This window comes from Taudactylus pleione, unplaced genomic scaffold (genome assembly GCF_031769625.1).
Source record: "Taudactylus pleione unplaced genomic scaffold, aTauple2 ptg000421l, whole genome shotgun sequence".
Classification (NCBI taxonomy): Eukaryota; Metazoa; Chordata; class Amphibia; order Anura; family Myobatrachidae; genus Taudactylus; species Taudactylus pleione.
In genome coordinates, this window is record NW_028284823.1 from 4,727,152 (window position 1) to 4,953,404 (window position 226,253).

Below are 226,253 nucleotides of genomic sequence, written 5' to 3' on the forward strand. Positions count from 1 at the left end.
TCCACTTTTACCTGCATCAAAAGCCAGATCAGTTGAAATTGTACTCAATCACCCTATAATTTAGTAGATAGCACACTACAAAATTGTCCACAGCTCTTAATAGAGATATATGGAACAGCTTCTACAAAGCTCTGTTGTAGACCTATGGAATGTGTTCCAGTGCTATTTGCTATACATAGATGCAGTTTTAAATAACAAAAACTCACTAAATGTGAAGTTATCCTTTAAATATACAATATATGAAATTAAATGTCAGCAGATTTCTTATATAATTGAGCAGCAGTGGTGGTATAGTGATTTATCAATGGCTTTGATGGCTATTACATGTGCTAGAGGATTGTGGTATAGTATTGGAGGATGTACACCTATTTTAGCTAACCAACTAAAGAATAAACATAAAAAATGCTAATTTGGTGCCAAAAAGACCTGAGGACATATTTTATATTTATTTATTTCCAGTTATTTATATAATGCACACATATCACTTTACATCACTTTACAGAGAATATTAAGTAATTCACATAAATCCCTGTGTAGTCTTGTGAAACTTAAAATCAATTTTCTATAACCACTAGTACACACACTGGTTAATTTTGTGTCAAAACTTAAACCATAACCACAGTACTGCACCACCATAAAAACCACCTACAAGCAGTCCTCTATGGCTACAGATGGATAATTGTCTTATAACTGTTGGAAATGAAATAATTCCTCATTGACACAACTTTACATAGGGGAATAGATTGATCCACATATTACTAGGATCACCATAGGGTCATTGTTAGGTGGGGATAAAGTGAAGCACTCCCAACATTAACATTTCCAGCATGATTTACACAGACCTGATCCACAGGACTATGATCCTATGAGAATTCATTGCACCACCAAATCAGTAGGCCATGCCCCTTTCTGCTGCTGGGAAAAACATGACAGTTGAAGGTATTGCAATAAAACTCACAAATTCACTAATAATAATAATAATAATAACAATATTTATATAGCACTTTTCTTAAAAGGACTCAAAGGCCCTCATTCAGAGCCGTACGCTCTCAGCAGAGCGCACGCTCTGAATGAGGCCCGGGCTCCATTTTCATGGAGCATCCTCCTGGACGCTCGTATAGCTGTGGGTCACCACCCACAGGCTATACGAGCGTGCATTGTGATGGTCGCGCTGGTCGAGACCATCGCGACCATCGAATTTGCGAGCCGGAGCCTGCGGTTGAGGTTTTCAACCGCAAGCTCCGGAGTGATTTTGGCTCTATCAGAGCCAAAATCACTCCCACTGACATCACTAGTGATGTCAGTGGGCCGGCTTCTGACGGGAGGCGTTCCCGTGGGAACGCCCCCATCAGGGAGGCACGCCCCCGGCACGCCCACCAAAGGGGGCGTGCTGTCAATCAACATTGACAGCACGCCCCCTTTGATCGGACACAACGAGCGAAGGACTTTCCTTCGCTCGTCGCGTCTGGCGCATGCGCACGACGGAGCTCCCTCCGTCGTGCGCATGCTCAGTCCATAACATCGACCCACTTGCGAGCGGACAGCCGCTCGCGAGTGGGTCTGAATCAGGCCCAAAGTGCTTTACATTTGCCTTTACAGCACAAAATACAAAACAAGCTTAACAATGGACATTAGTGAAGGATTCTAAAGTGGAGGCCTCTTGAACTGTGCAGGGAAGCGAGTTCCATAGAGTCAGAGCCACAAAGCTGAAAGCTCAACTCCCAGGTGAATTCTGGGAGATTCTAGGTACTGCTAATAGTCCTTCAACAATAGATTGCAGAAATCGAGAGGGACAGTAACGGATCAGGAGCTGCTTCAAGTACCTTGGTCCCTGGTCATATAGGGCTTTGAAAGTCAGTAATCCAATCTTGAAAATGATTCACCATCTTAGAGGCAGCAGCTAAAGGGAGTGTGTGTTATGTGGCTGGAATGGGGCTGGTTTATTAATAGCATGGCAACTGCATTTTGTACCATTTGCAAGCAGTGGAATTCTTTTACTGGGAGACCGAGATAGAGGGCATTACAGTAGTCATAAATGTATATATGACTTCATACAGATCTTCTGAGGGAATTAGGTGCTTAATTCTGGCTATGTTCCTCAGATGAAAGAATAAGGATTTGATTGTGGCTGAAACCCGATGTTTAAGTGTCAAGCCACTATCCAGGAGAACACCAAGTTTCGACACATGTTCAGTATTTTGTAGTTCTGACTCCCCCAAATGTAAGTTTTGTTGGTTGGCTATGCTGTAGTCTTGTCCTGTGACCTATCATAAGGACCTCTGTTTTATCAGGTTTCAGTTGCAGTCAACTGACAAGCATCCACTCCTGGAGCTCAGCTAGACCACCATTTAAGGTTGTTATTGGGTTCTCAGTACCTGGAGCAAATGACAGTTACAGTTTTTTTCAACATATATAATTAGTTTGGTGGAATGTAAGCAGGGCCTATATATATTAATCTGTACCATATGTAAATTGAAAGCTAGATTAGAGCATAGGCCCAACATTCTTTATAAACCAGAGACTTCTAAGATTCATAAACATTTTTGATCATTTAAAAATTATCTTATTCCTGTTTAACATAGTCATACATTATTTATATTATTACAGCTGAAAGCCAATATAAATTAACTTTAAAATTAGTGACTGCAAAAAATTGTTTAGTTCAACTCAAGTATTACATTTAGCGGTAAATTTATTAAGAATCGAGATAGGTCGAGATGACCATCTCGGGTGATTGAATAATTTTTTTCCTGCTAGCAAATTTACTAAAGGTAAAGTTGGGTGAGTTAGAGAGAAATTTCTCTCATCTCACATGTAAAACTCGGGTGAGCTAGCAATCTAGAATCAAATTACCATCGGGCCAAATCGGAAGTACTTTTCACCTAAAACATACATTTCTCAAATTTACCAAGAATCGGGATGACAAGCTCGGGTGAGATAGGAACAAACTTTCTGTCAAAATCACTTTTCAAACTCTCAACCCCCTGAGCTGCGAGATGGTCAGAAACATACACAAATAATTGTGACTTGTCTATGTTTCTTTCTGTAAATGGTTAAAATAGGGGTAATTTGAAAACAAAAATGATGTGAGGTCCCCAAAAAAACACTAACCAGCTCCGGACTTGGCAAATAGTGTGTAGAGTTCCACTGTAAATTTAAGTCCAGCACCAGGCACCAGGGACAGAGCTGGTTTAATATAAAGAGAAAAAAATTGACATGAGGTACCCCGTATATTTAAAACCAGCCCTGGACCCTTTCTAATGGGGGACTGATGCCACAGCCAGGGGTGCTCTTTCACTGGGCCCCCCAGCTGCAGCATCAGCCCTGGCCATTAGTCATCCTAGGCCAGGGATCCCTGGGGAGTTGGGGACCGCCCAATAAAGGGGTCACCCTCTTCAGGGCACCCCTGGCCTAGACTAATAGCCCGGAGCCATCTCCGCCACCCCTGGGTGGTGGGGTGATAATGTTAGGTGTGGTGTATAAATTAAAATTTTCATCATTGTCTTTACAGTAGAACTACAGGTCCCAGCAAGCCTCCCCCACATGCTGGTATTTGGAGAACCACAAGTACCAGAATGCGGGGCATTAAGGGCCCACTGGTACCTGTAGTTCACCTGTAAAGAAATGGTTAATAAAACACACAACACACCATGAAAATAAAGCTTTATTGCATCCATAAACACACTTACACATACTCACCTGTTTCCAGATGTTCCCGTCCCCTTGTCAACGTAAAGTATCCCAACGAATTGACTGTTAAAAAAGATCCAATACTCACCTTTATGTCCCCCGATTTTCTCCGCAGTAATCCAGAGGAGTCCGCCTACTCTGTATCAACACACATCAGCATGATGATACAGTAACAATAATGAGAACTCAGGGCTCTCATTATTGCCGGGACATCAGCCAATCAGCAGCGGCTAACATTAGTGGCCGCTCATTGGCTGGGACCTACGTGGAGGAGCCGCTCATTGGCTAAGTCCGCGTGGGTCCCAGCCATTGAGCAGCCGCTAATGGAAGCCACCGCTGATTGGTTGGCGGCCGGGACACTGAAGTCATTCGCGATACTGTAACACCATGCGGATACATGTTGTTACAGAGTGTCCGGCCACCTAAAAGGATTACTCCGGAGAACATTGAGGGACAAAAGGGTGAGTATTGCCTTTTTTTTCAGGTATTTCAAATGGATACTTTATGTTGAGAAGTGGGTGTGAACATCTGGCAGCAGGTAAGTATGTGTGTGTATGTATGTATGTAATAAAACTTTATTCTCATGGTGTGTGTTGTGTTTATTTACTCATTTCTTTACAGGTGAACTACACATACCAGTGGGCCCTTAATGCCCCACATGCTGGTACTTGTGGTTCTCCATGTACCAGCATGCAGGGGAGGCTTGCTGGGACCTGTAGTTCCACTGTAAGGACAATGTTGTTAATTCTAATTTTACACTACACCTACACTATCAGCCCGCCACCCACCAACCATGGGTGGCGGGGATAGCCCCGGGCTATCAGCCTAGGCCAGGGGTGCCCTGGAGAGGGGTACTCCTTTATTGGAAGGGTACTCAACTCCCCAGGGATCCCTGGCATGGACTGACTAGTGGTCAGCATTGATGCTGCGGCTGGGGGGCCTGGTGAAAAGGCACCACTGGCTGTGGCATCAGCCCCCCACTAGAAAGGGTCCAGGGCTGGTTTTAAAAATACATGGAACCTCACATTATTTTTTTTCTACGTATATTTAAAACCAACTCTGTCCCTGCTGCCTGGTGCTGGTTCTTAAATTTACAGTGGAACCCTACACATTTTTTCCCTGTAAATTAAGACCAGGACAGGCTGGCAAGTCCGGGGCTGGTTAGTGTTTTGGGGGGGGGGACCTCACATCATTTTTTTTTAATAACATTTGACACTTTTTTACAAGTTTTAACACACAAGCAGCCAACACATCTCACTGATATGTGCAGGCTGCTAGCTTGGGAGAGATTTGCAGAGAGAAAACATGGCAATCTCGGGTGAGTAATCTCCTGCTAAACGAGATACTCGGGAGAGATATCTCATTCTGCTTCACCATCGGCCAACTCTTTTAGCCTTAAATCACCTGTTGGTAAATTTGGTAAAAAAAAGGGATTAAATCACTCGAGTTTTGGCGAGCACCAGCGAGATAAATCACTTTGAAAATCAGGACCATCTCGAATCTTAGTAAATTTACCCCTAAGTATAGTGGGACACTAGCAAAGTTATGTTTTTCATATAGGAAAAGAAGTGTAGCGCTGGTAGATAAATAATGATAAAATTTATTAGATCACAAGGTTAAGCTAAACAATGAATATACAGTACACATAAAAAATTGTCAATGAGCCTAATGAGTGTAATGTATCAATATGCAAGCTGCTAAAACAAACAGGGTGATAGTGATGTTTCTTCAATGTAACATTTCTGACATGTATCAGTCCATATAGTAAAAAATGCTGAATAAAAAGAATTTAACTCTCACCCAGTCTGAAAAGGGTCTGCAATGTCTAATCCAATTGAATTAAAAATATTCCGGTAATGTGCTGTCTGTGCGGCACAGGAGAGTAAAGGTGGGGATTGTTGGAGTGCGTGGATTAATTTGAGGGTGCCATGGTGTAATTCCCAATTTGGTCCAGTGGCTTACCTCAACCTGAAATGGCTTCCTTAAATGCAGCCTCCGTTTAAGTCTCCTGGGACTGTTCCCGCAGTGAGCTGTATGTATGGCACTATGATTAGCCACCGTGATGGAACAGGACCAAGTGTATAAAAACAGCCGGGTAAACTGTCTCACTTTGGGTGAATAGTCTGCTGAGTAATCTCTGTTTGGAGCCCCCGTGTGCAAGCGATAGAGTTCAGTGGGTTAGCTCAGAGGCCAGCAGCCTCGATAACACTGTTTATGGCAGCAAAGTGTCACAGCTCAACTCCTCCAAAGTGCCTAATCGGAATAGCAGAGGATGTGGTAGGCTGCGGACAATGCATCCACTCCTGGATGAGATAGTCAATCCCTAGGTAAATTAGCACAGAACTCCTCTCCACAGGTACCCTCTGTGCATCCCTGCAGAGTATAATTGGCAGGTCCTAATGTTGTGGGGGTGCTGTGGGGGTGCAGACCATTGTTTAGTGTAAAAAACTGTCAGTTCTACCATGTCCTCAACACATTTCTCCACACTGCGGCGGCTTTTTCAAGAGGCAGACTTCCTGCCAATTATACTCTGCAGGGACGCACAGAGGGTACCCTTGGAGAGGAGTGCTGTGCTAATTTACCTGGGGATTGACCATCTCATCCAGGAGTGGAGGATTGGAGGACTCTAAGTACATATTGTATTCTGAGCTGATTACAGCAGTTACAAGCCAGATGAACACTAGACAAATGCATTAAGGTGCATGGGCTTCTTTGAGTTTTGCTGCTAAACCTAAGACACATTGTCCGTGGCTGACCATATCCTCTGCTATTCTGATTACCACCAGCACTTTGGAGGAGTTGAGCTGTGACACTTTGGTGTTATCGAGGCTGCTGGCCTCTGAGCTAACCCACTGAGCTCTGTCGCTTGCACACGGGAGCTTCAAATGGAGATTACTCAGCTGACTATTCACCCAAAGTGAGTCCTCACACAGACTACATTGCGCACCAGTTTTCTATTTTCAATTATGTTTTTCATGTGTAAGCGTGGGCCAAGATCTTGCCCAGTACAGTTAAGCCAGACATCTACAGACATGTCATCAAGGTGAAGACAGCATAGGAGTTACAAAGTCTGTACCTATTAACAATTTCTTAAAATCTTATTGGGAAGCTATGGCAATACCAAATTTCAAAGATTCAAGAAGTAAAGACTTAAGCTGCATACACACACAACGATTTAGTTAATAAACGATTTTAGTAAACTATTTTTTCCCTTGAAAAAATGAACTAAAATCGTTTACTAAAGTTGTTCATTTACTAAATGTAATGAACGATTTTTATGAACTACAAACGATTTTTGCATATTAACTTAATGAAAATCGTTGAGTTGACAAGTCTGACTGAACTACAAACTACAAACTACAAACGTGAACGCGCATGAACAATAATCGTTCATCGTTTGACTCAGAAAGTGAATGATTTTTTCAAACGATTATCGTTAAACGATATCGTTTAACGATAATCATTCAAAAAATTGTTGTGTGTGTATGCACCTTGAGGGGTAACTTTACTAAAGTTCAATTTTGATTTTTGAGTGATTTGGCCATTGATTTGCTTTTGATTTACATTTGATTTTGCATTTGGGTATTAACTAAAGGCCGAATTGAATGTAAAATTGAACTTAAAACCAATTTTTACTTAAATCACACTCAATTCGAACATCGGAAAAACATCGGTACTTTTACATAGACCAACACACAAATACCTTATTTACTATTATTTGATTTGAAATTGAACACAAAATCGAACTTCAAATCCCCAAATGAATAGACCTGCTTCATGCTTTTGATTTGAGGATGAGCAGATCAGATTGACACAAATACACTGTAAAATGCTTAGAAAGAGTTACATTTAGAAAAAAAATTATGTGGGTCCCCCGCTAAAACAGAACCAGCCCAGAACTTTTCATAGCCAGTCCTGGTTGTCTAAGTATAGGGGAAACATTGTGTAGGGTTTCACTGTATTTAGCACAACCAGCACTGGGCTCTGATCCTGTCCTGGTTCTGGAATTACAGGGGAAAAAATTGTGTAGCGTCCCCCTTTAATCTCAAGAACCAGCACTGGACCCTTTCTACCAGGGGGCTGATGCCACAGTCAGGGGAGCCCTATCACCAGGCCCCCTGGCTGCAGAATCAGCCTGGGTCACTAGTCAGCCCAGGCCAGGCATTCCTGGGGAGTTGGAGACCCCCAATAAAAGCATCCCCTCTCCAGAGCACTCCTAGCCTAATCTCATTGCCCAGGGCTATCCCCACCACCCCTGGGTGGTGGGTGGCAGATTGATAGTGTAGTGTAAAAATAGATAAGTATAAACATTGTATTTCCAGTAGAACTGCAGGTCTCAGCAAGCCTCCCCTGCATGCTGGTATTTGGGGAAGCACAAGTACCAGCATGCGGGCATTAAGGGCCCACTGGTACCTGTAGTTCACCTGTAAAGAAATGTTTAAATAAACACAAGACACACACACCGTGAAATTAAAGATTTAATACCTACATATACAATCACACATACTCACCTACATTACCTGCACTGGTCCGCTTTTCCCCATAGGCATCCATGGTCTTCTTAAAATAAAAAAATTATAAAACACGAACCACGCACTAAGTAACAACCACAATGGTTGTTACTTCCCGAATGAAGCACTCAGACACAGATTCTGCCTTTGTAGAGCCATATTTGAGCATCCATTGGCTAAGAGAGGTCAGCCCCCACCTCTCTCAGCCAATGAATGGCTCTCTCAATTGAAGTCAATGGTAGGAACCACAAAATAAACTTTAGTTACCCTTTGACTCTTCCTTCACTTCAATTGAGATAGCCGTTCATTGGCTGAGAGATGCAGGGGCTGACCTCTCTCAGCCAATGAATGCTCAGATATTGCTATACAAAGGTTAGAGCCGCATCTGAGTTCTTCATTCTTCATTTGGGAGATAACAACCATCATGGTTATCTGTTGCGTCGCTCATGTTTATTAGTTTTATTATTTTAAGTAGACCATGGATGCCTACTTTGGACCGAAGAGGACCAATCCACGCATAGGAGAAGGTGAGTATGTTTTTTTTGCCACAGGTACCCTATGGATAATCTACTGGAGATGGGGACTGATGCTACAGAAATACATAGTTAAATGTGTGTACTGTACATGTGTGAGTGCATGAATGTTTAATAAACTTATACTGTGTATGGTGTGTGTGTCCTGTGTTTTTTCATATTGCTTTTGCAGTGGAGCGACAGGTACCAGCAGCCCAGTGATGCCCCGAATGCTGGTACTTGTGGTTCTTCAAGTACCAGCATGCTGGGGAGGCTTGCTGGAACCTCCAGTTCTACAGCAAAAGACAATATTTAAAACTATTTCAAATGCACTACACTTAAACTATCAACCCGTCACCCACCGCCAAGTGGTGGTAGGGATAGCCCCGGGCTATCAGCCTAGGCTTGGGGTGCCCTGGAGAGGGGGACCCCTTTATGGGGGGTTCCCCAACTCCTCAGGGATCCCTGGCATAGGCTGACTAGTGGTCAGGGCTGATGCTGTGGCTGGGAGGCCCAGTAATAGGGCCCCCCTGGCTGTGGCATCAGCCCCCCACTAGAAAGGGTACAGTGCTGGTTCTGGAGATTAAAGGGGGACACTATGCAATTTTTTCCCCTGTAATTCCAGAATCAGGACAGGATCAGGGCCCAGTACTGGTTGTGCTAAGTACAGGGGAAACCCTACACATTTTTTCCCCTGTACTTAGACAACCAGGACTGGCTATGAAAAGTCTGGGGCTGGTTCTGTTTTAGGGTGGGACCCCACATATTTTTTCTTTTTAATTTATGTTTCTAAGCTTGTTACAGTAAGATACATGCAGGCATCTCACTGATGTATGTATGTATCTGTGTGAAAATGAGCTGCTCATGCTGAAAGAGAAAGCATGAAGCAGTTCTATTCGGTCGGGGATTTGCAGTTCATTTTGAAGTGGGATTTGAAGTTCGATTTGTACATGCACATGCCAAATTGAACAGCAAATCACTGTTCAAAACCGAACCAAATCGAAATCGATTTAAAAAATGCTTCTAAAATCAAATTTTAGTAAATGAGGGATTTGTACTTTCGATTTGATTCGATTTGAGGTGACCTGAATTGAACTTCAAAACAAAAGTAAAATCAAACTTTGATAAATATTCCCCTTAGTGCTCTATATATTAACCATGACAATGTATCACTGAAAAGTGTCTCTGCTTAGCACAGCATATGCCTACTTGGGGCTTTCTATTAAAATTGTCTTGCTGAGACAATAGATCCTTTAAGAATCTGTCCCAGTGAAGAGAGAAAAGTCAAATTATAGCTTACTCTATCAAATTATTGTCAGGTACTAACCTATTTTATCTATTGTGCCAGCTCTAAATAGTGGATGATTTATTGATTTCTACATAAATAAAAAGGGATGTAGACAATAAAAATCTAAACAATCATAAGGTCGTAACCAAAATGTTGGCAAACATTAAGTCAGCATTGTGAAAATGTAGACAACCAAAAGGTCAACATGGACAAGAGGTCGACAGGGTATTAAGGTCAATAGTAAGAATGTACAAAATTAAAAAAGAAATGTCAATAGTCAAAATAGAGACAGTCAAAATGTCAACAATGAAAAAATAGAAATGGCAACAGACAAAATGTTGACATGCAAAACGTATACACAGTCAAAATGTCCACAACCAAAATGTAGACACAGTCAAAATGTCAACAGCTAAAATGTAAACACAGTCAAAATGTTGACAAAAATATGTGTAGACAGTTAGAAAATGCACAGTCAGAATGTCAACAATGAAAAAAAAAATGCTAACAGTGAAAATGTCGACATGCAAAATGCAGACAGTCAAAATGTAGACACACTAAAAATGTTGACAAACAAAATGTAGAAACAGACAAAATGTTGACAAACAAAATGAAGACAAAGACAAAATGTAAACAATAAATGTGTAGACAGTCATAATGTTGACATTATTTATTTATTACCAGTTATTTACCAGTTAGTTATATAGCGCACATGCATATTCTGCAGCACTTTACAGAGAATATTTGGACATTCACATCAGTCCCTGCCCCAGTGGAACTTAATATATATATTCCCTATCACATGTACATGCACACACATACACACTATGGTTATTATTTTTAATTGGGAGTCAATTCATCTTCCAGTATAATTGTTGGATTGTGGGAGAAAACTGGATTGCCCGAAGGAAACTCAGAATAGTATGGGGAGAATATACAAACTCCACACACAGATAATATATTAAATGATGCTGACAACACATAATGCATTAATGTAAAAGATAGTCTCACTAAGGGAAGAGTACTGCAAACATGCAAACACTGACAGTGTCATGTCGGCCACATTGGGGCAGAATCAATTAGCTGTGGGCCTTATAGCATGGCTGAAATTCTGCCCTGAGGTAATATTACTGCCACTACCCCATATGGTAAGCCCCAGATGGTGCATTTAACATGGATTTTTCCTTGCAGACATAAGAGCTGCATGTAAAAATCCACATTAAGTACATCCTCTGGGGCTTACCACATGGGGTAACTCCATAGCTGCAGGCATTTTACCTGGAATATATTGATTATTATGTATAAACCGTGGGTTTACTGCATGTGGAAATTGGCTTGTAATTGAATAGCTCTGAGTGTTAACGCCTGGAGCTACAAACCTGCCATAAGCACTGTGGGCCTAATTCAGACCCGCTCGCGAGCGCTGAGCGCTTGCAATCAGGTCGCTGTTAGCCCAGTGTGCATGCGCACGAGGGAGCCAGCTCCGTTGTGCACATGCATGAGACCCGGATAGCGATGGCTAAGCCGTTGCTCCTGGTCTTGCTACAAAGGGGGCATGCTGTCGATGGTGAGTGACAGCATGCCCCCTTTGGTGGGCGGGCTGGGGGCATGGCTAGATGGAGGCGTTCCCATGGGAATGCCTACCATCTGGGGCAGGCCCCACTGACATCACAAGTGATGTCAGTGGGAGTGCTCTCGGCTCTGATAGAGCCAAAAGCACTCCAGGGCTTGCGGCAATGAGACCCTACCACAAGGGTCTCGCCGCAAGCCCGATGGTCGTGATGGTCTTGACCATCGTGACCATCTTCCTGGCCGCTCACTCTAGCTGTGGGTGGTCACCCACAGCTATGCGAGCGGCCAGGAGGCCGCTCTAAAATTAGGAAGGACAGCACTGATTCAGAGCGAGCACTCTGTCAGAGCGTTCGGCTCTGAATCAGGGCCTGTGGCTAATTGAATCTGCCCCATTGTCTGATGTGCATAATGGTAATATCAAGATGTGTACAACAGGGATAGACAACCTTTAGCGCTCCAGCAGCTGTGTAACTACACACACCAGCATGCATTGCCACAGAATGCTGCTACTGCATGTTAAAACTTTGGCAGGGCATACTGGCATGTGTAGTTCCTCAGCTGCTAGAATGTTACGGGTTGCCTACTGAGGGAAGATCACTGTGCATTCACAAATTCATATTCTATCATGTCACTCATACAGTCAGATTTCCATAAATGTCACATAATAAAAATCAATATTACCCAGCCTGCTGGTGAACTTTGCACTGAATAACTTGCCCACCTGATGTGTGCTACACCATACATTAACTACTGCAACTGTTGAACTAATCCCTGTCACAACAGTGCACAAAAATAAATTACAGTGACTATTATGCTAAACCAATCATGGTATCGCTAATCCCCATTACATTAGTGCTAATTTCCATCATAGTAGCTCTAATCTTTGTAATAGTAGCACTAATCTCCTTCATAGTTGCTATAAATAAATGACAAGCAAAGCATGTAGACCATCCCATGGTTTGAAGGAAGGTTAAACTATGTGCAATTACCTATATTTAAAATGTTGACATGGTCAAAATGTTGACAGACAACATGTCGATATGCCTAAATTGTGACTGTTAGTTAAACTACCATATGTGCATTTACCATAATTTATGTTGACATTTTGCTTTTTGGATTTTAGCATGGTCAAAATGTCAACAGTTAATATTTAGGCAGGTCTATATTTTGACTGTCCACATTTTGACCATATCTATATTTTGATATTGCCAAATGTCGACAGCAAAAATGTTGACATGCCTACATTTTTGAATGCTGGTTAAACTACTATTTGTGCATTTGCCTTGTTTTGAATGTCGGCATTTTGTCCAATTCGACTTTGTGTTTACCACCAAAATGTAGACAAAGTCATAATGTCAACCACTAAAATATCAACATAGATAAAATAATGTTGACCATTCCTAATGGATAATATACAAGGTAGTCTTCCACTGAAGGAATAACATTATTCATGTGCAAACAGTAATCATTGCCATGGCAGCCATAGTGACAGACAGGGCCGTAACTAGGGTAGTGCGGCCTGTGCCATGGCACAGGGCACCGCAGAGCAAGGGGTGCTGATTGGGCCTGTCAATTTTCTGTTTATTATCATCCTCACCTGTAGCTTCTTCTTCTTTTATGCCCAGCATCTCCTGGCATCTCCTATATCTTCCCCGGCCCTTCCTCATGAGGCCATGGCCATGGCCCTTTTTCAGGTGCACATCTTATGTCACTATTTGAAAAATAAGGGGGGCGCCAATGCTCTTTCTGGCACAGGGCACCAAAAAGTCTAGTTATGGCTCTGGTGACAGATATAATTTACTGTAGATACTGTATGTACATTTTTACACTAAAACTCATGAACACCCCCTTGTTAGTGTACTGTGCAAAGTCTATTGGAGCTACTGCCATAAAATAAAAATTGCAGCAACCTGCACCAAGTTTAATAGTAGGGCAAAAGCCCTAGAGATTGTAAGCTTGTGAGCAGGGCCCTCTTACCCTTATGTATGTCTTTTATGTATGTATGTATGTCTTTTACAATCCAGTATAATGTTAATGTTGATTCAAATTGTAAACGGAATTTGCTGCGCTATATAAGAAACTATTAATAAATAATTAAAGCCCCATCATAGTAGTACTAAGTTCCATCACCGTTATGATAACTACATGACAACCAAAGCAGCCTTTTTTCACTTTACTATTTGTTGACATATGACACCAAAGATTATTTGTATGAAAACACTGTCTACTGTCAGATGATCTTCTAAGCCCATTGGATGGAGGATCCCTCCCAAGGTAGGTAGACCCCACAGCTAGCAGTAGCCAAACAAAGGGGATATATATCAAAGGCCATTAGGACCAGGTATGTATGGAAAGTACTCAATGCAGGAGTATCCTAACCTCATTAACAGCATCATCAAAAGGCCTAATAATTAGTCCTCATCACCCAAGCATTGCCCAAATGGCGCTATATTGTGTACTTTTTTTCCTTTAGAGAGCACTGTGACTCTCATTTATCCAATAAAACCTTTCAAATTCACAATGGTGTCTTGTCATATATGTTTTTTAATGCTATGTTCAATGGTGTAATGCATGTGTTACCCTAACAACCAATTCAAACCAAAACTGGCCTAGCATGCAAACTACGATCCATGGTCAGATCATGTTAAAAGTCGGTGTACTACATGTGTTATCCTTAGCAACCAAGGTGAACCAAAACTGACAACATGAAAGATACCCTAAATGATATTTGTATTGTCATAATTAATCCCATTTTAAAGTATCCACTTTTACACAGTAAACTTTCCTATTAGTTTTTAATAAAATCTAAATACATATAAATTGTTATATTTTAATTAAAGTAATTTTTTTATTATTTCATTCTCTCAAATACAAGTACAAAGACACCACTCAAAGATCATTGGTCCAAAGACTCATCAGACAAGTCACCATGCCAAGAACAAGATTTGTACCTTCATTTATCAATGTGGTAAATAACAGCTTTTGGACTGTGGAAACCTGCAAGAAGAGATAACTGGACTGAAAGAATGTGCACAAAGGAGATGGAGAAGATAGCCAAACAAGCCCTATTGTCCAACCAATGAAAACATCAGAAGACCGTATTGAAAGCATGGCAGGAAAAGATGAAGGAAGTTCTCAACAAATCAGATGAAGAAACTTTGCCTGTCAAGAAGAAGAAAAAAAACAGCCAAGGATTCCTGTAAGATGTTTACTTAAAATAGCTGATAAATTGCAATATATAAATAAACAACCAATATGTTTAATTTTCTTTATCATTTTTAGATATTAGATTACATAATGTAATTTTTTGCATATTAAAGTAATGTTTATTATAAAAATTAAATATAACCCTTTCTTTTTATATTTTTAACAGGTGGTTCATCAGAGTCCACCGAAAAAATCAAGACAAATCAAAGTCCTCTGTACAAGAAGGTAATATATGCAATTTTTAAAAAATTGCAAGTGTTGACATAATGTTATTCTATATATTATTTAAACAAAATTGTCTAATAAAAATATCAATAGATACAATACGTGGGTGACCAAAAGAAGACAGAGACAAGGGGAGCATGGCCATGTCGCAAGTCACTGGACCATTACAGTCAACTAGCACATTTTTTAAGGAAACAAAATACTAGATGTTATGGAGCATACACACGGTCAGATTTGTCAGATCTGTCAGATGAATGATTTGAACGATTTTACCAAAGATTTGAACGATTTGAACGATTTTTGACTGCATTAAAATGAATGGAATCGTCCAAGTCCACATCAGATGTCAGATATCGTTATCTGACCATCGGGAACGCGCATTGTTCAAATCGTTCATCTGACAGATATGTCAGATTTTCCTTCAGATATGAATGATTGAACGATTTTTAAACTCATTATCGTTCAGATCTGAAGAAAAATCTGACCGTGTGTATGCTCCATTACATTCACCCAAATGTAAAGTAAAATGTCTGTGAAACAAATTGTTATAATAATAATGCATTGTAATGTGTCAACACACAGAATGGATAGTGTTATGATAGTTGAAAACCAACCTTAAAAATGAAGGCTAAAAAGAACCATTAGCAGTAACTTTCATTGACAAAATGGGCTGGATAATTAACCCATATCATTAAGAATTCTACTAGTTAGTTCCTGAGCAAGGCCAGATTAAAGCTTATGGGGGCTCCAGTGCAACTAATATGTGAGGGCCCCTTCCAAGAAAATTGCATTATGCCACACAGTACCTCCATTATGCACATTATGTCACAGTGCCCCAGTGTAAACATTATGCCACACAGTGCGCCCATGTTACATAGTGTCCTGTAGTTACACTACACAGTGTACACAGTATTCCACACAATACCCCCAGTATTAATATTATGTCACACAATGCCACCCAGTATGCCACACAATGCCCCCAGTATTAATGTTATGCCCCACAGAGCCCTCCCACTATGCCACACACTACCTTCAGTATTAAAATTATGCCCACAGTGCTTCCCCAATATACCACACAATGCCCCCAGTATTAATATATTTAATTATATTCTCTCACCCCCACCCAATATATGTAATGAATTTCTCTCCCCATATATTTATAGTATTATTTGCTCACCGCTGCTTGACTGGGGTGGTCTGGTTTTGTCTCAGTCCTCCTGGCATTCCTGCTTGTCAGGCAGTAGTGCTCCTGCTGATCTTCTCCTCGTTGTCTTCTTGGTAGGTGATACTTCATAGGGATGGGATGAGATGTCATGATGGAGGTAGATGTTTCAAACCTTGGATAGAGATAAAGTAGGGTCGTTGCCCATAGCATCTGTCATTTCAAAGAGTGTGCTAGATAAATGGCAGAAGCTGATTGGTTGCTTTGGACAACTTATCTACTTTATCTCTCTCCAAGGTTTGATACATCTCCCCCACAGTCTCCTTTACCTAAATATTCAAAAGCAGAGAACACAAAATACCACTTACTATCGAAAAGGTAAATAAAATATATTTCCTTTAAAAGCAAAGAAAATCTAGTAAGCAAAATGTACAGAAGTCTCCTTAAACAAGATATTGAATAGGGGAGACACAGAGAAAAGTTGCTATGAAGGAACTAATTACTGTAGGTAACTGACATTTGCAGAAATGTCTAATTTGCAACATTGTAGTGAGCAATTTTTGTTTATCATAGGGGAAGATGCTTATGTTTATACTAGATTTTGTATCTTAGAGCATATAATATAACAATAAAATTGTCTCTATCTGTGACTCACTGCTCAGCTACCATCATCCAGCGCTTACTGTTACATACAGCCTAGTACCAAACAAATGGAAAAAAACAGGCTATATTCCAGATTTGGAGACTAAGAAAAGTAGATGAAAAGTTGTCTTAGGAGAGAGTTTTGGGCCTGATTCAGAGATGGACAGAATTACAGAGCCACTCACAATCGGCTGTGCAATTCCGTCCATCTAAAATGCTAATGCAGAAGGAATTGTCTGTAGGAAACAGAAACCTCTTTGCTGCAATAGCGATCCCAGCACTGTGACTAAGGTCACAGCCAAGGATCACCATTGGAATAATTGCAATCATCGGTCACGATGGTTGTCCCTTTGATCAGGCTGCGGTAGTGGAAGCTTACCGTAGCCTTACTGGGTCCTGGTGCCTATCAAACAGTTTTATAAAGGACTCTATAATATCAATAAGATATCTTATGTCTATGGTGCTTTAGTAATATGCAGTTTATGTTACTATATAGATTTGCTAGTGATTCTGCTTTGACAGGCCGAGGTTAATTGCAACTTAATTTCAATTGTTACTATTTGTATATTTTTTCTACTGGAATTCAATGTATATTTTTTAATGTCTGTTTTTAGAGTAACATTATGGCTGCAGTCAGTTAGGTATTTTATGTAATAATAAAAAGTGTATTCATATGCTTTAACCCAGAGCTCTTAGGATATTTATTTTATGCCATTAAATAGCGCAGACACTTTACACAATCATTGAATTATGCCCTATTTCCCATTTTGAGATACTTATATAAATATTTAGTTAAAAATCCGCACAATACTTACCTTATGACCATAAATTTGTGTTTAATATACTACACTATGAGCGCTTTCTTGTCTTGTAGTGCTATGGTTATATTTTAGAATTATTTGCTTACAAAGATCTTACAAGAGACACAGCTTTTATACAGTTAATTAATTATTGTTAATTTTTATATGTAAACACTAGTACATTGACTAAACGCGTTTGGGATTTGGAGTGACATTGCCTGTAGTTCCAGCCGGTGTGAAGGAGATGGAGCAGGGCTGGTCCCCGTAACGATACTGTATTTGAATCTCTATACGCTGCTACCTATACCTTCTAAAGCCTGCCTATAAACCTCTAAGATTGACGCTTATTTGTGTACGCAGTCATACAGTAAATAAAAACCTTAGACCTTGAACTTGTGTTTCCAAAGCACAAAGTATTATTCAAGTAAAAGTATAGTCAGTTACACGCTATGATCTAAGTACAATTTAGCGCAAAGAAATTATACAGACCCAAGTACAGTAATACATACGCAAGCGCTCTGGACCAGATATCGGCATCAGCAAGAAACCTCCATCAATCAGCATTCAGCAAGAAGACCCCAGACTGGGGTCACAGCACACACATTTATACCCTCACAGAAACAGACAACCCAATACAGAGGAGTGTTGATAATGTCATCAGTTCCCAATACAGGTACATCTGTTACAGAGCATTTAACAGGTTGATTCAAATAGACACAGTCCAGCCTCCGACAGCTGGTTGCCTCTGTTTTCCCACCTCATGCAAATCCTAACAGTTGGTCATACAATGTACATTTCGGTTATACTAGAAAATAGGGTAGGATGAAGGTAGCGCTAGTGCCTAAACCTAAACACAGGTAGCTGCCCTACAACAGGATGAAGATAGGGACTCACCTTCCCTTAAAATTTTTGTTTGTTAAAAATATATATCCTCTGGTGCCTCCTGTGGGATGTGACTGATCCTACCTTTCTGAAGACATGGTATGCACCAACTTTCTTTGGACTTGGAATCCCTCCTATACTGGAATTATCTCCAGGGGACAAATACGTGATTATTATTTTTATGGGAAGACATCCTTTTTGGAAACTCAATTGAAATACAAAACATAGGCTGGCAGAGTAAAACGCTAACATAGCGTGTCTGTTATTCTGCATTGGAATATATTTGCATAGTGTCCTGTTTTATGTTATTTGTCATGAGTGAGTTTGTTTATGTGTTTTGATTTAGCACGGAGGTGCAATTTTTTAGTGTTTTATTATTATTGCAATAAAATTGCTATTTTAAGATATAACTTTATGATTATCATTGTAAATTTGTGATTACAACTACATCCAAACTATATACGGAACCCACAGGAGGCACCAGAGGATATATATTTTTAATCTACAAAAATTTACATTTCGGTGCTTTAAGTCTCTGCGGTCCATAAGTTGAGAATGCATGTTGCGATCTTCACACCGATGATACTGGAATGCTGTTGAAAGAGTGCAGATCAGTATAATACCAAACATGGCTTACTTATCACGTATAAAACCTTAACTACCAAATAACCTTTATTTCACAGCAATTATAATAAATGAATAAACTTGAATCTTATACTTTAAAGCATATGGAACCTTTTATGTGAATATGTAATGTGTAAGTATTTGGGGTTTGATATAAAAACGCTAGTTAACTTGGGGCAGATGCGTGTGCATGAAGCTAATAAACAGCGTTTTCATACAGGACCTTATGCTTTCGCTAATATGCGACATGTTAACAGCGCAATTGTGTGTATTTATGTGTGAATGAGAAATGGTGAAAGATGCAATCACATGGTGCTAATAGTAACATCGCCATATGTACTTAAGTGTGAGTTTATCTAAAATGGCGCTTGGGCGGCCATTCGCAAAATTGCGTCTTGCGATCTCATATTCTAAAATGGCGTCTTGCGGCCAGCCGCAAAATGGCGTCTTTACGATCTAATTTTAAGCTGATCTTGTCTCAGCCAATTATCCAGCTTCGACAGTCCACCCTTTGATAGCGAACAACATGCTATCACAATCTGATTTTAAAAATTAATCTAGGCTTACATTTATATATTATTTAGTGTTATTATGGGATGGCACAAGGTGGTTCTTAATCCATCAATAATGTGTCTCTGAGTGGGGACATAAAACTACTATTATACGCACACCGCAGATCTTGGAAGATCATGGGGGTGATGTGGGGATGCATCAATCCTATAAAGGCAGTCTTGAAGGGGAATTGAGACTTTACATTATCTGAGGTGTTTTAAAAGTAACATTTCAATAATATATTCTATGCACGTCTAAATATAATACATTGAATGATGGTATTTCCTAGTTCAGGGTTGTAATGCAGTTCTATATTTACCTCAGTATTCATAGTGTCATTACTGACCACCATCATAATTTCATTCTTTCGTTTTACATTTTCCACACTTCAACACAATAGGAACACACCGGACACTTATGCCAATTATTATGATGACAATCAGTATAAGGATCAAGAATTTGCCTATACTGGTGATCACTTCCTGGACCCATTCCCCTAGACCTGAGAACCATTTCACTGGGTTCAACCATGAGACCCATCCTTCTATCTTCTCCCCTACTTCAGCCACTGAAGCATTATGGTTCTTATGAAACTCCCATTTTAGCTGCAGAATTTAATCCATCTTCCGGTCTATCACCTCCTTGGGATCGCAGGTATCATTGGTGACATAGGTGCAATATTTTACTCCAAATTGGGTGGCCAAAGTTATGCAATACCCTCCAGTAACAGCAGTTAAATAATTTAACACTAGCCTGTACTGCACCAGTTCTTTCTTGTACGCTTGCAATTCTCTCCCTGTATACCTGAATGTGTCATCATACATCTCGGTGATATTATCTATCAATTCAGCAAGTTCCTGAATATATCTAAAATTGAATGTACCCCGAGCAATACTGGTGGGATCCAGTGCAACTAAAACTTGGAAACCGGTTGTCTCACTAATTAACTGAGTGGCTTTATGCACATCACCAGGTATCATATTTTGTTTGCCTCTGTGCTCATACTGTGTGTGAAGATATGGTGATGGTGTGTTTTTATGGAAACCAAGCACTTCAACATGTGTGAGGGTCATAACTTCTGGGACTACTCTTCCCAGGTAACACAAACCTTCGGAACTCAGGGAAAGCCACTTATACGCCTTTCTTCCACATATAAAATACACATTATCGGGGAGAACATAAGGAATGGTATGCATCATTATCATTAAACACATTTCCCTTGCAAACAATCGTATCTCAGGCTTTTCCATCTGATTTATGCAAGTTTCTGGTTGTATTATTTTAGCACAATACCTTACCAATAATTTCTTTGGTACCTAAAGCTTCTCCCACTAGATCTAATAGAACGTAACAGGTCATGATTTATAGACTCATTATCAGCTCTCTGTGAAAAAGTCATCGTCTGATTATTCCCTGTCACTTCCCAACTCCCGGGTTTATTGGGGTTGGTTATGTTCAAACACAAAAGTGATCTATCTACTTGGAATTGATAGAGTTTAAAATGAGGTGGTTTGGATGAGAGGCATTTTCCATCTAATGTTTTCCCTTTTTGCAGTTCTAAAATTTCCGTGATATTCAGCGGAAATGGCACCAACCCTACATTATGCTGTCCCTGTGGCACATGTGAACACACCCAGCAATCAGTTTGATTTAATACTTTGCCTACCATGCTATGATAATCCTCTAAAGGATACCCACCCCAGTACGGGTTATATTTAGGCTGGCACCATTGAATACAGTTCTCATCAACTAGGGACCCACAAAGCTCACAAATACAGGAATCTTCAGACGATAAACTTCCACACCGTCCCTGAGTATCCGAAGTAACAGCTCTCTTAACAATAACAGTACTAAGATGGGTCAGACACTCCCCTGATTGGCATTGCACTCCTCCTGACTCCACTCCATCAGCACTGCCATCAGCTCCCATCTCCTCAATCAGTCCCCCATCACAGAAACCGGATATTCCAGAACCAACCAGAATGGTGAGAACTCTGGAAAAGAATATGAAAATTAACACAGCAGGCCAGTCCATTGTCACAACAAAGACCTGCAAATTTCTTTTAGTTCAGGTATCTCACTACGACCTTTGCAATCCTCCCAGAACAAGCTCGCGATTGACAGGTCCACGCTATCAGCCTTGTCTCCAACTTGTTTCTCCACCGGTTGATTGACCTTTTTGCAGTGAGTGGAATGGACCTAGGTATCTCTCTCAGCCACCTTCAAAGATGTAGTACTTGTCAGCAGCACCTGGTATGGACCTTCCCACCGATTAGTCAAACAACTTGAATGCAATAAATTTCTGATCATAACATATTCTCCTGGTTCAACATCATGACAGTTAGTTTCAAGCATATCATTGGACAACAATTTCAGTTTTTGCTGTTGCTGTTTTAACTGTTTACTCATTGATATAAAATACTTTACAGATACAAATACTTTGTTGTTACCTTTCAAGTCTTACTGTGGACTTATAATCAAATGAGGTTGTCTACCAAACAGTATTTCAAAGGGAGACAGATTTACAGGGGTCTAGGAGTGGTCCTTATACTATGCAGGACCAACGGTAATGCTTCTGGCCATCCTAGTCCAGTCTCTGCCATGATTTTACTTAACTTATTTTTAATAGTCCCGTTCATCCTCTCTACCTTGGCACTGGCTTGCGGTCGGTAGGGGGTGTGAAGTCGGCTATTAATACCCATCAGCTTACACATATTTTGAAAAACATCACCTGTGAAATGACTACCCCTGTCACTCTCAATGATTTTAGGGATACCGTATCTGCATACAAATTCCTGAACTATTTTCTTGGCAGTAAATGCAGCAGCATTAGTGGCCGCTGGGTAGGCCTCAACCCAATTAGAAAATATGTCAGTGCACACCAATACATACTTGAGATTCCTGCAGGGTGGTAATTGGATGAAATCAATTTGTATCACCTGGAAAGGTCCATCAGTCAGTGGAATGTGGAATGGTTTGGTAAGGATCGCTTTCCCTATGTTCTTCCTCAAGCAGGTCAGACAGGACATTGCTCTCTTTTCTGCTTGTGAAGAAAAACCTGGTGCACACCAGTATGCTCTCACCAATTTGCACATACCTTGCTTCCCCAGATGAGTCAGACCATGTGCTGCCTCAGCCAGGCTGGGGTAATATGCCTTGGGGGCTACTGGCTTACCTTGTCCGTCCCTCCAGTGCCCAGAGGACTCTTGCCCACATCCCTTAGACTTTCAGATGGACTTTTCCTGGATTGAACACAAATTTTGCATCTCAATTAATTTCAACATATCAATTGTTTGAAAAGACATAATTTGTTCAGTTGGAGAAAACATTTTTAAACCTGCTTCCCATTTTGCAGCTTCATCGGCTCTGTTGTTGCCCAGTGACACTGGATCATCCTCACATGTATGGGCTTTACACTTAATTACTGCCACCTTTTTGGGCAGTTGGATTGCTTCTAGTAATTGTTTTATGTGTCTGGAGTGTGCAACTGGTGTGCCTGCTGCTGTCATAAATTTTCTCAGATGCCATAGAGCCCCAAAATCGTGCACCACCCCGAACGCATACCTCGAGTCAGTGTAAATGTTAGCAGATTTGCCTGCTGCCAGTTCACACGCTCTGGTTAGTGCTACTAACTCCGCCACCTGGGCTGAGTGAGGAGGACCAAGAGATTCAGTTTCTATGATGTCTGTGTCATTTACAACAGCATAACCTGTACATAATTCACCTGTGTCTGTTTGTCTGTGACAACTCCCATCTGTATAAAATGTCACATCTACATTCTCTAAAGGTGTGTCACATGATTCAGATATTCCATACAATCGTGTGCATCATTATGTCCGCTGAACTCACCTCCCGCCAGCAACTCATCTCCTTCCACCCTTTGTACATCATGTTGTACATATGGTAAATACGTTGCTGGATTCATCGTGCTGCAACATTTAATAGTGATGTTTGCAGGTTCAATTAGAGCTAGTTCCCATTTAGTAAACCTAGCAGAAGAAACATGTCTGGTTTGGGCAGAGTTCAGCAGAGCAGATACAGCATGGGGAGTGTAGACAATCATATCATGACCCAATACTCCGTCCTCACTTTTACTCACCAATAGAGCTGTTGCTGCTACACTTCTTAAACAGGTGGGGAGTGATCTTGCCACAGTGTCCAATTGGTCACTGTAGTATGCTACTGGCCTACTGGCATCACCATGTTTTTGTGTGAGTACACCTGCAGCACAACCATCGGCTTCCGTACAATACAAATCAAAAGGTTTTCCATAATCAGGTATTCCCAATGCAGGTGCTTTTGTCACACTATCCTTAAGATTAAGGAAAGCCTGCTTTGTTTCCTCTGTGTGTATGACATGATCGGGCTTTGAGGAAGAGACTAAGGACCTCATTCAGAGTCAGTCAAAGCGGCCGCACAGTCGTATGGGAAAAGGGGCCAGATATGCAAATGATTCCCTCGCAAGTTGCGTCCCTAAGTTCGGATCAGTAGCTGGCCGACCAAGGGGAGGAAGCGGCCGGAAGACAAAAAAATACGCCCACTTCTTGTACGCATTGCACATCATCTCCGGGTATATAAGGATTAATCGAGACCATCGGGAACCATCGGAACTGGTCATAGAGCTTAAGGTTGACCATACCCTCTCTTAAGCTCTACGATCATGTCAGTGTAAAAACCTCCCCTGTCCCATGTGCCATGATGCTACATTGTTAATTATGCACTCCCTTAAACTGTATGCACTCCCCTAAAATGCTGTTCGCATAATTAGGCATGCCTGCGTCCGGATCTCCACTCCCCCATTTTCAAGCACCTTCCCCTGTTACCACCCACAAATGCCTCAATCTGTCACTCAAACTACCAACCTGGCTGTGTTCAAGGAGAGAGAAATTTCGGATCATATCGGCTAGTTTGTGCACGCGCATTGCGAACTTTACGCATGCGCAGTATAGCGAACATTGGTGGCGTATGACCGTGCGGCCGCTTCAACTGACTCTGAATAAGGTCCTAAGTCCTGTAAATGCAAGGCCAGAATAGAAAAACCTGGGATCCATATTCTACAGTATCCACACATTCCCAAGAAGGTACGAATTTGCTGCTGGTTCTGCGGGAGTGTCATGTTCTGTATGGCCTGTATTCTGTCATTTCTGAGATGTCGTAACCCCTGAGTTAGGCAGTGTCCCAAATATTTTACTCTGGATTGGCACGGCTGTAGTTTGTCCTTAGCAACTTTGTGTCCTGTATGCGAGAGATGAAGCAACAAAAGTTTAGTATCATTCAAACATAACATAAATGAATCAGAACATAGCAATAAATCGTCCACATATTGAATTAGAACAGACCCATTGGCAGGTTGGAAAGGTTGTAAACAGTCGTGCAAAGCCTGGGAGAAGATACTGTGGCTGTCTATGAAACCTTGGGGCAACCGTGTCCATGTATATTGTACACCTCTGTATGTGAATGCAAATAAATACTGACAGTCAGGGTGGAGAGGCACAGAGAAGAAGGCAGAACAGAGGTCAATGACAGTGAAATGGGTTGCGTTTGGAGGGATCTGCATAAGTATGACAGCTGGATTTGGCACTATGGGGAATTGGCTCTGTACTACCTTATTAACACCTCTAAGGTCTTGTACCAGCCTATAACCCCTCCCACCACTCTTCATCACCGGAAAGATGGGACTGTTAGCTACACTAGCTGTACGAACTAAAATTCCCTGTTGCAATAATCGCTCAATTATTGGAAAACCCCCTAATTCTATCTCCTGTTTTAGTGGGTACTGGGGAATCTTTGGAGCTTGCCTACCAACTTTTAAATTTACCATTACGGGGCTTACATTTGCCATTAATCCAGTGTCCTGTCCATCCTTAGTCCAAAGGGAATCTGGAATTTGGGACAACATTTGATCTACCTGTGATGGATTTTCATTTAAACTGGTAGAGTGATACATTATCCTTTGGGGAGTGTCCAACACATCCCGCACCTCGTGCGCAACTCTCTCTCGGATATCTAGAAATACACCATCAGGGGTGCAATATATGACACATCCCATCTTACATAACTAATCTCTACCTAGCAGGTTAGTAGGAGCTGGAGCAGCCAGAAGGAAAGAATGCCTGGTATGCAGCGGCCCAATAGTAACCTCTGTGGATTTTGTTAAAGGATAATGTTGCACTTTACCTGTTACACCCATTGTTGGTACTGTCTCGTTGGTCACCTGTAAATTAACAGGAGATTTTATCACTGACCTGGTCGCCCCTGTGTCTACAAGAAAAGGATATTTAGTACCAGCTACATTAACCATCATGACCGGTTCTTCCTTAGTACTTCCCGTTAACCTGACTATCTGTAGACTACAGGTATGACCTGACCCCTAGCATTGGCTTCCATTCTCCAATAAAGCATTAACTGCTACAATTGGAGCTGGTGCCTGTTGGACATTTGCTGGTCTCTGTGCATATCCCTTATGGGGATATCCAGGTACTCTCTGGTTTGGGGGTCCTACCCTTTTTACCAGACAGTTTCTATTTAAATGTCCTGTTTGTTTATAATTAAAACATGCTTGTGGATCGGATGAAGACACGGGTTGTTGTGAGGTTTGAGCAGGGAGGAAAGGTGGTGGATATGGGTAGTGATATGGAGGATAAAAGTATTGTGGGGGATATGAAGTTTGTGGGTAATATGGGACCTGTGGTTGTGTAGGGTAAGTGGGATTGAGCTGTGTTTGCTGTTGTGTGGGATTTGTGAGGGCATATGACTGTTCAGGTGTAAGTGTGTGTGTGGGTGCAAATGTGTCTGGCTGTGATGTTACTGTCATTCCTTCTAGAGCTTGGATACTGACAGCCATTAGTTTTTTACTCTGGGTCTCTCTTCTTTGAGATGTTTTTATCATGTTCTATGGCAGATTCTATGAGGGTATCTATTGTGACTCCCCTCCAGCCAGGCTGTGAGGTCTGAACCCAGGTCTTTAATTTCTCTTTAAGACCATCCATGAGTACAGTGACTATCATTCCTCTGTGGTGAGTGCTATCTTTAATATCCTCTAACCCAGTGTACTGGGTGATAGCCTGCAGAGCCCGGTCGCAATAATCTTCTGCAGATTCACTCTCCTTTTGCTTTATGGTGAAAATTTTGTTACAGTTAACTACTACTGGAAAATATATACCCAATTGAGTTACAATGCGGGAAGTGTTACCTTGGTTTACTTGGTCTGTTAAGGGAACGTCACCATCCAACACACAATCCGTGATAAATTTTGTCACGTCTATATTGCGTGGTAGACAGGCCCTTAACACCACACACCAATCCTTATTAGTTGGCTCATGAGAACTACCCAAATTCCTCAAAAATCTTTGACATTTTCGATAACTGTACTTGCACCCCCATCCACATAAGGTGGAGGTGGTGCACGTGAACTGCTGACAATACCTTCCGCAATGCTACTTTGCTGCACATGCATGCCATTTTGTGGCTCGCACGCATTGCAATTTAGTGCCGCAGGTGTATTTTCTGGCAATGCGCTCGCAACGCTAGTTTGCATCGCTTGCACATTTTTAAGCCACGCATCCCCTTCATGCTGCCACAACTTTAAACATTCATAATATTTTAAATTTTTCTCTCGGGAGCACATCAGACTTATGTGATCCTGGACATTATCCAATACATCTTTATCAAAACTACCAATTCTGGGAAATGGTCTAACACTCTTCATTGTAATTTTAAACCATACATCACAATACCTTATTGCATAAGTACCATACTTAGTAGGCATAATACGACGGGCCGATCCAAGCGGCGCTTCCATTAGCAGCACATCATTGTCTAACATCTCTATTGTTTGAGTGGCTCCCATCTTCAGACAACTCCTAAATTTTTCAATAAAGATTTAGACTGGTGAAAGACAGTCAAGATACTTTCACTTACCTGCAGATGCCTTTGAAAAAGGGTGTATCCACGAACCCTATGAAGGACCTATTGGCGCCTTCACTCACCTATGGAAGGAAGATGCTCCCATACAATAAATCCCTTTGACTATGTTTCAACTGCTAGAGGGCAGCAAAGTACCCTTTTTGTTCCAGTTGATTTCGTCCACCCTCTCACCAGCTCACAATCACAATCTAACCAAGACTATGCGGTTCAATTATAACGTTCAAATAAGCCTAACAGATCACACACATTGATTACTGAACGCTATAATCATGCTGGGAGCCGAACCCTAACAAAAATAACAAACCATACACCTGCTCTGTGTAAAGTAAATGGTAAGCTGCTACCGAGTCACTAGGCCAACTTCCTGTGCCTAGCACTTAAGGATCCTACGATACTCTTAACATTTAGGTCCCGAGTTACGCCCTAAATGAACACGCACAGTTACACACTTTTTTCCTGCACAGAAAAATACGCATTAACCAAGATATTGGCAACAATTGAAAAATGTAAACCTCAACAGCTTTGTTTAAACACGTGGCAGCACAACCGGAAATACATATACACTATTGTGCGACTAGTCACATACACAATAATGCGACTACCACACAACCATATGACTTAACCTTTTAGCTGCGTACGCAAAAGTGCGTCTTTATTATGCGTGCAAAAATGCGACTCAGCCGCGTGCGCAATACTGCGGTGCCCCTTTAAACCTAAGGTTCTATCAACAAAGGAAAACAAACTTTTTCCTCTCTTGTCCCTGGATTCTAGTCAGAGTCCCTTGCTCACACGATAATGGGTAGCGATCTCTCAGCACCGAGCGGTTGCAGGTAAACCCTGCATGTGGCCACTCCACCCTTTGGTGAGATATTGATAACCGTATGTACCGTGTGAGTAGGTAAGTGACCTCACACTATGAGCCCCCAACTAATGATACTGGATTTGAACCTCTATACGCTCCTACCTATACCTTCTAAAGCCTGCCTATAAACCTCTAAGATTGACGCTTATTTGCGTATGAAGTCATACAGTAAATAAAAACCTTAGACCGTGAACATGTGTTTCCAAAGCACAAAGTATTATTCAAGTAAAAGCACAGTCAGTTACATGCTATGATCTAAGTACAATTTAGCGCAAAGAAATTATACAGACCCAAGTACAGTTATACATACGCAAGCACTCTGGACCAGATATCGGCATCAGCAAGAAACCTCCGTCAATCAGCATTCAGCAAGAAGACTCAAGACTGGGGTCACAACACACACATTTATATCCTCACAGAAACAGACAACACAATAGAGAGGAGTGTTGCTAATGCCATTGGTTCCCAATACGGGTGCATCTGTTACACAGGCATTTAACAGGTTGATTCAAATAGACACAGTCCAGCCTCCGACAACTGGTTGCCTCTGTTTTCCCGCCTCATGCAAATCCTAACAGTTGGTCATACAATGTACATTTCGGTGCTTTAAGTCTCTGCAGTCCATAAGTTGAGAATGCATGTTATGATCTTCACACCGATGATACTGGAATGCTGTTGAAAGAGTGCAGATCAGTATAATACCAAACATGGCTTACTTATCATGTATAAAACCTTAGCTACCAAATAACCTTTATTTCACAGCAATTATAATAAATGAACAAACTTGAATCTTATACTTTAAAGCTTATGGAACCTTTTATGTGAATATGTAAAGTGTAAGTATTTGGGGTTTGATACAAAGATGCTAGCTAACTTGGGGCAGATGGATACTGCAATTGTAACAAGCCATTTGACACATTCATTTGCAGCTGTGAACACTGACTATTCCTATATACAAGTGGTGATTGAACAGCATTTTATGACCAGTTCATTTAGCAACCAATTTTTATTATATGATTATTTATGCGCTCATTAGTATTCTATATTATGCTGCCTTATTGATTATATATTTTTTATGCACTTCTATATATTTTTACGGCATTCAGATTTTTTGTGAGTAAACATTATTGCATTTTAAACAAGCCTCCTGTGTCCAGAATACTAAGCAAACACTGATTTATATTATTTATTTTCATTCAATGGGATTATTATGTATCACCAAGCGCAGTTAACTTAGAATTTTGTAGCTTCCCTTTTTCTTTCTGGTCCTAACTAGACCTTATACCTGCAGCTGGTGTAATTTAATTATAATTTACATTATTAGCGCCGGGAATTGTAGTGTTGCACTACAGCACCCAATCTCCGGATCTACATTCAATGAACTGTGTTATACCCTGATCATCTCCTGTGACTTAGTAAGTGCACAGGATAACAAAATGTAAGAAAAGGTTTTAAGATTACCTGCCCTCAAATACCTTAGATTGGCAAAAACTAGTTCATATATTGATCCTGAAGTAGGCAATATTCAAATTATTAATAATGCAGTATATTTACATCTTGACCATCTTGACCATTCCATAAATGTGATATATAACATTACATAAATACAGAGGTTTGGTAGCCATTTATAGTAATTACTTCAAAGCATCATTATTCATAATGAATAAGGATAAATGCTAGGACACTATTTCATGTATATTTAATATAATATAGTTGCTATAATGAGCTAATGCTAGAACTGTAATATGCATATTTAAATAAGGTTAAATATAAAAATGTTGTTATTTGAATTTGTCAAATGAACGAAGTAAAGGTGCGTACACACGGGTTGGGTATGAAATCGTGGCTGTCGGGATGCTGCTGGTTAAAATACCACCAGACGCATCCCGACAGCCAGAATCCTGACACCAATAGGAACGCATGGTAAGTATTTTCCCATCCCCTACCCTAACCCTCTGTCCCTGGTGCCTAAATCTAACCTTCCCCCTAGTGCCTAAGCCTAACATCCCTTTCCCCGTACCCAAAATTAACACCCTCTCCTGGTGAATAAACCTAGCCACGCCCCTAGTACCTAAGCCTAACCTCTCACTCCCCGCACCCTAATCCTAACACTCCCCCCGTTGCCTAACCCTAACCCTGCACCCTAACCTCCCCCTAACACCCCAATATTTACCTTTGGGATGCCAGCGGTTGGGATACTGGTGCAGGGACCCTGACTACATCCCTGTACAGATGGTATGATGTCTATGAACGATAACTATATCATTCAATGATAAATCATTCATATCGTATATTTTTATGCAGTGAATGACCAATGAACGACCAATGATGAGCTTTCCCGCATGGTTTATAACGATATCTATGGTTATTTATACACGCAGGTCAACTTGGACAATTTCATCATGATTTGTATGTTCAGAGATGTGGCAGGATGACTTCACTGAAAGATGTATATCATAGATATCTATCAGTATGTACACCCAATATCATTTGTCCTGCACTAAAGAAAGTTCAAGGGAAATCGTTCAGCGATATCATTGGTTGTGCAGATCGTACCGTGTGCATGCAGCTTTAGTTTCATTGTGATAAATGGTGCACTAATGAAACTTGATGAGTAAAAGGATAGTTAAGATACAGTAAAGTATTAAAATAGACTAATAACAAAGGACATACAGCAGTGTTGGCTAACCTTGACCCTCCAGCTGTTGTGGAACTATATATCCCAGCATTCCCTGCCACAGTTTTAGCATGCCCTAATAGCAAAACTGTAGCAGTGCATGCTGGGTTATGTAGTTCCATAACAGCTGGGGTGTCAAGGTTAGCCAACACTGACATACAGCAAAATTACAAGTGCATATGGTTAGGAACATAGGGCCTGATTCAGCATGGATCGCTATTGCAACAGCGTAAACAGATCGGCCGATGGTGCGTACTGCGCATGCATATGTAGCACAGTGCACATGCGTGAGTTAGCATTGCAATCACTTTGCGATCATTTAAGCAGAATGAGAGCCATTGCAGAGTGAATGACAGGTTGTGAGCATTTGGGGGTGGTGACAGGGAAGTGGTCAGAGAAACGCAGATGTGCCTGTCCGTTTGAATGCCATTTCCCAGGCATGTATAAATTAGCCACTGAGATGGCATACGCAGCTTGAGTACTCACTGCACTCAACAAGACTCGCAGTTTCTCTGGCAAGTCAGGCCTGCTGTAATTCTGCATGAGGGGCCGATGTTACTCAATGTTACCAATGTATACGCAGGACTGCAAGGTATCACAGAATGGGATGTGAGATAGCGGTAGTGGGTGTCTCTATGCTGGCTGTGCGACAGCTTTACGAGTGCCTTCATTAGCATAATTTCACAGCAGACCTCTGTACGTAAACGCAGCTGCAATCGCAATAGCGATCCATAGTGAATCAGGCCCATAGTGCAATCAAAATGGACAGATAAAATGTTGCTATTTTCACTCACAAAATGACACATTAATTTAGGCAATATTTTTTGATAATCATTTGGAGCAACGGACACCTCACCCTTCCTGTTCTTCTGTTAACATTTTATTTTAAAAATTGAGGACACTCCATTGATCTGCACTTACATGTAAACTAATCAATTTTTAAATAAACATAACTTCTCAGTTTAAATCTATATGTTTTTATTAGTAAGAAAAAAAACTATTCTAACACATTGGATATAATTATTGATGGGATTTTTTTTTGCACATATAATAATTTAATGGGAAATCTATCTATAATTTACATTTGCTTTTAATGCGTTATCCATGTTGAGTGCGTCTATGGAAAATTTATATAGTTATATAATTTACACAGGATTAAAAATTGAGTAAAAAATAATTTAATGTTAAATAAATATTTTTTTTATTTATAACGAAATTGTATCAAGGTTAAGCTGGGTACACACTGGTCGATATATTTGCCGATCAATTGATCGGCCAATATATCATTCCCCCGTCGGCCATTGTGTACAGACAATATGTCTGTGAACAATGTCGTTCACAGACATATCGCATTGCCTATGCTGCACAACCAATGAAGAGATATGTCTGCAGACTTATCTGTCCATTGGCAAGTGTGTAAGGGTGATCAGCTGATTGCCTGTACACAGGGGTGCAGAGAGAGTGGGGTGAGCTGTGAGCGGGTACTACTTACCCGACTCTGGCACAGCTCCCCATCCCCAGCAGCCCAGCACACGCTGTTGTGTGCTGGGCTGCAGTGAGAGACTGTCCGAGGCTGCTAAAGCAGCAGTCTGAACAGTCTCCTATGCCAAAGTGGGGAGCGATCATGCTGATCGTGCCCCCCATTGGCTGTGCACCGGGCTGAGGGGTACACAGCACCCCCCTCCCCAGCACTGCAAATAGTTTTTTTCCCCCGAAGGGGGCGTGGTCACACATTCTGCAATTAGGCCACACCCCCTGGCCACCGGGACCTACTGCAGCACAGATGATGGTCGTTCAGTGTTTATGAATGACCATCATCTGCAGATATATCTGCAGATCACTCAATCTGCAGATATATCTTTTAGGTGTGTACCCACGTTTAGTCTATTTTCATTGGTCACTTATGATATAAAGGGGTCTATTTACTAAGCAGTGTTAGGAGAAGTGAAAAGTGAAGAGTGAAAAGTGATAAGGTGCCAGCCAATCCCCTCCCAACTGCCATCTCACAGGTTGTGTTTGAAAAATGACAGTTGGGAACTGATTGGCTGGCACCTTATCACTTTTTACTCTTCACTTTTCACTTCTCCTAACACGGCTTAGTAAATAGACCCCATAGACTTCTAAATAATAATTTTTTAGAATAGTATATAAAAGTATTTCAAAGTAATTTTTTGTTATCAGTAAATTCACCTGAGCATATTTTCAAAGCGTAAACTTCTAAACACATTTTGCAGTTTTGCCATCAACAAATCATGTAACAAATATAACTATGTATCTTCAGTCTATTCAAAGGAAAACACTCCATTGTATTCTAAGCTCTCTCCCATTGTCATTAAAGACATGCCAACATACTCATTGGAGCCAACACAATAGCACCTTCTCTGGTAAACAGCAAAGATTCAGTAGTTATTATGCTAGTTTACAGATAATATCTTTCCATGTATTGTTAGAAAGAATATATACAGAATAATAACATCTCAGATAATTCTAAATACATTTAAACATTTTTATTGTAAATTGCTTACTAAACCTATAAATATAACAGCATAAACATTGGTGATGTGACATTTATCTTTATAATAGAAGCACAAAAACCTATGCTATCAGTGTATAAAAATAGATATAAATATATAGTATATTCATATAGGGTGTGTACATATCTCTGTGCCATAATTAGGGGTTTTTGTCTGGTGATGCCGCACAGAACACAGGTTCTATGGGGAACCTCCGCTGGTCCATGACTCTTGTCTTTGGCTAGCAGGGAGCTGCTGCAACGCTGCTGTTCCATCCTTAAGATGCTCCAGACAGGCACCCTAGAGCACATACAGCCAATCGGAGTGTCCTCAGGATGCTCCTGTCAGCACTGCACCTAACAGTGCTGCCGGCCCCTCCCCCTCTGTGTGATATCATAATGTTGGGTGCTCAGGGGGCAGGCTGGCACAGTACACATTTGAGCCCTGTTATGGCACTGATATAGATAGATAACTATTACTATATAGATATATAGCTATATATGTACATAAACATATTATTTACTTTATTTTCTAATAGCATACCCTATTTTTTATGTGAACACAGTTTATACTAAAACTTTAGGTCATGCATATGCAGGACAGTTGTAAGCTTTAAACAAAACATATAATTTTTAACTTTCATTCATGAGAGATACTGCAGTATTTCTGTTAAAAAAAATTGACTTTTGGTTCCAGCAGCGATGAAGATGGCTTGAGGGTCCCACCAAAGAGTGTCCCATGCTGGATTCCAGTATTGTGTACAGTTGTTAAAAGGCATAATAGAGATCAAACAGGTCAGGGGGGAGCACTATACAGGATTTAAAGATGGGGAACAATATACATGAGGGGACATAATATTGGGCAGACAGATGAGGGGGCCACAAAATAGGATATACAGATATACAGAGATTGAGCCTTATACGGGGTAAATGGAAAACACCTAGGCATCGTGAGCCTATTTTCCATGTCCATTCTTCCTGTGGTGCCAATGGACAGGGGACCCTGAGGCTCTCAGTCAATCAGCAGTCGCTATCATAGAAACTGCCCTCTGATTGGCTGAGAGTGGTTTGACTCTTAGCCAATCAGTGCTATAGTGCATGAAACCACAGGAGTCCTGCCATTTTGTTCGCTATACTATATACAGTCTTCCTTGGACCTCTGTAGTCCCACTGTAAAGAACAATATGATTTTGTATATTTGACACATTAACCCTGCACCCAATAGCCCTGGACTTTAGAAGGTTGACCTCGGGAAGGGGGACTCCATTTTATTTTTGGGGTCCATAGTTTCTAAGGATTGCCTGCCCTGGGTTGTCCAGTTTGGGACTGGTTAATGGAAACCAATGCTGTGTTCCCTCTTGCTATGGCATTACTACCTCAGTTAGTTTAGCCTGGTGCTGGTTTTAAAAAAATACAGGGAACCCCATGCCAGTTTTTCCCCCCGATTTTTCTGTATCAGACTAGGGCATGTCATGGATTTAGGGGGGGACTCCATGTATTTTGTTTTTTAACTATTTAATTGTTTTTAAGCCTAAGAAGCCTGCACATATCTTAATGATCTGTGCAGTACTTCTTCCAAACTTGCCTGCCTTAGGCAGATATATTAAATTGTCTGGTCAATTTCTATGTTGATTTTTGGTAAATTTTTCAGTCAATTTCAAAACCGACCATTAGTAAAGCTCTGGTTTCTTTTGACATCTATGTGAAAGTATCGTCGTCTATGTAAAAGTATTAATGGTTGCATAATGGTGGGTTTCGTTCTGATCAAAATTAAATAGTACACACATGTGACCAATATGAGTAAGTACAAATGAGAACATTTTATTTACAAGTAACAAACAAACAAACAGCAAACAACATACAAAGTATACTGTATACTCAACTTTTGTCTATGTATTTAGATGACACCGGTAAATCATCATCTTCAGCATAAGATGTACTTCATCTTATCTTCTCTCTGGGGAGCCCATCATTTCCAATGCCCAGATAATCAATATACATTGCAGGCACCTCTTCTGCAGACTTTGAGATCCGTGCATGAGTTAAAGGATCCTTTGTTTACCTCTGGTTTATATACCTTAGTATGGGGTGTTGGCTTTCCGGATATTAAGCCCATATTAATTACAAACTAGGTACTGTACCAAGCACTGATTGGTCCAATGTTGCATTGACCAAACTTATCTCTCTTGCACATGCTCCATAAGCACTAAAGACATACATTAATGAAATATACTAATGTCTGGAGATGAACTCTATTTCAAGGCTCCTTTGTATAGAGTCTGGACATCACTGTTAATTACCCATAATGCTTAGCATCTCTACACATCTTACAATGGAATGTAGCTGCTGATATGAACATAGAAGCTATGAATGACTCATTATACTTCTAGTTACAATAGAAATGACAGGTAGAGCTAGGCCTCAATTTATGTCTTCTTTGACCCCAAAAGGTAATTTGACCATTCTATGGAAAACAGCAACTGTATTAAGACAATCTAATTTCAAACCTCAAGAGGCCTAGGAAGGGGTATATGTGTTTGTAACTTATATGTCTATGTAGAAATTAACTATTTAACCCACTGATTACAATGGTTGGTCCAAAGGTGTAAACTTTACTAAAGTCAAATTTATGGTCGATTTGGTGTGGAATTTTACTTTAGTAAATCTCCGATTTGCAAACTAGATGGCAAATTGCACAAAAATGCAAAATCAACCAAAATTTACCTTTAGTAAAGTTACCCCCTAGACTCTGAAGTATAATACATTTTATTTTTTATTTTTAAGGTGACTCAAAAAGCGTGTCTACTTGTCTATAAAGATGGTCCATGATGCTCTAATTTAAGTACAGATTTTTTTTCCAGCTTTACCAAATTAAAGAATGGGAACTGGATTATGTTTACATGCTCCATGCCAGCTGGATTTCATACATGGACTGTACACATTCTGCAAGGATCAAGTTTACATGCACCATGCCAGCTGCATTTCAAACTGGATTTACACATTATACAAGGATTACTAAGGGTGTTCTTTTGTACTAGGTAAGAAACAAATTACAAATATTTTCTGGACACTCTTATTGTATGTCTTATGAAATTAAAATATAACTTTTAATAAAGAAATGAAAATAATACAGAAGGATGATTAGCTGAGAAATAGGTTGAAGTTATGAATTACATTTTATTATTGTGAGCATACATGTGTATGCAAAGACATAGATGTAATTAAAAATACCCATAAGAAGGACCAAATATAAATCAACAATAAATATTTTCATCAAAACAGTTTATTGTCCAATATCTTCTGCTCTCTTTCTTATGTCCTAACGAGCTGAGGCAAATATATGGGTTTCACTGTCATATTCCCTAAGGATTGTTACAGAGTTGCATCTACAGATGTGTCCTTAAACATCTTTGCTGCAGTCACGCTAAAAAGCTCCTCACTGTGCACCAGGTCCCAATAGACTCTGCTAGTGCTGGGTGTCTATTTTGCATTCAATGCGATGTGACTATGATGCACCAGCAGACTGTGCTGATTAATTTGATATGTGACACCTGTATATCTGTGTGCACCTGAGTCCCTGAATATGTATATGAAGCGCTACAATGTAGCGGCTGCAGCTTTTTTATTTCAAGTTCTGTTGTGCTTCATATACAGACTCAGGTGCACTCAGATATATAAGTGTTGCATATCCAATTAATCAGCACAGTCTCCTGGTGTGTCCTAGTTACATTGCCTGATGCTAGCAGAGTAGCATGGGACCTGGTGGCTCACTCACACAAGGCGAGTCACTCTGCATGGCATATTGAGACTAGATGTATGAGGACACATCTGTATAGTACCATAGTTATATTTCACTGATTGCTAATGAGAGAGAATTATTGTTAGTTATTTGTTATCCTATGAGCATAGGGCCTGATTCAGACCCACTCGCAAGCACCATGTGCTCGCAAGCGGTTTGATGGTGCAAGCCCCAGAGCGAGTGAGAAATTCACTTGCTCCGGGGCTTGCTACAAATGGGGCGGCTGTCGATGTTGATCGACAGCTCACCCCATTTTTTAGGCGGGGAGGGGGGGGTTGGCCAAATGAAGGCATTCCCAAAGGAACACCTGCCATTTGAGGGCGGCCCTACTGACATCAATAGTGATGTCAGTAGTGAGCATCCTGCTCTATTAGAGCCAGAAGCTCACTGGGGCTTGCGGCTGATGAGACCCTACCACAAGGGTCTTGTCGCAAGCCCGATGGTTGCGTCCATCTTGACCATCACCTGGCCATTTGCAAAGGCTGTGGGTGGTCACCCACAGCTTAGCGAGCGGCCAGGAGGCTGGTTTATTTAAAAAAAGCAGCCGTACTGATTCAGAGTGAGTGCTCGCTTTTTGCAAGCGGCTCTGAATCAAGGCCATAGTCCACAAAATAGCAGAATTGAAATAAGGAAAAAAAAACAAGTTCTTACATTCACTCAAATGTGTAAATAAATAGTTTGTGAAACAAATTGCTATAATAATGATACATTGTAATGTGTCCACACACATAATGGATAATGTGATATTAATTCAAGATGGATGTCAAAGTAAGAAGGTTAAATAGAAACATTGGCAGTATCTTTCAATGGCAAAATGGGCTGGAAAATTAACCCATATCATCAGGAGTTCTACTAGAAAAATTGATTACATCCTAAACAGATCTGGATTAAGATTTGTGGGGGCCCCAAGGTAAAAAATTTGTGGGGGGCAATATTAATAAAATTATATAATACCATACAGTACCCCTCTTATTCACATTATGTCAGTGTGCCCCTAGTTTAAACATTATGCCATACAGTATGACCAGTATACCACACAATACCTCCCAGTACAGTATATCAGAGTGCCAACATTATCCCACACAAACTCCTAGTATTATTATTATGCAACACACTGCCCATCATTATGCCACACAATGCTGCCAGTATTAATATTATGCTCCACAGAGCCCAATATTATGCCACACAATGCCTTTAGTATTAATATTATGCCCCACAGAGCCCCTCCATTATGCCACACAATGCCTTTAGTATTAATATTATGCCCACAGTTTTTCCCAATATGCCACACATTTCAGAATAGACTGCCCTTTTAAGCAATCATATGTGACGGTAGGCATTGTACAGTCTTCTTCATGGAGCATGGATGTAGAGAGCAGTTGTAGAGAGTGGCCATGAACTCCTGAGTGGGGGGTATGAAAAATGCAAAAAATATTATATGCTGCAATGCTGTAATGGAGTGCCAGCAGCTGCACATAGGGTACAGCAGCTGCTGCACCCATAGAATGGTCTACCCACTCCTCGCTTCCCCTCCTCGCTCTCTGCCCTTGACTTTGCTACCTACTTTACAACTAAAATTGACTCCATACATCAGGATATCATATCCCACCAGTCCCCCTGCTATCCACCTTCTCCTTTCCTGGATCACCCCTCCCCATCCATTTTACCAACTCTAACATACTTCTCCCCTGTATCTGGAGAGGAAGTCATGTCCTTCATCCGGTCTTCACCCCCTTCCACCTCCCCCCTTGATCCTATCCCTTCACGTCTCCTTTGCCACCTCTCTCCTTCTGCCTGCTCCCATCTTGCCCACCTCCTTAATCTCTCCCTATCATCAGGCACTGTCCCATCTGCACTCAAACATGCCCTTGTCTCCCCCATTCCTAAAAAACCTACCCTTGATCCTAACACTCTCTTTAACTACCATCCCATCTCTCTCCTCCCTATTGCCTCCAAGCTCTTTGAGCATGTTGTTTACAAGTGCCTTACCACCTTTCTTTCCTCCCACTTCCTCCTTGACCCTTTTCGGTCTGGCTTCCATTCTCTCCACTCCACTGGAACTGCCCTCACAAAAGTCAGCAATGACCTCCTTGCTGCTAAATCCAAGGGCCACTACTATCTACTCATTCTCCTTGACCTCTCTGCTACTTTTGACACTGTGGAAAAGCCTCTCCTTCTTCAAATCTTTCACTCCCTTGGTCTACGTGACACTGCACTCTCCTGGCTATCCTCCTACCTCTCTGACTGATACTTCTCTGTCTCCTCTTATGACACGTATCTTCAACTGTCTCTCTGCCATCTCTTACTGGATGTCCCAGTGATTTCTTAAACTCAGGCCTGTATTCAATAACAGATGAAAACCCATTATCGGCGATAAATATTCGCCGATGATGTAATTTTCACTTTTGGTCATTATCCCATATTCAATTACATTTACTTTTCGCTGGTGCGAAAAGTCAATGTAAAAAAACAGAGATGTTTTCTCCAGCCTTTAGCTGGTGAAAAAAGTGCAGAATTGGGGTTTAGGGGTGCAGGATTAAAAAAAAGTAGCCTGCACCCCTGGGAATGGCCCCTAAAAACAATGTGTGTCAAAAAATTTTTTTTAAAAATCGTGACACCACAAAAAATATTACAAATTTTGGGTTAAAAAAAATAAATAGGGAAGACACTTGTAAAATAGCTAAATTCAATCCAGAGGAATTCCCATATATGCGGCAGGTGTTTTCTTCATTGCGGGTAGTAGCGGCAGGTGCATTTTTGAACAAGTTTTCAAAATCATTTTAGTTACTTAAAATATGCTTGCACCCATTTCCATGAATCCCAAATTTGATGGCCATATTTATTTTTCCCCAAAATAATTGCCAAATGCTCTTCTGCATCACCTTCTTCAAAGCAGCAATAATGCACCTGCCACAGCTATTTAAAAACCCGACTTCCCTTCAGTAGGCAAAAACAGGGTACCCATAGTGATCCCACATGTCTGGACATCTTTAGAGCTGTGAAAGGATGCTTTCCAAAAAATGTCAATTATTTCGCCACTCCCAGTTTCACCGGGTGGCACAACTATCTCCTCTAGCCCAAAAGTGCGCTGTCTTGGAGTTATCCTGGACTCCTCCCTCTCCTTCAAACCACATATCCAGAATCTCTTGCAGTCCTGACATTTTCAGCTTAAAAATATTTCCAATATTAGACCCTTTCTAACCCAGGATGCCACTAAAACCCTCATACACTCATTGGTCAACCCAAGATTGGACTACTGTAAAATTCTCCTATCTGGCATCCCCAACTCCCTTCTCTTCCCTCTCCAGTCTGTCATCAATGCTAATGTATGGCTCATCTTCCTCTCAAAACACTCTACATCTGCCTCCCCTCTCCTACAAGCTCTCCTCTGGCTCCCCTTCCCTTTAAGAACTCAATTTAAGGTTCTCACACTCACTTAAAAAGCCCTCACCCATTCCTCTCCCATTTACATATCAGATCTCATCTCCCTTCACTCTCCTGTCCACCTTCTTCATTCAACAAATGCACGCCACCTCTCATGCGAATTGATTACTTCCTCCCTCTCCCACCTCCAAGATTTTGCCTACACTGCTCCCCACCTTTGGAACACTCTCCCTCTTCCCATCAGACTCTCCACCTCTCTACAATCCTTCAAAGGGGCTCTCAAGACCCACTATTTCATCAAAGCCTTCAAGCTTTCATCTTAACTTGCTGCTAAATACTCCTTCCTCCCAGCCTACCCCATCTGTGTCATACCTGTTTGTTTATGCCTCCCCTTTAGAATGTAAGCTCTTATGAGCAGGGCCCTCTACCCTCTTATGCTCTTCCTTACTCTACTTTAATCTACTTCTTACTCCCCACTAGGGCACCTAACACTTGGTTGCTTTGCTTTGCTGCTTATCTGGGAGTTATGTATGGTATCCATGTCCTGTATTGTATTGTACTGTAAGTCACTGTAAGTCAACTTATTTGTTTATGTACTTTGTAAGGTGCTGCGGAACACTTGTGGTGCCATATAAATACATTGTAATAATAATAATAATAATAATAATAATAATAATAATAACTTGATGGCAGGGAGCACGTGTACTCAGGAGGAAGTCTCTCCCCATAGGTGCCAACTGCTGTGAGTTATGTTATCTGCAGAAGGCACCCTACCTCCTGCAGATCATAGTCCTACCCACAGCATCTGGCACCTATGAGGAGAGACTTCCTCCTTAGTGCACATGACCCTAGAACTCATGTCCCCTCCTATATCCTGCTATACAGGGGGCTTTGGTAGCCACAATGGGGGACAATGTTCCTTTTAGCTGCTGACCCAGGCTCAAGCAAGGCCCCTGCTGGGCCCCTCCAAAAAGCCCAGGCCCCAGTAATTAATACCCCCTCTCTTGGTGCCCCTGTCAGGGAAATATTAGATCATCCTGATTACAAAGTCTCCTGTAGAACACAATAGACCACTTGCTAAGTAAGAAGTAAATAACATACATTTCCATTATATGCAAAATATAGTAAGCAATATGTACAGTAGTCTTCTTAAATTAGATATTGAATAGGGGAGGCACAGAGAAGAGTTACTTTGGAGCAGGTAAGTAGGTAACGGACATTTTCAAAAAATGTATAATCAGGATCATTGTAGTAAGCAATTTTGGTTTATCATATGTTGATACTAGATTTTTTACCTTATAACAATATACTATAAAAATATAATTGTGTACTACAGTATAACAGATAGAGAAATGAACTTCACTGGAATTCCCAGCTGCCACCAGACTAGAGCAGTTTATTTATTGCTAACATAGATGATACATACAGAAACAGTGCTGGATGTAGACACCCCCGGGGGTTCTCCATTCATTGGAACTCATCACAACAGCAGCAATTATTCCTGCTGGATGGCTGATGCTATTCTTGTGTGTTCATCATTTATTTCTTCTGCTTCTAGCTATTCATATGTAACCCCCCTCTACCTCTATAATGGGACTATGGCTTACTAATTACCTTGGTGCCTAATATGTATCCACCTTTAATTTTTATACTGGTGGTGTACCCTTATATCAGTGCCTCCACCCAAGTATTGGTAGTAGGTATGGGCCTACTTGGGAAAACCCACCAATATCAGTAATATCTTCCTACCTCCAAATGTATGGTGAACATATATGATTTAAACGTATTGTGCCACTTACACAAACCTCTGAGTGTATCTCATATGATACTAGTTTATTTCCTTCTTCGATCTTCAGTCTTGCAGCATTATTTCCTTCTTCGATCTTGCAGCAGGGACTCAGTGATAGCCACAGCACATTCTGATGCCAACAGACGTTGGTAATTCTTTGTGTCTCTGGTCGCGAGTGCCTGCTTGTATGCTCCTACTTCAACCAAAGCATTTCGCATCACTAAGGATGCTTTTTCAAGAATAGTTGGTGGGATTTAGTATGCTCCTTAAATAAGAGAATTTTATTTGAAAAAAAATAGATATGGCCAGAACCAGAAGTCCAATAAAAAGCAGAAATCTCATGTTCCTCTAAGCCCAATTATAAGAACATTTAAACATTTTGTAAAAACTGTTGGGCTTTCTTCAAATTGAAAGTGATATGTATGAATGCATAAGATGTAAATCTAGTACTGATGTTTAAATTTATATAAATGCTTTAAGCTCGATATCTATAATGAGCTCACATGGTTCTAGGGTTTTCAGTTACTTAATCCATCTTGTCTCATTTTTCTTTAATTGGGTCATCAGATCTTCTCCTTTCTATTGGGGGGTTGTTTTTGAATTCCGATGAATTTTAATCCTTTTGCACCCTTATTATGTTTTCTGTGAATTGGGTTGATAATCTGTGAGTTTTTAGCGCTTTTATTATATTGTAGAGATGTTCTGAAACTCTATGTATAATTTTCCTTTTTGTTTGGCCTACATACTGGATGTTGGTCAGTTAGGTTTTCTTGTTGTTTAGCTTAAGTGTTTACCTGGGATTTCCAGGGGGAGGAGCTATACAATATGGTGAGTGCCCACTCCTCCTCTGGAGATATATATTTATATATATATATATATATATATATATATATATATTCTCCACAGTTCTGCTGGCACTCTGAACAATGTTGTGTCAACGTGATCCTGTGCCAGAATCAGAGATCATACACTTTCAAAGACATGAATGGCACTAGGACACAAATATATAGTATAACGCTTTGTATTGCAAAATCAAATACTATATATTTGTGTCCTAGTGCCATTATGTCTTTGGAGGTATATATATATACTGTATATAAAAAAGTCAATGTCAGCTGGCACTCCACAGAGTACACGATTATACTTGCCCTTTTGCCATCTGAGGTATGGTGACCTTAGGTATAGGAAAGAAAGAACAGCGGCACTCACTGGACTTTCAATAAATGATTCTGGACACAGCAACCTCTGGTGTCCCAAGCCCGTAAAATTATGACTGAGCAGTGTGTTAAAATATAACATCAGATTTATTTAGTAAAAACAAATCAGGCAAAAAATATATTCCATAAAATATCACTGTAAACATAGGCTAGAAATATATATATATATATATATATATATATATATATGTGTATATATATATATATATATATATACTTTGCTTCAAGGTTAGCACTCACACACAATAGGTACAACGGCTAGGGTTGATCCTCAGTATTCACCCCAATAGGGGCTCCAAATTAATAATTGTAAATAAATAGAGTGCACTCACCAGAGCTTATAAAAGAAAGTTTTATTCACATCAATCCATATCCATATAATGTTTCAGTCTACTATGAGACCTTCCTCAGATCCAGACAGCAAGCCACCAAGAAATAAACAATCACCTCTGTGACATTGCCCCCTTTAAATACCATCTAATCACCCCAATTAGTGAACCTCATGTGATACCACCGGAAGTGACATCAGAACAAAGGCTCACCCTAAAGATCCAATAAACAGCCTGTACCCTAACAATACTATATGTATCATAGTACCTAATCTATGCTGTTCATATTCCTCCTGCAGGAGCCATCAGAGTGGTAAGTAATCAAAATAACAAAAGCGGAAGTGCATGCCATGGTACTTCCAGTTTGCATATCAGCCTGATCAGCATAACCTCAGCCGTCACCATGGCCAGGATGTGCTCATCACAGAGCCCTGCAAGGTCTCCTTGGAAACCAAAGGCAACAACAAAGCAACAAGACAAACACGCTAACAGTGAAATATTAATAACAAGACCCATTAGATTACATACCTAAGATTACATGGAAAAGCAATTACTACCCGGGTCAGGATCCACCAAGGTAATAATTGACTGGTAAACAAGGGACATAACTGAACACATGTTCCCATCACCAAACATAACAAGGTCTTACAGGTTAAGGCACAACACAAAGAAAAAATAATAAATAATAAAACTATGGCACCAGGACACATGTTAAATAATACCAAAAAATAAATAGTGTAAGCACAATACTGGTTGAAAAGTGGCCACTCCAACACTAAAAGATATTAAAAAATTACCATGCAGAAAAAAAAAAAGAAATATATATATTTATATATATATATATATATATATACACACACACACACACATATTCGAATATATATATATATATATATATATATTTATATATATTTAATAAATGGTTAGTAAAATGTACTACTTAAATATATATATATATATATATATATATATATATATACAGAAAACTCAGCACTCACTGGTGGGTGCTGAGTTTTCTGTTTTTATTTTTTTAAGCAATGTGGTCACAAGCCACTTGCACCCCATGCCTGGGAATGGCGAGTGCAGGTCTGCACCCCAAATCTGGGAGTGGCGAGTGCAGTGGGTTTCTAACTTTGTATATATATATATATATATATATATATATCTGATCTCTGTATATGCTGCTTTCCTTCTGTGAGGGCACCGGTCAGGGTTATCTATATTGCTTGAAGTGCCGGACCATTTGCACGTATATATATATATATATATATATATATATAATATTCCACTTGATTTCTTTTTGATCCAAGCTCATAACTTTTATAGATTTTTTTGTATATTTATATATTAATATATTTAGATTAAAAAAACAATTATATATACAGTGAAATGTCTACATATTTTGGTATACTATATTAATTTATGTCAGTTTTCCTAAACTCGTCATCTCTATTTGACAATAATAAAACCATCATTTTTTCATAAAAAACACTTTAAGGTCCATACTCCAAATTGCATTCCCTGTGGTATTTGTAGTCACAAAATATACTTCTAAGTGCAGTAGTTCAGTACATAGTTAAATTAATCTACAGTATATGCAGACATGAATTAGGGAAACAAAGGTTTACCTATTTACTCTGCTTTATATGCACAGATAATTATTATCCAGGGTCATTGTAATCAGCCCATGTCTCCTAACTGTTTGGAAAAGGATTTCAAAAACAGTAGTGAGATAATTAACATGTTCATGCCCAATAGTTAGATTGGCATCATTCATATATTACAACCTTTCATTAAGTAATATATTTACTTCACATATATTTAGCCACATTTACCAGACAATCTCTGGATCTACATTCAATAAACTGTGTTATACCTTGAACATATCCTATACTTTAGCAAGTGCACAGCATAATAACATTTAAGAAAAGTTTTTTAGATTACCTGCTCTCAAATACCTTAAATTGAGAAAAAAAACTAGTTCATGTATTGATTTCTGAAGTGTGCAATATTCAAATTATTTATAATGCATTATATTAACATCTTGGCCATTCCATAAATGTGAAATATTATGTTATATAACTACAGAGGTTAGGTAGCAATACATAGTAATTACTTCAAAGTATTATTGATCATACCGAATAGAGAATATGACACTATTTTATACCTATTTAATATAATATAATTTCTATGATGACCTAATGCTAGATTTGTAATCTGCATATTTAAATAAGGTTAAATATCAAACATTTTGTTATTTGAATTTGTCAAATGAATGAAGCAAGTTTCATTGCTAATAATGTACACAACTATGACTTGGGAGTATATGTGGTATATATATAATTGTGATGAGTTAAAGGATAGTTAAGATATAGTAAAATATTAAAATAGACTAATAACAAAGGATATATAGCAAAATCACACAGTATAGAATGCATTAATAATTATATTCAATCTAGATCAAATTACAAATAAACAATGGTATAATTTCGTTACTTAATATATCGCTAGGAACATAGTGTAATCAAAATGGACAGGCAATATGTTTCTATTATCACCCACATTGATTTAGGCATGATTTTTGTTAATAATTTGGAGCAAGGGACACCCCACCCTTTCTAATCGGATATATACGTATAGTTTTTAAAAATGAGGGCACTCAATTGATCTGCACTTACAAGTAAACTTTATTTACTTAAAAGTAAATACATTTTCAAATAAACATAGCATTTCAGTGGAAGTCTCCACCATTATGTTTTTATTATTAAAAATATGCTAACACATGGGATATCAAAATTATACATTTTTTTTGCACATATATTCATTTAATGAAAAATCTATCTATAATTTAAATTTAAATGTAATGTGTTATGCAGGTTAATTGTGTCTCTTGCCAAATGTATATAGTTATATAACTTACATAAATATTAATAATTACAATTTGTGATAAAAAAAATGTTAATGTTAAATATCTTCTGTTTTTATTTATAACATATAATGGTATCGAGTTTAAGCTATTTCATCGGTCACTCATGATACAAATTCTTATAAAATAATTATTTTTTTACAATAGTATATAAAAGTATTTAAACGTAATTTTTTATTATCAAAAAAATTCACATGATGTTTCTATTTACCAGAACATGTCTCCAAAGCATTTACTTCTAAACATATTTTGCAGCTTTGACATTAAAAATCATGTAACAAATATAGTTGGGCATTTTCAGTCAATTCAAAGGAGCCACTCCATTGTTTTCTATGCTCTCTCTCCCATTGTCATTAAATACAGACTAACAGACTCATTGGAGCCAACACAATAGCACTTTCTCTAGTAATTAACAAAGATTCAGTAAATAGTTATGCCATTTTACAAAAAACTTTTCATGTGTTGTTAGAATATATGCAGAATGCTAACATCTCACTGCATTCTAAATATATTTAAACATTTATATAGTAAATTACTATATAGTAAATATAGTAAATTACTTAAATCACAAAAAATATAAATATAACTGAATAGACATTGATAGAAACATAGAATTTGATGGCAGATAAGAACCACTTAGCCCATCTAGTCTGCCCCATTTTTAAACATAATTTTACATCAACCCTTATTGATTCTTACTTCTTCTGAAGGATATCCTGATGTCTATCCTACGCATGTTTAAATTGGTGTGACATGTATCTTTATAATAGAGGCACAGACAACATGTGCTTTCAGTGTACAACTTCTGTCAGTCCCACCAACAAAAATGAAAAAAATAGAAATACATTTATACTATATTCATATAATGTGTAGATAGATAGACAGATAGATATTACTATATAATGTAAATAAACATATATAAAAAAGACTTTGATATCTAGCAGCATTGGAGAGACTGGATTCCAGTAATGGAAAATAACATAGTAGAGATCTAACAGGTGAGGGGGAAGCACAATACAAGATATACAGATGGAGGCACAATACTGTTGGGGGACATAATATTGGACTTACAGATGAGAGGCCCACAAAACAGGACATACAGATGGCGGGGCATTTTGTGCCTTATACAGGGCACATGGGAAACACCTGGGCCTGGCAAGCCTTTTTTTTTTCATTCTCGTTCCCTCTGTGGTGCCTATGAACAGGTAATAATTATCTACAGTATTGGTGCAGGTGTGCAATGTGCACTCCCTTGACCCAGCGGCCTGTGTGCCCCATACACTCTGCACCCATTATACAGATGTGTTCAGTTGCAACAGTGCAAAAGGAATATTTAAAAAAGTTGCTTTTGCACTATTGTGTTAAATAAATATTTATTAAATTATGTAAATGGTCTGATAGTCTTTTTAATATTTAAAAATAATTCTCTCTTGTGAATGAAAATAATTGACTCTTAATTTTAGAACATAGTGATTAACATTGATTTAAGTGTCCTGTGATCCCCATAGCCTTAATCCAGCCCTGGTGAAGGGCACTTGTGGAATACTGTATGTTGTCTCTGGTGTGTGAGCAAACAATATCACAGCTTAATGTGACAGTAGAGACTAAAGGTTTTCTGCACAGAACAATATAGGCATATGCATTTTGCAAAATTCAAAAAATTATTATAATGTCTTGCTTTAAATATTATAAATTTGTCTAAGAAATCTTAAAGAGTTATATTAGTAAATATTTGTAATGTAATATAGGCATAATATTTTTCAAAAACACAAAAAGTGATAATACAATTTTGCCTTAAATAATATCAATTTGTCAATGAAATATTTAACATTCATATTTGTAATGTAATATATACAGATGTGTTCACATACACCTAATGTCAAATTGCACCAAATAACCGTGTTTGGCACATCATAAAAATATCACTGAGCCTCTTTCACTCAATATTTTACAAAATGTCTGTCTTTTTGCACTGCTAACATGATAAAAGCACCCTATAAAGCCCTGGTGTACTTACAGTATGTTCTATATCAAATATGCTAATCTGAGAAAAAAGGCAAGAGACTGAGACTAATTTGATTGAGCTGCACCATGAATTTTGCCATGCATCATCATGCAAATTTACACTTCCACGATTGAGAGAAAATATTGAGGGAAAAATATTTTATGCTAAAATGCAAATGTAACTCTCCATGGCGTTAGTCTGAGTCACACCAATTTCTCATCATATAATGCAAATACATTTTGTATACCCTCATATAATTCCTAAACATTTTAGAAAGTTTTATCTGGGAAATTCTCAAATTTATGAAACAACTGTATCTGTAACTGAATTTAGTCTTATATCCAATAGAGAAGGCTACAGATATAAAAAGTTTTGCCAATGTGCAGTAGTTTTGTTATTTAGGCTTAGAATGCTTTTTCAAGTTGGATTATAAATATATATATTTTAGGAGGTAATAATTGATCTATCATAGTTACATCTGCTTCTCTATATACATTTTAGAACCTCTCTCTTTTTTGAGTTTTAAGGGAATAATTAGCAGAAGCCTGAAATTTACATTTTGGATGTGATTATTCCTCTAAGTGGATATAGAAAAAAAAATAATATAAAACTGATAAAAAAGGTCCTGATTCAGCATGGATCGCTACTCTAATAATGGCTGCTTAATTGCATGCAGTTCTGCTGTGAACAAAATGCTAATGTTTGCAACAGCTCAGCCAGCATAGAGACATCGACTACCGCTTTCTAACATCTATAATACCTCCCAGTCCTGTGTACACATCAGTAACATTGAGTAACATCAGAACCTCAAGCATAATTACAGCAGATCTGACCTGTCTCAGATATTGCAAGACTCACTGCACACAGTAAGTACACAAGCTGCATATGCCCAGGGCAGTAGAGAGCCCTGTCGGGCCCAGGTACAGAAGGGGGCATGGCCTAATCGTGGGAGGCAAACACAAACACACTTTTACTGGGGAGGGGGGTGCTATGAGCCCCTCAGCCCAGTGCAAAGCAAGGGGGAGTGATCAGTGTGATTGCTCCCCCCCACAGGCATAGGAGACTGCTGTGGCTGCTGCTCAGCAGCCAGGAGCAGTCTCCCACTGCAGCTCAGCACACGCTGTGTGCTGGGCTGCGGCTGCTGTGATGAAGAGAGAAGGAAAGGAGGACATCGCCGGGCCCCTCAGGAAGCCCTGGCCCGGGTAAATGGTACCCACTCCCCCACTCTCTTGGCACCTCTGCATATGCCGTCACAGTGGCTAATTTATGCATGCCCATGCAACAGCAGTCAAATGGACAGACACTATCGTACCATCAGCTGATCTATGTATGCAGTTGCAATTGTGATCCATGCTGAATCAGGCCCAAAGAATTGGAACTAGCAAAAAGGAGAACTACTCCCTTTAGCAACACTTTTCTGAATGTAGGTGGAGGGACTAAAGGTGCAAAACATTTAAAACAGAGAAAGACCAACTTTGCAGTCAGACAAAAGTAGCAAATTTGCTCTCACACAGCCAGCTGGGATTGCAGCATGTGATAAAAATAAGAATCCAGAACTGTTCTGTAACCCGCAGGTGGTTCAGTCTTTGAGATTAAATAAATTGTTCCTTTAATGGTAGTAATGGTGAAAGCTTTTACATTATACAGCACTGCCAGCACTTTATAAATACAAGATCATGGTGGTACTCAGGGGTATGCAGTACCAGCATTTTTTGTGTCTAATTTTTAATTTTTATAACTAGGTTCTTAAATAAGATGAATTCAAGAAATTTATTCCAGAAGTTAATAATATAAGCATCTGCATCTTTCCCTCTCTCAGAACACTCTCCTCCATTACATCAACCTCAATGTCACTGAAATCAACCAAATCTCCTAAAACCCACAGAAATATTAGTGCTATTAACTTTCAACAACTATCTACCTCTCTACAACAACGACTCTCACCAATTTCTACATTCACTTGTCCTGAGACTGCTGTATCACACCTAAACCAGATTCTAGAAAAAGCCCTTGATGAAGTACCTCCAGCTACCCATCACACACCGCGTAGACTTAGACATCAACCGTGGCATTCTAATTTAACAAGGCATCTACAAAAAGTCTCACATAAAGTAGAACGTCAGTGGCGGAAGTATTGTACTCCAAGTGACTTCCTCACATATAAGACTATCTACAACTCTTATCGTATTGCTCTGGACACTGCCAAACAAACATATTTCCAATATCTAATCTCTGCTCAAGCCTCTAACCCAAGCGATTTTTTAATACATTTAAACTGCTTCTTACCCCTCCCTTACCCCAGCCACCTGCTACTATCTGTGCACAAGATCTTGCTTCCTATTTCAAGGACAAGATTGATAAAATCCGAAATGAAATGGTATGCTCTTCCTCAGCTAATGACCTGCTCAATTCCCTACCTCAACCCTCTGGCACATTCTCTTCATTTGACCCCACAAATGAAGATGAAGTATCTACACTCTTCTCATCCTCCTACTCAATTGCCTCTACTCTAAATCCTATACCTTCACAAATCAGTAAAGCTCTGTCTCCAGTGCTCATCCCAAACCTAACTAAAATCTGTAATCTCTCTCTCTCTCTACTGACATCTTTCCATCACTGTTCAAGCATGCAGTGATTACTCCCATTCTGAAAAAACAAAATTCTGACCCTAACACTCTCTCAAATTACTGTCCTATCTCCCAGCTACCATGCCTCTCCAAGCTACTTGAGAGACTTGTCTACACCTGCCTCACACACTTTCTTACCTCACACAACTTATTGGACCCACTTCAATCTGGCTTTCGTTCCCAACACTCCACGGACACAGCACTGACTAAATGATCTGGTCAGTGCCAAGGCTAAAGGTCATTACTCACTACTAATTCTTCTAGAACTCTCTGCTGCTTTTGACACTGTTGACCACACTCTTCTCATACAAACACTACAATCCCTAGGTCTTAAAGACAAAGCTCTTTCTTGGTTCTCTTCCTACCTATCTGATCACTCTTTTACTGTTCATTTTTCTGATTCTGCCTCCTCTTCACTACCTCTATCAGTTGGAGTACCGCAAGGCTCTGTCTAGGTCCTCTGCTATTCTCAATCTATACCACCTCTCTTATCAAACTAATCCACTCTTTTGGATTTCAGTACCATCTGTATGCGGATGATACTCAAATAGACCTATTCTCCCCAGATTTATCACCACTTGTATTGGTCCGTGTCACTGAATGTCTTTCTGCCATTTCATCTTGGATGTCATCTCGCCACCTGAAACTTAATATTTCTAAAACAGAATTAATTATATTTCCATCAACCAATAACAGTTACCAACCTGATCTCTCGACTCTGTTGATAACTCGACAATCCACCCTGCCCCAAAAGCTCGCTGCCTAGGTGTCATACTTGACTCTGAACTGTCCTTTGTTTCCCACATTCAATCTATCTCAAAATCATGTTACATACATCTTAAAACATATCCAAAATTCGACCATATCTCACACAAGACACTGCTAAAACTCTAATCCATGCACTCATTATTTCCCGCATTGACTATTGCAATAGTCTCCTTACTGGCCTTCCCAAAAACAGGCTATCACCATTACAATCCATTATGAATGCAGCTGCGAGGCTTATCTTCCTTGCTCTGTCAGTCCCTCCACTGGCTGCCGGTTTTCTACCGTATTCAATATAAAATACTTTTACTTACACATAAGGCTATTAACCAAACCACACCAATATACATCTCTTCACTCATTTAAAAATATCTCCCAACCCGGCCTCTCCGCTCAGCACAAGATCTGCATCTCTCATCCCCTCGCATTACTTGCTCCCATTCACAGTTACAGGACTTTCTTTGTGCTGAACCAACTCTTTGGAATGCCTTACCATGCACAATAAGACTTTCCTCTAGTCTCCAATTCTTCAAGCATTCCCTGAAAACTCACCTCTTCAGGCAAGCCTATCAGATTCTAGAAACCCCCCACATAACCTTCATTGCTTCCATATCTAATTACATCCCTTTCACAGTCCACATATAACCTCACACATTGTCTTTCTTTCACATCCTCCTGATATTTGGCTGACATTCCTGTGTGACTAGATCATGCAGCCCACCAAGAAACTCTGCATTCTGGTTGGATCAAAATGCAATATATAGCAACTATCCTTATGTATCAATGCCTATTTCCTTATAGATTGTAAGCTTACGAGCAGGGCCTTCCTACCTATATATCTGTCTGTTATTACCCAGTTTTGTTCTATTTATGTTTCCAATTGTAAAGTGCAACGGAATATGCTGCGCTATACAAGAAACTGTTAATAAATAAATACTTATCCAGAGTGTGGAAAGTGCTATAAATCTAGAAGTATTAGCTGTCCTTTCATTTATTGCTGCAGTTGTGTCTGCGACTTTATGCTAATACCACTACAGAGCCTTTCCCTGGTGTACATCTGTGTGACTGCGACTTTATTCTAATACCACTACAAAGCATTTTCCTGGTGTCCATCTGTGTCTGTGACTTTATGCTAATACCACTACAGAGCCTTTCCCTGGTGTACATTCGTGTGTCTGTGACTTTATGCTAATACCACTACAAATCCTTTCCCTGGTGTACATCTGTGTCTGCGACTTTATGCTAATACCACTACAGAGTCTTTCCCTGGTGTACGTCTGTGTGTCTGTGACTTTATGCTAGTACCACTACAAAGCCTTTCCATGGTGTACATCTGTGTGTCTGCGACTTTATGCTAGTACCACTACAAAGCCTTTCCCTGGTGTACATCTGTGTGACTGCGACTTTATGCTAATACCACTTCAAAGCCTTTCCATGGTGTACATCTGTGTGTCTGCGACTTTATGCTAGTACCACTACAAAGCCTTTCCATGGTGTACAACCATGTGTCTGAATGAGTAGAGACTGAGATGCCAATTCACAGCATCTAAAGATGCTGCATTACCATCTGGTGTGTCCTTAGATGCCACCATCGGTCGCATCATCAGAACTAGCACCAGTCCTATGGCAGGTGCATTTTCTCCATCTGAGTATGGCTTCCTATGTGAGCGGTTCATCATCTTTGTAAACAACCACTATCTACACAAATGCCTGCGACACTCCCATAAGGTGCAACATCTCTCTATGTCTATTTAGCCACCTGCCTGTTACATCACTGTCCTGGAACCCCCCTTACATTTCTGCTACCATGTCCCTTAATGTGATCTGCAACTCTGTATAAATAAAATCAGGACACGTGTGCTGTGACTCAGACAAATGCGCACAAGAAAATACATCAGCCGTTTGTGCAAATATCGGTATAGCGTGTGATTCTGAATCAGGCCCTGTATAAAATAATAACATTTACCCTTTTACTAGTAAAAGTAATGTTTCCATCAAGCAGTATGAACTTCATGGTGGTAAAGATCCAATACTATTATTTCAATATTTGTTGTGCTGCAAAAGATCCTTGGTAACCCTGTGTAATAGTGGTGAGGACAAAAGCTTTGGCTGTCATGTAAGTATCTAACATCACCAAATGTAAACAGCTATCAATGTTATCAGGGCTGTGAGTGTCTGTACAAGCACAGAAAATGATACTTTGTGCTGTCCTGTTTGATTTAGTTTACTATCAGTATATGATTAGATGTTGTAGAGTTTTTGATCTGAGCTAAATCCAACACAAGACATCACAGTCTCCAGTTGCCACAGTGAATGTTATCAGTGCTCTGAGTATTTGCACAGGAGCAGAAAGTATGCATCATACATCTAAGATTGCACATTCCAGTGCAGTATCTGTGGTTATGAATTGGTAAGGAAAGCAGCCTAAAATGACAGAGTATTGCACCAATACCTCCTCCTTCAAACAATGGGTTGGGCTTGCTTCATTTTTTTGGAGGGATGGAAGGGGTTGGACATGCTTTGGGTATTTATAGGAAGGATTTGGGAATGTGTTGTGATCTCACAGTTCCCTGTTTCCAGTGTCACAGATGGCAGCACTGTACACAATGACCACTGTCATTCTACTGATGTTGAGTGTCTTCAGTCTCTGCAGTGCAGGTAAATAATGTACTTTGTCTTTGTTTGTTACATTTGTTGAATGATGTAATAAGCTTCAACAAGGGTAAAAGTTATTCATACTGTATATAACATGCAGTTAAAATATAAATGAATGCTGCTTTGTTAGATAACCGTTTAACTCATTGTGTATTCCTCAATACTATTTACATTGCTTGGTTAGTGGTATTAGGGTTTTGGAGGACAGCAAATGATTAATTGTGAGATGTTGTATATGTCCATGTGGCATGTCAAGCATGTGGATGTCCATAGTGGCAGAAAGTATTGACCTTAACCTTAATCCTAACTTTAACACTCATGATAGCCTAACCCTAACCCTAAAATCATCCTACTGTACCAACAGCTGTCAACACCATCTGGTGTCAACGTATTGACTGTCAACCATTACTTTGACAATCTTTTATACCACATACTTTTCATCCAATTAAGTCTTAACCATGCACGCTTTAGATATTTTTTTTTAATGCCAAAAAGAGATCATTATAATGTAATACCTTAAAGACAGTAGATGGAAGCAGTACTCTAATTATAAAATATGAACAGGATGTGGCATTTTCACTACATATAATTATTACATGTAAGAACTATATTATTTATATTCTAGCAAAATAAAGAACATAATGTGATTTATTAATTTCCAAAGCTCCCTATATATTACTTTTATTTAATCTATAGCCTTATTTAGGAATAGGAAAAATATTCACTTATTATCTAACTTTGGAGTTACATACTGTAATTTTTACAATACATGGAATCAGATGTAAAGTTACAATACCTTAATTTTTGCATACAGGGGATCATTTAAAGAAGGATAGGTGTATTTTTTTGAATAAGATATATATTTACATACTGCATCAGTGCATAAAAAATGGGTATGGTTTTTGTGTATAGATTAATTTAGCTCCCCTCTTTCTAGATGACAGTGGCTTGTACATTAGCATTGTGGCTATATTAAATAACTTTGCTACTTAAATAAAATTACCATTTAACTGCTGCAGGAAAAAGATACCCATTGGATTTTTAAGGGGAAAACAACAAATGTTTATATATAATTTTATTTATTTTTTTGTTACATGGAAAATGTGACTTTTACATTAACAATAAGACTGTCAAGACACTATTCTCTAAAGCATATATGTCACTTCATTATATTACTAGATGTTGTAAAAATGTAGTAAAGTGATGCACTCCGAGGTAGCTATTGGAAGTGTTTCTGCTCACCATATTTACATGGTGTGAATTTGAGGACCAACCAAATCCACAAACTCCATGATATCAGAGGAATTGTGGCTTCTCATTGTACTTCCTGCTCACACATCATCCTCAGCCTCTGTTATTGGCTGTGGGACAAACCACGGAGCCATGAGAAAAACAATGGTATGGTGCAACCCGAAGGGCTCCTGTGAATGGCCCTTGGGTATAATGAATGTTTCACTATTTGTAGAAATGGTGCTTTTTCTATCTACATTTCTGTAACTGCTGCTGACATCTCTATATCAGGTCTCATGTAATGTTTTCCCTTTTCTAGTACAAGCATCTTGTTCAATGACCGCAAAAGACATAGAAGAATCTGTTGCACAGTAAGTTCTAGCTACAATCACAAGTTTTATCAAATGGCAATAAATAATCTAAATAATTTGGGAATGTGTATATGTTTTGAATGATAATTTCTGGAAATTCAACAATTATATTCTTTTTTGCATCTCTTAGTGTCCTATGTCCCTCTGGGTGCCTTGACACTGGAAACTCTATCTGGGGAACGGATATCTACACAGATGTAAGAGAAATCAGAACTTAACTTTTTATAGAACAACAATTTTTAGCAGCTGCAACCAAAAGGTAAATGCAGATTAATTTGTATTTGATATTGTGTCTATTGTTATTTTTAGGATTCTTCCATTTGCCGAGCAGCTATCCATGCTGGACTACTAACCAATGATGGGGGACAAGTAACAGTGAGGAAGACTGAGGGCCAGACTAGTTATAGTGGATCCACCAGGAATGGAATAACAACCAGTAACTACGGAACTTGGTCTGGGTCATTTATATTTCTCACAGCATGGTATTCCTCTACCAAGTAATAGTGAGAGACATACTATGGGCTCTGCAACATTCTGCTCACAGTATATAGCACTGATGTAATGTTGGGAAATGAAAGCATTGCTGTATTTTACCGAGTTGTTAATTAGAAGTTTTTATGGCCATTTGCTGTTACTACACTAATTACTTTATGTTATGATTCAAATTTTGTTTTTTTATGTACATTACCACTGCATTGGGTCTCTAGAAAGTATCTGAATATATATTGAAAATATACCTTACTAGATGATTATCTGCAAACAATTATACTTATTGAAGTTTAAAAGTGTATATTTAGCATGTGCACTATGGTAAGAATAATATACAGTAAAATAGATTATTTATATACATAGTATGGAAAATGGGTCACATGGTATTATTTAATGTAGACTCCTGTTGCACATTCTTTATATATCAGAAAGTAGCAGCAATCACTATGCCAGCAACTGAAGCAGTTACCACTCCCTATATCCAACTCCAACTGTACCCTCCATTCTCTATTTTTCTTATTTAAAAATAAAACTTGAATGTATAAGGGGCTATACAGCCTCAAATGACACTCAACTTGGATAATTCACAGGTCTCCAAGATAAATAGTGTTGACATTCTCAAATCAACATGAATGAACATTACACATCACAAAAAGCTGCCTACAGGGTACATTGGTACTTGCAGATCAACATCAGCTGGAGAACCATAGACTACCACCCATTGTCCTACAATTCAGAGACTGATAGTATAGTGCTCATTACTATGAAATATGTTTTTGCAATTGCCAATATCAACTTTTAGTTTGGCATTATTTAGATTACTGTTAGGTCCTGGACAAATGGAAAAATCATTCACCCTTCCCCTCTAAAAGGCTATCAGAAGCTCACAAATAGAATACAAAGTATGTATCAAAAAATACATTATATTTTACTTAGCTTTGATGAATAAGGATAGCATCCTAACAATAGAGTCTGTATCTGTGCACACATCCCAGTTACCATGTATCCTCAAATTAGAAAGCAATTCACTTCTAAGATAAAATTCACATATTACTTCACATATTGAAGTCTCAACCATACAATTTTTAGATACTTTCCAATCTTAAAAATAGATCATTATGATTAAATACCTTTAGGCAGTTGATTGCAGCAGACTCTAATTAGAAAATATGAACACAATGTGGCATTAACACTACATAAAATACTTAAATTATAAATCTATATTGTTTATATTCAAGCACAATAAAGAACAGAATTTCATTTTTTCCAAGGGTTTCAATATATAACCTTAATTTAATCTACATTTAAAATAATTTTTATGAATGAGGAAATAGTCACTTATTCTCTAATTTTGAAAAAAAATAATATTAAAATATGTTTATATTTAATTATATTTATTTTTTATTACATGAAAATGGTTATTTTCAAACTAATTAATAGCGCTGTCCAGTCACTATTCTTTGTAGCATATATCACACTTTAATAAATTACTGTATGTTGCACAATTTAGTAATGTGACTTTAGCACTCCCAGATGCTGTTGGAGTTGTTTCTGGTCACTACTTTTAAATAGCATGAATTGAAGGACCAACCAGAATCCACAAACTCAATGATATCACAGGTTTTATAGCTTCTCAATGGTCTTATTGCTCACATATTATCCTCAGCTTCTGTTATTAGTTGTGGTACAAATTATGGAGCCATGAGAAGAACAAAGGCTTGACACAGCCCCAAGGGTTCATGTGAATGGCCCTTGGCTAAAGTGAATGTTTCACCTTGTCTAGAATTGTTGCTTTATATCTACCTCTGTGTCACTGCTGCTGACATCTCTATTCCAGGTCTCATGTAATGTTTTCTCTTTCAGTACAAGCATCTTGTTCAACAACTGCAAGAGACATAGAGGAATCCATTACAGAGTAAGTCCTGGTTAAAATCACATGTTTTCTCAAATGAAAATAAATTATATAAATAAAGAATTTTGGAATGTATCTATGTTATGAATGTCACTTCAAAGAAATTAAAAATCTATATTGACTTTTGCATCCCTTAGTGTCCTATGTCCCTCTGGGTGCCTTGAGAACATAAAATCTATTTGGGGAACTGATGTCTACACAGATGTAAGATAAATCTGTACTTTGCTTTTAGTTTTTATAGAGTAAAAAATTTTAGCCGCTGCAAACAAAAAGCAGAGTCAAATGTAACTGATATTGTCTATTGGTGTCTTTAGGATTCTTCCATTTGCCGAGCAGCTATCCATGCTGGACTACTAACCAATCATGGGGGACAAGTGACAGTGAAGAAGATTCAAGGCCAGACCATTTATAGCGGATCCACAAGAAATGGAATCACAAGCAATAACTATGGAGATTGGCCTGGATCATATATATTTCTCATAGCATCAAATTCAATGACTCATAAACCTACTGGAAAAGCTACCCAAGTACCACCAGGTATTTCTCTACCAAGTGATTGTGAGAGGCAAACTAGGGTTTCTATAACACACTGCACACAGTATGTAACACTGATGTAAATTTGAGAAATGAATGCCTAGGTGTTAATTAGTCATTTTTGTGGCCTCTTGCTGTTACTACACTGATTGCTTTATATTATGCTTCAAACTTTTTTTTACATAAATTACAACTACATTAGTTCATTAGAAAGTAGTTGAATATATATTGAAAATATACCTAGTTGTCTGTTTTGAGATTCATAAATTGAACATTTAGCATGTGCTCTGTGGTAAGAATCATATACAGTAAAAAAACTATTATTTAGTGTACATAGTATTGAAAATGCACATTCAGTTTTTATACTTTTGCAATATATGGAGGCACATGATAATATTTAATTTAGACTCCTGTGTCACATTCACTATATTTTAGAAAATGTCCACAATCACTAATCCAGATAAAATTATCTTGTGCAGCACCTGAAGCAGTTTCCACTCCCCATGTCCACCCCTAACTGTAGCCACCATTCTCTACTTTGCTTATATAAAAATGAATCTTTAAGGTATATAGGCTGAACCGCATCAGAGGACACTCAGCTGGGATAATATACAGGTCTCCAATACAAATAGTGTTGACATTCTCAAATCAACTGGAATGAGCATGACACATCCCAAAAAGCTGCCTGCAGGGTACATTGGTACTTGCAGATCAAAATCACCTGGAGAGCCATAGACTACCAACCATTGTTCTACAATTCAGAGACTGACAGTATAGTAATCATTACTTTGAAAGATGTTCTTGCAATTGCCAATATCAACTTTTAGTTTGTTATATTTTAGATTACTGTTAGGTCCTGGGTAAATGGAAAAATCATTCACCCCTTCCCACTAACTGGCTATCAGAAGCTCACAAAGAGAATACAAAGAATGTATCAAAAATAAATCATATTTTATTTAGCTTTGATGAAAAAGGGTAGCATTGGAAAAATAGAGTATGTGTCTGCACGAATCTCAGTTACAATCTACTCTCAATTTAGAAAAGTCATTCACTTCCAAGATAACATTTTCACAAATTAATTAGAAGCGCAACATGATGAAGTCTTAACCGTGCGCTTTTTAGATACTTTCTCAATCATTCAAATAGATCATGATAATTCAATAACTTTAGACAGTTTATGGCAGCAGTACTCTAATTAAATATCTAAACAGGAGCTGGCATTAACACTACATAAAATGCTTACATTATAAATCTATATTGTTTATATTCAAGTAAAATAAAGTACAGAATGTAATATATTTCCAAGGATTCCTATATCTAACCTTTACTTTATCTACATCTACAATGTTATTTATAAATTAGAAAAAAAATCACTAAATGTATAATTATGGAGGTGAATAATTTTAACAATAAAGGAACCAAAGCTAAAGTTACAGTATATAATTTAAAATGTACAGGGGCTCATTTAAAGACATACACATTTACATACTGTACTTCACCAGTTCACCAAAAATGTGTATAGAGTAAAGTTTATTTTAGATTTCTAACAACAAGAAATGGGAGACAGGGAAGGGCTTGTAGCAAGGAAGAATAAGAAGGACATCATGAGATAGTGGCAACAAGATTAGACAAAGATCCATATAAAGATGCTCCTATGGGTGGTGTATATTTTCTTGTTAATTCAAAGATACTGTATGTAGTGATCATGATGACTGATAGCAGTACTATTTATCTGCTTCTAACGTGCTGGTTATATTTTGATAATTGTAGCTAAAAGCTAATACATTAGCTCTGTGGCTATATGAAATAAATTTGCTACTTCAATTAAATTTTCAATTCGACTACTGTAGTTAAAAATTTACAAATTGGCGTCTTTAAGGGGAAAACAACATGTTTATATTTAATTGTATTTATTTTTTTTACATAGAAAATTTGATTTTCAGATAAATTAATAACGCTTTTAAGAGATTATATTCTATAGCATATATGACACTTCATTATATTACTATATGGTGTACAATTGAATAATGTGACTAGCACTCATAGGTAGCTGTTGGAGGTGTTCTGTCCACCATATTTAAATGGTGTTAAAAGAACCAACCAGAAGCCACAAACTACATGATATCACAGAGATTGCTGCTTCTCTTTGGTCTTCCTGCTCAAAAATCATCCTTAGCCTCTGTTATTGACTGTAGGAAAACAGTGGAGCTCTAAGAAGAACAATGGCTGGAGCAGCCTCAACAATTCCAATGTATGGCCCATGACTATAGTGAATGTTTCACCATATCTAGAAATGATGCTGAATATCTACCTTTGTAACTGCTGCTGACATCTCTATAAGAGGACTGATGTTATGTTTTCCTCTTATAGTACAAGCTTCTTGTTCAACAACTGCAAGAGACATAGAAGAATCTGTTGCCGAGTAAGTCTTTACTGCAATCATGTTTTATCAAATTGAAATAAAGTAGATAAACAATTTGGAAAGTATTTATGTTATGAATGTTACCTTCTGGAAATTCATAAACTACATTGATATTTGCATTCCTTAGTGTCCAATGTCCCTCTGGGTGCCTTGAGAATGGAAAATCTATTTGGGGAACTGATGTCTACACCGATGTAAGAGAAATCTGTACTTTGCTTTTTAAAGAGAAAATTTTTTTACCAGCTGCAAATAAAATGCAGAATAAAATGAAAATGATATATGAGTGTATTGGTGTCTTTAGGATTCTTCCATTTGCAGAGCAGCGATCCATGCTGGACTAATAACCAATGATGTGGGACAAGTGACAGTGAGGAAGATTCAGGGCCAGACCAGTTATAGTGGATCCAAAAGAAATGGAATCACAGCCAATAACTATGGAACTTGGTCTGGGTCATTTATATTTCTCATAGCACCAAATTCAGCAGGTATTACTCTACCAAATGACAGTGAGACACACACTATGGGCTCTGCAACATACTGCACACAGTAAATTGCACTCATGTACAGTAATTATGAGAAATTCTTCTATAAAAAATCAATCCAATCAGCATAAGTTACCATTAATTGTTACATGGCTATAAACATTTCTTCATTATTATTGGCAGATCTTTTTTGATGATTATAATCAGGAGCAACATATTGCATTAGTTGAAATTTTTGATGAGGATTCCTTTAGCAGCACAGTTCTGTATTTTAGATCTATTTGGTTGTTGCAAATGAAGGTGAATACACGGCAGCTTTGATTTAAACCATTTGAGTTATATACCATTTCAATGCTAGAGGGTCAATTTATCCATTAGGAATTGACTGCAAGTGGTGGGCTCCCCCACTTCCCCTCTTGATGAGCCCCATCCCAGCTTTTGTCTAGCACTACTCCCCATACCCTAGGCTTGTGCAGTAGGATGCAGCCTCTGCCCTGTTCCTTAGCTCTGCTCTCAATTCTCCTTCCATGTGGGTGTTCTGGGGAATGCACATGTGCTAGTCCACTGGAAGGTTATTGTCCTACACACCCAGTCTACCTCCTGTATTTCCTTTTGTTTGTATAGTCAAGCCCCCTACTCTTCAGTCATTTACCTTCTTTTACTGTGCCTTGTGCCTCCTTCCCATCATCCCCATCAGTGTGGCTTCTACCACTATTTCGCCCTACATGCATGGCTTCTAATGCCTTCAACATTCTATCGGCCTATGCCATCCAGTTTTAACTACTATGTCTCTAGCCAGGCATAGTCCAGGGCTGCTTCTGCTGCACATCAACACCATCGTAGGGCATAATTTTTCTCTTATTTCTTCTCACTGCATATTTCTCGGTGCCACGTGTTCAGGTTGTGATGGATGACGATATGTCTGTTGCAGGTGGTCCTGATTCAACTGAAGGTGGTTCAGGTTTACTAGATCCTCAAGTAATTTACTCTGTCCATCCTTCAGCTAAATAGTTGCCTGGTCATTCTAGTGCAGGTGAGCATGTGTCTATTTGTAATTTTGATTATCATTCGCACTGTAGCAATGGCAGAATTCTGAGGCACAGGATCACCACTGTAAGTTACAGGTATATCGGGACTTCATGCACTATTTTAAGGACCAGCATAGTAGTCAGCAAAAGTAAGTGGTTGTCACAGTGAGTAGCATTGTATGAACATCATCATTCTACATGAAGTTTGCTCTAAGGTTAGGGAGTGCATTCAAGTATGTTATTTTGTCCAAATGTTCACAGAAGAGGACAAATAGGGATTTGAGGTAGCAAAGGGGGTTAGGAGAGGTGGCTTTTCACAATTATTTTAATTGGTTAGACCGAATGCTTGTTTTTGACATTTGCTACTTGGTAGTAAGACCTTCAGAACATTTAATTTTCTGAAGGTTATACCTAATGCACAATGATTTGCTTCACAGCCTCATAGCACTGAGGTCCTGGGTTCAATTCCTGCCAAGGTTCAGTGTGTGGAGCTTGTATGTTCTCCCCATGTTTGTATGGGTTTCCTACCAAACTAAAAACATACTGGTAGGTCAATTGGCTTCCAACCAAAAATTATCTCAAATGTATGTGTGTGTGTATGTGGTAGGGAACATAGATTGTAAGCTTCACGGGGGTAGGGCCTGATGTGAACAACAAAATATTCTCTGTAAAGCCCTGTGAAATATCTGTGTGCTATATTAATAACTTAATAAATAAATTCACACAATGTAAGATCTCAGAACTGCCCACATAACCTTCATAGCTACCATATCTAATTACATCTCCTTTCAGAGTACACACATAACCTCACAAATTGTCTTTCTTTCACATCCTTCTTATCTTTCACCAACATTCCTGTGTGACCAGATTATACAGCCCACCAAGAAACTCTGCATTCTGGCTGGACCAAAATGCAATATATACCACCTATCCTTGTGTATCAATGCGTATCTCCCTATAGATTGTAAACTTGCAAGTAGGGCCTTCCTACCTCTATGAAGTAGGTCTACTGATAAGTGTAATTTTCCAATAAATAAATACTGTAGTACATAAAAATAAATATATTGGAGTTTTCTTTATATGGATTGGGGTTTTGGTCTACATAGATTATAAATGTAGTGAAACATGATGTATAGAACTGAAGACATAAATGTACCTCTGTAGCTGTTGCTGACAACTGTATATCAGGTTTCATATAATGTTTCCTATTTTCTTGCAGTCCTGGCAGATTAGGACACCTCCATTTGTTGAGCATCTATCCAGTGTATGCATGAATACTGACCTGTGATAGAGGGATAGTGACAGTAGAGAAGACACCAGTTCAAGACAGTTACAAAGGATCCACAAGAAATTTAACTATTGACCTTGGTCTGGATATTTTTTTATTCTAGAAACTTTGAAGATTCATTTTTTTTTCTTAAAAGCATAGCAAGCTATAGATTGTAAATTTGTGAGCAGGTTCCTTATACCACTTTGTATATGTATTTGTACCCAGTCTCGTTTTATCAGTGTTTTGTTCCCATATTATTGCTGCTATAAAAATAAATGTTAATAGAAAAATAATATTTATAACAAGCCACTTCTGAAAATACTGTTCAAGAGGCTCTGTATATTGTTTATATATAGGAATTTTTTTTCCTTTACTGTAGCAACTACCTTATGGGAGAAGTGGGGTTAGATAGAGGAGGCATAAGAATATAAAGTACACAGTTATTACTTGAAAGATAATTCAATTACATAGGCCAAAGTAGAACCAACTTTAAATAAAAATATGTAAGTTTGAAAAATGAATGTAACTTATGTATTACCTATTAATCTATTATGCATAGTTTACAAGCTGAATTTATTGTCTGTGTACTTTTATTATTTCAAAAAATATTTATTCTAATAAACAATTTAAAACTTAAAAAATAAACCATACAAACATAAAATAAGTCTAAGTATTTCATCTTTTGAAGTAAAATACTTATACTTATTTGATTTTATGCTTTAGTTTTGTTTTATATTTAATGTTCAGAAAAATATTTTTAGAGATTTCTATTCTTGATACTGTTTCTTAAATCGATTCTATAAATATTGGTTATTATTGTTCTTTGGGAAGCAAATATTATGTATTGTTTTTGATATTTGGATGATAAAACTGCAGATACTCATTTGAAATTTTGAATAAAGATTTATTTTGTTGAACTCGCAATAACCAGATGGACATTTTATGTTTATGGCTCATCCAACTGAAATGAGTAAAATCTGTTCTTCACTTGGTTTTGAAATGAGTAGGTTATAACTAAGTAACTTGCTTTATTAGTAGATGGTTTATTGAACCCCAAATATTTCAGGTTTTATAAAGACTGTGCTGTTGATAATCAAGCAACTTTGGGGATACTACATGAGTGTGCAAAATGGTGCAGACCTAACTGTAAAAGATGTATGAGCTATTCTTTGCTGTACTTGAGAAGGCTAATGAACATGAGAACATCCCAGCAGACCAGAAGTTGGATTTTGTTGTTCTGTCTCTGACTGATGAGCACAATAAAGCATAATCTGTTTTAAGCAAGACAACAGAATATCTGGGCTCTTTTTATAAGTGTTTCTATTTCTAATGGGGTTTGGAGACCCACCGATTCTTTTTAGGCCCATAATGCTATCAAGTCCTAAGCATAACTTTCATATAAGAAAATATTGTCTCTTGGTGCTCTCTTATGGTTTTAAATTTATCCATATATCAAAGGATTGTGACTGGGAAAGGTATATGCCCCTTTTGAGTAGATCAAACTTTGGTGCTTTTTCTAAACAAGAGAAATGCATCAAGTGTGTACTATTACATTGGAAGGAAAGTCCTATTAGATTCTGGTATTTTCATGACCTATTATTATTATTACATTTTATTTATAGGACACCACAAGTGTTCTATAGTGCCGTACAGAGAGCAAAACTATAAGACAATACTGAGTAAAACAAAACACTTCAAATAGCATACAAATTTCGATAGTCACTGATGGAATGTGTGCAAATGAAAAGTACAGCATCAGCTAAAACCTGTAGCTGTCAGTGTAGGCACAAATGTTAGGTCTAGATCACCTGAAAAAATAAAAACAGATGACAGGAGAGCCCAAGGAGGATGTGTAGCAGGTGTGCAATAGAAGTAGGTGATGAGAAGAGGAGGGAGGAAGGAAGGTCCTGCTCATGGAGCTTACAGTCTAAAGGGATGGGAGAATTAAACAGAATACATAAGGAGTGAGCCAGTGTAAGGGGAGCTGAGCTGTAGGCTGTATGGTGACATGGTTAAGTGGAGGACAGATATGCTTTTATGAGCAGGAGGGTTTTCAGTGCTCGCTTGGAGCAATGCAGGCTGGGGGATAGTCTGATGGAACAAGAGAGATCGTTCCAAGGGTGAAGAGCTGCTCGGGAGAAATCTTGAATTCTGGAGTGAGATGTGGTTACCAGAGGGAAGGAAAGGCGGCAGTCTCGAGTATGATGAACTTGATCAAAATATTAAACTCATGCACTTGTGACAAAATACATTTGCTCTTTTTTATAGTTCTTACTCTTACAATTAGAATATTGTAATATAATGTAATAGACCAAGGCTGAAGGTGCAGCATGTTTTCTAACTCAAAGACACTTGTTATTAGATTGCTTGGGTTCCTAGGGAGGCACCCCAAACCCCTTAGTACAGATGGTGCTGGCCCAATTTATGTTTGTTCCCAGGTATTGAACTGTTTATATCTGGTTCTTCTTCAAGAAAGCAGTTGTACCATTTGGCAAAAAACATGTGAATTATGGAGAAAAATAGGCATTCTGTTGTTGGTACAGATGTAATATGGCAGGACTTTGTGAAGACAATAAAATCCTTGCACTCATTGAGATTAAACTCATCTGAAAACTATAAATAGTTTGTATACCTTATAGAAAATACTTCATCCAGGAGGGATAAGGTAAGGATTAGGTCAGAAATGTAGTAGAGCCCAGGCTTCCCTCTTTCATAATTTATTTTATGTTTTTTGGAATGTAAGAAAATCAGCAAATTTGTAACAACATTTTTGCAATTATTATGGATATTTAAAATAACCTGGAAGCCCACATGAAAGTAAAATTAAATAGTTTATTTTCTTTTTTCAGCAGTATTGTTATAATAATGATATATTGTAATGTATCCACACACAGAATGGATAATGTGATGTTAGTTAGAGACAAATGTCAAAAGATGAAGGATAAATAGACACATTGGCAGTATCTTTCATTGGCAAAATGGGCTGGATAACCCATATCATCAGGAGTTTTACTAGTAAATTGATAACATCCTAAAAAGAGCTGTGATTTGTGGAGGCCCCTACTAATAAAGTAAATAATGCTACACAGTACCACCATTATCACATTATGTCAGTGTGTCCCCAGTATAAACATTATGCCACATAGTGTGCCCAGTATGTTACACAGTGCCTCCCAATATATCAGAGTGTCCACATTATGCAACACAATTCTCATAAGCATTAATATTATGCCACAAAATGCCCCCAGTATGCCACACAATTCTGCCAATATTAATATTAGGCCCCACAGAACCCCCCATTGTGCCACTCAAAGCCTTTAGTATCAATATTATTCCCACAGTTTTCCCCAATATGCCACACAATTCCCTCAGTAATAATATTATGCCTCAAATTGCCCCTTACAGCACTAGGCAAACAATGCCCCCAATATTAATATATTAAATTATTTTGCCCTTCCCTCACCCCCACCCCTTATATAATACATTTAATGATTTATCTATCCTAATCTTTATAGTTGTATTCACTGACCTCTGCTTATTGGGTGGGCTGGTTTTGGCACAGTCCTCCTCACATTCCTTGTCAGGAAGCTATGCTCCAGCATACTGCTGACCTGTTCCTTGTCATATTCTTGGGGGATGAGACATAAAAACATGTCATCCCCAAGTGTCAGTATCATGGTGTCATCACTACCAGTGGAGTGCAGCAAGTGAGGAGGGAATAAACAGTCAATCAGGGACAGATAGGTGCTGGGCAAGCTGCTGGCACTCTGTATGCCCTATGCACAGCAGCCCCATGACCATCGAGGAACAGGTACCACTGGGCACCTGCTCTCGGCAGACTGAACCTATGTGAGTGCTCTTTGTGTGTGAGGTACCAGGGGCAACTGCCCCTGTTGTTCTCCCATGAATCCAACCCTGATCTGGAGAATACAGTCTCCTTGTGGTATCTTCAGAATAGACTGCCCTTTTAAGAAATCATATGTGGTAGGCAGTATACAGTCTACTTCAAGGATCAGGAACAAAGAAGGCAGTTGTACAGAGTGTCCATGACCTCCTGAGACGGAAGCATGGCTCATCTGGGGAGGCATGGCCACAGCCCTTCATAAAAAATGCAAAACATATGTGTGGTGACACAAAGCTGTACAGGGGGTGCCAGAGGCTGCACAGGGGATACAGCAGTTGCTACACCCACAGGATTGCAAGGAGGAGGGGACTTGAAGGCAGAGGGTGTCTACACTCAGAAGGAAGCCTCTCTTCATAGGTTCTGACTAGGTTATTATGCCTAGTCTTAAAAAGCCCCGGGTTATTAGCCTAGGCATGGGGGACCCTGGAGGGGGACCCTGTATTGGGGGTTACCAACTCACCAGGGATCCCCGGCCTGAGCTGACTAGTGGTCAGGGGTAATGCTTTGGCCAGAGAACCCAGTGATAGAGTTTCCCTGGCTGTGGCATTACCCACCCACTAGAAAGAGCCAGGTGCTGTTTATGGAAATTACAGAGGAACCCTATGCATTTTTTCCCTGTTTTTCCAGAACCAGGACCAGCTCAGAGCCTTGTGCTGGTTGTGCTAAGTACAGAGGAATCCTACACATTTTTCCCCTGTATTTACACAACCAGGACTGGCTGTCAAAAGTCTGGGGCTGGTTAACAAGATTTTTACAATAAGATGCATGCATGCATCTCACTGATGTATGCATGCTTCTGTGTCAAATAGAACTGCTCATGCTATAATCAAATGCATGAACCAATCACTAGATCTGACACCAATAGATAATCTGTTCTAGAGAAAGATTTATTATTGTGGGAGTAGAAGGTATACTTTATATTATTGGGGTTGAACAGCCTCCATGGGTCTACCACTGAGTGATGGTTTTTGATCATTAAAATATTCTCCTTCTTTTGATGACTCCTTACTTTTGTTAGGTTGGATTTATCTAGCCTTAACTTATCCACACAATTAAAATCTCCACCTATTATTTGATTTGGTTTATCTCTTTGTAGTAACAATTGTGAGATTAACAGGAAAAAATCATGATTGGGTTCATTTGGTGCATTGATGTTCAGTAACATAAATTTGTTTTTTGCAATCCTAAGGTCTAAAAACAAATATCTCCCTCCTGGGTCTGCCACTTTATGGTCTATGGTATAATCAAGGTTTTCATTAAATATTATTGCAACTCCCCTTACCTTTTTGTTAGTTGAGGCAGTTACGCACTCACTTATCCAGTTGGCATTAATTCCCTTTGTGTTTCTTAATTCCCAATGGGTTTCCTGTAAAAACACAATATCTGATTTATATTTTTTTAAATGACTAACCACCTTTTTTCTTTTGATAGGTGTGTTAAGCCCTTCTACATTCCATGACAGAATATGGATCTTGGGCGCAGGGTTCGATCTATCTATCTCTCTTCTGTCTAACATATTGTAGCCTCCTTGATTTCTTTCCCCCTTTACTTTTACTTCCCATTCTTATTTTCCCTCTCCCTTTAAAAGGTCGCTCATGCTCACCTCTTATAACCCCCTTTAACACTGTATATAAAATGTTCCTCTATTTGTAGTTGACTTTGTTCTTCTTTCCTATCAGTACCTCTTTTTCCCACTTTATCCTCTTGATATCCAACTATATACAAATTTTTATTCAAGACTTTTTCTTTTTTCATACCCATTTGGAGAACCAGATTAAGGTGCTAACCTAGTGCTTATCTATACCTATTAGATGCTCAACATACATTTTTGCATCTTTAACTTCCCCAAATGTATACTGTTGATAATTTTTTATTATCTTCAATTTAGCTGGGTATGCTATCATGAAGTCATTGTGGAGTAGTGAGCATAGTGGTGTAAATTCTCTTCTTTTCCTGGAAACTTGGGCTGAGAAATCTTGAAATATTAAGATTTTAACACCATACATTGTAAATAAGGGAAGTTTTCAATATGCCCTCAAAATTGCTTTCTTGTCTCTAAACTTCAGAAATCTTGCGAACACAACTCTAGGTCTCTGTATTCTCTCGGCGTGCTGGGCCTAACCTATGGGTTCTTTCGATTATTACTTCTCCTAGGGTTTCTCCCAGCATGAGGGCTTCCATTAGCTACTTCTGTAATACCTCTATTAGTTCTTGACCTCTAACCTGCTCTAGGCTTTCTATAAATCTGAGATTATTTCAACAATGTCTATTTTCAAGATCCTCTATTTTCTCTTCAAGAGTTTCTACCATTGATGTCTATAATTGAAGTTGTTTTTGGATTTTTATTGCTCTATCTTCCTTATCGCTAACTCTTTGTTCAACCATGTCAATTCTTTTGATATTTACCTCAAGTTTCTTAATTACCGAATTTAGAGATTCTTGTAATAGATCAAATTTTTGTTCAATCATTGGCACAAACTGTTTTTCTATCTGGGGCATTAAAATAGATAATACCTCCCTTGCCAATTCTGCTGCATTTGACATATTAATAGGGTTTTCAGGCCCCATCGCATTTAATGATTCTGGGTACACAGGTATATTTTTGGGTGACTGCAAATCGCTCTGCCTGGGGTTTACTGTTCTAGTGTTCCACATTTTAGTACCACCTGTTTTATCCAAGTACCTTTTCATGCTCAATTTGCTACCAAGAGTTTTGTTTCTGTAAATTCAACTATTAGCACTACCCGGCCCTTTAAATCAGTTTGTTCAATTCTATTAATTACTATCTTATCTTATATCCTTTAAATAGACACCTGTAAACAGTTAACCCTCATATAGGTCTCAACCCATTAATCTAGACAAATACTAATAGCAATATTTATCTATACAATAACAAATCTTTGTTTTCCACTCTTAACCATTAGCTGGTCCACAGACAACATCAGTCACAAACAAAAAAATTATCTGTATTCTAGATCAAGTGAAGTCAGTAAACTCCTCCCTCACTGAGCAGTGCAAAGTCCATACCTAGACTTATGCACTGCCATCCTTAATTTTTGGAGGAGCATCCATGATCTCCAATATCAATGGGGGCCGTGACAATCACCGCAGCACTATTGCATACACTGGCATAGGTGTCGCACATCAACATAGGTGCCCGCTGCCTGCCGTTAGGCAGACAAGCCAATTACTTGCAAAATCACTACACGGCCCCCCAAGGATATATCATCTTCACACCACATGATTATCTTTGTACCATTATTATGATTTAGTGTGCAATTGCATTCCCCGCCAAAGCTAGGGCCTCTTTAGGAACTAGCCCGCCACCAACTACCCACCTACTCCCTGCCCCCTGCTAGTAGATCCTCTATAAACCATGCTATTCTGTAGTCTGACAGATGTACTTCATTTGCCATGTATAGTAATTCCCTTGAAGCCACTATTCAAGTGTGCCTAACACCCTACCTCCTAAGTTGGTTATGAATTTCCCTATTATCCTATTGACCTGCCACCCTGTCCTGTGCATAACTGGCCCTGCTGTTGGCTGCCACTGCCTTCTAGGAACTATGTATGCCCAAACCAGGTGTGTGTCCGGCCAACATGAGTCTACCTTGCTTAGGTCTATTTTAATTGCCCTGACCAGGCTCCAGAAACTTGTTCTGCCTAAATCATTTCCCCCCAAATGTAATACTGTCCTCCTTGGATATCTGTATTGCCTAGCTGCTGTAGCAGTTTCTGTGTCCAGCTGTTCCCACTTTATTCTTCTCCCCAACCACCTGATATGACCCCACTGTCTCTCTGCAGTCTGCACTAAACCATTCTCCCTTACATATCTCTCCACCCAGAAGATAAAAGAATGCACCATGATCCAGGTGTCTCCGACCCCACTGTGCGGTTCTGAAATTTGGAAAAAACATGTCAGTAACATTGTAATGCACAAAACTTTCAACCCCTCTTCCTTTGTTCTAACTACTACAAATGCGTGCCCACTTGAGGTTCAAGACCCTTGAAGGGGGTGAAAACAAAAACATCATGTCTAAGGCCAATTGGAGAAGTTAGAATTTATAACAACATGAGTAAAAATAAAAACCCCTCAGAGGTGCATCCCCTCACTTCACCCGAAATCTTGATGAGTATGAGCCCACATCTGCCTACTTCCCTGGTCTAATGTAACTCTTGTAACTTTTTCCTTCCATAAAGTTGGTGGCCTTGGAAAAAGCAATTTCAAACTGTACTACTCAAATCCAATCCTACTGATCATGAAGTCAGCAAACTCCTCCCTCACTACGCAGTACAATGTGCATATCTAGACTTATGCAACACCATCCATCATTTTGGGAGGAGCCTTACCAATCTCCAATATCAATGGGGGCAGTGACAATCACCACAGCACTGCTGCATACAACGGCATAGGGGTCACACATCAACATAGGTGCCTGCTGCCCATGATTAGGCAGACGAGCCAAATAACTGGCAAAATCACTACACAGCACCCCGAGGACATATCATCCTTGCACCACATGATTATAATTGTACCTTTATTATAATTTAGTTTGCAATTGCTTTTCCTGCACCACCAACACACCTAATCCATTCTGGAGCTTTCAGTTTTACATAGCATTCTTGATTCCCTGATCATGACATTAACGTAAAGCAAAACTGTGTTGTGTGACTTTCTGGATGTAGACAACAAGTTCTTCCATCCTGACAGCCCCAAAGTAGGCAAATAAAAAAAAAACCTGTCCATTTCTCAGCCACTACTACACATCTTTAGAACTATGTAATGGAATGCCAAATGGAGTGGGCATATTTCCTTTTTCTCATGTTATAGCAGTGCCATAGCCTGATCTGTTTGAGACCTGTAAACTGTGGAAATCATTCCCAATTTCCTGATCATTTTTGATGCACCCACCCACACAAAGCCACTGGAAAAAAGCACCCCAATGGGGTTTCTAGCAACCCTGCTACTCGAACCCACCAAGTTTATTAACATTTGTGGGTCAATAGGTCTCTATATCCTTTTTTATGAGATAGCATCTCCCCTAACCTTCCAGTGCCTTTGAGATCAGAAACCCCCGGTGACATCCTTCTTACCTCTCAAATTCATGAACCGGAGATATTTGCTATGACATCTTTGAATGACCTGAAATGTAATTCTACCAGATGTAATCTAATATAACCTGACTTCTGGTTTTACCTAGATTCAGCTCCAGAAACTGAACCCACACTTTCCCACTGGAATCTCAACAACATGTCCTCTAACTGACATAACATAGTATCATACCCATGATGCTTGGTATGTTTTCTTGTACACATAGTGAATTCTTCAATAATTGAGTAAAAATACCTCATATTTTCTGCCTCAAAGATTGCACAGTGTGAAATGTGGGCTGCAACTGTTATTGTCAGATTATTTCTACCATGATACACATCACCACAGTTATGACTGCATTTTATTTTAGCTTGGTATACTGTAACCTGTGGTTTATCCCCATTCTATCATATTTGAGCATAGGCACTAGCAGACAGACCATACCACCTGCTTTACACTTGTCTGCCCGCCGCAATATGTTTTGTAAGAATTTCAGTGTCAGCAAAACTGTGAGAATTAGATTATAGAAAACCCTGATTCATATCTTATTACCAAGAAAGAGGGGCTGAGCTATTGAGATTTCTATAGATGAGAAAAGGGGGGGACATCTTAGCTGGGGGCTCCAGGGATTATATGAGGAGTTCATGGGTCCCATGATGACTCAAATTACCTACAATTATTTTGTGAGGGGGTACTACTATACCCAGCCATGACAATGAGCCCACTTAATGATGGGGAGAATCCTCCAGCCCGCAGTGGCCTGTAAGTAGGGAGGAAGTGTATAAGCACCGTGGCTAAGTGAAATATGAAGATTGGTCACCAAAGGAAATCAGAGGAGTGAAGACCTAAGTGAGAGGTAGTGCTGTATAGGAATAAGGTCTGCTTGGTGACATTTCCATTTGCCCCAATATCTACCCCCTACCACCAAAACTGTACTCTTGCATTTGTGCCCATGCTGCACTCTGTGGAACACCAAGCACATGAGCTTTCATAGGTAGTTGGTAGACCAAGTTGAGTTAACAGAGCTTTTATACCTGGGCCACATGTAATAATTCAAAATTTGCACATGATCATACTCACAATCTAGAATGGGAAATTTGCTGCCAGCATGTGACCCCTTGAGCCAGCCAGGATTGAGGGCTGGCAAGATTTTGAGTCTCTGTACTTGAGTCATTCGAGGCTAAGCTGATTCTGTAGATTGTCCTGCACCTCATCTGAGGAGGCAAACATATTAGCATTTGGAGAGTACCAGTCTTCATGCATAAGAAGTAACCTATTGTTTTTATCTAGCCTATGAAGGGTCCCAATTTTACTGTGCCTAGTCATGTGGGTCAACTGCATATACCCACACCTTTCTCAGGTGCGCATGCAGGGGGGGTTATCGAGTACCTGGAAACCCCCCTGGCTCAGTGGCAGGCTTGGTCAGGGGGGGCAGGGTGCCTTGTGCCCCCTGGGCTGCTCAATTGCCAAGCTGCAGCTTCCTCAGAAAGGTAAGGGACACTGGGCAGCAGATTCCATGTGCACTAGCTATCTGCATGGAATCTGCTACAAATGCCCTCCAAAAATGGCCGCCGCCTAGGAGGAGACAGAAGCTAGAGGTGCTACTTGACCTCTAGTGTCTGTCAGGGAACACAGCTCTGTGTTACCCGGAAGTGCATGGAACGCTGAAGCCACCGGGAGAAGAAGCAGAATTTCTTGTATAACCCCTGACAACGAGCAGGAGACCCCTGGCAATGAGCATGAATCCCATGGCAATGAGCATAAGACCCCTGGCAATGAGCATGTAAACCCATAGCATAAAACCCTTGACAACGAGCATGAAACCCCTGAGAACGAGTATGAGACCCCTGGCAATGAGCATGAAACCCCTGGCAACAAGCATGAGACCCCTGGCAAAGAGCAGGTAATTGAAAAGTAATTTGAAGCCTTACTATGGGGCATAAAATGGTGTTAGAGGCATAACTGTTTGTGGCATAATGTGTAATGGACATTACAGTGTGTAGCATAATGTATACTGGGCATTACTATAAGGAGGAAAAATTATAATGTAAACTGTCAATGGTGGGTGGAGTCGCATTTTTTAACTGTTCGCACTGGGAGCCAAATTGCCTAGAAACAGGCCTGCATTAGTATTAGGAAAATGCCATCGGGGAGGGCGCCAAAACTGGCAGGTGGCGAGCAAAATGTTAAGTGCACTGTTTCTCCATCTAAACATTACCTCTGTAGCTGCGGCTCTGAATCTGAGAACACAGCAGCTTTCACTGATGACCCCACAACACTCCCATAACATGCCCATGAAACATTCTTTTTGCGTTCACTTCAGGTTACCATCCAGGAACATCCATCACTCCACTGCTCCATTTGCAATGCCATCTGATCCGATCGCACCAGCATCATTGTGTGTACACTCAGGGTAACACATTTGCTGTACTGGCTTTCTGAAGTTCTAGCACATGTGCAGTTGCTACAAATCACATTGAGCAAGTTTTATGCCAAGATGCCTTGTTATGTATATTATTTAAATAAAAACACTTGAAGTACACAATAAAGTGTACATTGCAGGCTTATTCTGGTTAGACTTTTTTTGTCATTGGCTCTGTAACCAATTATTTGGAAACCCCCTTTCAAAATCCTGCATTTGCCACTGTATCTATATATGTATACCCATGTATACACATACCTAAATGCCTAACTTCTATCTATCCATGTGTGTACATTTCTATATCTATGTACATACAGCTTCCTACATGCACATATATACCCGTAAGCTTACCCTTACATACCACTAGATCCATAGATATGTGCCCATGCACATACACATATATATCCCCATCTACCTAATATACAAATGTATACACACACACATATATCCAATTATAATGTACCGACCTACACATACATGTCCATCCACATGTAAATGAATAACCATACATTTATATGCGCCTACTCTATAATACATTGACCCATAACTCTATGTATAAATTAACATATCTAAAATGTATATATATCTCTATATATACAGTATATGCATAAATATGCCACACCTACAACATACATGCCATACCTACCCCATATATATATATATATATATATATATATTGTGATAGGAGCACTAGAGAAGTTAGGGATGGCGTGTATATGTGTCCCTGATTCCTGTAATATGTATTTTAACCCCCAGGAGAAGTCTATTTTACAAATAGATCTGAGTGTCAGCTTTTGGTAAAAGCTGGAGAATGGGTCCTGGGGGTGTGGATGTGAGAGAGGAGGGAGGGCTCCATCCACAGAACTGTTTCAAGTGCTAGGCCTTTCAGCCTGAGAGCAAGCTAATTAGGGTTTACACCTGGAAGTGGCTCAATATAGCTGGGTAAGAGTTTTGATGAAGTGTCTCACATACCCAGGGGAGAACAGACACTGAGGTTTTGTTCTGCGACACTGTGACATTGGCATGTACTATGTTTGTGGTAAGGCAGTAGGCCCTGCCACATGTAGAGATGGAGTTACCTATCTGGTTAGTGCCCAGATGGGCTAGGGTTTATTGTTATGTTTTGTTTGTTTGATTATTGGTGTCACACAATAAAAAATGGTGCCCACCAGCTTGAACGAAAACCCTCGACTAGTGCTGTTTCCTGGCTGCTGTGTGTAAGGAGGTGTCCATCTACCCCAGGAGAGGGGCCCCTACCCCGATCATATCACAATTGGTGGAGAATGCGGGCAATGCACACTGAAAATTGCAGCAAGAGGAAAAGTTCTATATTTAAAATTTAAAGTGACAGACACCAATCTGTTATGTTGGATATCAACTCGTGTTCTGTGAAGTCCATTAAGGTGGCGTCGACAGAAGCTTAGAGAAGCCAGGTTTTCTACAAACCTACACCTAAAGACAACATCCAGGACATTGTTAAGGCCTTGCTTCAATTTTACAAAACTCTGCAAGAGGCTATCAAAGCTCAGCAGGAAACAAACAGGACTCAGCAAATCACCATAGAGGAAACCCGCCAAGCCTTAAAAGACTTGGTACAACAGCTAGTAGTCCAGTTTGGAGATGCTTCCACTGGACTTCCAAACAACACTTGCTGCTTACGGGCCAGTCACTTTCTGCAAAAGATGACCGAGAGTGATGATGTGGAAGTGTATCTTACAGCCTTTGAGAGAACCGCAGAAAGGGAGAGTTGGCCAAAGGAACAGTGGGCAAGTCTTGTGGCACCTTTCCTGTCTGGAGAACCACAAAAATCCTACTATGATTTGTGCCTGGCTGATGCCAAGGACTATGCAAAGCTAAAATTGGAGATCCTAACTCGCTTGGGAGTCACCTCATTTGTTCGGGCCCAATGAGTCCACTGCTGGGTGTTCCAAATGGAAAAGCCTCCACACTCACAGATGCATGACCTCATCCATCTAACCACAAAATGGCTGCAGCCCGAGATACTGACAGGACTGCAGATCATGGAAAGAGTTGTGATAGACTGGTATCTGCGATCGCTACCTGCATCTCTGCGCAAGTGGCTGAGCCATGCAGACCCTAAATCTGCAGACCAGTTAGTCGAACTGGTGGAGAGGTATGTGGTGGCTGCCACATATCTCTCAATTCCGCATCAGTGAACTCCCACATACCTCTCAATTCCGCATCAGCGATCTCCCGTGACTACTGGTAAAACTGTTCCAGGGGAGAAGGGTGCTGGGCGGTGGAAAGAATTTAGGACTGTGGGTTTGGAACCTGGAGATAGGCCAGCCAGGCCAGGAAGGTTCATACCCCATAAAAGACTTGATAATAATTTGATACAATGTTTTTGATGTAGTGATTTGAGCCATATTGCTGCTAATTTTCCACTCACCTCTGAACCTATGCAATGTAATACTACTTCTGTCCATCGCAGAATGTCTTTCTTTGCACAGCCTGCCTGTACTGCTGACCAACAGGCTGGGACAGATAAGCAAATGTGTAAGGTTACTGTAGAAGGCAATCAAGTAGCGGCTATGTTAGATTCTGGCAGCCTGGTTACACTTATGAAAGCTGAACTGGTGAACACCTTTAAATGCAAGGGAAAAACTGTTCGTGTGACCTGCATACATGCGGATACCCAGTATTATATTGCTGCAGAAGTGAACATCGAGACACCATATGGTTCCGCGATAGTCTCTCTGGGTTTGATACATGGCTTAATGTATGATGCAATACTGGGGAGAGACTTCAGAGTCAAAGATGTTCCCTTTTTCTAGTATGATTGGTGAACTACAGAATGCAGAGCACGATGGTGGCTCGCCAACTGATGTGCCTCCCACTGAGGTGGGAAGTGTTGTTGAGCCAGTTGATCATCTGCCTGATTTAGAGGACAGAAGAGAGGTCTTTGCCATGGACCAGTTAAGTAACCCTACTCTGGTAAAAGTGGGAAGATGTAAAAGTGTTTGATGGTAAATCCATAGACCCTGAAAGTCCATTGTCATATCCTCACATGGCAGTACACCAGGATATTTTGTACGGGAGACATCCAAAGGGATTACCTCACATTGCCAAGGAAACATGGGAGGGGCAGTCCAGTCCCTATAAAACTGTAATTGAGCCTAGGAAAAGAAATCCAGAACACTTATACCATGTAAATCCTATCAAACCTTGGAAGGGTAGAGCAGCTCTGTTAGCCATCCCGGCCCCTCCAGTTAATCATGGGCCTTTGGTTCCTGAAGTGACAATAGCTAAAACCCTGTCGACCATTCAACAGCAGGAAGTTAAGGAATTTCTTATCAGAAATAGGGTTTTGTTCTTAGATGTACTGGGCAAAACCACAGTCATTAAACATGACATAATCACTGACCCAGGGGTTAAGATTAACCTAAAGCCATGTAGGTTACCAGAAGCCCAAAGAGAATCAGTGTCTAAAGAAATGTAAAAAATGTTGGAACTGGGTGTAATTGAAAAATCGCATAGTCAGTGGTCAAGTCCCATTGTGCTTATTCCAAAGCCTGACGGGAGAGTACGTTTCGGTAACGATTTCTGAAAATTGAACAGTGTGTCAAAGTACGATGCCTACCCAATGCCAAAGTTGGATGAACTAATTAAAAGGCTAGGGACAGCCAGGTATTTAACCCCTCTAGACTTAACCAAAGAGTATTGGCAAGTGCCGTTAACTAAGAGTGCCAAAGAAAAGACAGCTTTTTCAACACCAGAAGGGTTGTTCCAATACAAGATGTTGTCCTTTGGGTTACGTGCGGCATTGGCTACCTTCCAAAGGATGATGGACAGAATACTAAGACCCCATAGACGGTATGCTGCTGCTTGTCTAGGTGATGTAGTCATTCATAGTCCTGATTGGCAGTCTCATTTGCCAAGAGTACAAGCAGGTTTCCAAATCATTATATTAGGGTGTTGTCTATTATATGATAATTGTTCCCAGTTACTATAAAGGGTGCACCCATGGTATATTCATATGTTGATAATTTTTTTATTGTCTTTTACATATATTATACATTGATTTGATGTTTGCTTTTGAAATGTGGGTTTAGGAAATGTCTTAAACATATTTGTTTAGACAATATATATATATACTTTTCTTTATATACTTTTCTTGTATGTGAATTATCCATATATATTTCAATCAGAAGACTTCCAGTACCATAATGTGGATATGTATGCACATAGATTTTTTTGAAGGAGCATTTATTTAATACAATATAAGAGCTTTATAAAGTGTACTATAGTAGATTGAGTGGGAGATTTATGCAATACAGGAATTTCTTCCATATTTATTTATGAATATTAAAGAGAGCGTAATTGTTTACCGGCAGAGATATTACAGTATGATACTGTTTTGATGATTTGATCTAGTTAATATTTTGCATTTTGCAGCAGTGATTAATTATAGTTGAATTTGTATTTTATATTTATATTTTTCAATAATTAACTCCTCTTATTTTATTGGTATTATTTATTAAAAGTTAAGTTTTAACTATATTTTCTCCCTATAAGTGTGCCCCCACACAGAGTCTTATTCTTTCTCTCATTTTTGTTACTACAATTATTATACATGACTCTGGGTAGCACCACTGACTAAACAGTATTGCTACCATCATATTTATATAAGGTAGTTCTGTTAAAATTGTAATTTTTAGTGATTATTTTTGTCAGTATTGGGAGAACGTAATCTTACATTAAGGTACATTTTTCGAATTACCCTTTGTCCTTTCCTTTGTGCAGTTTTGCCTCAAAACCCCCTTTATATTAGTAATTGTGGTATATAAGTAATTGTGATGAGTGAAAGGATAGTTAAGATACAGTAAAATATAAAAATAGACTAATAACAAAGGACATATAGAAAAATTGCACAGTACAGAATGCACTAAAGATTATATTCATCCTAGATCAAATCACAAGTAAATAATGGTATATTATGGTCACCTAATATATGGCTAGGAACATAAGGCCTGAATCAGAGACGGACGCTCTGAAAGAGGGCGTATTTTTTTTTTGGAGCGACCTCCTGGCCACTCGCATAGCTGTGGGTGATGACCCACAGCTATTGCAAGCAGCAAGGATGATGGTTGCGATGGTCAAGACCTTCGCGACCATCGGGCTTGCGACGAGATCCTTGTGGTATGGTCTTGTGGCCACAAACCCCAGAGAGCTTCTTGCTCTAATAGAGCCAGAAGCTCTCTCAATGACATCACTGGTGATGTCAGTGGGGCTGCCCACAAATGGCAGGCGTTCACTTGGGAATGCCTCCATTTGTGTAGCCACCCCCCCACCATGCCTACAAAATGGGGCGAGCTGTCGATCAACATCGACAGCCACCCCTTTTGTAGTGAGCTACGGAGCGAGTGCTTCTTGCACTCGCTCCAGGGCTCACGCACGCGCAGTGCGCATGCCACGCATGCGCACTGCGCCACCATCGACCTGCTTGCGAGCGCTATGCGCTTGTGAGCGGGTCTGAATCAGGCCCATAGTGTATTCAAAAAGCACAGGCAATATGATATATATATATATATATATATATATATATATATATATATATATTAAATGGTTAGTAAAATGTCTTATTTTAATATATATATATATATATATATATATATATTAAATGGTTAGTAAAATGTCTTATTTTAATATATATATATATATATATACATATATATATATATATATATATATATATATATATATATATTTACTATGTATTTCACATGATTTCTTTTTGATCCAAACTAATAACTTTTATTGACTTTTTTGTATCTTTAAATATTACAAAATGTAGAATAAATGACAATTATGTCTACAGTAAAATGTCTACATATTTTGGTATACTATATTAATTTATGTCAGTTTTCTCAAACTCATCATGTGTATTTGACAAAAAAAGACCATAATTTTAAATAAAAAAATGTAAAACCTTTAAGGTCCATACTCCAAATTGCAATCGTGATTTTTGTAGTCACAAAATATACTTCCAAATACAGTGGTTCAGTACATAGTTAAGTTAATCTATATACGGACATGAACCAGTGAAACAAAGGTTTACCTATTTACTCTGCTTGATTTGTACAGATAATTATTATCCAGGGTCATTGTAATCAGCCCATGTCTCCTAACTGTTTGGAAAGGGACTTCAAAAACAATAGTGAGATAATTAACATGTTCAAGCTCAATAGTTAGATTGGCATCATTCATATATTATAACCTTTCAATAAGTAGTATATTTACTTCACATATATTTTGCCACATTTACCAGACAATCTCCAGAACTATATTCAATAAACTGTGTTATTCCTTTGTAAAAGATAAATTCAGACTACCTGCCCTCAAATACCTTAGATTAATAAAAACTAGTTCACGTATTGATTCAAATTATTAATAATGCATTATATTAACATCTTGACCATTCCATAAATGTGACATATAATGTTATATAACTACAAAGGTTAGGTAGCAATATATAGTAATTACTTAAGGTATTATTGATCATGATGAATAAGGATAGAGAATATGACACTATTTTATACCTATTTAATATAATATAACTGCTATGATGACCTGATGCTAGATTTGTAATCTGCATATTTAAATAAGGTTAAATATAAAAAATATTGTTATTTGAATTTGTCAAATAAATGAAGCAAGTTTCATTGCTAATAAGGTGCACAAATCTGGCTTGGGAGCATAGGTGATATATAAGTAATTGTGATGAGTTAAAGGATAGTTAAGATACAATAAAATATTAAAATAGACTAATAACAAAGGAAATATAGCAACATTGCACAATAAAGAAAGCATTAATAATTATATTCAATTTAGATCAAATTACATATAAATAATGGTATATTTTGGTTACCTAATATATGGCTAGGAACATATTATAATCAAAAAGGACAGGCAATATGTTACTATTATCACCCACAAAGTGACACATTATTTTGGGCCAGATGTTTGTTAATAATTTGGAGCAAGGGACACCCCAACCTTCCTCTTCAGATATCTATGTATCATTTTTTAAAAAGGAGGGCACTCCATTGATCTGCCCTTATAAGTAAACTAATCAATTTTCATATAAACATAGCTTTTCAGTGGAAGCCTCCACCATTATGTTTTTATTATTAAAAAAATTCTAACACATGGGATATCAAAATTATAGATTTTTATTGCACATATATTCATTTAATGAAAAATCTATCTATAGTATAATTTAAAGTTAATGTGTTATGCTTGCTGGTTGTGTCTATGTGAAATGTATATAGTTAGTAACTTACATAAAAAATTATAATTACAATTTTTGATTAAAAAAAATATTTAATGTTAAATATCTTCTGTTTTTATTTATAACATATAATGGTATCAAGTTTTAGCTATTTCATTGGTCACTCATGATTTAAATTCTTATTCAATATATATTTTTTTACAATAGTATATAAAAGTATTTCAATGTAATTTTGTATTATCAGTAAATGTACATGATAATGTTTCTATTCACCAGAACATGTCTCTAAAGCATATACTTCTAAACACATTTTGCTGCTGTAACATTAACAATCATGTAACAAATATAATTAGGTATTTTCAGTCAATCCAAAGGAGAAACTCCATTGTATTCTAAGTTCTCTCCCATTGTCATTAATACATACCAACTGACTCATTGGAGCCAACACAATTGCACTTTAACTAGCAATTAACAAAGATTCAGTAGATAGTTATGCCATTTTACAAAAAACTTTTCCGGTGCTGTTAAAATATATACAGACTACTAACATCTCAAATCATTTGAAATATATTTATTTATTTAACATTAAATAATTTTTTACTCAATTGTTAATCCTGTGTAAATTGTATACATATACAGATGTAAGAGAAATCAGAACTTAACTTTTTATAGAACAACAGTTTTTAGCAGCTGCAACCAAAAGGTAAATGCAGATTCATTTGTATTTGATATTGTGTCTATTGTTATCTTTAGGATTCTTCCATTTGCCGAGCAGCTATCCATGCTGGACTACTAACCAATGATGGGGGACAGGTGACAGTGAGGAAGACTCAGGGCCAGACTAGTTATAGTGGGTCCACAAGGAATGGAATAACAACCACTGACTATGGAACTTGTTCTTGGTCATTTATATTTCTCACAGCAGGTATTCCTCTACCAAGTAATAGTGAGAGACATACTATGGGCTCTGCAACATACTGCTCACAGTATATAGCACTGATGTAATTTTGAGAAATGAAAACATTGCTGTATTGTACCTTGGTATTAATTAGTAATTTTTGTGACCACTTGCTGTTACAACATGAATACTTTATGTTATGACTCAAATTTAGTTTTTTATGTACATTACCACTGCATTGGTTCTCTATAAAGTATATGAAAGTATCTGAATATATATTGAATATATACCTTACTGCATGATTATCTGCAAACAGTTATACTTATTGAAGTTTAAAAAGTGTATATTTAGCATGTGCTTTATGGTAAGAATAATATACTGTAAAATATATTATTTATTTACATAGTATGGAAAATGAGGCACATGGTAATATTTAAAACTTTAAGGCATAAGGGGCTATAGAGCCTCATATGACACACAACTGGGATATTATACAGGTCTCCAAAATAAATAATGTTGACATTCTCAAATCAACATGAATGACCATGACACCATCCCAAAAAGCTGCCTGCAGATTATATTCGTACTTGCAGATCAACACCAGCTGGAGAGCCATAGACTACCACCCATGTCCTACAATTCAGAGACTGATAGTATAGTCCTTATTGCTATGAAATATGTTTTTGCAATTGCCTATATCAACTTTTAGTTTGGCATTATTTAGATTACTGTTAGGTACTGGACAAATGGATAAACCATTCACTCTTTCCCTCTAATAGGCCATCAGAAGCTCACAAATAGAATACAAAGCATTTATCAAAAAATACATTGTTTTACTTAGCTTTGATGAATAAGGATAGCATCCAAACAATAGAGTCTGTATCTGTACACACATCCCATTTACCATGTATCCTCAAATTAGAGACCAATTCACTTCTAATATAAACTTCACATAATGAAGTACCAACCCTACACTTTTTAGATACTTTCCAATCATAAAAAGAGATAATTATGATTAAATGCATTTAGGCAGTTTATTGCAGCAGACTCTAATTATAAAATATGAACACAATGTGGCATTAACACTACATAAAATCTTAAATTATAAATCTATATTGTTTATATTCAAGCACAATAAAGAACAGAATGTAATTTATATCCAAGGCTTTCAATATATAACCTTTATTTAATCTACATTAACAATATTGTTTATTAAAAAGAGAATATTCACTTGGAAATGCATAATTATAGTTAAATAAATATTTTTTTATTTATAACGAAATTGTATCAAGGTTAAGCTGGGTACTCACTGGCCGATATATTGGACGATCAATTGATCGGACAATATATCGTGCCCCTGTCGGCCAGTGTGTACAGACAATATGTCTGTGAACAACGTCGTTCACAGACATATCGCATTGGCTATGCTGCACAGCCAATGAACAGATATGTCTGCAGACTTATCTGTCCATTGGCAAGTGTGTACGGGCGATCAGCCAATCACCTGTACACAGGGGTGCAGAGAGAGTGGGGGGAGCTGTGAGTGGGTACTACTTACCCGACTCCGGCACAGCTCCCCATCCCCAGCAGCCCAGCACAAGCTGCTAAAGCAGCAGCCCGAACAGTCTCCTATGCCAAAGGGGGGAGCGATCATGCTGATTGTGCCCCCCATTGGCTGTGCACCGGACTGAGGGGCACACAGCGCCCCCCTCCCCAGCACCACAAATTTATTTATTTATTTATTTCCGAAGGGGATGTGGTCACACATTCCGCGATTAGGCCACGCCCCCGGCCACCGGAACCTGCTGCAGCACAGATGATGTCGTTCAGTGTTTATGAATGACCATAATCTGCAGATATATCTGCAGATCACTCAATCTGCAGATATATATTTCAGGTGTGTACCCACCTTTAGTCTATTTTCATTGATCACTTATGATATAAAGACTTTTAAATAATAATTTTTTAGAATAGTATATAATAAGTATGTCAAAGTAATTTTTTGTTATCAGTAATTTCACATGAGCATAGATTTAAAGCATATACTTCTAAACACATTTTGCAGCTTTGACATCAACAAATCATGTAACAAATATAACTATGTATCTTCAGTCTATCCAAAGGAAAACACTCCATTGTATTCTAAGCTCTCTCCCATTGTCATTAAAGACATGTCAACATACTCATTGGAGCTAACACAATAGCACCTTCTCTGGTAAACAACAAAGATTCAGTAGTTATTATGCTTGTTTACAGATAATATCTTTCCATGTATTGTTAGAAAGAATATATACAGAATAATAACATCTCAGACAATTCTAAATATATTTAAACATTTTAATTGTACATTGCTTACTAAAACTATAAATATAACAGCATAAACATTGGTGATGTGACATTTATCTTTATAATAGAAGCACAAAAACCTATGCTATCAGTGTATAAAAAAATAGATATAAATATATAGTATGTTCATATAGGGTGTGTACATATCTCTGTGCCATAATTAGGGATGTGTGTCTGGTGATGCCACACAGAACACAAGTTCTCTGGGGAACCACCGCTGCTCCATGACTCTTGTCTTTGGCTTTGGCTAGCAGGAAGCTGCTGCAATGCTGCTGTTCCATCCTTAAGATGCTCCAGACAGGCACCCTAGAGCACATACAGCCAATCGGAGTGTCCTCAGGATGCTCCTGTCAGCACTGCACCTAATGGTGCTGCCGGCCCCTCCCCCTCTGTGTGATATCATAATGTTGGGTGCTCAGGATGCAGGCTGACACAGTGCGCATTTGAGCCCTGTTATGGCACTGATATAGATAGATAACTATTACTATAAAGATATATAGCTATATATGTACATAAACATATTATTTACTTTATTTTCTAAAAGCATACCCTATTATTTATGTGAACACAGTTTATAATAAAACTTTAGGTCATGCATTAGCGCTGCAGGACAGTTGTAAGCTTTAAACAAAACATATAATTTTTAACTTTCATTCATGAGAGAGACTGAAGTAGAGACTGAAGTATTTCTGTTAAAAAGCAAAAATAGACTTTTGGTTCCAGCAGCGATGAAGATGGCTTGAGGGTTCCACCAAAGAGTGTCCCATGCTGGATTCCAGTATTGTGTACAGTTGTTAAAAGGCATAATAGAGATCAAACAGGTCAGGGGGGAGCACTATACAGGATATACAGAGGGGGGAACAATATACATGAGGGGACATAATATTGGACAGACAGATGAGGGGGCCACAAAATAGGATATACAGATATACAGAGATTGAGCCTTATACGGGGCAAATGGAAAACACCTAGGCATCGTGAGTCTATTTTCCATGTCCATTCTTCCTGTGGTGGCAATGGACTGGGGACCCTGGGGCTCTCAGTCAATTAGCAGTCGCTGTCATAGAAACTGCCCTCTGATTGGCTTAGAGTGGTTTGACTCTTAGCCAATCAGTGCTATAGTGCATGAAGCCACATGAGTCCTGCCATTTGGTTCGCTTTACTATATACAGTCTTCCTTGGACCTCTGTAGTCCCACTGTAAAGAACAACATGATTTTGTATATTTGACACATTAACACTACACCCACTACCACCAGGGGTGCAGGGATTAGCCCTGGACTTTAGAAGGTTGACCTCGGGAAGGGGGACTCCATTTTTTGGGGGGTCCCCAGTTTCTAAGGATTGTCTGCCCTGGGACTGGATAATGGAAACCAATGCTGTGTTCCCTCTTGCTATGGCATTACTACCTCAGTTGGTTTAGCCTGGTGCTGGTTTTAAAAATATACAGGGAACCCCATGCCAGTTTTACCCCCCCAATTTTCCTGTATCAGACTAGGACATGTCATGGATTTAGGGGGGGACTCCATGTGTTTTGTTTTTTAACTATTTAATTTTTTTTACGCCTAAGAAGCTTGCACAAATCTTAATGATCTGTGCAGTACTTCTTCCAAACTTGCCTGCCTTAGGTAGATACTGTATATTAAATAGTGAGGTCAATTTCTATGTTGATATTTGGTAAATTTTTCAGTCGATTTCAAAACCTACCACTAGTAAAGCTCTGGTTTCTTTTGATTGCAAACTAGATGGCAAATTGCACAAAAATGCAAAATCAACCAAAATTTACCTTTAGTAAAGTTACCCCCTAGACTCTGAAGTATAATACATTTCCTTTTTTCTTTTTTAGGTGACACACAAAGCGTGTCTATTTGTCAATAAAGACAGTCCATAATGCTCTAATTTAAGTATAGATTTTTTTTCCTGCTTTACCAAATTAAAGAATGGGAACTGGATTATGTTTACATGCTCCATGCCAGCTGGATTTCATACATGAACTGTACACATTCTGCAAGGATCAAGTTTATATGCACCATGCCAGCTGCATTTCAAACTGGACTTACACATTCTACAAGGATTACTAAGGGAGTTCTTTTGTACTATGAAAGAAACAAATTAAAAACCTTTTCTGGGCACTCTTATTGTATGTCTTATGGAAGGACCAAATATAAATCAATAATAAATATTTTCATCAAAGCAGTTTATTGTCCAATATCTTCTGCTCTCTTTCTTATGTCCTAACGAGCCGAGGCAAATATATGGGTTTCACTGTCATATTCCCTAAGGATTGTTACAGAGTTGCAGCTACAGATGTGTCCTTACACATATTTGCTGCAGTCATGCTAAAAAGCTCCTCACTGTGCGCCAGGTCCCAATAGAATCTGCTAGTGCCAGGTTCTCTATTTTGCATTCAATGCGATGTGACTATGATGCACCAGCAGACTGTGCTGATTAATTTGATATGTGACACCTGTATATCTGTGTGCACCTGAGTCCCTTCTAAGTGCTACAATATAGCGGCTGCAGCTTTTTTATTGCAAGTTCTGTTGTGCTTCATATACAGACTCAGGTGCACTCAGATATATAAGTGTTGCATATCCAATTAATCAGCACTGTCTCCTGGTGTGTCCTAGTCACATTGCCTGATGCTAGCAGAGTAGCATGGGACCTGGTGGGTCACTCACATAAGGCAAGTCACTCTGCATGGCATATTGAGACTAGATGTATGAGGACACATCTGTATAGTACCGTAGTTATATTTCACTGATTGCTAATGAGAGAGAATAATTGTTAGTTATTTGTTATCCTATGAGCATAGGGCCTATTCAGACACGCTCGCAAGCGGGTTGATGGTGGGGCATTATGCACGCATGGCATGCACAATGTGCATGTGCAAGCCCCGGAGTGAGTGAGAAATTCACTCGCTCCGGGGCGCACTACAAATGGGGCGGTGGTCACCCACAGCTTAGCGAGTGGCCAGGAGGCCAGTTTATTAAAAAAAAGTGGCCGCACTAATTCAGAGTGAGTGCTCGCTTTTTGCGAGCGGCTCTGAATCAGGGCCATAGTCCACAAATTAGCAGAATTGAAATAAGGAAACAAAAAACAAGTTCTTACATTCACTCAAATGTGTAAATAAAAAGTTTGTGAGGGCGGCCCTACTGATATCACTCTATTAGAGCCAGAAGCTCACTGGTGCTTGAGGTAGATGAGACCCTACCACAAGGGTCTTGTCGCAAGCCCGATGGTTGCGACCATCATGACCAACACCTGCCGCTCGCAAAAGCTGTGGGTGGTCACCCACAGCTTAGCGAGTGGCCAGGAGGCCGGTTTATTAAAAAAAAGCGGCCGCACTGTATCAGAGCAAGTGCACACTTTTTGCGAGCGGCTCTGATTCAGGGCCATAGTCTACAAAATAGCAGAATTGAAATAAGGAAACAAAAAACAAGTTCTCAAATGTGTAAATAAATAGTCTGTGAAACAAATTGCTATAATAATGATACATTGTAATGTGTCCACACACAGAATGGATAATGTGATGTTAGTTCAAGATGGATGTCAAAGAAAGAAGGTAAAATAGAAACATTGGCAGTATCTTTCAATGGCAAAATGGGCTGGAAAATTAACCCATATCATCAGGAGTTCTACTAGAAAAATTGATTACATCCTAAACAGATCTGGATTAAGATTTGTGGGTGCCCCAAGGTAATACATTTGTGGGGGGCTCTAGTAATAAAATTATATAATACCACACAGTACCCCTCTTATTCACATTATGTCAGTGTGCCCCTAGTTTAAACATTATACCATACAGTATGCCCAGTATATCACACAATACCTCCCAGTATATCAGTGTCCACATTATCCCACACAAACTCTTAGTATTATTATAATGCAACACACTGCCCCCATTATGCCACACAATGCTGCCAGTATTAATATTATGCCCCACAGAGCCCCCCCATTATGCCACACAATGCCTTTAGTATTAATATTATGCCCCACAGAGCACCTCCATTGTGCCACACAATGCATTTAGTATTAATATTATGCCCCACAGATCCCCTCCATTGTGCCACACAATGCCTTTAGTATTAATATTATGCCCAGTTTTTCCGAATATGCCACACAATTCAGAATAGATTACCCTCTTAAGCAATCATATGTGGTTTTAGGCAGTGTACAGTCTTCTTCATGGAGCATGGATGTAGAGAGCAGTTGTAGAGAGTGGCCATGAACTCCTGAGTGGGGGGCATGAAAAATGCTAAAAATATTATGTGCAGTGCTGCAAAGCTGTAAAGGGAGTGCCTGCAGCTGCACATGGGGTACAGCAGCTGCTGCACCCACAGAATGGCCCACCCCCTCCTCGCTCTCTGCCCTTGATTTTGCTACCTACTTTACAACTAAAATTGACTCCATACATCAGGATATCATATCCCACCAGTCCCCCTGCTATCCACCTTCTCCTTTCCTGGATCACCCCTCCCCATCCATTTTACAGACTCTAACATACTTCTCCCCTGTATCTGGAGAGGAAGTCATGTCCTTCATCCAGTCTTCACCCCCTTCCACCTCCCCCCTTGATCCTATCCCTTCTCGTCTCCTCTGCCACATCTCTCCTTCTGCCTGCTCCCATTTTACACACCTCCTTAATCTCTCCCTATCATCAGGCACTGTCCCGTCTGTATTCAAACATGCCCTTGTCTCCCCCATTCTTAAAAAACCTACCCTTGATCCTAACACTCTCTCCAACTACCGTCCCATCTCTCTCCTCCCTTTTGTCTCCATGCTCCTTGAACATGTTGTTTACAAGCACCTTACCACCTTTCTTTCCTCCCACTCCCTCCTTGACCCTTTTCAATCTGGCTTCCATTCTCTCCACTCCACTGAAACTGCCCACACAAAAGTCAGCATTGACCTCCTTGCTGCTAAATCCAATGGCCACTACTATCTACTCATTCTCCTTGACCTCTCTGCTACTTTTGACACTGTGGAAAAGCCTCTCCATCTTCAAATCTTTCACTCCCTTGGTCTACGTGACACTGCCCTCTCCTGGCTATCCTCCTACCTCTCTGACCGATCCTTCTCTGTCTCCTCTTATGACTCCTCTTCTCCCCCATAGCCTCTTACAGTAGGTGTTCCCCAAGGTTAAGTTCTTGGACCTCTTCTTTTCTCACTCTATATGTCCTCACTAGGAAACTCATCAGCTCATTTGACCTCCAATATCATCTCTATGCTGATGATACTCAGATCTGCCTTTCCTCCCCTAACCTCTCCCCATGTCTACTCACACGTATCTTCAACTGTCTCTCTGCCATCACTTCCTGGATGTAACAGTGATTTCTTAAATGTAGGCCTGTATTCAATTCCAGGTGAAAACCCGTTGGGGTTAAAAAAAAAGTGAAGACGCTTGTAAAATAGCTAAATTCAATCCATATATGCGGCAGGTGTTTTCTTGATTGTTGGTAGTAGCAGCAGGTGCATTTTTGATGAAGTTTTCAAAATCATTTTAGGGACTTAAAAATATGGTTGCACCCATTTTCATGTACCCCAAATTTGATGGCCATAGTTATTTTTCCCCAAAATAATTGCTAAATGCTCTTCTGCATCACCTTCTTCAAAGCCGCAATTATGCACCTGCCACAGCAATTTGAAAGCCTGACTTCCCTTCAGCAGGCAAAAACGGGGGTACCCATAGTGATCCCCCATGTCTGGACATCTTTAGGGGTGTGATAGGATGCTTTCCCAAAAATGTTCTAATTTTTTGCTGCTCCCAGTTTCTCCGGGTCCCATTTTCGCGTCCTTTGAAATTTAATACAGGAAATATCGGGCATGCACATGATACTTTTCCACCTGGAAAACAGGCGAAGGAGGCAAGAAATCCAGCAGGCGAAAAGTCTGGACTTTTTGCCTCAAATTGAATACGGACCTTAATATATCCAATACTGAGCTGATCATTTCCCCACCCCCTAACATAACCAAACTTCCCACCATTTATTTATCAATTGATGGCACAACTATCTCCTTTAGCCCCAAAGTGCACTGTCCTGGAGTTATCCTGGACTCCACCCTATCCTTCCAACCACATATCTAGAATCTCTTGCAGTCCTGTCATTTTCATCTTAAAAATATTTCCAAGATTAGACCCTTTCTAACCCAGGATACCACTAAAACCCTCATACACTCATTGGTCATCTCCAGATTGGACTACTGTAACATTCTCATATCTGGCATCCCCAACTCACATCTCTCACCTCTCCAGCCTGTCCTCAATGCTGATGCACAGCTCATCTTCCTCTCAAAATGCTCTACATCTGCCTCCCCTCTCCTACAAGCTCTCCACTGGCTCCCCTTCACTTTTAGTACCCAATTTAAGGTTCTCACACTCACTTGAAAAGCCCTCACCCATTCCTCTCCCATTTACATCTCAGATCTCATCTCCCTTCTCTCTCCTGTCTGCCTTCTTTGTTCAACAAATGCACGCCACCTCTCATGCCAATTGATTACTTCCTCCCACTCCCACCTCCAACATTTTGCCTGTGCTGCTCCCCACCTTTGGAACTCTCTCCCTCTTCCCATCAGACTCTCCACCTCTCTACAATCATTCAAAGGGGGTCTCAAGACCCACTATTTCATCAAAGCTTTCAAGCTTTCATCTTAACTTGCTGCTACATACTCCTTCCTCCCTGCCTACCCCATCTTTGTCACACCTGTTTGTCTATACCTCCCCTTTAGAATGTAAGCTCTTATGAGCAGGGCCCTCTACCCTCTTGTGCTCTTCCTTACTCTACTTTCATATACTTCTTACTCCCCACTAGGGCACCTAACACTTGGATACTTTGCTTTGTTGCTTATCTGGGTGTTATGGTCATGAATGTAGCAATGTATATTATCCATGTCCTGTATTGTATTGTACTGTAAGTCAACCTATTTGTTTATGTACTTTGTACGGCACTGCGGAACACTTATGGTGCCATATAAATACATAATAATATTAATAATAATAATAATAATAATAATAACTTGAAGGCAGGGAGCATGTGTACTATGTTATCTGCAGAAGGCACCCTACCTCCTGCAGATCATATTCCTACCCACAGCAGCTGGCACCTATGAGGATAGACTTCCTCCTTAGTGCACATGACCCTAGACCTCATGTCCCCTCCTTTCTCCTGCTGTACAGGGGGCTTTGGTAGCCAAACCGGAGACAATGTTCCTTTTAGCTGCTCAAGCCAGGCCCCTGCTGGGCCCCTCCAAAAAGCCCAGGCCCCAGTATTTCATACCCTCTCTCTTGGTGCCCCTGTCAGGGAAATATTAGATCATCCTGATTACAAAGTCTCCTGTCGAACACAATATACCACTTATGAAGTAATAAGTAAATAACATACATTCTATTATATGCAAAATATAGTAAGCAATATGTACAGTAGTCTTCTTAAATGAGATATTGAATAGGGGAGGCACAGAGAAGAGTTACTATGGAGCAGGTAAGTAGGTAACAGACATTTTCAAAAAATTTATAATTAGGATCATTGTAGTGAGCAATTTTGGTTTATCATATGTTGATTCTAGACTTTTTACCTTATAACAATATACTATAACAATATAATTGTCTACTACAGTATAACATATAGAGAAATGGACTTCACTGGAATTCTTAGCTGCCACCAGACTAAAGCAGCTTATTTATTGCTAACATAGATGATACATCCAGAAACAGTGCCGGATGTAGACACCCCCGTGGGTTCTCCATTCGTTGGAACTCATCACAACAGCAGCAATTATTCCTGCTGGATGGCTGATGCTGTTCTGGTGTGTTCATCATTTATTTCTACTGCTTCTAGCTAATCATATAGAATCACTTCTGATTTTACAACGCAATGATGGATATTGTACAAACACTGGAGTTTCATGCAGGAGATCGACAATGAAAAGGTTGACAATGATTTAGTTGACACCAAAAGGTCGACATGAAAGAAGGTCAACATGACAAAAGGTTGACAGTACAGAAGGTTGTCAGGTACAAAATGTCTTTAATGATGTATACAGTCCCCTAGCACTGAAAACCGAGCACTAGTGTGTTAGCTAAAAAAGGAAAATGTAAGCATGAACAGTATAATAATACAATTCATAAACAGAATGTTTACAGTCATTTTAGACTTTGGAGAAGGGTAAGACAATAGGAGGTCCAGTGGCTGCTTGGTGAGAGGCCACTTATACCCTGATTGGGCTGTGGTTCCTGCTATAGCCTATCTGTCCTTTTCTGAAGGCTGATAGTCATGCTGCATTCCTCTTCTTCTCTCAGATTACAGCAGCTTGCAGCAGGGAATCAGTGTTAGCCACATCACCTTCTGATGCCAACAGACATTGGTAATTCTTTGTGTCTCTGGTCACGATCACTCCAGCTAGTGCCTGCTTGTATGCTCCTACTTCAACCAAAGCTTTTCACATCACTAAGGATGCTTTGTTAAGAATAGTTGGTAGGATTTAGTATGCTACTTAAATAAGATAATTTTATTTGAAAAAAAATAGATATGGCCAGAACCAGAAGTCCAATAAAAAGCAGAAACCTCATGTTCCTCTAAGCCCAATAATAAAAACATTTAAACATTTTGTAAAAACTGTTGGGCTTTCTTCAAATTGAAAGTGATATTTATGAATGCATAAGATGTATATCTAGTAATGATGTTTACATTTTTATAAATGCTTTTAGCTCGATATCTATAATGAGCCTACATGGTTCTAGGGTTTTAAGTTACCAATCCATCTTGTCTTGTTTTTCTTTAGAGGGGTCATCAGGTCTTCTCCTCTCCATTGGGGGTTGTTTTTTGAATACCGATGAATTTTAATGCTTTTGCACCCTTATTATGTTTTCTGTGAAGTGGGCTGATAAGCTGTGAGTTTTTAGCGCTTTTCTTATATTGTAGAGATGTTCTGAAACTCTAGGTCTAATTTTCCTTTTTGTTTGGCCTACATACTGGATGTTGGTCAGTTAGGTTTTCTTGTTGCTTAGCTTAAATGTTTACCTGGGTTTCCAGGGGAAGGAGCAATACATTAATGGATGGTGCTATTTAGGTCATCTCAGGGTGAGTGTGGGCTTATCTGGTGACTTTGCAGTCTTGATAAAGGTGTCTTTAAGACCAAAATGTTGACTGACTCCTTGTATTGATGGACTTGAGTTAATAAATTGTGTCTATTTTTTCAATATGGTGAGTGCCCACTCCTCCTCTGGAGGTATATATATATATATATATATATATATATATAAAATCAGAAAACCTAGCACTCACCATGTTTAAACACTCACAATGATGTATAAATAAACAAATAATGGGGATTTGGTTCATGGATTGATCAATGCATTTAAGCCCGCAGCCCACGTCACGGGACCCCACTTTTCTAGAAGTTGCGAGTGTAGTGGATTTCTGACTTTGTTTATGCGGTTAATTTTTTATTAACATTTTGTGATCACAGCTTTCCCATGCACCCCATGTGCAAACTCATTTATTTATATTAACCTGTGTCAGCTGTCTTTTTGGTAGTATATATAGAAGCTATGTTAGGTGACTGCCTTACCTTTAAAAGCCATTAGCTGGCAGGTGAGCTTTAAACCAGGTAACATTTTTCAGTCTAAACTATGTGATAGCAGCTACCAGGTTTCCATCAGTGTGACGGATAGTGTAGGACCTGCAGAAAAGTGAGGTCCCGTGATGTGGGCTGTGGGCTTAAATGCATTGATCAATCCATGAACCAAATCCCCATTATTTATTTATTTATACATCATTGTGAGTGTTTAAACATGGTGAGTGCTGGGTTTTCTGATTTTATTTATTTAAGCAATGTGGTCACAGGCCACTTGCACCCCTGTCCTGGGAATGGCGAGTGCAGGTCTGCACCCCAAATCTAGGAGTGGCGAGTGCAGTGGATTTCTGACTTTGTTTATGCAGTTAATTTTTTATTAACCTTTTGTGATCATAGCTTTCCCATGCACCCCATGTGCAAACTCGTTTTTATTAACCTGTCAGCTGTCTTTTTGGTAGTATATATAGAAGCTATGTTAGGTGACTGTCTTACCTTTAAAAGCCATTAGCTGGCAGGTGAGCTTTAAACCAGGTAACATTTTTTCAGTCTAAACTATGTGATAGCAGCTACCAGGTTTCCATCAGTGTGACGGATAGTGTAGGACCTGCAGAAAAGTGGGGTCCCGTGATGTGGGCTGCGGACTTAAATGCATTGATCAATCCATAAACCAAATCCCCATTACTTATTTATTTATACATCATTGTGAGTGTTTAAACATGGTGAGTGCTGGGTTTCTGATTTTATTTATTTAAGCAATGTGGTCACAGGCCACTTGCACCCCAGTCCTGGGAAAGGCAAGTGCAGGTCTGCACCCCAAATCTAGGAGTGGTGAGTGCAGTGGATTTCTGACTTTATATATATATATATATATATATGTAAATATATACACAGGCAGACGACCGGCACTCTCAACATATAGACAACTTGCCAGGGTGCCTTTCCAATGAGATGTATATGCAATGCAAAAAAGGCAGATGGCACTCCTGGACTCAATAATAAATCAACAAAGACTCTCCAAGTAAGTCAACGTTTCAGAGCCTAATAGCTCTTTTATCAAGACTATATCAAACAAAATACATAAAACACATATCATATATACATACCGTTTATCTGTGACACACCCGTGCTCGTCCCACGCTAGCTTGTCGGAGTCCCGATGACATCATGGGCGCCCTGTGCGCCGCGGTCGGTGACTCACTGGGGGAGTGGCCATGACGTGACCCATCACCTAGGTGACCAAATAGAAGCGGAGAAATACATAATAATGTCATAATAGATTCAATATAACTAGTTATTCAATATAACTTGTCATTTCATGAAACTCAGGCACTATACCAACTGGGCAGTTATAAAGACATAATCATTCGTCCTGCAGATAAAGGAGGAGGTATTGTGGTGCAGGACCTTGTGGCATACAAATCAGAGATATACCGCCAATTATCAGATACGACTGTATATGAATTATTACAAACAGTCCCCACTGTTAAATTCAAAATTGATCTATGGAATTTGCTTGATCATGCGGTTGACAATCGGATTATTATACCTAGTACAAGAGATGCTCTGAAACAAGAATTCCCTAAAATACCGGTACTTTACACCATACCAAAATTGCATAAAAATGATAAAAGTCCACCTGGCAGGCCAATCATTGCGGCCAGAGATTCATTATACTACAAAATATCACAGTTTTTGGATTTTTACTTGCAACCATTATTGAGCAGTAAACCAGCTTTTTTGAAAGATACCACTTCTTTCATTTTGAGATTACAAAGTTTGTCACCATTACCGGCCAATTATCTGATGTGTACAATTGACGTGTGTAGTTTATACACCAGTATCCCACATATCAAAGGGATTGAAGCCACTTTGAATTTTATTAACAATCATGAGAAGTACACAGGTCCTGATTCTAATTGTTTCATTTCCTTACTGGAACGCACCTTGGCCCTCATTCAGACCCACTCGCAAGCGGGCGCACGTACGTTAGGCGTACGTACAAAAATATTTAAATTCAATGGCTCGCTCGTATTTTCGTTCGCATCTAAAATTCCTCCCTGAACTCTGACGACCCCTCCTCTAACTAACGAGCGTACGAAATAGCGAGCGTACATCCCCGAAATGGCTTGAAAGGAACGCACGCACAAGTATAAACAGGAAGTGGCCTTGTCAGATGTCGATTACCTGCTCCTTTATTCTGCCTACCTCCATCAATCGTATCATGCCAATCAATGTATCAATTAGCTTAATTGTTTGTTTTTTTTCAACACAATGCAAGAAACTTTACTCTTGTCCGTGTTTGTGTTTACCCGCAGAATACGTACGGATGAAACATTCGCTTTTATTGTTCAAAAAACATGTGAACCACAATTAAACAATTGTACTATTGCTGTGGATCCCCGCATATTTCCCTGGGTTCATTTCTTTATTTAAATTTGCTTACGCATGTCACTGCATCAAGCCTATCCTAACTCTCCAGAGATTTCTGGCCCTGTCGAACACATGACTCATACACTAACCAATAAAATTGCTCCTGTTAATTTCCAAAATACATTAGCCAATCAGAAAATTTTTACACACTTTATCAAAAATGATTTTTAAGAAAAACACCATTGCCATCATGAGAGCCTCCGCATTCACCAGGCGTGAGCTGCTGGTGCTTACGGAGGTCATGGATCGCCGGATCACCAGCCAGCCTCAACCCATGACCAACCGGCAGAAGCGCTCCGCGTATGCGGAGGTACGGTCCCGCCTGCGGTCCTTCGGCTAACACCGCAACATCGGGCAGCTGGAGCGCAGGTGGTCCGACCTGCAACGGCGAACGCCCCGCTTGCTGGCATGCTTTCGCATGCAGATCCTGGCAAGTAAGTGTTATGTATTGTGGTTTTAATGTTTGTGTTTGTGGGGCAAACTGTGTGTGCATGTTTTCCTGTCTGTTCTATTTATTATTTGTACTCATATCTGCATCTGCATGTTTTCCTGTCTGTTCTATTTATTATTTGTACTCATATCTGCGTCTGCATGTTTTCCTGTCTGTTCTATTTATTATTTGTACTCATATCTGCGTGTGCATGTTTTCCTGTCTGTTCTATTTATTATTTGTACTCATATCTGCGTGTGCATGTTTTCCTGTCTGTTCTATTTATTATTTGTACTCATATCTGCGTGTGCATGTTTTCCTGTCTGTTCTATTTATTATTTGTACTCATATCTGCGTGTGCATGTTTTCCTGTCTGTTCTATTTATTATTGGTACTCATATCTGCGTCTGCATGTTTCCCCTCTTTTTCTGAATTTTTAATTCTACTGCTATTTTTTTGGTTTTATTTTTTATTAATTTTTTTTTTTTTGTTTGTTTGCCCGGATTTGTCCATAAACTAAACGCAATTTATTTGACATATTTTAGGGGGACAGCCAAGACTCCGCCGTCAACGTCGGCGTTCCCGCCCACTCTCCCCAACCCCCAGCCAACACTCCACCCCAAATCTTTCCCCTATTCCCCACTCCTCCCCATCCTTCCCAGACCCTCTCCCGGAAATGTCGGGCCTCCTTCCCCTCCGTCCCACTTCCCCCTCTCCTCCACCCACCCCTCTTCCAATTACCCCCTCCCCGGAGTCCTGCATAACTCCGCCCCATTCTTTGGGGAATGACGGATCCTCGGAGGAGGATCATGGAGGTTTGGCCGGAGCTCCCGATTTGTTTCCCGGTATGTTTTTTTTTTTTTTTTTTTAAAGCACAAACTGTTTGTATGTAATCATGTGTCGTGCCTTTCTTCGTGTTTTTGTGGCTTAACTTTTGTTGATTGTGAAGGTTTGCCTTTACCTCTTCCTGGTGATTTAAGCATACACATATCATACCTGTGGGAATTTGTACCTAGGCCTTGTATTTTTGCCAGCCCACCCTTTTTATTTATGTTTTTGGGTTTAGGAGTGATTTGGTATTTTTTTAATGTTTTTCTGTGGAGTCCCTATTGTTGTATTAACCCACACACTTTTCTCACCCACAGAGGAACAGAGGCGTCGGCAAGAGGTGGCGGATGTTGTGGGGCAGATGCGCCACCATGTAATCGGCCTTCTGGTGGCCCTTGACCGGCTGTCTGGCCTCCTTCGGCATTAGATTTTTTTTTTTTGTTCTATTTTCCAATTAAATTTATTAAGACAAATATACGTTGTGGCTCATTTTTAAAAACCAAAACCAAGATAGTTTAGCCTGACATAAGTTCCTGCAAGGATTTCCCTTTTTTAAAAGTTAGATTGTGTTTTGTCTTTGTATGTCAAACAGACACCAGAAACACATAACAGTAACAATGTCATTTCCCTTTTTGGGTGTAGTGTCAATTTCAGATTTCTACATTTTCCAGGTTCCTACTTGGTGCGCAAGTTGCTTAGGCCAATCTTACAAATCCCAAGGTTGGGCCAGGCTTCCTTTTGGTGTGGATTGGGAAGCTGAAAACATATTTCAGTTTTGCTCAACTGGCGTCAGTACTGGTTTACCCCTTAGTCAAATGTAACTTGTGTTAACCTGGTTACACTTGCTGTTAACGTACCAAAAAACGAAGACCATTTCACTCTTCAAACATTTATTGACAACATAACAGAGAAAACAAAGTGGTCACTCCCAAAAAAAATACACAGTGATAAATTCTAATACAACACATACCAAGAAATAATTAAATAAAAACACAAAATCAAGAACTGGTTGACGAAGGACCATGCCAACATGATTCCACAAACATGGCGTTGCGATATGGGTTCAAGAATATATGCCCAAAAGGACCAGATCCAGGTTTGGTAAGGGTAGCAGGAAGTAGTGAGCGTTGGAGTGCCAAAGATTATGTGAACAAACAGAAGATGGTGAGAAAATTAAAAATAAATTAGATGTTCGCCAAAAAACACAAACACATTAGGTATAAACACTGGAGTTTTGTTCAAACTTACCTAAAAAATCTGGCCACCACATCATCGCGTATGGCCCCCCCACATACTGACCTTCGACCAACCTCGGGGGGGCCATCCTCAGGTAAGGCATCCTCTGGCTGCATTGGGACACCACTCCTTATGGCAATGTTGTGAAATATCCCACACAGGACCACAATTTTCGACACCATATCCGGCACATACATGAGCTCGCCACCAGAGCGGTGGAGGCATCTGAATCGGCCTTTTAAAAGGCCGATACAGCGCTCCACCACTTGCCTGGTGGCTGTAAGTGCGGAATTATACGCACTTTGTGGCCCTGGTGTGGGAGCCAAATAAGGAGTGAGCAGCCAGGACATGCAAGGGTATCCACTGTCTCCTGTGAACAAAAATAGACCACATCAGGAACACTGTGTATCAAGCTTAACATTGTTATGTACTAAAGGTCTCCACTTACCCAGAAGCCACGCATCACCAGCTTGTAGGTTGGTTAATTTCTGCCATATCCCTGATTGCCGGATGACGAAGGAGTCATGAGCACTTCTGGGTAATTTAGCATTCAGGGACAGGATCTGGAGGGAGGCATCACATACCACCATTACATTCAGGGAGTGATAGTGTTTCCTGTTTCTAAATATTGCCTCCAGCCGTGCTGGAGGCTGAAGTGGTATGTGAGTACCATCCACAACCCCTATGATGTGTGGGAAGCCAGCTATTTGGTAAAAATTGGCCTTGGCCACACTAAGGGCACCCATATCCAAAGGCATTTTAATAAAATGATGGAGGTGCTTGAAAAGTGCCTCCATCACTGCCCTCAGGATCCGGGAAAAGGAGGATTGGGAGATGCCCGCCACTATTCCCACCGTTGTTTGAAACGATCCTGAGGCACAGAAATGTAACACCGCCATAAATTGCGTCAGTGGTGGTATTGCTGTTGGACTGTCAATTTGCCGCTCAAGATCACTTTCTATTAATGAGAGAGTGTCTATGATGATTTTGGGAGGTAGACGGTAGCGTCTTAAAACCTCATCATCGGGCATTCCAAAAAGGGTGACACGTGTTCGAAATATCTGGGGCCTTGCATGCCTACGATGCCTACGCCTGGGACGAGTTTGAGGTTGGTAGTCTTCCGGGAGCAGGGCCAGAACAATTCGCCCCAGATCTACCTGAAATTCAAAGTTTACAATGTAAGGCTTTTGACCCACCCCAAAAGTAAGAAAAAACAACTTAGCTTTCTGATACCATCCATAGCTGCTTACATGCCGGGGTATTGTCATGATACGTATAAACTGTAAAAAAGGCAACAATGAGACTTCAAAAATTTAGAGGGTGTTTTTTTTGTTTAAAAATTGTTGCAAGCCAACACAGAAAATAGCGGAAAAACACATTTGGCCATCGATGAAAACTACATTGCACACCGTACGTCAAATAGGGTTCAAATGGACCCAAAAAATGGAAAAGGGAAAAGCAAAACTGGATTATATGATGAATAAGCCGTCAAAAATGCGGTAATTAATTCGCAAATGCAAGTCACTACACCAACAGTCAAAAATGCTGTTATTAATTCGCAAATGCAAGTCACTACACCAACAGTCAAAAATGCGGTAATTAATTCGCAAATGCAAGTCACTACACCAACAGTCAAAAATGCGGTAATTAATTCGCAAATGCAAGTCACTACACCAACAGTCAAAAATGCGGTAATTAATTCGCAAATGCAAGTCACTACACCAACAGTCAAAAATGCGGTAATTAATTCGCAAATGCAAGTCACTACACCAACAGTCAAAAATGCGGTAATTAATTCGCAAATGCAAGTCACTACACCAACAGTCAAAAATGCGGTAATTAATTCGCAAATGCAAGACAAAAAATGGACTTACCCAACTCGAATATATAAGATTTCCACAAAAAACTTCTTTGGGTCCGAAAACAAAAAAAAACTAAAAAAGATGAAATGAGTGTTAAACAAATTAACGAACCACAAAACAGAAGAATACACCAATTGGCCACAAATTTGAATGCACAAAACTTACCAAATCAGGAAAGGATGTTGAAAAAATGAAAAAAATGCGAACGGAAAAACCAAAGAAATGTAGCAAAAACAAACAAACAAACAACTCTGCAAAATCCTCCAAACGCAACCAACCAAATCCAAACCACTTAACCGACAACACTCCAACAACCCCACCTCGAATCCACACACACCAAGCCATAAATAGTGTTTATTTTCCCGCACAAATTAAGGATGAATCATAGGGACGCACAATCAATGATGCGGCCGCAAACTAAGGACGCATGTATAAATACGTCACGAAATCACATAGAATTTCTGGATGATTTCATGCTGGAAGCAGAGACATGGCTTCAAACCAGGGAAACAATGGTCAAAATTGCGGCGGTAAGGCCTTCATGCATTTTGTGTCAATGATTCTTTTAAAACATAATATTGTGCAAGTTGTGAAGTGGCTAAATCTGCATATTTACCCAAATAGGTGAGGAGGATGACATGGAAGAGACTGCTGGCCCCAGTCAACCCGCCAAAGCTGGCAAAAAAAAAAGGCAGCCACATTTCACAAGCAAGGAGATGGAGGTTTTGATCCAGAAGTGCGTTGACATCCTGCCCCAGGCAGCCAGGAATATGAGCCAAAGCCAGAAGTGGAGAATGTGGGAGGAGGTCGCCGTTGCTGTCAATAGGGTGGGTGATTATGTCCGTCTAGCCCGGGATGTCAAACGGCGGTAAGTAAACACTTTCCCATCCTATAAACAAACCCCATTGTAAAAAAAAGGATAATGGTTCCAAATTCATTCCACAGATGGGCAGACTTCAAATATCGTCTCAAACAAAAACTTGCCGACAGGGCTAGGCATGCAAGGGGGACAGGTGGGGGTCCCACCCCTGTGTCATTGGAGTTGACAGACTTAGAAGAGATGGCACAGGGGTGTGTGCAGGCTGTGGAGGTGTTTGGCGTGTCCAACATGGATACGGACATGCCAGACTTTGCGGCTCCTCATGTTGGCCAAGGTAAGTCTTGTGATGTCACCAACTCAGAAATGCTATTGTGCCAATATGTAGATTCTAATGTGAGTCTTTTCTCCAATTTCCTAACAGAGACAGAGGCGGATGAGTCTGCTCCAGAGGGGAGCCTTGGCCGCAGAATTTCTGCTGACTCTGCAGGGGAGGAACCAGTACATCCGGCTGAGGACCCTGCAGAAGCCAGTCCAGGGCGTGCCCCCTCGCAGGCAGTGGGCCTCCTCACAGAACTCAATTTTAAATCGGATTGCCATACGGAGATTCTGCAGAGGATGGACGCCAGTCTGATACGGGTGGCTGAGGCCCTGGAGCAAAATGCTGCGGCCAACGTGACCATTGGTCAGGCCCTGGCGGAAAATACCAGGGCCAACATCCGCATCGCCGATGCCCTGGAGCAACTCGTTCGCCAGCACATGGTGGAGCCGACCTCCCTTCCTGCCGGAACATCCGGATCCTCCACCTCTGGCACAACATCAGGCAATCCTCCAAATGTGCCTAGCCCTGTGCCTAGTCCAGAGGCCACAACATCTGCCTCTGGACAGGCCAGCCCGATGGCATCCCGGACCCGGTCTGGCGCCCACCCTCACCCAGCCAAACGGGCGAGAAAACGGTGACAGCAATGGCGACTTTTCCCACACTCCTTCTGTGCTTGGCTCATATTCCTTTCTGGTCAAAACTTCCCTCTCCTTTCTTGTGAAATGTTTTTAAATTTTGTATTTACGCTTATGTTAGTAGTTATGTTATATTTTTTTTGGGATCAAATATCTTGGCCACAAAAAAAGGCAATACAATATTAGTCCAATTTGTTTGTGTGTAAACAATAAATTAAAAACAAAACACTGACATTGTATTGTGACATTATTGTACAAATGGGTTACATTTAATCCTGGCCTTAAACGCAAAAACTGACCCTCTTTAAAAAAAAAAAAGGCCTCTTTAAGGAACGTTTAAAAAATCACATAGCGATGCAAAATCCACAGTAAACCAAAAAAAAGGGGAGCTAATTAAAAGATGATGACATTATTGTTACAATAGGCCATAACCACCAAATTGTGGCCAAAATAAAACCCCAAAAATGTACGCTAATTGATTGTGTAATCATGACATTAGCAGCTCTGATTTCCACCTGCGTACGCTTTTGTGCTATCCCAATAAACTGCTTTCCAAACACATACCAAGCCGGATTTCAATCCAACACTAATTACTTTACTGACCAGCCGCGATTAATCGCTGCACCATCGTGGAGTCCCGGGACGGAGGAGAAGGCCATCGCCAATGTGGTCGAGTAATCCTGACCCTAAGCTGTGCGAGCATTTTGAAGGGAAAGCGGATGTTCCAGTGACGTATGAGACGGTCCGAACACATTTGACGTTCGCATCTGCTAATGTATGTACGCCCCAAAAACGCCTCGCCACACCTGCGTTTTTTCATCTCCACCCCCGTCAACACCCAAAAACGCCCTGTTCTGTCAATCACATTTGGCATGTCACTTCCTGTACGCTATTTTAGGAACGAGAGAAAAAAAGCTCGCAATCTGCCGTACGCACATGCGCAGTGTAACACCGACGCATGCGCGGTTAGTCAACATCGGAACGCAACGAGCGTACTGTTGTTAACGTGCGGCTCTGAATGAGGGCCCTTGTCCTGTAATTATTTTTTATTTGATGGTAAGATCTATATTCAACGTACGGGATGCACTATGGGTTCTTGTGTAGCTCCCAGTTATGCTAACATTTATATGTTTGGAGTGGAGGAGGATTTTTTCTTTGCGGATCCTGATATTGCACAATACATCGCAAGTTATTCTCGATACATAGACGATATCTTTCTACTGTGGTCTGGATCTCAAGAATGCTTCATCCAATTGATGATGGAATTAAACAACAAAGAACACCCGATCAAATTTACTTTTGATTGTAGCTATGAATCAGTTAATTTTTTAGATGTCACCATCTCCCAAACTGAACAGCATGAATTAACCACGACGATGTTCTTTAAACCTACGGATCGCAATACCATCTTGCAAGCTGGGAGCCATCATCCCCTACCTTTGAAATCAGGACTGCCGTACTCACAGTTCTTAAGAATTTGGAGGATTTGTAGTGATCAAATTGATGCTATTAATCAAATTGATATGATGTCCCGTAAGTTCTTAAAATGGGGATATCATTACAGAACTTTAAATAAAGCTAAACTTAAGGTATTATCATTACCTAGATCAAAGGCACTGATGCAAAGAGAGCCGCATTCCAATACTGATAGAATTGTCTGGACTCAACAATTTACTACAGACAGTGTACAATTGATGCGTACAGCTAGAAATATCTGGCCTATTGTATCGTGTGATCCCAAACTTCCAGCCTTATTAGGGAGCTCTATTCTTCCATCTTTTAAGAGAGGTAGAAATATCAAAGATATAGTGGTACATAATGATATTACTTTACGTGGTCAACCAGCACCTAAACATTTTCTGTCCCATCAAGCAGGCAACTATAAGTGCTTAGGGTGTATTACCTGTAGCTTCCTAGAGACAGGTAATTTTTTTACTCATCCCAGATCCGGGAAAAAATTCTTTATTAAATACCCCCTAACATGTTCCAGTCGCTATGTTGTCTACTACATTAGATGCCCTTGCGGCATTTTCTATGTAGGTAAGACATCTAGACAAATGAAGGAAAGAATGGCCCTCCATCGCTCAAGCATCAGGGCGGCGATTGAAGGTAAAGGCTCAGATCAGCCTGTGGCCAAACATTTTCGAGATTCACAACACAGTGTCTCCACTATCAAGTATAAAATGATAGACTGGGTTCCCCCTAACCATTTAGGTGGAGATCGTGATCGCAGGCTACTCCAGAAAGAAGCTTATTGGATATTCACATTGCAAACTGTACATCCTGGTGGCCTTAACGAAATACTCTCACTAAATTGTTTCCTGTAATTATTCAATGTTGCTCTTTTGGTACAGGAACTGATTGTGTTGCAATTTAGGTCCGTTGCATTTTATAGGTTCTTCTTTTTGAGGATACGCCTGTGTTATTTACAGCTTAGTAGCCCATATAGATCTAGTTAATATTGTTAGCCATTATTTGGACCTATTCCATTACTGTCCTTTTGTATTACATATGCGTTATAGTATTATAGTTGTACTTTGACACTTACATATAGATCCGCCTTAGAGTCTAGATCTATGTACTGTACTTTTATGCTATCTATTCGTTGCCATTACTCCTACAGAGCCTCAGTCTATTATGACATAATTATGTATTTCTCCGCTTCTATTTGGTCACCTAGGTGATGGGTCATGTCAATGCCACGCCCCCAGTGAGTCACCGACCGCCGGCGCACAGGGTGCCCATGACGTCATCGGGACTCCGACGGGCTAGCGTGGGATGAGCACGGGTGTGTCACAGATAAACGGTATGTATATATGATATGTGTTTTATGTATTTTGTTTGATATAGTCTTGATAAAAGAGCTATTAGGCTCTGAAATGTTGACTTACTTGGAGAGTCTTTGTTGATTTATTATTGAGTCCAGGAGTGCCATCTGCCTTTTTTGCATTGTATATATAAATATAAATATATCCACAGTTCTGCCGGCACTCTGAACAATGTTATGTCAACGTGATCATGTGCCAGAATCAGAGATCATACACCTTTAAAGACATGAACCGCACTAGGGCACATATATATATATAGTATAATGCTTTGTATTGCAAAATCAAAGCATTATACTATATATTTGTGTCCTAGTGCCATTTATGTCTTTGGAGGTATATATATATATACTGTATATAAAAAAGTCAATGTCAGCCGGCACTCCACAGAGTACACGATTATACTTGCCCTGTTGCCATCCGAGGTATGGTGACCTGAGGTATAGGAACAGCGGCACTCACAGGACTATCAATAAATTATTTTGGACACAGCAGTGTAGTATATTATATGAAGGATGTAGCCAGCACCATAGTAAACCAGTCTTTATCACTCAATTTAGCAGAAATCAGTCGTATTTGACACTCCCAATGGATATATTGGGTGTCAGCTCAACCCTAAGTAAAAAATAGGCAAAAGTAAGTGCCCTATATAAATAAATTGCAAGACAAAAAATAGGGTGATAGCAACCTCTGGTGTCCCAAGCCCGTACAATTATGACTGAGCACTGTGTTAAAATATACCATCAGTTTTATTTAGTAAAATCAAATCAGGCAAAAATTATTCCATAAAATATCACAGTAAACATAGGCTAGAAATATATATATATATATAAATATATATATACATATATATATATATATATATATACTCTACTTCAAGGTTAGCACTCAGACACAATAGGTACAACATGGGGTTGATCCTCAGTATTCACCCCAATAGGGGCTCCACAGTAATAGTTGTAAATAAAAAGAGTGCACTCACCAGAGCTTACAAAAGAAGAAGAAAAGTTTTATTCACATCAATCCATATCCATATAATGTTTCAGTCTACTATGAGACCTTCCTCAGATCCAGACAGCAAGCCACCAAGAAATAAACAATCACCTCTATGACTTTGCCCCCTTTAAATACCAGCCAGTCACCCCAATTAGTGAACCTTATTTGAAACCACCGGAAGTGACATCAGAACAAAGGCTCACCCTAAAGATCCAATAAACAGCCTGTACCCTACCAATACTATATGTATCATAGTACCTAATCTACGCTGTTCATATTCCTCCTGCAGGAGCCATCGGAGTGGTGAGTAATCAAAACAACAAAAGCGGAAGTGCATGCCGTGGTACTTCCAGTTTACATATCAGCACGATCAGCATAACCTCGGCCGTTACCATGGTAGGTATACAATCGGGAAGCCAGCTGCTGGAATCATGACAGGCGGCTTCCCGACTGCTTTATCCCAACGTGGGATAAATGACCGGCGTCTATATCTAGACGCCTGTCATTTCCCTGATGCTGGGAGACCGGCGCCCGGCATCCCGATCGAAGGGATGCCGGGTGCTGCGAGCGGACAGCCATGGAGGGTTAGGTTTAGGGCACCCGGGGGGGACATAGGGTTAGGTACCCCCTCGGGAGGGATAGGGCTAGGCTAGGGGGAGGGAGGGTTAGGGTTAGGCACCCCCGGGGGGGAATTAGGGTTAGGCACCCCCCCAGGGGACTTAGGTTTAGGCAGCGGGGATGAGGGGGTTTAGGGTTAGGCACTTAGAGGGGGGATTAGGGTTAGGCACTTGGGGGGAGGTTAGGGATAGGCACCGCTAAGGAGGGTTAGGGTTAGGGGGTTAGGTTGGGTTAGTTTATACTTACCTTAGTGATGATCATAATTTCCAGTGCTGTCGGGCTTCCGCTGCCGGGAACTCTGCTTTTGTCGGCAAGGTGCTGCCGGGAATCGAACCGGTGGTATTTCGTATTGATTCCCCATGGTAACCCAGGGCAGGATGTGCTCATCACGGAGCCCTGCGTGGTCTCCTTGGAAACCAAAGGCAACAACAAAGCAATAAGACAAACACACTAACAGTGAAATATTAATAACAAGACCCATTAGACACACCCCAGAGGCATACCTAAGATTACATGGAAAAGCAATGACTACCCGGGTCAGGATCCACCAGGGTAATAACTGACTGGTACACAAGGGACATAATTAAACACGTGTTCTCATCACCAAACATAAGAAGGTCTTACAGGTTAAGGCACAACACAAATAAAAAAAACTATAAATAATAGCACGCTCTGAATGAGGGCCACCCTCCATAATTATGGAGCATCCTCCTGGACGCTTGTATAGCTGTGGGTCACCACCCACAGCCTATACGAGCGTGCAGTTTGATGGCCGTGATGGTCTTGACCATCGCGACCATCGCCACTGCGTGCCGGAGCCTGCGGTTGAGTTTTTCAACTGCAAGGCCCGGAGTGATTTTGGCTCTATCAGAGCCAAAATCACTCCCACTGACATCACTAGTGATGTCAGTGGGCCGGCTTCTGACGGTAGGCGTTCCCTTGGGAACGCCCTCGTCAGGGAGGCACGCCCCCGGCACACCCACCAAAGGGGGCGTGCTGTCAATCAACATCGACAGCACGCCCCCTTTGATCAGACACAACGAGCGAAGGAAAGTCCTTCGCTCGTCGCGTCTGCCGCATGCACACAATGGAGCTCCCGCCGTCGTGCGCATGCGCAGTGCACAACATCGACCCACTTGCAGTGGACAGCCGCTTGCGAGTGGGTCTGAATCAGGCCCTAAGTCCCATTACAAATAGAGAGAGGTCCAGTTAATATGCCTTTTTAAATGGTATTATCAGTATATTATATGTCATAGCCTAATAGGCTTTTCATTTATCTTGTTGTTATTTCTTGCCATCAGCGTTATTGGAGACCTTTTGGAGCCTGATCAACTCCTCATATGTCTCTTTTTTACTGTGTTATTCTTAATTAGATATTGTGAAATGTGTTATGTAATTTAGCGGAGGCCCAATTTGTGTTCTCCTATATGTGTATGCATAGTACTAATTCGTACTGTGTAATTTAGACTATTAAACTGGTTATTGACAGATTATGCGGTTGTGTTGTTCTTTGTCCCAACAGTAACATCAGAGTGCAGTACATAAACTTTATTTTTAATTTTTCTTTAGTGAGGTTGGCAATCACCTCTATACGTACTGCTGCATTGATTTTGAGTCTCTGACTGGTTAGCGCTAAGGGTTTTTTCTGTGTCTTGCTGCTACTACACTGAGGGCCTGATGCAGACCCGCTCACGAGCGGATGCTCGCAAGCGGGTCGATGGTAGCCGAATGCGCATGTGCACGACGGAGGGAGCTCCGTCGTGCGCATGCGCGAGACCCGGCGAGCGACGAGGAATTCGTCGCTCGGGGTCTCGCACCAAAGGGGATGTGCTGTCAATGGTGAGTGACAGCACGCCCCCTTTGGTGGGCGTGCCGGGGGCGTGGCTGCCAGACGGAGGTGTTCCCATGGGAATGCCTACCGTCTGATTCCAGCCCCACTGACATCACTAGTGATGTCAGTGGGAGTGATTTTGGCTCTGATAGAGCCAAAATCACTCCAGGGCTTGCAGGCACCGAGACCCTACCGCAGGGTCTTGTCGCAAGCCCGATGGTCGCGATGGTCTAGACCATCGCGACCATCATCATGGATGCTCGCATAGCTGTGGGTGGTAACCCACAGCTATATGAGCATCCAAGAGGCCGCTCCATTTTTAGGGAGGAGGGCCCTGATTCAGAGCGAGCGCTCTGGTCAGAGCGTTCAGCTCTGAATCAGGCCCTGATTGCTTTATGTTATGCTTCAAACTTTTTTTTTACGTAAATTAGCACTGCATTGGTTCTCTAGAAAATAGCTGAATATATATTGAAAATATACCTAGTTGTCTGATTACCTGCAAACATTTATACTGATTGAGGTTTATAAAGTGAATATTTAGCATGTGTTCTGTGGTAAGAATCATATACAGTAAAAAAAATATTATTTAGTGTACATAGTATGGAAAATGCACATTCAGTTTCTATACTTTTGCAATATATGGAGGTACATGGTAATATTTAATGTAGACTCCTGTATCACATTCACTATATTTTAGAAAATGTCCACAATCACTAAGCCAGATAAAATTATCTTGTGCAGCACCTGAAGCAGTTTCCACTCCCCATGTCCACACCTAACTGTAGCCACCATTCTCTACTTTGCTTATTTAAAAATGAAACTTTAAGGTTTAAAAGGCTGAACAGCATAATAGGACACTCAGCTTGGATAATAATACAGGTCTCCAATACAAATAGTGTTGACATTCTCAAAACAACTGAAATGAGCATGACACATCCCAAAAAGCTGCCTGCAGGATACATTGGTACTTGCAGATCAATATCACCTGGAGAGCCATAGACTACCAACCATTGTTCTACAATTCAGAAACTGACAGTATGGTCATTACTTTGAAGGATGTTCTTGCAATTGCCAATATCAACTTTTAGTTCATTCACCCTTCCCCTCTAACTGGCAGAAGCTCACAAAGAGAATACAAAGAATATATATTTTATTTAGCTTTGATGAATAAGGGTAGCATTGGAAAAATAGAGTATATATATATGTGCACAAATCTCAGTTACAATCTACTCTCAATTTAGAAAAGTCATTCACTTCCAAGATAAAATTTTCACAAATTAATTAGAAGCGCAACATGATGAAGTCTTAACCGTGCGCCTTTTAGATACTTTCTCAATCATTCAAATAGATCATGATAATTCAATAATTTCAGACAGTTGATGACAGCAGTACTCTAATTAAATATCTCAACAGGAGCTAGCATTAACACTACATAAAATGCTTACATTATAAATCTATATTGTTTATATTCAAGAAAAATAAAGAACAGAATGTAATATATTTCCAAGGATTCCTATATCTAACCTTTATTTTATCTACATCTACAATATTATTTACAACTTAGAAAAAATCACTAAATGTATAATTATGGAGGTGAATAATTTTAACAGTAAAGGGACCAAATCTAAAGTTACACTTACAATGTACAGGGGCTCATTTAAAGACATACACATTTACATACTGTACTGTACCAGTTCACCAAAAATGTGTATAGAGTAAAGTTTATTTTAGATTCCTAACAACAAGAAATGGGGGACAGGGAAGGGATGGTAGCAAGGAAGAATAAGAAGGACATCATGAGATAGTGGCAACAAGATCAGACAAAGATCCATATAAAGATGCTCCTATGGGTGGGGTATCTTTTCTTGATAATTCAAAGATACTGTATGTAGTGATCATGATGACTGATAGCAGTACTATTTATCTGCTTCTAAAGTGCTGGTTATATTTTGACATTATATTCTATAGCATATATGACCACTACATTATATTACTATATGGTGTACAATTGCGTAATGTGACTAGCACTCATAGATAGCTGTTGGAGGTGTTCTGTCCACCATATTTAAATGGTGTTAACAGATTGACCAACCAGAAGCCACAAACTGCATGATATCACAGAGATTGCTGCTTCTCTTTGGTCTTCCTGCTCAAAAATCATCCTTAGCCTCTGTTATTGACTGTGTGACAAACAGTGGAGCTCTAAGAAGAACAATGGCTGGAGCAGCCTCAACAATTTCAGTGTATGGCTCATGACTATAGTGAATGTTTCACCATATCTAGAAATTATGCTGAATATCTACCTTTGTAACTGCTGCTGACATCTCTATAAGACGACTGATGTTATCTTTTCCTCTTATAGTACAAGCTTCTTGTTCAACAACTGCAAGAGACATAGAAGAATCTGTTGCCGAGTAAGTCTTTGCTGCAATCATGTTTTATCAAATTGAAATAAATTAGATAAACAATTTAGAAAGTATTTATGTTATGAATGTTACCTTCTGGAAATTCATAAACTACATTGATATTTGCATTCCTTAGTGTCCAATGTCCCTCTGGGTGCCTTGAGAATGGAAAATCTATTTGGGGAACTGATGTCTACACCGATGTAAGATAAATCTGTACTTTGCTTTTTATAGAGCAACTTGTTTTAGCAACGGCAAACAAAATGCAGAATAAAATATAAATGATATTGAGTTTATTGGTGTCTTTAGGATTCTTCCATTTGCTGAGCAGCGATCCATGCTGGACTACTAACCAATGATGTGGGACAAGTGACAGTGAGGAAGATTCAGGGCCAGACCAGTTATAGTGGATCCAAAAGAAATGGAATCACAGCCAATAACTATGGAATTTGGCCTGGGTCATTTATATTTCTCATAGCACCAAATTCAGCAAGTATTACTCTACCAAATGACAGTGAGACACACACTATGGGCTCTGCAACATACTGCACACAGTAAATTGCACTGATGTATAGTAATTATGAGAAATTATTCTATAAAACATCAATCCAATCAGCATCAGTTATCATTAATTGTAACATGGCTATAATCATTTCTTCATTATTATTGGCAGATCTTTTTTGATGATTATAATCAGGAGCAACATATTGTATTAGTTCAAATTTTTGATGAGGATTCCTTTAGCAGCACAGTTCTGTATTTTAGATCTATTTGGTTGTTGCAAATGAATGTGAATACACAGCAGCTTTGATTTAAACCAACTGAGTTATACACCAGTTCAATGCCAGAGGGTCAATTTATCCATTAGGAATTGACAGGAAGTGGTGGGCTCCCCCACTTCCCCTCTTGATGAGCCCCATCCCAGCTTTTGTCTAGCACTACTCCCCATACCCTGTGCTTGTGCAGTAGGATGCAGCCTCTGCCCTGTTCCTTAGCTCTGCTCTCAATTCTCATTCCATGTGGGTCTTCTGGGGTATGCACATGTGCTAGTCCACTGCAAGGTTATTGTCCTACACACCTGGTCTACCTCCTGTATTTCCTTTTGTTTGTATAGTCAAGCCCCCTACTCTTCAGTCTTTTACCTTCTTTTAGCATGCCTTGTGCCTCCTTCCCATAATTCCCCATCAGTGTGGCTTCTACCCTTATTTTGCCCTACATGCTTGGCTTCTGATGCCTTCAACATTCTATCGGCCTATGCCATCCACTTTTAACTACTATGTCTCTAGCCAGGCATAATCCAGGGCTGCTTCTGCTGCACATCAACACCATCGTAGGGCATTATTTTTCTCTTATTTCTTCTGACTGCATATTTCTCGGTGCCATGTGTTCAGGTTGTGATGGATGACGATTTGTCTGTTGCAGGTGGTCCTGATTCAACTGAAGGTGGTCTGGATGGTGGTTCAGGATTACCAGGTCCTCAAGTAATTTAATCTGTTCGTCCTTCAGCTAAATAGTTGCTTGGTCATTCTAGTGCAGGTGAGCATGCGTCTAATTGTAATTTTGATTATCATTTGTACTGTAGCAATGGCAGAATTCTAAAGCACAGGATCACCACTGTAAATTACAGGTATATTGGGACTTCATGCACTATTTTAAGGACTAGCATAGTAGTCAGCAAAAGCAAGTGGTTGTCACAGTGAGTAGCATTGTATGAACATCATCATTGAACATGAAGTTTGCTCTAAAGTTAGGGAGTGCATTCAAGTATGTTATTTTGTCCAAATGTTCAGAAGAGGACAAATAGGGATTTGAGGTAGCAAAGGGGGTTAGGAGAGGAGGCTTTTCACAATTATTTTAATTGGTTAGACCGAATGCTTGTTTTTGACATTTGCTACTTGGTAGTAAGACCTTCAGAACATTTAATTTTCTGAAGGTTATACCTAATGCACAATGATTTGTTTCACAGCCTCATAGCACTGAAGTCCTGGGTTCAATTCCTGCCAAGTTTCAGTGTGTGGAGCTTGTATGTTCTCCCCATGTTTGCATGGGTTTCCTACCAAACTCTAAAAACATACTGGTAGGTCAATTGGCTTCCAACAAAAACTTATCCCAAATGTATGTGTGTGTGTATGTGGTAGGGAACATAGATTGTAAGCTCCACTGGGGTAGGGCCTTATGTGAAGAACAAAATATTCTCTGTAAAGCCCTGTGAAATATGTGTGTTATGCTAATAACTTAATAAATACATTCACACCATGTAAGATCCCAGAACTGCCCACATAATCTTCATGGCTACCATATATAATTACATTTCCTTTCAGAGTACACATATAACCTCACAAATTGTCTTTCTTTCATATCCTTCTTATCTTTGGCCAACATTCCTGTGTGACCAGATTATACAGCCCACCAAGAAACTCTGCATTCTGGCTGGACCAAAATGCAATATATAGCACCTGTCCTTGTGTATCAATGCGTATCTCCCTATAGATTGTAAGTTTGCAAGCAGGGCCTTCCTACCTCCAATACATAAATACTGTAGTACATAAAAATAAATATATTGGAGTTTTCTTTATATGGATTGGGGTTTTTGGTCTACATAGATTATAAATGTAGTAAAACATGATGTATAGAACTGAAGACATAAATGTACCTCTGTAGCTGCTGCTGACAACTGTATATCAGGTTTCATATAATGTTTACTATTTTCTTGCAGTCCTGGCAGATTAGGACACCTCCATTTGTTGAGCATCTATCCAGTGTATGCATGAATACTGACCTGTGATAGAGGGATAGTGACAGTGGAGAAGACACCAGTTCAAAACAGTTACAAAGGATCCACAAGAAATTTAACTATTGACCTGGATATTTTTTTATTCTAGAAGCTTTGAAGATTCTTTTTTTTTTCTTAAAAGCATACCGAGTTATAGATTGTAAATTTGTGAGCAGGTTCTTTATACCACTTTGTATATCTATTTTTACCCAGTCTCGATTTATCAGTGTTTTGTTCCCATATTATTGCTGCTATAAAAATAAATGTTAATAGAAAAATAATATTTATAACAAGCCACTTCTATATCTGAAAATACTGTTCAAGAGGCTCTATATATTGTTTTACATATAGATATTTTTTTCCTTTACTGTAGCAACTACCTTATGGGAGAAGTTGGGTTAGATAGAGAAGGCATAAGACTATAAAGTACACAGTTATTACTTGAAAGATATTTCACTTACATAGGCCAAAGTAGAACCAACTTTAAATAGATATATGTAAATTTGAAAAATGAATGTAACTTATGTATTACCTGTTAATCTATTATGCATAGTTTACAAGCTGAATTTATTGTCTGTGTACTTTTATTATTTCAAAAAATATTTATCCTAATAAACAATTTAAAACTTAAAAAATAAACCATACAAATATAAAATAAGTCCAAGTATCTCATCTTTTGAAGTAAAATACTTATACTTATTTGATTTTATGCCTTATTTTTTGTTTTAGATTTACTGTTCAGAAAAATATTTTTAGAGATTTCTATTCTTGATACTGTTTTGTAAATCAATTCTATAAATATTGGTTATTATTGTCCATTGGAAAGCAAATATTATGTATTGTTTTTGATATATGGATGATAAAACTGCAAATACTCATTTGAAATTTTGAATAAAGATTTATTTTGTTGAACTCGCAATAACCAGATGGACATTGTACGTTTATGGATCATCAAACTGAAATGAGTAAAATCTGTTCTTCACTTGGTTTTGAAATGAGTAGGTTATAACTAAGTAAGTTGTTATTAGTAAATGGTTCATTGAACCCCAAATATTTCAAGTTTTATAAAGACTGTGCTGTTGATAATCTAGCAACTTTGGGGATACTACATGAGTATGCAAAATTGTGCAGACAAAACTGTAAAAGATGTATGAGCTATTCTTTGCTGTATTTGAGAAGGCTAATGAACATGAGAACATCACAGCAGACCAGAAGTTGGATTTTGTTGTTCTGTCTCTGACTGATGAGCACAATAAAGCATAATCTGTCTTAAGCAAGACAACAGAACATTTTAGCTCTTTTTATAAGTGTTTCTATTTCTAATGGGGTTTGGAGACCCACTGATTCTTTTTAGGCCCATAATGCTATCAAGTCCAAAGCATAACTTTCATATAAGAAAATATTGTCTCTTGTTGCTCTCTTATGGTTTTAAATTAACCCATATATCAAAGGATTGTGACTGGGGAAAGTATATGCCCCTTTTGAGTAAGTCAAACTTTGGTGCTTTTTCTAAACAAGAGAAATGCATCAAGTGTGTACTATTACATTGGAAGGAAAGTCCTATTAGATTCTGGTAGTTTCATGACCTATTATTATTACTACATTTTATTTATAGAACACCGCAAGTGTTCTATAGTGCCATACAGAGAGCAAAACTATAGGACAATACCGGGTAAAACAGAACAATTCAAATAGCATACAAATCTCGATACAGTCACTGATGGAATGTGTGCAAATGAAAAGTACAGCATCAGCTAAAACCTGTAGCTGTCAGTGTAGGCACAAATGTTAGGTCTAGTTCACCTGAAAAAATAAAAACAGATGACAGGAGAGCCCAAGGAGGATGTGTAGCAGGTCTGCAAGAGAAGTAAGTGATGAGAAGAGGAGGGAGGAAGGAAGGCCCTGCTCATGGAGCTTACAGTCTAAAGGGATGGGAGAAACAAACAGAATACATAAGGAGTGAGCCAGTGTAATGGGATTTAAGCTGCATGGTGACATGGTTAAGTGGAGGACAGATATGCTTTTATTAGCAGGTGAGTTTCAATGCCCGCTTGGAGCAATGCAGGCTGGGGGGTAGTCTGTTGGAATAAGAGAGATTGTTCCAAAGGTGAAGGGCTGATCAGGAGAAATCTTGACTTCTGGAGTGAGATGTGGTTACCAGAGGGGAGGAAAGGCGGCAGTCTCCAGTATGATGAACTTGATCAAAATATTAAACTCATGCACTTGTGACAAAATACATTTGCTCTTTTTTATAGTTCTTACTCTTCCAATTAGAATATTGTAATATAATGCAATAGACCAAGGCTGAAGGTGCAGCATTTTTCCTAACTCAAAGACACTTGTTACAATCTAGCAAGGCACCCCACCCCCCTTGGAACAGATGGTGCTGGCCAAATTTATGTTTGCCCCCAGATATTGAGCTGTTTATATCTGGTTCTTCTTCAAGAAAGTGGTGGTACCATTTGGCAAAAACATGTGAATTATGGAGAAAAATAGGCATTCTGTTGTTGGTACAGATGTAATATGGCAGGACTTTGTGAAGACAATAAAATCCTTGCACTCAGTGAGATTAATCTCATCTGAAAACTATAAATAGTTTGTATACCTTATAGAAAATACTTCATCCAGGAGGGATCAGGTAAGGATTAGGTCAGAAATGTAGTAGAGCCCAGGCTTCCCTTTTTCATAATTTATTTTATGTTTTTTTGGAATGTAAGAAAATCAGCAAATTTGTAACAACATTTTTGCATTTATTATGGATATTTATAATAACCTGGAAACCCACATGAAAGTAAAGTTGAAATAGTTTATTTTCTTTTATTCAGCAGTTTTGTTATAACAATGATATATTGTAATGTATCCACACACAGAATGGATAATGTGATGTTAGTTAGAGACAAATGTCAAAAGATGAAGGATAAATAGAAACATTGGCAGTATCTTTCATTGGCAAAATGGGCTGGATAACCCATATCATCAGGAGTTGTACTAGTAAATTGATAACATCCTAAAAAGAGCTGTGATGTGTTGGGACCCCTATTAATAAGGTAAATAATGCTACACAGTACCACCATTATCACATTATGTCAGTGTGTCTCCAGTATAAACATTATGCCATATAGTGTGCCCAGTATGTTACACAGTGCCTCCCAATATATCAGAGTGTCCACATTATGCCACACAATTCTCATAAGCATTAATATTATGCCACACAATGCCCCCAGTATGCCACACAATTCTGCCAATATCAATATTAGGCCCTACAGAGCCCCCCATTATGCCACTCAAAGCCTTTAGTATCAATATTATTCCCACAGTTTTCCCCAATATTCCACACAATTCCCCCAGTAATAATATTATGCCTCAAATTGCCCCCTACAGCACTATGCAAACAATGCCCCCAATATTAATATATTCAATTATTTTGCCCTTCCCTCACCCCCACCCCTTATATAATACATTTAATGATTTATTTCTCCTAATCTTTATAGTTGTACTCACTGACCTCTGCTTATTGGGTGGGCTGGTTTTGGCACAGTCCTCCTCACATTCCTTGTCAAGAAGCTATGCTCCAGCACACTGCTGACCTGTTCCTTGTCATATTCTTGGTGGATGAGACATAAAAACATGTCATCCCCAAGTGTCAGTATCATGGTGTCATCATTACCAGTGGAGTGCAGCAAGTGAGGAGGAATAAACAGTCAGTCAGGGACAAATAGGCACTGGGCCAGCTACTGGCACTCTGTATGCCCTATGCATTCAGAAGCAGCAGCACAGCAGCCCCATGACCATCGAGGAACAGGTACCACTGCATTCAGAAGCAGCACAGCAGCCCCATTACAATCCAGGAACAGGTACCACTAGGCACCTGCTCTCGGCAGACTGAACCTATGTGAGTGCTCTTTGTGTGTGAGGTACCAGGGGCAACTGCCCCTTTTGTTCTCCCATGAATCCAACCCTGATCTGGAGAATACAGTCTCCTTGTGGTAGCTTCAGAATAGACTGCCCTTTTAAGAAATCATATGTGGTAGGCAGTATACAGTCTACTTCAAGGATCAGGGACAAAGTAGGCAGTTGTAGAGAGTGTCCAAGACCTACGACCTACTGAAAAGGGAGCATGGCTCATCTGGGGAGGCATAGTCATAGCCCTTCATAAAAAATGCAAAACATATGTGTGGTGACACAAAGCTGTACAGGGGGTGCCATGGCTGCACAGGGGGTACAGCAGTTGCTGCAGCCACAGGATTGCAAGGAGGAAGGGACTTGAAGGCAGAGGGTGTCTGCACTCAGAATGAAGTCTCTCTTTATAAGTACCGACTAGGCTATTAGGCCTAGCCAGAAATAGCCCCAGATTTTCAGCCTAGGCATGGGGTACCCTGGAGGGGGACCATGTATTGGGGGGGTCTCCAACTCACCAGGGATCCCTGGACTGAGTTGACTAGTGGTCAGGGGTATTGCTTTGACCAGAGAACCCAGTGATAGAGTTTCCCTGGCTGTGGCATTACCCACCCACTAGAAAGAGCCAGGTGCTGTTTATGGAAATTACAGTGAAACCCTATGCATTTTTTTCCCTGTTTTTCCAGAACCAGGATCAGCTCAGAGCCTGGTGCTTGTTGTGCTAAGTACAGTGCAATCCTACACATTTTTCCCCTGTATTTACACAAACAGGACTGGCTGTCAAAAGTCTGGGGCTGGTTGTGCTTTTAGGGGGGGACCCCACATCAACTTTTTTTTTAAAGTAACACTTAACAAGATTTTTACACTAAGATGCATACATGCACCTCACTGATGTATGCATGCTTCTGTGTCAAATAGAACTGCTCATGCTATAATCGAATGCATAAGCCAATCAGTAGATCTGACACCAATAGATAATCTGTTCTAGAGAAAGATTTATTAGGGTGGGAGTAGAAGGTATGCTTTATATTATTGGGATTGAACAGCCTCCATGGGTCTACCACTGAGTGATGGTTTTTGATCATTAAAATATTCTCCTTCTTTTGATGACTCCTTACTTTTGTTAGGTTGGATTTATCTAGCCTTAACTTACCTACACAATTAAAATCTCCACCTATTATTTGATTTGGTGTATATCTTTTTAGTAAAAATTGTGAGATTAACAGGAAAAAATTATGATTCTGTTCATTTGGTGCATTGATGTTCAGTAACATAAATTTGTTTTTTGCAATCCTAAGGTCTGATAACTAATATCTCCCTCCTGGGTCTGCCACTTTATGGTCTATGGTATAATCAAGGTTTTTATTAAATATTATTGCAACTCCCTTACTTTTTTTGTTAGTTGAGGCAGTTACGCACTCACCTATCCAGTTGGCATTAATGCCTTTTGTGTAAGGGCCTGATTCAGAGCCTCTCGTAAGCAGTCGCTCGTTCGCTCCGAGCAATGTTTGCCCAACTGCGCATGCGTACGGATCTTAATATGCATGCGCGAACCAGTCAGTGCGGCCGAAAATCGTTTGTTCGCTAAATAGCGAATGCCTGCTAATATGAGTGACTGGAGGAGGCGTATTTGGGTGGTAACAGGGGAAGGTGCTTGAAAACGGGGAGTGCAGATCAGAATGCAGGCATGCTTAAAGGTAAAAACGGGCGTTTTATGGGTGTGCATAATTAATACAGCAGCGTCACTGACCACGTCACTGGGTTATTTTATAGCCAGAACTGCTCGCAAATTTGTGGTAGCAAAAACCAACCACAAGAATAGCAAGCATTTCATACGCTGGTCGATGTACTCGATTAATCTAATAAATAGCGGACATGACGTAGGATGCGAGCGGCCTGGGGGCGTATTTTTCCAAAAAACGACCGCAAGTTTGGTTCGCTCGTTCAGACATAGAGGCGTGAACAGAACGCAAAGAGCGAACGGTTCATTTGAATAGCCACCCCTATTTTCTGGACGAGCGAGCGCTAATTGCGTCCGGCTCTGAATCAGGCCCTTAATTCCCAATGGGTTTCCTGTAAAAACACAATATCTGATTGATATTTTTTAAATGATTAACCACCTTTTTCCTTTTGATAGGTGCCCTTCTACATTCCATGACAGAATACGGATCTTGGGCACAGGGTTCGATCTATCTGTTTCTCTTCTGTCTGACATATTGTAGCCTCCTTGATTTCTTTCCCCTTTTACTTTTACTTCCCATTCTTATTTTCCCTCTCCCTTTAAAATGTCGTTCATGCTCACATCTCATAACCCCGTTTAACACTGTATATAAAATGTTCCTCTATTTGTAGTTGACTTTGTTCTTCTTTCCTATCAGTACCTCTTTTTCCCACTTTATCCTCCTGATATCCAACTATATACAAATTTTTATTCAAGACTTTTCTTTTTTCATACCCATTTGGAGAACCAGATTAAGGTGCTAACCTAGTGCTTATCTATACCTATTAGATGCTCAACATACATTTTTGCATCTTTAACTTCCCCAAATGTATACTGTTGATAATTTTTTATTATCTTCAATTTAGCTGGGTATGCTATCATGAAGTCATTGTGGAGTAGTGAGCATAGTGGTGTAAATTCTCTTCTTTTCCTGGAAACTTGGGCTGAGAAATCATGAAATATTAAGATTTTAACACCATACAGTGTAAATGAGGGAAGTTTTCTATATGCCCTCAAGATTGCTTTCTTGTCTCTAAACTTCAGAAATCTTGCGAACACAACTCTAGGTCTCTGTATTCTCTCGGCGTTCTGGGCCTAACCTATGGGTTCTTTCGATTATTACTTCTCCTAGGGTTTCTCCCAGCATGAGGGCTTCTATTAGCTCCTTTTGTAATACCTCTATTAGTTCTTGACCTCTAACCTGCTCTAGGCTTCCTATAAATCTGAGATTATTTCAACAATGATATTTACCTCAAGTGTCTTAATTACCGAATTTAGAGATTCTTGTAATAGATCAAATTTTTGGTCAGTCATTAGCACAAACAGTTTTTCTATCATGGGCAGTAAAATAGATAATACCTCCCTTGCCACTTCTGCTGCATTTGACATATTTATAGGGTTTTCAGGCCCCGTTGCATTTAATGATTCTAGGTACACAGGTATATTTTTGGGTGAGTGCAGATCGCTCTGCCTGGGGTTTACTGTTCCCCATTTTAGTACCACCTGTTTTATCCAAGTACCTTTTCATGCTCAATTTGCTACCAAGAGTTTTGTTTCTGTAAATTCAACTATTAGCACTACCCGGCCCTTTAAATCAGTTTGTTCAACTTTATTAATTACTATCTTATCGTAAATCCTTTAAACAGACACCCATAAAGATTTAACTTTCATATAGGTCTCAACCCATTAATCTAGACAAATACTAATAGCAATATTTATCTATACAAAAGTCAAATCTTTGTTTTCCACTCTTAACAATTAGCTGGTTCCACAGACAACATCAGTCACAAAGAAAAAATAATCAGGATTCTAGATCAAGTGAATTCAGTAAACTCCTCCCTCACTGTGCAGTGCAAAGTCCATACCTAGACTTATGCACTGCCATCCTTCATTTTGGGAGGCGCCTCCATGATCTCCAATATCAATGGGGGCCATGACAATCACCGCAGCACTGCTGCATACACCAGCATAGGTGTCGCACATCAACATAGGTGCCCACTGCCTGTTGTTAGGCAGACAAGCCAATTACTTGCAAAATCACTACATGGCCCCCCAAGGATATATCATCTTCACACCACATGATTATCTTTGTACCATTATTATGATTTAGTTTGCAATTGCATTCCCCACCCAAAGCTAGGGCCTGTTTAGGAACTAGCCTGCCACCAACTACCCGCCTACTCCCTGCCCCCTGCTAGTAGATCCTCTATAAACCATGCTATTCTGTAATCTGACAGATGTACTTCATTTGCCATGTATAGTGATTTCATTGAAGCCACTATTCATGTGTGCCTAATCACCCTACCTCCTAAGTTGGTTATGAATTTGCCTATTATCCTATTGACCTGCCACCCTGTCCTGTGCATAACTGGCCCCTGCTGCTGGCTGCCACTGCCTTCTATGGAACTATGTTTGACCAAACCAGGAGTGCGTCCGGGCCAACATGAGTGTACCTTGCTTAGGTCTATTTTAATTCCCCTGACCAAGCTCAAGAAACTTGTTCTGCCTAAATCATTTCCCCCCAAATGTAATACTGTCCTCCTTGGATATCTGTATTGCCTAGCGGCCCTAGCGGTTTCTGCGTCCAGCTGTTCCCACTTTATTCCTCTCCACAACCACCTGATTTGACCCCGCTGTCTCTCTGCAGTCTGCACTAAACCATTCTCCCTTACATATCTCTCCACCCAGAAGATAAAAGAATGCACCATGATCCAGGTGTCAGTAACAATGTAATGCACAAAACTTTCAACCCCTCTTCCTTTGTTCTAACTACTACAAATGTGTGCACACTTGAGGTTCAAGACCCTTGAAGGGGGTAAAAACAAAAATCTCATGTCTAGGGCCAATTGGAGAAGTTAGAATTTATAACGACATGAGTAAAAATAAAACCCCCTCAGAGGTGCATCCCCTCACTTCACCCGAAATCATGATGAGTATAAGCCAACATCTGCCTACTTCCCTGGTCTAATGTAACTCTTGTAACTTTTTCCTTCCATAAAGTTGGGAGAAGAAGCAGAAAGCTGCATCTTTTCTTGTATAACCCCTGACAACGAGAAGGAGACCCCTGGCAATGAGCAGGAGACCCCTGGCAACGAGCAGGAGACCCCTAACAATGAGCATGAATCCCATGGCAATGAGCATGAGACCCCTGGCAACAAGCATGTAAACCCATAGCATAAAACCCTTGGCAACGAGCATGAAACCCCTGAGAACGAGCATGAAACTCCTGGCAATGAGCATGAGGCCCCTGGCAATGAGCAGGTAATTGAAACGTAATTTGAAGCCTTACTATGGGGCATAAAATGGTGTTAGAGGCATAACTGTTTGTGGCATAATGTGTAATGGACATCATAGTGTGTAGCATAATGTGTACTGGGCATTACTATAAGGAGGAAACATTATAATGTAAACTGTCAATGGGGGGTGGAGGCGCATTTTTTAACTGTCCGCACTGGGAGCCAAATTGCCTATAAACATGCCTGCATTAGTATTAAAAAAATGCCATGGGGGGAGGGCACCAAAACTGGCAGGCGGTGAGCAAAATATTAAGTGCACAGTTTCTCCATCTAAACGTGACCTCTGTAGCTGCGGCTCTGAATCTGGGAATGCAGCAGCTTTCACTGATGACCCCACAACACTCCCATAACATGCCCAGGAAACACTCTTTTTGAGTTCACTTCAGGTTACCGCCCAGGAACGCCCATCACTCCACTGCTCCATTTGAAATGCCATCTGATCCAATCGCACCAGCATCATTGTGTGTAAACTCAGGGTAACACATTTGCTGTACTGGCTTTCTGAAGTTCTAGCACATGTGCAGTTGCTACAAATCACATTGAGCAAGTATTATGCCAAGATGCCTTGTTATTTATATTATTTATATAAAAACACTTGAAGTACACAATAAAGTGTACATTGCAGGCTTATTCTGGTTAGACTTTTTTGTCATTGGCTCTGTAACCAACTATTTGGAAACCCCCTTTTCAAAATCGTGCATTTGCCACTGTATTTATATGTGTATACCCATGTATACACATACCTAAATGCCTAACTTCTATCTATCCGTGTGTGTACATTTCTATATCTATGTACATACAGCTTCCTACATGCACATATATACCTGTAAGCTTACCCTTACATACCACTAGATCCATAGATATGTGCCCATGCACATACACTTATATATCCCCATCTACCTAATATATAAATGTATACACACATATATCCAATTATGAAGTACCTACCTACACATACATGTCCATCCACATGTAAATGAATACCCATACATTTAAATGTGCCTACTCCATAATACATTGAGCCATAACTCTATATATAAATTAACATATCTAATGTCTATATATCTCTATATATACAGTATATGCATACATATGCCACACCTACAACACACATGCCACACCTACCCCATAAAAAAAAAATTATATACATATATATATATATATATATATATATATATATATATATATAGTGATAGGAGCAGTAGAGAGGTTAGGGATGGCATGTATATGTGTCCCAGATTCCTGTAATATGTATTTTAACCCCAAGGTAAAGTCTATTTTACAAGTAGATCTGACTGTCGGCTTTTGGTAAAAGCCGGAGAATGGGTCCTGGGGGTGTGGATGTGAGAGAGAAAGGAGGACTCCATTCACAGGTCCATTTCAGGTGTCAGGCCTTTAAGCCTTAGAGCATGCTAATTAGGGTTTACACCTGGAAGTGGCCCAATATAGCTGTGTAACAGTTTTGATACAGTGTCTCACACACCCTGGAGAGAACAGACACTGAGGTTTTGTTCTGAGACACTGTGACATTGTTATGTACTATGTTTGTGGTAAGGCAGTAGGCCCTGCCACATGTAGAGAGGAAGTTACCTATCTAGTTAGTGCCAGACGAGCTAGGGTTTATTTTTATGTTTTGTTTGTTTGATTATTGGTGTCACTGAATAAAAACTGGTGCTGACCAGATTGCACGAAGACCCTCGACTAGTGCTGTTTCCTGGCTGCTGTGGGTAAGGAGATGTCCATATACCCCAGGAGAGGGACCCCTACCCCGATTATATCACTATATATATATATATATAAATATATATATACACAGTATATATACAGTATATACATACATACACACACTTAAATACGTGCTCACAGCAATGCTTACATGTACAGTACCCTATCATACACATAAAATACCTAACCCCCCAAATGTATACATAATTATATGCATATGTGCACACACACAAATACAGCTATATACGTATATGTCTGTACACATATGCATATGTAAGCCTACCTATATTTACACATCATCATAGAAACATGCCTACAGTATTTTCTTATTCCTACATACATGCACTGACCTCTGCATGCCCCTCAGTAGGGGGGATTGTCTACGGTTAGGTGAGGGCTGTTTAGAAAGGGGATGTGTTGTGGTGTCATTGAGAGGTTTTTCTGCCCTAGAACATTATACCAAGAAAGGAAGGGGGGGCAGTTTAGTTGAGACGTGGGAGGTTAAATGTAGTGGTGAACATAAAATGGCCTGCCATCAATAGTCAATGGTTTTAAACCATTAGTAGAAATAATCAATGGTGAGCATTGATGTTGTTCCATTATCAGTTTCTGCCTCCCAATATTCCCTTGCTGGTCAAACACATTCAACATCGACATCTGTCCATTGCGGATTGTCAAACCATCGATGGCAGAGGACTAAGCCCTGGTTAACTATGTATATGAGACTAAGAAGACACAATTTGGATTTTTGAGAAAAACAAAGAAAAATCCACATCGCTCAAAAGAGAGCAATAGCAAAGAAAGCATACACAGGAATCATTAGAGTAGAAGACTGTGCCAGGAAGATGCCAGACTCAGGACTTTAAATTAGAGCCTGTGTATTGTTATGAACAAAGGAAGGACACAGGAGGGGAGGGGGAGAACAAATTGGCTTAAAAGAAACCTTGCAGCTTTCAAGAAAACAGAAGACCACATATATTGTTAAAAGATATTTGAAAAGCAAGCCACATATAGGTGAGGACAGAGGGAGCGATCAGTCAAATAGATATACAGTACCATCATATCACTAAGTTTTGAGACAAGGGGGGAGGGGGTGATGGGGACAAAGAGCTAAAGATATGTGGTACATGCAGGGCCGAAACTAGGATTTTTGTCACCAGGGGCAAGACAGTAATTTGGCACCTCCCCTTGTAATTCCCCCCTGCATCAGTGTCCCTATAGTAATTCCCCCTGAGGTAATGCCCCTGTAGTAGTGCCCATATAGTAATGCCCCTGTAGTAGTGCCCATATGATAATGCCCCCATAGCAATGCCCCTGTAGTAGAGCCCATATAGTAATGCCCCTGTAGTAGTGCCCATATTGTAATGCCCATATGTTAATACCCCCATAGTATTGCCCCTGTAGTGCCCACCATACAGTAATGCCCCTGTAGTGCCTTCCATACAGTATTGTCCCTGTAGTGCCCATGCTCCCATGTTAATGCCCTTGTGGTAATGCCCCTGTAAAGCCCATGCTTTCATAGCAATGCCCCTTTAGTGCCCATGCTCCTATAGTAATGCCCCTGTAGTGCCCCCACAGTAATGTACCTGTGGTAATGCCTCTGTAGTGCTTATGCCCCATTAGTAATGCCCCTGTAGTGCCTATACAGTAATGTCCCTGTATTGCCCTTGCCACCATAGTAATGTCCCTGTGGAAATGCCCATGCCCCCATAATAATGCCCCTGTAGTGCCCATGCTCTCGAAGTAATTCCCATGCCCCCATAGTAATACCCCTGTAGTGCCCATACAGAAATGCACCTGTAATTCCCAATGCCTCCATAGTAATGCCCCTGTAGTGCCCATGGTCCCATAGTAATGCCCCTGGAGTACCCATACAGTAATGCCCCTGTAGTGCTCATGCCCCCATTGTAATGCCTCTGGTAATGCCCCTGTAGTGTCCATGCCCCAATAGTAATGCCCCTATAGTGCCTATACAGTAATGCCCCTGTATTGGCCTTGCCCCCATAGTAATGCCCCTGTGGTAATGTCCATGCCCCCATAATAATGCCCCTGTAGTGCAGCTTATTAAAAAAAATACTTACCTTGAACCCTGCTCCTGCATCCGGTCCGCCCGGCTGCTCCTCGGAACTATGGGGGAGACATCATGATGTCTCTCCCATAGCGCCCGTGGGGAGAGCCGGAAGCTGGAGTTCAGGAGAGAACTCCAGCCTCCAGCTCCGGCTACACCGCGTCGCTGCAGAGAATGCCCACTGGTAATAACGCCCGCTGGTAATAACATCTCAGCGGGCGTCTGGCTTGGAGCATCTGTGCAGCGCCGGGCTGGAGGACACTGGCGCCAGGTGCAGCGGTGCACCGGTGAACGTGAACCTCCAGCCCCCCTAGTTGCGGCCCTGGGCACATGTTTGGTGAATGAACAAACTGAATGCTTGGCTGAAGCAATTTCCCTGGTCAGGAGGGCTCAGTTTTGTTATAAAGTGTATAATGGATGAGACTTGCCGGACCAATGTAATGTAACTAACATTACCTGAGTTCAAATTAGGCTGGTTGTTTTTATGGAAAAGTTTAGAGAAACAGAATGGTGGGGAGTTGTACCTACTCCCTATTAAATGCATCAGAGGGGGCTTAAAGTTGCTTGGCCAAATGGCCTGACAAACTGGGACAGTGAAACTAGGGAGCACAAAGCAGACAGGGGATGGGGCATTTATGAGAGGGGGTGTGTTAGGGAACTGAATCTGACCCATACTTTACTACATTTACTACGATATACAGCGATTCTCAATCATACATGATGCAGCGATTGCTTTTGCACAATGCAAACCTTATTTAACAATTCAAACAATAATGCACAGCAATTATAAGATATACATTCAACGATTTATGTTCAAAATGTAAACCCTTATCCTAACAACTTAAACTATAATACTCAGCAATTATATAACAGCACTTGATGTTACAACATGCGAATGATCCTGATAAGGTAAGACTAAGGGCCTGATTCAGAGCCGCTTGCTAGATGCGATCGGCTAGATCAGCTAGATGCTCCAGCGTATGCTTCCAGTGCATGCCCAGCAAGGTAGGCGAACACACGGCAAGGCATTAGCACGCCCACTATGTCTTGGCGAGTGATCACTTTGTGTATGAAGACGCCCACCAGCCATTCATAAGATGCCTACTTGCGCATGTCATCTCCTGGAAGTGCATGAAAACATTGGTACATCGAGCACCATCGGATGTGCTTGCAGCGCTTGAGGTTGACTATACCTGGCCGCAAGCACTGCGATCACTTCAGTGTGAAATACAACTAGGTGACTCGTACAATGAGGCTGCCTGTTAATCATGCACACCTCTGAAACGGCGTTGAAACACACAGGCATGCCTGCATTCATAGCTCCGCCACTCCCCCATTTCTAGTGCCCTGCCCCTTTGGCACCCACAAATGGCCTCTTCTGTCAACTGGGCTGTCTTTGCTGGGCGAGCGAGCGCTTCCCAATCTAATGCAGTGGTTGGCACACGTACATTGTGATGCATAAGCATGCGCAGAATGCAATTATCGGCCAGTTATGAGCAATCACATCCTAGTGAGCAGGTCTGAATCAGGTCCTAAGTATGTAATAGCTATGAAGAAATAAACTGAGGTTAGGGGCTTAGTCAAGAAAGATGAAAGTTTAGGTTTATTTATTTTTTTATTAAGATAGGGGAAACAGCTGAAAGGTACTGCAATGGTAGCTGGAACTGGAGTAGGGCAGCTTTGGGATGGCACTGTGAGCAGGGTAGAAAAGAGTATTTGCTACGTAGACAGAGAAGGAAATTATTGTGACTGCTATATAAATACTGTAAGCTTGTTATAAGCAATATTCTTGTTGAAAGGCTTACAACATAGGTGAAGCTAAAGTGGACATAAGATATAAGAGACTTTCTGGAGTTTGCAAGGCTGTGTATCAAAGTGAACACCAGTTGCTAAATAAGCAATCTCCTCTGATTTGTTATGCTGTACAGGAAAGTGAATGCTAGTCAGCAAGCGGACATGGAAGAAAAGCACTGGGAATACGATACAGACTTATAAGCTTGTTATAAACAAAACGCCTACTGATTGAAAATCTAAGTTGGGTATTTGTGCATAGCTGGCTATGAAAAACATTGAAATAACTCTTAATGATAGAAGATAATATAAGCTACAAGAGACTTTCATTCTTGTTTTAAGGTGTCCCATTGTATCAATCACTCAAAAATGATTTCATACATAGAGCATACTTTACCCCTAATAGGCAACATAACATTTATCTCTTTCAAACTGTGGCTCTATGGACAATATCCTCCATATTTTCTCGACTTGCCCACTTCTCAGGTCTCTGTGGGAGGAATTGTTTGTCATGATTCATAAAGTGTCAGGCACACCACTACCTATGGACCCTTTCACCACCCTGCCACACTTTTATCCTGGTGACCTGTCGATGAGAGATAGATATCTTATGGGTCACATTAAAATTGCCATTAAGGCCTCCATAGCATATCTGTGAAAGACCACATCTGTGCCCAAAATATTGGTTATAGAAAATAAGATCCAAAAGCATTGTGGTTTTAAAACTGCTTAAATGATGATCATGCGCTCCTGGATGTGTTTATAATTAGCAGCTTTCTTATAAATGGTCAGACACCTGGCCAATTAACAGTTATATCAGATAAAAGAAGCACTATATGAACTAAAATAAAATAAAATAAGATAAAATGTGAATGGATAATGTACCAGCAGAGGTGAGACAAACAAACAACACTCAATACATACAATGTCACAATAGATGTTTAAAGTGCTTTCTGTGAAGGGTTAATAGTCCTGGAAATCAGTGGTACCCGTGACTGCGCGGCGGTATAGACAGGGTGTTAGTACAAACCCTACCTTTCCCTATGCTCCTCCATGCAGGGTTAGCATGGTCCGGGCGGCTGCTGTCCAGTCAGCTGTTCGTTTGCTCCGTTTGCCGTTAGTGGAGTACACAGTGTGTCGGGGCAGCGTCCTTCTGTAGTGTTCCTGTGACCATTTGTAAGCCAGCCACCGCTTTCCTCTGGAGTTCAATTACCGCCCTCACCGGCTGGTGACGTCAATCGGGTTGTGGACACCAACGCGTTTCATCCTTTCGGACTTTGTCAAGGTGCTTCAGGATTGCACTTCTCCTTTTAACCTGTTGTTAACAAGCTGATTGGCTTGTGTGTTATGTCAATCAAACAAGCCTTCTAGCTGGATATAGGAAAAAGGGGGCTGAATTATTGCCAAGTGTGCACATCCTTGGATGTGTGCATGCTATAAAATATCTTTAATTAATGCAAATATTAAAAATGGTAACAATGCTGGTTAAAAATAAATGGTATTTCTACAATAAAAAATCTTTGAAATAAAATAGAACCCTTAACAGATCGCTAGCAAACACATTTATGTTACCTTGTCAGTAGAATGTTTCTTGTTAATACACCTCATGCTGGATTGTGTCAAATGTTGCAAAATAGTGGGACAATGTTTTAAATAAAAATGAATGTAAAAATAAAAATAAAAATAAAGTGAAACAAATATATATAAATATGTATAATGCTGTGCCCTTCATACATATAGATTACATAAGATTTTGGTCATAGTCTCAGAAATGCTCCTAAGTCAAAGTCTATATTTAGTCCTTTTGGGTGTAATGTTCCAATTTTATATATCCATTCTGTTTCGGACCTTGAAATTTTTTCCAAATACTGACCACCTCGCCAATCTTTCATTATTTTCCTGATTGCCATGAACTTCATTCCTTTAGGATTTTTCTGGTGGTGTGTCAAGAAGTGGTTGGACACACTGTGTGTTGTTACCCCTTTCTGTATATTATAAATATGTTCCCCAATTCTTGTTTTAGACTTCCTTACTGTGCGGCCCACATACTGGAGTCCGCATGGACATTCCAGTAAGTAAACCACACCTTCCGTGTGGCAGCTCAAACTTTGTTTGATGGTGAATTTCTTATTACTGGTGTTCGAGCAAAATTCTACAATAGGTTTCATGGACTTGCTTCCTGTTTCTTTGCATGCTTTGCAGTTTAGACAGTGGCTGAACCCTTTCTGATATTGTTTAGAATCATGTCTGTTTGGAGGTATACAGCTTCCTGTAAGCAGATTTTGCAATGTTTGTGCTTTTTTATATACAATTTTAGGCTTAGTTGTTATTATACTTTTTAGTTCTGGATCAAGTTCTAATACGTGCCAGTGTTTCTTCAAACTTGTTTCTAGTCCTTTGGTGTAGCTGTTATATTGCGTAATGAACAGAGTTTTAGATGGACTTAGTTCTTTTTCTTTTTTATATGATAGCATGTCTTCCCTTCTGAGTTTTTCTACTTTTTTAAAACCGTCATTAATATTTTTCTCTGAGTAGTTTCTTTCCAGAAATCTTTTTTTGAGGAAATTGCTTTGTTCTTTAAAGGTTTCGTTATCTGTACAGTTCCTTTTAATTCTTTGAAATTGTCCTCCTGGGATGTTGCCAATCCATTTAGGATGGTGGTTGCTGGAGGACAGGAGATAATTATTACAATCCACTTTCTTGAAGAATGTTCGTGTCTGGAGTATGTTATTCTTTATATAAATTATCAGGTCCAAAAACTGGATAACATGTTTGCTGTAATTGTGGGTGAATACTAGGTTAAGTGAATTGTTATTAATGTAAGTCAGGAACTCCATAAGTAATGGTTCTTCTCCCTCCCAGATGACGATAATGTCATCTATGAATCTTTTCCAAATTATTAAATGTTTTGAAAAGGGATTGTTGTTCCATATATGATCATCCTCCCACTTTGCAACAAAAAGATTTGCATAGCTTGGTGCAAATCGACTGTCCATTGCGGTTCCGGTCACTTGTTTAAAGAATTGGTCCTGGTACAAAAAGTAGTTATGGTCCAATATGAATTCCATACTACTCATTAGGAAATTTATTTGCTGATTTGGAAGGTTTGACATGCAGTTTAAATAATGATATGCATGTGCGCAACCATCTGCATGGCGAATACAAGTGTACAAAGATTTGACATCACAGGTGACCATGGTGTAAGATTCTTTCCATGTGATGCTATTCAGATGTTGAAGTACTGACGTGGTGTCTTTGATGTAGCTTCTTTGTTGTACAACTAGTGGTTGTAGAAAAATGTCCACATAGCCTGAAAGGTTCGAGGTTAGCGATTGTATGCAAGATACTATGGGCCTCCCCAGTGGGTTGAGTGGATCCTTGTGTATTTTGGGGAGTTGGTAGAACACTGGTGTTCTTGGTGCATTGATATTCAAATAATCATATTCTTTTTTATTTAAAATGCCCAAATCTAGACCCTCTTTCAGGTGTTCTTCTAGTTCTCTCTGGTATGTTTCCAGAGGGTCTTTTGCTAGTTTTGTGTATGTTGTATCTTCTGATAACAGTCTCTCTGTTTCTGCCAAATATTTTTTCTTATCCATGATCACCAATCCTCCACCCTTGTCTGCTGCTTTTATAATGATTTCTTTATTCTTTTTAAGTTCTTCCAGGGCTTTGTTTTCTCCTTAGTTTAGATTCATTTTGATGTGCGGTTTCTCCGGGATATTTTCAATGTCCTTTTCTACTAATTTTTGGAAGGTTTCTAATGCTGAGCCCTTCAAAAAACTTGGAAAAAAGTTGCTTGAAGACTTTAGGTTTGTATGCTTTATGTTCTGTTCACTATTTCCTTGTGCTATGTGCATTTTAATCATGGGATTTCTTTGGAAATATTTCTTTAGGCAAATCTTCCTCATAAACTTACGAAGATCAATATACATCTCGAATTTGTTCGGTAAGGATTGAGGTGCAAATTCAATCCTTTTTGTAGAAGGTTTTGTTGATCGTTGGAAAGTGACATGGAGCTCAAATTAAATATTCCACCCTGATTGATACCTATTGTAGAGGTGGTTGCATTAGTCGTAACATCAGAAGATTTTGTTAAACCTCTTCCTCTACTTCCTCTTCTATTCTGTTTTTTCGAAGCTTCTTTCCTTGTGGATTCGTATTTGGACTGTCTTTGTACACTTGTATTCACCATGCAGATGGTTGCACACATACATATCATTATTTAAACTGCATGTAAAACCTTCTGAATCAGCAAATAAATTTCCTAATGAGTAGTATGGAATTCATATTGGACCATAACTACTTTTGGTACCAGGACCATTTCTTTAAACAAGTGACCGGAACCGCAATGGGCAGTCGATTTGCACCAAGCTATGCAAATCTTTTTGTTGCAAAGTGGGAGGATGATCATATATGGAACAACAATCCCTTTTCAAAACATTTAATAATTTGGAAAAGATTCATAGATGACATTATCTTCATCTGGGAGGGAGAAGAACCATTACTTATGGAGTTCCTGACTTACATTAATAACAATTCACTTAACCTAGTATTCACCCACAATTACAGCAAACATGTTATCCAGTTTTTGGACCTGGAAATTTATATAAAGAATAACATACTCCAGACATGAACATTCTTCAAGAAAGTGGATTGTAATAATTATCTCCTGTCCTCCAGCAACCACCATCCTAAATGGATTGGCAACATCCCAGGAGGACAATTTCAAAGAATTAAAAGGAACTGTACAGATAACGAAACCTTTAAAGAACAAAGCAATTTCCTCAAAAAAAGATTTCTGGAAAGAAACTACTCAGAGAAAAATATTAATGACGGTTTTAAAAAAGTAGAAAAACTCAGAAGGGAAGACATGCTATCATATAAAAAAGAAAAAGAACTAAGTCCATCTAAAACTCTGTTCATTACGCAATATAACAGCTACACCAAAGGACTAGAAACAAGTTTGAAGAAACACTGGCATGTATTAGAACTTGATCCAGAACTAAAAAGTATAATAACAACTAAGCCTAAAATTGTATATAAAAAAGCACAAACATTGCAAAATCTGCTTACAGGAAGCTGTATACCTCCAAACAGACATGATTCTATACAATATCAGAAAGGGTTCGTAATAAGAAATTCACCATCAAACAAAGTTTGAGCTGCCACACGGAAGGTGTGGTTTACCTACTGGAATGTCCATGCGGACTCCAGTATGTGGGCCGCACAATAAGGAAGTTTAAAACAAGAATTGGGGAACATATTTATAATATACAGAAAGGGGTAACAACACACAGTGTGTCCAACCACTTCTTGACACACCACCAGAAAAATCCTAAAGGAATGAAGTTCATGGCAATCAGGAAAATAATGAAAGATTGGCGAGGTGGTCAGTATTTGGAAAAAATGTCAAGGTCCGAAACAGAATGGATCTATAAAATTGGAACATTACACCCAAAAGGACTAAATATAGACTTCGACTTAGGAGCATTTCTGAGACTATGACCAAAATCTTATGTAATCTATACGTATGGAGTGAACAGCATTATACATATTTATATATATTTCACTTTATTTTTATTTTTAGTTTTATTTTTACATTCATTTTTATTTAGATTTTTATTCTAATACCCCATATTTTACTCATTTATAAACATTGTCCCACTATTTTGCAACATTTGACACAATCCAGCATGAGGTGTATTAACAAGTAACATTCTACTGACAAAGTAACAAAAATGTGTTTACTAGTGATCTGTTAAGGGTTATATTTTATTTCAAAGACTTTTTATTGTAGAAATACCATTTATTTTTAACCAACATTCTTACCATTTTTAATATTTGCATTAATTAAAGATATTTTATAGCATACACACATCCAAGGATGTGCACACTTGGCAATAATTCAGCCCCCTTTTTCCTATATCCAGCTAGAAGGCTTGTTTGATTGACATAACACACAAGCCAATCAGCTTGTTAGCAACAGGTTAAAAGGAGAAGTGCAATCCTGAAGCACCTTGACAAAGTCCAAAAGGATGAAACGCATTGGTACCCACAACCCGATTGACGTCACCAGCCAGTGAGCGCGGTAATTGAACTCCACAGGAAAGCGGTGGCCGGCTTACAAATGGTCACAGGAACACTACAGAAGGATGCTGCCCCGACGCACCATGTACTCCACTAACGGCAAACGGAGCAGACGAACAGCTGACTGGACAGCAGCAGCCCGGACCAAGCTAACCCTGCACGGAGGAGCATAGGGAAAGGTAGGGTTAGTTCTAACACCCTGTCTATACCGCCGCACAGTCACGGGTACCACTGATTTCCAGGACTATTAACCCTTCACAGAAAGTGCTTTAAACATCTATTGTAACATTGTATGTATTGAGTGTTGTTTGTTTGTCTCACCTCTGCTGGTACTTTATCCATTCACATTTTATCTTATTTTATTTTATTTTAGTTCATATAGTGCTTCTTTTATCTGATATAACTATTTTAAAACTGCTGACTGTAAATATTCTGCCTCATCTCTCCTTATGAAATGGTTCAAATGGAGTGACTGTCAGGAAGAGAAAGGTCTTAATTTCTTCCAAAGGTTTATTGCTGTGTAATTTGATTTATGGTAGAACTGTTATGCTTCAGTTCTTTAAAATGTTATCAGGATTTTACTCCCTTATGTGTTTCCCCATATATATGTTTCTTTAAACTTCAATAAACATTATTGTGGAAAAAAACTGGTCTGTATTCTAAATTTGGAAACCATTAAAAGTGGATGAAATGGTGTTTTAGTGGAATCAATATGATTTACCACTGGCAGCATTGAGTGAAAATCCCAACGCTACAAAAGTTAAGTATAACTAAAAAATTTTTACCCCCCCCAACCCTCCTTTAGGGGTGCCTAACCCTAACCTTCCCTCCAAGTTCCTAATCCTAACCCCCCTTTAAATTCCTAAATCTAACCCACCTTCCCTGCAGCCTAGACCTAAGTCTCCCAGGGGGGTGCCTAACCCTAACCTCCCCCCAGGGGTGCCTAACCCTAACCCCACCTTCCCTTAGCCCAATGCCAACCACCGGGGGGGTTGCCAAACCCTAAGTCCCCCCGGGAGCCCCTAACCTAACCCCCAATAGCTTACCTTGTCGGGATTTTGACACCTGTCACTTGTTCCTTGACAGAATAAGATAGTCGGGAAGCCGGCTGTTGGGATTTCATCCGTCGGCTTCCTGACTACTTCCCGTTTTATGAGAGGATTATATCCTGACTTTTGTCACCCCTGAGTGGATCTTTATTGAGACCAACATATAAATATTAGGTTAAAAGTATGCACAATGCTTAGCCTATGACCATAAATAGTTGCATTATATACTACACTATGCGTCTTGTTGTTCTATGTTTATTTTTTAATTCTATTTGCTGGCAAAAATCTTACAAGTGAAGCAGATTGTATACAGTTAATCAATTATTATTATTTATTATATGTAAACACTAGCGCATTTGAGGGTTTGTTGTATGTATATATGTACAGTATGTGCATGTATATATTAGAGATGAGCAGTTCAGTTTTGACTTGGTTCTTTTCACAAAATTAGCACAAGTTTGGATTTATCTATTTGGCTATCTGAAACACATGACAGCTGAATAGCCAATATGTTGCCATTTTTTAAAATCCGAACATAACTAAGTAAAACTGAATTGCTCTTCTCTAGTGTAATTATATATATATACATATTAGAGATGTGTGCCGACCCCCATATTTTGGTTTAGGTTTTGGATCTGTTTCACCTTGTGTTTTACATCTGGATTGGTTTTGCCAAAACCAACCTTTGCGTGTTTTGTTTTTGGGTTTTGGATCTGTATTTTTTTTTTTAAATTATAAAAACAGCTAAAATCACATAATATGGGCTTTTGTTTGTTCCTACAGTATTATTAACCACAATAACATTAATTTCCACTCATTCCCAGTCTATTTTGACTACCTTACAGCTCACAATATTGTTTTCATTCAGTTTAGGCCCACAATTTGCACTAAGCTAGCTGGCTGACTAAGCTAAGCAGCAACAGTGGGTGTCACAAACACGTGGTAGTTCAACTTTCAACATGGCACATCAGGAAACAAATGTTTTTATTATTCAAGAGGCCTGAGGGAGTTGGAGTGTGTATGTAGTTGAAGGCAGGGACAGGAAGTATTGATTGGCTATAAAGTTAACTTATTTTTGTAAATTCCAAAGTAAGTTTATGAGGGAGAAGGGGAGGGGAAGAGGGGAAGCATTTACAAAAAATATTTTCTTCATTCACATCAGTCCTTGCCCAGAAGAATCCTTGAGCGCCATGCCTGCTTCTGCTGCTGGGAGTGGATTTTCATCCAAGAAGGGGACTAGGAAGAGTGCTTTTGGAAACAATTGACTGTTAAATAATCCTTTGCAAAGATTCTTGAAAAGTATTTCCCAACCTGTACATGGACATTAAAAAACATAGTTAGTGGCCTCCAAACTGCCATTGTACCCACTGTCCACTTAACCAGCACAGATATGTGGATAAGCAGAACAGAGCAAATGCAAGAATTAAGATTTAACGTTTAAGTCTTATGGTATGTCTTGAGAATCCTTGAGCGCCATGCATGCTGCTGTGAGTGGATTTTCATCCCAGAAGGGATGAAGACATTGTTTCTTTTTTCGCAATGTACACAGATCTGAAGAGCTGTTGATAAGCAAATTGTCAGCTCAATTGACACGTGATGCAGCGATAGCTTCTCCTTCAGTTTCTCCAGCAAGTGCATCTGCCAAGAAAAAAACTAAACTTTCAAAACACCCACTGGTGATTCAGATTATCTAACACAACCAAGTGTTAACTTTTGACATCTGGTCAGGTCAGAATTTCCTACAATTAATGAGACCTCTGCCATGACTCCATCTGGTACGGTCACATTCAAAGAATGGTTGAGGACTATTTAAAACATTTTAAAGATAGCATCCAAATAGGCATGTCAGACAGTCCATTTGACTACTGGCAGGAAGAAAAGGTAATTTGGATGCCCTTGCACAAACTGGCTTTGCTTTACTTGAGCTGCCCACCCTCCAGTGTATACTCAGAAAGAGTTTTCAGTACAGCCAGGAACCTTATCAGTGATCGACCTATGAGGCTACTTCCCCAAAATGTGGAAAAGATGAAACAGTAGTAGTTGTAGTAGTAGCAGCAGTAGTAGTAGCAGCAGTAGTAGTAGTAATAGTGGTAGTAGTAGTAGTAGTAGTGGTAGTAGTAGTAGTAGTAGTAGTAGTAGTAACAGTTGTAATAATAGTAGTAGTAATAATAATAGTAGTATAATTAGCAGCAGTAGAAGTAGTAGTAGTAACAGTGGTTGCAGTAGTAACATTAGTAACAATAGTAGTATTAATAATAATAGTAGTAGCAGCAGCAGCATTAGTATTAGTAATAGTGGTAGCAGTAGTAGTAGTAACAGTATTAACAATAGTAGTAGTTGTAATAATAATAGTAGTAGTAACAATAATAGTAGTAGTAGCAGCAGTAGTAGCAGTAGTAGTAGTAATAGTGGTAGCAGTAGTAGAAACAGTAGTAACAATAGTAGTAATAGTAATAATAATAGTAGTAGTAGCAGCAGTAGTAGTAGCAGCAGTAGTAGTAGTAGTAATAGTGGAGGCAGTAGTAGTAGTTACAGTAGTAATAATAGTAGTAACAGTAGTAATAATAGCAGTAGTAGTAACAGTAGTAATAATAGTAGTAGTAGTAGTAGTAGTACTAGTAGTAGTAGTAGCAGCAGCAGCAGAGCTACAAATTCTATGAGAAAGACCTTTACTGTCAATTATGTGGAAAAATTACAGAGGATGTTATGATGTAGATCATTGATCATAATGTACATCACTGCAGATGATGTAACAGGGTGGAGGTTCCTAGATGGTTAAGGTCCCTATCTCTACTAATTTTGGCTTTACAACTGGTTCAGATGCCTTCACAATTGTGTTTCTGGTCTTATTCCCAGGCATAACCCCAGCCTATAAACCCAGTTTATATAATTACCCCAGCCTATACCATCACCCCAGCCTATAATATCACCCCAGATTATTTTACAAGCACCCAAGCCTATATCTTCATCCCATCCTCTGTTGTGTATAAATTATAGCTGCGCTCCCTGTTAGATTGGGAATTCATTGCCCACTTTAATGGATGTGAGCTCCATTTTAGTCCATATCAACATATCACCTACACATCTTCTGACCTGGGCTACAGGAGGAGCAGCTGCACTATGGAATACGGTTGCATGGAGTTGCCCCTCTGACTCACTGAAATTCAGGTAGAGGGGCCCTGGGTAGGGAATAGGGACACTATATCAGAGAATGCAATTTTAGCTGCTTATTTAATTTTTTAAACCATATCCTCTAATTTCACATTTTGAAAATATGTTTATGTGAATCTTAGCTGAGGAGTTTGTGATGTCATTATGTTTAATATATTATGTACATAATTTAGCACTTTGTTGTGGTCTTGTAGTCGGCGTGCATTTTTTTATTGCTAACTTTTTGTTATTAAATTGTAAAATTGTGGAGTTTCCACTGACAGTGTCACAAGATTTCTTCTTCAGGGTCCATAAAGTCCACAGGATCTAAGTTTGGGTGTGTAGTGGAAACGATACCCCACCTTCAGCCACAGGCATTTCGTTTTTTTGTTAGGTGTGACAAGGTGCACCTGTTGTACAGCAGGACTGCTTAGGCAGCCCCTGGGTTTTTTCTTTTATGATTTATTTAAGTTTTTTTAACTACTGAGTTTAGCCGTACCAGGCACCATTAATGACGCAGCCACTGCAACTCCTACTACCTCTGCCGGCAGCAAAACACCAGTACCGCTATATGCCCTTAGTTTTTCAGTGTGTCTCAGTGTGGCTTAACTCGTGCCTCTGTGTTGGACTGCAGTCAGGCATGGAGATGACAGGTAAGTGCGCAGCAGTCCTGGCATCCGATGTAGGAGACATATCGGGTGCAGCTGCGGGTGAAAGCCTTGTGTGATGTTTCCTCACTAAGGCGGCCAGGTCCTTATTTTCTGTTGCCAGGGATGGGTAGTAGATGCACTAGAGTGCACTAGTAAGTGTCTCCTACTATGACTATGCCAGCATACCCATGCCGCCAAAATTGCACCTCCCCAACCCAGTCGCAACTTCTGGTATGGATTTCAGCATCTGGTTTGCTATATTTGCCCACCTCATGGTGAGATGCTCACAGATTGCATTTGCATGTGTACTGCGGTAGCTGTTGGTCTCAGAGGTTGGTCTGTCTCCCTGTATACCTCTCCTTTGGGTCTGGTAAATAGCACTCTGTACACTTCCATTACCCCTGCAGGGCTGGTCAGTTGATAAAAAGTCCAATAGCAATTGTGCATATTTATGCATTGTATGTGACTTTAAAGCTAGCTGCTGTATTTGTACACCCATTTATTTCCAAACTGTCAGTTATACCTATCACTGTGTTTCTCCTCATCCCTGAGGGTGTGGGGGGTTTCATTGATAAGGGGTCACATTGCATTTATACTGTACACCTTATACCATTTATACATTTGTCATGTCTAAAGGTGTAGGTGAGAAGGATGATATGTTAGTACTAAGCTCATGTGTGTCTTGTCTGGCAGGCCTGTCTGAGAAGGATGTTAACCAGGATTGATTGTGTAGCCACTGTTGTAAACAGTTATCTGTTAAATCCAGTACATCTAGGGCTCCAGCGCTAGAGCCACCCGGGTGGTATCAGGTTTTATCACACTTAGTGGACAAAATCGCAGAAGCATGGGCTCCGGCTGCAGTATTTCCTCATTCTATGATGTATTCACAGCAGTTGCATCCTTCTATATTTATGCCCCCCATGAATCCTGTTGGGTTTATTCTACTGCTCACTCTAGTCAGAGTATGTCACTATCTATAGCTCCTCGCGTCAGGCATTGTCACTCTATTTCCAGTCTATCGGAGCTACCTACAACATAGACTGGGCTACACAGCAATATCATCACAGACAGCTGCACAGCATGAGGTATTGTGATTACACCTCTTGTGCCCTTCTGTCATGCTGGACTATTTGACTGACTACTAGCCACAAGCGGACCAATTACATCAGAAGATCCACTAGACCGCAGCCTCAAACCGGTTTGTTATACTGGAGGATCACAGCCGCACAGAGAACATTTCCATCTCTCACACATAGGTTCCCCAACATGGGAATCCATCTAGCTTGCTATCGCATATTAGAGCTGCTCCCATATCATTGGACTCTCAACATATGGTGAGCATACAACGCTTATTATACCAATCTGATTGATTAAGATCCAAATCAGGGTGACAGCATTATCTATCATATACCAGCCCCAGTAATTGTTATATCATCCCCCCACCTACTAAGCATTGGTGGACAAGTGGGGAGGTTCAAGATGGATGGTTCAGGAAAGTCTCCTACCAATAAATATCTTGGAGGTTCGTGCAGTGCATAGAGTGCTCATACTGGTGCAGGACCTCCTACAGGGCAGGCCTGTCCAGGTCCAGTCTGACAACATGACAGCAGTGGCCTACATAAACCATCAAGGAGGCACACAAAGTCTGGCAGCCATGAGGGAAGTGGCAGAAATTCTGCTGTGGGCAGAATGCCATCTTCAGGCAATCTCTGCAATAATCATCCCAGGTAATCTCTACTGGAAAGCAGATTTTCTAAGTCACCAGGTCATACAAGCTGGAGAATGGGCTCTTCATCCAGATGTCTTTCAACTCCTGGTGGACAAGTGGGGAGTACTGGACATAGACCTAATGGCATAACATCACAACTACATTGTACAGATCCAGAACAAGGGACCCCTCAGCCACCTTCGTGGATGCTCTGGCAGTGAGATGGGAATTCAGGTTAGCATACCTATTTCCTTCAATCTCCCTCCTCCCAAGGGTCATCAGAAAGTTCAAGCAGGAAGGTGGCTGGATAATACTAATAGCCCCTACCTGGCCCAGGAGGCATTGGTTCTCCGACCTGACATGTCTATCCATAGACCAGTGGTCCCCAAACTTTTTTGAATCATGGCACCCTAAAGTATCAGCATTGTTTTCACAGCACCCCTAAGTTTAACTTTGTTCTTGAGAAAGTCAGAAAAAAATGTAAAATTGTAAAGTGAAGTAAATTGTGTTTGCATGTCATGCTTAGGTTCAGTTATGTAGTGGCGGACTGAATTGCACTTCTGTTTGTTCACATATTTACATAACATTGACAATAAATAATTTGATTTGATGCTGGACCACAAACTTGAGGCACCCCTGCAAGTGTCCCGAGGCACTCCATGGTGCCACGGCACACAGTTTGGGAACCACTACCATAGACAGTCCACTTTTGGTGACTCTATGGACAGATCTGCTAGTGCTGGCTCCCTGCCTATATCAGGTTTTACCTCGGCTGGCTTTAACAGCATGGCTGTTGAGTCTGCTGTCTTCAAGGCCAAAGGTTTTTTGGCCTCTTTGATTCAGACGATGCTGAGGGCAAGGAAGCCTGCTTCCACCCGCAATCTATTACATAATTTGTAATTCATTTTTTTCTTTGGTGTTCTCACAGATAATGTGGCCCTAAGATCTTCAAGGTCACGTTAATACTTGCTTTTCTTCAGGTGGATTAAACTTAGATCTTCACCTGGCTACCTTGAGAGTTCAGGTTTCTGCATTGTCAGTTCCAATTCAGAATTGCCCATCTGCCTTATGTTAGAACATTCCTGCAGGGGATTTTCTGGCTGCAACCTTCATTTTTCCCCTCGGTGGCACCATGAGATTTGACTTTGGTTCTCAGGGCATTGCAGATGGCTCCCTTTAAACCATTGGATATGATGGATGTAAGATGGTTGACAGCGAAGACACTTTTTCTCCTCGCTATTGCCTTGTAGAGTTTCTGACTTAGCAGCTCTGTCATATCGCTCTCCATATTTGATTTTTCATCAACATAGAGCTGTCCTCCATATTAAGGCGGGTTATCTTCTTAAGGTGGTTTCCCATTTCCATATAGATGAGAAGGTTGTAGTTCAGGCCTTTCAGTATTCAGACCTGTCTACAGGTGAAGCTTCCCTGGATGTTGTTCGAGCCCTTCATATTTACATGGATCGTACAAGCTCCATCAGGAAATCAGATTTGCTCTGTGTTCTATGGGTTTCACAAATGAGGCTGGCCAGCAAACAAACAGATTTTGGCTTGCTGGCTGCATATGACTATTTCTCAGGTCTATACACAGACTTATCTCCCTGTCCCAAACAATGTGACAGTACATTCTACTCTGTGAGCCTGTCATGCTTGGTTAGACATGGCACCTCGACTGAACAGCTGTGCAATGCAGCCACTTGGCCTTCTGTCAATACTTTTATCAAATTATATGCATTTTATACTTTTGCCTCCCAGAATGCTTACTTTGGGTGGCAGATTCTCCTCTCTGTGCAGGATCATCCCCACCCTTAAGGGAACTGCTTTAGGACATCCCCAAGGTAGATCTTGTGGACCCTATGGACCCTGAAGAAGAACATTTGAGTTATGGTATAACATACCTCAGTTAACTCTTTTTTCATCAAGTTCAATAGGGTCCACAGGGCAACCACCCTGATGCACCTGGTCTCAGTTGGGATCTGTTCTTTTGCTTTTTTTTGTATCACTGATTCCCTCTTTGTATGTTGAGTGTTTCTTGTGTGCGATGTACTTCCTTCTCCACTTTTCACCTCTTGCCATTTGTTTACAAACTGAATGGCTGTGGCAGAGGGTGGGGTATATAGGGAGGAGGACCAGTGCATGCTGGGAGCTTCAAAGCTCGAAGCTGTTTGGTGCAATGGGTCGTTTCCACTACATACCCCAAGGTAGATCCTATGGAGTCTATGGACCTCGAAGAAAAAGAGTTAACTGAGGTATGTTATACCATAACTCTAATTTTTTTTATAAATAAATACAGAATAACACACTGCACTACCACTTACAGTGTCACAAGATTTTTTATGAATTAGAAAAGAATAACACACTGCTCTACCACTGACAGTGTCACAATATTTTTTACAAATACACTGTGTTTTCCACTTACAGTGTTACAATATTTTTACAAATACACTGCATTTCCACTTACAGTGGAACAATATTTTTTCTGAGTATACTGCGTTTTCCACTTACAGTCACAATATTTTTACTAATATACTGCGTTTCCACTTACAGTGTGACAATATATTTTACGAATACACTGCGTTTCCACTTACAGTGTGACAACATTTTCGTGCAGTTTTATATATATATATATATATATATATATACTCCAGCCAATGGCGGCACTCCGGATAACAAACGATACGGACACTTAGCTGGTTTCAGCGACGTTTCAGCGCCTTTAATCAGCGCTTTTATCAAGCATATACATATACATATGTATATGCTTGATAAAAGCGCTGATTAAAGGCGCTGAAATGTCGCTGAAACCAGCTAAGTGTCCGTATCATTTGTTATCCGGAGTGCCGCCATTGGTTGGAGTATGTGTCAGTGTATCCCCGTTTGGAGGTCACAGTGAGGAGGGCACCCGGTCCAGTTATACAATATACCGTTGAGTGCCGGATCTTGGAGAGTTATATATATATATATATATATATATACAATTCTCAGAAATAAGGGGCGCACTTGAAGTAGGCAATTTTTCTTTATCTTTATTCCAGCATCATAGCGCACAATTAGTTTATTGGCATTACAATCCCCCTATGGATCTTTGTCAAGATTAACTAATTGTACCCTATGATGTTGGATTAAAGATTTTTTGCCTACTTCAAGCCTGGAGAGAGCACTCCTTATTTCTGGGAATTGTATGGTACCCCTGGCAACAAGGATATGGAGCAGAAATCCAGCAGACATTAACAAAAATGGATATGAACACACACATCACACCCATATATGAGTATGTATATATATACATATATATATATATATATATATATTCAGTAAATGGTTTGTACAATGTCCTATTTTAACATATATTTAAATTATATGGGGTACCTTTGGTGTGCTACAACTTTGAATAATAATTGAATAGGAGAAAATTCCACCACCACTTAGGGGGATTTATTGCAATATTAACTGTTGGTCAAACACAACCTTCTAGTTACTCTTCAAATCACCATTTGTTTATGTTTTGGGTATTATTCATAAAATAAAAGCCCTGTGGCAGCCCATAATTCTTATACCTGAATATTTTATTCTGGATATATTAACAGAGGTAAAAATATATAAAACAATTTACAATACAAATCAATATCTACATAGCATAAAATAACTTTTAGTAACCTTCCGCAGTAATGAAGTATAGATGGTATCTGTCACTTACACCCTTATGGGTGTGAGCTCTTAGGTGGACCTATCATGTGATAGGTGCAGGTGTTTCAAAGTGATGACCCTACGCATTTCATCTACATACAGGACTTCTTCAGGGGTAAATACTTTAAAAAACAGAACATATGGTGATAAATACAATTGCATATTTACAGTATATAATAGATATATACATAGTCATGTACAGTAATCGAATTAATATTTATACAACATGAAGACAGAAGAGAAGGTTCATGTAACGGAAGTTTATCCAATCAAAGGTTTAACAATGGCTACTGACAACAGACACATAGTAAAAGTACATACCAAAAATGGAACTGGTCTGAATTAACACTCAATAATTTGGAACTGGTTAGAACAGTCAGTAGTATAAGCTTTTTTTTCATCGCTTGATAGGGAGAAATTCCTAGAAAGGCTCTTAGAATCCTAATAGGAGATGTAGACAATTAATATTACATTATAAGATTTGGTATTTATTTTCAATATAGTCACATGTTGAGAGAAATTTTTTTAAAAGAATTTCATGAAAATTAAGTATATACAAGGTGGTTCTTATAACCCGTATATTGTAGTGATTGGGTCTAAATACCCCTCAATAACATAAGTTTATTTTCTGTCCCTTAGTTGCAAAGGGACCAAAAAATGTCTCTCCAAAATGTATATAAAAAGTAGAATATTCATACTACTTTATAGAAGCTAATGTTAATTTTCAATATATTCATTAGAAAAATAGGATTAGTACATACCAAGTAGTCTCTTATAATGAGTTTACTGGAACAATTAGATGGATGTTTCTCAACCAATAAATGTAACCTAGTGTATAATGCACAGTATTGTACCTTTGTTATTCTAAGTATATTTAATTTAATGACATCATAAACATCCATATTTATTTAATGAGAAGGATACATACAGATTCCTTAATAGCAATTTAAATATGAAGACATATCATATACTCCCAATGTGTAAAAACGATGAGTTCCAAGCAAGCGTTAAAACCTAATGTGAAGGATAATAGTATTATATGAATTAAATTCCTCCCTTAGTGGGTTATTTGGTTTTCTCTAAGGGGCAGCGATAGTAATTCAAAAGTATGTATCTATTATCAACATATATATAATATATTGTGACTATACTGTAGGGGTATGTATAGCCCATAACAGATATTTAGAAACCATATAATTATAATGCATGTTAATACATTTGTACACATAAATGTTATACACATAATTATAATGTGTACTTCACATTTCCAAGCATAGATCCAGTATCTTAGTTACTTATACAGGAGGATCCATACATAATACTGCATAGTTTATATATCCATATTTACAATAGTATATAACAGAGTTTATAAAAGATAAGTATTTAACAAAGGCTAGTGTAGTCCGTATAGCCATAGTTTACAATTAGAGTTTCCAAAAATAATCTTTAACAAGGGCTAGTAAAAAGGCTTTTATATAAATGTATTTATTATATATTTCACTTGATTTCTTTTTAAACCAAACTCATAACTTTTATAGATTTTTTTTGTATCTTTAAATATAATACAATTTTGATTAAAACACAATTATATGTAAAGTAAAATGTCTACATATTTTGGTATACTATATTAATTTATGTCAGTTTTCCTAAACTCATCATCTGTATTTGACAAAAATAAGACCATCATTTTTTGTAAAAAAAAAAAATCTTTAAGGTCCATACTCCTAATTGCATTTCCTGTGGTTTTTGCAGCCATAAAATATACTTCAAAATACAGTGGTTCAGTAGATAGTTAAGTTAATCTATATGCAGACATGAACCAGGGAAACAAAGGTTTACCTATTTACTCTGCTTGATTTGTACAGATTATTATCCAGGGTCATTGTAATCAGCCCATGTCTCCTAACTGTTTGGAAAGGCATTTCAAAAACAATAGTGAGATAATTAGCATGTTCATGTCCAATAGTTAGATTGGCATCATTCATATTTTACAACCTTTAATTAAATAATATATTTACTTCACATATACTTAGCCACATTTACCAGACAATCTCCGGAACTACATTCAATAAACAGTGTTATACCTTGACAATCTCCTATAGTTTAGTAAGTGCACAGGATAACAAGATTGAAGAAAAGTTATTCAGATGACCTGCCCTCAAATACCTTACATTGACAAATAAATAGTTCTTGTATTGATTTCTGAAGTGAGCAATATTCAAATTATTATTATTGCATTATATTAACATCTTGACCATTCCATAAATGTGACATATAATGTTATATAAGAGGTTTAGGTAGCAATATATAGTTAATACTTCAAAGTATTATTGATCATGATGAATAAGGATAGAGAATATGGCACCATTCTATACCTATTTAATATAATATAATTGCTATGATGACCTGATGCTAGATTTGTAATCTGCATATTTAAATAAGGTTAAATATAAAACATATTGTTATTTGAATTTGTCAAATAAATTAAGCACATTGTATTGCTAATAAGGTGCACAAATCTTGTTTGGTAGCATAGGTGGTATATAAGTAATTGCTATGAGTTATAGGATAGTTAAGATACAATAAAATATTAAAATAGATTAATAACAAAGGAAATATAACAAAATTGCACAGTAAAGAATGCATTAATAATTATATTCAATCTAGATCAAATTACAAGTAAATAATGGTATATTTTGGTTACCTAATATATGGCTAGGAACATAGGCCCTCATTCAGAGGCAGTCAGAGGATGCAAGCGGTCGCTCAGAAACTGGGTGGCCGCTTGCATCCTGACCGGCCGCCTCTGTTTCGGTCGTTAGGCTGTGGGTTTAAACCCAAAGCTCTAACGACCGCTAGGTTGATGGTGGCGATGGTCAAGGACCATCGTGACAATCGGGGCTTACGACGAGACCCTAGGGTAGGGTATCACTTGTCGTAAGCCCCGGAGAGCTTCTGGCTCTGTCAGAGCCGGAAGCTCTCCACTGACATCACTAGTGATGTCAGTGGGGCCTCCCCCAAATGGCAGGCATTCCCATGGGAACGCCTCCATTTGGGCTGCCACCCCCAGGCTCACCTTCCAAACGGGGCGAGTTGTCAATCAACATCGACAGCTCGCCCCCTTTGGAAAGAGACCAGCTACGACCAGTGCTGTAGGTCGTAGCGGGTCTCACGCATGCGTACGAAGGAGCCGGCTACCTCGTGCGCATGCGCACTGGACAAACATCGAGGCGGCCGTGTGGTCGTAGACCGTACGGCAGCCTCTGAATAAAGCCCATACTGTAATCAAAAAGGAAAGGCAATATGTTACTATTATCACACACAAAGTGACACATTATTTTGGGCCAGATTTTTGTTAATAATTTGGAGCAAGGGACACCCCACTCTTCCTGTTTGGATATCTATGTATCATTTTTTTAAAAAGAGGGCACTCCATTGATCTGCTCTTACAAGTAAACTAATCAATTTTCATATAAACATAGCTTTTCAGTGGAAGCCTCCACCATTATGTTTTTATTATTATAACAATTCTAACACATGGGATATCAAAATTATAGATTTTTTTTGCACACATATTCATTTAATGAAAAATCTATCTATAGCATAATTTAAAGTTAATGTATTATGCATGTTGGTTGTGTCTATATGAAATGTATATAGTAAGTAACTTACATAAAAAATAATAATTACAATTTTTGATTAAAAAAAATATTTAATTTTAAATATCTTCTGTTTTTATTTATAACATATAATGGTATCAAGTTTAAGCTATTTCATTGGTCACTCATGATTTAAATACTTATTCAATATATTTTCAATGTAATTTTGTATTATCAGTAAATTCACATGATAATGTTTCTATTCAGCAGAACATGTCTGCAAACCATATACTCCTAAACACATTTTGCAGCAGTGACATTAACAATCATGTAACAAATATAATTAGGTATTTTCAGTCAATCCAAAGAAGCCACTCCATTGTATTCTATGCTCTCTCCAATTGTCATTAATACAACCAACTGACTCATTGGAGCCAACACAATTGCACTTTAACTAGCAATTAACAAAGATTCAGCGGATAGTTATGCCATTTTACAAAACACTTTTCATTTATTGTTAGAATATATACAGACTGCTAACATCTCAATGCATTTGAAATATATTTATTTATATAACATTAAATAATTTTTTACTCAATTTGTAATCCTGTGTAAATTGTATACATATACAGATGTAAGAGGTCAGAACTTAACTTTTTATAGAACAACAGTTTTTAGCAGCTGCAACCAAAAGGTAAATGCAGATTCATTTGTATTTGATATCGTGTCTATTGTTATCTTTAGGATTCTTCCATTTGCCGAGCAGTTATCCATGCTGGACTACTTACCAATGATGGGAGACAAGTGACAGTGAGGAAGACTCAGGGCCAGACTAGTTATAGTGGGTCCACAAGGAATGGAATAACAACCAGTAACTATGGAACTTGGTCTGGGTCTTTTATAATTCTACAGCAGGTATTCCTCTACCAAGTAATAGTGAGAGACATACTATGGGCTCTGCAACATTCTGCTCACAGTATATAGCACTGATGTAATTTTGAGAAATGAAAACATTGCTGTATTGTACCTTGGTATTAATTAGTAATGTTTGTGACCACTTGCTGTTACTACACAAATACTTTATATTATGACTCAAATTTAGTTTTTTATGTACATTACCACTGCATTGGTTCTCTAGTAAGTATCTGAAAGTATCTGAATATATATTAAAAATATACCTTACTGCATGATTATCTGCAAACAGTTATACTTATTGAAGTTTAAAAAGTGTATATTTAGCATGTGCTTTATGGTAAAAATAATATACTGTAAAATATATTATTTATTTACATAGTATGGAAAATGAGGCACATGGTAATACTTAAAACTTTAAGGCATAAGGGGCTATACAGCCTCATATGACACTCAACTGGGATAATATACAGGTCTCCAAAATAAATAATGTTGACATACTCAAATCAACATGAATGACCATGACACCATCCCAAAAAGCTGCCTGCAGGGAACATTGGTACTTGCAGGTCAACATCAGCTGGAGAGCCATAGACGACCACCCATTGTCCTACAATTCAGAGACTGATAGTATAGTCCTCATTGCTATGAAAGATGTTTTTGCAATTGCCAATATCAACTTTTAGTTTGGCATTATTTAGATTGCTGTTAGGTACTGGGCAAATGGAAAAATCATTCACCCTTCCCCTCTAATAGGCCATCAGAAGCTCACAAATAGAATACAAAGCATTTCTCAAAAAATACATTGTTTTACTGAGCTTTGATGAATAAGGATAGTATCCAAACAATAGAGTCTGTATCTGTGCACACATCCCAGTTACCATGTATCCTCAAATTAGAGACCAATTCACTTCTAATAAAAACTTCACACATTACTTCACATAATGAAGTTTCAACCCTACACATTTTAGATACTTTCCAATCATAAAAAGAGATAATTATGATTTAATACATTTAGGCAGTTGATTGCAGCAGACTCTAATTATAAAATATTAAAACAATGTGGCATTAACACTACATAAAATGCTTAAATTATAAATCTATATTGTTTATATTCAAGCACAATAAAGAACAGAATGTAATTTATATCCAAGGATTTCGATATAAAAAGAAAATATTCACTTATTCTCTGATATTGGAAATGCATAATTATAGTTAAATAAATATTTTTTTTATTTATAACGAAATTGTATCAAGGTTAAGCTGGGTACTCACTGGCCAATATATTGGGTGATCAATTGATCGGCCAATATATCGTGCCCCTGTCGGCCAGTGTGTACAGACAATATGTCTGTGAACAACTTTGTTCACAGACATATCGCATTGGCTGTGCTGCACAGCCAATGAACAGATATGTCTGCTGACTTATCTGTCCATTGGCAAGTGTGTACAGGCGATCAGCCAATCGCCTGTACACAGGGGTGCAGAGAGAGTGGGGGGAGCTGTGAGCAGGTACTACTTACCCCACTCCGGCACAGCTCCTAATCCCCAGCAGCCCAGCACACGCTACTGTGTGCTGGGCTGCACTCAGAGACTTTCCGAGGCTGCTAAAGCAGCAGCCCAAACAGTCTCCTATGCCAAAGTGGGGAGTGATCATGCTGATCGTGCCCCCCATTGGCTGTGCACCGTCGCTGAGGGGCACACAGCACCCCCCTCCCCAGCACCGCAAATTTATTTATTTATTTTTTTCCGAAGGGGACGTGGTCACACATTCCGCGATTAGGCCACACCCCCAGCCACTGGGACTCGCTGCAGCACAGATGATGGTCGAACAGTGTTTATGAATGACCATAATCTGCAGATATATCTGCAGATCACTCAATCTGCAGATATATATTTCAGGTGTGTACCCACCTTTAGTCTATTTTCATTGGTCACTTATGATATAAAGGCTTTTAAATAATTATTTTTTACAATAGTATATAAAAGTATTTCAAAGTAATTTTTTGTTATCAGTAAATTCACCTGAGCTTAGTTTCAAAGCATAAACTTCTAAACACATTTTGCAGCTTTGACATCAACAAATCATGTAACAAATATAACTATGTATCTTCAGCCTATCCAAAGGAAAACACTCCATTGTATTCTAAGCTCTCTCCCATTGTCATTAAAGACATGCCAACATACTCATTGGAGCCAACACAATAGCACCTTCTCTGGTAAACAACAAAGATTCAGTAGTTATTATGCTTGTTTAAAGATAATATCTTTCCGTGTATTGTTAGAAAGAATATATACAGAATAATAACATCTCAGACAATTCTAAATATATTTAAACATTTTAATTGTACATTGCTTACTAAAACTATAAATATAACAGCATAAACATTGGTGATGTGACATTTATCTTTATAATAGAAGCACAAAAACCTATGCTCAGTGTATAAAAAAATAGATATAAATATATAGTATATTCATATAGGGTGTGTACATATCTCTGTGCCATAATTAGGGGTGTGTGTCTGGTGATGCCTCTCAGAACACAGGTTCTCTGGGGAACCACCACTGCTCCATGACTCTTGCCTTTGGCTAGCAAGGAGCTGCTGCAATGCTGCTGTTCCATCCTTAAGATGCTCCAGACAGGTACCCTAGAGCACATACAGACAATCAGAGTGTCCTCAGGATGCTCCTGTCAGCACTGCACCTAATGGTGCCTGCCTATAGGAATTAACTGTAAGTGGTGGGCTCCCCCACTTCCCCTCTTGATGAGCCCCATTCCAGCTTTTATCTAGCACTACTCCCCATACCCTGTGCTTGTGCAGTAGGATGCAGCCTCTGCCCTGTTCCTTAGCTCTGCTCTCAATTCAAGCGGGTTGATGGTGGGGCATTATGCACACATGGTGTGCACAATGTGCATGTGCAAGCCCCGAGCAAGTAAGAAATTCACTCGCTCTGGGGCTTTCTACAAACGGGGTGGCTTTCGATGTTGATCAACAGCTCACCCCGTTTTGTAGGCAGGGAGGGGGGGTGGCTGGCCAAACGGAGGCGTTCACAAAGGAATGCATGACATTTGAGGGTGGCCCTATTAGAGCCAGAAGCTTACTGGGGCTTGCAGCAGACCAGACCCTACCACAAGGGTCTCGTCGCAAGCCCGATGGTCACGATGGTCGCGACCGTCGCGACCATCACCTGGCCACTCGCAAAAGCTGTAGGTGGTCACCCACAGCTTAGCAAGTGGCCAGGAGGCCAGTTTATTAAAAAAAAAGCGGCCGCACTGATTCAGAGTGAGCGCTCGCATTTTGCGAGCGGCGCTGAATCAGGGCCATAGGCCCTCATTCAGATCCACTCGCTAGCGGCAGTACGCTCGTTCCGAGCGATGTTCGCACATCTGCGCAAGCGTACGGTTTTTAGTACGCATGCGCGAACCAGTCAGTGCGGCCGAAAATCGTTGGTACGCAATATAGCGAGGGCCTGCTATTTTGAGTGACAGAATGAGGCGTATGTGGGTGGTAACAGGGGAAGGTGCTTGAAAACGGGGAGTGGAGATCCGAACGCAGGCGTGCTTAAAGGTCAAAACGGGCGTTTTAAGGGAGTGCATATTTAATACAGCAGCGTCATTGACCACGTCACTTGGTTTTTTTTAACTCAGAACTGCTCGCAAAATAGCGGTTGAAAACACCAACCACAAGAATAGCGAGCAGTTCATACGCTGAACGATGTACTCGATTAATCTGATAAATAGCGGACATGACGTATGGTGCGTGCGGCCAGGGGGCGTTTTTATAAAAAAAAAGAGCGTATGTTTTGCTCGCTCGTTCAGACTTAGAGGTGGGAACAGACTGCAATTTGCGAACGGATCATTTGAATAGCCACCCCTTGTTTTTGAACGAACGACCACAAATAGCGAACGGCTCTGAATCAGGCCCATAGTCCACAAAATAGCAGAATTCAAATAAGGAAACAAAAAACAAGTTCCTACATTCACTCAAATGTGTAAATAAAAAGTTTTGTGAAACAAATTGCTATAATAATGATACATTGTAATGTGTCCCCAAACAGAATGGATAATGTGATGTTAGTGCAAGATGAATGTCAAAGGAAGAAGGTTAAATAGAAACATTGGCAGTATCTTTCAATGGCAAAATGGGCTGGAAAATTAACCCATATCATCAGGAGTTCTACTAGAAAAATTGATTACATCCTAAACAGATCTGGATTAAGATTTGTGGGAGCCCCAAGGTAATACGTTTGTGGGGGGCTCTAGCAATAAAATTATATAATACCACACAGTACCCCTCTTAATCACATTATGTCAGTGTGCCCCTAGTTTAAACATTATGCCATACAGTATGCCCAGTATATCACACAATACCTACCAGTATATCAGAGTGTCCACATTATCCCACACAAACTCTTAGTATTATTATTATGCAACACACTGCCACCATTATGCCACACAATGCTGCCAGTATTAATATTATGCCCCAAAGAGCCCCCTCATTATGCCACACAATGCCTTTAGTATTAATATTATGCCCCACAGAGCCCCTCCATTGTGCCACACATTGACTTTAGTATTAATATTATGTCCAGTTTATTCCAATTTGCCACACAATTCAGAATATATTGCCCTTTTAAGCAATCATATGTGGGGTTAGGCAGTCTTCTTCATGGAGCATGGATGTAGAGAGCAGTTGTAGAGAGTGGCCATGAACTCCTGAGTGGGGGGCATGAAAAATGCAAAAAATATTATGTGCAGTGTTGCAAAGCTGTAAAGGGAGTGCCTGCAGCTGCACATGGGGTACAGCAGCTGCTGTACCCACAGAATGGCCCACCCCCTTCTCGCTCTCTGCCCTTGACTTTGCTACCTACTTTACAACTAAAATTGACTCCATACATCAGGATATCATATCCCACCAGTCCCCCTGCTATCCACCTTCTCCTTTCCTGGATCACCCCTCCCCATCCATTTTACCAACTCTAACATACTTCTTCCCTGTATCTGGAGAGGAAGTCATGTCCTTCATCCGGTCTTCACCCCCTTCCACCTCCCCCCTTGACCCTATCCCTTCTCGTCTCCTCTGCTACCTCTCTCCTTCTGCCTGCTCCCATCTTGCCCACCTCCTTAATCTCTCCCTATCATCAGGCACTGTCCCGTCTGCATTCAAACATGCCCTTGTCTCCCCCATTCTTAAAAACCTACCCTTGATCCTAACACTCTCTCCAACTACCGTCCCATCTCTCTCCTCCCTTTTGCCTCCGTGCTCCTTGAGCATGTTGTTTACAAGCACCTTACCACCTTTCTTTCCTCCCACTCCCTCCTTGACCCTTTTCAGTCTGGCTTCCATTCTCTCCACTCCACTGAAACTGCCCACACAAAAGTCAGCATTGACCTCCTTGCTGCTAAATCCAATGGCCACTACTATCTATTCATTCTCCTTGACCTCTCTGCTACTATTGACACTGTGGAAAAGCCTCTCCTTCTTCAAATCTTTCACTCCCTTGGTCAACGTGACACTGCCCTCTCCTGGCTATCCTCCTACCTCTCTGACCAATCCTTCTCTGTCTCCTCTTTTGTCTCCTCTTCTCCCCCACAGCCTCTTACAGTAGGTGTTCCCCAAGGTTCTGTTCTTGGACCTCTTCTTTTCTCACTCTATATGTCCTCACTAGGTGCACTCATCAGCTCATTTGACCTCCAATATCATCTCTATGCTGATGATACTCAGATCTACCTTTCCTCCCCTAACCTCTCCCCATCTCTACTCACATGTATCTTCAACTGTCTCTCTGCCATCTCTTCCTGGATGTCCCAGCGATTTCTTAAATGTAGGCCTGTATTCAATTCCAGGTGAAAACCCGTTATTTATGATAAATATTCACCTATTATATAATTTTCGCCTTTTGTCATTATCCCCATATTCAATTACATTGACTTTTCGCCTGTGCGAAAAGTCAATGTAAAAAAATGGAGATAAGTTTTCTCCAGCCTTTAGCTGGTAAAAAAAGTGCAGAATTAGGGTTTAGGGGTGCAGGCTTAAAAAAAAAGCCTGCACCCCTTGGAATGGACCCTAAAATCAATGTGTATCAAAAAAAGTTTTAAAAAAAAATCGTGACACCACAAAAAAATATAAAAAATTTTGGGGTTAAAAAAAAAGTGAAGACACTTGTAAAATAGCTAATAGCTAAATTCAATCCATAGGAATTCCCATATATGCGGCAGGTGTTTTTTTCATTGTGGGTAGTAGCGTCAGGTGCATTTTTGAAGAAATTTTCAAAATCATTTTAGGGACTTAAAAATATGCTTGCACCCATTTTCATGTACCCCAAATTTGATGGCCATAGTTATTTTTCCCCAAAATAATTGCTAAATGCTCTTCTGCATCACCTTCTTCAAAGCCGCAATAATGCACCTGACACGGCTATTTAAAAACCCAACTTCCCTTCAGCAGGCAAAAACGGGGGTACACATAGTGATCCCCCATGTCTGGACATCCTTTGGGGTGTGATAGGATGCTTTCCCAAAACTGTTCTATTGTTTTGAAGCTCCCAGTTTCTCCGGGTTCCGTTTTCGCGTCCTTTGAAATTTAATACGGGAAATATCGGGCATGCGCACGATACTTTCCCACTGGAAAACTGGCGAAGGAGGCAAGAAATCCAGCAGGCAAAAAGTCTGGACTTTTTGCCTCAAATTGAATATGGACCTTAATATGTCTAATACTGAGCTGATCATTTCCCCACCCCCTAACATAACCAAACTTCCCACCATTTATTTATCAATTGATGGCACAACTATCTCCTTTAGCCCCAAAGAGTGCTGTCTTGGAGTTATCCTGGACTCCACCCTCTCCTTCAAACCACATATCCAGAATTTCTTGCAGTCCTGTCATTTTCATCTTAAAAATATTTCCAAGATTAGACCCTTTCTAACCCAGGATACCACTAAAACCCTCATACACTCATTGGTCATCTCCAGATTGGACTACTGTAACATTCTCCTTTCTGGCATCCCCAACTCCCTTCTCTCACCTCTCCAGTCTGTCCTCAATGCTGATGCACAGCTCATCTTCCTCTCAAAATGCTCTACATCTGCCTCACCTCACCTACAAGCTCTCCAGTGGCTCCCCTTCCCTTTTAGTACCCAATTTAAGGTTCTCACACTCACTTTAAAAGCCCTCACCCATTCCTCTCCCATTTACATCTCAGATCTCATCTCACTTCACTCTCATGTCTGCCTTCTTTGTTCAAAAAATGCACACCACCTCTCATGCCAATTGATTACTTCCTCCCACTCCCACCTCCAAGATTTTGCCTGCACTGCTCCCCACCTTTGGAACTCTCTCCCTCTTCCCATCAGACTCTCCACCTCTCTAAAATCCTTCAAAGGGGCTCTTCAAGCTTTCATCTTAACTTGCTGCTATAAACTCCTTCCTCCCTGCCTACCCCATCTTTGTCACACCTGTTTGTCTATGCCACCCCTTTAGAATGTAAGCTCTTATGAGCAGGGCCCTCTACCCTCTTCTGCTCTTCCTTACTCTACTTTCATCTACTTCTTACTCCCCACTAGGGCACCTAACACTTGGTTACTTTGCTTTGTTGCTTATCTGGGTGTTATGGTCACGAATGTAGCAATGTATATTATCCATGTCCTGTATTGTATTGTACTGTAAGTCACTGTAAGTCAACCTATTTGTTTATGTACTTTGTAAGGTGCTGTGGAACACTTGTGGTGCCATATAAATACATAATAATAATAATAATAATAATAATAATAATAATAATAATAATAATAATAATAATAATAATAATAACTTGATGGCAGGGAGCATGTATACTCAGGAGGAAGTCTCTCCCCATAGGTGCCAACTGCTGTTAGTGGGACTATGTTATCTGTAGAAGGCACCCTACCTCCTGCAGATCATAGTCCTACCCATAGCAGCTAGCACCTATGAGGATAGACTTCCTCCTTAGTGCACATGACCCTAGACCTCATGTCCCCTCCTTTCTACTGCTGTACAGGGGGCATTGGTAGCCGCACTGGGGACAATGTTCCTTTTAGCTGCTCAAGCAAGGCTCCTGCTGGGCCCCTCCAAAAAGCCCAGGCCCCAATAATTAATACCCCCTCTCTTGGTGCCCCTGTACGGGAAATATTAGATCATCCTGATTATATAGTCTCCTGTAGAACACAATATACCACTTACTAAGTAATAAGTAAATAACATACATTTCCATTATATGCAAAATATAGTAAGCAATATGTACAGTAGTCTTCTTAAATGAGATATTGAATAGGGGAGGCACAGAGAAGAGTTACTATGGAGCAGGTAAGTAGGTAACAGACATTTTCAAAAAATGTGTAATTAGGATCATTTTAGGGAGCAATTTTGGTTTATCATATGTTGATACTAGACTTTTTACCTTATAACAATATACTATAACAATATAATTGTCTACTACAGTATAACAGATAGAGAAATGTACTTCACTGGAATTCCTAGCTGCCACCAGACTAAAGCAGGTTATTTATGGCTAACATAGATGATACATCCAGAAACAGTGCCGGACGTAGACACCCCGTGGGTTCTCCATTCATTGGAACTCATCACAACAACAGCAATTATTCCTGCTGGATGGCCGATGCTGTTCTGGTGTGTTCATCATTTATTTCTACTGCTTCTGATTTTACAACGCAATGATGGATATTGTACAAACACTGGAGTTTCATGGAGGATATCGACAATGAAAAGGTTGACAATGATTTAGCTGACACCAAAAGGTTGACATGAAAGAAGGTCAACATGACAAAAGGTTGACAGTACAGAAGGTCGTCAGGTACAAAATGTCATTAATGATATATACAGCCCCCTAGCACTGAAAACCGAGCACTAGTGTGTTAGCTAAAAAAGGAAAAAGTAAGCATGAACAGTATAATAATAAAATTCATAAACAGAATGTTTACAGTCATTTTAGACTTTGGAGAAGGGTAAGACAATAGGAGGTCCAGTGGCTGCTTGGCGAGAGGCCACTTATACCCTGATTGGCTGTGGTTCCTGCTATAGCCTATCTATCCCTTTCTGAAGGCAGATAGTCATGCTGCATTCCTATTCTTCTCTCAGATTCCAGCAGCATCTAGTAGGGACTCGGTGATAGCCACATCACTTTCTGATGCCAACAGACATTGGTAATTCTTTGTGTCTCTGGTCGCGATCACTCCAGCTAGTGCCTGCTTGTATGCTCCTACTTCAACCAAAGCATTTCACATCACTAAGGATGCTTTGTTAAGAATAGTTGGTTAGATTTAGTATGCTCCTTATTAAGATAATTTTATTGGAAAAAAAATAGATATGGCCAGAACCAGAAGTCCAATAAAAAGCAGAAACCTCATGTTCCTCTAAGCCCAATAATAAAAACATTTAAATATTTAGTAAAAATAGTTGGGCTCTCTTCAAATTGAAAGTGATATGTATGAATGCATAAGATGTATATCTAGTACTGATGTTTAAATTTATATAAATGCTTTTAGCTCAATATCTATAATGAGCCCACATGGTTCTAGGGTTTTCAGTTAATTAATCCATCTTGTCTAGTTTTTCTTTAGAGGGGTCATCAGGTCTTCTCCTCTCCATTGGAGGGGGTTGTTTTTTGAATACCGATTAATTTTAATCCTTTTGCACCCTTATTATGTTTTCTGTGAAGTGGGCTGATAAGCTGTGAGTTTTTAGTGCTTTTCTTATATTGTAGAGATGTTCTGAAACTCTATGTCTAATTTTCCTTTTTGTTTGGCCTACATACTGGATTTTGGTCAGTTAGGTTTTCTTGTTGTTTAGTTTAAATGTTTACCTGGGATTTCCAGGGGAAGGAGCTATACATTAATGTATGGTGCTATTTAGGTCAGCTCGGGGTGAGTGTGGGCTTATCTGGTGACTTTGCGGTCTTGATAAAGGTCTCTTTTTGACCAAAATGTTGACTGACTCCTTGTATTGATGGACTTGAGTTAATAAATTGTGTCTATTTTTTCAATATGGTGACTGTCCACTCCTCCTCTGGAGGTATATATAAATATATATATATATATATATATATATATATATATCCACAGTTCTGCCGGCACTCTGAACAATGTTGTGTCAACGTGATCCTGTGCCAGAATCAGAGATCATACACCTTCAAAGACATGAACGGCACTAGGACACAAATATATAGTATAATGCTTTGTATTGTAAAATCAAAGCATTATACTATATATTTGTGTCCTAGTGCCATTTATGTCTTTGGAGGTATATATATATATATATATACTGTATATAAAAAAAGTCAATGTCAGCCAGCACTCCACAGAGTACACGATTATACTTGCCCTGTTGCCATCCGAGGTATGGTGACCTTAGGTATAGGAAAGAAAGAACAGCAGCACTCACAGGACTATCAATAAATTATTCTGGACACAGCAGTGTAGTATATTATACGAAGGATGTAGACAGCGCCATAGTAAACCAGTCTTTATCACACAATTTAGCAGAACTCAGTTGTATTTGACACTCCCAATGGATATATTGGGTGTCAGCTCAACCCTAAGTAAAAAATAGGCAATGGTAAGTGGCCTAAATAAACAAATTGCAAGACAAAAAATAGGGTGATAGCAACCTCTGGTGTCCCAAGCCTGTTAAAATATAACATCAGTTTTATTTAGTAAAAACAAATCAGGCAACAATTACTCCATAAAATATCACAGTAAACATAGGCTAGAAATATATATATATATATATATATATATACATATATACTCTGCTCCAAAGTTAGCACTCACACACAATAGGTACAACATGGGGTTGATCCTCAGTATTCACCCCAATAGGGGCTCCACAGCAATAGTTGTAAATAAAAAGAGTGCACTCACCAGAGCTTACAAAAGAAGAAGAAAAGTTTTATTCACATCAATCCATATCCATATAATGTTGCAGTCTACTATGAGACCTTCCTCAGATCCAGACAGAAAGCCACCAAGAAATAAACAATCACCTCTGTGACTTTGCCCCCTTTAAATACCATCCAGTCACCCCAATTAGTGAACCTCATGTGATACCACCGGAAGTGACATCAGAACAAAGGCTCACCCTAAAGATCCAATAAACAGCCTGTACCCTACCAATACTATAGGTATCATAGTACCTAATCTACGCTGTTCATAATCCTCCTGCAGGAGCCATCGGAGTGGTGAGTAATCAAAACAACAAAAGCGGAAGTGCATGCCGTGGTACTTCCAGTTTACATATCAGCACGATCAGCATAACCTCGGCCGTTACCATGGTAGGTATACAATCAGGAAGCCGGCTGCTGGAATCATGACAGCCAGCTTCCCGACTGCTTTATCCCAGCATGGGATAAATGACTGGCGTCTATATCTAGGTGCCTTTCATTTCCCTGATGTTGGGAAACAGGCGCCACGAACGGACAGCCGCGGAGTGGAGGGTTAGGTATAGGGCACCCGGGGGGGAAATAGGGTTAGGCACCCCCTCGGGAGGGATAGGGTTAGGCTAGGGGGAGGGAGGGTTAGGGTTAGTCACCCCCGGGGGGACTAAGGGTTAGGCACCACCCCGGGAGACTTAGGTTTAAGCAGAGGGGAAGGGGGGGTTTAGGGTTAGGCACTTAGAGGGGGGATTAGGGGTAGGCACTTGGGAGGGAGGTTAGGGATAGGCACCCATAAGGAGGGTTAGGGTTAGGGGGTTAGGTTAGGTTAGTTTATACTTACCTTAGCGACGATCAGGATTTCCAGTGCTGTCGGGCTTCCGCTGCCGGGAACTCTGCTTTTGTCGGCCAGGCACTGCCGGGAATCAAACCGGCGGTATTTCGTACCGATTCCCCATGATAACCCAGGCCAGGATGTGCTCATCACGGAGCCCTGCGTGGTCTCCTTGGAGACCAAAGGCAACAACAAAGCAATAAGACAAACAGACTAACAGTGAAATATTAACCCCTGAGGCATACCTAAGATTACATGAAAATGCAATGACTACCCAGGTCAGGATCCACCAGGGTAATAACTGACTGGTACACAAGGGACATAAGTAAACATGTGTTCCCATCACCAAACATAACAAGGTCTTACAGGTTAAGGCACAATACAAATAAAAAAATAATAAATAATAAAAGAAAACACAAAAACAATGGCACCAGGACACATGTTAAATAATACCGAAAAATAGTGTGAGCACAATACTGGTTGAACAGTGGGAACTCCAACACTAAAAAATATGGATCTGGATTGGTTTTGCCAAAACCACCCTACCGTGTTTTGGTTCTGTGTTTTGTGTTTGGGATCTATATTTATTTTTAAAAAAGCATAAAAACAGCTAAAATCACAGAATGTGTTGGTTTTTCTGCTCCTATGCTATTATTAACCTCAATAATCTTAATTTCCACTCATTTCCAGTCTATTCTGAACACCTCACACAATAATGTTTTTATGTCCAAAAGGTTGCACCAAGGTAGCTGTAAGACTATGCTAAGCGACACGAGTGGGCGGCACAAACACGTGGACAATCTAGGGAGTGACACTGCAGTGGCAGACAGGATGGCAGTTTGAAAAACTAGGCCCCAAACAGCACATACTCTAAAGAAAAAAAAGAGGTGCAAGATGGAATTGTCCTTGGGCCCTCCCACCCACCCTTATGTTGTATAAACAGGACATGCACACTTTAACAAACCAATCATTTCAGCGCCAGGGTCTGCCACATGACTGTGGCTGAAATGATTGGTTCGTTTGGGCCCCCACAAAACAAGCTGGCAATTAATCTGTCCCTGCACAAACTGGCTCTACAGAGGCAAGATGTCGTCCTCCTCCTCCTCATTCACTGATTCCTCACCCTCTTCAGTGTTGTATACATCCTCTTCCTCACAGAGTATTAATTTGTCCCCGCTGGAATCCACCACCACAGGTCCCTCTATACATTCTGGGTTCTGGTCTCCCTGGAAGAGTTGATAATTCATTTTTATGAACATCATCTTCTCCACATTTTGTGGAGCAACCTCCTATGCATTTTGCTGACAAGTTTCCCGGCTGCACTAAACACTCTTTCAGAGTACACACTGGAGGGGGGGCAACTCAGGTAAAATAGAGCCAGTTTGTACAGGAGCCTCCAAATTGCCTCTTTTTCCTGCTAGTATAGGTATGGACTGTCTGACATGCCTACTTGGATGCTGTCATCGATGTAATCCTTTAAACAGACAGACGCACACTTGCCCTGCTGCTTTGAGGATGCAGGTGCGACTACAGCCCACACAATTCACAAAGACCGAAAGAAAGAGAAGAATTTTTTATTTTTTGTGGAGTGCACTTTGAGGGTTACACCACCCTTTAACAGACAGATGCACGCTTGTCACTGCTGCTTTGAGGATGCAGGTGCAGCTACTGCACATACATTTCACACACAAACACAGAAAAAAAGAAGATTATTTTATTTTGGTTGGAGCGTACTTTGGGGGTACACCACCCTTTAATAGACAGACACACGCTTGTCACTGCTGCTTTGAGGATGCAGGTGCGGCTACTGTGCATACATTTCACACACAAACACAGAAAAAAAGAAGATTATTTTATTTTGGTTGGAGCGCCCTTTGGGGGTTACACCACCCTTTAACAGACAGATGCACGCTTGTCGCTGCTGCTTTGAGGATGCAGGTGCAGCTACTGCGCATACATTTCACAAAGACAGAAAAAAAAGATTTTTTAATTTTTGTGGAGTGCACTTTTGGGGTTACACCACCCTTCAACAGATAGACGCATGCTTGTCGCTGCTGCTTTGAGGATGCAGGTGCAGCTACAGCCCATACAAATCACAAAGACAGAAAAAAAAGAATTTTTTATTTTTTTTGGAGTGCACTTTGGGGGTTACAGCACACTTTAACGGACAAGCCAGCCGGCACTTTACTTATGGGACACAGGCGCATGCTTGGCGCTGCTCCTTTGTTGATGCACGTGCAGCCACAGTGCACACAATTCACAAACACAGAAAATATTTTTTTATTTTGTTTGGAGTGCACTTTGGGAGTTACAGCACCCTTTAACAGTAAAGCCAGCCGGCTCTTCACTTATGACACAAGCGCACGCTTGGCGCTACTTTGTTGATGCATGTGCGGCTACTACGCACTCAATTCACAAACACAAAAAAATATATTTTTTTATTTTTTTTGGAGTGCACTTTGGGGGATACAGCACGCCAGCCAACCCTTTACTTATGGGACACAGGCGCACGCTTGGCACTGCTCCTTTGTTGATGCACATGCAGCCACAGTGCACACAATTAACAAACACAGAAAATATTTTTTATTTTATTTGGAGTGCACTTTGGGGGTTACAGCACCCTTTAATGGACCAGCCAGCCGGCCCTTTACTTGTGACACAGGCGCCCACTTGGCGCTACTTTGTTGATGCACATGCGGCTACTGTGCACACAATTCACAAACACAGAAAAAAGAAATATTATTTGGAGTGCACTGTGGGGGTTACAGCACCGTTTAACAGATGAGCCAGCCGGCCCTTCACTTATGACACAGGTGCACGCTTGATGCTACTTTGTTGATGCACGTGCGGCTACTGCGCACACAATTCACAAACACAGAAAAAAAATATTTTTTTGCACTTGGGGGGAGCACCCCTGATGGACAGAGCACCCCCTGGATAACACTACTGCACCCCTTTAGGACTGGGACACTGCACAGGACTTTGGAGTGGACACAGCCCCTATGGACAACTGACTGCACAACACAGCCCAGCCAGCCCCTATGGACTTTGGAGGAGAGGACACAGGGCCTGATTCAGAGCCGAACGCTCTAAACGAGCGCCCGCTCTGAATCAGGGCTTTTTTTTTTTTTGGAGCGTCCTCCTGGACGCTTGCATAGCTGTGGGTTACCACCCACAGCTTATGCGAGCGTCCATGATTATGGTCACGATGGTCAAGACCATCGTGACCATCGGGCTTGAGATGAGACCCTGCGGTAGGGTCTCGGTGACCGCAAGCCCTGGAGTGATTTTGGCTCTATCAGAGCCAAAATCACTCCCACTGACATCACTAGTGATGTCAGTGGGGCCGGACCCAGGCGGTCGGCGTTCCCATAAGAACGCCTCCGTCTGGTAGCCATGCCCCTGGCACGCCCTCCAAAGGGGGCGTGCTGTCACTCACCATCGACAGCACACCCCCTTTGGTGCGAGACCCGGAGCAATGGAGAGCCCGTTGCTAGCCGGGTCTCGCGCATGCGCAAGATGGAGCTCCCTCCATCGTGCGCATGCGCACTAGGGCACCATCTACCCACTTGCGAGTGCTCAGCGCTCACGAGCGGGTCTGAATCAGGCCCACAGCCCCTATGGACAACAGCAGCACAGCACAACACAGCCAGCCCCTTTGGACTTTGGAGGAGTGGACACAGCCCCTATGGACAACAGCAGCACAGCGCAGCACAGCACAACACTAGACTGCACTACACTACACTACACAGCCCTAACTCCCACCCTCCCTCTTCACTGTCCACAGCCGAGTGAAAAAATGGCGCCGACGTGGGTACCTTATATAGAATCCAAAAGCCGTGAGACCCGAAAGGCAGGATGATGACGTTTTGCCTCAATTTCAGATCCGAGTCAGGCGGGAAAAGTCGAGCCTGATTCAGATCGGCCTCGGATCGGGGGGGCTTGGGGGGGTTCGGATTTCAGAAATCCAAACCCGCTCACCCCTAATTTGAATATATATATATATATATGTATATATATATATATATATATTTAATAAATGGTTAGTAAAATGTATGTACATATGCATATTGCTATTATCACCCACAAAGTGACACATTGATTTAGGCATGATTTTTGTTAATAATTTGGAGCAAGGGACACCTCACCCTTTCTAATCGGATATATACATATTATTTTTAAAAATGAGGACACTCAAATGATCTGCACTTACAAGTAAACTTTATTTACTTAAAATTAAATACATTTTCAAATAAACATAGTATTTCAGTGGAAGCCTCCACCATTATGTTATTATAAAAAAAAATGCTAACACATGGGATATCAAAATTATAGATGGTTTTTTTTTGCAGATATACAGTATTCATTTAATGAAAAATCTATCTATAATTTAAATTTAAATGTAATGTGTTATACATGTTAATTGTGTCTATGCCAAATGTATATAGTTATATAACTTACATAAATATTAATAATTACAATCTGTGATAAAAAATATTTAATGTTCAATATCTTCTGTTTTTATTTATAACATATTATGGTATCAAGTTTAAGCTATTTCATCGGTCACTCGTGATACAAATACTTATTAAATAATTATTTTTTTACAATAGTATATAAAAGTATTTAAATGTAATTTTTTATTATCAAAAAAATTCACATGATGTTTCTATTTTCCAGAACATGTGTCCAAAGCATTTACTTCTAAACAGATTTTGCAGCTTTGACATTAAAAATCATGTAACAAATATAGTTGGGCATTTTCAGTCAATTCAAAGGAGCCACTCCATTGTTTTCTATGCTCTCTCTCCCATTGTCATTAAATACATACTAACAGACTCATTGGAGCCAACACAATAGCACTTTCTCTAGTAACTAACAAAGATTCAGTAAATAGTTATGCCATTTTACAAAAAACTTTTCATGTGTTGTTAAAATATATACAGAATGCTAACATACCAGTGCATTCTAAATATAGTTAAACATTTATATAGTAAATTACTTAAATCACAAAAAGTATAAAAATAACTGAATAGACAATTCAATTCTTTCTAGCCCCTATCGTGCCCGACAGAGCTATTCAATTCTTGCTCCTGTCGGGTACGATGAGCTGCCAGCGCTACATTTCAGCTCGCAGCCCCTGGGGGATGAGAGCTGAAATGTGCAAAAAGTGACAAGTTTGGGCGCCCAAACATCACTTTTCGTGATCGTGGCCAGCCCTTTGGTCGGGTTTAGCTGCTTTACGCGGCTAAACCTGACCTCTATGGGCGCGATCAGCACGAAAATCTTGGACAATTGTATAGCGGCCAGCGATCTCCTGTCAGTTTAGACGGGAGATGCGGGCCGCGAATACAATTGAATTCTGCCCATAGAATTTGATGGCAGATAAGAAGCACTTAGCTCATCTACTCTGCCCCATTTTTAAACATATTGTTACCTCAACCCTTATTGATTCTTACTTCTTCTGAAGGATATCCTGATGTCTATCCTATGCATGTTTAAATTGGTGTGACATGTATCTTTATAATAGAGGCACAGACAACATGTGCTTTTAGTGCACAACTTCTGTCAGTCCAACCAACAAAAATGTAAAAAATAGAAATACATTTATAGTATATTCATATAATGTGTAGACAGATAGATAGATAGATAGATAGATAGATAGATAGATAGATAGATAGATAGATAGATAGATATTATTATATAATGTAAATAAACATATATAAAAAAGACTTTAATATCCAGAACCATTGGAGAGTCTGGATTCCAGTATTGGAAAAAAAAACATAATAGAGATCAAACAGATGAGGGGGGAGCACAATACAAGATATACAGATGGAGGCACAATACTGTTGGGGGACATAATATTGGACTTACAGATGAGAGGGCCACAAAACAGGACATACAGATGGCAGGGCATGTTGGGCCTTATACAGGGCACATGGGAAACTCCTGGGCCTGTGATCCCCATAGCCTTAATCCAGCCCTGGTGAAGGTCACTTGTGGAAAACTGTATGTGGTGTCTGGTGCTTGAGCAAACAATATCACAGTTTAATGTGACAGTAGAGACTAAAGGTTTTCTGCACAGAGCAATATAGGCATTTGCATTTTACAAAACTCAAAAAAATTATTATAATGTCTTGCTTTAAATATTGTAATTTTGTCAAAGAAATCTTAAAGAGTTATATTAGTAAATATTTGTAATGTAATATAGGCATAATATTTTTTGAAAACACAAAAAGTGCTAATAAAATGTTGCTTTAAATAATGTCAATTTGTCAATGAAATATTTAACATTCATATTTAATAATTAATATTTGTAATGTAATATATACAGATGTGTTCACATACACCTATTGTCAAATTGCACCAAATAACCCTGTTTGGCACATCATAAAAATATCACTGAGCCCTTTTCACTCAATATTTTAGAAAATGTCTCTCTTTTTGCACTGCTAACATGATAAAAGCACCCTATAAACCCCTGGTGTACTTACTTTCTATATCAGTGCAAACGAATATGCTAATCTGAGAAAAAAGGCAAGAGACTGAGACTAATATGATTGAGCTGCACCATGAATTTTGCCATGCATCATCATGCAAATTTACACTTCCACGATTGAGAGAAAATATTGAGGGAAAAATATTTTATGCTAAAATGCAAAAGTAGCTCTCCATGGCGTTAGTCTAAGTCACACCATTTTTTCAACATACAATGCAAATACATTTTGTATACCCTCATATAATTCCTAAACATTTTAGGAAGTTTTATCTGGGAAATTCTCAAATTTCTGAAACAACTGTATCTGTAACTGAATTTAGTCTTATAACCAATAGAGCAGGCAACAGATATAAAAAGTTTTGCCAATGTGCAGTATTTTGGATATTTAGGCTTAGAATGCTTTTTCAAGTTGGATTAAAAATATATATATTTTAGGAGGTAATAATTGATCTATCAAAGCTACATCTGCTTCTCTATATAAATTTTAGAACCTCTCTCATTTTTGAGTTTTAATGGAATGCAATATTTAGCAGAAGTCTGAAATTTACATTTTGGATGTGATTATTCCTCTAAGTGGATATAAAAAAAAAATAGTGTCAAACTGATAAAAAAAGAGGCGGATGCAGCATGGATCGCTACTGTGATAATTGCAGCATAACTGCACGCAGTTCTACTACAAAAAATGCTAATGTTTGCAACCGCTCAGCCAGCATAGAGACATCCACTACCGCTTTCTAACATCCATAATACCTTGCAGTCTTCTGTACATATCAGTAACATTGAGTAACATCAGACCCTCATGCATAATTACAGCAGCTCTGACCTGTCTCAGAAATTGCAAGTTTCATTGCACGCAGTGAGTACACAAGCTGCATATGCCCAGGGCAGTAGAGAGCCCTGTCGGGCCCAAGTACAGAAGGGGGTGTGGCCTAATCACAGGAGGAGTGGCTATGACCCTTGAGAAAAAAATAAACAAACACACTTTTTCTGGGTGCAAAGCCAGAGGCGGCGCGATCGCTCCCCCCCACATTCACAGGAGACTGCTGTGGCTGCTACTCAGCAGCCAGGAGCAGTCTCCCACTAGAGCTCAGCACACGCTGTGTGCTGGGCTGCTGTGGGGGCGGCGCCAGGCCCCTCAGGAAGCCCGGGCCCGGCTAAATAGTACCCGCTCCCCCACCCTCTCGGAGCCCCTGCATACATGCCCATGCAACAGCAGTCAAATGGACAGACACTATCGTACCATCAGCTGATCTATTTATGCAGTTGCAATTGTGATCCATGCTGAATCAGGCCCAAATAATTGAAACTAGCAAAAAGGAGAACTACTCCCTTTAGCAACACTGTTCTGAATGTATGAGGAAGGATTAAATAAATAAATAAATTAAATAAATTGTTCCTTTAATGGCAGTAATGGTGAAAGTTTTCAATTATACAGCACTGCCAGCACTTTATAAATACAAGATCATGGTGGTACTCAGGGGTATGCAGTACCAGCATTTTTGTGTCTAATTTTTATTTTTTCTAACTAGGTTCTTAAATAAGATGAATTCAAGAAAATTATTCCAGAAGTTAATAATATAAGCATCTGCATACTTATCCAGAGTGTGGAAAGTGCTATAAATCTAGAAGTTGTGGCTGTCCTTTCATTTATTGCTGCAGTTGTGTCTGTGACTTTATGCTAATACCACTACAAAGCCTTTCACTGGTGTACATGCGGGTGTCTGCGACTTTATGCTAATACCACTACAAAGTCATTCCCTGTAGTACATCTGTGTGTCTGCTACTTTATGCTAATACCACTAAAGAGCCATTCCCTGGTGTACATCTGTGTGTCTGTGACTTTATGCTAATACCACTACAAATCATTTCCCTGGTGTACATCTGTGTGTCTGTGACTTTATGCTAATACCACTACAAAGCCTTTCCCTGGTGTACATCTGTGTGTCTGTGACTTTATGCTAGTACCACTACAAATCCTTTCCCTGGTGTACATCTGTGTGTCTGCGACTTTATGCTAGTACCACTACAAAGCCTTTCCATGGTGTACATCTGTGTGTCTGCGACTTTATGCTAGTACCACTACAAAGCCTTTCCATGGTGTACATCTGTGTGTCTGTGACTTTATGCTAATACCACTACAAAGTCTTTCCCTGGTGTACATCTGTGTATCTGTGACTTTATGCTAATACCACTACAAAGCCATTCCCTGGTGTACATCTGTGTGTCTGTGACTTTATGCTAATACCACTATAAAACCTTTGCCTGGTGTACATCTGTGTGTCTGTGACTTTATGCTAGTACCACTACAAAGCCTTTCCATGGTGAACATCCGTGTGTCTGAATGAGTAGAGACTGAGACGCCAAACACACCATCTGGTGTGTCCTTAGATGCCACCATCGGTCGCACCATTAGAACTTGCACCAGTCCTATGACAGGTGCATTTTCTCTACCTGAGTATGGCCTCCTATGTGAGTGGTTCAGCGTCTTTGTAAACAACCACTTTCTGCACAAATGCCTGCGACACTCCCATAAGGTGCAACATCTCTCTATGTCTATTTAGCCACATGCCTGTTACGTCACTGTCCTGGAACCCCCCTTACATTCTGCTACCATGCCCCTTAATTTGATCTGCAACTCTGTATAAATAAAATCAGGACACGTTTGCTGTGACTCAGACAAATGTGCACAAGAAAATACATTTGCTGTTTGTGCGAATATCGGTATAGCGTGTGATTATGAATCAGGTCCTGTATAAAATAATAACATTTACCCTGTTACTAGCAAAAGTCATTTTTCCATCAAGCAGTATGAACTTCATGGTGGTTAAAGATCCAATACTATTATTTCAGTATTTGTTGTGCTGCAAAACCTTGGTAACCCTGTATAATAGTGGTGAGGACAAAAGCTTTGGCTGTCATGTAAGTATTTAACTTCAGCAAATGTAAACAGCTATCAATGTTATCAGGGCTGTGAGTGTCTGCACAAGTACAGAAAAGGATACTTTGTGTTGTGTTGTTTGGTTTAGTTTACTATCATTATATGATTAGATGTTGTAGAGTTTTTGATCTGAGCTAAATCCAACACAAGACATCACAGTCTCCAGTTGCCACAGTGAATGTTATCAGTGCTCTGAGTATTTGCACAGGAGCAGAAAGTATGCATCATAGATCTAAGATTGCACATTCCAGTGAAGTATCTGTGGTTATGAATTGGTAGGGAAAACAGCCTAAAATAACAGAGTATTGCACCATTACCTCCTCCTTCAAACAATGGGTTGGGCATGCTTCATTTATTTTGGAGGTGTGGAAGAGGTTGGACTTGCTTTTGGGTATTTATAGGAAGGAGTTGGGAATGTTTTGTGATCTCACAGTTCCCTGTTTCCAGTGTCACAGATGGCAGCACTGTACACAATGACCACTGTCATTCTGCTGATGTTGAGTATCTTCAGTCTGTGCATTGAAGGTAAATAATGTACTGTCTTTGTTTGTTACATTTGTCAAATGATGTAATAAGCTTCAACATGGGTAAAAGAAATTCATACTGTATATAACATGCAGTTAAAATATAAATGAATGCTGCTCTGTTAGATAACCGTTTAACTCATTGTGTATTCCTCAATACTATTTACATTGCTTGGTTAGTGGTATTAGGGTTTTGGAGGACAGCAAATGATTAATTGTGAGATGTTTGTATATGTCCATGTGGCATGTCAAGCATGTGGATGTCCATAGTGGCAGAAAGTATTGACCTTAACCTTAATCCTAACTTTAACACTCATGACTGCCTAACCCTAACCCTAAAATCATCCTACTGTACCAACAGCTGTCAACACCATCTGGTGTCAACATGTTGACTGTCAACCATTACTTTGACAATCTTTTATACCACATACTTTTCATCCAATTAAGTCTTAACCATGCATGCTTTAGATATTTTTTTCAATTTCAAAAATAGATCATTATAATTTAATACCTTAAAGACAGTAGATGGAAGCAGTACTCTAATTATAAAATATGAACAGGATGTGGCATCACCACTACATATAATTATTACATGTAAGAACTATATTGTTTATATTCTAGCAAAATAAAGAACATAATGTGATTTATTAATTTCCAAAGCTCCCTATATTTAACTTGTATTTAATCTATAGCCTTATTTAGGAATAGGAAAAATATTCACTTATTATCTAATTTTGGAGTTACATACTGTCATTTATACAATACATGGAATCAGATCTAAAGTTATAATACCTTCATTTTTGTGTACAGGGGATCATTTAAAGAAGGATAGGTGTATTTTTTTGAATAAGATATTTATTTACATACTGCATCAGTGCATACAAAATGGGTATGGTTTTTGTGTATAGATTAATTTAGCTCCCCTCTTTCTAGATGACAGTGGCTTGTACATTAGCATTGTGGCTATATTAAATAACTTTGCTACTTAAATAAAATTACCATTTAACTGCTGCAGGAAAAAATACCCATTGGATTTTTAAGGGGAAAACAACAAATGTTTATATATAATTTTATTTATTTAATTGTTACATGGAAAATGTGACTTTTACATTAACAATAAGACTGTCAAGACACTATTCTCTAAAGCATATATGTCACTTCATTATATTACTAGATGTTGTAAAAATGTAGTAAAGTGATGCACTCCCAGGTAGCTATTGGAGGTATTTCTGCTCACCATATTTACATGGTGTGAATTTGAGGACCAACCAAATCCACAAACTCCATGATATCAGAGGAAATGTGGCTTTCGCACTGTACTTCCTGCTCACACATCATCCTCAGCCTCTGTTATTGGATGTGGGACAAACCACGGAGCCATGAGAAAAACAATGGTATGGTGCAACCCCAAGGGCTCCTGTGAATGGCCCTTGGGTATAATGAATGTTTCACTATTTGTAGAAATAGTGCTTTTTCAATCTATATTTCTGTAACTGCTGCTGAAATCTCTATATCAGGTCTCATGTAATGTTTTCCCTTTTCTAGTACAAGCATCTTGTTCAATGACCGCAAAAGACATAGAAGAATCTGTTGCACAGTAAGTTCTAGCTACAATCACAAGTTTTATCAAATGGCAATAAATAATCTAAATAAAGAATTTGGGAATGTGTATATGTTTTGAATGATAATTTCTGGAAATTCAACAATTATATTCCTTTTTGCATCTCTTAGTGTCCTATGTCCCTCTGGGTGCCTTGACACTGGAAACTATATTTGGGGAACGGATATCTACACAGATGTAAGAGAAATCAGAACTTAACTTTTTATAGAACAACAATTTTTAGCAGCTGCAACCAAAAGGTAAATGCAGATTAATTTGTATTTGATATTGTGTCTATTGTTATCTTTAGATTCTTCCATTTGCCGAGCAGCTATCCATGCTGGACTACTAACCAATGATGGGGGACAGGTGACAGTGAAGAAGACTGAGGGCCAGACTAGTTATAGTGGATCCACAAGGAATGGAATAACAACCAGTAACTACGGAACTTGGTCTGGGTCATTTATATTTCTCACAGCAGGTATTCCTCTACCAAGTAATAGTGAGAGACATACTATGGGCTCTGCAACATTCTGCCCACAGTATATAGCACTGATGTAATGTTGGGAAATGAAAGCATTGCTGTATTGTACCGAGGTGTTAATTAGAAGTTTTTATGGCCATTTGCTGTTACTACACTACTTTATGTTAAGATTCAAATTTTGTTTTATGATGTAAATTACCACTGCATTGGGTCTCTAGAAAGTATCTGAATATATATTGAAAATATACCTTACTGGATGATTATCTGCAAACAATTATACTTATTGAAGTTTAAAAAGTGTATATTTAGCATGTGCACTATGGTAAGAATAATATACAGTAAAATATATTATTTATATACATAGTATGGAAAATGAGTCACATGGTACTATTTAATGTAGACTCCTCTGTCACATTCTTTATATATCAGAAAGTAGCAGCAATCACTATGCCAGGAAAAATTATCTGGTGCAGCAACTGAAGCAGTTACCACTTCCTATGTCCAACTCAAACTGTACTCACCATTCTCTATTTTTCTTATTTAAAAATAAAACTTGAATGTATAAGGAGCTATACAGCCTCAAATGACACTCAACTTGGATAATACACAGGTCTCCAAGATAAATAGTGTTGACATTCTCAAATCAACATAAATGACCATGACACATCCCAAAAAGCTGCCTACAGGGTACATTGGTACTTGCAGATCAACATCAGCTGGAGAACCATAGACTACCACCCATTGTCCTACAATTCAGAGACTGATAGTATAGTGCTCATAACTATGAAAGATGTTTTTGCAATTGGCAATATCAACTTTTAGTTTGGCATTATTTAGATTACTTTTAGGTCTTAGACAAAAGGAAAAACCATTCACCCTTCCCCTCTAACTGGCTATCAGAAGCTCACAAATAGAATACAAAGCATGTATCAAAAAATACATTATATTTTACTTAGCTTTGATGAATAAGGATAGCATCCAACCAACAGAGTCTGTATCTGTGCACACATCTTAGTTACCATGTATCCTCAAATTAGAAAGCAATTCACTTCTAAGATAAACTTCACATATTACTTCACATAATGAAGTCTCAACCATACAATTTTTAGGTACTTTCCAATCATAAAAAGAGATCATTATGATTGAATACCTTTAGGCAGTTGATTGCAGCAGACTCTAATTAGAAAATATGAACACAATGTGGCATTAACACTACATAAAATACTTAAATTATAAATCTATATTGTTTATATTCAAGCACAATAAAGAACAGAATGTCATTTTATCCAAGGGTTTCAATATATAACCTTAATTTAATCTACATTTAAAATCATTTTTATGAATGAGAAAATAGTCTCTTATTCTCTAATTTTGAAAATGCATAATATTAAAATATGTTTATATTTAATTATATTTATTTTTTATTACATGGAAATGGTGATTTTCAAACTTATTAATAGCGCTGTCCAGTCACTATTCTTTATAGCATATATCACACTTTAATAAATTACTGTATGTTGTACAATTTAGTAATGTGACTTTAGCACTCCCAGATGCTGTTGGAGTTGTTTCTGGTCACTACTTTTAAATCGCGTGAATTGAAGGACCAACCAGAAACCACAAACTCAATGATCTCACAGGTTTTATAGCTTCTCAATGGTCTTATTGGTCACATATTATCCTCAGATTCTGTTATTGGTTGTGGTACAAATCATGGAGCCATGAGAAGAACAAAGGCTTTACGCAGCCCCATGGGTTCCTGTGAATGGCCCTTGGCTAAAGTGAATGTTTCACCTTGTCTAGAATTGTTGCTTTATATCTACCTCTGCCACTGCTGCTGACATCTTTTTACCAGGTCTCATGTAATCTTTCTCTTTCAGTACAAGCGTCTTGTTCAACAGCTGCAAGAGACATAGAAGAATAAATTACAGAGTAAGTCCTGGTTAAAATCACATGTTTTATCAAATGAAAATAAATTAGATAAATAAAGAATTTTGGAATGTATTTATGTTATGAATGTCACTTCAAAGAAATTAAAAATCTATATTGACTTTTGCATCCCTTAGTGTCCTATGTCCCTCTGGGTGCCTTGAGAACATAAAATCTATTTGGGGAACTGATGTCTACACAGATGTAAGATAAATCTGTACTTTGCTTTTAGTTTTTATAGAATAAAAAAGTTTAGCCGCAGCAAACAAAATGCAGAGTCAAATGTAACTGATATTGTGTCTATTGGTGTCTTTAGGATTCTTCCATTTGCCAAGCAGCTATCCATGCTGGACTACTAACCAATCATGGGGGACAAGTGACAGTGAAGAAGATTCAAGGCCAGACCAGTTATAGTGGATCCACAAGAAATGGAATCACAAGCAAAAACTATGGAGATTGGCCTGGATCATACATATTTCTCATAACATCGAATAAACCTACTGGAAAAGCTACCCAAGTACCACCAGGTATTTCTCTACCAAGTGATTGTGAGAGACAAACTAGGGTTACAGTATGTTACACTGATGTAAATTTGAGAAATGAATGCATTGCAGTGTTGAACCTAGGTGTTAATTAGTCATTTTTGTGGCCTCTTGCAGTTACTACACTGATTGCTTTATGTTATTCTTCAAACTTTTTTTTTTTACATAAATTAGCACTGCATTGGTTCTCTAGAAAATAGCTGAATATATATTGAAAATATACCTAGTTGTCTGATTATCTGCAAACATTTATACTGATTGAGGTTTATAAAGTGAGTATTTAGCATGTGCTCTGTGGTAAGAATCGTATATAGTAAAGAAAATATTATTTAGTGTACATAGTATGGAAAATGCACATTCAGTTTTTATATTTTTGCAATATTTGGAGGCATATGGTAATATTTAATGTAGACTCCTGTGTCACATTCACTATATTATAGAAAATGTCCACAATCACTAAGCCAGATAAAATTATCTTGTGCAGCACCTGAAGCAGTTTCCACTCCCCATGTCCACCCCTAACTGTAGCCACCATTCTCTACTTTGCTTATTTAAAAATTAAACTTTAAGGTTTTAAAGGCTGAACAGCATCATAGGACACTCAGCTGGGATAATATACAGGTCTCCAATACAAATAGTGTTGACATTTTCAAATCAACATGAATGAGCATGACACATCCAAAAAAGATGCCTGCAGGGTACATTGGTACTTGCAGATCAATATCACCTGGAGAGCCATAGACTACCAACCGTTGTTCTACAATTCAGAGACTGACAGTATAGTCATCATTACTTTGAAATATCTTGCAATTGCCAATATCAACTTTTAGTTTGTTATATTTTAGATTAGTGTTAGGTCCTGGATAAATAGAAAAATCATTCACCCTTCCCCTCTAACTGGCAGAAGCTCACAAAGAGAATACAAAGAATGTATCAAAATTAAATTATATTTTATTTTGCTTTGATGAAAAAGGGTAGCATTGGAAAAATAGAGTATGTATATGTGCACAAATCTCAGTTACAATCTACTGTCAATTTAGAAAAGTCATTCAATTCCAAGATTAAATTTTCACAAATTAACTAGAATCGCAACATGATGAAATCTTAACTGTGCGCTTTTTAGATACTTTCTAAATCATTCAAAGAGATCATGATAATTCAATAACTTTAGACAGTTGATGGCAGCAGTACTCTAATTAAATATCTAAACAGGAGCTGGCATTAACACTACATAAAATGCTTACATTATAAATCTATGTTGTTTATATTCAACAAAAATAAAGAACAGAATGTAATATATTTCCAAGGATTCCTATATCTAACCTTTATTTTATCTACATCTACAATGTTATTTACAAATTAGAAAAAAACACTAAATGTATAATTATGGAGGTGAATAATTTTAACAATAAAGGAACCAAATCTAAAGTTACACTTAAAATGTACTGGGGCTCATTTAAAGACATACACATTTACATAATGTACAGCACCATTTCACCAAAAATGTGTATAGAGTAAAGTTTATTTTAGATTCCTCACAACAAGAAATGGGAGACAGGGAAGGGCTTGAAGCAAGGAAGCATAAGAAGGACATCATGAGATAGTGGCAACAAGATTAGACATAGATCCATATAAAGATGCTCCTATAGGTGGGGTATCTTTTCTTTATAATTCAAAGATACTGTATGTAGTAACCATGATGATTGATAGCAGTACTATTTATCTGCTTCTAACGTGCTGGTTATATTTTGATTATTGTATCTAACAGCTAATACATTAGCTCTGTGGCTATATGAAATAATTTTTTCTACTTCAATTAAATTTTCAATTCGACGACTGTAGTTAAAAATTTGCAAATTGGTGTTTTTAAGGGGAAAACAAAATGTTTATATTTCATTTTATTGATTTTTTTGTCACATAGAAAATGTGACTATTCCAATTAATTAGTAATGCTTTTAAGACTTTATATTCTATAGCATATATGACATTACATTATATTACAATATAGTGTACAATTGAGTAATGTGACTAGCACTCATAGACAGCTGTTGGAGGTGTTCTGTCCACCATATTTAAATGGTGTTAAAAGAACCAACCAGAAGCCACAAACTACATGATATCACAGAGATTGCTGCTTCTCTTTGGTCTTCCTGCTCAAAAATCATCCTTAGCCTCTGTTATTGACTGTAGGAAAACAGTGGAGCTCTAAGAAGAACAATGGCTGGAGCAGCCTCAACAATTCCAGTGTATGGCCCATGACTATACTGAATGTTTCACCATATCTAGAAATGATGCTGAATATCTACCTTTGTAACTGCTGCTGACATCTCTATAAGAGGACTGATGTTATGTTTTCCTCTTATAGTACAAGCTTCTTGTTCAACAACTGCAAGAGACATAGAAGAATCTGTTGCCGAGTAAGTCTTTACTGCAATCATGTTTTATCAAATTGAAATAAAGTAGATAAACAATTTGGAAAGTATTTATGTTATGAATGTTACCTTCTGGAAATTCATAAACTACATTGATATTTGCATTCCTTAGTGTCCAATGTCCCTCTGGGTGCCTTGAGAATGGAAAATCTATTTGGGGAACTGATGTCTACACCGATGTAAGAGAAATCTGTACTTTGCTTTTTAAAGAGAAATTTTTTTTAGCAGCTGCAAATAAAATGCAGAATAAAATGAAAATGATATATGAGTGTATTGGTGTCTTTAGGATTCTTCCATTTGCAGAGCAGCGATCCATGCTGGACTAATAACCAATTATGTGGGACAAGTGACAGTGAGGAAGATTCAGGGGCAGACCAGTTATAGTGGATCCAAAAGAAATGGAATTACAGCTAATAACTATGGAACTTGGCCTGGGTCATTTATATTTATCATAACACCAAATTCAGCAGGTATTACTCTACCAAATGACAGTGAGACACACACTATGGGCTCTGCAACATACTGCACACAGTAAATTGCACTGATGTACAGTAATTATGTAAAATTATTCTATAAAACATCAACCCAATCAGCATCAGTTACCATTAATTGTAACATGGCTATAAATATTTCTTCATTATTATTGGCAGATCTTTTTTGATTATTATAATCAGGAGCAATATATTGCATTAGTTGAAATTTTTGATGAGGATTGCTTTAGCAGCACAGTTCTGTATTTTAGATCTTTATGGTTTTTGCAAATGAAGGTGAATACACAGCAGCTTTGATTTAAACCAATTAAGTTATACACCAGTTCAATGCCAGAGGGTCAATTTATCCATTAGGAATTGACTGTAAGAGGTGGGCTCCCCCACGTCCCCTCTTGATGAGCCTCATCCCAGCTTTTGTCTAGCACTACTCCCCATAACCTGTACTTGTGCAGTAGGATGCAGCCTCTGCCCTGTTCCTTAGCTCTGCTCTCAATTCTCCTTCAATGTGGGTCTTCTGGGGAATTCACATGTGCTAGTCCACTGGATGTTATTGTCCTACACACCTGGTCTACCTCCTGTATTTCCTTTTGTTTGCATAGTCAAGCCCCCTACTCTTCAGTCATTTACCTTCTTTTACAGTGCCTTGTGCCTCCTTCCCATTATTCCCCATCAGTGTGGCTTCTACCCCTATTTTGCCCTACATGCTTGGCTTTTGATGCCTTCAACATTCTATCGGCCTATGCCATCCAGTTTTAACTACTATGTCTCTAGCCAGGCATAGTCCAGGGCTGCTTCTGCTGCACATCAACACCATCGTAGGGCATCATTTTTTTCTTATTTCTTCTCACTGCATATTTCTCGGTGCCACGTGTTCAGGTTGTGATGAATGACGATTTGTCTGTTGCAGGTGGTCCTGATTCAACTGAAGGTGGTCTGGATGGTGGTTCAGGTTTACCAGACCCTCAAGTAATTTACTCTGTTCATCCTTCAGCTAAATAGTTGCCTGGTCATTCTAGTGCAGGTGAGCATGCGTCTAATTGTAATTTTGATTATCATTTGCACTGTAGCAATGGCAGAATTCTAAAGCACAGGATCACCACTGTAAGTTACAGGTATATCGGGACTTCATGCACTATTTTAAGGACCAGCATAGTAGTCAGCAAAAGCAAGTGGTTGTCACAGTGAGTAGCATTGTATGAACATCATCATTGTACATGAAGTTTGTTCTAAGCTTAGGGAGTGCATTCAAGTATATTATTTTGTCCAAATGTTCACAGAAGAGGACAGATAGGGATTTGAGGTAGCAAAGGGGGTTAGGAGAAGAGGCTATTCACAATTATTTTAATTGGCTAAACCGAATGCTTGTTTTTGACATAAGCTACTTGGTAGTAAGAATTTCAGAACATTTAATTTTCTGAAGGTTATACCTAATGCACAATGATTTGCTTCACAGCCTCATAGCACTGAAATCCTGGGTTCAATTCCTGCCAAGGTTCAGTGTGTGAAGCTTGTATGTTCTCCCCATGTTTGCATGGGTTTCCTACCAAACTCTAAAAACATACTGGTAGGTCAATTGGCTTCCAACAAAAAATTATCCCAAATGTATGTGTGTGTATGTGGTAGGGAACATAGATTGTACGCTCCACTGAGGTAGGGCCTGATGTGAAGAACAATATATTCTCTGTAAAGCCCTGTGAAATGTGTGTGTTATGCTAATAAATTAATAAATAAATTCACACCATGTAAGATCCCAGAACTGCCCACATAACCTTCATAGCTACCATATATAATTACATTTCCTTTCAGAGTACACATATAACCTCACAAATTGTCTTTCTTTCACATCCTTCTTATCTTTGGCCAACATTCCTGTGTGACCAGATTATACAGCCCACCAAGAAACTCTGCATTCTGGCTGGACCAAAATGCAATATATAGCACCTATCCTTGTGTATCAATGCCTATCTCCATATAGATTGTAAGTTTGCAAGCAGGGCCTTCCTACCTCTATGAAGTAGGTATACTGATAAGTGTAATTTTCCAATAAATAAATACTGTAGTACATAAAAATAAATATATCGTAGTTTTCTTTATATGGATTTGGGTTTTTGGGGTTTTTGGTCTACATAGATTATAAATGTAGTGAAACATGATGTATAGAACTGAAGACATAAATGTACCTCTGTAGCTGCTGCTGACAACTGTATATCAGGTTTCATATAATGTTTCCTATTTTCTTGCAGTCCTGGCAGATTAGGACACCTCCATTTGTTGAGCATCTATCCAGTGTATGCATGAATACTGACCTGTGATAGAGGGATAGTGACAGTGGAGAAGACACCAGTTCAAGACAGTTGCAAAGGATCCACAAGAAATTTAGCTATTGACCTGGATATTTTTTTATTCTGGAAACTTTGAAGATTCTTTTGTTTTTTCTTAAAAGCATAGCAAGCTATAGATTGTAAATTTGTGAGCAGCTTCCTTATACCACTTTGTATATCTATTTTTACCCAGTCTCAATTTATCAGTGTTTTGTTCCCATATTATTGCTGATATAAAAATAAATGTTAATAGAAAAATAATATTTATAACAAGCCACTTCTATATCTGAATATACTGTTCAAGAGGCTCTATATATTGTTTTACATATAGATATTTTTTTCCTTTACTGTAGCAACTACCTTATGGGAGAAGTGGGGTTAGATAGAGAAGGCATAAGACTATAAAGTACACAGTTATTACTTGAAAGATATTTCACTTACATAGGCCAAAGTAGAACCAACTTTAAATAGATATATGTAAGTTTGAAAAATGAATGTAACTTATGTATTACCTATTAATCTATTATGCATAGTTTACAAGCTGAATTTATTGTCTGTGTACTTTTATTATTTCAAAAAATATTTATCCTAATAAACAATTTAAAACTTAAAAAATAAACCATACAAATATAAAATAAGTCTAAGTATCTCATCTTTTGAAGTAAAATACTTATACTTATTTGATTTTATGCCGTATTTTTTGTTTTAGATTTACTGTTCAGAAAAATATTTTTAGAGATTTCTATTCTTGATACTGTTTCTTAAATCGATTCTATAAATATTGGTTATTATTGTTCATTGGAAAGCAAATATTATGTATTGTTTTTGATATATGGATGATAAAACGGCAAATACTCTTTTGACATTTTGAATAAAGATTTATTTTGTTGAACTCGCAATAACCAGATGGACATTGTACGTTTATGGCTCATCAAACTGAAATGAGTAAAATATGTTCTTCACTTGGTTTTGAAATGAGTAGGTTATAACTAAGTAAGTTGTTATTAGTAGATGGTTCATTGAACCCCAAATATTTCAAGTTTTATAAAGACTGTGCTGTTGATAATCTAGCAACTTTGGGGATACTACATGAGTATGCAAAATTGTGCAGACAAAACTGTAAAAGATGTATGAGCTATTCTTTGCTGTACTTGAGAAGGCTAATGAACATGAGAACATCACAGCAGACCAGAAGTTGGATTTTGTTGTTCTGTCTCTGACTGATGAGCACAATAAAGCATAATCTGTCTTAAGCAAGACAACAGAACATTTTAGCTCTTTTTATAAGTGTTTCTATTTCTAATGGGGTTTGGAGACCCACTGATTCTTTTTAGGCCCATAATGCTATCAAGTCCAAAGCATAACTTTCATATAAGAAAATATTGCCTCTTGGTGCTCTCTTATGGTTTTAAATTAACCCATATATCAAAGGATTGTGACTGGGGAAAGTATATGCCCCTTTTGAGTAAGTCAAACTTTGGTGCTTTCTCTAAACAAGAGAAATGCATCAAGTGTGTACTATTACATTTGAAGGAAAGTCCTATTAGATTCTGGTAGCTTCATGACCTATTATTATTATTACATTTTATTTATAGAACACCACAAGTGTTCTATAGTGCCATACAGAAAGCAAAACTATAAGACAATACAGGTTAAAACAGAACAATTCAAATAGCATACAAATCTCGATACAGTCACTGATGGAATGTGTGCAAATGAAAAGAAAAGCATCAGCTAAAACCAGTAGCTGTCAGTGTAGGCACAAATGTTAGGTCTAGTTCACCTGAAAAAATAAAAACAGATGACAGGAGAGCCCAAGGAGGATGTGTAGCAGGTCTGCAAGAGAAGTAAGTGATGAGAAGAGGAGGGAGAAAGGAAGGCCCTGCTCATGGAGCTTACAGTCTAAAGGGATGGGAGATACAAACAGAATACATAAGGAGTGAGCCAGTGTAATGGGATTTAAGCTGCATGGTGACATGTTAAGTGGAGGACAGATATGCTTTTATTAGCAGGTGGGTTTCAATGCCCGCTTGGAGCAATGCAGGCTGGGGGGTAGTCTGTTGGAATAAGAGAGATTGTTCCAAAGGTGAAGGGCTGATCAGGAGAAATCTTAACTTCTGGAGTGAGATGTGGTTACCAGAGGGATGGAAAGGATGCAGTCTCCAGTATGATGAACTTGATCAAAATATTAAACTCATGCACTTATGACAAAATACATTTGCTCTTTTTTATAGTTCTTACTCTTCCAATTAGAATATTGTAATATAATGCAATAGACCAAGGCTGAAGGTGCAGCATTTTTTCTAACTCAAAGACACTTGTTGGATGGTGCTGGCCAAATTTATGTTTGCTCCCAGATATTGAGCTGTTTATATCTGGTTCTTCTACAAGAAAGTGGTGGTACCATTTGGCAAAAAAACATGTGAATTATGGAGAAAAATAGGCATTCTGTTGTTGGTACAGATGTAATATGGCAGGACTTTGTGAAGACAATAAAATCCTTGCACTCAGTGAGATTAATCTCATCTGAAAACTGTAAATAGTTTGTATACCTTATATAAAATGCTTCATCCAGGAGGGATCAGGCAAGGATTAGGTCAGAAATGTAGTAGAGCCCAGGCTTCCCTTTTTCATAATTTATTTTATGTTTTTTTGGGAATGTAAGAAAATCAGCAAATTTGTAACAACATTTTTGCATTTATTATGGATATTTATAATAACCTGGAAACCCACATGAAAGTAAAGTTGAAATAGTTTATTTTCTTTTATTCTGCAGTATTGTTATAATAATGACATATTGTAATGTATCCACACACAGAATGGATAATGTGATGTTAGTTAGAGACAAATGTCAAAAGATGAAGGATAAATAGAAACATTGGCAGTATCTTTCATTGGCAAAATGGGCTGGATAACCCATATCATCAGGAGTTGTACTAGTAAATTGATAACATCCTAAAAAGAGCTGTGATTTGTTGGGGCCCCTATTAATAAGGTAAATAATGCTACACAGTACCACCATTATCACATTATGTCAGAGTGTCTCCAGTATAAACATTATGCCATATAGTGTGCCTAGTATGTTACACAGTGCCTCCCAATATATCAGAGTGTCCACATTATGCCACACAATTCTCATAAGCATTAATATTATGCCACCCAATACCCGCAGTATGCCACACAATTCTGCCAATATCAATATTAGGCCCCACAGAGCCCCCGATTAAGCCACTCAAAGCCTTTAGTATCAATATTATTCCCACAGTTTTCCCCAATATTCCACACAATTCCCCAGTAATAATATTATGCCTCAAATTGCCCCTACAGCACTATGCAAACAATGCCCCCAATATTAATATATTCAATTATTTTGCCCTTCCCTCACCCCCACCCCTTATATGATACATTTAATGATTTATCTCTCCTAATCTTTATAGTTGTACTCACTGACCTCTGCTTATTGGGTGGGCTGGTTTTGGCACAGTCCTCCTCACATTCCTTGTCAGGAAGCTATGCTCCAGCACACTGCTGACCTGTTCCTTGTCATATTCTTGGGGGATGAGACATAAAAACATGTAATCCCCAAGTGTCAGTATCATGGTGTCATCATTACCAGTGGAGTGCAGCAAGTTAGGAGGAATAAACAGTCAGTCAGGGACAAATAGGTGCTGGGCCAGCTACTGGCACTCTGTATGCACTATGCATTCAGAAGCAGCAGCACAGCAGCCCCATTACAATCCAGGAACAGGTACCACTGCATTCAGAAGCAGCAGCACAGCAGCCCCATTACAATCCAGGAACAGGTACCACTAGGCACCTGCTCTCGGCAGACTGAACCTATGTGAGCGCTCTTTGTGTGTGAGGTACCAGGGGCAACTGCCCCTGTTGTTCTCCCATGAATCCAACCCTGATCTGGAGAATACAGTCTCCTTGCGGTAGCTTCAGAATAGACTGCCCTTTTAAGAAATCATATGTGGTAGGCAGTATACAGTCTACTTTAAGGATCAGGGACAAAGTAGGCAGTTGTAGAGAGTGTCCAAGACCTACGACCTACTGAAAAGGGAGCATTGCTCATCTGGGGAGGCATGGTCATAGCCATTCATAAAAAATGCAAAACATATGTGTGGTGACACAAAGCTGTACAGGGGGTGCCAGTGGCTGCACAGGGGGTACAGCAGTTGCTTCACCCACAGGATTGCAAGGAGGAAGGGACTTGAAGGCCGGGGGTGTCTGCACTCAGAAGGAACTCTCTTCATAAGTACCGACTAGGCTATTAGGCCTAGCCAGAAATAGCCCCTGGTTATTAGCCTAGGCATGGGGTGCCCTGGAGGGGGACCCTGTATTGGGGGGGTCCCCAACTCACCAGGGATCCCTGGACTGATTTGACTAGTGGTCAGGGGTATTGCTTTGGCCAGAGAACCAAGAGATAGAGTTTCCCTGGCTGTGGCATTACCCACCCACTAGAAAGAGCCAGGTGCTGTTTATGGAAATTACAGTGAAACCCTATGCATTTTTTCCCTGTTTTTCCAGAACCAGGATCAGCTCAGAGCCTGGTGCTGGCTGTGCTAAGTACAGTGGAATCCTACACATTTTTCCCCTGTATTTACACAACCAGGACTGGCTGTCAAAAGTCTGGGGCTGGTTGTGCTTTTAGGGGGGGACCCCACATCAACTTTTTTTTTAAAGTAACACTTAACAAGATTTTTACACTAAGATGCATGCATACACCTCACTGATGTATGCATGCTTCTGTGTCAAATAGAACTGCTCATGCTATAATCGAATGCATGAGCCAATCAGTAGATCTGTCACCAATAGATAATCTGTTCTAGTGAAAGATTTATTAGGGTGGGAGTAGAAGGTATACTTTATATTATTGGGATTGAACAGCCTCCATGGGTCTACCACTGAGTGATGGTTTTTGATCATTAAAATATTCTCCTTCTTTTGATGACTCCTTACTTTTGTTAGGTTGGATTTATCTAGCCTTAACTTACCTACACAATTAAAATCTCCACCTATTATTTGATTTGGTGTATATCTTTTTATTAACAATTGTGAGATTAACAGGAAAAAATCATGATTCTGTTCATTTGGTGCATTGATGTTCAGTAACATAAATTTGTTTTTTGCAATCCTAAGGTCTGATAACTAATATCTCCAACCTGGGTCTGCCACTTTATGGTCTATGGTATAATCAAGGTTTTTATTAAATATTATTGCAACTCCCCTTACTTTTTTTGTTAGTTGAGGCAGTTACGCACTCACCTATCCAGTTGGCATTAATGACCTTTGTGTACTTAATTCCCAATGGGTATCCTGTAAAAACACAATATCTGATTGATATTTTTTAAATGATTAACCACCTTTTTCCTTTTGATAGGTGTGTTAAGCCCTTCTACATTCCATGACAGAATACGGATCTTGGGCACAGGGTTCGATCTATTTGTCTCTCTTCTGTCTGACATATTGTAGCCTCCTTGATTTCTTTCCCCTTTTACTTTTACTTCCCATTCTTATTTTCCCTCTCCCTTTAAAAGGTCGCTCATGCTCACCTCTCATAACCCCCTTTAACACTGTATATAAAATGTTCCTCTATTTGTAGTTGACTTTGTTCTTCTTTCCTATCAGTACCTCTTTTTCCCACTTTATCCTCCTGATATCCAACTATATACAAATTTTTATTCAAGACTTTTCTTTTTTCATACCCATTTGGAGAACCAGATTAAGGTGCTAACCTAGTGCTTATCTATACCTATTAGATGCTCAACATACATTTTTGCATCTTTAACTTCCCCAAATGTATACTGTTGATCATTTTTTATTATCTTCAATTTAGCTGGGTATGCTATCATGAAGTCATTGTGGAGTAGTGAGCATAGTGGTGTAAATTCTTTTCTTTTCCTGGAAACTTGGGCTGAGAAATCATGAAATATTAAGATTTTAACACCATACAGTGTAAATGATGGAAGTTTTCTATATGCCCTCAAGATTGCTTTCTTGTCTCTAAACTTCAGAAATCTTGTGAACACAACTCTAGGTCTCTGTATTCTCTCGGCGTTCTGGGCCTAACCTATGGGTTCTTTCGATTATTACTTCTCCTAGGGTTTCTCCCAGCATGAGGGCTTCTATTATCTCCTTTTGTAATACCTCTATTAGTTCTTGACCTCTAACCTGCTCTAGGCTTCCTATAAATCTGAGATTATTTCAACAATGTCTATTTTCAGGATCCTCTATTTTCTCTTCAAGAGTTTCTATCATTGATGTCTATAATTGAAGTTGTTTTTGGATTTTTATTGTTCTATCTTCCATATCGCTAACTCTTTGTTCAACTGAGTCAATTCTCTTGATATTTACCTCAAGTGTCTTAATTACCGAATTTAGAGATTCTTGTAATAGATCAAATTTTTTGTCAGTCATTAGCACAAACCGTTTTTCTATCATGGGCAGTAAAATAGATAATACCTCCCTTGCCACTTCTGCTGCATTTGACATATTAATAGAGTTTTCAGGCCCCGTTGCATTTAATTATTCTAGGTACACAGGTATATTTTTGGGTGAGTGCAGATCGCTCTGCCTGGGGTTTACTGTTCCCCATTTTAGTACCACCTGTTTTATCCAAGTACCTTTTCATGCTCAATTTGCTATCAAGAGTTTTGTTTCTGTAAATTCAACTATTAGCACTACCCGGCCCTTTAAATCAGTTTGTTCAACTTTATTAATTACTATCTTATCGTATATACTTTAAACAGACACCCATAAAGAGTTAACCCTCATATAGGTCTCAACCCATTAATCTAGACAAATACTAATAGCAATATTTATCTATACAATAGTCAAATCTTTGTTTTCCACTCTTAACAATTAGCTGGTTCCACAGACAACATCAGTCACAAATAAAAAATAATCTGTATTCTAGATCAAGTGAAGTCAGTAAACTCCTCCCTCACTGCGCAGTGCAAAGTCCATACCTAGACTTATGCACTGCCATCCTTCATTTTGGGAGGCGCCTCCATGATCTCCAATATCAATGGGGGCCATGACAATCACCGCAGCACTGCTGCATACACCAGCATAGGTGTCGCACATCAACATAGGTGCCCGCTGCCTGTTGTTAGGCAGACAAGCCAATTACTTGCAAAATCACTACATGGCCCCCCAAGGATATATCATCTTCACACCACATGATTATCTTTGTACCATTATTATAATTTAGTTTGCAATTGCATTCCCCACCCAAAGCTAGGGCCTGTTTAGGAACTAGCCCGCCACCAACTACCCGCCTACTCCCTGCCCCCTGCTAGTAGATCCTCTATAAACCATGCTATTCTGTAATCTGACAGATGTACTTCATTTGCCATGTATAGTGATTCCATTGAAGCCACTATTCATGTGTGCCTAATCACCTTATCTCCTAAGTTGGTTATGAATTTGCCTATTATCCTATTGACCTGCCACCCTGTCCTGTGCATAACTGGCCCTGCTGCTGGCTGCCACTGCCTTTTATGGAACTATGTTTGACCAAACCAGGAGTGCGTCCGGGCCAACATGAATGTACCTTGCTTAGGTCTATTTTAATTCCCCTGACCAGGCTCCAGAAACTTGTTCTGCCTAAATCATTTCCCCCCAAATGTAATACTGTCCTCCATGGATATCTGTATTGCCTAGCGGCCCTAGCAGTTTCTGCGTCCAGCTGTTCCCACCTTATTCCTCTCCACAACCACCTGATTTGACCCTGCTGTCTCTCTGCAGTCTGCACTAAACCATTCTCCCTTACATATCTCTCCACCCAGAAGATAAAAGAATGCACCATGATCCAGGTGTCTCCGACCCCACTGTGCGGTTCTGAAATTTGGAAAAAACATGTCAGTAACAATGTAATGCACAAAACTTTCAACCCCTCTTCCTTTGTTCTAACTACTACAAATGTGTGCCCACTTGAGGTTCAAGACCCTTGAAGGGGGTAAAAACAAAAACCTCATATCTAGGGCCAATTGGAGAAGATAGAATTTATAACGACATGAGTAAAAATAAAACCCCCCTCAGAGGTGCATCCCCTCACTTCACCCGAAATCATGATGAGTATGAGCCAACATCTGCCTTCTTCCCTGGTCTAATGTAACTCTTGTAACTTTTTCCTTCCATAAAGTTGGGAGAAGAAGCAGAAAGCTGCATCTTTTCTTGTATAACCCCTGACAACAAGCAGGAGACCCCTGGCAATGAGCAGGAGACCCCTGGCAATGAGCAGGAGACCCCTAACAATGAGCATGAATCCCATGGCAATGAGCATGAGACCCCTGGCAGCAAGCATGTAAACCCATAGCATAAAACCCTTGGCAACGAGCATGAAACCCCTGAGAACGAGCATGAAACTCCTGGCAATGAGCATGAGACCCCTGGCAACGAGCAGGTAATTGAAACGTAATTTGAAGCCTTACTATGGGGCATAAAATGGTGTTAGAGGCATAACTGTTTGTGGCATAATGTGTAATGGACATTACAGTGTGTAGCACAATGTGTACTGGGCATTACTATAAGGAGGAAAAATTATAATGTAAACTGTCAATGGGGGGTGGAGGTGCATTTTTTAACTTTCCACTCTGGGAGCCAAATTGCCTATAAACATGCCTGCATTAGTATTAAGAAAATGCCATGGGGGGAGGGCACCAAAACTGGCAGGCGGCAAGCAAAATATTAAGTGCACAGTTTCTCCATCTAAACGTGACCTCTGTAGATGCGGCTCTGAATCGAGGAACACAGCAGCTTTCACTGATGACCCCACAACACTCCCATAACATGCCCATGAAACACTCTTTTTGAGTTCACTTCAGGTTGCCGCCCAGGAACGCCCATCACTCCACTGCTCCATTTGCAATGCCATCTGATCCAATCGCACCAGCATCATTGTGTGTACACTCAGGGTATCACATTTTCTGTACTGGCTTTCTGAAGTTCTAGCACATGTGCAGTTGCTACAAATCACATTGAGCAAGTTTTATGCCAAGATGCCTTGTTATTTATATTATTTATATAAAAACACTTGAATTACACAATAAAGTGTACATTGCAGGCTTATTCTGGTTAGACTTTTTTGTCATTGGCTCTGTAACCAACTATTTGGAAACCCCCTTTTCAAAATCGTGCATTTGCCACTGTATCTATATGTGTATACCCATGTATACACATACCTAAATGCCTAACTTCTATCTATCCGTGTGTGTACATTTCTATATCTATGTACATATAGCTTCCTACATGCACATATATACCTGTAAGCTTACCCTTACATACCACTAGATCCATAGATATGTGCCCATGCACATACACATATATATCCCCATCTACCTAATATATAAATGTATACACACATATATCCAATTATGATGTACCTACCTACACATACATGTCCATCCACATGTAAATGAATACCCATACATTAAAATGTGCCTACTCCATAATACATTGACCCATAATTCTATATATAAATTAACATATCTAATGTATATATATATCTATATATACAGTATATCCATACATATGCCACACCTACAACATACATGCCACACCTACCCAATAAAAAAAAATATTATATATATACATATATATATATATATATATATATATATTGTGATAGGAGCAGTATAGAGGTTAGGGATGGCATGTATATGTGTCCCAGATTCCTGCAATATGTATTTTAACCCCCAGGAAAAGTCTATTTTACAAGTAGATCTGAGTGTCGGCTTTTGGTAAAAGCCGGAGACTGGGTCCTGGGGGTGTGGATGTGAGAGAGAAGGGAGGACTCCATCCACAGGGCCATTTCAGGTGTTAGGCCTTTAAGCCTTAGAGCATGCTAATTAGGGTTTACACCTGGAAGTGGCCCAATATAGCTGTGTAACAGTTTTGGTGCAGTGTCTCACACACCCTGGGGAGAACAGACACTGAGGTTTTCTTCTGAGACACTGTGACATTGGTATGTACTATGTTTGTGGTAAGGCAGTAGGCCCTGCCACATGTAGAGAGGGAGTTACCTATCTAGTTAGTGCCAGATGAGCTAGGGTTTATTTTTATGTTTTGTTTGTTTGATTATTGGTGTCACTAAATAAAAACTGGTGCTGACCAGATTGCACGAAGACCCTCAACTAGTGCTGTTTCCTGGCTGCTGTGGGTAAGGAGATGTCCATCTACCCCAGGAGAGGGACCCCTACCCCGATTATATCACTATATATATATATTTATATATATATACACAGTATATATACAGTATATACATACATACACACACTTAAATACCTGCTCACAGCAATGCTTACATGTACCTTTTCATACACGTAAGATACCTAACCCCCCAAATGTATACATAATTATATGCATATGTGCACACACACAAATACAGCTATATACGTATATGTCTGTACACATATGCATATGTAAGCCTACCTATATTTACACATCAACATAGAAACATGCCTACAGTATTTTCTTATTCCTACATACATGCACTGACCTCTGCATATCCCTCAGTAGGGGGGATTGTCTACGGTTAGGTGAGGGCTGTTTAGAAAGGGGATGTGTTGTGTTTGTCATTGAGAGGTTTTTCTGCCCTAGAACATTATACCAAGAAAGGAAGGGGGGGCAGTTAAGTTGAGACGTGGGAGGTTAAATGTAGTGGTGAACATAAAATGGCCTGCCATCAATAGTCAATGGTTTTAAACCATTAGTAGAAATAATCAATGGTGAGCATTGATGTTGTTCCATTATCAGTTTCTGCCTCCCAATATTCCCTTGCTGGTCAAACACATTCAACATCGACATCTGTCCATTGCGGACTGTCAAACCATCGATGGCAGAGGACTAAGCCCTGGTTAACTATGTATATGAGACTAAGAAGACACAATTTGGATTTTTGAGAAAAACAAAGAAAAATCCACATCGCTCAAAAGAGAGCAAAAAATAGGGAATAGCAAAGAAAGCATGCACAGGAATCAATAGAGTAGAAGACTGTGCCAGGAAGATGCCAGACTCGGGACTTTAAATTAGAGTCTGTGTATTGTTATGAACAAAGGAAGGACACAGGAGGGGAGGGGGGAGAACAAATTGGCTTAAAAGAAACCTTGCAGCTTACAAGAAAACAGAAGACCACATATATTGTTAAAAGATATTTGAAAAGCAAGCCACATATAGGTGAGGACAGAGGGAGCGATAAGTCAAATAGATATACAGTACCATCAAATTACTAAATTTTGAGACAAGGGGGGGAGGGGGTGATGGGGACAAAGAGCTAAAGATATGTGGCACATGTTTGGTGAATGAACAAACTGAGTGCTGGCCTGAAGCAATTTCCCTGATCAGGAGGGCTCAGTTTTGTTATAAAGTGTATAATGGATGAGACTTGCCGGACCAATGTAATGTAACTAACATTACCTGAGTTCAAATTAGGCTGGTTGTTTTTATGAAAAAGTTTAGAGAAACAGACTGGTGGGGAATTGTACTTACTTCCTATTAAATGCAGCAGAGGGAGCTTAAAGTTGCTTGGCCAAATGGCCTGACAAACTGGGACAGTGAAACTAGGGAGCACAAAGCAGTCAAGGGATGGGGCATTTATGAGAGGGGCTGTGTTAGGGAACTGAATCTGACCCATACTTTACTACGATATACAGCGATTCTCAATCATACATGATGCAGCGATTGCTTTTGCACAATGCAAACCTTATTTAACAATTCAAACAATAATGCACAGCAATTATAAGACATACATTCAACGATTTATGTTCAAAATGCAAACCCTTATCCTAACAACTTAAACTATAATACTCAGCAATTATATAACAGCACTTGATGTTACAACATGCGAATGATCCTGATAAGGTAAGACTAAGGACCTGATTCATAGCCGCACGCTAGATGCGATTGCTCGCTCCAGCGTATGCGTCCAGTGCATGCCAGCTAGGTAGGCGATCGCACAGCAAGGCATTAGCACGCCCACTATGTCTTGGTGAGCGATCACTTTGTGTATGCAGACGCCCACCAGCCATTCATAAGACGCCCATTTGCGCACGTCATCTCCTGGAAGTGCATGAAAACATTGGTACATCGAGCACCTTCGGATGTGCTTGCAGCGCTTGAGGTTGACTATACCTGGCCGCAAGCACTGCAATCACTTCAGTGTGAAATACAAGTAGGTGACTAGTACAATGATGCTGCCTGTTAATCATGCACACCTCTGAAACGGCATTGAAACACACAGGCAAGCCTGCATTCATAGCTCCGCCACTCCCCCATTTCTAGTGCCCTGCGCCTTTGGCACCCACAAATGGCCTCTTCTGTCAACTGGGCTGTCTTTGCTGGGCGAGCGACCGCTTCCCAATCTAATGCAGTGGTTGGCACACGTACATTGTGATGCATACGCATGTGCAGAATGCAATTATCGGCCAGTTATGAGCAATCACATCCTAGCGAGCAGGTCTGAATCAGGTCCTAAGTATGTAATAGCTATGAAGAAATAGACTGAGGTTAGGGGCTTAGTCAAGAAGGATGAAAGTATAGGTTTATTTATTTTTTTATTAAGATAGGGGAAACAGCTGAAAGGTACTGCAATGGTAGCTGGAACTGGAGTAGGGCAGCTTTGGGATGGCACTGCGAGCAGGGTAGAAAAGAGTATTTGCTACGTAGACAGAGAAGAAAATTATTGTGACTGCTATATAAATACTGTAAGCTTGTCATAAGCAATATTCTTGATGAAAGGCTTAGAACATAGGTGAAGCTAAAGTGGACATAAGATATAAGAGACTTTCTGGAGTTTGCAAGGCTGTGTATCAAAGTGAACACCAGTTGCTAAATAAGCAATCTCCTCTGATTTGTTATGCTGTATGGGAAAGTGAATGCTAGTCAGCAAGCGGACATGGAAGAAAAGCACTGGGAATATGATACAGACTTATAAGCTTGTTATAAACAAAATGCCTACTGATTGAATATCTAAGTTGGGTATTTGTGCATAGCTGGCTATGAAAAACATTGAGATAACTCTTATTGATAGAAGATAATATAAGCTACAAGAGACTTTCATTCTTGTTTTAAGGTGTCCCATTGTATCAATCATTCAAAAATGATTTCATACATAGAGCATACTTTACCCATAACAGGCAACATAACATTTATCTCTTTCAAACTGTGGCTCTATGGACAATATCCTCCATATTTTCTCGACTTGCCCACTTCTGAGGTCTCTGTGGGAGGAATTGTTTGTCATGATTCATAAACTGTCAGGCACCCCACTACCTATGGACCCTTTCACCACCCTGCCACACTTTTATCCAGGTGACCTGTCGATGAGAGATAGATATCTTATGGGTCACAATAAAATTGCCATTAAGGCCTCCATAGCACAACTGTGGAAGACCACATCTGTGCCCAAAATATTGGTTTTAGAAAATAAGATCCAAAAGCATTGTGGTTTTAAAACTGCTGACTGTAAATATTCTACATCTGCCTCATCTCTCCTTATGAAATGGTTCAAATGGAGTGACTGTCAGGAGGAGAAAGGTCTTAATTTCTTCCAAAGTTTTACTGCTGTGTAATTTGATTTATGGTAGAACTGCTATGCTTCAGTTCTTTAAAATGTTATCAGGATTTACTCCCCTATGTGTATCCCCATATATATGTTTCTTTAAACTTCAATAAACATTACTGTGGAAAAAAACTGGTATGTATTCTAAATTTGTAAACCATTAAAAGTGGATGAAAAGGTGTTTTAGTGGAATCAGTATGATTTACCGCCGGCTGCATTGAGTGAAAATCCCAAAGCTACAAAGGGTAAGTATAACTAAAAAATGTTTTAACCCCCCAATCCTCCTTTAGGGGTGCCTAACCCTAACCTTCCCTCCAAGTGCCTTATCCTAACCCCCCTCGAAATTCCTAAATCTAACCCCCTATCCCTGCAGCCTAGACCTAAGTCTCCCAGGGGGTGCCTAACCCTAACCTCCCACCGGGTGTGCCTAACCCTAACCCCACCTTCCCTTAGCCTAATGCCAACCACCGGTGGGGTTGCCAAACCCTAAGTCCCCCCGGGAGCCCCTAACCTAACCCCCCATGGCTTACCTTTGCTCGGTAATCTGGGTGTCAGGCTCCTGGCATAGGTCTAATGACAGATGTCAGGATTTTGACACCTGTCACTTGTTCCTTGACAGGATAAGATAGTCGGGAAGCCGGCTGTTGGGATTTCATCCGTCGGCTTCCTGACTACTTCCCGTTTTATGAGAGGATTATATCCTGACTTTTGTCACCCCTGAGTGGATCTTTATTGAGACCAACATATAAATATTAGGTTAAAAGTATGCACAATGCTTAGCCTATGACCATAAATAGTTGCATTATATGCTACACTATGTTTCTTGTTGTTCTATGTTTATTTTTTAATTCTATTTGCTGGCAAAAATCTTACAAGTGAAGCAGATTGTATACAGTTAATCAATTATTATTATTTATTATATGTAAACACTAGCGCATTTGAGGGTTTGTTGTATGTATATATGTACAGTATATGCATGTATATATTAGAGATGAGCAGTTCAGTTTTGACTTGGTTCTTTTCACAAAATTAGCACAAGTTTGGATTTATCTAATTGGCTGTCTGAAACACATGACAGCTGAATAGCCAATATGTTGCCATTTTTTAAAATCCGAACATAACTAAGTAAAACTGAATTGCTCTTCTCTAGTGTAATTATATATATATACATATTAGAGATGTGTGCCGACCCCCATATTTTGGTTTAGGTTTTGGATCTGTTTCTCCTTGTGTTTTACATCTGGATTGGTTTTGCCAAAACCAACCTTTGCGTGTTTTGTTTTTGGGTTTTGGATCTGTATTTTTTTGTAAAAAATTATAAAAACAGCTAAAATCACATAATATGGGCTTTTGTTTGTTCCTACAGTATTATTAACCACAATAACATTCATTTCCACTCATTCCCAGTCAATTTTGACCACCTTACAGCTCACAATATTGTTTTCATTCAGTTTAGGCCCACAATTTGCACTAAGCTAGCTGGCTGACTAAGCTAAGCAGCAACAGTGGGTGTCACAAACACGTGGTAGTTCAACTTTCAACATGGCACATCAGGAAACAAATGTTTTTATTATTCAAGAGGCCTGAGGGAGTTGGAGTGTGTATGTACTTGAAGGCAGGGACAGGAAGTATTGATTGGTTATAAAGTTAACTTATTTTTGTAAATTCCAAAGTAAGTTTATGAGGGAGAAGGGGAGGGGAAGAGGGGAAGCATTTACAAAAAATATTTTATTCATTCACATCAGTCCTTGCCCAGAAGAATCCTTGAGCGCCATGCCTGCTTCTGCTGCTGGGAGTGGATTTTCATCCAAGAAGGGGACTAGGAAGAGTGCTTTTGGAAACAATTGACTGTTAAATAATCCTTTGCAAAGATTCTTGAAAAGCATTTCCCAACCTGTATATGGACATTAAAAAACATAGTTAGTGGCCTCCAAACTGCCGTTGTACCCACTGTCCACTTTACCAGCACAGATATGTGGATAAGCATAACAGAGCAAATGCAAGAATTAAGATTTAACGTTTAAGTCTTATGGTATGTCTTGAGAATCCTTGAGCGCCATGCATGCTGCTGTGAGTGGATTTTCATCCCAGAAGGGATGAAGACATTGTTTCTTTTTTCGCAATGTACACAGATCTGAAGAGCTGTTGATAAGCAAATTGTCAGCTCAATTGACACGTGATGCAGCGATAGCTTCTCCTTCAGTTTCTCCAGCAAGTGCATCTGCCAAGAAAAAAACTAAACTTTCAAAACACCCACTGGTGATTCAGATTATCCAACACAACCAAGTGTTAACTTTTGACATCTGGTCAGGTCAGAATTTCCTACAATTAATGAGACCTCTGCCATGACTCCATCTGGTATGGTCACATTCAAAGAATGGTTGAGGACTATTTAAAACATTTTAATGATAGCATCCAAATAGGCATGTCAGACAGTCCATTTGACTACTGGCAGGAAGAAAAGGTAATTTGGAGGCCCTTGCACAAACTGGCTTTGCTTTACTTGAGCTGCCCACCCTACAGTGTATACTCAGAAAGAGTTTTCAGTACAGCCAGGAACTTTATCAGTGATCGACCTATGAGGCTACTTCCCCAAAATGTGGAAAAGATGAAATAGTAGTAGTAGTAGTAGTAGTAGTAGCAGCAGTAGTAGTAGCAGCAGTAGTAGTAATAGTGGTAGTAGTAGTAGTAGTAGTAGTAACAGTTGTAATAATAGTAGTAGTACTAATAATAGTAGTATAATTAGCAGCAGTAGAAGTAGTAGTAGTAACAGTGGTTGCAGTAGTAACAGTAGTAACAATAGTAGTATTAATAATAATAGTAGTAGCAGCAGCAGCATTAGTAGTAGTAATAGTGGTAGCAGTATTAGTAGTAACAGTATTAACAATAGTAGTAGTAGTAATAATAATAGTAGTAGTAACAATAATAGTAGTAGTAGCAGTAGTAGTAGTAGTAATAGTGGTAGCAGTAGTAGAAACAGTAGTAACAATAGTAGTAATAGTAATAATAATAGTAGTAGTAGCAGCAGTAGTAGTAGTAGCAGCAGTAGTAGTAGTAGTAGTAGTAATAGTGGAGGCAGTAGTAGTAGTTACAGTAGTAATAATAGTAATAGCAGTAGTAGTAACAGTAGTAATAATAGTAGTAGTAGTAGTAGTAGTAGTAGTAGTACTAGTAGTAGTAGCAGCAGCAGCAGAGCTACAAATTCTACGAGAAAGACCTTTACTGTCAATTATGTGCAAAAATTACAGAGGATGTTATGATGTAGATCATTGATCATAATGTACATCACTGCAGATGATGTAACAGGGTGGAGGTTCCTAGATGGTAAGGTCCCTATCTCTACTAATTTTGTCTTTACAACTGGTTCAGATGCCTTCACAATTGTGTTTCTGGTCTTATGCCCAGGCATAACCCCAGCCTATAAGCCAAGTTTATATAATTACCCCAGCCTATACCATCACCCCAGCCTATAATATCACCCCAGATTATTTTACAAGCACCCAAGCCTATATCTTCATCCCATCCTGTGTTGTGTATAAATTATAGCTGCACTCCCTGTTAGATTGGGAATTCATTGCCCACTTTAATGGATGTGAGCTCCATTTTAGTCCATATCAACACATCACCTACACATCTTCTGACCTGGGCTACAGGTGGAGCAGCTGCACTGTGGAATGCGGTTGCATGGAGTTGCCCCTCTGACTCACTGAAATTCAGGTAGAGGAGCCCTGGGTAGGGAATAGGGACACTATATCAGAGAATGCAGTTTTAGCTGCTTATTTAATTTTTTAAACCATATCCTCTAATTTCACATTTTGAAAATATGTTTATGTGAATCTTAGCTGAGGAGTTTGTGATGTCATTATGTTTAATATATTATGTACATATTTTAGCACTTTGTTGTGGTCTTGTAGTCGGCGTGCATTTTTTTATTGCTAACTTTTTGTTATTAAATTGTAAAATTGTGGAGTTTCCACTTACAGTGTCACAAGATTTCTTCTTCAGGGTCCATAAAGTCCAAAGGATCTAAGTTTGGGTGTGTAGTGGAAACGATACCCCGCCTTCAGCCACAGGCATTTCGTTTTTTTGTTTGGTGTGGCAAGGTGCACCTGTTGTACAGCAGGACTGCTTAGGCAGCCCCTGGGTTTTTTCTTTTATGATTTATTTAAGTTTTTTTAACTACTGAGTTTAGCCGTACCAGGCACCATTAATGACGCAGGCACTGCAACTCCTACTACCTCTGCCGGCAGCAAAACACCAGTACCGCTATATGCCCTGAGTTTTTCAGCATGTCTCAGTGTGGCTTAACTCGTGCCTCTGTGTTGGACTGCAGTCAGGCATGGAGATGACAGGTAAGTGCGCAGCAGTCCTGGCATCCGATGTAGGAGACATATCGGGTGCAGCTGCGGGTGAAAGCCTTGTGTGATGTTTCCTCACTAAGGCGGCCAGGTCCTTATTGTCTGTTGCCAGGGATGGGTAGTAGAGGCACTAGAGCGCACTAGTAAGTGTCTACTACTATGACTATGCCAGCGTACCCATACCACCAAAATTGCACCTCCCCAACCCAGTCGCAACTTCTGGTATGGATTTCAGCATCTGGTTTGCTATATTTGCCCACCTCATGGTGAGATGCTCACAGATTGCATTTGCATGTGTACTGCGGTAGCTGTTGGTCTCAGAGGTTGGTCTGTCTCCCTGTATACCTCTCCTTTGGGTCTGGTAAATAGCACTCTGTACACTTCCATTACCCCTGCAGGGCTGGTCAGTTGATAAAAAGTCCAATAGCAATTGTGCATATTTATGCATTGTATGTGACTTTAAAGCTAGCTGCTGTATTTGTACACCCCTTTTATTTCCAAACTGTCAGTTATACCTATCACTGTGTTTCTCCTCATCCCTGAGGGTGTGGGGGGTTTCATTGATAAGGGGTCTCATTGCATTTATACTGTACACCTTATACCATTTATACATTTGTCATGTCTAAAGGTGTAGGTGAGAAGGATGATATGTTAGTACTAAGCTCATGTGTGTCTTGTCTGGCAGGCCTGTCTGAGAAGGATGTTAACCAGGATTGATTGTGTAGCCACTGTTGTAAACAGTTATCTGTTCAATCCAGTACATCTAGGGCTCCAGCGCTAGAGCCACCCAGGTGGTATCAGGTTTTATCACACTTAGTGGACAAAATCGCAGAAGCATGGGCTATGGCTGCAGTATTTCCTCATTCTATGATGTATTCACAGCAGTTGCATCCTTCTATATTTATGCCCCCCATGAATCCTGTTGGGTTTATTCTACTGCTCACTCTAGTCAGAGTATGTCACCATCTATAGCTCCTCGCGTCAGGCATTGTCACTCTATTTCCAGTCTATCGGAGCTACCTACAACATAGACTGGGCTACACAGCAATATCATCACAGACAGCTGCACAGCATGAGGTATTGTGATTACACCTCTTGTGCCCTTCTGTCATGCTGGACTATTTGACTGACTACTAGCCACAAGCGGACCAATTACATCAGAAGATCCACTAGACCGCAGCCTCAAACCGGTTTGTTATACTGGAGGATCACAGCCGCACAGAGAACATTTCCATCTCTCGCACATAGGTTCCCCAACATGGGAATCCATCTAGCTTGCTATCGCATATTAGAGCTGCTCCCATATCATTGGACTCTCAACATATGGTGAGCATACAACGCTTATTATACCAATCTGATTGATTAAGATCCAAATCAGGGTGACAGCATTATCTATCATATACCAGCCCCAGTAATTGTTATATCATCCCCCCACCTACTAAGCATTGGTGGACAAGGTTCAAGATGGATGGTTCAGGAAAGTCTCCTACCAATAAATATCTTGGAGGTTCGTGCAGTGCATAGAGCGCTCATACTGGTGCAGGACCTCCTACAGGGCAGGCCTGTCCAGGTCCAGTCTGACAACATGACAGCAGTGGCCTACATAAACCATCAAGGAGGCACACAAAGTCTGGCAGCCATGAGGGAAGTGGCAGAAATTCTGCTGTGGGCAGAATGCCATCTTCAGGCAATCTCTGCAATAATCATCCCAGGTAATCTCTACTGGAAAGCAGATTTTCTAAGTCACCAGGTCATACAAGCTGGAGAATGGGCTCTTCATCCAGATGTCTTTCAACTCCTGGTGGACAAGTGGGGAGTACTGGACATAGACCTAATGGCATAACATCACAACTACATTGTACAGATCCAGAACAAGGGACCCCTCAGCCACCTTCGTGGATGCTCTGGCAGTGAGATGGGAATTCAGGTTAGCATACCTATTTCCTTCAATCTCCCTCCTCCCAAGGGTCATCAGAAAGTTCAAGCAGGAAGGTGGCTGGATAATACTAATAGCCCCTACCTGGCCCAGGAGGCATTGGTTCTCCGACCTGACATGTCTATCCATAGACCAGTGGTTCCCAAACTTTTTTGAATCATGGCGCCCTAAAGTATCAGCATTGTTTTCACAGCACCCCTAAGTTTAACTTTGTTCTTGAGAAAGTCAGAAAAAAATTTAAAATTGTAAAGTGAAGTAAATTGTGCTTGCCTGTCATGCTTAGGTTCAGTTATGTAGTGGCGGACTGATTTGCACTTCTGTTTGTTCACATATTTACATAACATTGACAATAAATAATTTGATTTGATGCTGGACCACAAACTTGAGGCACCCCTGCAAGTGTCCCGAGGCACTCCATGGTGCCACGGCACACAGTTTGGGAACCACTACCATAGACAGTCCACTTTCGGTGACTCTATGGACAGATCTGCTAGTGCAGGCTCCCTGCCTATATCAGGATTTACCATGGCTGGCTTTAACAGCATGGCTGTTGAGTCTGCTGTCTTCAAGGCCAAAGGTTTTTTGGCCTCTTTAATTCAGACGATGCTGAGGGCAAGGAAGCCTGCTTCCACCCACAATCTATTACATAATTTGTAATTCATTTTTTTCTTTGGTGTTCTCACAGATAATGTGGCCCTAAGATCTTCAAGGTCGCATGAATACTTGCTTTTCTTCAGGTGGGATTAAACTTAGATCTTCACCTGGCTACCTTGAGAGTTCAGGTTTCTGCATTGTCAGTTCCAATTCAGAATTGCCCATCTGCCTTATGTTAGAACATTCCTGCAGGGGATTTTCTGGCTGCAACCTTCATTTTTCCCCTCGGTGGCACCATGAGATTTGACTTTGGTTCTCAGGGCATTGCAGATGGCTCCCTTTAAACCTTTGGATATGATGGATGTAAGATGGTTGACAGCGAAGACACTTTTTCTCCTCGCTATTGCCTTGTAGAGTTTCTGACTAAGCAGCTCTGTCATATCGCTCTCCATATTTGATTTTCCATCAACATAGAGCTGTCCTCCATATTAAGGTGGGTTATCTTCTTAAGGTGGTTTCCCATTTCCATATAGATGAGAAGGTTGTAGTTCAGGCCTTTCAGTATTCAGACCTGTCTACAGGTGAAGCTTCCCTGGATGTTGTTCGAGCCCTTCATATTTACATGGATCGTACAAGCTCCATCAGGAAATCAGATTTGCTCTGTGTTCTATGGGTTTCACAAATGAGGCTGGCCAGCAAACAAACAGATTTTGGCTTGCTGGCTGCATATGACTATTTCTCAGGTCTATACACAGGCTGATCTCCCTGTCCCAAACAATGTGACAGTACATTCTACTCTGTGAGCCTGTCATGCTTGGTTAGACATGGCACCTCGACTGAACAGCTGTGCAATGCAGCCACTTGGTCTTCTGTCAATACTTTTATCAAATTATATGCATTTTATACTTTTGCCTCCCAGAATGCTTCCTTTGGGTGGCAGATTCTCCTCTCTGTGCAGGAGCGTCCCCACCCTTAAGGGAACTGCTTTAGGACATCCCCAAGGTAGATCTTGTGGACCCTATGGACCCTGAAGAAGAACATTTGAGTTATGGTATAACATACCTCAGTTAACTCTTTTTTCATCAAGTTCAATAGGGTCCACAGGGCAACCACCCTGATGCACCTGGTCTCAGTTGGGATCTGTTCTTTTGCTTTTTTTGTATCACTGATTCCCTCTTTGTATGTTGAGTGTTTCTTGTGTGCGATGTACTTCCTTCTCCACTTTTCGCCTCTTGCCATTTGTTTACAAACTGAATGCCTGTGGCAGAGGGTGGGGTATATAGGGAGGAGGACCAGTGCATGTTGGGAGCTTCAAAGCTGGAAGCTGTTTGGTGCAATGGGTCGTTTCCACTACATACCCCAAGGTAGATCCTATGGAGTCTAAGGACCTCGAAGAAAAAGAGTTAACTGAGGTATGTTATACCATAACTCTAATTTTTTTTACAAATAAATACAGAATAACACACTGCGCTACAACTTACAGTGTCACAAGATTTTTTATGAATTAGAAAAGAATAACACACTGCTCTACCACTGACAGTGTCACAATATTTTTTACAAATACACTGTGTTTTCCACTTACAGTGTTACAATATTTTTACAAATACACTGCATTTCCTCTTACAGTGGAACAATATTTTTCTGAATATACTGCGTTTTCCACTTACAGTCACAATATTTTTACTAATATACTGCGTTTCCACTTACAGTGTGACAATATATTTTACGAATACACTGCGTTTCCACTTACAGTGTGACAACATTTTCGTGCAGTTATATATATATATATATATATATATATACAATTCTCAGAAATAAGGGGCGCACTTGAAGTAGGCAATTTTTCTTTATCTTTCTTCCAGCATCATAGCGCACAATTAGTTTATTGGCATTACAATCCCCCTATGGATCTTTGTCAAGATTAACTAATTGTACCCTATGATGTTGGAATAAAGATTTTTTGCCTACTTCAAGCCTGGAGAGAGCACCCCTTATTTCTGGGCATTGTATGGTACCCCTGGCAACAAGGATATGGAGCAGAAATCCAGCAGACATTAACAGAAATGGATATGAACACACACATCACACCCATATATGAGTATGTATATATATATATATATATATATATATTCAGTAAATGGTTTGTACAATGTCCTATTTTAACATATATTTAAATTATATGGGGTACCTTTGGTGTGCTACAACCTTGAATAATAATTGAATAGGAGAAATTTCCACCACCACTTAGGGGGATTTATTGCAATATTAACTGTTGGTCATACACAACCTTCTAGTTACTCTTCAAATCACCATTTGTTTATGTTTTGGGTATTATTCATAAAATAAAAGCCCTGTGGCAGCCCATAATTCTTATACCTGAATATTTTATTCTTGATATATTAACAGAGGTAAAAATATATAAAACAATTTACAATACAAATCAATATCTACATAGCATAAAATAACTTTTAGTAACCTTCCGCAGTAATGAAGTATAGATGGTATCTGTCACTTACACCCTTATGGGTGTGAGCTCTTAGGTGGACCTATCATGTGATAGGTGCAGGTGTTTCAAAGTGATGACCCTACGCATTTCATCTACATACAGGACTTCTTCAGGGGTAAATACTTTAAAAAACAGAACATGGTGATAAATACAATTGCATATTTACAGTATATAATAGATATATACATAGTCATGTACAGTAATCGAATTAATATTTATACAACATGAAGACAGAAGAGAAGGTTCATGTAACGGAAGTTTATCCAATCAAAGGTTTAACAATGGCTACCGACAACAGACACATAGTAAAAGTACATACCAAAAATGGAACTGGTCTGAATTAACACTCAATAATTTGGAACTGGTCAGAACAGTCAGTAGTATAAGCTTTTTTTTCATCGCTTGATAGGGAGAAATTCCTAGAAAGGCTCTTAGAATCCTAATAGGAGATGTAGACAATTAATATTACATTATAAGATTTGGTATTTATTTTCAATATAGTCACATGTTGAGAGAAAATTTTTTAAAAGAATTTCATGAAAATTAAGTATATACAAGGTGGTTCTTATAACCCATATATTGTAGTGATTGGGTCTAAATACCCCTCAATAACATAAGTTTATTTTCTGTCCCTTAGTTGCAAAGGGACCAAAAAATGTCTCTCCAAAATGTATATAAAAAGTAGAATATTCATACTACTTTATAGAAGCTAATGTTAATTTTCAATATATTCATTAGAAAAATAGGATTAGTACATACCAAGTAGTCTCTTATAACGAGTTTACTGGAACAATTAGATGGATGTTTCTCAACCAATAAATGTAACCTAGTGTATAATGCACAGTATTGTACCTTTGTTATTCTAAGTATATTTAATTTAATGACATCATAAACATCCATATTTATTTAATGAGAAGGATACATACAGATTCCTTAATAGCAATTTAAATATGAAGACATATCATATACTCCCAATGTGTAAAAACGATGAGTTCCAAGCAAGCGTTAAAACCTAATGTGAAGGATAATAGTATTATATGAATGAAATTCCTCCCTTAGTGGGTTATTTGGTTTTCTCTAAGGGGCAGCGATAGTAATTCAAAAGTATGTATCTATTATCAACATATATATAATATATTGTGACTATACTGTAGGGGTATGTATAGCCCATAACAGATATTTAGAAACCATATAATTATAATGCATGTTAATACATTTGTACACATAAATGTTATACACATAATTATAATGTGTACTTCACATTTCCAAGCATAGACCCAGTATCTTAGTTACTTATACAGGAGGATCCATACATAATACTGCATAGTTTATATATCCATATTTACAATAGTATATAACAGAGTTTATAAAAGATAAGTATTTAACAAAGGCTAGTGTAGTCCGTATAGCCATAGTTTACAATTAGAGTTTCCAAAAATAATCTTTAACAAGGGCTAGTAAAAAGGCTTTTATATAAATGTATTTATTATATATTTCACTTGATTTCTTTTTAAACCAAACTCATAACTTTTATAGATTTTTTTTGTATCTTTAAATATAATACAATTTAGATTAAAACACAATTATATTTAAAGTAAAATGTCTACATATTTTGGTATACTATATTAATTTATGTCAGTTTTCCTAAACTCATCATCTGTATTTGACAAAAATAAGACCATCATTTTTTGTAAAAAAAAAAAAACCTTTAAGGTCCATACTCCTAATTGCATTTCCTGTGGTTTTTGCAGCCATAAAATATACTTCAAAATACAGTGGTTCAGTAGATAGTTAAGTTAATCTATATGCAGACATGAACCAGGGAAACAAAGGTTTACCTATTTACTCTGCTTGATTTGTACAGATTATTATCCAGGGTCATTGTAATCAGCCCATGTCTCCTAACTGTTTGGAAAGGCATTTCAAAAACAATAGTGAGATAATTAGCATGTTCATGTCCAATAGTTAGATTGGCATCATTCATATTTTACAACCTTTAATTAAATAATATATTTACTTCACATATACTTAGCCACATTTACCAGACAATCTCCGGAACTACATTCAATAAACAGTGTTATACCTTGACAATCTCCTATAGTTTAGTAAGTGCACAGGATAACAAGATTGAAGAAAAGTTTTTCAGATGACCTGCCCTCTAATACCTTAGATTGACAAATAAATAGTTCTTGTATTGATTTCTGAAGTGAGCAATATTCAAATTATTATTATTGCATTATATTAACATCTTGACCATTCCATAAATGTGACATATAATGTTATATAAGAGGTTTAGGTAGCAATATATAGTTAATACTTCAAAATATTATTGATCATGATGAATAAGGATAGAGAATATGACACCATTCTATACCTATTTAATATATTATAATTGCTATGATGACCTGATGCTAGATTTGTAATCTGCATATTTAAATAAAGTTAAATATAAAACATATTGTTATTTGAATTTGTCAAATAAATTAAGCACATTGTATTGCTAATAAGGTGCACAAATCTTGTTTGGGAGCATAGGTGGTATATAAGTAATTGCTATGAGTTATAGGATAGTTAAGATACAATAAAATATTAAAATAGATTAATAACAAAGGAAATATAACAAAATTGTCAAGGACCATCGTGACAACCGGGGCTTACGACGAGACCCTAGGGTAGGGTCTCACTTGTCGTAAGCCCCAGAGAGCTCCTGGCTCTGTCAGAGCCGGAATCTCTACACTGACATCACTAGTGATGTCAGTGGGGCCTCCCCCAAACGACAGGCATTCCCATGGGAACGCCTCCGTTTGGGCTGCCACCCCCCCGGCCCGCCTTCCAAACGGGGCGAGCTGTCAATCAACATCGACAGCTCGCCCCCTTTGGAAAAAGACCAGCTACGACCGGCGCTGTAGGTCATAGCGGGTCTCACGCATGCGTACGAAGGAGCCGGCTACCTCGTGCGCATGCGCACTGGACAAACATCGAGGCGGCCGTGTGGTCGTAGACCGTATGGCCGCCTCTGAATAAAGCCCATACTGTAATCAAAAAGGAAAGGCAATATGTTACTATTATCGCACACAAAGTGACACATTATTTTGGGCCAGATTTTTGTTAATAATTTGGAGCAAGGGACACCCCACTCTTCCTGTTTGGATATCTATGTATCATTTTTTTAAAAAGAGGGCACTCCATTGATCTGCTCTTACAAGTAAACTAATCAATTTTCATTTAAACATAGCTTTTCAGCGGAAGCCTCCACCATTATGTTTTTATGTTTTTATTATTATAACAATTCTAACACATGGGATATCAAAATTATAGATTTTTTTTGCACACATATTCATTTAATGAAAAATCTATCTATAGCATAATTTAAAGTTAATGTATTATGCATGTTGGTTGTGTCTATATGAAATGTATATAGTAAGTAACTTACATAAAAAATAATAATTACAATTTTTGATTAAAAAAAATATTTAATTTTAAATATCTTCTGTTTTTATTTATAACATATAATGGTATCAAGATTAAGCTATTTCATTGGTCACTCATGATTTAAATACTTATTCAATATATTTTCAATGTAATTTTAAATTATCAGTAAATTCACATGATAATGTTTCTATTCAGCAGAACATGTCTGCAAACCATATACTCCTAAACACATTTTGCAGCTGTGACATTAACAATCATGTAACAAATATAATTAGGTATTTTCAGTCAATCCAAAGAAGCCACTCCATTGTATTCTATGCTCTCTCCAATTGTCATTAATACAACCAACTGACTCATTGGAGCCAACACAATTGCACTATAACTAGCAATTAACAAAGATTCAGCAGATAGTTATGCCATTTTACAAAACACTTTTCATTTATTGTTAGAATATATACAGACTGCTAACATCTCAATGCATTTGAAATATATTTATTTATTTAACATTAAATAATTTTTTACTCAATTTGTAATCCTGTGTAAATTGTATACATATACAGATGTAAGAGGTCAGAACTTAACTTTTTATAGAACAACAGTTTTTAGCAGCTGCAACCAAAAGGAAAATGCAGATTCATTTGTATTTGATATCGTGTCTATTGTTATCTTTAGGATTCTTCCATTTGCCAAGCAGTTATCACTAGTAATAGTGAGAGACATACTATGGGATTTGCAGCATTCTGCTCACAGTATATAGCACTGATGTAATTTTGAGAAATGAAAACATTGCTGTATTGTACCTTGGTATTAATTAGTAATGTTTGTGACCACTTGCTGTTACTACACAAATACTTTATATTATGACTCAAATTTAGTTTTTTATGTACATTACCACTGCATTGGTTCTCTAGTAAGTATCTGAAAGTATCTGAATATATATTAAAAATATACCTTACTGCATGATTATCTGCAAACAGTTATTCTTATTGAAGTTTTAAAAGTGTATATTTAGCATGTGCTTTATGGTAAAAATAATATACTGTAAAATATATTATTTATTTACATAGTATGGAAAATGAGGCACATGGTAATACTTAAAACTTTAAGGCATAAGGGGCTATACAGCCTCATATGACACTCAACTGGGATAATATACAGGTCTCCAAAATAAATAATGTTGACATACTCAAATCAACATGAATGACCATGACACCATCTCAAAAAGCTGCCTGCAGGGTACATTGGTACTTGCAGATCAACATCAGCTGGAGAGCCATAGACGACCACCCATTGTCCTACAATTCAGAGACTGATAGTATAGTCCTCATTGCTATGAAAGATGTTTTTGCAATTGCCAATATCAACTTTTAGTTTGGCATTATTTAGATTACTGTTAGGTACTGGGCAAATGGAAAAATCATTCACCCTTCCCCTCTAATAGGCCATCAGAAGCTCACAAATAGAATACAAAGCATTTATCAAAAAATACATTGTTTTACTGAGCTTTGATGAATAAGGATAGTATCCAAACAATAGAGTCTGTATCTGTGCACACATCCCAGTTACCATGTATCCTCAAATTAGAGACCAATTCACTTCTAATATAAACTTCACACATTACTTCACATAATGAAGTTTCAACCCTACACATTTTAGATACTTTCCAATCATAAAAAGAGATAATTATGATTTAATACCTTTAGGCAGTTGATTGCAGCAGACTCTAATTATAAAATATGAAAACAATGTGGCATTACCACTACATAAAATGCTTAAATTATAAATCTATATTGTTTATATTCAAGCACAATAAAGAACAGAATGTAATTTATATCCAAGGATTTCAATATAAAAAGAAAATATTCACTTATTCTCTGATATTGGAAATGCATAATTATAGTTAAATAAATATTTTTTTTATTTATAACGAAATTGTATCAAGGTTAAGCTGGGTACTCACTGGCCAATATATTGGGCGATCAATTGATCGGCCAATATATCGTGCCCCTGTCGGCCAGTGTGTACAGACAATATGTCTGTTAACAACTTTGTTCACAGACATATCGCATTGGCTGTGCTGCACACATTGGCAAGTGTGTACAGGCGATCAGCCAATCGCCTGTACACAGGGGTGCAGAGAGAGTGGGGGGAGCTGTGAGCTGGTACTACTTACCCCACTCCGGCACAGCTCCCCATCCCCAGCAGCCCAGCACACGCTGCTGTGTGCTGGGCTGCACTCAGAGACTTTCCGAGGCTGCTAAAGCAGCAGCCCAAACAGTCTCCTATGCCAAAGGGGGGAGTGATCATGCTGATCGGGCCCCCCATTGGCTGTGCACCGGGCTGAGGGGCACACAGCACCCCCCTTTATTTATTTATTTTTTTCCGAAGGGGACGTGGTCACACATTCCGCGATTAGGCCACACCCCCAGCCACTGGGACTCACTGCAGCACAGATGATGGTCGATCAGTGTTTATGAATGACCATAATCGGCAGATATATCTGCAGATCACTCAATCTGCAGATATATATTTCAGGTGTGTACCCACCTTTAGTCTATTTTCATTGGTCACTTATGATATAAAGGCTTTTAAATAATTATTTTTTACAATAGTATATAAAAGTATTTCAAAGTAATTTTTTGTTATCAGTAAATTCACCTGAGCATAGTTTCAAAGCATATACTTCTAAACACATTTTGCAGCTTTGACATCAACAAATCATGTAACAAATATAACTATGTATCTTCAGCCTATCCAAAGGAAAACACTCCTTTGTATTCTAAGCTCTCTCCCATTGTCATTAAAGACATGCCAACATACTCATTTGAGCCAACACAATAGCACCTTCTCTGGTAAACAACAAAGATTCAGTAGTTATTATGCTTGTTTAAAGATAATATCTTTCCGTGTATTGTTAGAAAGAATATATACAGAATAATAACATCTCAGACAATTCTAAATATATTTAAACATTTTAATTGTACATTGCTTACTAAAACTATAAATATAACAGCATAAACATTGGTAATGTGACATTTATCTTTATAATAGAAGCACAAAAACCTATGCTATCAGTGTATAAAAAAATAGATATAAATATATAGTATATTCATATAGGGTGTGTACATATCTCTGTGCCATAATTAGGGGTGTGTGTATGGTGATGCCACACAGAACACAGGTTCTATGGGGAACCGCCGCTTCTCCATGACTCTTGTCTTTGGCTAGCAAGGAGCTGCTGCAATGCTGCTGTTCCATCCTTAAGATGCTCCAGACAGGTACCCTAGAGCACATACAGCCAATCAGAGTGTCCTCAGGATGCTCCTGTCAGCACTGCACCTAACGGTGCCGGCCTATAGGAATTGACTGTAAGTGGTGGGCTCCCCCACTTCCCCTCTTGATGAGCCCCATTCCAGCTTTTGTCTAGCACTACTCCCCATACCCTGTGCTTGTGCAGTAGGATGCAGCCTCTGCCCTGTTCCTTAGCTCTGCTCTCAATTCTCTTTCAATGTGGGTCTTCTGGAGCTTTTTTATGTCAAGTTCTGTTGTGCTTCATATACAGACTCAGGTGCACTTAGATATACAAGTGTTGCATATCCAATTAATCAGCACAGTCTCCTGGTGTGTCCTAGTCACATTGCCTGATGCTAGCAGAGTAGCATGGGACCTGGTGGCTCACTCACACAAGGCAAGTCATTCTGCATGGCATATTGAGACTAGATGTATAAGGACACATCTGTATAGTACCGTAGTTATATTTCACTGATTGCAAATGAGAGAGAATAATTGTTAGTTATTTGTTATCCTATGAGCATATGGCCTGATTCAGTCCCGCTTGCAAGCAGGTTGATGGTGGGGCATTATGCACACGTGGTGTGCACAATGTGCATGTGCAAGCCCCGAGCAAGTAAGAAATTCACTCGCTCTGGGGCTTTCTACAAACGGGGTGGCTGTCGATGTTGATCAACAGCTCACCCCGTTTTGTAGGCAGGGAGGGGGGGTGGCTGGCCAAACGGAGGCGTTCCCAAAGGAATGCATGACATTTGAGGGTGGCCCTATTAGAGCCAGAAGCTTACTGGGGCTTGCAGCAGACCAGACCCTACCACAAGGGTCTCGTCGCAAGCCCGATGGTCACGATGGTCGCGACCATCGCGACCATCACCTGGCCACTCGCAAAAGCTGTAGGTGGTCACCCACAGCTTAGCAAGTGGCCAGGAGACCAGTTTATTAAAAAAAAAGCGGCCGCACTGATTCAGAGTGAGCGCTCGCATTTTGCGAGCGGCGCTGAATCAGGGCCATAGTCCACAAAATAGCAGAATTCAAATAAGGAAACAAAAAACAAGTTCTTACATTCACTCAAATGTGTAAATAAATAGTTTGTGAAACAAATTGCTATAATAATGATACATTGTAATGTGTCTACAAACAGAATGGATAATGTGATGTTAGTGCAAGATGAATGTCAAAGGAAGAAGGTTAAATAGAAACATTGGCATTATCTTTCAATGGCAAAATGGGCTGGAAAATTAACCCATATCATCAGGAGTTCTACTAGAAAAATTGATTACATCCTAAACAGATCTGGATTAAGATTTGTGGGGGCCCCAAGGTAATACGTTTGTGGGGGCTCTAGCAATAAAATTATATAATACCACACAGTACCCCTCTTATTCACATTATGTCAGTGTGCCCCTAGTTTAAACATTATGCCATACAGTATGCCCAGTATATCACACAATACCTACCAGTATATCAGAGTGTCCACATTATCCCACACAAACTCTTAGTATTATTATTATGCAACACACTGCCACCATTATGCCACACAATGCTGCCAGTATTAATATTATGCCCCAAAGAGCCCCCTCATTATGCCACACAATGCCTTTAGTATTAATATTATGCCCCACAGAGCCCCTCCATTGAGCCACACATTGACTTTAGTATTAATATTATGTCCAGTTTTTCCCAATTTGCCACACAATTCAGAATAGATTGCCCTTTTAAGCAATCATATGTGGCGTTAGGCAGTGTACAGTCTTCTTCATGGAGCATGGATGTAGAGAGCAGTTGTAGAGAGTGGCCATGAACTCCTGAGTGGGGGGCATGAAAAATGCAAAAAATATTATGTGCAGTGTTGCAAAGCTGTAAAGGGAGTTCCTGCAGCTGCACATGGGGTACAGCAGCTGCTGTACCCACAGAATGGCCCACCCCCTTCTCGCTCTCTGCCCTTGACTTTGCTACCTACTTTACAACTAAAATTGACTCCATACATCAGGATATCATATCCCACCAGTCCCCCTGCTATCCACCTTCTCCTTTGCTGGATCACCCCTCCCCATCCATTTTACCAACTCTAACATAGTTCTTCCCTGTATCTGGAGAGGAAGTCATGTCCTTCATCCGGTCTTCACCCCCGTCCACCTCCCCCCTTGACCCTATCCCTTCTCGTCTCCTCTGCTACCTCTCTCCTTCTGCCTGCTCCCATCTTGCCCACCTCCTTAATCTCTCCCTATCATCAGGCACTGTCCCGTCTGCATTCAAACATGCCCTTGTCTCCCCCATTCTTAAAAACCTACCCTTGATCCTAACACTCTCTCCAACTACCGTCCCATCTCTCTCCTCCCTTTTGCCTCCGTGCTCCTTGAGCATGTTGTTTACAAGCACCTTACCACCTTTCTTTCCTCCCACTCCCTCCTTGACCCTTTTCAGTCTGGCTTCCATTCTCTCCACTCCACTGAAACTGCCCACACAAAAGTCAGCATTGACCTCCTTGCTGCTAAATCCAATGGCCACTACTATCCATTCATTCTCCTTGACCTCTCTGCTACTATTGACACTGTGGAAAAACCTCTCCTTCTTCAAATCTTTCACTCCCTTGGTCAACGTGACACTGCCCTCTCCTGGCTATCCTCCTACCTCTCTGACCAATACTTCTCTGTCTCCTCTTTTGACTCCTCCCCCACAGCCTCTTACAGTAGGTGTTCCCCAAGGTTCTGTTCTTGGACCTCTTCTTTTCTCACTCTATATGTCCTCACTAGGTGAACTCATCAGCTCATTTGACCTCCAATATCATCTCTATGCTGATGATACTCAGATCTACCTTTCCTCCCCTAACCTCTCCCCATCTCTACTCACATGTATCTTCAATTGTCTCTCTGCCATCTCTTCCTGGATGTACCAGCGATTTCTTAAATGTAGGCCTGTATTCAATTCCAGGTGAAAACCCGTTATTGATGATAAATATTCACCTATCATATAATTTTCGCCTTTTGTCATTATCCCCATATTCAATTACATTGACTTTTCGCCTGTGCGAAAAGTCAATGTAAAAAAATGGAGATAAGTTTTCTCCAGCCTTTAGCTGGTAAAAAAAGTGCAGAATTAGGGTTTAGGGGTGCAGGCTTAAATAAAAAGCCTGCACCCCTCGGAATGGACCCTAAAATCAATGTGTATCAAAAAATGTTAAAAAAAAATCATGACACCACAAAAGAATATTAAAAATTTTGGGGTTAAAAAAAAAGTGAAGACACTTGTAAAATAGCTAATAGCTAAATTCAATCCATAGGAATTCCCATATATGCAGCAGGTGTTTTTTTCATTGTGGGTAGTAGCGGCAGGTGCATTTTTGAAGAAGTTTTCAAAATCATTTTAGGGACTTAAAAATATGCTTGCACCCATTTTCATGTACCCCAAATTTGATGGCCATAGTTATTTTTCCCCAAAATAATTGCTAAATGCTCTTCTGCATCACCTTCTTCAAAGCCGCAATAATGCACTTGACACGGCTATTTAAAAACCTGACTTCCCTTCAGCAGGCAAAAACGGGGGTACACATAGTGATCCCCCATGTCTGGACATCCTTAGGGGTGTGATAGGATGCTTTCCCAAAACTGTTCTATTGTTTTGCAGCTCCCAGTTTCTCCGGGTTCCGTTTTCGCGTCCTTTGAAATTTAATACGGGAAATATCAGGCATGCGCACGATACTTTCCCACTGGAAAACTGGTGAAGGAGGCAAGAAATCCAGCAGGCAAAAAGTCTGGACTTTTTGCCTCAAATTGAATATGGACCTTAATATGTCTAATACTGAGCTGATCATTTCCCCACCCCCTAACATAACCAAACTTCCCACCATTTATTTATCAATTGATGGCACAACTATCTCCTTTAGCCCCAAAGAATGCTGTCTTGGAGTTATCCTGGACTCCACCCTCTCCTTCAAACCACATTTCCAGAATTTCTTGCAGTCCTGTCATTTTCATCTTAAAAATATTTCCAAGATTAGACCCTTTCTAACCCAGGATACCACTAAAACCCTCATACACTCATTGGTCATCTCCAGATTGGACTACTGTAACATTCTCCTTTCTGGCATCCCCAACTCCCTTCTCTCACCTCTCCAGTCTGTCTTCAATGCTGATGCACAGCTCATCTTCCTCTCAAAACGCTCTACATCTGCCTCACCTCACCTACAAGCTCTCCGGTGGCTCCCCTTCCCTTTTAGTACCCAATTTAAGGTTCTCACACTCACTTAAAAAGCCCTCACCCATTCCTCTCCCATTTACATCTCAGATCTCATCTGACTTCACTCTCATGTCTGCCTTCTTTGTTCAAAAAATGCACACCACCTCTCATGCCAATTGATTACTTCCTCCCACTCCCACTTCCAAGATTTTGCCAGCACTGCTCCCCACCTTTGGAACTCTCTCCCTCTTCCCATCAGACTCTCCACCTCTCTAAAATCCTTCAAAGGGGCTCTTCAAGCTTTCATCTTAACTTGCTGCTATAAACTCCTTCCTCCCTGCCTACCCCATCTTTGTCACACCTGTTTGTCTATGCCTCCCCTTTAGAATGTAAGCTCTTATGAGCAGGGCCCTCTACCCTCTTCTGCTCTTCCTTACTATACTTTTATCTACTTCTTACTCCCCACTAGGGCACCTAACACTTGGTTACTTTGCTTTGTTGCTTATCTGGGTGTTATGGTCACAAATGTAGCAATGTATATTATCCTTGTCCTGTATTGTATTGTACTTAAAGTCACTGTAAGTCAACCTATTTGTTTATGTACTTTGTAAGGTGCTGTGGAACACTTGTGGTGCCATATAAACACATAATAATAATAATAATAAAAATAATAATAATAATAATAATAATAATAATAATAATAACTTGATGGCAGGGAGCATGTATACTCAGGAGGAAGTCTCTCCCCATAAGTGCCAACTGCTGTTAGTGGGACTATGTTATCTGTAGAAGGCACCCTACCTCCTGCAGATCATAGTCCTACCCATAGCAGCTAGCACCTATGAGGATAGACTTCCTCCTTAGTGCACATGACCCTAGACCTCATGTCCCCTCCTTTCTACTGCTGTACAGGGGGCTTTGGTAGCCGCACTGGGGACAATGTTCCTTTTAGCTGCTCAAGCCAGGCTCCTGCTGGGCCCCTCCAAAAAGCCCAGGCCCCAATAATTAATACCCCCTCTCTTGGTGCCCCTGTACAGGAAATATTAGATCATCCTGATTATATAGTCTTCTGTAGAACACAATATACCACTTACTAAGTAATAAGTAAATAACATACATTTCCATTATATGCAAAATATAGTAAGCAATATGTACAGTAGTCTTCTTAAATGAGATATTGAATAGGGGAGGCACAGAGAAGAGTTATTATGGAGCAGGTAAGTAGGTAACAGACATTTTCAAAAAATGTGTAATTAGGATCATTGTAGTGAGCAATTTTGGTTTATCATATGTTGATACTAGACTTTTTACCTTATAACAATATACTATAACAATATAATTGTCTACTACAGTATAACAGATAGAGAAATGTACTTCACTGGAATTCCTAGCTGCCACCAGACTAAAGCAGGTTATTTATGGCTAACATAGATGATACATCCAGAAACAGTGCCGGACGTAGACACCCCCGTGGGTTCTCCATTCATTGGAACTCATCACAACAGCAGCAATTATTCCTGCTGGATGGCCGATGCTGTTCTGGTGTGTTCATCATTTATTCAAATTGTTGGGCTCTCTTCAAATTGAAAGTGGTATGTATGAATGCATAAGATGTATATCTAGTACTGATGTTTAAATTTATATAAATGCTTTTAGCTCAATATCTATAATGAGCCCACATGGTTCTAGGGTTTTCAGTTAATTAATCCATCTTGTCTAGTTTTTCTTTAGAGGGGTCATCAGGTCTTCTCCTCTCCATTGGAGGGGGTTGTTTTTTCAATACCAATTAATTTTAATCCTTTTGCACCCTTATTATGTTTTCTGTGAAGTGGGCTGATAGGCTGGGAGTTGTTAGTGCTTTTCTTATATTGTAGAGATGTTCTGAAACTCTATGTCTAATTTTCCTTTTTGTTTGGCCTACATACTGGATGTTGGTCAGTTAGGTTTTCTTGTTGTTTAGCTTAAATGTTTACCTGGGATTTCCAGGGGAAGGAGCTATACATTAATGTATGGTGCTATTTAGGTCAGCTCGGGGTGAGTGTGGGCTTATCTGGTGACTTTGCGGTCTTGATAAAGGTCTCTTTTTGACCAAAATGTTGACTGACTCCTTGTATTGATGGACTTGAGTTAATAAATTGTGTCTATTTTTTCAATATGGTGACTGTCCACTCTTCCTCTGGAGGTATATATAAATATATATATATATATATATATATATATCCACAGTTCTGCCGGCACTCTGAACAATGTTGTGTCAACGTGATCCTGTGCCAGAATCAGAGATCATACACCTTCAAAGACATGAACGGCACTAGGACACAAATATATAGTATAATGCTTTGTATTGTAAAATCAAAGCATTATACTATATATGTGTGTCCTAGTGCCATTTATGTCTTTGGAGGTATATATAAATATATATATATATATATATATATACTGTATATAAAAAAAGTTAATGTCAGCCGGCTCTCCACAGAGTACACGATTATACTTGCCCTGTGGCCATCCGAGGTATGGTGACCTTAGGTAAAGGAAAGAAAGAACAGCAGCACTCACAGGACTATCAATAAATGATTCTGGACACAGCAGTGTAGTATATTATACGATGGATGTAGACAGCGCCATAGTAAACCAGTCTTTATCACACAATTTAGCAGAACTCAGTTGTATTTGACACTCCCAATGGATATATTGGGTGTCAGCTCAACCCTAAGTAAAAAATAGGCAATGGTAAGTGGCCTAAATAAACAAATTGCAAGACAAAAAATAGGGTGATAGCAACCTCTGGTGTCCCAAGCCTGTTAAAATATAACATCAGTTTTATTTAGTAAAAACAAATCAGGCAACAATTACTCCATAAAATATCACAGTAAACATAGGCTAGAAATATATATATATATATATATATATATATATATATATACATATATATATACTCTGCTTCAAAGTTAGCACTCACACACAATAGGTACAACATGGGGTTGATCCTCAGTATTCACCCCAATAGGGGCTCCACAGCAATAGTTGTAAATAAAAAGAGTGCACTCACCAGAGCTTACAAAAGAAGAAGAAAAGTTTTATTCACATCAATCCATATCCATATAATGTTGCAGTCTACTATGAGACCTTCCTCAGATCCAGACAGAAAGCCACCAAGAAATACACAATCACCTCTATGACTTTGCCCCCTTTAAATACCATCCAGTCACCCCAATTAGTGAACCTCATGTGATACCACCGGAAGTGACATCAGAACAAAGGCTCACCCTAAAGATCCAATAAACAGCCTGTACCCTACCAATACTATAGGTATCATGGTACCTAATCTACGCTGTTCATATTCCTCCTACAGGAGCCATCGGAGTGGTGAGTAATCAAAACAACAAAAGCGGAAGTGCATGCCGTGGTACTTCCAGTTTACATATCAGCACGATCAGCATAACCTCGGCCGTTACCATGGTAGGTATACAATCAGGAAGCCGGCTGCTGGAATCACGACAGCCGGCTTCCCAACTGCTTTATCCCAGCATGGGATAAATGACTGGTGTCTATATCTAGGTGCCTTTCATTTCCCTGATGCTGGGAGACAGGCGCCACGAGCGGACAGCCGCCGAGTGGAGGGTTAGGTATAGGGCACCCGGGGGGGACATAGGGTTAGGCACCCCCTTGGGAGGGATAGGCTTAGGCTAGGGGGAGGGAGGGTTAGGGTTAGGCACCCCCGAGGGGACTTAGTGTTAGGCACCACCCCGGGAGACTTAGGTTTAAGCAGCGGGGAAGGGGGGGTTTAGGGTTAGGCACTTAGAGGGGGGATTAGGGTTTGGCACTTGGGAGGGAGGTTAGGGATAGGCACCCATAAGGAGGGTTAGGGTTAGGGGGTTAGGTTAGGTTAGTTTATACTTACCTTAGCGACGATCAGGATTTCCAGTGCTGTCGGGCTTCCGCTGCCGGGAACTCTGCTTTTGTCAGCCAGGCGCTGCCGGGAATCAAACCGGCGGTATTTCGTACCGATTCCCCATGGTAATCCAGGCCAGGATGTGCTCATCACGGAGCACTGCGTGTGTCTCCTTGGAAACCAAAGGCAACAACAAAGCAATAAGACAAACACACTAACAGTGAAATATTAACCCCTGAGGCATACCTAAGATTACATGAAAATGCAATGACTACCCGGGTTAGGATCCACCAGGGTAAAAACTGACTGGTACACAAGGGACATAAGTAAACATGTGTTCCCATCACCAAACATAACAAGGTCTTACAGGTTAAGGCACAATACAAATAAAAAAATAATAAATAATAAAAGAAAACACAAAAACAATGGCACCAGGACACATGTTAAATAATACCGAAAAATAGTGTGAGCACAATACTGGTTGAACAGTGGGAACTCCAACACTAAAAAATATGAAAAAATTACCATGCAGAAATATATACATATACGTCATCAGGACTCCACATATAGATACAGATTGTATCTGCCTTTTATTTTTGTATGGTATATATATATATACACACACACACACATATTTGAATTAGGGGTGTGCACCGGCCACTTTTCATGTTTTGTGTTTTGGTTTTGGATCTGGATCTTTCTTCATGTTTTGGATCTGGATTGGTTTTGCCAAAACCACCCTTACGTGTTTTTGTTCTGTGTTTTGTGTTTGGGATCTATATTTATTTTTAAAAAAGCATAAAAACAGCTAAAATCACAGAATGTGTTGGTTTTTCTGCTCCTATGCTATTATTAACCTCAATAACCTTAATTTCCACTCATTTCCAGTCTATTCTGAACACCTCACACAATAGTGTTTTTATGTCCAAAAGGTTGCACCGAGGTAGCTGTATGACTATGCTAAGCGACACGAGTGGGCGGCACAAACACGTGGACAATCTAGGGAGTGACACTGCAGTGGCAGACAGGATGGCAGTTTGAAAAACTAGGCCCCAAACAGCACATAATCTAAAGAAAAAAAAGAGGTGCAAGATGGAATAGTCCTTGGGCCCCCCCACCCTCCCTTATGCACACTTTAACAAACCTATCATTTCAGCGCCAGGGTCTGCCACATTACTGTGGCTGAAATGATTGGTTCGTTTGGGCCCCACAAAACAAGCTGGCAATTAATCTATCCCTGCACAAACTGGCTCTACAGAGGCAAGATGTCGTCCTCCTCCTCCTCATTCACTGATTCCTCACCCTCTTCAGTGTTGTATACATCCTCTTCCTCACAGAGTATTAATTCGTCCCCGCTGGAATCCACCACCACAGGTCCCTCTATACATTCTGGGTTCTGGTCTCCCTGGAAGAGTTGATAATTCATTTTTATGAACATCATCTTCTCCACATTTTGTGGAGCAACCTCCTACGCCTTTTGCTGACAAGTTTCCCGGCTGCACTAAACACTCTTTCAGAGTACACACTGGAGGGGGGGCAACTCAGGTAAAATAGAGCCAGTTTGTACAGGAGCCTCCAAATTGCCTTTTTTTCCTGCTAGTATAGGTAAGGACTGTCTGACATGCCTACTTGGATGCTGTCACCGATGTAATCCTTTAACAGACAGACGCACACTTGCCCTGCTGCTTTGAGGATGCAGGTACGGCTACAGCCCACACAATTCACAAAGACAGAAAGAAAGAGAAGAATTTTTTATTTTTTGTGGAGTGCACTTTGAGGGTTACACCACCCTTTAACAGACAGATGCACGCTTGTCACTGCTGCTTTGAGGATGCAGGTGCAGCTACTGCACATACATTTCACACACAAACACAGAAAAAAAGAAGATTATTTTATTTTGGTTGGAGCGCCCTTTGGGGGTTACACCACCATTTAACAGACAGATGCACGCTTGTCGCTGCTGCTTTGAGGATGCAGGTGCGGCTACTGCGCATACATTTCACAAAGACAGAAAAAAAAGATTTTTTAATTTTTGTGGAGTGCACTTTGGGGGTTACACCACCCTTCAACAGATAGATGCACGCTTGTCGCTGCTGCTTTGAGGATGCAGGTGCAGCTACAGCCCATACAAATCACAAAGACAGAAAAAAAATAATTTTTTATTTTTTTTGGAGTGCACTTTGGGGGTTACAGCACACTTTAACGGACAAGCCAGCTGGCCCTTTACTTATGGGACACAGGCGCATGCTTGGCGCTGCTCCTTTGTTGATGCACGTGCAGCCACAGTGCACACAATTCACAAACACAGAAAATATTTTTTTATTTTGTTTGGAGTGCACTTTGGGGGTTACAGCACCCTTTAATGGACCAGCCAGCCGGCTCTTTACTTATGACACAGGCGCACACTTGGCGCTACTTTGTTGATGCACGTGCGGCTACTGTGCACACAATTCACAAACAAAGAAAAAAAAAATGTTATTTGGAGTGCACTGTGGGGGTTACAGCACCCTTTAACAGATGAGCCAGCCGGCCCTTCACTTATGACACAGGTGCATGCTTGATGCTACTTTGTTGATGCACGTGCGGCTACTGTGCACACAATTCACAAACACAGAAAAAATATATATTTTTTTGCACTTGGGGGGAGCACCCCTGATGGACAGAGCACCCCCTGGATAACACTACAGCACCCCTTTAGGACTGGGACACTGCACAGGACTTTGGAGTGGACACAGCCCCTATGGACAACTGACTGCACAACACAGCCCAGCCAGCCCCTATGGACTTTGGAGGAGTGGACACAGGGCCTGATTCAGAGCCGAACGCTCTAAACGAGCGCCCGCTCTGAATCAGGGCTTTTTTTTTTTTTGGAGCGTCCTCCTGGACGCTTGCATAGCTGTGGGTTACCACCCACAGCTTATGCGAGCGTCCATGATTATGGTCATGATGGTCAAGACCATCGTGACCATCGGGCTTGAGATGAGACCCTGCGGTAGGGTCTCGGTGACCGCAAGCCCTGGAGTGATTTTGGCTCTATCAGAGCCAAAATCACTCCCACTGACATCACTAGTGATGTCAGTGGGGCCGGACCCAGACGGTCTGCGGTCCCATAGGAACGCCTCCGTCTGGTAGCCACGCCCCTGGCACGCCCTCCAAAGGGGGCGTGCTGTCACTCACCATCGACAGCACACCCCCTTTGGTGCAAGACCCGGAGCGACGGAGAGCCCGTCGCTAGCCGGGTCTCGCGCATGCGCAAGATGGAGCTCCCTCCATCGTGCTCATGCGCTCTAGGGCACCATCTACCCACTTGCGAGTGCTTAGCGCTCACGAGCGGGTCTGGATCAGGCCCACAGCCTGATTCAACAGCAGCACAGCACAACACAGCCAGCCCCTATGGACTTTGGAGGAGTGGACACAGCCCCTATGGACAACAGCAGCACAGCGCAGCACAGCACAACACTAGACTGCACTACACTACACTACACAGCCCAGCCAGCCCTAACTCCCACCCTCCCTCTTCACTGTCCACAGCCGAGTGAAAAAATGGCGCCGACGTGGGTACCTTATATAGAATCCAAAAGCCGTGAGACCCGAAAGGCGGGATGATGACGTTTTGCCTCGATTTCAGATCCGAGTCAGGCGGGAAAAGTCGAGCCTGAGTCAGATCGGCCTCGGATCGGGGGGCTTGGGGGGGTTCGGATTTCAGAAATCCGAACCCGCTCACCCCTAATTTGAATATATATATATATATATGTATATATATATATATATATATTTAATAAATGGTTAGTAAAATGTATGTACATATGCAGAAAGCTCAGCACTCACTGGTGGGTGCTGGGTTTTCTGTTTTTATTTATTTAAGCAATATGGTCACAAGCCACTTGCACCCAATGCCTGGGAATGGCGAGTGCAGAGGATTTCTAACTTTGTATATATATATCTGATCTCTGTATATGTTGCTTTCCTGCTGTGAGGGCACCGGTCAGGGTTATCTATATTGCTTGAAGTGCCTGACCATTTGCACGTATATATATATATATATATATATATATAAATATAAATATATATATATATATATATATATATATTATTCCACTTGATTTCTTTTTGATCCAAACTCATAACTTTTATTGATTTTTTGTATATTTATATATTAATATATTTAGATTAAAAAATAATTTTATATACAGTAAAATGTCTACATATTTTGGTATACTATATTAATTTATCTTAGTTTTCCTAAACTTGCCATCTCTGTTTGACAATAATAAAACCATCATTTTTTATAAAAAAACACTTTAATGTCCATACTCCAAATTGCATTCCCTGTGGTATTTGTATTCACAAAATATACTTCTAAGTGCAGTAGCTCAGTACATAGTTAAATTAATCTATATGCAGACATGAGTTAGGGAAATAAAGGTTTACCTATATGTTCTGCTTTATTTGCACAGATAATTATTATCCAGGGTCATTGTAATCAGCCCATGTCTCCTAACTGTTTGGAAAAGGATTTCAAAAACAATAGTGAGATAATTAACATGTTCATGCCCAATAGTTAGATTGGCATCATTCATATATTACAACCTTTCATTAACTAATATATTTACTTCAAATATATTTAACCACATTTACAAGACAATCTCCGGATCTACATTCAATAAACTGTGTTATACCTTGATCATCTCCTATAGCTTAGTAAGTGCACAGGATAACAAAATTTAAGAAAAGTTTTTCAGATTACCTGCCCTCAAATACCTTAAATTGACAAAAAAACTAGTTCATGTATTGATTTCTGAAGTGAGCAATATTCAAATTATTAATAATGCATTATATTAACATCTTGACCATTCCATAAATATGACATATAATGTTATATAACTACAGAGGTTAGGTAGCAATATATAGTAATTACTTAAAAGTATTATTGATCATACCGAATAAGGATATGACACTATTTTATACCTATTTAATATAATATAATTTCTATGATGACCTAATGCTAGATTTGTAATCTGCATATTTAAATAAGGTTAAATATCAAACATTTTGTTATTTGAATTTGTCAAATGAATGAAGCAAGTTTCATTGCTAATAATGTACACAACTATGACTTGGGAGTATATGTGGTATATATATAATTGTGATGAGTTAAAGGATAGTTAAGATATAGTAAAATATTAAAATAGACTAATAACTAAGGACATATAGCAAAATCACACAGTATAGAATGCATTAATAATTATATTCAATTTAGATCAAATTACAAGTAAATAATGGTATAATT

The 226,253-nt window shown here is 39.5% G+C and overlaps 1 pseudogene; it reads left to right on the forward strand.

The window, feature by feature from the left end:
- Nucleotides 1-14,692: 14,692 nt before the first annotated feature.
- On the forward strand, nt 14,693-181,892 carry LOC148506209 (uncharacterized; annotated as a pseudogene).
- Nucleotides 181,893-226,253: the final 44,361 nt, after the last annotated feature.